The sequence below is a fragment of the Struthio camelus genome, chromosome 7 (genome assembly GCF_040807025.1).
Source record: "Struthio camelus isolate bStrCam1 chromosome 7, bStrCam1.hap1, whole genome shotgun sequence".
NCBI lineage: Eukaryota > Metazoa > Chordata > Aves > Struthioniformes > Struthionidae > Struthio > Struthio camelus.
The window spans coordinates 19,090,831-19,299,030 of NC_090948.1; the positions used below are offsets into that span (position 1 = coordinate 19,090,831).

A 208,200-nucleotide genomic window follows, 5' to 3' on the forward strand; every position below is an offset into this window, starting at 1 on the left:
GTTGAAGGCAATGGGATCAAAACAGACATCTCGGAGACGAGCAGGCTCTGGTGGAGCAAGGTGTAGAGCAGAGGTTAAGGTAGGTGATCTACATCGCTCTGTGGAGGACCCTGTCTTTCCCCTTTGACTATGGGCAGAACGGAGAGCGCCTGATCAAATAAATAAATTAGGTGCCAAAAGGTGAGTGTTGCGGCCCCACACTGTGCTTTTCAGAAGAGGGCCAATAGCTTCTGTGTAGCGCTTTAGAGTAAATCTACGGCCCAGACTGTGGTAAGACGCTGCTGCAGCAAGCTGTTATTTTTTGTGTTTAATGTATGTTGATTGTATCAAATACAGGAAATTCATTCATCAGTAATTAGCAGCTTTACCTCAGGTGAGCAATAACCCGCAGTGAAGCTGCTGTAAAGCTGTGAAGACAAGATGATTGCAAGGAGCCTTCTAAAACTATCCATCTAGCATGTATATGCAGCGACAAGTTTGGTAAGAAAGGGGTGAATCCAGAGGAAGTTGTAGTGGGATGATCGTTCAGAACTTTTTAACTTTAAATCAGAAGTGTAGTATGACTGACAGAGCTAGGACAAACGAGTTCATAAATTAGAAACCAATGCCAATCAGTGCAATATTTTTTGCAGTTATTAAATTTACTTTTACAGGAGCCTCACATAATTAGTAATTAATACTTAACCTAGCATCTGTCAAGATGAGAACGGGTAGTTAAGATATCCTTTCATCTGCATTTGTGTGACATCCAGTGGCTGGATGGGTCAATCACAGGCATGCATTTCTTGCTAAAGGTGTAAAAATAGCTCACAGCGCTGTTTAGAACACAAAAGCAGTAAATCCGCTGAATATTCATGCTAACAGAACAATTGCTTAATTTTGGCTTCAAAATAAACAGATGATTAAAGACGCTTATTCAAGGGAAGACTTTACAAATTTGGATGCATGTAACACATTGCACCCTTTAGAGCACTTTCTGAGGTAAACTTGTCTCAGTATTCCTGCTGGGCACAGAGAAGTGAATAAACAATATATTGCCCAAGTCCGGAACCAGTAATTTCTGTTTTCCTGCATTTAACTGTTGACTGCACCATGAGTGTCAAAACTCATATTAATTTCATCGGGAGCGGTGCTGAGATAAGAGCTACATTTTCATTAAAATCTTTGAAAAATCAAAAATAGACACGTATCGTAAGACTGACTGTGCCATATAATAAAGAAGGCTGATATTAGACTTCCAATAAGTTTTCTAAATTGAAGGATCTAAAACTCCAGCCTTTGTTCCAAATAACTACTTGAAATTTTTGCCATTATCATAATTATCTGATATCAGCATTGCTCTGAACGTTGTAGGAGTCCATCCTCATTCTTTTCCCTGCAGGAATGCAACGCACGTAATAAATGAGTAACTGTTTACTGCATAGGGGAACACAGCCATGTAAAAATCAGTTATCCTAGAGCATTCTTTACAAGCTGTTACTATAAATAGCATCTACTAATGCTAAAAATGAAAAAGGTGAGAACATAAAAGTTGCCGTGCTTTTTTTCAGCTTACTTTATAAAGTCCATAAACCTGCTTCATAAAAGCCGCCAATTACTTGTTTGTACAGGCTTTTTACACAGCAAAAGGAAAAATTCAATCTTCTATAAAAACATGATTTTAACCTCACAAAACTTGACAGACAGAGTGAGCATTGTGGGCCAGTGTCTGAAATGACTTTAAAATTGTGTTTTCAAATTGACTATATTTCAGGCTTTGTGCTTATTACTTGTGAACTACTGTGAGGATGTAGAAATACTATTTTTGCCAGTAAGTTTCATATTCAGATAAACGGAATACACACACACACACAAAGACCGTACAGGCCTGGGTACTGCGTACGAGGCAAATGTTACTAGCGGAGACAGGAAAACAGCAGCTGTGCACCATTCTTGGACACAAAGTCCTCAAGAGTCACGAGGTTAGCGCAGGATCTGTTTTTTCATGCCTGGTTTTGCTGACTGCAGTCACTCAGTCAACGATAATAATCAGAATAAAAGTCCTCTCCTAAAGTTAGACTAGTTTTTATGCTCATCTATGGCGAGGAAAAGCAAGTCAAATATGTCAGAGTTGTATCTAGAAGACAACAAAGATCAGATATACGAAAATGCCCTTGCTGAGATCCAGTCCTTTGAGCTGCCTCTGGGAACCACGCTAAGGTATGCATCGTTTAGATCATATTATATCGTTCATGATGGATTTGCTCCATTCTATAGCTGTTCTTGCAGTCAGCCCAATGTATTAGAAAGTTGATTATCTTGACACTGACATCTACAGGAAAGTTGTATTTGATTCCAATGCGATTGGCCCTAAATCAAAAAGTATAAACTGAAGACTCAACTCAACTCTTTCTTTTTATCAGGACAAAGCTGTTAGTGAAGGCGGGCTGCACGTTCTCTCTGAAGAAAGAAATTACATTTAAACATGAAAACAAGGGAAAAATCACTTTTGTGTAACAGAGTGCTTTTAGTTTGAGGTTGACAACTACATTTTTTAAGAATAATTAATTGCTTCTAATTTTTGTATTTTTACTGAATGCAACCTTCTCTCTAAAGGCACAGCTACTCGGAGTAAAGTTTAACTTAGGGATATCCCTAAATATCTGAAGATTTTAATATGATTTAATTTACAGCTTATGGAAATAGTTTAATGGTAGAAGCGCAACTGAAAAAAATCCTTTGGATATTCATCCCTACAGAAGTAACATATAAAAGATTATGATGTTATGAGCCTAAGTATATTGTTAGTATCTGTAGAAAAGATTTAAAAATAGCCTGCCTGGGATTGTAGGAATCGGGTTGCAGTGACTACCAGGCTAAAGAAAGTAAATTTAATTTACCCTGAAAAATGTATGCGTCAGTCTACTAAAGTAATTTGGTGACGCAAAAAAAAAAAAAAAAAAAAAGAAGAAAAAAAAGGACGTGGGAAAATTGTTACTGCAGTTGAGTGATTTCTTGAAGGAAACACTACTGCAGAGAGAGCCTGTAGGATTTTTCCTATTTTCTTTCTGCAGTACACACTTTGTAGGCACTTGTCTACATTTGGAATACTCCCTGCTGTTTCAGTAGGTGCCATCAATAAATTCAGCTGAATCAACAGCAAATATGATAAAACTACAAGCACAGACAAGATGTACCTAGTCTTAAGCGCCATTTATTAACTTAGCGTCCAAGCGTAGCTGCACCAGGGCAGGAGATACGGTAAGTTTGGTTGCAATAACTGGAAGGATGCTAAACGTTATTGTAGCTCGCTGCTGTCTAGACCTACGTGCATATATAGCTGTAAACTTCTGTCAGTTTTTCTTGGGAAAAGTAGCCAGACACCACTCTGAAGTTTCATGCTAAAGGCCTATCTCTTTACGCTGGCTTCCCAGTTGTGCACAGCTAACTTTGCCCTGAAAGCAGGTGTATCCTGTCTCCTGAACATGCAAAACCCAAGGACTAGCTCATCTTAAGCCACAAACCACAAAGTGTATAATTTAAATAGAAAACGAGTTATTCCTTCTTCATTGAAAAATGGAACCCCATTGTGCACGCGCGCAAGGACAGCCGAAGACAAGCTACAGCAATGCAGGAAACAATATGCAAGTTTCTAGTGAACCGGATAAGCTGGGGAAGCAACGCAGGGCGATGCTTACGCAAAACGGTGCGCTCCCGCAGCACGGCTTACCTGCGCCCCAGCCCCCCCAGTCCTGTCTGCCGAAGACAGAGAAGAGGTAGCTGGTCTAAACTGAATAATCATAACAATGGGGGGGGGGGGAAGGCCTAGCACTAGGCCTGGTACTAGCACTCGGGGCTGGCGGCGCTGCACCTGCCGCCTCGCTCCGGGCGAGCCCAAGGAACGACCCACAAGTAGCCCACCGAAAAAAGAAAAAAAAAAAGCCCCTTCTAGCCCCCTCGGCCTTGACGGGCTGCTCTAAAACAGCACCGCGAGGACGGCGCAGCCGCCCGTGCAGGGCAGCGCCCGGGGTGCTGCGGCTCCCCCTGCCGCGGCGGCAGCCCGGGACAGCCGGTCCCCGCTGCCCGGGCCGGCGGAGAGGCCGCCGCGGGCTGAAGGCCATCGCCGGGCTCCGGCCGGGGCGGGCGCGGCCCCGATCCACCTGCCTCTCCCCCGCCTGCCCCGCTCCCGCTCCCGCTCCCGCTCCTGCTCCTCACCTCACCTCGGCGCGGCCGGCCCGGCCCTCCCCGCCGCCTCCCTCCGCCCTCGGTCCCGCCCCGGCGCCTCCCGCCGCGGCGCGGCCGCCGGGTCCCTCCCATCCAAGATGGCGGAGAGTCTGCCCGAGCATGATCGGATCCTGCAGGAGATCGAGAGCACCGACACGGCCTGCGTGGGACCCACCCTGAGGTGAGGGCGCGGGGCGCCGCGGCCGCGCAGGCTCCCCCCCTTCCCCCCCGCCGCGCCATGCCGCGGCCCGCCCTGCCCTGCCTTGCCCTGCCTTGCCCGGCCCGGCCCGGCCCGCGGAGCCGCCGCGGCCCGGCAGCCGCGCTGACAGCTCCTCCCCGGAGACACCGCCGGGGCCGCCCGCGCCTGCGGGGGCGCCGCGCCCGGGCCCGGGCCGCCCCGCGGTGGACGGTGTCAGCGCGCCCGGCTGCGGCGGCCCCTCGGCGGAGCGGGGCCGGGCCGGGCCGTCGGGCTCGGCGTGGGGCTCCCCCGCGGAGGAGGAGCTGCCGCGGCGGCGGAGCGGGCCGGAGCCGAGCCCCGGGGCGAGCCGGCGCGGGCGGAGGGTCGGCTCTGGGCTGCCGGGGCGGTGCGGAGGGGCGCAGGCTCGCCTGAGGCCTCCTGCGCCGGGCCGCGTCCCCTGCCCTGGGCATCTGGCGGCTGGTCGGAGCGTTCTCAAAACACCACAATTTCAGTGATTATATATGTGTGTGTGTGTGTGTGTGTACATATACCTTTTTTTCCTCTCTAATTCTTTTTTTTTCCCCTACTGGCTGACACACCAAAACGGTTTTACTTAACCTTTCCTGTCAGAGAGAAAGACGTTAGTGCCCCCCGGCCTGAGCTGAGGAGAGCAGGGCAGAGCCCGGAGGCAGGAAATAAGGGTGTTCAGGGCAAAAAGTGCTCGGGTTTGGGGGGATGCAGGAGGGGAGGGGGCTGCTTCGCCCCGGCGCTGTGCTCGTAGGTCACGGGTGAGAGGCAGCGGGAGGTGAAGCGGCAAGTGGAGAGGCACGGATGCTGGTGAAACGGGGGAGAAATAACTATGAATGTTCCTGTTATCTCCTTGGGAAGATGCGAAGAGCGTGGGTGCAGGGAGTTGGAAAGGTGGTTTGCACGGCGAAGCGTGAGCAGACGGCGCTGACGGAGACGAGGTGCCCTGCAGGGACGGGGTGGAGGCCCGGGGAGCCTGGCGCTGAGGATTCGCGGGAGAGACATGTCCGTGGCGCGTGACACAGGGCGTTTTGCACTTCACAGGGGACAGTTTTGCAGTCAGTCGCCTGCAGTGGGTCCTCCAAAGCACAGAGATGCGTGGGAGCTTGCAGTCAGGGCGTTTGCACAGGGCTGAATCGCTCCCGTTGGGACATGGCCGGCCAGGAGCGTGGCGCAACTCGCTCCGAGGACGCCGGGCGGCTGCTCGCGGCGTCGGCCCAGTCTCGAAGGCCACCTTGGAGCAGGCGGCGTGGAGCTGCTCCCATGTGCCCTGGCTGTCCTTCAGCACAGCCGGTGCTGGGAATACGGCCTGGAAGTACTAAGCTGAGCTTCACAAGGAGCTTATCTGGGAGAGTTTATAAGTTCAGGCTGTGAGAAAGTGAGATGGCCCTGGAGGCAGTTTAGCCACGTTTGAGGTGACGAGCCCAGGCGGCTCGAAGCTGATGGCTGCAAAAAATCCCATACCAAAGCAAAAACTTAGCAACAGAAACACAATTGCAATTTTTCTACAGTCTCCAGTATAGAGCTTCTATTGGGGGAACCTGTGTAAAAGGTGTACAGAGATGGAAGAAAGCATATTTGGGAACCACAAGTGGGCATGAGGGAGAGACATAAAAGGGAGAAGAGACAACACGATTCTCTTAGAAGTGTTTTAAATAATATAACATGGATAAGATTTAAAAGAGAAAAATACTGAAATTCTTAACTTTTTGTATGTTTTTGTCCTTTCTTTTTCTATTTATATCTCATATTTATAATCTTGTTATCTTAGTGACTTTTCAGAAGGGGAGTTTTGCATTGGTGGCTTGCAGAGTTTTTAGAAAAGATGAAGGCACAAACCTGAAATGCAGCATTATTTTCTGCACAAAATCCGGATTTTAGTGGCTGAGCAATGTAAATCAATTGAATTTAGTAATTCCACATGCAATTGTGTAAGCCTACAACATACAGTAATCCGTTGATTTACAGTCATGGACTCCATTGACACCAGACGTTTCGCCTGATGAAATATTTTTGTAATCTAAGGCCTGTAATGCTGGGCGAACATTTGTAGTACCGACATACCTATTTAAATAGCAGAACAAAAGAGAGGGGTTGAGCTAAGTGGTTCGGATAAGTAGTATGAGGTAATAGTAAATGCTGAAGACTGTAGGATGTGCGAGAGCTGACTTATCCTTCATTGTTTATAGCGAGATCTTAGTATCTTCTTAAATGCATAGATGCTTACAAAGAAAGCGTAATATTTTTCTGGCCCTTACACAGGCTCCATGAAATCACATTTCTGTTCGTGCCGTTCTTCACTGATTTGTTTGTTAGTTTGGGGGGTATGTCGCTGCCAGAGAACTGTGTGCTAGTCTCCCTCTCTTCCCCTCCACCCTCCTCTCTTTTTTTCCCCACTTTTATAAATAATATTTTTGTGTGTAATTGAGATAAAAGATAAGAAACACTGTACAGATTGACCCTGCAGGTGATTTTATAGTACTGTGATCTACCCATATATAGAAATGTGAAATGCAGCTACCTTATAGGTGGAATGAAGATACAGCTAAAATGACGGAGATAATTTAACCTTTAAGAGGGAAAGTTAGCTCCTAAAGATTGTTGCGCGACTTACTAAATAAAATACAGATATTGTATTTGTTTAAATTATTTTTTTTTTAATTTTAAGTGGATGAATTTATTGATTTCAAATTGCTGATATTTAACTTGCATCTGTAAACTTAGTGACACAAGCAGAGCCATTACAAATGAGGCTTAAATCAACTGTAAAACATACCTTTCATTATATAGGTAAACTGTGGATATAGCAGTCCAGATAGCTAAATATGATTAATGACAATACCTGTTAAAGGCTCATCACTCTCACCTTTTTATATAATGTGTTAATATATTATAAGTCATGTCATATACATACCATTGGGCTTTGCGAAACCGGGAAGAGTTGTCAGTAAATTTCTGATCTTTATAAAGGAAAAAAGGAAAAAAAGAGAGAAAGGCAATTCCCCTATCCCACTCTGAAAATACAAATATACTTTAAAAATTAATAACAAAAACTTTCAGGCCCTTGTTGAACTTCCTATAAATACAGATTTACAAAATCTCAAGCGCTGATTTTTAAAGAACATCTTAACAGTTCTTTAATGCTGTGTTGGACATGCCAGAGTAGTTAATAAGATACGCTCAGTTTACAGTTGTTCTATTCCGAATATAATTTATCGGCTAATTAGAAATATGTTGGTCAAAATATGTCAGAGTGGAGCTTAATGGAGTAGAAGATGCTGTTCTAGCAATGTCTTAGAATACTGTAGTGAAGACATTTCCAATTTGATTTAACATGTAATATTTCAAAGTCCTTTAAAAAAAAAAAAAAAGTGAATTAACTCTTAAACTCCAGGTTGGAGATGTCAAGCATGAGTATGAGTGGCAGACTTCTCTTTCTGTATACTTCGCCTTTGGACAATTGCATCACCGAGTCTGCTGTGTTCTGTAATCCCCGTGTGCAGCATGTCAAAGGACCTGCAATTAGTAAATTAAACTTAACTAGTACAAAAGTAAAATAAAATATAAAAATTAAGAATTGCAGTGGAATTGGTGATGGCTATTTTGCATATCAGGTAAAGTTGATAAAGATGTGCTATGTCTCTTGATATATCTGTAAGCGTACTCTGTGGTTTTGACCCTCAAATACAGCTCAGAAGGACTCCTCATAAGTCAGTTAAGTCAGTGTCAAAGTGCTTTTAAGTAACCTTTCTGGTCACCTGGTCCTGAAATCAGTCGTCATCAAGCTGGGCCCTTTGTAGATATTAGAGCATCTTCTAGATTGCTTTAAATTATGCTGGCTGTGAAACTTTGCTGAGTTATTGGAGAGTCTCCTGGGCAGACATAGGACTGACATGTTATCTCTGGAATAAGGAATATATAGGAGATATATTTATATAGGATTCTATAGGAATTATAGTGATTAGGGCCACTATATTGATTCTTTTCTGTCTGAGACTGCAGTGTGCTGTGGGGACCTTCCACAAGCTTAGGACTGCTTTGCACTGGCAAAGAAAGCTCAGAGCTGCCCGGATGCAAAGCAGCACCACTTTTTCATGGTGCTGCTTTTTTCTCATTTAGATTGAACAGAGTTTGGAAGGAGAATGTGAATTTGTTGTGAGCCTCATAAATGAAGGCAAGTGACGTGTTAGAAGCTATCGATGAAATAACCATTCCTCGTGCACTTTCATTCTTGTGTTGCAGACAAGCTGAAGGAAAAGGCACACTTCAGCAAGGCATCATTAGAGGAGTAAATTGAGGAAGCAAGACTAGCAGTAGCAGTAAAAGCAAGACTATCTTTATCCTTTCCAGATCAAGATTTCTAAGAAAACCTAGAGACAGAAATATAAAGTGAGGGTCTAATTCTGCTGCATGTACTGAGTCATGGTACACATTGCATCTGTAGGTGCTTTGTCCCTATGAGGGCTGTAAGTTATATTTCAAAGATATTCCTATATTCATTGAAATGCCAGTCCAAAGCAAAGTGACTGAAGTGCCTAAAATACCCTTTGGAGCATGGCAGGATGCTCTGAAGCCTCTGTGTAGCTTGACTTGCCAAAAGCATGTACCATTACTAATAGGAATGAGCAGGTTATATGATTCTTTATCTTCAGCGGAATAGTAAGTAAGCAGTAGCACAGACAGAATGAATGATTTCTCTAGATATAAGAAGATAGTGCAGTATTAACACAATCACAGACTGGGAAATATTTTTTCTGAGCACTTGCCTATGGGCTGCTGGGATTTCTGATGTGGTTATCCAGTGACAAAATGTGGTTGCCCTCATTTTTTGCCCTGTGGTCTTACTTGTCAGGTATGATTGTCTGAAGGAATTTTTCCATGTTCTTATTATTTTGTTTTCAGATTATGAGCCAGAGATTCACATTTTTCTTTGTCTATAGCTTAGTCTTGTTTTAAATACAGCGCAAACTTAAAAGGGCTCTGAGATCATCAACTTGAGGTTTTAAATGAGAATTGGAATGATTTAATAATGTATTTCAATTAAAATGATAGTGTCTTACAAATACTATAAGCTATTTTTATGATTTTAAAATTAATAGCCTAAATCTTCGTTAGTGCTCTGTCTTAGCCCCATGCTCAGTTTTCAAGTTAATGTGTTTCATTCCTGATTCCCCCTTCAAACTGAAGTTACAGAATAGCCTGAAGGAACTAGAAAATTCTTGTGTCAGCTGTGGATTTTTTTTTGGATTGGGCTATAAAGCGTACTTTGATGTATATGTATGTATCAGTTTATCTTTAGAGTAATAGTTCATGCAGTTGCAAAATACAAGTTCTACAGTGCAATGAGAATATCTGTGTTCACAGAGAACGGTGTATCCTGAAAAGCGGGTGGTTTGCTTGTAGAGTGTTTTTGCAGGTTTTGTCCCTTGGTACAGGATTTGATGATGCTCTGTTTGAATGTTGAAAGGCAGCAGTCAGGTAAAGCAACTATCTGCTAGAACAAGTCTGTCAGCATTTATATTGTTGTGATGGAACAATTTTTTTTTTTTATCACTAGCCCATTATATGGAGTGAAAACACTGTAACCGTAAGAATAGTGCATGCTGTGGAAAGATTAATCTAGAATGTATGTATTCAGTCGCAGAACTGCAGTTCCAGTTTTTCTGTAGGCTAGCCTGATATGTTAGACATTCTTCAGATTTGCCATTTGTGGTGAAACGGATTTTAGAAAGCGAGGATTTGCTTCCATCGCTGCAAGTTTCAACCTGGTATTTTTGTACTTTTTCCGAAGCCTGAAACTGTGTGCACGTATGCGTAGCGTTTCTGGTACAAAAATCTTTAGGTTCGGTGCTGATTGAGTTGGTCATGAAATACGTGTTTGCACATCAGGTTATCTTGATCTTTATAATCCAAATGGGCAGCAGCCAAATGAAGCTTTAACCTAACTAGCACCCCGTGTGAAGGATACTGCTGAAATAGCTCTCTGTAATTTCACAAGCATTACCAAAGAGCTTGAAGGTGTTCCCATGTTTAGGAAACGTGTTTCAAAATGCATTAAAGCTTTTAAAGTAGAGGGATCATCTGCTGAGAGATCCAGAACAGCGTACTTAAAAGGTGGTTGATGCAGTTTGTATCATTGTATCTCATCTAAATTTAGCTTTCCCCTGGTAGGGACAGCTTGTTTAGTGTTACATCTTTTAAATTCAGGAAAGCCAACTTACTTATGTAGGTCTTCATTGACTTATTCCTGAAGCTGATTTTGTTGCTTGTCGGGTGTCCCAATTCTGGATCTGGCGTATGCATAGAAAATACATAATTTTCCATTCTTTTCTTGCAGATTTTTTTAGAAGCCAATAGCACACACAGTAGCTTTCCGTATGCGTTTCTGAACTATTTCTCTGAGAATTTGCAGTTTCCTCAATACAGATGTTTACCTGAGGAGTGGTAGTTTAATTCAACTAAACGTAAGCCTGTTTTTGACCCGTAAGTTCCAGAACACTTGCACACGAAAGGCTGAATTATAGCAACTGCAATTAAGCAGTTTTTTTCAATTAAGCAGCATTTTGAATCTGTCATGTTTCATTTTATGGATCAGGTTACTAAAAGGAGTTTGTACAAGTCTATGAGGACTGATGTTTTTTGAACAGTGCTTCTAAGATAATGCCAGGGATGGATTTGCAAATAGGAAATTACTTCTATAGGCTGTAGTAAATTATTAGATGCTGACTCGTTCAGAAACATCAGACTGGTTTGCATTGCCATCAGGCAATCCAATTAGATTTTATCTTACTTCAGGGCTTGCTACGGCTAGTTATAAAATCTAGCTCCTGCTAGTTTTTCTGGCTATTAGCTGCTTGTGGTTGAAATGCCCAAGCCAATCCCTGTCACCCGAGATCATGGTAAAACAATGACATCGTACTGAATTTGAAGTTCAGCTTAAAGTATGCTCAACAATGCATCTTTTCCTCATCTCGTACCTGCCTGCTGCGGAATGGTTTGTACGCCTGACAAATGGTGTCCTGTGCAGGAAGGAGTTAATGGGCTCAACTGGAGACTGGCTGAAGCGCTTCCTGTACCTCAGCCTTTGCCAGTAATACCCAACCAGTAGGGAATTAATCACTGATTGAGGTATTAAGAAGGAAAGAAGCAGGCTTTAGGGTGCATCAGCCCTGATAGAAAGACTTGGGTTTTGACATGGAGGACTTAAAAGATGTCTTTGAACAGTTCTGCACGGGGAACCTGGAGAGAGGGCTGGCGCTTGCTTTTTTCTGTTGCTAGAATCAAACTTTCTTAAATTGGTCCCCTTTTAGGACTGTGAGTAGGATTTTCACCGTATCTTAGAGAAAATCATTCGCTTGCAAGACGCCAGTGAACGTAGCTCTTGCACTCTCCTGTGAATCAGAGTAATTTAAAATTAATTATGCATATACTGTAATGCCGGGATCTGGTAGGACACTTCTGAGACATTACAACCTCAAAAGGGAAAGTTTAAACCTTCAAGTACTGCATACGTCAGAGTTAGTACCCTGCGCGCCCCTTTATGTTGCAGAACTTTCTGTTTTTCTGCTGGGGGTAACTGCCACCGGGAACGTCATGGTCTGCAAGCTGCTCTGCGCTTAGAGCGACTTTGGGGAAGAATCTTTACCCCAGTGATTTCTGCAAGGCAGCGTTTTCTTTTTAATGTTGTTTCTAGGTTAATTTCAACATAAACTTAAGATAGTGGTGATTGTTTTGTACTGTAGGTTTGTTTCCTTCTGTTTTATAAACCTAAGGAGTTATAGTCAGGTAGCTAACGTGCGCGGTCTGTTCTTGAACTCCGGAGTTTCTGTGGAGTGTCACCTTTCCCGCAGGCGTGAGCAGATTTTTCTGCACTTGGAGACTGTTTCTCAAGCAAGTAGGACTGCTGAAGTGAGTTAACAAAGACCAGTAGAAGTCAACTAATGCAAAGTGTTAGTTGCTTGCCAAAACAGAAAACCATTGAGGGTTGGTTTTAGTTGGGCTTTTGAACTAGAATAAAGACACTTCATTTTAAGTCATCTCTTTCTGTCGTCTTCAGTGATCCTGGAAGGCATGTGCATGAACAAAGGATATATAGTACCGACTGCTGCTTGTATGAGCTAAAAATGCAAAATGATTTTTAAAGTATAGACTGTATGAGCTTGTAAAGTGAACAAAAATTAAAAATATAAAATTATTGGAAAAGATACTCTTTGGTTATTATATGTTTGCAAAAGAATGTGACACATTAAAGAATTATCTGGTTTTAGCTGTATTAAGTAGATTACTTTTTAAATCTGATGGTTTAAAAAAACTTTTTAAAATTATTGGACATTTTAATTTGGAGTTTCCATTATTTCTAAAATAATATATTTACATCTGTGTAGCGTTGGTATTCAAAGCCTGTTGAAAGGCTGTTGTTAGTTAGACATCTTTCTTATTTGTTGCATAAAATATTCTTTTTTATTTTCGTCTGTCTCATGAGGATATGCAGAAACAATTGCAAATATGTATCTTGAAGATGATGTATGAAGTGCCCAAAATAAAGAAGACATAGATTGAAGAAGCTATAAGTTGCCACAGATTGCCAATTATTTCTGGGACATGCGGAGTACAAGTCTGGGTCAAATCTTTAAAAACAACTTAGAAGCTCACATTTTCATTTATAGATGAATCTATTGCTCCTGAAATTGAGCAATTAGCTTACGGCCTGTGGAAATAATGAGGGTTAATAAGAATATTGCTATATGGACTTCAGTTTCTTATTTTATTATCTTTGAAAAATCACAAGTTCCAGTTGCATCCATTATATTCATTTACCTGTATGAAACTTGGCCAAACGTGGCATTTTGTTATGTGTGGAAAGCTATTACTGAAGTCAGCGAAGCTGGCATTGTCTCTGCTGTCTGTTTTATGTACTACTACAACACAAATGTGAAAAAAATAGTGGTAGTACAGCCGTTGTTTTTCAGCTTCTTGTTTCATACATCAGTAAGTAGCACAAAGGCTTAGCAGGAAGAGACATCTCCTTGGTCAGCAGTGTAAAAACAGGAAGGAGGAAGTCTATTGCAAATCTGGGTTTACTGATTATCAGTTCATGTTGCACTACAGAGGATGTCCATTAACAGCCATCAGCGTGATACATTGCTTATCCAGAATGAACAATGACTGCTGTAGTGTTGCTACTACAGAATATGGACCCTGGTTATAGGAAGTAATGTTAACTAACAAACTGTACTCAGCCCTTTCCTGCTCATAGAAACAGGATACTATTAGTGAGAACAATTCACAGAAATTGCACATACAGGAAAACCAGGCAAGTAAAGTATAACAGCTAAACTAAGATTAATAAAATCTTTTCTGTGATTAGGCCACAGTTTGACTTCTACATTATTCTAGCATGTAATATGATCTTTTAAATAGAACAGTGAGATGTAATTATAAATAAAGATGGCAAAACTGGACCCTAGGTAGTGTCTGGCATAGAAAGTCTGCTTAGGTATTAAGAAATGTGCTTATTACCATAACTGCAGTTGAATTACAGGAAACACCTGGGCATTATTTTATAAGGCTTTTTAAGGGTGTATGCAGCAACCTATATGAAATTACTCCATGGAAAACTCCCTACAAAGTTTGCAGTTTGTGTAAACAGAAAATATCTTTGTATATTGTAGGACAAAGGAAATTTCTGCAGTGTTTCCTGTAAATTTGCAACTTAAATAGAATGTTTGATACAGTATCATGGTTAGGGATGCCATGGTTATAGTCACAATGAAAATCCTGTCCTAAGGGCAGAAACTTAATTTGCATGATCAGATTATTGTGCTTGCATAGAATCCACTGACCTCGTCATTCAACTTTGTATTGTAAATATTATTTTATAACTTTTTTCAAAAAAAAATTTTTTAATCAAATGAGAAATGGAGGGAGTGGATCAAACATCTAGTTGGCTGCTTCTTGCAGTGTGCATGTCAGAGTTAATTGAGAGCATCTCTAGCTTTAATGCAAAATAGAATTTGTAACCTTTTACCAAAGGCGGAAAACACAATTTTCAGCAAGTACAGTTTCTTCATTTGAGGTTTGTTTTTTTTTTTTTAAGTATTATTTTGAGGAAAAAAGGAATAAAAGTGATATATCTGAGTTTCTTTTTTGTGACTTGGCTTTTATATCAAAGTGATCAGTTAGTTATCTTTTTTCTGAAGCTTCCAAATCTGAAGCTCTACAAATGAATCTTTTCTCTTACATCCTTAGCAGATCTCGAGTTGCATGGTTAAGCCTGTGTTCTGTGTCGAACTTGCACAACTATTGTGCAAATACGTGTAATTCCCATTATCGTCACAGCAGTCTGGGAGATGTAACAGATCGGCACTCACTGAATTGGTATCAGTCCAGTGAAAGGAATGTGTGTATATGGTTTTTAATTGCTTCATATGCCTTGTGTAATCGGGAAATGAAAGACTTTGCAGCAATGCAGGCAGGGTGGGGAATCTGCAAATTATCGCAGGAACCGGACAGAACAAGGCAGGCCAGGGTGGGTGGGTGGGTGTACGCACACACGCACATGTGTGAAAATGGTTGCAGGGGAGAAGCCATTATCAGCGAGGAGTTACTATCTTCCTAATTTTGTCTTAACGCTGTAACTTTGATGTTGATAATTCCTTCTCTGCCTGAGCCTAGCTTCTCATGTTCTTTCCCCCAACATTTTGAATTCTTTCATCAGCATTTTGAGCCGAGTGTGACAGAAGGTGGGTGCAGAAAACTTGATGTTTGCAAAAACAGAATTGTAAATTTTTGAGGATATCTGCTCACAAGGTCAAATAGAGAAGTGAGGAAGAGGTCATTGAATCAGGGAGTCTGAGCTTAAAAGGCAGTTTTTCTACAGTGAAGGTGGCGTCATTGGTCATAATAAGAACTGAAAATATTTTAGAATTCTCATGTGTTTCTTGAGCACTTTTTACAAATGCTGATGCGTTTAGGCCTCTGTTTTACTCCCAAGACACTATTTGAGAGGAGTCATTTATCACACGCTCTTATTTTTTCATAATCTATCCTTTATCCTGTAAAAAGCCAGGTGGGCTTTTCTCTGATTTCTTACATGTTTTTCTCTGTTTTTCTAAACAAACCCTCTGTTTTTACAGTCTTTGCTTTATTTCTACTGCTGCTATTATAGCCTATTATTATAAATGATTTAATCACTAGGAAGAGAACTGCCGACTCTAGAAACTAACAGTAATGCTCCTTAAGCTCAAAGATGTTTGTCTTGGATGTGAATTGTGATTAAAAATCAAATCATTACCCATTTAGAAAATATCAAGAAATAGTGGATTAATATTTTAAAACCCAAGAGGGATTTGTTAAATATTATGCTTTGTCTATCTAATAGAGTTTAGTAATTAATTTTTATTGACAGAATTATTTGCTACCAACCAGGAAGTCATCTCATCTTCTGAATCATATTTTCTTATGAAAGTATGGAGTTGCTTTTTTAATTTTATCCTTTCAAGTTGCCTGAAATCTGAGTACCTGGGCAGTTCTACTTAGCATTGAGAAGTTATGCCTATTGACGTACCTGTAAGAGACAAAACGACTTTATTTCTCTTTATAATTACTCTGGCAATTAACTTTTCCATGCTAGCTGACAGCGGGAGCTGTAGTTACATTCAGCTTTCTGATTATTCTCATGTTCTGGCAGGAAGATGGCTTAGATATGAAGAAGGGGAGAGAGAAGGGGAATTTGCTGAGCTCTCAACAAATATTTTTAGGTTCCTCTCTTTTTGCACTTGCTGGTCTGTGGGTACTTCCTTTGCCCGCCTTTGCGCTAGTCCAGTCAATGTACTAAACTAATTTCTGAGCTTATGATTTTTTTGGCCTGTGGAAGCCCCCCCTCCCTCCCCCCATCTTTGTCTCCCTCTTTTTATGCAGTTTGCAATTGGCCATTTCAAGACTTGTATCCTGGTTGTATCCACAGAAATTATTTATGTGATGCTGTAGCAAAAATATATCTTCTGAAGCTGTGCTGTAACCCTTTTGTGAAGAGATCTGTGGTGGTGGCTGTGAGCGATAGTGCATAGGTGTAGAAGTTGTCATTATATAATAGATCAGATGATTCGAGGGCAAGTGATTTTATTTTATAAAGGGTCAGGTGGAATTCATTGCAGGGGATGCTTTGATTCTTGGCTGAATTTTAACTCTCTGGAGATCAGCCTTTTTGGTTGTTGAACAAATAGTATTTTGCGTGTAGAAGGGTGCCCTCTGGTGTTTCCGTAGGTTTTGGCTGGCCAACGCCGAACGCTTGTCAAGGAGAGACTGCGAGTGGATGCCTATGTTTCACAGCACACGTCTGTTTTGAAAATCAACATTTTTTACTTCTGTTTTATCATTGTAAGTAGGGATACACGTGACTTTGGTTCATTTTCTTTAAAGGTAAATAGTTGCATATTTGAAAATTCTTCCTTTGTTTGAGACCTGAATTCAGATCTGTTTATGCTTTTCTTTCTCCCTTCAGCCTACCTGATGAGAAAAGGCACAAGTGTCCCTATTGCAATAACACTGAGACAGTGATTGAGATATTTTTCTTCTTTTTTGCATATTTCTTTACTCTTTGTGACCGTTCAGTGATACGGCAAGCTCTACTGCTGCTAAATTGTACCTAGATATAACATTGATTTTTATTGGTTGGTTTGTTTTTTATTTTTTAATAAGCTTTTATGGATAAGCTGTCTCCCAGACATGGCTGTTCCTAGTTTGTTATTCTCTTATTTCTCCTTCAAACACTCTCTGCACTAACTGTCTTTTATTTACCTAGACCAGCCTTAATATGACTCATCTTGTCCAGTTTTTGGGATGAGTCAGAAAAATCTTTCCGTCTATACAGAGTTTTGGGAACAAATAACCTGTTTTGTTTCTTACCAGCCAAAAAATCCTTGACCTCTGCTTGTGTTCTTCGTGAGCACTCTGCTACCCCCTCAACTGAGAATGAAAATAGTACCTGCCTCTGTTGCTGAGTCTCAGTACTGTTGTCTAGCAAATCACTCAAATTAATCGTGTCTCATCCCAGATTCAAAATGAAATGGTATTGCTGTGTATTTTTTGTGCCAAAATCAAGCACAAACTTCTGTCTCTTAGACCACTGATTTTGCACCTTCCCCCCTCCAAATTTTGCGGACTTCTGCTGACAACAAGTTTGGTTTTCATAGGCACGAGGAGGGAATCATTCAGCAGTAGTCCCTAGGTCCCTGGAGACGTATAGCTCACAGGTCGATAGCAGTTGTAATACAAGCTGATCATGTATTTCAATTTCGTTCAGTTCAGATTTGTGTTGTATTTTGGGTCACCAGCAGTCAGTTCAGGTGCTCATAAAGCTGAAGAGAATTCTTGGGTTTCTCCAGTCAGAAGTGTGTAAATACAAACAAAAATCGAAACAACTTTACATTGCACATGTAAAATTTCTCATGCAAACTTAAGCGTGTTTGCCCCTTTTTATGACATTTTCCACTGAAACACGTGAAGCAACTTAAAGTAAGAGAGACATTTTTAGTATAGAGGTAATTGCATGCAGTGGTTGTTTTCTGAAGAACTGCATCTTGCAGGGTTGCTACTTCCTCACTCTCCTCCCAGCAGAATTGGGGGTTTTCCCAAATTCTGTTTTTTTCTGTCTTGTAATTTAAAAAAATTAACTATAGGATGCTTGTCGGGATTCCTTATATGTCTCCCAGATATTGCAATATTTTGATTTGTCTGCCTGACAGTTTAGCTCTGAGAAGCACAGAATTACAGTCAGGATTGCTTGCAGTGCTGCAGACTCTAAAAGTCATACCCTGTTGAAATGCACACCTTAGTCAGTTGATAGTTATTCAAAGTTAGTAATTACTTTATTTAGATATGTTTAGGCAGTTTTTGAAATGTATGTATGGAAAATAACCTTCAGTATCAGCTTACCTTATAGGGAAATTGGGCATTCGCTGCCTCAGCTGTGCTTACAGTTTTGAGAAAAAGACTGATTTCTTTCTAGGGCCAGAGATGACGTGGGTCTCAAGCACACTTTGCTTTTAAAATGAGCAGTGTTTTAGGTCAGACTTCTCTCTGAAGCCTCTGAAATAGCATGCATATAGTGTCCTAAGAATACAGTGTTTTAAGAAAGTTAGTAAACTTGTTTAATTCATCTTCTTACTGCTCATATATATCAGAGAGTTGTAATACAAAGTGTTTAATTTCTTCGAAATACTGTGATGATTGTCTTCAAATGTAAGCAGTTCTCTTTCAGGATTTCTCTTTACTGCCTAGTGAGTTGCAGAGGGTTGATTTGATATTGTTCCCACAAGATGGAGCTCTTTACATACGTAATATGGAATTTATGCTGCTAATGAATTTTAAGGGGCTCTGTCAAATCCTATTTTAGATCGTAGATCACCATTTTATTAGTACCCTTATAGAAAAAGGTGTAATGTAGAACATGAAGTAGTAACTATTATTTTAATAAGGTAGGGTAATCTTGTGGTTAAGACAGTGCATTGGAACATACCCAGTACTGATTTTCTTCCTAAGTTTAGCCCTTTCCTTTCTGTAGGACTTTGAATTAAATATTATCACAATGCTCCTGGGAATTATCAGTCAATGCCCCACTATTTATTATCAATATGCGTGAAGTATCAGTTGCTTTACTACTAAAAAATCCAAATATATATTGATTCTTACAACTGTGACTTCTGTATTGCCTCTACTAATGTATTTCTAGAGTTTATGACTGTCCTGTCTGGAACTGTTTGATCATGTTTTAAGTGCCTAAGAAATCTCTTGAAAGCAAATTATTACTCTCTCTGGTATTTTAACAGCATGTCTCTTTGCGTTGATAGGTCTGAAAGCAATAAGAAAGTATCAGACAAGCCATGCTGAGCTGCAAATACTGGATACCCAAAATCAACAGAGTACATCTAAGTCCAAAAAGACTGTGTGCATTGCTACCACCAAAAGCAGAAAGCTTGACAGTATATACCCAAGCATGGAGTTCCCCTTGCATCATCTTTTTAAAGTCTTGTTCTCATTTTAGGTATTTTGGTCATGGGTTCTCTTACTAATGTTTTCACTTACAAATGCGTTGAAGAGTGTAAAGTGACAGAGACAGAAGTCTCCCGTTTTTGTGATAGCGATGCTCCTTTTTCACTTTCCTTGGAGAACACTGGAACGAGACCTAAACTTGGAGGCTCCTTCCACTCTGAAATACAAGACTCAAGTAACTCAAGTAATAAATTAAACTGTTTTGCTAGTTTTTGCTTCAGAGTCCAGTCCAGTATAGACAGTGAGTCTAGCCCGTTCAAGGGAAGGTCATGTGTGCATGGTATCTGTGAAGGCACTATCTGGTGTCTCAGCTCCTCTTAATCTTTTTATTCCTTCTCCAGGAATGTTGCTCTGGAGGCAGGCAGGTGTCCCTCTATGCCTGCCTTATACTTTTTGACATCTCTGGCCCTTTTCTTATCGACTTATATTTTGGAGTACTATGACAGCAGTTGTCAAACTCTTTTCTTATCCTTTTCCCATTTGTTCACAGGTGATATTGATGCATTCCACATGCCTCCCCCCGTTTCCTAAGCTGCAAAACATTAGCCTGCCTCCTCCACCCTGCAGCATGTTTTCTAATGGGATGTGAGGGGCACAAGGGAATACTTTCCAGCCCTGTGATAGAGAGAAGGAGAAAGAGAGAGAGATGTATGTGTGAGGACGGTTTCCATAGAGGACAATTTGGGGCCACGTGAGAGCGATGAGAGTTCACTCAGTGCTTGTCCTGCTGACTGTTCATTTTGCACCCTTCTTTCCTCCCAAGCCAGGTTGCTGCTTCTCCCTCCAACCAGCGCAGGGTTTTGGTTGCAGGTGTTTGCCTCTGGCAGGTGTAGGTCGCTCATGTGCTTCCATCACAGCCCTTTAACACACAGTGATCTAGGCAGCCGTGAGGTGTCACTTCCAGGCCATCTGTCAAAAACCTCAGGGAGGGAGACTGTCCGTCACGCTTTTGCTCCTTGCAGCTGTCATTTCGGGCTGCAGCAGGAGAAAGGGTGAGGGGTATTTCTCCCTTTGTGAACCGCTTCATGGGTCAGCAACTTTGGATATTCTCCTGGTGCACTTAGGAGGAAAGAGCCTGTCTCTCAGCTCGTTAGCCACCTTTTCCAATCCTAATCAGAAGGGAGATGTTCCTCGGCTTTCAGGGGCCAGGAATCAGGCGCCAGGAACGTTTTATTGAAGAGATTTTCTTTGAGAAAATATCTATAGCAGGCAAGCTATCAGGAACTGGCTTTCTTCCTTCCCTGTGCAGGGCAGCTTATTACCTTTTTTATTTTTCTAACTTCAGTTGCTTCTCTCACTCTATGGCCTTGCCAGCCTAGGTTAACAGGAACTCCAGTCACGGGAGTCTCCAGTCTCTTCTTTCCCCTTCTCCTCCTCGAAGGGACAAGTTCTTGTCAGACACTCAGCTAGAGGCATATTGAACTATAAACCTGGATCCTAGCAGAGCCCAGGTCTATCTGGTTCGAAAACAGCATCCAGAAGAATATGGGAAGTCAAACTTGTCTGAGAAGAGGGAGAGGGAAGTACTTTCCCTCGACTCAAGGTTTGGAGAGGCAATGCCTCTCTGCTGCCTCGTTCTCGCACTTACGACTGTAGCACTGAGTGCAAGCAGCAGTGACGCCGCCTTTACGTTTTGTTAGGGGAACGCGTTGCCCTGTGCGCTTTGGAGACGGGTAATTGAAGTCTGTTTTAAGAAAATACAAATTCACACTTAAATCTCCCCTTCATCTCCTGTGTTCTCAGGTTTCATTTTATGCAGTCGTGCATAGCTACAAAAGGGAGAAATGCTGAATCTCTTCGCCAAAGAATGAGCGGGAGGAAGAGGTCGTTCTGAAGGAACCAAATTCTTCAGAGCCTGCACAGCCCGTGCAGGGTGCTTAGAATTGCACAGGCCTAGCCTTAAGTTCTTAGGTGCTATAACAGTATTTGTTTGCCGTGCTTTTAGTTACACTTCAACTTGCATACTATGAAAGTGTATACTATAGAAGTGTATATAAACACTTCAACACTGTAGGGCACTAATTAGTATAAGTACTGGGAAGTGTGTTGCCATCCACCCGCTTCTAAAGAGTAAGTATTTGGACATCGCTGCTGTCAACTGCAGGGCTAGGTTTAATGTCTCATGGTTATCCACAGTCGTGTTTATTCATAGTTGCATTCATTCCATACAGAGTTTGTTTTTTTTTTTTTAAAGGCCAGAAATAAAATATCTTATAGAACAAAAATGTATGATATAAAGAGGAAGACTATTCTAAGGAATTGCCTGTCCTAAAGGCTCTTTTAATAAAACAGAAAAAATATGACAGAAGCAAGCATAATCTGAGAAATAAGCATAAGGAATCGTTTTACATGCTATCAAGCACTATAGCACTACTAATTTTAGAAGTTTTCTACTAGCTCAGTTTTGCATTTTGTTATTAATTACATTAGAAAAAAGGTAATTTCATATGAGTAAATGAAAATTGAGGCTTCTGGGGAAAATGAAACAGCCTGCACGTTTCTCCTTTCTACCACGTTTTTCCCCCTGGAGGTATCAGAAGGTGAAAAGTATTTTTTTGATTTTATGAATAAACCCTTTCAAAACCTAGTTTTGAGACTTGGTTCTATTCAGTTCAGTTAAACTTTCAGTCATTTGATATTTTCCCTTAAAGCCCAGAAAAGATAATTATTGGGGAACTTCAGCCTTTCTTTCCCTTATCTTAAGAGGCTTTTTTTTCCTTTAAAAAAAAAAAAAGCAGCTTATTCTTACAGATTATGAAGAAAAATTTACAATTATGAAGGGAAATAAGAGGCTGAGGGAAAAAGAAGAATGAATACTTTCTTGTTTTAATATTTGTGATTTTTTTAAAACTTCAAGATGTTCAATCTCCTGGTCTTTTTGAATGTCTGTATTTGGCAATACTAACGTGTTTTCTCTGACCTCTTTCACTCTCCTGTTGCCTCTTTCTTTCTAACTGTAAAGTTACTTCAGAAATGATCTCCCTCTTTTTTTCTTCTGGGGTTGCTCTGTCAAGTTCTCCTTCACATTTTTGGACTACCTTTTCCTTACCTTTCTTGGGAGACCTCGTACCTTTGATTGCCCGTACAGTTCTCCGTAATACCTCTTTTCTTGCTTCCACTGCTAAGGTTTAAAGCTTTAAATCGCCCCTTGTCTCCTTTGCTGTTCTCACGCCTCAGCCTTTTCCCGTGCGGCTTCTATTTCTGACACAGCTCAACAAGCTACGCTCTTAGTTTCTCCTTGAGTCATGTTTCCTACTTTGACGTTTATAAATTCAGTATTCAGACAATTAGTAAAACAAACCAATAAACTATACCTGCTAGAAAAAAAGTCTTCCATGTTTCCAACTAATTAAAACAAAAAGACCTAGCAACACTTATAACAAATGTGCTTTTTTTGTTGTCGTTGTTCTTCAGACTTCGCTTGCGTGATAGTTGCCATGTTATAAGCTGTTCAAAGATGGAGACCAGTACAATCCGTTCACCTTGCAAAGGGGCAGACCAAAATTTGGTAAAATTGTACAAATTAAGCACCTCAAGCTATATTTTGATTCCTAAGTTTCAGAGAAGACATGATTTCCCCCCCACCCCCACCCCCAGCTAAAGTAAAAGAAAAGCAACAGATTTCTAGCCGTTCCTGGGAGCTGAACCACGTTTAGGTAGCGGCTTTGGGCGTACGCGAGCTAGGTACGTTCTGTGTGTGGGAGGAGGGAGAGGAGCGCGGCGGTTGGCGGGTAGTGCGGGATGCGCTCGCTAGGGGTCCGGCTGCCACCGCGCGTTTCTCGGATGGATTTGACTGGGAGCATCCGACACTGATTTAGCGGAATAACTCTGATATTCAGGAATATTAGGAAAGCAAATTTGTATGTTTGCACTTCTTTATATTTAACAGACAGTGGAATTTGATGGAAAAGTGATCCATGCCATTTGAGGTAGTCAGAGGAACTGATTCTGTTGTACCCGTATTTGAGCATTAGGGCATAAATAACAGACCAGTGAGGCTCAGGTCAACCATGATGTAACTGGTTAAGCACCTGGATTAATGCCATAAGGGCTGGGTTCAGTCCTCAGTTTTGGACTATCTCTTTCTTTAATGCTGATTTTAGAGGAGTGAATCGCAAATGAGCCACTATGACATCAAGTTTGCAAGCTTTTTTTTTTCCCTCCCCCCCTCCCCTTTTAAGGGAGATTTCAATAAAGATTCTTGCCTACTATATTGAACTGGTGAAAAAAGTCAACTTTAGTTTTCTTCCTTGTATTTAACAGGTCTGTATACGATGACCAACCAAATGCACACCAGAGGTTTATGGAAAAACTAGATGCCTGCATACGTAACCATGACAGGGAGATAGAAAAGATGTGCAATTTTCACCACCAGGGCTTTGTGGATGCTATTACAGAACTTCTTAAAGTTAGGGCTGATGCAGAAAAATTGAAGGTAAGGAATTAGTTTTTTCAGAGTTTCATATATCATTGTCTTTGAATTCAAAAGCAGTAACTTGTTCTTTTTTTTACTGAAGAATAAGATTTTTCATGATTATCATATATGCTGCGATTTTTGCAACAAATTTTGGAAGCAGGTTATTTAGAATTTATGGTTAGGGCTGTGTTGTCTGATCCAGTAGTATATTGGCAAAATTGAATATTTATTAGGTCTAATTCTGATTTATTTTTTTCATGTATGTTTTCAGAAAATGTTACCAAAACTATTTTGCCCTTTTTAAAGGCTTTCTCAGAAGGTAACGAATAACAAATAGGAAGGTATTTGCAAAACCAGTTTTTCTTACGTTAGGTCTTCTTTTTCTAAGCCGTGCATATATATACACCAGACTTCAGAAAATTTCAGATCTTGATTAAGAAAAAAATACTGCAATTATGCATTAAAAATAAGTTTTCTTTACACTGTAAATGAGTAGGAGAGTAGGTGGAGTTAGTAGTTTTCTTTAGAAATGAGAACTAAGATTTACTCACAAATCAAAATGCAGAATGGTGAATTATGAGATCCGTCCCTTTTAGCTCTCTTTACACTTTTGAGAGCAAAATATGCACACCAGACAGAATGAGCATAGTTCATCAGAGGTTATGATTAGAAGAGCATTATATAAAGGATATTCAGATAACAAGAGACCAAATACAGCGTCAATGAGGTCATTGAGCATCTTTGTTCAGAAATTAATGAGATTTTTAATAAACTAGAATGTGCTTCCTTATTATGATGACCTAATGAGTCACTTACTATGTGGGAAAATCTGAGGTCGAGCTTCGCCTGCACCTGCAGCATTAAAATGTTGCTGTGGTTTGGAGATTTCCACGTTTGATGTTAATCAACCACCCAGTGTTTGCATTCAGCAAAGTATGAATGTTTAATTACCATAAAATGCAATCACCATTTCTTACAGACAATGAATGGCCCATAGAGCTCATTGAGGTTATCAAAAAGGGACCAGTGGTCAATTGGGTCAATGATTTGAATTGTTTGACAGACCTACAGAAACAAGGAAAGTTCAAAAATCCCAAGTAAATTTGAGAAGTTTGCCACAGAATCTGTTAGAAAGAACTGTCATAAGTAATTGAAGTTAACAAAAGCCCTTTGCGATCAAAAGTTCAAGTTCAAGCTGTAGAGTTAATTTGAATTTGCATTTCTTTGTTCTAAGTTTCTCATGAAGCATGATCTGATTACAAGGGTGAGCAGTCGCATCAGGGCAATATATGCATATTTGTCTAACAAAGGTGAAATTATTTTTAAGGTCCAAGTTACTGATACCAACCGAAGGCTTCAGGATGCTGGGAAAGAGGTGAGAAAATGGTGCTTCCTATATGGGCATTATGAACATTTGTAGCAAATTAAATTTGTTTGCATAACTTAATTGTAATTTTCTATTAAAAAAAAATCTCTAAGGTGATAGCCCAAACAGAGGAAATCATCCGATGCAGAGTTCAGCAGCGGAATATTACAACAGTCGTGGAAAAACTACAGTTGTGTCTTCCAGGTGAGTGACATAGAGCTAAATATGATGGCAAGTTTAAAAAAAAACAAAAACAAAACCCAAGAAACAATAGCCCAAATGCAAAGGAGTTTTGTTTATAAATGTTTATTATGGTCCTGTAACATCCTGTTTAGCAAAGGAATTACTGAATGTTAAAAAGATGTCCACATGCGGATTCCGTGACCCTATAGCATTTGAAATAGGTTAATTATGCTACTTTGTGAGAAAACAATGGAATGGGTACAAATGATGCAAAACTGTAGATACATACAGCTTTAAATGCAGTCTTACTTTTAATATGATGGATCACAAAGTCGTTGCTTAAGAATTTTCTGTAATGTTTGAATTATATGGACAATATTAATGATACTGCTTCAACATTGTATTGTCTTTTAGCTTTGTATCACTGCAGTAGTACTTTTATAAAGCGTAAGAGCTATAAATGATGTTTCAGAAAGATAGTATTGTAGGATTGCACACAACTCTATAATGATTTTATCCTGTTTGTGATACTAGCATAAAACAGGTTTGAAACTTTTTATTTGTAAGTCTTGTGTTGACTTGTTATGGTTACAGTAGATGGTACTGTTGCCTTTTACTGGAGTTAGGTAGTATGAATAGTTATGGTATGCAGTAAATGAATGAATATGGTTGATATATAGTTTGTCTTATATGGTGTCTATTGTGCGCAATCTTTTTTTTTTCCATTTAAAAGCTGTTAAGAGTTCATTTTTTCTTTGCCTTAACGGCATTCTAGAATTTTTTTTTCTTTTTTAAATGTTTTTTATGTTGTAGTAAGAATTGAATAAGGTAAACTTAGTATATCTTTTTCTGTGATTTATTTTGTGCTTTACAGCATGTATCTTTCTCTTTCATTAACCAAAGCCACAATAAGATCCATGGGTTAATCTGTTTGTTTTTATGCAGTGCTAGAAATGTACAGCAAACTAAAAGAACAAATGAATGTAAAAAGGTGAGTTACTTTATTTCTATCAGAAAATAGAATTTTTGCAAATAATTAATACAGTCATTATATTTTATAATTGCTGATAGGATAGCAAACATTAATGTAGACATGCACATTTGAATTCTATAGTTTAGTACTTACAGCCTTTTTTAATAGTTCCTTGTCTTTGTTTCAAGGCTATCATTGCAAGAAAACAAATGTTATATTGCATATACAGAATGTTATCCGCCTAATGAATGCCATGAAAAATAATTTTTACTTAAATAAGCAATGAAAACATGATTATAAAATGTGAACTATAATATGTTATTTTTAATACTTGAACAGTTTAAACAGCAAGAATAGTAAGATCTCTGGGGAGTTCAGCTGAAGTAGAAAACGATGATCTTTGCAGAAGTCATTAATACCTGCATAATCTATTATAATATGTTTAAATCACATTTATAATCCCATGAAAAAGGACCTTTCTCCTGTGTATTCTTTAGGCCTATCTGCAATCTCTATGCTAATCTTTTTTGTACATGGCACTGTGAGTATGAAATGCAGAAAATATTTTCTTTTTTTTTCCTCCTGTGTGACAAATTGAGTTATAAGAAGTAATAACAATAATTAAAAGTAAACCTCTCTAATAGTGGTTTCTAACTGGCACTTCTCACCACTTGCTTCTTCCTGTTGCCTTTTTGCTGTCCATCACCTGAGAGCTACTCATTGCTGCTATAACCCTACTGTCACTGGTTCTCTCTCCACGGTGGCTGCCTCACCCCGCCGTAGCTGCCGTCTGGTCCCGCTGCTGCTGACCCTGCTGCCTTGCTCCTCAGGCATTCCCATCCCAGGAGTAGTGCTGCTGCTGCTGCTTTCTTCTTCCTGCTTTCTACAGGATCATTGCCACCTTCATCCCTGGCTGCTCTTACTGCTGCCACAGTCCTGTGGATTGCTCCGTCTCTTCCCCTGCTGGATTCCTCATTTTTGCCATTATCTTTCCATGTGCCTGGCACAGCTACTAGCAGCTCTGCTAGCAAGTCTGTCTGGACCCGACTGCCTCTGTTCAGAACTAGCCATGTATAGTCAGGTGTATACAGGGCTATTGTGTAATCTAGATTTCCTTTTTGCTTGTTTGTCTGGATTGTCAGCACCTCTTGCCGTGCTGCTTGGACATCCAGAAGTCCTAAACAACCGCCACTGTGTATGAGCAAACCAACTCTACAGCATGTGTGCAGATGTGTCCAAGGGGAGCCAGATTCGCTGTACATATCAGATCAGTATCACAGCAAGTCTGATGCACCTTGGGCATCAGAATCAATGTATGACTGCTGTATGGTGCCTGTGCACATATGCTGTCTGGGAAGTCTTCTGCAGAAATACAAGAGCTTTAGGAAAAATGTAATAGCTGTGGCACCATGCTGTCTCATATTACAATCAAAACCTGCTAGATGGGAACCAGTGCTGTAAATCTCATCAGCTTCCCAAGTGTACACCCTTTTCTATGAACTGCACGCTGGTTTGATATCCAGTTAAAGTAGCTGGCAGCATGTTGTTGCAGTGCTCTTTGAGCAGCTCAGCAGAATGAATTAAACGGTCAAATATCCTAGCTACTGTAGACAGAGAAAATACTGCAGTATGTGCTGTCTGAACTGGCACCACTTCCTGCTTGCTTGTGCAAGGTGGTCTACTTCTGCCAATTGAAAAAGTTGAAACACTGGGATCAAGGACTACATTCTGTCATTCCATTGCTCTGGCAGCCAAGAGAAGTAATATCCTAGTTTTAGCGTTGTTAGAAAGTTCTATTCCCTAATGTCACCAGGATAGATCGCTTAGGTGAGATAAAATGGTAGATAGCTTTTAGTGTTTTGACTCCACGTTCGCTAATAGTTTTGTAGTTCAAGTCTAATGATTGCTGATGGGCTTTCTAAGAAGTCATCAGTGTTCTTCAAATCTAAAACTCAATTTCCATTATTTAAGGGTTTCAGATCTGATAATTTTCCTGTGGAAGGAGTTGCCAGACAGGAAATGTTAAGTTTTCTAAGTCACATGGAGATGCACTGAATTGAAGGGTTTGGACATGTCATTGTCATCCCCTAACAAGATCTAAGGCAGAGGGGAGCTGCCATAGCTTTGATGTACCGTACTTTGAAAGCATGTGGAGCACACAATGTTCAGACTCTGCTCCAGGCTACTGCTGCAGCTCAAATATCTCTTTCATTAACTGTGCTATGGTTTCTACTTTGCCTGTGACTTACAATTCCCTCTAATAGAGCCTAGAGGTGGGTATCCTGTGGAACTTGCAATTAATGCAAATGGTAATTTCCTTGTGGCTTAACAGGCAACAAATCCAAAGAGTGACCGTATCCTGGCCTTCATCACTATTTGATTTTCCGTAGTGGCAAGGACTTGCATAGCAATCAGTGCTAAAAAGACCTGGTAGCTGATACGTGTAGCCATAAGACATTTCAAAACTGGCCTTCCCAATTTTTGCTATGAATCTTTCTTGGAAGATTCACAATGCCTGTTTTAACAAAATGATGAGGAGGGTTTATTTTTGGCCAAGATAACTTTTCTCATAAATTTTCACTGAGCACTCTTAATGCAGCAAAGCTTGTATTGGTCTTAAGAAAGAGATCTCTCTTCTGTTGAGTTTCTCTGTCTGCAGCCTTTTATAATATAATTTCATTATTGCTCGATTTGTCATAGAATCTTGCAGAACGAATTAAACTAGAATTTCTAATGTTTAAAGAAAGGGGAGAAGAAAGGGCAGATGTTTTACACTTTTTGGATCAGTTATTTTAGGATAAATATTGGAATTCTATTTCCTTTTCTCCGTGGCAGTCACCTTTTAAGATCATGCAAGTTTTCAGGTATAGGATGCATACTGTTTTATACAGACAGAATGAAGTTCTGCAGAGGAGTGCAAAAAGCCATCTGCTGATAGCAACTTTAGGTCACTGCCAAAATCGGCTATATTTGAACTGCTGACCTAGAGGTGAAAGGCTCTGCATCCTATTTATCTATCTTCTGAGCCATGTATAACACAAGTTGACAAGAACTGTAGTGGTGAGGAGAAATAATTGAGGAATCTGCTCTAAACAGACAAAGGTGGCTGGAAAGTGTTATGGAGGGTTTTAAGCCTTGGTTGGGAGCGCAAGGGAGAGGGTGTGGTTTCTCTACTTCTCTCTAAAATGCCTAGAGGAGGGTTATAAATTTAGACTGAACTTCTCCCATCTTTAGCTGTAAGTCAGAGATAAGGTCATCACATGCTGTATACAGACCTATTGCCATGGCCTGTGTATATAGGTATTGATATGTATCTCTAGAGAAAGTTCCTGGCTGCTTCAGAAGATAGTAAGTGAACAATCTTACCAGGTGAACAATCGTAGCGTATTTGCAACTCTTATTGCACAAAAGATATTACCACAATACCCCAACCTATAGTGAAGGTACCATTAAATAATTCTACTAAGGCTGTTGCTGAATCTTCTTGAACTACTGTGAGGAGGACTAAAGAAAGAGTATGGTCTTGCAGACTGAGCCTTTTGCCCTGAAAGACTTGGGTTGTTCTTCCAACCTTGCTATAAGCTTTCTTCAGAACTGTGGGAAAGACCCAGCTGATCAGTTGTTTAGGTTACTAGCTCGCACTGAGGATCAGCCTTTCTCTGCATAAACCTCCCAAACTTTTAAATAAACTGAACTTTAAGACATGAAGGATAGGTTATGAAAACTTTATTCTTTATAGAATTTGGTCCCACTCAAGTCTGTGCTGAGAGATATCAGGACAGATTAAAATGATGTTTTGGGTTTGGCTTTGTGTGTTATGTAATGATTTTAGTAGGAAAAATCTGGTTTTTGACTAATTGAAGGATGTTTGCAGCAGCTCAGTGCTTCACTGAATCTTTATTTCAGAGTCCTGTGCTAAAATGACAAAAGCCTCAACTTCATGTTTTTGTCACTTCCTGAGTCACTGTAGTGATGTTGGGAGAAACCCGGTTTGCAGCTTTTTCCGCTTTACTACTCTGCTGGGTTTCTGTGACCCAGGAAAAGAACCAAGGAAGAATTGGGCAGAAGGGAGAGACAGACAGAGATTTTTTTGTTCCCCAGAATTAGTAAAATTGCATGCTTCTTTTGCCTGTAGTGTGTCCTGCAGGACACAGACATTAAGATGTTTTAAGTGTTTTCAATCTATGCTTCAAATATTGCATCCTCTAATCTAATTATAGCTTCTGTTGTTCGAACTAGTAATGTTACTTACACTTCTCACTTGTGTCTTGAAAAGATTTACACTACCCTGAAAGGTTTCCATAAAGTGTATAGATGAATCTCCATACATAGAAAGAAATGATAGGTGCAGAAGTAATAAAAAAAGATTTAATAAATCTAGGATCTATTATTATAACCTCTTCAGGGTTTTCATGTGTGGGGGTTTCTTTCATGTGAGCTCTCTATTCCAAGAAATAAGTCAGTATTTATTTGTTTTACAGCCTTATTGTATAAAGGTTCTTTTAGCCACCTTTATTTGATGTTTCAGGTTACATTTTTGCTCATGCTGAGTCATACTGAGTTATTGTATTATCTGAAGGTGCTTTCGGGTGCTTTTGATATTTTTCTGATTTCAGCAGGATTTCTGTATGATTTTATTTGTGTATGGAGGGGAGGAAGGGTTAATCACTTTTTCTTCAAGTTACTAGATTTGGTAAGCAATTTTCTTTGGAAAGTTTGCGTGTACAAAGGAATTCATTTAAGACAGATATGCTTCATTGTAAATGCTTTGTGCTAACTAGCACATAGCAACCATGTCAAAATGAAGCGCCATGTCAAAATGAAGCACTGGGTATTACCAACTGCAAATAAGTACTTCCTAATGGTATCATGGTTCTCACTTAAAAAAAATATTCAAAATATATGTTTGATATTGTGGTGTCAGCTGCTCTCTTTCTCACCGTCCTCACAAACCTCTTTGATAGCTTCTTTAAAAAAACAAAACAAAACAAAACTTGAAATGCATCATTATGCATAAAAAAGGTGTTCTATAGATGTTGATTTTTTAGCGGATCATATCTTTCATTTGACTCTGGGAAACGCTGAGCTTTATACTCCACAGAGGATTCAGAGTTACTAGTTCCTTGACGTTCTCGGTGGTGGTCCTTTGGGCAACTGGTAACATTGGTATCCTGGGAAAATTTAAAAATCAGAATATAGAATTGTTAAGTCAACTAAAACAGAAGCAGTACTACTACGAACAGTAGTTGTTCCTGTGGTGAAGGGTGGTATATTTTCAATTGCAATTTCAATATGTCATTTTGAAGAGACGAAGAGTCACTCCTCCTCTGTATCATTTTAAAATTCCAGTGGACACCTTTAACTTTTCCTTGGTTTGGTAGAGTACAGAAACGTATTGAATAAATATAGGAAATAGAATAAGCAGGAATGTATAGCATTTTCTCTGAAGGAAGCACAAAAGTCAGAGGAACGTTGTTTTTTTCTTTGTAAATTGTTGAGTTTATCTCCTTAAATTAAAATTAGATTTTTAAGATTATTGTCTCTCTTCTTGATTTTTCAGTAGGAAATTTTGGGACATGACTGCACTTATCTACTTCAAAAGACTTGCATACAAGCACTTAGACCTCAGTAAAACCCCCAGCCTTTGAGTCCATCTCGCTCCTATCCCATGGAGCTGCTTGACTGTTTTAGCTATTTTAACTTAAGTTTTTTTCCAATAAGTTGCAGTATTTCTCTTATTTATTTCCAAATGACATTCCACTGATAAAAAATCTTAAAACACCTCTCTGTCATTTAAAACAGAACCTACTGCTTTATGTACGCTAGCAAAAATTCAAAGTAATGATTGCTGTCCTAAAATTTTAAATTCTAATACAGACTCGGGACTTGGACACTTTGTAAAATGGCAGCTCAATTTTAAAATAAGATGATGCAAAACAATAATATTAATGTTCTGTTTTTCCTCCAGTTCTGCTTTTTGCAGTTTTTGGGTGTTTTATTTCTCATAGTTTGGAGGTGTTAGTAAAGGTTAGGTCAGTCCAGCTTACAGTTTTCTGGTCCTGAGGGCAAGATGATTCAGTTTTGTACAGCCTGACCGTATGAACTTGCATTAGGGTTTCGAATCTGCATCTTCAATATTTAAATTGATAAAATTTGTGTTGGTAAACATATTCTTACAAAATTAGTTCAGAAGAATAAACAGAGAACTGCTGTATTTATATGACCAAAATAGTGTTGAAGATGCTTCTTTAATTTAAATGGGCAATCATTGGCTCATGTGATTGATAATATATGGAGACAAACTAGTAACATCATTGTCAAATAAGATCTTAAACATCAAGTTAAATCTATGTAATGCTTTTTAAGCAAAAAATACATCATGCTATGAAATGATATGCAAAACTTCTTAGTTTAATCCTAACTTGCAAGTGACCTTCAAATTAAGATGACTTCAATGCTTTATCAGAGCAGATGTTAAAAGGGCAAGGTCCTCAGCTCCATATATATATAATTAGTAAGGGGCTCTAGAATGGATTTAAAATGGATTATGTTAATTCGGATCTTAGAGGCAGCAGTCAAAAACCTTCCAGATGAACTAACAGTGCTCTGATAAGCTGATCTGTATAATTTAAATAAAAACCTTTTATACGATTTTGGTGCTATTATGGTTTTATTCCCCAGAAGTCTCACCATGTGGCACTCTTGGTCATTTGTTGTTTAAAAAAGCAAAACCTCCACACATAAAACCCCCAAACACCTTCTAATCTGGAACGTTCCCGTTGCCTTATGTATATTTTATATAAACCAAGTATATAATAAACAAAAGCTCCTGATTTACACTTGAAACCTCATTATTTGCAGTCTCCTGAAAGGAGATGTGTTTTGGAAGAGAAGAGAAGATTTTTCCCCATCCTCTGACTATGCTGAATTGTTAGCCTAGAAATGCCTTGATTGAGAAAATTCAAAAAATGTGTTTATTTTGGAATGAAAGGAGAGGTTACAAATGAAGTATTAATAACTTACTATTGCTTGTCTACCTGCAGAAGAAGAGCCATCAACTTGAATTGTATTTCTGTTGGAAAGTATTTTACTTGCTGTGTCTACAAAGTAATGTTCAGAAGCACTGTAACTGAAAAGGACAGTTTTCCAGGTTTCTTTAACATTTTGAAGAGACTTTGCACATATTCAGCTTTCTCCTTTCACAGCGATTTAGCCATTTCCCTTTATTGATTGCGTAGGACTGTCAGGAAGAAAAAGGAGCTAAAGTTATAACGCAAAGAGCTAAGAATAGGCTAAGGGTATTACTCTGCATTTGTGCCAAGAAAGGGTTGGAATTACACAGCAAGGTAACTCAGTCAGATCTCAGCCTTTCTCCTTTTCTCATTCAAGAGCAACCTAGAAGGCCTCCGTTCACCTTATTCTTATATTATAATGTGCCAAAATAAATATATTTTTCAAAGCCTCTTCCTGGGCTGAATGGCTGGTAAGAATGTTGCTTGAAGGTGGGTTATTGTCACATCTGCAAGTAATTGCTGTCCTCTTCCTGTTTAACCTGTTTCATGCACCTCTCTTAAAATGTTGACGACTTTGCAGTTTTAGCAGTCATGATGTTTCTGTTTATTGCCTTCTTAGTTTTGCTGTCTATAGCAGAATTGCCTCACTTTTATTTTGCTTCCTTTTTTCAATAAAGTAAAAATTTGCAGAAGCATCCAGAACTTAGGAGCCTATGTGAGGTTTGAAAATGAATAGACTTCAGGAATAGGCATGTAGGAGCCTAACTAGTATTTTAAAGGCACAAGTCCGCTTGCATGAATTGACAGTGATCAAATACACCGTTTTTTCCTCTTTGAATGAAAAAGGAAGGGCTTTTAGGGAGGTAATCTGACCTGGTGTGATTGCTAAGCATTATATTATTATGAAAAAGGAGGTGTGTAGGAAATCTTACTAAAATGTTGGCCCCTAATCGGTTATTGTGGTCACCGTTCCCCGTGATGACTGTGTAATAACAAATTCTTATTTCTGTCTGACCAGTTTTTGCCTCTGGCTGTAGACCCTACCTAAACATAGATTCTCTTGCTGTACCTGACCATAATGCTTGAAGTCATTTTGAAGCCCTGTTCACATATTCAGGGGAATTCTTCCTTGAAAGTAAGCTCAAGATAGGAAGATCTGAACCTTATTGCGAAGAAAAGATTAGCAAAAAATGTACTTATCACATTTTGTGCATAGCCTGCTATACTTGTAGTACACTCTGTCCCCTGAAGGCACTTAGTTTCTCTTGCTGATTATTTAAGCACTCAGAGTTAACTGATATTTGAATTAAATCCCATTTTACACTTAAAATTAACTAGAGTATGTCTTTAAACTCATTTTTTGTAAAAATGAGGAAAAAAAGGAGTTTTACTCCTTTATGTAAAATTGTGCAACATACTTGGCTGTTAATGTATTATGCAACATACATATGCGATGTTTATACACTACAGTGTATCATACAATGTATGTCTATAAATGAATTTATAGACATAAGAGGAAATATCTCTTGGTGTTTCTCTTTTTTTCCACTTTCAGACAGTATCTTCTGTATTTCTGCTACAAATAATCTGTAGGCCTAACGGAACACCGAAAAGCCGTGAAAACTGCAGAATCCTAGGCTTTAAAACAAACGAAGAAACAAACAAAAAACCCATTGACCTTAAAGCTTTCTTAGTCATTTTCTTGATGGGATATCCCGTACTTTGTCAGAACAATGAATAGATTCATGGCTTACAGCAAAACATGATATACTGCTGGAAAAAATACTGCTAGAGATAAATGTGTATGCATCTTCTAGCTAGGGATGGGGGAAAGAAGGGGTGTGTGTGCATATGTTCACATATACATAAAGAGGACGTATGTATACAGGCACACTCTCCCAAGATTTTTGTCAGTGTGTGGTGCAGGTACTGCAAAGCTGGGTGTTTGGCAATCCGTGTGTTTCAGAATAGGAGGCTCAATTTAAAAAACAAAAAAAAAAGAGAGAGAGAAGAAAGGTCTTGCCAGTACAGTAATTTAAACTAGGAGGGAAAATAATTGTTATGACTGTAGTGCCCCTGGTCCGCAGGCTGCGGCATGTGGCGTTAGGGCTATGTTGAATAGAACAGCAACTACTTAAAGCTTACTTAAAATTTTGACTTGACTGAGGTACTCTGACAGCTCACTGTTTTTTCCAGACTAAAACACTGTAATAGGTGCCTTTTTTTTTTCACATGACTCTCTTGTGAGAATGGATTGATTTAATTACATGTATATTGATTGCAGGTATGAAATTGACATATTTAATAAAATGCTTTTATAAAGGTTTGATAAGGTAGCTACATAATTTGATTTTCTTTTCTTTGCAGGTATTATTCTGCTTTAAAAACAATGGAACAGCTAGAAAATCTGTATCTTCCTAGAGTTAGCCAGTACCGGTTTTGCCAGATAATGATAGAAAATCTTCCAAAACTGCGTGAAGAAATAAAAGAAATTTCCATGTCAGATCTCAAGGATTTCTTGGAGAGTATTCGAAAGCATTCTGACAAGATTGGGGAGACTGCAATGAAGCAGGTAAGCCTACCTCACAGTATGACTTCTATCCTATTATCTGCTGAAAATCAGCCTAAAGCTGGAAAATAGATGCTTCCTAAAATATGGTTAACTAACATAATTTAGGCAATGTTTATGTTACTAGATTGAGTACTGCTAATGGTGTAGCTACAGTAGCATGGAGGTCATTTTGGGCTGTAAAACCCATTTGGAGAGTTAATTTACTTTGGGTTGTGTGCCTGTATGGCTACACTGTCATCAGTGTGTCATTGATAGTCTCAGGTTAGCCCAAATTGTCTAAGGGCTGTAGTCATCACCTAGACCTCTGAATAAAGCTAGAGAGCTGTGAAGTGCTTGCTAACATCTTGAGTAGTTTCTTCTTCTTGACATGAAGTTGTTAATTCTAGCAGTCTCTGGCTAATCGAGGAAGCAGCGGTGAGACTCCTTGGTAGCACTCAGACTCACCTTCTGAATTTGTATTTGTGTCTTAGACCAGAAGCAGTTTTATTCCTGAGAATGGAGGGAGAAATGCTGTATATCTGCAGTTTCAAAAAATTATGAAATCCTTTGAGTAGCTAACCCCTAGACAGTCTGTAACTTAACAGCAGGATGGAAAGTAAGGACTTTAGCAGAACAAAGAAATGCCCATCTGGCCAGCCTGCAAGGATGAATAAGAATAAAAGAAGTGTTGAGATAACTGCCTAGTTCTTTCTGAAGTACTCCTAATCCTGGGAGGACAGGGCAAGGGCCTGAAGAGGGCAAGGGGAGAGGAATGAATTGAGAGCCAGCATGAGATTGGGACAGAGGTGAAGGCTTTACCTATTCCATCGCAAAATAATCTGCCACTTCAACAAGCACTGGTGCTGGGCAAGCTTTTAAACATACAACCAGCATTTTTAAAGTTTATTTGGAAGTATGGTGGATTTGCCATTTTGTTGGGCAGGGTTCAGGTTGGTTTACTGTTCTCTAATCTCAGGTTCTTGGAATTCCATTTTGTCTTTCAAAAACAAAATTCTTGTAAAAAATGTAGTAATGATGGTTGTAAGTGAAATCTAATCACAACATTATTCTCTGCAACTTTTGGCTTTTCTTTCAATAATAAAATTGATATAGTGCATTTGACTTCTGCAGCTGACTGCTTACAAAGGTTTCGCTGAAGACAAAGAAAGATAAACAGCTGGAAACTGTGATAGTTGTAGTTCATTTAAATATTGATTCTGTGTTTGAGTATATGATCAAGAAAATTAGAGATGACTTTTTAATTATTTCTGCCTTTAAAATTACATTCTGAGAATGAGGGACAAATTATGAAGAAGTTAAATGTTGAACCAATTTGTCATCCCAAATTGACTAAGGACAAAATCATCAGTGTTGGCAGAGAATGTGCGTCCTGCAGTTATAGTGATGTGTGTTCAGCAGATAATAATGTTCTGGTTGTGTACGATGTTGCCACCTGCTTTTCATGTCATAGCATATGTTCATCAGTGATGAAATTTGCATGACATTGCTCTTTATTGGTGCTACTTTTAAAACAGGCACAGCAGCAGAAAACCTTCAGTACCGCTCTTCAGAAACAGAATAATGTAAACTATGGTCGGAATATGCATCTAGGCAAAAGCAGAATTTGGGAATCCAAGAATGAAATGACATTGAAGAGAACATTTGAGGAAGAAGATGAACATGAAGAAGAGGTAACTTTATACTAAATCAGTACAGCTTCCTTAAAGTGAATTTTGTAGGTTTATTGAACAGAACTTTCAGTTACTGTCTGTAGATATGGCATCACTGCAGTTAGGAGGGACTAGGAAATACCATCAAGGGGGTACCATGCTAGATCAGCATTTTAGAAGAAAGCATGCCAAAATATTAATTGTTTTAATGCTAGCTTCAGTATCGTATTTGGAGGCATTCAACTGACTAGAACTTGTAATTATTCAGGAATTTCATTGCAACTTACCTTATATGAACCTGCTGCCCACTGCAGGTGATACGTGGCCCACTGGAATATTCTGTTACTGGTGCAGCCATCATTACTTTGCTGAGGACTTTAGCTTGTGTTAGAACTGTTTCAGCTATCAAATATTCATAAATTTTCCTGGAAAAAATGATCAAGTATTTAGACCCTGAAATCTGATGCTCTGAAAACACTGTGAAAACAATCTATTTTGTTAACAAAAGGAAAATCTAATACTGTAATAGAAAGAGAGGGAGGAGGCAAGCACTTAGTTTACTCTTCTGTGACAGCATGACTGAAATTACTGGCGAAAAGATTTTATTAGAGTCTTTCATTAAAACATGTTATCTGTAACGCTTTCTATCAAAACAATTGTTTTAGTGACCATAAAATCTGTCAGCAGAGTTGACTTTTGCTGGCTCAATTTGGTCATGCTTTTGTATTCAACCCCAGAGAATTTCCATGTTCGTCTGAATTTTAGATTCATGAGTCTACTAAAAGCACACTCTACTAAACTACTAATTCCTCACTAACTCTCCAAATTCTAAGAAACCAAATTGAGCATTTTAAAAATTAAGGGCACTAAAACTGGATTTAAAAGGAAATGACAATTCCTTACCAGTAAGATGCCTTACAAAGCATCTATGGAATGAACAAGTTCTGTTGATAACATATCACATTTTGCAGATTATGTGCTATATATGCTCCTTTTTTTTTTCTTTCCTCCTTCAGGTTTTAACTGCTCAAGATCTTGTAGACTTTTCTCCGGTCTATAGGTGCTTGCACATCTACTCAGTTTTGGTATGTATTAAGTTGACTTTAAAAAGATCATTTATTTTTTGAAGTTGAATGTTCATTTTCTTACCCTTCATACTCTTAATTTAGGAGTTCACAAGCAAGCAAGCTTATTTCTTCTATAGTCCTGGATGAACTATCTGAAATGGATGGAGCATAGATACTCAGGGCATTACCGCATGTTTTATTTTAGGTGCATAATAAAGGAGCACACAGCAAGACTTGATTAAATAAGTGGTCTTAAGAATATATGTAATAAATGCATGTCTGCCTCAGTAATGATAATACCATGTTTGCAAGTGTTCTGTATTACCCAAATGCTTGGGAGAAAGTGGTCAGCATTAGAAAAAAGAGATGTATCCAGTCTGAATCATGTGGAAATTAGAAAAGTAGAACAAAATAGCAAGCATAAACTGAGACTGTCACAGATTGTGCTCAGACAGGTTAGACCAGATTCAATGGCAGAGAAACAACAGCTGATGAGAGTTGCTGCAGAAGAGGACAATGCACAGGCAAACAAGGACTAAAACCTTCCAAGAGAAACTTGGTAACAAATGATTTATTATTTTTCACCTTTCCTACGTCTCAGTAACTTCTGAAGTGAGGTTTCCTATAGAATAAGTAGTACAGGCGTATAGATGAAATATTGATGAGTATTGCTGATCCTGCAAACTCAGCTGGACTTGGCTTCTAGCATTCCGGCTGAGTTATTTTCTTTCTATGGAACGTTTGCAGCTGTGTATTGTGAAGGTTTGTATCTTGAAATAGTGTTTAAAGTATTATTTCACTATCACTTTTTTTAAAAAGAAGGAATCCAAATAAAAGCAGCTAGAAATGTGGCAGGTCCACTTAAATAGTTCAGTGTCAGAACTATTATAAGGTTTTATTACATCAATAATTATTCATCTCAATGAAAAGACAGGAGGGACAGAGAGATAAGGTGCCAGAACTAGTATAAAAGAGTGGGCCATGTTTTTAACAGCGGAAATAAGTATGAAATATCATGAATGATATAAAAAAAAGAATGTGTAACGTAAAATAGACCAGTTGACAACTTCTACTTATTCTTCTTTTAGTGTAATAAAGGAAAAGGAAGTAAAATGGAAAGATAACAAATTTTAAAATAATGCATGATTATCTCCTTCACTTTGTCAGAAGTCCTGATGGTATAGGGGTTGTATGGGTTTGTACAGAAAGAAAGTTTGCCAGCTTCCGAATTTACTGGGGACAGAAAACAATGTGGAATGCTGTCAGCTATCTGAGAGCCTTAGCGTCTTAGAAAAAAGGTTGTTGGTACCTTCAGAAAAGGGCTTCTGTCTTTCCTGTGGACATCATCTAATTAATAACCCTTGATAGGATTATTGAGAGCTGTGCATTAACCACTTCTTGAGTCCTTCTCCTTTACTTCCCTTTGTAAACCATCTCTTCATGTTGTGGAGGTCACAGAATTTTATGATGACACGAAAGGTGGGGAGGTTATGAAAGTTTTTTATTCATTACATTTTTGTTTCAAGACCTTATCTCACAAGCAAATGTCACCCAATTAGTGAATTCTCTCTCTCCTGTAGCTGTAGAAAATACTCTCTTTTAACACAGAATATAGGTTTTCTATTCTGCTTCTTCATATTGCAGAAGAAAGCAGGCTTTTGCAGACCTCAGAGCACTCCATAGCTTCAGCGCTATGAAGGAAGTTTGTGATTACAGCCTTGTGATTACAAGTTACCTACACACCAAAAAGACCGTAGTTATGGACAAGAACCCTTTCTTTAGTCTATGAAACTTCTGACCACTAAAAATGAAGAGCTTTATGAAAAAGAGAATTTTCTTAAAATGGCGAATCATATAGAGAACAACATCTATCGTTATATTAGACTGTCGAAAATATTTGACAGCTGTTAAATTCTTCCAGTTTGTGGTGTATGCCTGTTTCCTTTTCAGATTTAGCTTTTCTTTTGGAGCAGCTCATTTTGTACTTGCTCATTTTATGAATTTCTTGTAACTTCCTGTGATGTGTTTGGGACAGCATAATAAAAGAGAGACACCACTTGTCTGGCGCAGTATGGGTGTATGTTTCTGTGTTTTAAATGTGAGAGAGACCCCAGTGTAACTTCACAGTTTTATACTTGTCACTCTCATTAGTATGTATTAGCAAAGTTTAGTCTCTTCATTACTCTTTTTTTTTTTTTAAATCTTTTTCATATGCTAGCCTATACACAAAGATATAGTGCCTCATGTATTATGTGAGATACTTTTTTTTTTTTTTCTTGCTTTCCCTTTGGCTATTTTGTGAATTAAGTGCTGCAGTCATTGCTTTCTTCTGCTGATTGCTTTAGAACATCTGTTTAAAATAGTTGTTGATCTTGACTGCATAGGGCAGCATGGTGTATAAATAGTCACGAGGTATTTTACGTCTCAGTTTTTGGTGTGCATTTGAGAAGAACAGCTTCTCTTTTTCACTTGGGACACTTCTATTGAGACAAAGTAGAGATGTGGTATGGGAAGCCAAATAAATAATGGCTTTGTGTGTCTGAAAACTGCACTGAATATTTGGGCTGGAGGTGACTGGTTGGTATGTCTGACAAGTATATGTTTGTATGCATGATACTATACTACATTGTGTAAAGTTTTGTTGTAATAAGCTGTTTTAGTAAATGTGCATATCTGAGTTTCAAAAACTTTTGAGGTTTTTTTTTTTTTTTTGGATTAGCAGTATTTTTAAATATGGTGAAATATTCAGTATGAACTTAAAATACTGAAAGACTTAGATAAGTAATACTGGCTTAGGAATGTGCAGCCTCTGTAATATTTTTATTTGAAGATTTTTGGAAACCCAAGCAATGGAATTCTAAGTAGCACCGCTCTAATAATAGGCTCATGAAGTAAAAACAAACCTTAAAAATGCTAAGCTACTTTATTCTGGTTGCATACAAATTACACTGCATTCAGTACGTAGATGAATCAATGTAGCACTGATTTCAAGTGGACAGATGGTTTCCACTGAATGGTCATCTTAATGAGATGGCCAGGATGTCATTTGAATTCCTCACGATTATTATGCACAGAGGGTATTGTATTTTGAGAACTGTAATAGGAGAAAAATCCAAATCTGTAGTCATTATATTTACCAGTTCCAAGGGGAAATAAGTAAATATTAGGTATAACTCGTACGTATTTTGCTCAAGCAAAGCAAATACATTCAGTGTTGAGGTATATAACATGATCACAAAAACATTGTTGTAGCTAACTTACGATGCATTCAGTTTCTTGAATAACCTAAAGAAATGGTGAATTTCAGTTACAGAGCAATAAAGATTCCTACAGGATGAAGACCATGGTTTTAGAACATACATACATGTGTTTACACATGTGTTTACATTTAATGTGTTTAAAACATAAATATTGTTTGACTAAGTGAACACACATGAGCAGAATTTTTCTTTTCAGTACATTCTGCAGGCTGCTTTTTTTTTTTTAAGCTATTCTCTGCATGTTTCATGCATGCAAAATTTCGATGATCTCAGCTGGAGGTCTGTGTGTGGAACAAATGCAAAATATGTGGCTGTAGTTTAAAACAGAGAATTCTACCCTTAATTTCAGAAGTGCTTTTTCATACTGAGAGAATGTTCTTGTTTTAACTATTTCTGTCTTGGTTTAGGGTGATGGAGAAATATTTGAAAATTACTACAGAAAGCAAAGAAGGAAACAAGCAAGATTAGTTCTGCAGCCGCAATCAAGCATGGTAACCACCACTTTTGTTTTTGCATTGACTTGGGTTGTACCTAATATTTAGTACTATTTTTATTCCTAAACTTGTTTTCTTTTTCACTGAAAGCATGAAACAGTAGAAGGCTATAGAAGATACTTCAGTCAAATTGTAGGGTAAGTTTTCTAAATGGAGATTTTTTCCAGTTTTACTATACTGATTCTTAACCTGCCCGCTGTTCACCCGTCTTCCCAAAACTTTCTTCTGCAAGATTCAGTTTCTGTGCAAGTCATGTGGGTGGTGGATCTGGGCAGTGAAAAGCTCCCATATGCTACAAGTTAGGCATAAAACAAGCTTTTAACATTATGACTTCATGGTGGACAAAGCAGAACATCAAAGCGTCACTTCTCACGTGGGCAGGGTTTAATTTATATCTCTCTGTGAAAGGGCAGAATTTGCTCTAATGTTTGGAAATAACTTTTTAACTTAAGTGTTATTTTTGTCTTAGTTTCTTTGTAGTAGAAGACCACATCTTACATGTAACCCAAGGATTGGTGACTAGGACATATACCGATGAACTCTGGAACATGGCCCTTTCAAAGATCATTGCTGTCCTTAGAACCCATTCAGTAAGTGAGAGGACTTAGCAATAATACAGTTTAAATCCATTTACTTAAGAGCTATGTTTGTTTAAAACGATCGTATTAATAAACTGAAAAATTCCACCTGTTTCATTTTGCCTTTTTTTTTTTCCTCCCCCCTTGTGATTAAAAGTTGCTCAGATTTGGGAGGGAGCCTGCCAAACTTTTGTTTTTCCCAACAGTATCAGGCTGTGATCCACAGCCATGGGCTATTTGCATAATCCTCCACTGATTTACAACTCACTGGGTCTTCCAAACGTTCTCTTCTCTTCGTCCAGCAGTTTAGAATATGCAGAGTTAATCTGCTGTTATTATTGCAATCCTTCCTCATTAGTCTCAACTGACCTCTTCATTAGATCAGACTGAATAGTTCAGCACTGAAAGCACCACCAGGAAATAGTTCCTAATTATCATTCCAAATGCTCTGTTTCCAAAATAAACTCCACTGGCAAAACCCTTGGAGCTACCTCTTCAATGTAACATGTTGATGTTGAAGTAAAGGTATTACAAAAATCTTCACAGATTTTGTAAAGTAATTCTGTATTAGCTGAGCATTCCAGTATATTCAAAGTATGTATCCTAAAGTTGCACTTCTAGTCTTTGCTCAACTGATGCTGAATAGCTGCATGCAATTTCTGATTCCTCTATGATAACCAATTGAACACTATTGTTCATTGAGACCAACTGGTAGTAAACTACTTCAGAGCTTACCAGTAAGGTCTGGTTTGTCATAACTTTTAATATGAGCTAAAAATGGAAGAGTTTTATCTTGCACTTTTTAATGTTTGCTAATAGCAGTTCCTTCATGTTATTTTTATTACAATTGATTTTTAATTTGAGGAATTTTTTACGTTTCATATATACTTAGGAAAAATAGAAGAAAATCAGATTGCAATTATTGTTTAAGCACAAGGTAATGTATTGATCAATGGTACATAACATTTTGTTCTCATAGTCCTTAATTTATTTCAGAGGGTTGGACTAAGTTGAGAGGTATTCAGCATTTTTTAAGCCAAACGCTTTGCAGGTTAGTTGGCTGTATATTAATACTGAATTATACACCTATGTAAAAATATGATAATTTAAGTTATAAAAGTTATGTAATCTCTAATGTCTTGTGATACAATTGATCACTTTTTCTTCTCAAAATCCGTTACTCTCAATTAAAACCAATTCTATCAAGTTAATCTCCCCCAAACGTGATTCTAGTACAGACTAGTTTTTGAACGGGCATATATTGTCTTCTGAGGTTTTGTAAACCAAACCCTTACTTTATTTAATTATGCCAAGAGCAAAAATTAAAGAAATGCAAAACAGTCATTATCCAGTACTCAGAATAGTGAAGCTAAGACAAAAACCTTATCTATATGACTCTACACCTCTGAAAATTAGGTGTCAGTCATTTAGTGGACTAAATAACTTGAATGTCTGACTTTTCTCAAACTGAATTTGTAATTTGAGTGTTATACATGTTTAGTAAGTATTCTTATAGGGTTTTCCCTTACATTTGGGAAACTGTCTGAGGTGGCACAGTGTTAATGCTAGCTGGATTTAACCTTAGTGTTCAAAAGCATGTCCTGTGGAAATCCCTTTCTGAATCTAATTTAGCAAAGCTTTTTTGTGTGTGCATATGCGCCATTAAAGTAAATGCAATTAGCTGATTTTGAATGTCAGTAAAACACATTTATGTTTATTACATCTCATATTTTCATTTAATTTTTCTGAACTTTTATAGTATGGATAGTTCTTATAAAAATTGAACAAGTACTTATGTATAACTGGACTTAATGAAGACAATTGAGTCTAAGCTGTTTTTATGAAGGCAGTCAGGTAAAGGGATAAGGTTGGAGAGTTTACCCTTCTATGGCAATATTATTTGAAAAAATATATCCAGGATTTTAAAATATTTTAACAAAACCAGAATATCTCACTTTCAGTCATATTGCAGTGATCCTGACCTCGTTTTGGAACTGAAGAATCTCATTGTAGTGTTTGCTGATACTTTGCAGGTTGGTATTATATTAGCAGCTCAACTGATGTACCTACAATCATTTTTTTTCTTTTAGATATATATGTGCAATATTTTGGATTTCCCTGAAGTCATATGTATGAATCAAGAGCAGAATTACATGACAATATTTTAAGTAATAGAAGTATCTGTATTTCTTGTTCTAGTTCCTGCTTTTCATTATTACCAACTTAATGTGTGCACTCCCTGCAATCCAGTTAGCATCCGTACCTATGCAAAATTAATGTTAGCTCTGTAATTTGTTTGTGGTTTTTTTTCTTTCCTAAATGCTTTACTTCTGATCGTTAGCAAGGGTAATATTCCATTTGTCATTAAATCTCTAGTTGGAAGATCAAACGAAAATTATTGGCAAGTTATGTGTACAATATTTAGCAGATATACTGATAAAGCAGATGAATTTATGCATGAATAGCAAGTTAAAATGTTATAGAGAAGTGGGATAAATTTCTGCTCAAAAACTGGAAACACAGCATGAAGTATTTAGTAAATTTAATATATAATCTTTTAAAAGTAGTGGTGTGTTTAAAGTACTAGAATTTGCTTTATAAAAGTGACAAGACTGGATAAGAAATCTGTGCTCGTGTCTTGAATTGATGTGATAGAAATGAGTGTGTTAATTCTTGAATTACCCCTCCTTTCCATTTTTATACCTCAGGGTTATGGTTTTCCTGTCAATCGACTATTTGATCTTTTATTTGAGATAAGAGACCAGTACAATGAAACATTGCTTAAGAAGTGGTCTGGATTGTTCAGGTTAGTGTTTCAAAATAATTATGCCTTTTTCATTGCATCTATTGTTTTTGTTCTATCTCAAATTTTTGTGATAGATTAATAATTTTGGATGAATTAGTTAACTCGGTGTTCCGTATGAAGGCCTGATTGAGTAGGATCCAGGTATTTATCACACCTAACTAATATTTAGGAGAAGAGCTATCCAAGATTGCTTCTGTAGTTAATGGGGAGAAGGGGGTTCTCCCAACGTTGGAACGTTGTTGGAGAAAGACCCAGAAGAGAAGTGCCTGTCTTTCTCCATTAGGAACCTAATCACCCTAGGCTATCACAATAGGGCATTAGGTTCCTAATTTGGGTTGTCTTCATATTTAAATGTAGATGATGTGTATATCTCCCCAACAAACTACTGACATTGCCAGTAAGTCATCTTATTCTTTTGCTAGACAGAGGGAGCTTTTAATGCAGGTTGGCTTCCATCTCTGCCTCGGGCAGAGGGTCTGGGCAAATTGTAAACCTGGGAGTGGAGCAGCCTGGGACTGTACTCCAAAGCCCCTTTGCAGATAGGGTATGATTTCTAAATGCGCTGGCTTTGTTTACCATAAAAGAAATTACGTTGTATTATATATATTATATATATTGTATTTTGTGTTGTATTATGTTAATAAAATAAATTTATCATTTAAGTTTAGCATCTAAAGATCTTAAGCTGTCTAGGCCCCTCATGTCATCAGTGGACTAGTAAAGTCGTCCAGAAGGTACTTAAATTAGGCTGTGGGCGCCGGCCTACTTGAGGTACTCTGAATCATCTTCACTGTACGTAGCTTTGGTACCTAAGTTGGACAGTCTGAATATCTGCTTTAGCATAGGCACAGTGTAGGCTAGCATAATTAACAAGTACCTCATGGTTAACTCTGGAGTAGACTACTTGGTCTCAAGTTCCTTTGCTGTATTATGCTTTGAGTCATCCCTGTTAAAAACGTTTTCAATTATGATTTATTTTCTTTCCAGGGTTAGACTCATTAGAAAAAGTTAGCATATAAAAGGTACTTTCAAATTCATCTAGTCTGGATTTCTGAGATGATAATTGTTACTGTTCAACACTTTTTTGAAGCTGCATACCCAAATCTGATAGTAAAATTTATATTAATTTACATATAATTTATTTACTTTATTTTTCAGTTTTAATGCAGGTCCTAAATTTTTTTCACTTTACTAACTATTTGACCAGGGATATTTTTGAAGCAGACAACTACAGCCCTATTCCTGTAGCAAATGAAGAGGAATACAAAATAGTTATAAGCAAATTTCCTTTTCAAGATCCAGAACTTGATAAGGTAAGAAAAGTTTTCTATTATTACAGCTTGCCGAAATCCAGTTAAGGACCCTTAAGACAGTAATGATTTTTATAATTAAAAAGTAATTAAGATTTGAAAAGCCAGGTAGTTTAAAAGGCTAAATCATCTTCTTTATGGGTAATTATAGTCATTGATAAATATGTGAATTCAAGCTGTGGTCCTTTGCTCTGAAGCTTGAGTGAGTAGTGTGACCTGTTGTTTTGTAAACAAATGAATAATGCACTTTGGTTAATTAATGCAATCTTTAATTATAATATAGTCTTTTAAAACTGCAGATAACGTAACATTTTATTGCATCATATTGGGTTTAGTAACCCAAAGTGTGTTATATGCTATAGTATTAAAAAATGTATATGTAATAATAAAGAGAGATCTATCAGAGAAAACAACTTTTGTGTTTCTCCTTGCAAATTAATTATTTGTGTCTAGGTATCTGGGGCAAAATAAACCCAAAGGGACTGTAAGTAATTCTGCTCTACTAGCATTCCAGTAGGATGTTCTTGAATAGCCTCAGCCATTCTCCCACTAATAGCTGCTATCACAGAAAGGTGATTAGTATGTTCTGCTATTCAAATATGATTTTGGGAATACTTGTCAAGAAATAACAGGCCCATGATGAAGTGTGTGGAGGGGAGCTAAAACTAAAAAGCCCAAGACAGTGGGAAAAACTGATTTAGTGGAAAACTGGTTTCTGCAACATCCACCGGTACGGATACCTGCAAAAGTAAAAAGATACTCTAATTCTGCAATTCAGCAGGGATTTACCAGGCAAACGTAACAGCTCTATGCCATTAATAGTTTTGCAGTGAACAAGATGAAAAATTACAGGTGGGTTTTGAGATGATTATTGAATAACACTCCAAAGCACCTGCTGAGTTTGCAGATCATCATATATGATTATCTTTAACAAACCTTGAAAAATAACATTTTTGTGGTCATGGCTTTAATAGTATTTTACTTTCTGTCATATGTTGTTTTTCTCTTGAAGTTATTTTATCATGCTTTCCTCCATCAACTTACTTAGCCATTATAATATATTATTATGAAATAATACCAATATAAGAAAACCTCTTACAATACCAAAAGTGTACAATACAGTTGATACCATTTAGCATGATGATTTTACTGATAAATTGTAGAGATTTTAAAATCTTATTAAATAATTTTATCTGCTAGCCCCTCTCACTTTCTCTCTGATGTATCTGCATGCATATGTGTGTGTTTGTTTGTGTGTGTATATATGTAAACATATATATGATTAACACAAATATTTGGCTTGTCTTTCACTAGAAGGGGAATATATTTTGTATACCCATCAATTTTCATTTTGGTTTATGACACAGAAAAGGATTGTCATTTCATAGTGAACAGCACTTGATTTGTAGGTATTTTATGGGCAGAATCTCAGACTGATACTTAGTTTTTGGTCTAGTGAGCTTGAGATTAAAGCTGGGAATCAGGTTGGATTCTGTTCCCAACTGTGTCATTGACCAGCTGTGTGGCACTGGGTAAGTCACTTCACATCTCTCTGCCCCTGTTAATTCATCTGTAAAGCAGGGATAACGCTTTTTACATATAATTATAAAGAATTTTGAAACCTGTATGTTAATCAGGATGTGTTGTATTAGGGCATCATTAGAAACAAGACTGTGTGGTGGGGTTTTTTTTGTGTGTGTGTGTGTGTGTGTGTGCGTCCTAGCAATCTTTGAACCGGTTTAGTTGACTTCAGCTAAATTTGATAGAGGGGCAGAGGTCTCAAAGATAATGAAGGTCCTAAAAGTTTTGCCAAATAGTCAGTGAGACAGAGGTGATAGAATCTTTAAGTTCCCATGTTAAAAGAAAGACTGAAGTTTTACCTGACATGTTATTAGATAGCAGGGAATCCACATGGAGGAAAAACTTGATAAATGCCCCAGCATCACTTCTATTGATTGCTGTTTATAATCTCATCTACTTCACCTCTCTGTTGTTGCCTCAGGCCTGGAAGGCTCTGGGAGGTTATTAGCTCCTATTGCGTGGGTTAATTTAATCTACATTTAGATGTAAAGAAAAAATAATTAGATGTGTAAGTCTAAGCTAGTCACTGAAGGATCCTGTATAGCTGATAGAGAAGAACCCCAGAGGGCTAATTCATTTGATGCATCTGCAATGCCTATTATAGATTAAGATGAATTGCACCTCTGAAAATAGCCGTTTCTCTCCATTTAGTTTAAGAAGAGCCTAGTATTAGTAAGTATCTAATTTTTTAACTCTTAAGTCAGGATGAATGCCCCTCACAGTTTTACAGGTGAGTTTCTCATGGGAGTTGCTTGAGACATTTTAAGCAGAATTGTGAATGGAACCTACTAAATGTTTAATATAGCAAATAAAACCTGGCTGGACACAATATTTTTTTGGCACCCTTCTATTCAGACTGAATGTACCAAACTGTCGTGGTTTGAATAGATCATCTAACTTCTGCGCTTCTGTTGTACGTTCAGAAATTAAAGAATAGGCTTTTAGCTCTGTTTTCCTCTTGCTCTCTATTCTAAATTAATCTGTTGACAGAAAGAATACAGTGTTCCCCTGTACTGGCCAGCCACTATAGAGGATAAACAGTTATTTCTCCTAAATTGTTGAATGTCTGAAGGTTGCGACTCGAGCCGTAGTGATAGGACTTTGTGAGGGTAGTACTTGTTTTAATCTATAAAAATTCGTTACTTAAATGCGACAATCAAAAACACATTTGAAATAAGTCTTATCGTTAAAAGATGTTTTCTGTCGCTGTTGAATGGCACAACAGAGTACAAAGGCCTGGCGCTTAGGCCACGTATCTGTCATGCTGCCAAATCGTAAATGAAGAGTTATGGTTAGAAGAATGTCAAAATAATCTGTTTTTTTTAAGTACAACAATGTTGAACTGCAGTTGATTATGCTTTTATTTGGAGAAATAGAATTATCCTGGGATGATACCAGTTGTTAATTATTTTTCTCATGTATGTCACAGAGTCAACAGAAAATTGTTTGGGGGATTTCAGATATATTAAATGCAGAACCCTCTATCTAGTGTCTGTAGAGTTCATTGAATTCCTTTATCTTCTTTGTCCCCCCCAATACAATATCAAATTTAAAAATGAAATAAGAGACATCGTGTCAAGAGACATGACTTACGATTCCTATCGTAAGAACGATAAGAGTCGTTCTTACAGACGACTAACATTTACAAAACATGTTCATCCAAACTGGTGAAAAAGAAGGTAAATCATGCTTTAGTTTTGTGACCTGTCTATAGGAAGTAAATATATGATAGTAAATATACACATCTAAAAATTCTCAAGATGCTTTGAAAAATCTCAGTCATATTGAACTTTACTGTTTTCTTTGGCAAAAACTGCAAATGTTTTTTGAACCTCATATCCCGCTTATTTTTATTTTTTCTATTCAGATTGAAAGTGATTTGAGACTTATTTTTTAATGCGTGTTTGTAAACTGCTTTCTGCAAGGGGGTCTTAAATTACTTGGAGCCCCCGAATTTTATTTTAATATAAATGATAACGTTATGTTTTTCTTGTAAGCTATTTAAACAGATGTAAAGCCAGCCCAACAAGTCATTGCCTGTATTTGATGAAAAACAGAAAAGCTTAAAATAAATTAGAATTGTTGTATTTAATGCAAACCTCTCCTTAGAATCAAAGTTTAAAAGGTAACATAGTATTATCCTTTGTTTTCATAGCAATGCTTTCCAAAGAAACTCCCAATGTCTCAGTCAGTGCCTCAGATTTATATCCAGGTTAAGGAATTTATTTATGCAAGCCTTAAGTTTTCAGAGTCACTTCACCGAAGGTAAGCTATAAATGTCAAGAGTATGATTATAAAGTAATCTATAACTTCCGTGTGCTGTAAAAATATACAATGAATTGAAAATACATCGTCCTGGATACTTGCTAGATATGCTTTTTCATAATGTCCATGAGTAATTCTTTATATTTAATCCATGATTTCTGGTGCTGTAACACATTTCGTGTGCGTGTGTATATATGTAGCTTGTCATAGTGAACATACTGATGAGACTTTTGAACAGTACTGGGCTGCTTTGAATAATCTAGAGAGCTTTTCATTTAACAAAGCATGTAAAATTTGAAAAATGTAACTTGATACTGATTATTTCAGAAATAATTGTGTAGCATCCCTAAGTAGTTCAACCCAGCTTTCCCTTGTGTGTGCTTTGAGTTTCCTTAGCAATGATTTGTCCTGCCAGAAAATGTACTGGTTGCATACTAATTCCCTCTTCCCTGCCACCTTTTTTTTAATAGCAAACATCCCAATTCCTTTTCCCTTATGCTCCTCAAAGGCTTGGTTTTAATTACATAAAATAACATTTGTAGATCTGAAGTCTGGGAGGTGTTGGTCACCCACTTCCGCACTGTTAAAGATGCAAATGACTCTCTTTCACACATTCTTAATTGATACTGTTTGTAATTTACACATACTAATGAGTGCATGTTGACCTCCATAGTAACTCATTAAAAGCACAAGTTAGTCTTTCCTAACTGCTGTGTTAATAAACATGTCCAAAATCTAAAACTAACAGATTTTGCTTCAGTGTTGAAGTTGAGTTAGTGGAGAATTTGATAAGTGAAAGAGATTATTTTGTGTGATCACAGATCACAGAAAACTTACTGCTGCCAGAAATTAAATGTGCGTAGGGGATTCTGAACATGAAAAGTTTGCTATGCATAAAAATTCAAAAATATTAAGTCAAAATATTGTCATATACAGCATAGTTACAAAAATATGCAATTGTTTTTCAGCTCAACAGAAATAGACGATATGCTCAGAAAATCTACAAATTTGCTGCTAACCAGAACTCTAAGTAGCTGTTTACAGAACCTAATTAAAAAACCTCATATAGGTTTAACAGAGGTAAGTTTTAAAATACATGCTCAAAATTATTTGTTTTTTTTAAAAGACAATTAGTGCTAGTTATAGTCTTGTAAATGTAGATATAGTGTAGTATTAAAATTCATGTAAGAAAAAACTAATGTTTACTTCAAAACTGAGAATTTGAAGAGATGAAAGATGAAGCAGGAAAAAGTAGCAATAGTTGGGAGTAGTGTGTTGAGTAAATGATAGCGCTACAGTGTTGAATCTAGTTGGGTGTGCATTTATGCAGGGATACACAGTGAAGGAAAGATGACAGTAAAAGAGTTCTGCCTCCTCTATGACAAATGAGGGCTTGTAAGGAATTAGCCCAAATCTCCTATTTCTTAGATTGCATGTGGTGCATGGTTCAGTGTGTTCTGCTCCTGTCTAGCAAATAGTAGGACGTTATTGAGTTTATTTGCCCCCTTTTAAGGAAAAAGAAAAAAAGAAAAAAAAAGAAAGGAAAAAAAAATAAAATCTCCCTCACATGAAGCTGCCAGATTAAGAAATCTAAAGTCTGAAGTTCACTGTAACACATGCGACTTCTTTTTCTCTGTTAATTACAATAGAAAATTTTTGGTGGATTTGTGCATGTTGTTTCTCTTGGCTCATTGTGTTTACTGGACAGCATAAGAGAGGGTGAGACAGTGAATTACTCTGTGAACGTTCCCTGCAGTTACATGCAATGTTAGGAGTCAGCAGATACCTACAAAGATGATGCGTGATACTGCTGAGAAGGAATTAAACTGTAGCAATTAGAGTTGTGATAGATCATATTGAATGCTGGTTTTAAACTCCAAGAATCTCTTATATAGGTGAAATCAAAAAAAAAGATGAGGAAAGATCTCTGTAAATCATACATTGCCATGTTAGTGAGTCAAGTCATACAGTTTTTCTGAGCTGCAGTTTTTTACATTTTTAAAACTGGTGACAGAAATATTTACAAGGATGTGAAAATAAATTCGTTAAAATTTTTGAGGTATTTAGTTATCAAGACAGTATGTTTTATGAGAAACCTCTTATTTTATATAGTATTAGAATAGCTTTCACTAAAACAGTATTGGAGCCGGACAGTGTGCAGTGATGATTTAAGAAATGCTGTACTGATGTTTCAGTTACTGTCTGTTATCTATGTAGTATAATTTATGAACTGAATATGAATGGAAGTCCTACTTGTAGAAAGACTGATACCATGTAGCAGCAGATTATTGCCGTTGTTTAAAAAAAAGTTGGCAACCTTATTTTTGAAATTTCCTAACTTCAGAACGCTTTACACTGCAGACAGTTTTGTGATGTTACCTTTTTTTTTAAATTGTGCTAATTTAATTTTTTTTCATGGTATGGAATTAGTGATTTCATTTTGATAATATCTTTTCTTTTATTTTCCCTTTTTTAGTTCTAAAATATGAAATGGGTTTATTTCATTGCGTAGGTGGTTGCAATCTTCATTTTTTAAATGTCACAATTTGTATGTAAACTGTACTTTTACTCCTTGGTGGTATTAGCAAGCTAACTTGAAAATTGGCAGTTACTAAGTGGCAACCTGAAATACTGTATTTAACTTCTAGTAACACTGCTGCTGAAAGCAGTAACCCTTTAAAATAATCAAAAGGCAGTGGATGATACAAGAAGGCTACATTTTACAGGAATTTTTTGTCTCTTGTAGCTTGTTCAAATCATCATAAACACAACACACCTAGAACAAGCCTGTAAATACCTTGAGGATTTTATAACTAACATTACAAGTGTTTCCCAAGTGACTGTTCATACTGCGAGACTTTATGGACTTTCTACGTTTAAGGTATGCTGTATGTCATCCTTTAAATTATCATATCTGAAAATTTACATGAAAATCACTGTACATTAAGTATTTGAAAAACAAAAGGAAGGGAAACCTGCACATTTTATCACTTTGACACTAAAAAATTCCAAACTGATGAGAATTAAATTTTAACGCTGAGCAGATAAAGACTTTTTCATATTATCAGTATGATTTGAAACGTGTCAGTACATCAGACGCATCAGCCTTCCCTTCCAGACCTGGTACGATCTTTTATTAAGTTACAAAATGAGAAGCTGAGCCTAACTGTCCTAGAAGCTTTTAATAGACTAAGCTCCAAATTGTGTAACGTTTTTCGTTTCTGAATGTTTGATCTAAAATGTTTTTTGTTTGCTTTTATTCTACAATAGCAATATTTTGTGATATATTTTGAAATAGTGACCTAGTAATATAAAAGCGGTATTAACAAAGTGAAGCAAAAAACCCTATAAATTACACAATTGTCTTTTTAGAGTTCGTATTTTATTTACATGTTCTGTAAATGAATATATAATTAATACTCATTAAAATGGAATACATGGTACTAAATAAGAATAGTTATATACACTTATTATTTACCAAAGAAGCTTTAATATTTGCTATCATTAAATAGTAATAGCTATTCTGAGTAGTGGGGAGAAGAAACTGGGAGAGGGTTTATTTCCTAAACTGATAGAGTCGATCACTTGTATGTACATGACTGAACGGTTAAGAAGATTGTAATCTGCAGAATTGCCTATTCAGAAAGTAAACCTATAAATGATTGCCATATGGAAGCACAAATATTTGTCTTATAAGAGGAAAAAAGGAGCTGTTTCTGGGAAGATAATAAACTGAGTGCAATATATATTTTCCTTTTTCTGTTCATCAATTTTAGCTGCTTTTTCTCTGGTTTTGGCAAAGCAGGTGTTCAGCACTTCTACAATGTAACAAATTTATGTCGGATGACACTTATCACATTAGCTTCTAGGATTGTATAAATGGATTCATTAGTTATACCAATACCTTTTTTGAAATTTAAGTCAGCATTGCTAGTCTACAATCCTGTGGTTCTCTAGCCTGTTCCTGTGCTAGTCTTGCTCAGAGTTTTACTTTTTAAACCTTCTGCGCTGAGACTGAAACAAAAGCGCGAGAAGTGCGTTTGTCTTCTCAGCGTCGGCCGTTCGCGGCCTTCCCTTCTCGGTTCGCTGCTGCTGCTCCCCGGAGGTCGGGGACTGACAAGACGTCGTCGTCTTGCCCTGTATGGCCCTTGTTCTTTGTAGCTCCTTTTGTATGCTTGGTCTTAGTTACCACAATTTTATGATACTTGTACTCTCTAAACGTGGTGTGCTGTAACCTCATCTCCAAAATGTTGAGCTGGACAAGAACCACCATGCCGCACGGTGCCAGAGTTGTCAGGTGTCTTGCCTGTGGTGACGGCCGCTGACAGGGAAAATAGAAAATACGTCCGGGAACGTAGGTGGAGCTCGGGTTGCAGCACGCGCTACTGCAGCGCTGCTCCTCGCCTCTTCGGAAATGCTTCCACTTGCGTCGTTGTCACTAAATGTATTCGTTACAGTGTATCCGCACAGAAGCGTGAGGGAAAAATACACAGTGTTTCGGGGAACGGTCACATCGGTGACTTCATCCCAAACATCGTTGCTTTCTCCTGCTATGATATGAAGGGTGTCTCACTAAATGTGAAAACCGTATCGTAATGCATACACGTCAAGAATAGGAACTTAATCTAGTAAGACAACCTTCAGTCCGGAGTTTTTATAACATGTTAATATTTGACTTTGCAACAACCTTTTGTACATATTTTTCTTGTGAACAATTCCCAAGACTCGCTTAAAAAAAGTAGGAGAAAGCCGTTTTCTCATTACGGGGGGTTGTATAAACACTAGTGTGAGAGCGGGGCAGAAGCTCAGGGCTGTGCCTGCTGTCCGTGTGCAGGTTCAAGACAGGAGCAGGCTATCATCCTGGATGTAAACCACCTACTGCCAGATTTAAAAGTTGTTCCCTCGCGTCAAAGGAGTGTTGAGAATCGGTAATTCCAGGTTTGCTGTTGAAAGGAGTGTGCTCGGGTGTTATAAACCCTCTTGCCCCTGCCCTCTTGTCCCTTTAGCTTTTTTGCTCACTCGTTTTAATTTCTGTCCCCTTTTACCTGTTTATTAGTCCTTCTTTTCCCCTTTCCCGGGTTCGTGTTGATGCGCCTCAAAAGTTCTTCATCTTTTTGAGTTCAAATCAAGCATTTCAAATCGTTCTCGCAAGCGACACAAGCATCTGAGAGAGAGCGGTGGACTGGCGCTGAAAGGAGCTGCATTCCTCTTCCAAGTTTGCCACTGGCTGGTGACTCAGAAATAAGTCACTTAACCTGTTAGTTCTCAGTTTCTTTTGTATGGAAGTGAGGATATAATAATATAGTCCCATTGTAAAATGATTTTAAAAGTGCCATACATTGTTCACAGTAGCACATCTCTATAGAGAATGAACATCTTCTCCCCACCCCACCCCCAAGGCTTTAATTGTGATCAAATTAGTCAATTTTATATTGCAAGGATGAAAGACGTTTCCAGGACACTAGAATAGTATTCCGTCTCCACTTTAACAAATGGCTGCTGGGAACTTGACTGTTTCTAATGTATGGCACCTGCTTATCTAGACAAACTGCGTTTTTCTTAGCATATTCTTCAGAAATGGTGGGAGTGTTTAGGCTTAAACCTCAAGAAAAAGGGATAATGCATACTCAGCATAGAAAATTTTAATTTCAGCAGCGAGTTTGACAACGTTTACAAAGCCAAGTATAAAAGAAGCCCAAAATAAAAGATGTTCTAGTTTGTTTTTATATATGGCTCTTCATCATGTTAGTAGGTGAATTCCTCCTAGTTGTTACTGCATTTATCTGTACAAAATTTCTGAAGGATTTGGAAAAGGGGGGAACTGAAGCAAATATGTTGACTTGTATAGTCAAAATTCTGATCCTTACTCAGGCTGTGTTACATCATGGTGACCATAATAAGCTTTAAAACAAACAAACCAACCAACCCACTCTATTGAACTAGGTAGCTGGGTGCAACGATCATCTGGGCTCAGGCTGTTGTGACAGCCCCACGCCAGAGGGCAAAGCCTTGGGCTGCGCTGTGGCCGGAGCCCTCTGAGGGGGGAGAGGGGGTTTCAGGCTCCTCGGGCTGGCGCGGTGTTTGAGCACCGGGTAGGTCCCGAGCTGGGTGCATCTCAGCACCTGGTCTTGCATCTACAGCAAATAAGGCAGAAATTACTTCACTGACCTACTCCAGCCAAGTAGCATTTTTGCTTTACATTGGAAGAAAGTGGGTGTGATTTGGGATTTTTTTTCTGTGGAAAAAAATTTTGCATGAAGGTGTAGATGCTAGTGCTTTTTGTAGCTGTGCAGAGAAACACAAAAATAAAGCAAAGCTGTGCAACCTTTGGGAGCAGCTTAAAAACATCAAACGCGGCTTGGAGAAGGATTTCTAGGACTGAAACCTCGTCTCTTTTCCCCAGTTACATCTGTTGGTCTTACGAAAGGTTTTATGTCTCCCCATAAACTTTGTCACACCTATTGCTATGGGCTGGAAGGGTCATAAATAATAATTTGTGTAGAAAAATTGAACAAGAGTGTTTTGTTTTATCAGCCCAGTGGCCTTGCAGTTTGTCCTATATATTTTAAAATGTATAGGACATGACTTCTGTACTGATCGTTTCTGTATTGATCATGATTTCTATACTGAACACAATTTTTGTAAAGTGTGTGGAAGTTAAGTGAACCTATATTCATGATGTGTTTATCTAGTCATATCCTGACATGTTTGTCGTTTAAGTAATTTCTTTCCTTGATAATTATTTGATGATATAAATTAAAATGTCATGCTTTGGATGTCTGAACAGTAATCCCGTTATACACAGATACAGTCTGAGTGATTTACATATCAGTTGACTCATATTTGAGATGTTTGAGCTCCTTAGTAGAATTCTGTTTATGTCAAACATAACATTTATATTTATTCCATCTTAGGCTACCCCACTTCTGTAACTTCATCATATATTCTTGTTGCAATGTATTTGTTTTTTGATTGCTGTTAGTATGTAATTATCGTATAAGAGGAACTATTGTGCAGTAATCAAAATGAAAATACTTTGAAGTTAATCACGTATACAGAATTCTGTTACTCAGAGTTTCCCAAATGGCAATGATCTTCTCTAGAACTTTATAAAAACTACCATAAAATTTTAAGAAGAAAACTGAAATTTCTGCCTAGCTTCAAAGCAATATATAGAGTAATCCTTATCAATTGTTATTTCTATTCCACAAACCAGTTGTCAATTCAAATATCACTACTTATATAACAATTTTTACGGGTAATATTTTGGCTCCACATGGAATTACAGGCAAGATAGGAATAACATTCAAGTGGAGAAATCTAAGTACATGACAAAGCAGTGTCCAAACTAAAAGCCTAGACTGTATCTAATGGGAGCCTCCCTTTCGGGAACTTGTGACTGTTGCCTCTTCCCTTTTGTTGCCCCCCCCTCAGGTTTCATCTTCTCTACGCCTGCCCGTTAGGAAGTTGAGGGCAGCAATTAGGTCACCCCTTTTGCTTTCTGTTCTTCAGGCTGAGCAGTCCCAGTCCTTCCAGTCTCTGCTCACACGTTGTATGCTCCAGCCCTCTCACCATTTTGGCTGTGCTCCCCTGCCCTTGCTCCTGCTGGTCAATGCCTTTCCTTGTGCTGGGGAGCCCATACTGGACAAGGTACTCCAGATGTGGTCTCACAAGTGCTGCACAGAGGAGCATGTTTCATATGAGCTATAATGCCATATAAAACCAAATAACATCCATCAATGCTTATGTGCATGTTTCCTAGTTAAAACTAGCAATAAATTTTCTGGAATGACAACGGAAGAATAATCTTGTGTAGGTCACCTTGTGCAGGTAATTCAGCCAGTGCTTGCCTTCTCAATCAGTTAGGGCTTCTAGATAGAAATTTTTGGAAGAGAAGCAAATTAAAAAAAAAAAAAAACCATATACCATTCCAGAGCAGTTGCAACTTGAACTTTAGGTATTTGAAGTTTTTTCAGTGTACACTGAAACAAAGGAGGATGATTTCTTGCATTTATGGGATAAGGAAGACTAATCCTGTTGAGAATAGTTCTGTTTTCTGTACTTCATTTTTTCCCTTGATACAAGACGTAGCCTATCCTATTAATAATATCCCCTCTGGCATGGATTTTCAAAGGTGGGTGAGGTAGAATGAGACATTGTTGCAATACACTTTATATTTTCCAGTTGATTGCCAACAATTTTCCCATTAACTGTCATTTGTTTTGCTAAGGATTTAATGAAGAAGGCGAGACAGACAGGTTCTGGTGTAGGGACCGTAGTTAGGCTGCTATTGCCCTAGCAGCGTAGTTTTACTCATTTGGCCTTGTCCTTAAGATTTCCACTGCCTAATTTGCTTGTTGTGTGCCAGTAGAGCATGTGTTCGTTTGAATGGGTATGTCTGTAGATATTTTCTTGTTAGGCTAGTCCCTACTCTTTAACATTCGAAACAAAACACTGAATGCAGCTGTAGTTTTGATTTCATGAAGCAGGAGAAGCTACTTTGTCCTTCAATTTCATCTGATAAATGCAGTTTAAAATTTGCATTACATCTTGTGCTTATTTCTCATGCTATATGCTATGTTTAAATATCCTATAAATTCTTCAAGTTTTGTCTTCCAGTATTACAGCAGTATATCCTCTAGTTTCTGTTCTGGAAGTCTTCTGAGTGAACTTAAGAAGCAGGATAGATGTGTTAACATCAGCTGGGATTGGTTTCTATTTTGTTTGGTTTTAGCTTTCTTGTGGATGAAGCCATTGTATTTCATTTGAAGTTTTGTTTTGGCCTTTTGTCTGCTATCACAGCATAAAGAAGACGTCGATAATTTGTTTTTCTTTACCCATGCCTTATCACTTCTTCATCTTTTTTTAAAATCTGTGCAAGGCTATGTGCCAATTTACTAATAATCTTAATTAAAATGGTTACTGAGGTTTCATGTATGCAGTAACTTTATGTCTGTCTTTGATTTATCAAGTAGTAAAAGTATCAAGTAGTAAAAATGTGACATCTTATTTATAAGGTTTATTCATACAGCTGTATCTTATCTAACGAGGTAGGTGCTCATACTGTGGTATAGAGCAGCTTTGGAAAATACAGAATGAACAGTGACAAATGCATAAGAATTTTATGGTTTCTCTCCATATCCATATCTCTCCTTTCTCTCTCCCTGGAGAACTGAATGTTAGCACAATACGCTCCACTTGTAGTGGAAAAAAAAATCCTTTTCTCATTAATCCCTCTTTTTTTCTTTGTGTTAATGAAAAATTGCATGCAGTTCCTCAACAGGGCCCTCGCAGAGTTTGGTATGTTCTCCTGTTATTAAATACATCGCCTGATGGCAAATCATGTCACCTTCATTCTTTTTGAGTGGTCAAAAATCTCTTTTTATTAGCAGTGCTGATCCCATTTACATTCTATGAAATGATCTTATAAATACATCTACACTGTACTTTTAATAGAAGCCTTCAGACTTATTTCATGGCTACCTTTTTAGAGGGCTGTTTCTCCAATTTTATTATTGTACATAAGGTCTCGTCTTAAGATGTCATTCAAATATTGAGTATTGTTTCACGTGGGTGAAGGTTAAAACAAAAGCCAAAACAACAAACAGTGTCATCATTTTGTCATACAAAAATTGTGTAGCTTTCAATAGTATAGTCACATTTTCTGGCTTTGGATGGCTGAAGATGTGGATACCATTTTTTCATTTGTTTTTTTCAATTAGCAGTCACACTAAGCATGAACAGATGTTTCTGCAGGTCTAGTTGGTAGAAGTTTTTGAAATCAGTGTCTCGGCATTAAGCTGCATAATGGCTGTTGAAGAGTCGAACACACAGTGTGGCATCCTGTGCGGAGCTAGGTCTGGTGCCCATGGGAATAGAATGACTATTTCCAAACGTACTCTTTCTCTGAGACAGAATCTATTTAACAAAACAGCCTCATTTCCCCTATTCAGGGGGAAAGTCTGGTAAGCTTTCGAAAGTTTCTTGATACGATTCTGTCACCGAGTTAAGAGATGGAGTAAGTTCTCTGCCTCTGAGAGTCATCCCAAATCTAAATGGGAAGGGCTACTTCACCCTTTCCTGATTTGTGCATGAGATTCACGATGCTGCTTCTCAAAAGTAACTTTTGGGTTTGAAGTCCGATTTCTAGTCTGTTCAACGGTTTCCTCAGGGAAAAGTACAACACTCCTGGCTTATAGTATTGGCAGCACGCTGCTCCTGTTGTAACACAACAACCAAAGCAAAATAAAATATAGCCAAAAACAGGCTTCCAGAAACAAAAACTGAGGGACTACTCTTGTCATTGCCAGTTACTAGAAACAGTTAGCTGATGAAATGTTGCAACCTCCAGAAATGCCTTTTTTTTTTTTTTTTTTTTTTAATAAACAAGCAGTCACACTAAGGCTAAGCAGGGTATATTTGCAGGCCTCCTCAGTGCAGATTGTGGAAACCTCGGTCTTATCGTTAATTGTGAAGTTAAATAAAGACTTATCCCTGGCTGAAGCTTTTATAGTCATAGCCATCTCCGAAATTGTAAATGTCAGCATATTCCTTTATTTGATATCTTAACAGGTTGTTAGAGTCTTATGTGTCAAATTAGGAGAGTTGTTTATTAGAAGCTTTTACAAGTTGGTTTGGCAGTAAAAATTTTTAGGGAAATCTCCTCTGGCATTTTTACACAGCAGGCCTGTAGGCTTGCTCATTTGTTTCTCAGGTGCCTCACAGACTGAGACCTGGCTGAAAATTGAATTTGACGCACACAATTTGATGCCACCTTTAGGCTTAGTTCCTTTTGATTTTTACTTTTATCTTTTGTATTTCCATATTGCCTGAACTGCCATGATTTTGGACTGCTTTCACCCAGAGGAAGCTAGAGATGGGAATTTTATCTGCTTTTATGTTGTTCTAATATACGCAGCTGATTTCTTCTCTCTAGAAACCTTCAGCATCTGAGCAACCCATTTTAAATTATACCTCTGTCTTGAACTCTTTCTCAAGATGAGCGAAGAAAGTTTTACCTTGACACGGGCTTAGAACAGAGATTTGTCAGACATCATTAAATTCCAGGCTGGCAAAAGCACGCCTTTCCCGACAAGATATACTTCATCAAGCATCTCCGGGTACATCCCACTATATCTGCGAGGATCTTTCCTAAATAAACGAGGCAGATAACATAATAAACTCTCTTCACAGTAAATGCTATCCTTTGCCTCTGATCAGGTCATTTCCATGTCTACTGTTCCTGCAGAACAGACTCTAGGTGGTGGCAGAAGAAAACGAGGGATGAGTGGGAGGTAGGGGAGTGCTCCGAATCACAGTGACGTATGATCAGCATATTTAAGGGAGGATGCAAAGACATTAATATTCTTCAGATGTGCAACTTTAAGACATTAATTACGCAAAAATCCTGAACTTCCAGCCATAACGAATAAAATAATTATGGGGTGTTTTTTTTTGTTATTAATTTTCTGTGTAAAAGAGTTCAAATGAACTTTGTTTCGGGGTTGATGCATTTGCAAGGCTGAATCAAAGGTGACTGCTGTGAAGGAGAGTAAGGCAGTTCCTTTGCTTATGAATTCAGTTGCCTTTCATTTATCTCTGTGAACTTAGGTTGCTCTGTAGGTAGGCTTTGTTACAAACGCTTTTATAGTATACTTTACAGGCGTATTTTAAAAACCACAAGCTCAGACTTATTGCTTCAAGACAAGTTGAAATATAAATTTGAAAATAGGTATTTTTTGACGCTAAGCAAAACACATGACTTCAGCATCATTGATAAACATAATTATTCTGCCTTCTACAAACATTTTAGAATTGTGACAATTGTGCGCTTTTTTTTTTCAGGATGCAAGGCATGGTGCAGAAGGAGAAATATACACAAAACTTAACCAAAAAATAGATGAATTTATTCAGATTGCTGACTATGACTGGACAATGTCTGAATCAGATGGAAGAGCCAGTGGATACTTAATGGACCTTATTAACTTTTTAAGAAGCACATTTCAAGTGTTTACTCATTTGCCTGTAAGTGGTCAAAATTGTTTAATTTCAAGCTATTAGAGTATTATTTCATTTTAAAGTATTAAGATTTTTAATTGAAATAGCTATCAAGTTAGCATATTAGAAGAAAGGTATGATGTTTGATTTTGTGTACCTTTTGGCAGATGTATTTTTCAGTATATAATATTGATGATGCATACCCATGACAGTATTTTGAAAAATCCTTTCAAATACTTTGGTAATATTGTTAACAACAGCTAAATTACAAATAATAAGAACTCAGGCGGTTTTCTAGAGCAGGCTAAGTCCTCAGGTGGCCTTTTTAATTGCTCCTGTTACTTCTGTATACGTATTCATTGATTCAAAGAATACAGAATTGAATGCAAGCTCACGATTCGTGCATGAGATCCTGGAGGGCTCAAATTCTTCAAGTTTGTCTTCAGTTAAATAGTTTTGATTATAAGAAGCCATTTGCTTCTAGCTAACTGAGTTTCATTGAAATGAATCCTCATTCATGTTCATATATAGCTTTTGTTATTTTGTCCCAGGTGAAAGGGTGTTGTTAAACTGCTTTATGTACTAATTGTTGCATTCTGTTGTCTGATTTCCCCCTGCTTTAAGACAAAAATATAACATCTAGTTTAAGTTGTCATCATAACAGTTTATACTTTCATAGAGCTGGAGTAACTTCAATAAGTCATTGAAGCTACGTCTGCTTTTTGCTAGCTTGTCCTCTGTTGCTACTGTCGCGCTAATGTCTGATCACTGTACCAACATGCAACACCTCTCGAGAATAAGTTCTCAACATGCAGAATGTTTTGAGGCTTCAGACTGGAAAGCAAAGATAATTTCTTCATGTGCTACATTACAGCACAGCTATACAGTTTAAGAATTTGTTTGATGAAATGTGTATGTTTCAGAAAAAGGTCTTTATATAGGAACAAGTTATCGAAGTTGTTGGCTTAGTTGTTGTCTAGTATTCTGAATAATATGTCAAGTGGCTGTTATTTTTGTCGTCTTTTTTACTTATTCAAACACGTGGCTCACTCACAATATACCACATAATATCAATATGAATGCGAAGCGTGAGGCATGGGCTTCCATACCAGGCTAGGTGAGCAATTTTTGATTAAGAACAGCCTCTGTGAAGAGATTATTATGTAATTTCAGATTTTGCCTTTCCTTGCATTCGGTCTTAACCAGATATCAGGCAGGATAGAGAACTACATGGACTCCTGGTCTGGTCTGGCAAGAGGGTTCTTGGCATTTTTTACTTCTCCCATATATTGCTATTCTGGCCTGGCTGATTGTAGAAACGTACAGTCCTATGAATGTTGTTTGCATGAGTTGTGGAAATTACATGAAAATGTATTTAGAGTTTCGTTATGGTGATTTGAGTTAGATTTGTAAAGGCATTTTCAGAGACGTGCCCAGAACTAGTTTCCATCACACAGTAACTTAGTTAGTGCTTTTGATACCCTAAGCAAAACTAGATTATCACATACCATAGCTGAGATTTGGAATAGTTTTATTGTTCATTTTCATTAAAATAATAAGAAAGTCACAATGTCATTTCTATAACAACTTTTGTGTAGCTGGCAGAAACATGCTATTATTCAAAACAATTTCTTAGAGCCTTGTCTGTAATGAGAGATCAAAGAGCAAAAGTCCTAGCCATAGGCCATAGTTTTAGTAAGGAGAAAGGTAGGACAGGTGGAGAAATGTCTTCTCTTCCCACCTTGGCGTATCCAGTCATGTTGGCGGGTGTTATTCTAAGGCGAGGGTCACAACTAGTTTGCCCCACTAGTTCTCCACAGTCTCATTCAAGCAAGGATCATTAACTTCCTCTTTGATATTGTGTCAAACGCTAGTTGTCTTGTTGAAATGCTATCATATGTTCTTTAATATGTTATTTGGGATTGTTAAGTACCTGTTTTTATTCCCTTTTATTTTAGATGTACGTGTAAGCTGTGTAAGCACCCAAGGATGCATCTCTTTGTATATGTGTGCTTCATGTGGGCCTACACTATGATGTAGTTCTGTACCAATGTAGACATAACTTTAAAAAGTATATCTTATGCCAAATATTGTATTAGTATTATGCCAAATATTATATTATTTTGCCAAGTAATTATATTATTTTTATAGAAACATAAGAAATCTAAATCAGGTAGACTATGAGATCATAATTTTTCTGAACCTGCTTACTTTGTGGCACAAGTTAGTTGGGCTCTCATATCTCCATGGAATCGCTTGAAACGTTTTGTGTCTCTAAAGTTTTTTTTCTCCTGAGTCCTACATCTTAGCTCTCTCCTCTCTATGTATCTCTCCTCTCTATGCAGTATGTATACTGCAACAGCAGTTTTGATAAAGGAGTTTTATTCTACCCTCCAGTTATATTAACATTAGATTTGTCGAGAAGATATTAATGCATGGAATTGCATTTAGATTTTTATTGTCCTAAGCCATTGCTAAGTCTTGCTTGAATGAGGTACGTTACTAACATGCATATAGCCTTTGTAAGCCAACACAGTAAAAGAGGCATTTATTTTTTAACATAAGTATTTTAGAAAACAGTATTTGTTATAATGAAAACTTTCTTGAAAGTCAAATTGAAACGTATTTCCTCATATGGAGTTTGCTGCTTTGATATTTTGGCATGCAGTTCCTTACCACAGAAAAACATTTTATTACCAAAATGCTGTTATTTCAATTATAATTTCTTTGGTTTGCCTTGACGAAATACTAAATAAGTGTATAGATTTAAAAGTATTTTTAAAGGAATTATACAGATACATTTGTTATTTTTGGAAGCTTTTCCTTACCTTTTATTGCTACCAATTTTTTATTCTTTTTTTTTTTTGATGTTGACAGTACATCTTAATTTTTTGTTTTGATTGCCTTACTGGTTTCCTTCTCAGAATAACAACAATGACCATGCAGCTATGTCGGTAAGTAGATGCAAGAAGAAGAAAAAGCATGTGTACTGAAAAACTATGAACTGCCTGCAGGCTTATTGCTTCGATATTTAGTCAATTAATAAAAAAGAGCCTTCTGTTTTGCTGATGACTTGCTGCGTGCCTTGTGTGGTTGCATGCAGGAACCAAATTAATGACTAACCTTGTTCTTCCGTACATTCGGACAGCAGGAGTCCTAAAACCTGTGTGGAAGTTTGGAAGGTGAGACCTTTTGAAAGTGAGGTCAGGTATCAAAATGCAGCTATGAGACGTGCATATAGAATAAAGGAAGAGTGGTAAAGCAGAATAAAGAGTCTGTGAAAGTTCCATTGCTCCTTTGCTGCATCTGCCTGAGGTCAAGGGAGTGTCTGCGTTCAGATGTATTTTTTTGGAAGATGATGGATTGCATTTAAGAATTCTTCCAAGCCATGATTATTTGCAGGTCACCAATTTTTGCATAAGCAGTTTATTTTGATTCAGCAGTTTATTTTGATTTCCATGGTAATGAGAACATTGAAATTAATATCTGTTAGGAGAGGCTTCTGAATACTGAATTTCTGAACTTATTTTTCCTAATTTTATGTGAACATACAGTTCTGGTTTAGCAGCTTGGATGTGGTTGAGTCTTATTGCCATACACTCATTTTTAAATTGAACAAATGTATAAGGCACTTACTGGAGAAAGTGTTGGGATTAATATTTTGTAAGATGTAATTTTAAACTTAAAATCATATTTCCTCAGGGGGGAAATTATTTTGAAATATTGTTAATTTTAATTTAAGGGTACTGACTTGGGCAAAAACTTTGAAACTCAGTATCTGAGTGGTTGACAGATCTATTCTCAGAGTCTTGCATTTTGAAAAGCATAAAGGTTTTAAAAGGTGAACAAATATGGTGTAGTCATTTTGTTCTATTAGTAAAAGCTTTAATCTATATTGAAACAATTGTTGATAGTTATCATAACTACCGACAGTTAGAGTAGTAGTTAGTACTTATATAGTAGTAGTTATATAGAATTAGAACCAAATGTATCAAGTTAAAGAGAAATTATCTAGGATTCCTTGTTATGTTTTCCAGTCGTTTTCAATAGTAATATAGACTATTTCAATTATTGTGTTTGTCTGTAGTGCAGCTCAGAACCTAACATCGAGGGCAGCTAGACACCTAGATTATTTTGTAATAGCACAACACATTACAACTAGATGTCAAAAAGAAAGGGAGAGTCTTAGTCTGCTCGTTTCTAAGGGAGATGAAAGTGGATCCAAAGGAGCTTGTATTGGAGTGTGTGTGTAGGAAGTATCTATAAAGTTGAACATCATCCTTTAAATAGTAGGATCTCTTCCTGGGTGCCAAAAAAATACATTGGATGTACAAAAATATTATTCTTGCTCTCCTGTTTTCTTTTATTTTGAGATTATTTTCACAGTTTCTTAGCTTTTTTTTTAAAAGCATACAGCGTAAATTTATTCATTCTATATAGAATCCATCACACATCTGACCAACATACCTCCTCCAAACTGCCAAAGAAAAAGTGCTCTTTAAAGAAAGATGTTGCAAATGAAGGATCCATTTCTAATACTAAAAACCCTCATTAGAATGTTCTCAGTTCTCCTTTATTTCTGATGGGAAGGACTTGCTTTTGATGATCTCTGTGCAAAGACAAAACCTGCATCTGCTGTCAGCAATGGGATGCTGTGTGTCATGGGTTCAAAAACAAATGGAGCTGATGTGCTGCAGCTGTGAGTTACCATGGAGAGTTTTCAGTTTTGAAACAGTCTCAATATGTGGCACAGTAAGTGTGAACAACAATCACTTAATTTGGAAGTGATCAAGTCATGGATAATACTAGCAAATGCCCAGCAGATGCTTCCAAAAGTCATTTCTTCCTGTCAGACCTGGAATATTCACTTTTGGACAGCGTTGTTTTCCAGCAGCAGACTACAATATGATAATGCAGTTTTATTTTAGAGTCCGGTCATCCTCATTTAACCCATGGTGCTCACATAGTTACGTCTTCCTCTGTTCCTTTTCCCAGCCTGTAGAGCTTCTCTCATAAACAATTTGGTCCTTCCTTATCTACCAGTCTCATGTGTAGACACTGTTACACTTCACCAAATATATCAATTGACCTGGATTCACAGAAGTGTATGTATCATGAGCAGAATGCATCACCACTGCTTTTGTCCCCTTACTTAATTCTTAACTATTTGATTTAGACATGCAAATACAGTTTAACATGCAGGGCAAACGTATCCCGCTCCGTAAACCCTTTACTGCTACTATAGCCTGTGTTCACAGTGCTGTTAAGAGGCTTCTGCCTCTGCCCCTAGGATTGTTCTTGTCTCTTGCCACTTAATTTAATCCACTCTAAATAATGCATATGATATGGGTTACTCACAACAACTTCTTTAAGTTAGTTCCCTTGCCACTTTCCCTTGCAGGAAAAGCTTGACTGTCTTTATTGAAAGAAGATGTTCTAGCACTTCTGTGCTTCACTGATCAAAAGAGAGATTCAGTTCAGTGAATCTCTTACGATTTTTTTCCTAACTTCGTAGAGGTGAAAAACTCAGTTCACTTCTGAACAACTTATTTTCTTCGTATTTTCTTCCCCTCTTCAGAGGGGAAGGAAGTGCGATGATGATGCTGGCTGTTTAAATGGAGGCAATTCATTTCAAACAGACTTGTCAAGCAGATGTTTCCCAGCTCAAGGTTTTTGGTTTTGGAAGTAAAGGACTCTTTCTTCATTACCTCTTTGATTACTTCTCTTACTCTACCATCCATCAAATACCCATTGTAGATGAAGGATGTATTCTCATAGTTGTTATTCAAACTGAGAATGAAGAGAAATTATGTTATTGCATTCTTCTGGCAATTGGTCATCCAGCAAGAGACTTTTTTCTGATGTCCTAACAATCTCCTTTGTCATTTCTTCTGAATCATGTTATCTGCAATCTGTCATAACCTGAAAGGCTGAAAACAGTAGTGAGATCAGGTAAATGCCATTGTATATGCTAAGGCAAAAGCTGTTTAAACCCTGGATAGAGTATTCAGCCTGCCAGGTATAATTTTGTTATCTTCCTGCCCCATCCCTCCCCCTTTTTTTTTTCCTGTAGCCCTCCTGAAAACTTACTGATTCTATCAGTTTCTGAAGGTAGATCTTTAGGACAGAACCAGCAGGCGTTGAATCAGCACAAAAAAAGTTTGCCTACTTTCAGAAAAGTGCAACTGCCTATTCATGATAAAAATAAAATTGCAGTCTTTCTGAATGTAATTGCAGCTCAACTTCTATCCGGAATATGCTCAGTTGTCTGAATAAGCTGGCAACAAGGTTGTATCTGTCACAGAAGCTGTGAAATTTTAAAGCTGATTCAGAATTATTACCTCCTTTGAATGTTCAGAATCATGAAACCCAACTGCCTCATCATCACTGCAGTGAAGAACTGTATTAGGTCACAGACAGTTCCACCTTTTAGGCAGAGTTCTGCTGGGATGTGCACTCGAGAGGACAAAACTTTACATCTAAGGGCTGGGGTTAGAATTTTTGGGGAGAAGATTTAGGAGGTTTAGCTGGCATGCCAAATAGTAGGACTTTGGTGCAGAGAAACCTTGAGAAACTTTGAGGATTGGGCCAATACAAACCTCACAAGGTTCAACAAGGAGATGTGCAAATGTTCTGCCCCTGTGCTGGAATAACCCCATGCATTGCTACAACCTGGAAACCAACTGGCCAAGTAACATCTCTGCGAGTCTGGAGGATGGAGTGAACCCCAAGCTGAGTGTGTTAGCAGTGCACTCTCACGAGTAAGGCAATCTGCATACTCGGCTACATTACAATCTGTGTGACCAGCAGATCAAAGGAAGTTGTTAGGCCTTTACTCAGCGCTAATGAGGCTGCATCTGGAATACTGTGTCCAATTTTGGCTCCCCTAGTTCAAGAAGGAGGTCCAGAAACTGCAGAGGGTCTAGCAGTGGGCTCCCAAGGTTGTTAGGAGCGTAGAGCACATGACTTGCAAGCGGAGGTTTAGGGAGCTGGCTTGCTTAATCTGATGAAGAGGCTGGAGAGAGATCTACTGGCAGCCTGCAACTTCTTGGAGGGGAGATACGAAGATGATGGACTCGTCTTGGTATGGTGGATGGTTTGAGAAGGGGCTGTGGTAACAACTAGAAGCTTGGGAGGTACCACTTTGATATTAGGAAAAAAATTCTGCACTAGGGGAGAAGTACAGTGTTGAAACAGGTTACCTGAGAGGATGGGAGATTTCCAACCTTGATTGTATTTAAGGTTCAGCCGAAAAAAAGCGTGGCAGACCTGAACTAGTAGTGTTGGCAATAGTCCTGCTCCAACTAAGAGGCTGGAGTAGAAGACATTAGGGGTTCGCCAACCTACGTTTCTATGATTTCTGTGGACTGAATGCTCAGCCTTATGTTAAACTATGGAGATAAAGGGTGGCATGAGCACTAGGAATATTGAGTATTTTGCGTAGAGATATTTTGTGTTAATGTTGAGTAGGTGCCAGTAGGCAGGCTATGTCATGACCAAGCCGTCCTCAAAGTCCAGAGAAGCAGAGCACAGAGGATGCATCGCTTTAAGAGGATTATTGTTTGTGAGTCATGCAGCTTTTAATGGTTCTGTTTTGTGAAATCACTAGAATATAAGCTTTTGACTTTATTGCTATTTTCAGGTTCTTTGACATAAGCATCGCATATTAACTTCATATTGCAGCTTAAAATGGCATTAGATACTTCTAACCAAAAAAAAAATAAAATAAAATTTCATTCTCCAGCCATTTGTCTGAAGAAATCAGTTGGATGACCAAATTTGTTACTAAGGACAATTTCTGAGTTTTTATTTGGAACAATTAAAGAGAAATCATAGCTTATGTTCAGAAAAGTTATTATTAGATCAGGATTATAGAGGATATAAGGGTAATATGTATAAGGTACACACGTAAGGATTTTCTATCTAAGTTTAGAAATAGCTGAACTTTTATTCTAGATGCAACATATGTGCTTTATGAGTACTAAGTTAGGATTGGATACCTCTTTGGAAAAGAGTGACTATTGAAAGAAGAATCACAAATTACTTTCAAGTAGGTATTTTTGATTGTTTTCAGTAGCCCTTAGGAATTTGGGGCAGAATTATAGAAGTGGAAGTAAAATTAAATCTTTTAAAAATTCCATGAGTGTTTTTTAGTATACCTGTTTTTTTTATCAGTGATTCGAAATTTGAATTTTAGTCCTGATGTTAAGCAAAAATTATATTTTACTTATAATGACTGATGAAATCTGTATGTTTAGTTTCCTTGCAGGAAGTTTTTTATTGTTTCTGTCACTTCATGCTGTTAAATTAATTCTTAAGCTTAACTTCTTAGATGTAATAGGTAAGTTTAGTTATTTCCTTTTATGCTGAGGACGGCAGTTTGTGTTATTTTATTGTTTCTGTGATTGGCAGTAAAAGCCTAATTTCACAGCTTGCAGTGAGGGTGAAGGAGGGTTTTCTGCAGCTATATTCAAAAACTGTCAATCAGAAGCCTCCACAGGCTACTTAAAGAATGGGTTTTCTTAGTGATTTCTCCAAATGCCGCTTCATGCTGTCTTTGATTGGCACAGCCTGGCAGGGAGGATGGATGAATCTGTCACCGGCCAGTTAATTGTGTTGCTGGTCTCAGCCTGACATCAGGTCTTTGACTCTTAAGTGGCTCAATACAAAACAAATTAGCAGATTGTAGTCATATTTCTCATTCTATATGCTTTGACTTTGTTGAATGCAGTCCATAAATCATATTGACTGACACCACAGTGAATGATGAAAGCTGCTTTTGAGACAGCTAGCATGGGTCTTAGAAAGCAGGACCGTGAAGGTGCCATGGAAGGATGCATATGGCTGACCCTCTGGGAATTTCTTAGGAGCCAAATGTCTCTTTACTGCAATTGTTCTTAGGAGAAAAGCTTTTGGGTCCTATAAAAAAGGATTTAATATGTCAGCAGATTCTCTCTACAAGCTCCTTTGAAATATAAGAAGTTTGTCTAAGGGTTTTCTCTTCTTACAAACTTGTATTTCAGCAAAATGTGGTGGCTGGGTAAAAAAATAGTTGCCTTTAACACTGTTAGCAGGTGTTTTTGCTTATAGAATAGGGTTCTTGTTTCCTAAACTTTACATGGGTTGAGAGGAAGAAAAGGTTTTGTAGATAGCAGCAATTAACTTAGGCACAGTGGAGATAATAGTAGTGTCTCCAAGCGGGAGGCAATACTGGAATGAATGCGAGAAGGCTGCTGAATCTCTGCATGCTACTGAATATTGGTATTTAATTGCTAGATAGAGTAACCGCTGCCACCCCTTTAAAAAAAAAAAAAAAAAAAGCTGACAAATGCTAAATATTAAGACTATTTAAAACTAACTGAAATTTGTTTCATTCTGGAAAAGAGACATCACATTATCATTATTTTCACAAATCTTTACATTTCCTCTTTAAAATGCATTATGAGAAAACAGCAAATAAGTGATTAATTGGTAGATGATAGAAGTTTGAAGAGATATTTTAACTAGAACTCATTTGTCAAACATTAATTTGAAATGACGTTCTGTGATTTCAAAGAAATATTTTTTCTTCATTCTTTTCTAAATGTTGTACATCCAACGTGTTTTGAACTTGGAAACACTCAGTTTTGAGGAGGATAACAGTAAAGTTCACATTTCTCTAAGTTAAAATCCAGCTTTTTTACTGATATACTTCATAGATTTCAGCTTAATTTTTTTCTCTAGTTTTACAAAAATCGAATGATCTTACTGAGTAAGTATAAACTATGTATAGTAACCTTGTATTATTTCTTGATGTGCCAAGTGAACAATAAGCCTGTAGTTCAAGTTGCATAGTTGGAAATAGTTTAAAAAAAATTGGGATGTCTCCATTTAATGAGATTTTTAAATAAGCATTACATGTACAAATATTGATACTTATTTAAAGTCCAGGTGACTTTTCCCATGTCGTTTCTGTATTGTAACCATTGTCTTGTGCTCCAGTACTATTGATATTTGCCAGATTGTAACAATTAACTGCAAATACTTGCCATAAAGACAGAGTTCTGTCTTTTAGTTATAATAATAGTGGAGTACACTTTGTTTGCATATAAAATAAATTGAATGTTAAAATTTTTTTTGACAACCTATTAATCTGCTTGAACTTTTATTACATTATAGTGGCAGCATAAATAGGACATGGAGCTGATTTGATGGAGCAGTACATTAAACTGAAATGCACTAGTTGTTCCATTAAATCAAAATGACATTTCCATTAAGTATTTCAAACCTACTACATTGTAATTAAATGAACTGTGGCCCATTGATTCCCCCCCTCACTCCCTTTTTTTCTGTTTTTTTTCCCCTTTTTTTCCCCTTCATGTTGATATTGTTCTGCTTGGGGAATAGAGCTGCGTGTCTCCCAGTGCAATTACCGCTGGGTTTGGGAGACTTCTAAGCATGCTGTTCTTGCTTTGTTTCTTACATTCCTTGTTGTCAGTTCATTTATTTTGGTCAAAAATGTTATTTGCTTTCCTGAGATTTTCAATTAAGAAACTGACATCTCATTTTAGATATGAAGCTGCTTATAGCTCAAAGTGTCTTAATGCTAAAGAGGTATTAGCAAAGATCATTTACTGTTTCACTTTGACACGTGAAGAGAACGAACATTTTACATTACATTGCCTACATTTTAATGAAGTATATTATAACAATAAATGGATTTTAAAAGGACAAAATATTTAGGGCCAAATTTGCTTTGGGCTATCAAAAGCCATCAAAATTCAGTAACACAAACATGTTATCTTATTAAGGGCAAGATCTGGTCCTTTCGGTTTTAGACCAGAACTTTCTAACATTTTGGAACCGTGAACCACTGTCAATCCTTACCATTTTTCACCAGTCTGTACACATCCTTATCATGAAACTCTTATTTGAAACCGTTGCTTATCCGTGTTTCTGTGAGTCATTGTTCATCCTGACTTTGCAGAAAGCAGTTGGGGAACCATTGCTTTAGAGACTAGGCTGCATCGCTTTACTAATGCATACAAGTGAAATGATAGTGGTTTGTGCCCCAGTTGGTCTATTACATAATTATGATTTCTTTCATATAAGTATATTAATAATTGCCTGTGTATCAATGTATATTGTAACATAGAGCTGTGTTGAAAAGCATGGTGACTAAGGAGACAGAGAATCATATAATTGCACTTAAAACCCAAGATGTCTGTGCTCTGAAAGAGTGTAGCATTATGAATAGAATGTTGCCACCTAATCAGGTATCTGGTCTTCATTGGTTTGTCTTATATGGTAGTATTTCCATTTGTTTTCATCTTCTATATTGCATTTTAATAATTTAGCAAATTAATATCTGATGTCATCCTTTGTTTTATTGATCTCTCTGTTTTGGAAAATTGTTTGTTTCAATTATATACATTGTGAAGAGGAATGTTAATAACTAGGTTGTAATAGGAAAATTATATCTATTTTGTACAGCAGAGGGCTGCATTTCATTTTGTAAGTAGTTGATGTCTGATTGCATTGACTTATTCAGCACCTGAAAAGACACAGGATAAGCATGAATATTTTTAAATAATTTAGCAACAAGCTTTGAGGTGCAATTCTAACAATTAAGGTGTCAGTAGTTAGCACAAGCTGTTATAAGAAATGTCCTGACTGAAAGCAATGGTTTTAGTTTATATAAAGTTTTTCTTTTCACTGACTGTTGTTAAACGTATGCAGCATGTTGATTTCCATTCTTGCTTTCATTCTGTTCTGGTAGAAGAAATCCACAAAGCTGTTCACATGCTTCAGCAACTTATATTGTCATTATGCGCTCTCGTATTTGGAAGTGTATTTGTGTTCTTGAAGATCATTGGTTGTAAATCTGGAAGAAATAGCAGTAATTATATTAATATATATTTAATTTCAACTCCCTGGTTGATGTAATAGAGTCAAAGCTAACAGGTCAAAGAAATAACAGGAAGTCTGACCATTCTTCTTCCAAGTGCTGCATTATTAAGACTTTGAGTGTATAATAAAATCACATCAGATAAGCTGTTCTTTAGTGGCATATCATTTGCTTCTATCCTAAAATTTGTTGATCTTTCTATTAGGGAAAAGTGGCCCAGACAGCTTGCATGTCAGCCTGCCAGCATCTTTCAACATCCCTAATGCAGATGCTACTGGACAGTGAATTAAAACAAATAAGCATGGGAGCAATTCAGCAGTTTAATTTAGATGTGATACAGTGTGAATGTGAGTAGATGTTCCGGTATTCCTATCTGTATGTGTCTTAACATTGCAAAAAATTCTTTAATGTAAGCTGTATGGTGATCGTTTTCCATAATTACTAAACATTTTTCTTTTTTATATAATTTTATTACACTTACTGCAGAAGTATATATGACTAATTATTTTAACACTTCTGGGAAAGTTTTTGATGAAACTTTTTTTTTAACTTACGTGTCTGATTGAAATGTACATCTGTTTTTACTGCTAAAGACTACATAATCATTATTTCCAGTAAAAAGATGATAGTCTAGTATAAAATTTCCCCAAAACTGATTGAGTCCAGCACTGAAGGCAAAATTAATTTCCTCATGTGTTTTATATGAAACTCCCCACTGTAGAATGAGCTCTCAATCTGTATTAAGGAAGTTGCTTTCGTAACATTGCTGTGATATGACTAGGTTTTATGCTTGTTTTTATACTTGATGACTGAGGTACAGAGAAAAAACTTACTAGGGTTTTTTTAATGCATATTTTTAGATTCTTATACTCCGCTTTTTCTAAGCATCTTTCCTTTAATGTATTTGACCACAGATTTCACTGGTTTTGGTGACTGCTGTAAAACATGACAGTTCTGCTAGTCATATCCTAAGGTTTTAAGACATAGAAAAAAATGGACTACCCATTAAGCAAGCACCCATGGAAGTTTGGTTTTAAGCAATTTGGTTAGCATCACTAAGGATCCTTGTGGGAGACCAGGGATAGAGTTAAGGGGCGTATTTTACTGTTTCACTCATAGGCATATCTTTCCTTCTTCTGCCCTATTTGTTACATTCCATCTACATTCAGTAACAGGTAAAGCAGGCGTCTTTCTGACAGTCCTTCATTATAAAGCCTTAAGTCCTTTCAGTGCATGGAATGAACTGACAGGATTGTCAGGGTCTATTTGAAAAAATGTCTATGATCCTGACATTACAGTATGTTTCATGATGTGATTGCACGTGCTGGCCAGATAGAGGTGCACAGACCATATTTTCTACATTTAGCATACTCGATATTGCACTTTAGTAGTGTTCAAGTAGGTGGGTAGCGATGTGTGCGTGTGAATTTGTGTGATTTCCTAGATTTAAAAAAGATCCTAGCTCTAAAAATGGAAATGCCATAATGTTCATTATATTGACAGCAGAATCAGTCATCTAGACAACCTGAATCGACATCCGCTACACAGTCATCTGCTTTTTGAACAAAGGGCATGACAGACAGCAAGAAAGCTTCCCCAGTACTGTATTGTTCTGCTTCTAAGATCTGAAATATTATTTCTGCAGAACACTGTACCTCACTGCTCTCTATAGATTAAGCAATTCACTGTCACTGAGGGATTTCTAGCAATAGAGGGGATAAAATGCATGCTTTGCAGGTGACTTTCACAAACCCTATTCTCACAGCAAAGTAATGGGAAGTCCTAGAAAGTCCAGCTGTTTTCTGGTGTCTGGGGTCTTTTCAGACCTTTCCCTTCTCCTGCTATGCCCTATTTCTTACCATTGTAGTTTCTGTTATCAGTCTTTCTACCATCCTTAGCTGCTGTACACCAGAAAGGTCAACCAAAGGAGAGACCTTAGTAGAGTTTACTTTAATCGAACATGATAATATTTCATTATTTTGAGAGAAAAAAATAACCTTGTGTAAGAAAACATGTTTTGTTATTTTTAGCTCAGTCAAAATCATTCTCTAAATGAAGTCTACAGCACCATATGCAGCAGTGGAGTGTGTAGATACCGAGTCCAATGCCAGAGGAACAATAGCTAAAAGCTGAGACCCTATTAACTGGTGATGGGGCTACCAGTTAGTCCAGCATCAGCATTGCTCTCACACCACATGCTGTTTACAGGGTGTTATCCTCATGTGTTTTCCAGGGCAAATATACATGACTACAGAAATAGCAGTTTGCACAGGACAAGTGCAGGATGTTTAACCTGGCATTCTTGTGCAGTATAGATTTTGTTTTTATTTTATTTTTGAGGGAGAATAATTAAATGTTCCTTTTTCCACCTCTAAGCTAATTCCCATTATTATTTGCCATAATAATGCTAGCTAAGCATTATCCTTCAAATATGTGTCAGTTTAAATCCTCCACGATATATTTATTCTTGCACTTGTGGGAAATGTTCCAATTTTTGCTTGTTCTTTCAAAGACTGAATAAAAACTATGGAAGGAGGAAGTATGTTTTTTTTTTCATTTTGTCATATCTCAAAATTGGCTAAAGGGATTTTTTGGGGGGAGAAACTGAAATAAAAAGATAATTTAGCGCGGGCAGTGCATGGGGACCTTGGGCCAAAGTGAGGAAGTTTCAGAAAATGTAGTAACTTAGTAAAGACTGAAAACTGCATTCTTTTGACCAATACATAACCTATAGCATGGGCTGTGCAACTGCAGATATCACAAACTAAGTTATTTTCTTTCTACAAAGCTTTTAAAGCATTTTAGAAAAAATTTGGTTTTGCACAGAAACCCTTTGAGGAGTTTGAATGTAATTATGGAAGCTTGTCACCATGATATGTTACAAAAAATAACATCTTACAATCTGTGGAGTAAGGGGTTGGCACAAGATTTTGCCTAGAGATTGCTTTGCTGTTGCAGTTTCATTCATAAGGTCCATCACAGGCACATTCCAGGCATCACTGTGATGCCTGTGATTTATGTTCTTGCTCATCACCCTCCTCCAGCTTTCTTCTTTGACGTTTTGGGATTAATGGATACGACAATGACATTTCAATTAGCACTCAGGGTGTGCACATAATTCACAAATGTTGGGTAGCTTCCTCCTGTATTGTATGCATGGATTTGACATTTTCCTGGTAGAGTGGAATATACTCAGATGTATGTTAAACTAACCAGGTGTGTGAAATGCAGAAAGTAATGAGTATTTGAAGATATATTTTTAAAAATTATTGGCAATATTGAAGACATTTATTTGATTTTTAATTTTGCATATTTATTCTTTCCAGCATGAAATGGAGGAGATATAAATAGCAGTGGTAAAGTGTGATTACTTGTCAAATGTTTTTCCATTAAAAAACAATCAACACGCGAACAAACAAGCCAACAGTCTGTTAATGAACTGTTAAATCAGTAAGTCCTGGTATTCTTGGAGTCATAGGAAACAGGTAGAATAGTAAGGTAGAATGGCAAGTGGACGGCCATGAAATTGAGGTAGTGATGGAGAAGGGAAGGAGGTGATCTTGTGGTGTACTCTGGGATTTTGTTATCCTGTACTGCATTTCTTTGCAGACTACCTAGCTGAACAGAGGCAGAACATCAAATCTGGAAGATACTATCTGATACTAGAGAATAAGATCAGGAGATCTTATAATCTATCTTTCTATCATCTATCTGATGAGAGAAAAAACAAAAGCGATGGTCTTCTCCATATTAAAGAAGGCAGGTTGTAGTTGCTCTGCTTCTAAGAAGTGTTTGGGGTAACTCTTCCAAATGTTCCAAAAACTAAGTTTGATTCCAGGATGTCCCCTTTTAATTGAAGTATTTCTCCACTCTCTAAAACACTGCTTGATGTTATAAAACATGTTTACCGCTGTATTTTACACCATTCTTTCTCAGTGGTGATCTTCCACAAGTGTGATTGAGATTCTTACAACAGTACTTGGAGAAATAGAACTTACGAGGTCGCATTGAGCAAAGTTCAGAGAACGGCCCTTTGCTTGGACATTGGATTTCGGTGTCCTGAGGAAGGATATGGTTTGGGAAAGGGAGGCACTTGTCATTTCTTGAAGATGAAATTCAGATGTGGGTTGTTGCATCTCTCTTCATGAGAAGCAAGGTGTAAGTAAATAAGAGAGCAGAGACAGAGGTCACTTGAGGAATGTGTGCTGGTTGTGTTAGCGAACCCAAAATCCGTTGACAACAAGCCTCTGAACTTTGATAGTAATAGTAGACCATTACTGATAATGTTTAATGTATTGTATGTCTATTTATTTAAAAGACTAATTCATGATTTAGTATATTTAATAATATATATCTATATAAGCATAAACACAGATACATAATTTTATTTATAAAACGTATCGTTTTATGTATATCATACCTTTATGAAACTAGCTACTGTTTGAAATTGTTTAGCATAGCAGTACTTGAAATCTTTCTTGTATGTTTATTGAAGTAAAATGTAATAGTAATCATGTGATCTCTATTTCTAGCTCTATAACATGTATGAATGTAGTGTTTTATGTATTATGTTCTAATATAGCTTTTCATGCTAGTGCAACTCTAAAACTCTCCAAATACCTGGAAAATGTTTTAAATTTGAAAATATTTTTATCTATATTGAGTCTGTGAAGATAGCAAAATAGAGCTAAAGAAAGGATGAAGAGGGTAAGGTTTAGTAGGCGTCCTGTCTCATCCAGACATGAATCTGTGCATGGATGCAAAGGTTTGAATCTTGTCCGTAAAGCAGGGTGAGAGAAGTCCTGGAACAGCATGGCTTAGTGCAGAATTTAGTGCAAAGCCGGATGCAGTGTACCCTCCTGACCAGTCCTACGTAGGACTTCTGCTAGTCCTTCCTCTTTGAGCCACTGGGTTCACTGAGAGTTGCCATATCCAAGAGCAAGAGGTAACCTTGGCTGAGATTCTCTCCACTGAGTGTACAGAAGGATGATCTCACATGGCCGGGCATGCCAGAAGCCGAGGTACCCAAATCCTGTTTTTCCTAGAAAGGGCCCGCGATTCTCCTGCAGAGGCCCCTTGCTTTACCTGCCTTGTCTCCCATCTGGGAAGTCAGGTTACCTTAACTCAACTTTGAGACCATCCTTCATCTGGCGGCCACATATGGCAGTGCAGGAGTGAGGGGACAGGGAGATGCTGCAGCAGAGCTGGGGGCTGCCCCCGGGCCAGCTGGCAGCCCCTCAGCAAGGCTCCCCCAGCGTGTTTGCGCAGCTGGAGCACCCAGCCGGGCTGTGAAGTGGCCAGGGGCTGCTGTGGCAGTCACCTGACTCTGCTTTTCATTGAAAAATACATTTGCAGCTTTGCTGTTCTGACTTTGAATCAAGAGTCTGTGCTAGGAAGGGGAAGAAAAACTGTGCTAGTTTAGCTTTTGATCCCAGGTCTGGACTCTTTAATTTCAGTCTCTACCACTGAGCTGCAAAGTACTTCTTAGAAAGTAAACCCTGCATTCCCAGACCGACACAAAGGTAGTCATGGGTAGTTGCATGGTTTTAGGGATTGCTAAAAGGTGAGGTTTTGAGAGAATAAAATGAAGAGGAGACCTGCTAATAAATCGATAGAAGTACACAGAAATTCAATATCATCTGCAGTTACAGGTATCTTAAATTCCATTTTAACAAAGACAGTCTTTTTCTTAAGATGTGCGTAATGCATATATACATCAATTCACATATATCCTATCTAAAAAAATGTAATTAAAAGACAAAAGTAAAGTATTCAAAAGAAAATGGACTAAAGTCCTCCTTCCAGTGATTAAATTGACCGTTCTTGTGTATATGTTAAACAGGTCCCAGCCTGTTTTGGTTTATAACATCCTTTTATTGTTGGATCCTATCTTCCTTAAGTTCCTAAAGTGGCTGTTGTATGAAGTATATTTCTCTGTTAAATAGTGAAGTGATTGGGTATATTGTGGACACGTAGTCTGTTAAAGATCCTATTCTGTATACATGGAAAAGGACTACGCTATACCAGCAGAGTGCAGGAAAGCATGTTGACAAAAGCCTTGTGAATATCAGATTTGTGTAATGCATATTTTCAGCTTTTTTTTTTTCCTGAAAGCATTGAAGTCTGTCACAAACAATTGAGCAGTTAGTTGTTTGTCCCTTTATAAAACTATGTAATGGCAATCTTTGCATTTTCACTCTCATATATTGTAAAATTCCTGAATGTTGTTATGCACATTAAAACAACCAACCAACCAGCCCCCCACCACCCAAATCCCCTTTAAGCCTACAATGAATGTAGAGGATGAATATTTTAGAAGATAGAAGTACGACAGTGTTTCATTACTATCTTGAAAAGGACCCTTAGGACAAAGACATTAAGAATGCTAATCCTGTTCTTATAATATCTTCCTAAAATGCTGTGCAGTAGAAAATATGTAATTAGCCTTGTAAAATTGTTAGCGAAACTTAAAAGCCCTGAGTGGGGGGAAAAAAACTGTCTGACCCTTACCGTAAGTAGATTATCTTTTTGCCCTTTGAACTCGTGGAATTATAATAACGAAACAAATTCTGCTGTAGTCACCTGTCAAAACTGACACCAAATGTGAGACTAAATGCTTCTGCTATAACCATCGTCCCCCTCCCCTGTATTTTAAATGTATTTATAATATAAGATTGGGAGTAAAGAGTATGGAGCATATATAAAAATTAATTTTGGTGCCTTGAATGCTTCTTGCTTTATAGCTGCCATGGTAGTAGGTACTTTGTAAAGGAATAAAATAATTTTGTGTTATCTAATACGTTAGGGTCAATTCCAAACTAAAGCAGCCAGACAAGTTACAGAAAGGAGGCAGAGATTTGCCCTGTGATAAGTAAATGTATCCCACTATAGGAAAGTACTTCCCAATGTATAAAGTGAGAACTTGGAAAGGTTTGCTCCTAGTCTCTCCACACACTTTACAGTTCCCTAGCCATTCGTTTGCCCTAGTACTTCCTTCTCCCAGTGCTACCATTATGGAGTGACTGGAGTGACTCAAATTCAAGTGGGAGAAGCTGATTTCAGTGTACAGTAGGAATGGAAAGTTATACAGGATCAGGTACAGATAGGCTTTATCTTGCAAGAATAGTACAGGCTCTCCTCCCTTGTTTTGGGAATTCAGAAGGCCCCTGCCTAGAATCATGCTTGTCGCTCCTGCTGGGGTGCTGCCGTATCTGTAACCCACGTATGTCTTTTTAGCTGTTTGTTATGGGACGTTGCAAACAGTTCCCTAATACAGTATGACTGTATCCCAGTGGCCATGAAATGCCTGCGCAAGAGCCAAGGAGTCTTGTCTTTAGACCAGCGAGTTGGGAATAAGTGTGCTTTCCCAGGCCTGGAGATTTTCTGTGCTTCTGCAGGTTGACAGTTGTGCAGGCAGTGTTTCACTTTGTTGCTTTTTAAAATGTATCATTAAACAAATTCTCTGTTTTTAAACAGTTAGGTTTTAGATATCCTTTTTCTATGTTTTTTATCTCGCTTCTTTTTTATTTAGAAAACATTCATATGGTGGATCCAAACTCCCTGAAAACTTCCCTAGCAAGTTGGTGTTGCTCATAATGTAGAAAAAACAAAGAATTTATAATTCAGACTTGAATAAAGTAATCAGTGAGCATTTGCTAATCATTACCAATACTTGATTGTGACACAATGCTGTTTTCCATAAGACATTTGATTGCTATTTCTTATTATTTTAGTTGGTAAAGAATCAAGTAATATTCCACCTTAATTCACTCCCGCGTTACATGATTGTCCAAAAAATATTTGCAGTACTGTAAAGCAAGTAATAAACTGAGCTTCTACCAGTAAAGTTGCTATGCCAGTACTATATTCATTTGCAAATAGATATTAAGGTATTCTTAGATATTCCGAGATACTAATAGCTTCTTGTACCCAGTGAAGCAAGAATCTTTATTATTTTGATTTACAGTTGTGTGCCATATAATCATTTTTAGACCTGTGAATAGTCTCTCCAGATTCAATAGACTGCTTGAAATGGAAACCATAGATTCAGAAGTAAATGACTGGCCCTGTGACATGACTTTACCATCATGTTAGTTCAGATACCAATTTATTTCTGGATATTGCTTTCACTTGATGATCCAAATTTTCTAGCTAACCATTAAAGAAATTGTATTGAGTATTTCACATTACTTTTAAACCCTATTAGAGTCCATGTGGCACAACAGAGTTAGGCACTGAATCTGGGAATTTTTGGGAGACATATGTTCGGTGTTACCATCTCCAGCTCTACCATTGACTTACCTATTTCTCAGTCTTGGGAAAAAAATTACCTTTTTTTAGTGCTTCAAATGATACTGCTCTGAAACTGTTAGAGCAACACTTTTTATTTTTGTTAAGTGTTCTATCAGAAGAGCATAGAAAAATTTATTTTAAACCCTTCTAAAGTAGGATGTCGATCTTAAGTGGGCATGAGTGGCAGTGGGTGTTTCTGCAAGTGTCTTTGTTACAAATGTTTAACTGGGATGAGAACCTGAGAACTACCGAACTGAGTGAGGCTAAACGTCCCTCTAGCCCAGTATCCTGTCTCCAGCAGTGATCAACAGCTGTTTAGGGAAGAGTGTAAAACGCTGGGCTGTAAATTGAATGACCCTTCCCATTGCATATCCAGCTTCCAGCCAGCTATAGCTTTGGGTTTTAGTGAGCAGATGCGTTCAGACCGTTACATTTAATCGCTACTGATCGGCGTGTATTCCATGTATTTTTCTATGGTTGTATTTTTTGCTTCATTTATACTTTTGCCACACACAACCTCTCATGAGAGTAAGTCCTGCAATTGTATTGTGTTGCATGAAGAAATACTGTCTTTTGTTTTGTAAGCCTCTGCCCAGTTATATCGTTGCCTCTTACTTGTGTTGTGAGAAACAGTGAAGGAATGACAGTTCCCTCTTCACCTTTTTTGCACAGTTCATGACTTGCTAGACCTTGATCATATGCTTCTTCAGTATTGCTCTCCAGAGAGCTGGGTTGAGTCCATTAATGTGTCCACTGGTCATATATCTGAGTCTGTTGATTCTGTGGTAAATGTGTGCTCTGTTGTCTCTGATCTGCACCTATAAAGGTACTGTCAGAGCGTTATCATCTTTTGGCTCTTTATTCTGTGGTTCCTTTTTCCCACGTTCAAAAATCAGCTCCCCCATTTGCATTTAAGAAGAGAGAGTGCCTGGGAATAGCCTCCCTCGGACACTTGGGTTGTACCAGAGGAGCCCATTCCCCTCCCCTTCGCTCCTTCCTTTCCTTCATGCTACTGAAGAGATGTTATGTGCTCCAAAGGCTTTACTTCATAAAGGTGCTATGAAGGATCATTTTGCAGCCTGGCAGCAGTAAGTGCTGAATTTGTGTCCACCCTGAAGCTCTCTGGGAAATTTTGCTGAGCTTCTGTTCATGTGATTTGCATAGAAGAAAGTAAGAAATTGCCTGAACCTAGATCCAGTAGTGCTCTGTGATCTGGACCAAGGGAGGGGGCTGCTGGGAAGAGCTGTCATTTTCTTCTTCCTGGAGCTGCTGGCCTTTTCCAGAGTGTAATTTTTATAAGTTTGCATCATCAGTTCCTGATTATTAGTTCTTCTATGACGTATTGTATTGTAGATTCATAGTTTTAATGAATTTCCAATGTTGTTGTTTTACTTAGATAGAAACAGAAATTTATGAGGTTTTGGCTGTTGTAGGTGATTTTCTTTTCCTAAGCCACCTTCAAATTATATTGAAATTGCCAAAAAAGTTGTCTGTCTTTTTTAAGCTTGACGATTATTGATGGTTTCCTAACTTAAATGAATAGCTGACTTATTTCCTTAGCATAAGCGTTACCATTTTTTACGTTTTGAACATACTTTTGCCTTCCAATTTTGCCAATCTCTTTCAGGGTTCATAAAGAGAAGTCCATTATCAATAAGCTGGTTGAAAGGCATGAACAGACATTCCAGCTTTGTTCGGACAGTGGCCCTTAGGACTTTCCACCTGTGGTCTGCACATTAAGCTAACTCTCACCTTAGTGACTGTCTTTTATGGCTGTTTGGCTAGAGGTGGGATTTTTATAGAACAGATGCTATAACAAAAGCAGCTGTTTAAGATGATGTTGACAGCCATGGAATTGGTATGATTTCAAAATGCTTCAGTAATTGTTCACCTTTGAACAAATACATAAAGATGTCAGCTTCTGTGCTTCATTATTACTGTTTTAGAATTTTAAGCAAGAGAAACCACCTAAGCGTGGTGTTGTTGGGGATTATTGGAGTTGGAAAATGATGGGGACATTTTTTTAATGAGTGTGAATTAATAATTGTAATCTCTTTATTTTTGTCAAAGTGGTTTCATTTTAATGTTTAGTAGCATTTATAATGCATAGAGCTTGATTTGCTGCTAGGTTTTTAAAAAAATCTGCATCTGTAATATTTTTAACCTTTCCTTGCAGTGTTTGCTAGTTCTGAGCCTGTGCCAGGATTCCAGGGAGACACCCTGCAGTTAGCTTTCATCGACCTCAGACAAGTAAGACACTACTTGTTGTTTTTTATCCACCTAATTTCCCCTTTTGACCAGTGCTGAAGTTATTAAATTCAAGAACCTTTCATGTTTTAGCATTCCCATGTAATTAGTTTTGAAAAGCAGCAGTTATTTGAAGTGTTGTTAGTGGCACCATTCCCCGTAATGTAGTATAAAACTATTTCCCCAATCTGATGTTAGGGGGCACTGTGCTACTCGTGGCACTGGGTATAATGTTGAATTGGTACGGGATATAATGTTGAATTGTGGTCCTGACAATGTGTAAAGATCCTATGACGCTTTTTTGCAAGAGTATACATGTTACCCTGTTGTGCTGGCCTGATTCCATTATGAGCAATTGCTCCTGTCTACAAAACTACTCCCTGGAGAGTAGTATTGGGCATGGTATTATTTAGCATTTCCTTTCCTTAACTTGTTACATACAGTTCTTTTAAACTGTTAGAAAGCAGGTTTATTCCAACTGGCTGATCTCTATTCTATGTCAAATTTAATTTTAAATGCCTTTATATTGGAAGCACTTTTCCACAGATCTTGCCAAAAGGAAGGGTTTTCCAAACTAACTTCAACTTATCTTAATTTCACCTAGTTATTTCACCTTTTCTCTGTAAGTTCTGGCATTATGTCCAACCATAAGAATTCATTTTCATAAACTTTTCTTTCTTAAAGTAAACTTTTAGAAAGGATTTATTTATTCTCAAAATTGCAAGTACGAGTGTCATTTAAATAACAAAATGAATCATTAACTGCAAATGGAGAGGCTTTAGCGTTCTACAGACTTTGGTGATGTTTCTCAGCACCATTATGAGTCTACCAAAGTCATCAGAAAATAAGAGAAATGCAGAAAGAATTCCATACCAAATTACAAATATAGTCAGAATGCTTTTAATAGTATTCTCTCAGCAAGATAATTAAAAGGCATTTCAGAAAGGAAAATACCTGTGGCAACAGTATTTTGTAAATAATGTTCCAGTTTCTCCTAATAATTAGAAAGGACTTCATTAAAGTGTATTTTTCAATGAAAAAGTTAAAAGGTAGAGTTTATGTTAAATTCTCACAGGACTATAACATAGCAAACACTCTCTACAATGGGATAAGTATGGACTAAATGAAGAGGATATTGGATCAAGGCCATAAGGTTTGTTAATGTGCTACCTGTATATTAGGAATTCCAGAAGTCCAAAAACTGCTATTCAGTATGTGAACTCTACTCTGCCAGACTTAAAATACCAGAAGTCTTGCCTTGACTAGCAGCCTTCCTCTTTTGGATTCTTTTTCATTCTCTTTTTATTATCATTGTTAGAAGTGACTAAACATCTTCCAATTTGTGCTAAGCCAATCTAGTTGAAGGGAAAGGATGTTGAGAGATTTTGGCACTATTTCTTTCGTTCTTCTGAGTGCTATAAATCCTTGCAGGGCTTATGTTTCTTTCAAGGGAAAACGTGATTTCCAGCCATGCAGGAGGGCAGGGTGTGTACATACTTGCTAGAGGAAATAAATAATATTTTTGTATGTTTTAAGTACCAGCTGTCGAGCTTGTCACATAAATAGGGATTATGTTGCTTATGATAGTATTCAGTTTATGTTAGCAGCTTATATGTAGAATTCTCATGATGCAAGGAACAGTTCACTCTATGCCATGGGAATCTAATCGATTTCAGTTACTTTATAAACAGCAAAAGTTTGGGATAGCTATTTTTATTAGGTTGTGATTTGGGCTTGTAGATGTAGAACAGTTCTAGTTTATTTGGAGGATGGAGGCTCTATATGTTTACGTGCCTCACCAAAACCATATAGGTATTGCAAGTACACATTAAAAACAACATTTACCATTTAGTAAGGATTTGCAGTGTTTTTTCCCTCTCTCCCTTATTTGTGATCCATTTTTATCTTAATAGGGTGGATGACAGTTCTTTTCAAGAATACTTAGCAAGGCAACAGAGTCTTTTTCAGAAAGTTCTTATAAAAGGTCATGCTTCTGTTTTTTAGTTTGAATTTGATACTTCTTCATGAATTGCAGGATATGAAAGATAAGGAAGTAGGTCCAGTGGTCAGGTTTTACCTGCCCACCCGGACTGTGCCCTGAGGTCAAACTCCTGATATTGGCTGTTTGGTACAGAGGAGCTGATGACAGGTAGGGGCTGATACAAGGGGGAAAGCTTGAACCGTATCAAAGCTAAAAGGCAGGAGATTTGGGACTTCGTGAGAGACTGTAGCTAAAAGATGGATCAGCAGGATTGCCCTCTTGGTAAAAAGCAGCTGACCTGCAAAGGGAAAGACTTTATCGTCCTGCCAATCACATACTTGCTAATGGAAGCCAGTTATCTCAACAACAGCTTACTCTCTCTGTGTTGTACAAGGACAATGTCTAAGATTAATGAGTATTGAGCAGTAGAGTATTGTAGCACATTTTACTAAAGAAATAAACTGACTTACGAGGAACCAGCTTGGAAGGAGGAGGGGGAAGAACTACGCTTGCTTGAAAAGGGAGAGGGGAACAGGTAGCTGTTGGAAAAGAATTGCCACGGATGTTTTCATCGTAACAGTTCCTGATCCTCCATCTTTCCCGAGGCAATGTAGCATGTTGTCCTCCTGCAAGCTCAGATCTTTCCTTCTGATCATGATACTCCTTCCACAGATTTAGAAGAGTAATAAAGACATAATAAAGAGCTGCTTATGGGAAGAGAATGGTATTTAGTAGCAGAAAGGTGTAAGGGGCCAGGAATCATGAAGGGGCAGGCACTTCCCAGTGTCCCTTTTGATGAGCCACCTCTTTCTCTTTACACTATCCTCTCATTTACTTCTTGTAATACATAGCATACTCCTTAAGGGAGCTTAGTAATCTGAAGAAGCCCTAGTGAATAAAAATTTCTTGCTACTCCTGTAACCATGGTATCTTGGCATCCTACAGGAGTGACTTACATGATGTGCCTGGCCAGTCACACATGGCTCACTTTTTCTCCATTCTGTTTTCTTCTGCCAGGAGGAAAACTTTTGTGTGCATGGATTTCTTTCTAATTCTTATGTTTTGACTGAGCTCTATTGTATATTTTTGTTGGTAAAAATACAGCAAAAAACATCTTTCCTTGAAAAAGGAGAGTACCACAATTAATTTCTAAAGAACTTAAAAGTTTATATATCGAATGAAGTAACCTAGGAAAATGATCCAGGATAATTTCATATTTGAACAGTCTTTTCTGTGTGAGTGATTGACTTCAAAGGGAAGAGTGCATTTCAGTTACTCTATGTTGACTGGTACGTAACAAGCATAGTCAAACATGCACTTGGCTTTTACATTACAGTAAATCTTTGCATTCATAGTGGCCAATGGAATTTTCTCCAAAGGATATGTTTAACCATGCAGGGCCATCCCAAGGCTGGTAAGAGGCTGGTAAGAGTGGATTGTGCTGCACACCTGGGAAGATGAGTAGTGGCTATACAACCACAGAGTAACATAGACCACTTTCTTAGAAAGCTATCTGAAGTTTACTGAAAGAAGAACATCAGTTTAAGATAACAGAGGAGCACACGGTCATCTAGAAACTTGCAATTCCAGCTAGTTTAGCAGCTACTAAAGCAGCAAGCAGCTACTAAGAAAATCTGAATAGAAGCATGGTTCTATATAGCCGCTGTAGTTGTGTCTCATGTCACCTGTCTTACTCTATGACCTGAGGTGCATTTGCCTACATGCACCCTTTCACCCCACTTACTTAAAGCTATTGAGGGGCAGGCCGGCTTGCCAAGGAGATTATCAAAGTGGCATGTGATGCTTTTAAGAGAATCTTCTCTGGCATCTCTTGAAGATGACCCAGCCCACCTGCGACCTACATTGCTCTCTGAAGATAATCTCTTGCTACTAACTATATAGGGAATCTGGGTAAATAGCGCAATTGCCCAAAGTGAGGTAGAATGAACTTTGGGGATTTTGCTACCAGATCAGATCCTAGGTCAATTGGAATTAACCTTCATAAGTAAACAGGTCTTAGTTCCTCCTACTTGAATTAGTCCCTGAGGAAGCTCAGCCTCCTACATGAATTAATTTTGTCCTGGTTATGATCTGTTCTTTAGTGGCTAAGACTAGGGTTACAGTTCTGGAATGAGAGGCAATTTCTTGGGTGTCCTGGACACCTAAACATTGTGAGGAAAAGACCTACATCTTAAAATTTGTGCAATATTCAGTGGAGAAACAGTGTAGTGAGCAGTGGACAAGCACGATAACCTTATCCTGTTATATTTTGTGTTAATCATTGCTTTCCTAGGGCAAATTGCATAATTCTTAACCAACTGGGAGGCAGCAAATGTCTGTTTGTGAAATCCATTCATTGTCTGCAGAGAAGACTTACACATAAGCTGCAAATTTAATTTGACTTATTTTAATATAGACATTACAATTTCTTTTCTAGCATTCTCCTCTGCCATGAGCACTACTTCTGTTTCAAATAGGCTTCTTCCTCTGCTGTCTCATCTCATACAAGTACTAAACTGGCTTGATGATTGAGGCATTTTCTTATTTTGTCAGAGGTGAAAAGAACTCTCATCTGTGTTTCTTTGGCACTTAAGCATGCTGATATCCTCCAGTTGCTCTCAGTGATGGGCCTGCAACAAGAGCAGTTTTCTGAAGTGAAGCATAGTCATATGCTGTTGGTAACTCCAGAGCTGAGCAGTCATCACGGCAGCATCTCCAGCCATATAGAGTTTACAGTCCGCTAGTGATACGTCCCAATCTATGAGACCAAATTCCTGGGACAGTAAGGTCCATAAATTCTGCCTGCATGTGGGAGGAAATTCTCAATGTTTTGCAGCAGTTTCTGTTAAGATTTTGTTAATATTAGACATAGATTAGACATAAAAACGTAGTGCAATCAGTGCAGTTAATATACAAATTAATTGCAGTATTGCATGCAACAGGTGTAATTTTATTTCAAGGAGAAAATTCTTTTTAGTGTCTTAATACAGTCCTCTTTTTTCTTCTGCTGCACAACTTCACTTCTCTTTCATCATTAAGAGATGATATCATCCATCTGATCAGCTTGTAAGTAAGTCATTGTTGCAGCCTGAAACTGTGGGGCGGATCACTGGACTTCAATCCCAGCTACTAGATTGCCTGCCACAAAAGGCAGGCTGATAGTTCACTTTTCCCTGCCATTTTGTTTGCAGTGTTTAATTTGAATTCATTTCCTGAAGTAGTAACTGCATTTCAGCTCTGGCTTCTTTCTGGTTCCCCCAATGTATAGCATGCTAAAGCTCTCACCGTCTGCGTTCCCTGTAGAGAACGCTCTCAAGCCCTTCCGTAGGCCTCAGAGAATAAGTTGCAGCCTGTTGTCAAAACCATCCACTATCACTGTTGGAGGGTAGGGGCTTCAGAGTTGTGCTTCTTTCTCAAGTTGCCAGCCCTCACAGTGCCTGCGCTTTGAAATTAGTAAGTTACCCCTACTCATGGCCTCTGCTCTGCGGAAGAGTCTTGACCAGAAAGACCATCAGGTTTCTTCAAGAGAGAGAAAACCCTAACAGCGTCTTTAGGAGTAAGTCTTCAGAACTTCAGAATTTAAAGATAGAAGTATCTCTTTCATAAGGCAACAGTTCGCATTGTTAATGAGCAAGTAGTATAAAATATTTTCCTGAGGGAAATGGTTGCTGAGACTTTTATCTTCACAGAGGCTCTTTCACAATGCTTACTGATCCTTTTCCCCCATACACTCCCCGGCTTCTCCGAACAAGCAGAGGAGCATGTTACATCTGTAACATGAAGCCCAGCCTCAGGGTGCTATGTAATGGGATTTGTGCTTCTCTAGTTTTCAGTCCAGTGCCACTTATTCAGCTAAAGAAAGAAGCTCAGATTTCAGACAGCAGTGAAACGGGAGTTGCACTTCTCTAGATTTCAGGCCACAGATCCTCACTCTGCTGAGGAAGGAAACAAGTCTCTCACTGACCTTCTCCTCCTCCATAAATTGATTCCACACTAAAGCAGAAGAAGTATTGAGGCAAGCTGTGAGCAGAACAGACTGGTCAAGTCTGCATTTCTCATGTATTTGCAGCATACTGGGATAACAGGCGTATGTGTAAGGAACCCATACTGCATTCAAAATGACTCAGTTATTTGAGAATGACTGCATGGTGCATGTGTGCTAGCCAGCTTGCAGGGAACAAGCTGTATCTTTTCAGCCTACTGGAGTCTTACAAATAATTGCGTGAACGTGAGCATTTGTGTATAAGAACTTATATGTTCCCCAATGGCAACTCTTACTCTTGATCTCTCCTTTTCACCTAGACTCTGAAAAGCCTGTAGGTAATCACAGTAGGCTCCAATCACCAGCTATGTGTGTTCAGGCACTTGTGAGGAAGGTCTCAATCAGTGCTCTATACACAGAAACAAACCAGCTCATCACTTGGATGGCATTTATACCTGCCAGCTGGTAAGAATTAGGAAGCTTTGGAAGCAAATGCAGAGAAATCAGCAGCAGGGGGTGGTTCAAAAGCAAGCATGGCTCTAGATGCACTATCTTGATAAGGATTTGCGGAATCAAAGCAGGATGGCATGTCAGTCATTTCCTGGCAGTAGCATTCCTACCCTATTACTGCCAGGAACTAAGAGCACAGGTGACGTGTTAGGTAGTGTGTTCTCTGGGGCATTACATCGTTCACCAAATTCAATGCAAATCTGATCATCTCCAGTTCTACATCTGAATGGCCCTTTTCCAGGAGAGAAGTGCGAATAACATGCTGATGGCACACCACGTTTTGACTCTAGATCATGGTATACTGATGATGTGGGAGCATACCTGAAAAACAGCAGTAACTTGCCTAAATAAAACCATACACATACAGCCATTTATCTACAAGATGTACTACCACATCAGTGGCAAAAGCAGTACCAGTTTCTTCTGAGGAAAGTGTAAAGACTGTGTGGTGACCAGTATAATGCTCAAAGTGGATGTCATCTCCTGAGCTACAGTAAAGAAAGCTGTAGGAATCCTGTAACCATGGAACTTACAAAAATAAGAAAATAATTTACTTGTTATTTCTGTAAGCTTTTTTTTCTTTATTTAATTTTTTCTTTTTATTTCTTTAAGCTAGCATTTAAGGGACACCGTTCTCTTAGTTCTCCACTTTCCCAACCAAATATACCCAAATATAGATGATCTGTCAAGAAATCTCTACTGCATATTTGGAAAAAAGCAGAATTCATGAAGTGCTGACTCAGCTCAACATAGAGACCTGTGGATAACAGCCGTTGAATCAGAACATAAGCCTTATTTGAGTAAGGGTGGTTTTTTTTTCTTTTTTAGATGAATTATAATTTTTAGAACTGAGACAGGAAATGGCATTTATTGATTTTTCATTTGTCATGTGCAGGTGAAACACTTGACTTCTTAGAACAGTGCAGTGGAGTTCCAGCTTCTAAATGCTACCGTAACAGAAATTACTGAAAATTTCACTGGAGAGGTTGATCAAAGCACGCATTATAAAAAGAAGTAGGCAGAAGCCCCTGCCAAGACTTTTTAGGTGGACATATCTGAGTCCTCATCTGAATACTACTAAATGTCGCAATTAATCAGCTTTCAACTCATCATCTTAATTGTCAGTACTTTCACAAGACAAGGTTTAGAAATAGTTCATCAATCCATTCAAAACCTACAGAAGTGTTGTTATGATGAAAACTCCTTATTCACGTCTCCAGGAAACCTTTCTGTTAAAGATAGTTCTTCCTAGAGTTAGAGAGGAATTCCATTTTAGATCATGATGTAAGTGGCTGGAAGTGCACGTGCCAGTTGTGCCATAACGCCAGAACCTAAAGGCTTCAGTTGTCTCAGGCAAGATATTAAAAGTCTTCATTAACTGGCACACCATGTATGAGAAACTACTTATGAAGCAGTCAAGGTTTTGTCTGCAACATTGTCTGTTAACAGAAGAAACCACTTATCTGAAGAAGGTTTCTGTTCTTTCACAGAAGCAGCTGTTGATAGGAAGGTCCAATTAATAAGTCTCTAGAACTGGAAAAAGTTTATTGCTGTGACTATTACATTTATAAACTCCTGCTTACCCTTTCTATGAGTCATTGCTCTGCATCTCTCTTAAGGAGGAAGGGTATAAGTTACTCAGTGGAATGAAGCAGTTCTTCTCTAATAGTTTTCTTTCTGTTAGCAGCTTTGCTCCCTGCTCCCACCCGTGCCTTTATCTTTGTCACTTAAGAAATGACATAAATGCAAACTGAAGGTTTTACTTGCAGGAAGTTTTGGATGCATGACTTCCCTGAAGTTAGTGAATACGTCATAGGAAGCTGTTGTCTTCTCACTGACAGGCAGTTGCTGCAGAGTCAGTACCATTGTGCCTGGGCCCTTCTGTAGCCCTGAGCTGATGGATGGAGTCTGGTGGTGGAGCCCCCAGCTCCACAGGACTTCCTCTGCATCCCCTAGGTGGTACATGCTTCCCGAGTAACGAATGAGCAGTGCTAATTGAAAAACACTAGAGAAGAAAAATTTTTTTTCCTTCACGTTATTTGTTATTTATATTCCTGTAACATCTGTGAGCGCTAGTCATCCATCAGGGAGCCGTGGGGCTCAGAGCTGCATATAGTTTCTGCCCCAAAATTGCTTACATCCTCTAGCCTTAGTTAAGCTGGTAGTATCACTGGTATGCAGTGTATACTGCGCAACACTACTAACCCATGAACTGTACAGGTTTATCTTCAGTATTTTTTCGGTTGCATCAGTCAACACATTCAGATTCCATTCCTTCTCTAAATTACCTGTCAATCACAGGCAGTAGGCAGAATATCTCCTTTTTTTTCCTTTTGCTACGGTTTCTTTTGTGGAAAATAAAGTTAATCTGTCTCTTCTTTTAAAGTCACCATAGGGCCGATGCAAATTTAATTTAAATCAAAGGAATCTTTTATGACAAAAAATCAAGGATTTGTTCTCTGCTTCAGAGCAATAACATAAGAAAGGAAGTGGAGCTTATTTTCGTGCACAAAATGCCTTCACAAGTCAAGGCTTCCAAAGCTTTGCAGAGATACAGTACAGCAAGGACTGGAATAAGTGAAATATAGTTAATGACTGTTTAGTCACTTGGGTCGTAGTCTCTGAGAGCAAGTGATCATAACTTCATACGTGTTTGTACAGTATGTACCATAGCGTGACACTATTCTTTAGCAGAGAGTTTTAGAACTGCAGAAATATAAATAAAAAACCAATGATTCTCAGTATCTTACTGCCTCCAGTCAGTCAGTGAAATCCAGAAGATGAAAACTGGCCATCCTCATATTTTCTTCCTATTAGTTCAAAGATATTTCATGCTGGCAAAAGAAATGGATGAATTTCATACTGTTATTTAGATAAGTGAGGTGAAATAATTATATCATAAGGGATGTGTCTGAACCAGCATGTTCTTAAGCACAGATCTAGATCATACTGGTTTATACCATATTAGCACAGGTGTCTATGAGAAGACTATCTGTTCTGGAACAATTTATCATCTTACAAGTTGCACTGTTTTAGAGAATATTGAAATAACAAATAAAGTTTACATACAAGTTTCACATATAAGGTGTGTATTGGAAACTTTTGGTGAGGGCTTTCCTTAGAGCATTAGTAGCAAAGGACAGCACAACTTAAAAGACCCCAACAATCATAGAGTGAGTGATAATGGGGAAAAAAAAAGACAGGACTAAGAATGGAAAAATAATGAACTAAAAAAAAGGAATGCACGTCAGAATTTGAGTAGATGAAAGCAGCAGATGATGGGAGAGAAAGAACGTAAAGATATGGGATAGAAGGACAAAAAAAACTGTGGAAAAAAAATCATTTCTTGTCCATAAATGCATGTTATTGTCCTTATCCCTTTTTTCTCTCTCTGTTTCTCATTTTCATGGTTTATGCTGAGAACCTTGAAGAGCGTTATTTTTTAAAACAGCAGAAGATTAAAGAGATGTTTTTATCCAGAGGAAGGAAAGGACTTACGATATGCAAAAAATGGTGTGTAAAGTCCACAAAGTCATCAGGTTGCCTTTTTCTCAGGAGAAGACAAGCTTTCCCGGTTTAAGTGGCATGCCTCCAGGAAATCATTCCAGGAGAGCGCACAGCTAGCCCATGCTATTCCCAAACACTCAGTGTAACATAATGCAGTTAAACCAGAGGACAATTTTCATCTTTTGACCCTGTGTCAAACATGTCAGTTGAGTAGCTTACATGAGATCTGTAAGAGTACATGGGCCATTAGATATTTCTCCAGAGTAAGAAAAAAAGCAGTAGACACACAAAAAAATGTAATTTTAAAAGCCGATTTATTTTGTAAGTTATAGAAAAAGTGCTGAGCCAGCCTTTGCAAATGGCGTGACTCAGTGTATTAAGATTCTCCTTTCTTTTTTTCCTAATTCATATTGGAGATTGAAGCTATGCTTAAGTAAAATGATTTTAAGTTCTACTGCAAGTAGTGTCCCAAAGTTGGCATTCATAATAAAGCCAAAAAACGGGTCAAAACACTGCCAGTCTGGAGTTCCAATCAAAATCTTTACCTTCCCTCAGGGTATGTGAGAAGGACATCGAAAGTGCTCTTCCATTTTAAGTACTAGCAGGATACTGAGTCTTGTGGAAATATAGAAGATTTAATCCTAATTTGATATTATAATTACAATGCACAGCCACATGATATGCTTGGGAATAGTATTGTGTTCAGCACGGTGCCTAAATCTTGCACCCATTGAGCTAGAGGATAGCATAAAAAGTTCACAGTGAGACAGAATAGCGCTGAATAATTCCTAGACAGAAATATATAGGTAACTTGTGGGGAGGCGGGGAGTGATGTAACTGATAGATTGAAAACACACCAAGCTGAAAACTCAAATGACAGTGTAAAACATTCCCCATAGCTTAATTAAATAAAACCAATAATACGATTTAAACTTCTTTGAGTTAAAATTACTTTAATAAGGGTGTTAATTACTAAAGGATTAGCACTGCTTACGTGTGATAATAGATGTGGTCAGTCAATAAAGGGTGAGAATAATGTTCGTTTAAGAAGCACAAGAATCTAGCACAGGATTACTCACTAGAAAGGGATAACGTTTCAAAGTGGCAAGTAAAATCAGGGGAAGCGTTTTTTCAAATTGCAGCAGGCATTTGAGGCTATTTTGTGTCATCGTTACTCAGCCAAAGTTTCATGTATAGTGGGATCTATCAGGGGAAACATTTTAAGAAAATACTGTCATTTGAGAAGTGATGAGAAAAGGCATATTCCAAGGAAGACGATAACTTCTCAGGAAAATAATTTCTTGAAGATGCATTTCTTAGAAAAGAAGTAATATTGAACTATTGATATCAAGCAGAGAGAGTCTTTCCTAAAACGTCTGTGAATATAGCAACAGTGGAAGAAAGAACTTTTGCAAAAAAAAAAAAAGCTGACAAAAACAGATTCTGAGTTATCCAGGTCTCTTATTGCTACAACTTTCTAGGTTCAAAGGCTTGGTTCAGTATACCAAGATAGCCAGACAAGAAAAATAAAAAACAAATACCAGGATTTTACATGGGCCACAGAATTTCCTAAAGGGTTTTTAGAGCCATTTGTGATAGATAAACTTGTAGTAGTAGCTGAAGAAAAAAGTGAAGATTGTCCAGGAATGAATATGTAACTTTTGGCTAGTGGTTTTGGCTTTGCTTGCAACCTCTCTATATTTACATTCCTAAACTACTGTTTGTGGCATTCCTTGTGCAGTGGTTCCCAGGTCTAGTATAGCTTTGCCTAAGGGATGTAACTTCATCTGCTGCTGAGGGTGGTTGTGCAAGCATACCCTTGATGCGCTGCTTTAGAAGAAGTAACTATCTGCTTATAGTAAACTGATGATGAGTACATCCACAAGTGTCTGTGCTTTATGGATTGCACTAGATTTTTTTTTTGTTTCTGGATGCAAACCAAGAAGATGCAGATTTCTGACCTGCCATATCTTAGATTTATTTGAGTGGCTTTCCAAGTATTCTAACTCGGCACCTGAGATACTTCATCCAAGAGTTGCTACACTTGTATCAGCTTCCTGCAGAGGCTTTTTAGAGAAGGACTTTGTGTATAAAACTGTTTCTTCTTTTAGTTTGTCAGAGCTCAGTTCTGTTAACCAGTAGGGTTTATTTAAAAAGATATCTTAATCTAAGAGTTCAGATTTGCAGCTTTTCAAGAACTGCACAAATATTAAAACTAAAACAAAACAAAGCAGTTTGACTGGTTGAGAAACACATAGACGCTTGCATTGAAACAAACTGTTTGCTCCTACATGCTGTAGGACCTCAGGTTACGTCTGTGGAAATGCTATGTATTTCACAGCACACACTAGGGTTCACTGAACTCTGTGGACACTGAATGCTGCAGAATGAAGAGATGCTCATAAACCACACAGACCTCATCGATACCCTCCTGTTAGGCTGAAGTCCTCCATCTCTGTAGCGATGTAACTTCAGTATTCTTAGAAGTAATTTCACCTGGTGTTTCGATCCAAGTCAGAATATGACAAAAATAAGTGGAAAACTAGCAAAAGGAAATATCTCGTTCTACCACTAAATAAGCAGTTCACAGTAAGGAGGTTGGCTGCTCCTGCCACAGCTCTGTGGGTTACGTCTGCATGCGCAGAGCTGCGGTGGCTCATCTTGGCCTCCTCTGTGAGCACCAGCCCAACCCTCTGGATCGGGGCCATGCTCAGTTGTCTTCCTTCAGGCATCAGGTTACGTTCACAGGCCAGGTCCAGGTTTCCGAAACTCCTTGCTTCAATCCCAGAAGTAATCGGACTGAAATTTAAACTTGAAGTCGTAAGTATGCTCGGACAAACCACTTCAGATGTTTAGTTCTAGAGCACAGCAGACTGACTTCAAAAAGTAGATCTCTGTGTACAAGGACGGTTTGGATTAATTAGTTCGAAACAGTGTTTTTCAGATACCGACTTTTTGTGGTATAGTACGTATACACTAACCTTTCGTGAGGCTATAGGCATCTAGACTTACTCACATGGATGCTGCTATATTTTACTTACAATAGATGGGACAAGAGTGTTCAATTCCAGAACGCTCTATGGAAGTTGAAGTGAACATGTTTGGTATTTAAATTTTATTTCAGTTACCCAAATTAGGCTGTGTTTATTTAGTCCCACCTTCTCTAAACCAATTAATTTTACCATTTGATTTTAGAATTCCTGAATACCCCCTTATAGTGAGTTACCTTGAATGAATTTTTACCTGAGGGATGAGATAAATGAAACAGTTTTAATACCCCCAAAAATGTTTTTTAAGTACTGCGCCACATCACATGCCATTTATAGCACTGTTTCAGAAAAGAGCAAATACTTGAAAGCAAGCCTATTATAAGTTTCATGCATTTGAAAAAAACACTTACAGAAAATGAAAGTTTAAATAAGCTATACTGTAAAATGCAGTTGGGAATGTATTTGGTAAATTTCAAGGTTTAAGTGCTGTTTGCAAACCTGTTTAAAAAAGAAAAAAAAAAGAAGCAAACTGAAAATGACAACTTTAAATTTAACTGATGTTCTAACTATTTCTCTGTGATTTTAGCAGCTCCGATTTTCAAAGTCTCCTTCAGATCAGAGGCAGAAGTTTGTTTTGGAGGGCTGTACATGTGACTCCCTGCATGCTCTTTGAAAGTGTACGCCTTTGCATCAGAAGCTCAAAAAATTGGTGAATGGCCTAAACATTGCATAATACACAAATTTTAATCCACACAAATGTTACCATTGACATAGTTTTATGCTTTGTCTAAAGGGACTTGGTGTACAGGGTAACGGGCTACACCGGAGCAATTTGGCCCGAACCCCTGCCCTCCGGAGACTGACAGTCTGCCAGGCGTCTGCCCTTCAGACTCTCAGCTGTTTCTAAACTCAAAGAACTGTTCTTTTGCTACCAGTCCAGCCTATTTCTTAACGATGAGGGAGAACACACTTCTTAACAAGGATTATTTGCATTGCAGTTAAACAAATCTTTGCGTATGTATTACTTGTTGCGGTATTGTATATTGCATAGGGCTTAGCTATTTATATTTGCCTTGATGACTATTTCTCAGCTACTTTGTTCAGATGTTTCATCTTGGCTGCTTGAAGTTGCAAAATTGTACAATGTGAGTGTTTTTCTGGTTATGATAAGCAATAAGCATGACTTCAGCAATATGCGTTTTATTTTGTAGGCAGGCTTAAGTGCATTTGAAGTGCCGAAGAATAAAAAACGTATTTGGGTTTACTCTTGAATATAACAAGACCAGGCATCTCTCAGAATGTACCTCAGGGTCCAGATTTGAGGAAAGTATTCTGCCCTTTGGGAGAATTTAGGTTATAAAGGATTAGTTTGAACCCAAGTAGCTTCTGTTTTTTTTTCTTAGCATAACAACAATTCCCAATGGTTCAGCTTCCATAACCTCTGAGTTTTTATATTATGCACTTACAAATGTGTTAAAGATTGTATCCCAACATGCAAGATAGTGACAGATATGATTTTCACTTATAAATTTGAAACAGATGCAAGCATTCAAATAAACAACTACTTCATTCGTGTGAACATTTAAGTGTTCCACATTTAGGCGCAACTTCTAAATGCATTTTACTAAAAAACAAAAAAAAAACTTGTTTTAATGCAGTGGCTTAAAAACCTAAAGACGCTGCCTTTCTAGCACAAACTGTCCTTCCTTTGAAAATCTAGGGCTCAGTTTTCAAAGCAATACCCTAGGAATTTAGCCTGCGACCCCCATTGACACTAATGGGAATTGCATAGCCGAGTCCCCATAACATCACTTTGAAAAGGCATTTGTTATAGCAATCCAGAAAAAGGGTAGCATAAACTATAGGGAGACATTCACAGATCAAGAGATCAATTTCCACTTTGAAATACAAAACCGATGTGTGTTATTCCAGTTATGTGATCAGTAGGGGGGATTTTAAAATTCACCACATTCACAAAATAAGTCACTAGGAGTAAATAAAACAAAATATTTTGGCAAGTGGCAGACAGACTTGCTAACCAGGCTAACAAGATAGTTGTCAGCAGTAAAGAACTCCAGCTGATTAAGTGATAATTGAGTTTGGTTGGTGCAGTGTTATTCAACAGTTAGCAAACTTTGTTCCTTGCGAGTTGGACTTAGATATCTATATTTGAAATAGTTCTGTTGTTCCTTTGCGCCTAGGAAATGTTGAGAGTGAACAAGACTTGTCTTTGCCCAGTTCTGCTTTTGGTCCTTCGCATTTCAGTTCCATTCTAGTAGGCGCTTTCGTGGCGTGCAGGCTTTAATACACAGGGAGATAACACGTTCCAGCTAACTAACGGGGACGCTGTCTTAGTCTTCATACAGGATTTTCTGGTTAGCTCACTGGAAATAAGTGTACACCTGTGTAATGTATATTCACGTGTACTTGTGCACGAAATGTAAGCAGAGCCTGAGAAGAAAGCGGCTTTGTTTGGTAGCTGCGTTACTGCAGCGCCTATGAGTCCCTGTCATAGGCCATGGCCCCATTAGGCTGGCCAGAGTGTAAATAAGTGTTTTAACAAAAGGAAGACAATGTCGCCTCAGAGTTCACAAACTGATGAGATTATAGCTCCACTGAAAGGTTACGGTTATGTCAGAAATTATGAAACAACAGTGATTCTGGCTGACACGCTTCCTCTGCAGGCAGCAGACTCGCACGTTCCTCTGGCAGACGGTGAGCGTAGGTGGAGCGAGAGCCCCTCGGCGGGGGGACGTCGGAGGAGCGGGACAGCGGTGCCGTCTGTGCGCTTAGCGCGCTTAAAATGAAAAAGTTCCCTCCGTCTCTGGAGCACAGCCACGACACAATAGTAATAACTGCATTATTGGTCTGCTCGCTATTCTTGTATCTCAATGGCTTAAACATAACATCATAGCTAACATAAATCATAGGGTGTTTTTTTCCTTAGGTCAGAAGCCACGTACCCTCAAGGAAAAACTCATACTGTTGTTGGTCCGTATTCGCTCCTAAAAAAAGATTTGGCGCAGCTTGCAGTTGTATATGCTTGGCACCATTCATTTCCCAGAAGAGTTCACCGGGCTTCTAGGCTTCGGGGTTTTTTTAATTAAAGGGGTCAAAATCCATTATATCTAAATTTCAAAGAATTTACCAATTAGCTGTAGTCCGCGATGCCCAGCAGGTGGCTTTTATACTATTAAAGGGAGATTGTTTCCATCTCTGATCAAAGCAAAAACAAAACAAAGGAAAATACAGAATATTTTCCTGTGCGCAGTGCAAACCCCGTGCTGTGTAAATTATAGGTGAAAGCTGTGCGCGAGAGACCGTTCAGTTGTACGACTTCCAGAAAAATTCTATATATTTAGCACTATTCCCCATGAGGATTTTAATGGTAATGTCTAAATCTGTTTAGACTACTGATGAGCTAAGAAGATGAGACAGCTTGCTATTTCCTAAAGTGAAGATTTTAGCATTTTCTTATTTAAAAGTAAAAGGAAAAATGCACAATGAAGCACACTAAATAATTTGATAGAAGTAGAATTAGCAGAAGCTGAGTGTGCTGAAATGTCTCAAGGTGCAGAAAGGCTCTAATTTGCACTTTTCAATGAATCTAAACTTCCCAGATTTTTACCTACTTAAAAGAATGTTTGTGACCTTTTGACCCTTTTGTTATCCCTTGCTCAGAAAGGCCTTTATTCTGTAAGGCTTAGGTATAAAAAAATAAAAAGGAGCGTTAATGGCATAACAGTCCTTTCTGATCACCCTGCGTAAGATGTTTATGCAAAGTGTCAATAGAAGCAATTGGCCTAGCAGTGTGACAACCTGCTTTGCTTGGAAATGGGCTAATCTCCTGTTTGGGTTATCCAGAGGTCAGGTGAGGATTTCTTTTTTGCCCTCCCCGTAGTGCATGGGTACATAACCAGCAAGCACTGTAGGGCAGAAATCAGAAGCAACTGCGACCAAGAACGCCACAAAGCTGGGTTTTTTTTTTTTTTTAATCTTTCCTTTGTGCTTTTCCTGTGTTTCTCCTCCGTCTCCTTTTAATTTTTCCCCTCCTCGTACCATCCAAGAGAGTCTGCTTGAACATAAAATACATAACAATGACAGAGACTCTAGCAGTATCATTACCTGCTGCTTCACTTTGTTTTTTTTTTTTTTTTCGAGCAGGCATCATCCCGCTCTTTTCTGAAGTTCATGTGGAAACCTACTTTAAACCACAGTTTTCCTGTTGCCCTGTCACAGTAGGCTGGCACTCAATAAGCGCTCAGGCAAGCATAGCGGCCACGAAATAGGCCTTGGCGGGCTGCACGCTGTGAACTCCTGCCTCAGTGAATCAGCTTCTGTGTGTTTTTATAACTGCTTTTTTTTTTTCCTGTTAATTATGCCCCAAGGCTGTGGAAAGACAGCATTTATCTGTTGAAGCAGACTAAGCAGCAAGTGTTCTGACATGTTTATCAGGCAAATTGTACCTGACAAAAGGTAATTACACATGCAATCAAGTCCAGAAGTAACTGGCTGATTAGGGGTTAATAAACTGTTTAGCATAAGAAACGTTCTGCTTGTGAGCGAGGAGAGTGGGCCAGAAAGGCATAACTAACAGTCATATGTTAAAAAAAATCACTTTTCTTTTGATAGATTATTTGGATTTACAGAAAGGTAAGAGGGATGTTAAGTGTACAGCTTCTCATTTTTATAACCTACTCTTGGACCTCTGGTGCCTAATTGTACAACCCAAGCAATTTGCTGGCACTTGTGATACTTCAGAAGAGATAGAGACACCATTCCAACCTGTACAAAGCTACTATGATAATTTAAAATTAGGAACATTTGAGTATAACCGACTGTGTTGGTGTTGTCGAATGGATACAGCACCTACTTCCCTCTGTGGCACCTATTTCTGTTACTGAGATGACCATGGACAGCTAGTTCCCAAAGTTGCCTTCTCTTCCAAGATTATTCCAGACAGATGCCCAAAAGCAAAAAAGGAAAGGGCGTTCCTGTGATATTTGAGGATGTGACAGAGGTTCAAACAACATTGAAAGGGCTGCGTGCTTGATTCCAGCAATTCCCAGTGCACAAAATTCTCATGTAGTTACAAGATGGCTTAAACAGAGGACTAAGACTGAGCTCCTCCAGACTTTAGGTAACAAAAGACAAAGCACTACTGAGCACATGATTACGTAAATGATTACAATTAATTTATATCCGCACATGGTCATATCACCTAGATATCAAGAAAACATCAGAGTTCTGAGCTTGAAGAATAAGTGCAGATGCTCTATTTGAAACGTGAATCCTATCCATAAAATATTAAGACTTTTTTCCCCGTGGTATCAATATTGTAATATTTTGCATTAAACAAACCCATGTCTCTGTTAGCTGTCAAGTTCTTGAAGTAGGACCTCCTTTAACTGAAAAATAGTTTAGTATCTTCTATAATAATATTATTGAGTTTAAGATCAGAAGTCTTCTAATCAGAAGTAGCAACATTATCTGTGCCATGACATGAATGTAAGCTTCTTTTTTTTTGTCCAAATGCTGTTTTATTTCAAGCAGAGAGAGCTTATGTTAGACATGTAAAAAGCATTCAGAAAATGCATAGATAGGAACAGAAAGGTGGAAGATGCAAATGCAGAACAGCAGCCAAAGGCCTTTAGTTATATACATATATATTGAAATATATATAGATATAAAAATATATGTGTTAGAAGTCTATACGTGATTAGTAACAGGGTAGTTTGAGAGAGCAACACTGTTTCACATTCAGTAGAAGGAGCGTCCTCTCTGGCCATCAGGCCTGATAATCCCAAGAGGTCGGATGAAGGTTCCCCTTCCATCACACCTTTAGAAGAGGCAGGAGTGTACACCGTCTACCTTGGTAGCCAGTCTGCGGGATGCTCCATGTGATGTCCTAGAGAAGGCAGAGCTTTTCCCTTATTCCTTTCCTTCTTGTTACGGTTCACACACTCACCCACCCCCCCCACCCTTCTCTGCAAACTCTTTGTTAATTATTCCCTGTCAGAGGGGCTTGCAGAGCTGTTCTCTTGCTCATAGGGGAACATATTCTGCTTCCTTATAAAGCTCTGTTCTCAGGTATAGCTTTGCCTGTCCTAGCGCATTCTTATTTTTCATGATTGTTATGGGAGAGTATAGCCAAAAAAAAAAAAAGTGTATAGTACAACAATGCCATTGTTCTCATATAGCGGAGTACATATATCTGGTTTATTGGGAGCATCACAGTGTTTCATGCCACACGATAAGCTGCTTCTGATAAAGCACAGTTGGGTGGCTTCTTAGGTGCGTGTGAGCAGCTAACGAACGGCTAATGGTCTGCGCTGCCTTCAGACTCTGAAAGTGAAAGATTTCCTTTCTGTCCAGCTTGAAGTATTTCCTGTGCGTGTTAACTTTGAAAAGATGCATGGACAAAACAGACACTTCCTATTGTAACTTCAAAGCACACAATGCACATTCTAACCCTGAAGTAGCCTGAGGACAGCCGGTAGTGCAAATGTGTGGATATTGATTGATTTTTAGACAGGAAAATATTTATTTCTAGGACCTACTGTATGCACTTATTTCTCTTTCTACAGTGCATGTAGCTGTGGACCTTTCCTTGCTCAGTAATTTATGTCATTTTCAGTTATTGCCACAGTTATGGCAACAGTTTTAGTAGATAAAATAGTAGTAGGGAAGTGCTGATTCAGTTTAGCCGTTAGTACCTTGATTCTAGTTGCTGCAATAAGAACCAGTACTATAGGACCAGCAAATTCTCCTATACTTAGTGCTTCACAACTGAGAATCCACGAGGCAAGTTCACTTGAACTTATATGCCATAAATGTTTTGTTTAATTGTAGCTGATACTGTTTTTTGGCAAAATTAACATTTTTGTGATTAGACTTGCCCTTGATATAATTTTTACGCATTAATAGTAATTACAGTATTTAAAACCTCAGAGATTTACAACCTTCTTTTATTTCAGTGGAATTTAACATATCCCACATACTACAGCTCTGTAGTATGAGTCACGTCAGTATGTCAAGCCAAATCCACAAAGTATTTCCATTATATCTTCACCTTGACTATTGTGTAACATTACCAAACATTATTCCCTCTCCTTGTGGTTTTGCACACACCTGGTCCCTGTCACATTATAAGATCATTTTAATATGCCTCTATTGTGAATGAAAGCACAGCAAAAAATATAGGGAAAAAAACCCTTGTCCTTTTTTCTTTTTCCTACTCTAGTGAAGAGTAGGGCAAAAGTTAGTTTTTCGTGATAAATTTCATATAGCTCTCTGCGTATATGAATTAAAAGCTAGACTTTTTGCATCTTCATGTTTTTCTGTTATTTTTGAGAATCTTTATATATGAATGTCAAGATATCTCTGTCCTTTACTAAAATAATATTCATCTACCAAAGGATTAGGTAGGCCAGTGCTTCATTATCAGCTTTGTATTTCCAAGAGTATGTTCATATCACATGAAGTAGCCCAAAGAGTTTTCTCTGTCTTTGGATGGACCATCTTCCAGATCTTGTCCAAGAGCGAAGGAGATTTTCGGGCTGTGCTCAAGAAGAGTTTTGTACAGGCGGATTGCAACTATTTCCCATACATGTGATGGAAGCAGGAGCCCGTTTCTGCCCGACTGTCCTTGCCAGACTGCTGGCTGCTTGCCAGCCCGCTCCCCTAGCAAAGCGCCCGCGCTCACTATACGTCTGCCAAGTGCCAAGCCAGATGCAGGTGATATAAATGGCCAGGACACAGATCCGAAGCATTGCACACCAGGCAGCTCTTGCCCACCCACAGCGTACAGTCCATGCTGTCAAAGCCCATTACATATAGCAATATGCTGCAGTACAGAACTGCAGCTGTGAGGGGGACAAAACGCACAATACATAATTGGGCACAGCAGCAGTCCAGTCCTCAGCAATGTCTGCAGTCCTCTGTCGCGTTTGCTCCAGCAGCAGCGCACATTGGTCACACTGCAGCCCCCGAACCTGTGCACAGGAGGAGGGAAGGGAGTTATGATTGGATGGCATTTGAGTGCATGTCCCTAATGCTTCACGTGACCTGCCACATGTCATGAACAGCTGCTTTAACTTAAGGGATTTAGTAGCATAAGGCTGGTTGTGTGCAGTGCTTTGACCAAGCGTGGAGAAAGGAAGGAGCTGTATTAGCACTGGGCACATGCCCTTTGCTGAGAGTATTTCCAGGGGTGCTCACCTCATCGGAGGCAGGACCATCTGAGAATGGGCAGAGTGTGCCTCATGGTCTCTTGGGACATTGTTTTACCTCATGAGTTGCAAAGCAGCAGGCTACATGGTCTATTTAGGACCCTGAGTGCCTATCTGTGTTTAATCAGATGACAAATTAGGTCTAATCTGCCACCCCAGCCATCACAATCACTAAGATGTCCCAGAGCCACAACACAATCTGATGGCTGATTCAGACGCTGGGAGTATGGTATGAAAATTGCTCGTGTGTTATTAGCAGAAAAGTTTCTTTGAACTTGTCAGCACTTAATTTGATCAGTGATCAATGGCTTTGGGTTACACATTACTGAAGAGATACAAAGCCTCGATGTTGTTTAGGATGTATCCAGAGTCTTCAGTATAGATGTTACATTAGGTATAAGAAATGAAATCTTTCACCTTTGATTTACTGAACGCAACTACTGCAAGAAGGTTGGCGTGGGCCTTTCCTGTGAACCCATGTGGAGCCCATGAGAAGTAGCCTGGTAATTAGTAGCATTTATTAATACATTCTGTTTGCTTCTCTGAGAGAGAGAGGGGAAATGAAGTCTCCAGATTGCATAGGCTCTGTGTTCCTGTTACTCTCAGCTTTGTCCTCCCTGGCTTGTGTTCTGCATCTGCCCATCCTCTTTCCGTCTTCTGACCACAGCCTGCTTTACAGTGTGTCGTACAGCCTCTGTGAGCGCTGGGCCCTACTGACTACTGTAACACGGGTGGGTAATCAGGAATGGGGAACATGCAGCAGCAAGTGAGCCATGGGTTTCACAGATGCCACTAATTCCTGGGTTATCAGAGCCTTCCCAAGTCTGTTTGCTCAGCACCTAAAGGTGCGTGTGTTCTCTTCTCTCCAGGCCAGTAGGAGGACTGATGATGACCATTGTTAGAAAGCACTTTGCAAGAAAGAACTATTTGCATTTGATCTTGAAAGCTACATGGATATGTAGCCAGTAGAGAATGAAATAGCTTCCTTGCTTTTTTATACCTTTCACCTAAATGCGATATTCAAATATAAAATTTAGTTCTAGATGTCCTTGAGGTTTCTGATGGTCCCTGGAGGACTTTGGAACAACAGAGCATTAACTACATTTTCATACGAGACTGTATTACAAGTAGGAGATGAGTAACTAATTAAAATATAGAGCTGATTTTTATTTACATTAGATACTTTGTTTGAAATAATAAGAAAGGGAATAGAAGGTGGACAAGTTTGGAGAAAACTAGCAAATAAATTCGAAGCTGTGAAGACCAGGTTTATGCTTTCATTTTGTAATTGTAAGTCAGTGTTGTAACTTTGTCACTGGGCATTACTGGCAACCTGACACATCTTCTCAGAGTGAGAAGTTTTCAGTGACACGATGCTCTCAGAGGTGCAGTCCTGCAGGGGTCCTGACGGGAGGTCATTGCTGTCGCGTCCCTGATGTAACAGCTCTGCTCTGGCTTAAAGACAGCAGAAGTGAATGATTAAAATGGAAAGGGTTGTGTATTTAAGTAGTGAAACAGTACAACCTGCAGTAGTCTATGTAATATTTCTTAAAATGGTTTTGTTACAGCAAATCCTTTTCCACTCCACCTTTCCAGGCATAACCAGCGTAGCCAAGCCACCAGGCAAGCAGGGGCTCCAGGTTACACTGAGGACCCTGCTCAGCAGAGCAGCCCTGGGCACCGCCAGCCAGGGACATGGGGTTGCTAATGCTTCCCCACTCTGAATTTAACAGCAGGTTTGGCTACCACAGGGCAGCCTTGTTCTCCCAAGCCCCTGTTAGCCCTTTCCAGTGGGGTGAGGCCAGACACCCGATGCTGGGGTTAGCCAGGGAGGCTGGGAGCGCCCCGTCATTGACGTCAACAGGAGCGGGGCCCGCTGGCCCCCAGCCCGCCTGCCTGCAGGTAGCCGCGAGAAATGCTCCCCTGAGCAGGGCTGCCTGTGCCTGGGCAGAGCCTGGCAGCGCCCAGGCCGCACACATGACAGTGGCACTGGGGAGGTGGCGGGTTTGGCTCGCCCAGAGGGAATGGGGTTTTGAGGGCTGGCGAGGGTGCTGGAGATCAGGCGTCGCATCAGCTTGTGAAAACAAGCTGTTTTGTTGAACAGCAACTTTGAAATTGTGAGTCAAAGACCCAGTTTGAATCTGTGGCCAGATGTGGACCGTGCTTGGGGGCTCTTTTTTCCCCCTGAGTGCTTTGGGTTTGTTTGGGCAAGAAGCACACCCAGGGCTCTGAGCCGAGTCATGAGGATCAGTCACCATGGGGAGTCCAGCAGGGGTTGTTTAATTCACTTAACTGAGACTACCTGAACCTCTGGTTTAAATTGCTGTGAGCAACAACAGCAACAACTGTCCCTATCTCCCTCCCACAGCAGAACGAGCCCCCAGAGTACCAAAGTGTGAAGCCCGTGTGAAGCATCTTCTGTTAGGGCTAAACCTGCACACATGCCTCTCTGAGCGATGTCAAAAAGCTTCAGAGAAATAAATGGGCGAGAGAAGGGGCTCTGTGCTGGGCTGCTGGCGAGGGGTGGGCTTCCTCCCCACAGAGCTGGCCCTGGGCTGCTTCTCTGCGCCCTGACCCCCCCCCCCCCGCACTTCTCCTGCAGCTTCTGGACCTCTTCATGGTGTGGGACTGGTCGACCTACCTCGCTGATTACGGGCAGTCCAGCTCGAAGTACCTGCGGGTCAACCCCAGCACGGCCCTCACGCTCCTGGAGAAGTAAGTGTGGGGCGGGGGGGGGGGGAGGGTGCGCTCGGGGGCTGCGCTCGGGGGCTGCGCGGGGCTGGGGCCGGGGCGCTCCCGAGCCGGGGGCTCCTGGTGGCCGCGGGGCTCGGGCTGCGGTCGCCACCCTCCGCGGCAGCGGGCTGGGGCCGGGGCCGGCGGCAGCACCGGTGCCGCGTGGGTTTCCCGGCACCGAGAGCCTGCGGCGCCGCTGAGCGCTGCCGCTCCGGCTCCGGCTCCGGCTCGCGGCCGCACCAAGCTGCCGCTTTAAAAGAGAAAAACGCGTGCGATTTCGTTATCACAAGTGTGGAGCGGTAGGTTTGGATGAGCAGGTTAAAAGAAGGCGCGTTTCCGCCCGGCCGAGTATCAACCTGCTTTATAAAACCGAACTAAAATGTGCTGTGATTTAAAGGCATTTTTCTAACTGTATTTTCTTTCCTCTCTTGCCTGCGATGGATATGCATTTTGCAGAGTTCACAGAGGGTATGTATCCCATATATTATAAAATGTACTTTAAAAAAAAATTTATTTCCCGAATTTCATTTTTAAATTCGTTGTTCCTCGAGACTAGCAATAACGGTTTGGGGTAATTTTGTTGAAGAAAACACTCATTCAGTGAGCCTGGACTTGCCATGGAAGTAGATGGTACTAAGGGATTTTCTGTTCTGCTTCTCTCCTCGCGCAATTGGTAGGGCCAATTTCCTGCTAAAGGGATATTTGCTTAATACTTACAGGCGATTTATGAAGTCATATTTGTTAAAACGAGTTCCGTATTGCGGAAGTTTAATTTAAGAACACATAGATAACAGCTTTTGTAATCTTTCAGTTCTTATTAACACAAAGATCAAAAGAGGAACGAAAGTAAACCTATTTAAATGGCAGATTTTTTTCCTTCTCAAATTATGTTTCTAATGTGTCCGTGTCGTTTGGCTTTTGTTTTTCCCCCTCCAGCATGAAAGACACTAGCAAAAAGAACAACATTTTTGCTCAGTTCAGGAAGAATGATCGGGACAAGCAGAAGCTAATAGAGACCGTAGTGAAGCAACTTAGGAGTTTAGTGAATGGTATGTCCCAGCACACATAGGTCTGTTAAATCAACTCCTATCTCATCATGCCGAGAGGTATTTCTTAGCCACTATTTCTACTAAGCAAACCGTGGTATTGGTTAGGACGTTTGTTTGAGCGAGTAAAGGAAGATAAATGCAAAAGATGGCTTGTACATGGTGTCTTCAGTAAACAATTCTTTGTATGTATTTTTAATGGATCGAATACTATTTTATATATTGTAAACCACTGGTGAAAAATGGGACTGTACAATAAAAACCAGATCAATCATATTGTACATGGAACAACTGAACTGTAAATACATTATTTAAATGTGTGTAGACTTGATGTCCAAAATCTTGCTCTGGCTAGGAATTCTTTGAGAAATGATCTCTTAGTTGATGTTTTCTGGATAAATCCTAAGTTAATATTTTTTAAACGTCGAGATATTTGCATTTCAGATGCTGCCTGTCGTTTTCCTGCATTAAATGTATATTAGCCTTAAAGTGATTGAACATAATTTTTGTATACCAGATTTTGTAGTCAGGAGGTATGAAAAAAGTCTTCTGATTTTTGAAAACTACCTGAGAACTAGACTTGGTATTTATTCAGCATTAGCGCTTATAGGCTTTGTTCTCCAAAAGGATTTAATCTTGAGTTTGTGAATGTAAATAACCCTTTGAGTTCTTTATAATGTGACTTTTTTTTTGTTTCTGTTCCTCAGGGTTACTATTTCTAACTGTACTTTTTGTAAGAGTCTTTCCCCTAGACTGCAGTAAGGGGTAGATTTGCCACTGTTGGTTTCGTGCCGCATCTTTTGGTCAGTACGCGCTTTCGGCAGCCAGACCCATCCCAGCGCTTAGCGTTGCGTCCCGCCGCCGCTCTCTTTGCACTGTCCCCTCCTGGCTATTTTAGACACAAAGAGATTGTCTAACGAGTGCAAACCAAACAGAACGTGTAAAAAACAAAACAAAAACAAAAACCCCTCGCACATCTCGCTGTATTTTTAAGTTATTGACGGTCTCAATACAGTAATATAAACCCTACCCGTACGTGTGTTTAATTGCGCGCATTAAAACGCACTCCGGGCCTGAGTTTTGGGGGGGAGGGGGGCTGCGCCGCGGCGCTCCTCCGCTCTCCTGGGGCTGCGTCCCCGGGGCGCCGCGGCGGGCGGCTGCGGGGGGCTGCGCGCCCGCTGCCCTGCGCGGCGCGGCGGGGCCGGGAGCCCGGCCGGCGCGGGGGGCGGCGGAGGGCGAGGGGCACGGCGCCCGCGGCGGGGCTCCCCGCCGGGCACGGGGCACAGCCCGGAGCCAGCGCTGGCTGGGGGCCGTCGGGGGGGGGGCACCCCGAGGGGGTGGGCGCGGTTGCGGGTTTGGGCCCCCCCAGGCCCGGGGAGGGGGGAGCTGCCCCGGCCGCCCCCGCTCGCCCCCCGCCGCCGTCCCCGCACGCCCCTTCAATCAATACCCTCGGCTCTGCCGGCTCCAATCACCGCACTTGGCCGCGCTGCTTAAATATGCAGCGGAGACGTCATCTCCGAAGGTGGATCGGGAGTAAGTGGCCAATATCTATATAAATGTGTCCGAGGGGGGAAGAGGGAAGAGGAGGCGAGCCGGGGCGGGCGGCCCGGGAGGCGGCAGGACCCTTCGCGCAGCGCCCGCCGGCAGCAGCGGCCCCGCGGCGCGCCCCGGGCACGGCTGGGGGCCCCGGCCGCCCCCCGGAGCTCCAGCCCCCGGCGGCGGGGCAGGGAGCGGGGCAGCCGGCGCCCCCCGCACCCGCCCGCCCCGGGCCACCCCGTCCCGTCGCGTTGCGTCCCCCGCAGCGGCGGGCGCGGAGCCCCGCGGGGCGCCCCAGGGGGAGATGCTGGCGGGGCTCTCCTGGCCCGCGGCCGCCGCCGCGGCGCTGCTGGCCCTGGCGCTGCTCGTCGCCCTGTGCCGGCCCCTGTGGGCGCTGCGCTGGAGCCTGAGCAGGGACCGTGCCAGCGCCCTGCCCCTGCCCAAGGGCTCCATGGGCTGGCCCTTCTTTGGGGAGACCCTGCACTGGCTGCTCCAGGTAAGGCGCAGGGACGTCGGGCCGGGGTGCGGAGAGGCTGGCGGGAGCCCCGGGCTGACCCATGGCTCGTCCTCAGGGCTCCCGCTTCCACAGCTCCCGGCGGGAGCGGTACGGCAACGTCTTCAAGACCCACCTGCTGGGCCGCCCCGTGGTCCGGGTGACGGGCGCCGAGAACATCCGCAAGATCCTGCTGGGCGAGCACACGCTGGTCAGCGCGCAGTGGCCACAGAGCACCCAGATCATCCTGGGCTCCCACACGCTGCTCGGCTCCGTCGGCGACCTGCACCGCCAGCGCCGCAAGGTGAGCCCTGCGGCCCCCCGAAGGGGCACGCGGCCCAGGCGGCACCTCTTGCCCGGGCTCGGCTGTCGGTGGCACCCCAGCCCCCCCTGCTTTAACTGCCTGCCTCTGTCCCCCCTTCTCCTAGATCCTGGCCCAAGTGTTCAGCCGTGCTGCCCTGGAGAGCTACCTCCCGCGGATCCAGAAGGTTGTGAGCTGGGAGCTGCGGGGCTGGTGCATGGAGCCGGGCTCCATCGCAGTTTATTCCTCCGCTAAAACCTTAACTTTCCGCATTGCAGCTCGGATTCTGCTGGGACTCCGTCTGGAGGAAAAGCAGTTCAAGGACCTGGCCAAAACCTTTGACCAGATGGTGGAGAACCTCTTCTCCCTGCCCCTGAACATACCCTTCAGTGGGCTGCGCAAGGTACTGCCGCCTGCCCCGCTCCCTCTGAGCTGGGACGCAGGCCTGGGCCCCACAGCACGCACCCCTGGGTCCACAGGCCCCAACATATGGACTCTGATGGGCCTCCTCTGCGGTGCCCTGTGCCGTGCTGAGGCCTCAAAGTGCTGCCCACCCCAGCTGCCCCTCTGGCCTCTCTCCTCCTCTCGCCCGCTCCTGCTTGCTTCCAGCACCTCGCTGTGCTGGCTCCAGCTCTTCGTTGTACAGCACGGAGCTGCTATGCACCTTGCTGGAGCCTTTTCTCCAGGGTGGGTTTCAGCTCCTCTGAGGCTCTATTTTCTGCTAAGCCGCTTGTCAGTCCCCTTTTGCTCAGGTTATCGGCATGCCTATTGCCTGCTCTCCTCCCCCGATCCATACATTGCCTGTGCTGGCTCTGGTTAATCCTTCACATCTGGTCCTGTCCCATCTCATCCCACCTGGGCTCATGCTAGCCCATGGCAGAGGGGGTCTGTGGGCATGAGGAAATGGCAGGTGGCCACAGCAGGGACCTCTCTGTGCACCTCAGAGCAGGCTGAGGACGCCAGACCCACATACAGTCCTTGTCTCCCAGCAGCAGAGGGGCAGCGAGGAGTCCTGGAGGGGAACATACCAGAGGGACAGTCTGCTGCCTCTTCAAACCCACCATTTTTTCCCTGCTGGATTGCCCTTTTTGACCTGCCTCCCCATGCTCCTGTTCCTAGTATTGGTCCTGTGTCCCACTCCTCTCCCATTCCAAGCTCCTTTCTCTCCTCAGGCTTTAGGTTCTCCACCCCTCCAGGCCCTCTCCTGCTGTAGCCCAGGTCTCCTGGCTCTTTCAGCAAGGTCTTGTCCAATTTCTGATTTCCACTCTGAGCTCTACCCCACCAGATCACCTTCCTCAGCCAGTCCTACTTCTCTCCCAGCTTCCTCGCAGCTCTTCTACATCGGTTCACAGCTCTTGTTTCCTTGTCCACAAAGTTTCCCCTTGCAGGTTGCTACCAGTGTGAGCTTTCACCACCCCTCCCATCTCTCCCTGTCATCTCTCAGGTCAGGCACAATCTATCTGGCCCTAAACCAGCCTCTTCAACTTGCATTTAGCTCCCCTTTTCCTTTACATTGCTCGCTGTTCCATTTCCTTTGCCTAGTCTTTTCCACCTCTTCTCTCAGCCCTTGCATCTTCTTCCTAGCTTCTGGTCATGGCCACTCTTCATCCCAAACCTCTATTCCCGCTGGCTTTTGAGGGCGGCATCACGCTACAGAGCCACACTCTGTGAATCAGTTCATCCCCACTTTGCACAGAGATTGTGTCTCACTTGACTCGCTGAGATCTTCTTAAATGTTTTGCTGCATAGAACAAATCTACTGGAGATTAGTTGAGTGTGATTAACATATCCTTAGCTAATATATCCTGAAAAGGTCACTCATTTGTTACTGTGTCAGATGTTCCTTGCTTCCTGGACTCAGTTTTATTAAGTCACCTCTTCTTGTTCTTTGGGCAAGCCTCCTTTGGACCTGACTGTGAGTTTGTTCACTGCAGGCTCCTCTGGGATCAGTACTGTGGGTTTACTGCTGTCTTTTCCCCACAGAGTGTTTCTTGGGACTTGATGTATTTGATTCACAACAGAAAGCCAAAAGAATTTGCAGCAGTTTAACCAAAGACAAAAGCATTTCACCAGACCACTACTTCTTGCAAGGCTTTGGGGCTGGGCAACGGATCAAATGGTTTTTGCCGTTACCAATCCTGGGATTAAAGATGACCACATTTGGGGTCCCCACTCTCTCTGGGTGGGGGGCGGTTCTTCAGGCTCTCCTGAACTATGTCTGCCTTCCACAGGGAATTAGAGCACGAGACATGCTACACAAGTATATGGAGAAGGCTATACAGGAAAAACTGCAGAGCGACAACTCAGAAGATCATAGTGATGCTCTGGATTTTATAATAAACAGTGCCAAGGAGCATGGCAAAGAATTCACGATGCAGGAGCTGAAGGTAACGAGACCCCCCCCTTTCCAACCTGGTGGCTGTTTGGGTGATCTGGGTGGAGGAGCAGGAGGAGAGTTATGCAGGGTCCCACATCGAGCTGCTGGCTTGTGCCCTCCTCTTATCAACTCTGAGGACACCACCTCCAAAGAGAGCAAGAAAGCTTGCACTCGGTGTGCTCTGCTATGTGCCTGCCCTTATGTGCCCACGAAAAACAGCTCATCTTCCCTATTGAAAGAAACACTCCAGAGACTGAAGAGGGCTGAGGACCTCACCTGGAGTAGGTTCTGGAGCAAAAGCAGGTGTGTAAACAGCTCTTAGCTCTCAGGCCAGCACACGAGGTGGTAGGCAGCATGCTGCTTATATGGTCTGGTAGGATTACATTTCTTTGCATTAGAACAGAATCGGTATTTAAAAAGCAAATAAATGCTCTTTAACCTTTCCTCCTCGTTGCCTCCTGGCTTCAGCCTGACTTAGAGAGCATGCTATCAGGGTTATGCAGCTGTGATAAGGCTCTGTACATCACAGTGTACTCAATAACCTCCAGATGCTATTATCTTGGAAATATTAGAGCTAGTAACGTGCTCCTTGAACACCCCTCAACATCTAGCATAGCAAGGCCTATCGATAATGTCCCTATGTTCCTCAGGGCTCTGAGCCCAGAAATTTCTGAAACAATACCCCAAAATTGGTCCAGATGTGAGATGATGGATTGTGGGTCATTCCCTATCACCTAGTCATTAATTATATCATGTAGCTTGTGGATTTTTATGCTGAGACCACGAACAGGCGAAAGCCCCATGACTTAGGGACAATTCCAGCAGTCCTTAGAGAGGCAAAAATACCAACTGGAAGTGAAGGGCATTTTGTCAAACAACCTGGGAATAAATTGTCCTTAGGATCACATCATTCATACCTCCAGGTCATTCTGTGTCAGTGACAAATACGAGACTAGATTTATATGACAAGCTTTGAAACTGTTTTGCATGGGTACAATAGCTGAATATTGTTTAAAATTAATAAACACACACAGTATTACTGATTTTTTAGATATTTAAGGAAACTGTCTCAAGACAAATGTTTTTCACAAATCTGTAAAGAATTCTAAAGTATTTGAAAGACACTACAGAGACTACTAGATACAATTAGAATGAGTATATATTATAAAACGAAACAGAAAAACCTAAGGCAATAATTGCCAAATCAAAACTTGATTGCTTAGGATTGATTAATCGCTGTTAGTATGCACATGTACATCACACATCATGTCTCTGGCTCTGGTCACAAATAGACAACAACAGTAGGATGTTAAATAGAACACGTAGGGAAATGTCAGTGACTTAGAAGGACTCAGCCAGGTGATTTGGATGACAGTGAGCTGCAAGCCGTCTTATACTCTGTACAGTTACAAACTTTCTACGTTGTCTGTATTTAACAAAATTACTTGCAAACCACTCTGCATATACTTGTAAATATGGTAACATTATTCACTATAATAATACAGAGTAGAGCTCTCATCTACTGAAATGGTTAGTTGGGGTCAAAAATTCAGAGCTGACTTCAAGTCATGGATATGTAACTTTGAGAGACCCCAAACACTAACAGACACTAGTTCAGTCCGCTTTTTGTTCAGTTTGAAGGAAGACGTTGCATTCTCCCGGATACGCTGTGATTTGCACTGGTGGCATGAACTCAGCAAGGTGGCATGAACTCAGTAAGCAAATATAAAGGTTATTAAAAAGTGAAGCACTTTGCCAAAGTACTATCTTAAAAAGTTTAAAACCTTGGAAGATTTAAAAAAAAAAAAATCCCTGCATAGAAGCAGCTGTCAATGACTGAGTTGGTGGGACAGGTATGCTGACCTGCCTGTATCCCCAGTGGAGAGCTGGGCTTTAGCACAGGGCAGTGCTGACAAAGATGTGGAAGGATGCAGCCTCCAAATCATCAGTTATGTTGGCATTATAAAGGCAGAGAGAAAGTGAGCAGCTCAGCCTCACAGCTTACATAGCAGCAGCACTGTTGGAGGTCGATGCAGGCAGTCGTTAAGAGCTATTATTTCAATAGGCAGCGCCTGCCCTGAATTCCTCTCATGGTACTGAAATGTCTTGTTTTTTAATTGCACAATATGGATCTAAGAGATTTATTTTCATCCGTGTCTCTTATCTTGCTGTGAATGTGGTGTCCGCAGGAGGTGTGGTAGGCAGCGAGTGGGAAGGGGGAACTGTCATTTCAGGACTTTTATTCCAGCTGAAGATGTCCTTGGGAGCTGCACTCTGGCAAAGGCCCGTAGTCCAGCCCATACATGGTGCTGGGGACCAGTAGCAAAGAATAATCTTTGTTATATTACCCATGGCTTTCCTGAGTTGGTTCCCGGTACCTTAAGGCTTTAGGTGTCCTTTCTGGTGTTTTTGGCTTCTCCACTCCAGAAGCAGTGTCAGAACAATTTCAAATTGAGATATACGCAGATGTGTGAAAGGAAACTGCTCAGTTTCCCTCAGCGGTTTTGGCTCTGCTCTGTCACTGGCGTGAGCGATGTGTGCTCAGCTGGGCCAGCCAGGTCCCAGCACCGCCCAGGCTCTCGGCCCCTGGGCTTCTCCCTTGGCTTTTGCGTTGTCCTTCAGCCCCAGCGCTCTCAGCCCTGTGGCGTGGTGCCACGGAGACTTTCAGATAATGCTGTAAGTTAAATCCTGACTATACTGAAGCCAAGCAGAGTTTGGTGGGTTTTCCCCCCCTCCTTGAGATGTCATTGGGGTCCAGGGTTCGTTGACATTATTCTGTTTAGTTTGCTGGTGTTGGAAGGGATTGAGAAGCTTAGAGCGGTTCCTACCATGTTGTTTTCCTGTTGCCTTTTGCCAGTGGCTGTCCCTCTCTGGAGTGACTGCAGCACTATGAGGGGAGCGTGTTGTGCATCCCAAAGAGCAGCTGGCCGCTAAGGCTTTGACTAGAAGACATGTATGAGGGTTGCCCCAGGAGAGGACACTGTCAGGTGCAAGCAGTGAAGTAGCTGCCTAATGCTCAGCCATATTTGTAAATAAAGTAAACAGCAACAGTTTAAGTCTTAAACCTAAACATTTTCATTCTGGCTTAGTGAAAGGAGGGGAAAAATGGGATGCTCGTTCTGCAACTTTGCCTGAGTTGGTTCCTAGCCGCTCTAGCCATAGGCAACGTAGCTAAGTTAGCAGGCTGTCAAGAGCCTTTAACTTTTGGAGAACTATTTTCCAGTTTATCGCAGGGCACTGCAAACAGCCCACAGCACCCTGGTGAGGCTGGGGGTCGGTGATCCAAGGCAGAGTGAACTATGGATATGGCTGTGCTGTGATATATTTGAGCTGGTTAACCTCCAAACTCTATTTATGGACACCTCTGCTGTGGAGCTATCAGGAACACTGCCATCCTTCAAGCTGTTAGACTTAAAAAAGCAAGCAAGTCCTTTGCCTGAGTTGTAGATCCCAATGGAGTAGCTCCCTGCCAGCTACTGGACCTCCTGGGCTGACTTGCTATAGCACATGCTTTTCTGCTTTCACTCTGTTGGCTTGAGTCCCCCTCCACACAAGCAAATGGTTTTAACTGGAGATGGATCAAATGCAACCTGTCTTAGCTGCCAGGGCACCTAGCACATATACATCAACATGCAGCCTCATAACCCCCAGCTGGCCAGAAAGGCAAAAGCTGGGCACAAAGAGGAACTGGCAAATGAAAAAACTTAATGCTTACAGTGAGCTTTACTTAGTAGGCTAAAATGCATGTTAAAATGTTTGTTAAAATCCGTAAGCCTTGGGAGGACTGCTCAGAAGGGCTGGGCTGGAGGTGATGGGTACTCATCTCAGCTGGGTTTCTGCATCAGTTCCTTGGAGAGTAGATGTCCAGTTCATCCATTTCTGTATGAAATTTTGGTCCCTGCTGACCCAGGGTGGGTGCAGGTTTGTGGAGAACAGCGGAGAAGCCCAGGGCTCTGCACAGGGATGAAACTTGCCAAGGCGAAAACAGTCTGAAAATTCAATCACAGCCAGGTTAAAATGGCTTTCAAACCTGTCACCTTCCCTCCTCTTCCAGGAGTCAGCGATAGAGCTCATATTTGCCGCTTTCTTCACCACGGCTAGTGCCAGCACCTCTCTGATCCTCCTGCTGCTAAAACATCCCTCAGCAATCGAAAAAATCAGGCGGGAGCTGGCGTCCCACGAGCTGTACAGGCAGTGCCAGTGCTACCCCACGGGACCCTGCCCGGACTCCCTGACAGCCCAGGGCAGCGACAGGAGGAAGCGCCTGCTCCTCACCACGGCCAGAGACGCTTGCAAGGACCAGAGCCAGCCTCCGGGCGCGATGGAGGACGGAGAGCCCGGGGGCGGCTGCTTCCTGCAGCCCCCTGCCCCGCCGGAGCCCACCTCTGCCCCGAGCAGCCCCGGAGGCGGCCACCAGCTCGAGGAGCCGTCGTGGCCGGGCTGCCGCTGCCCGTCGGACGTCAGCCTGGAGAAGCTGAGCCGCCTGCGCTACCTGGACTGTGTCATCAAGGAGGTGCTGCGGCTGCTGCCCCCCGTGTCCGGAGGCTACAGGACGGCGCTGCAGACGTTCGAGCTGGATGTAAGTGCCCCCGCGCCGGCGGGCTGCCTCTGAGCGCCCTGCATCCGGCACAGTGGCGGCGCTGCTGCTCAGCAGCTGCCCCCTCCGCGCACGGCGCGTAACGCTCCCCTCCTCTGCTCTCCCCCCGCCCCGCAGGGCTACCAGATCCCCAAGGGCTGGAGCGTGATGTACAGCATCCGCGACACGCACGAGACAGCCGCCATCTACCAGAGCCCCCCCGGCGCCTTCGACCCCGACCGCTTCGGTGCTGCCCGGCCGGAGGCCGTGGGCCGCTTCCACTACATCCCCTTCGGCGGCGGGGCGCGGAGCTGCATCGGCAAGGAGCTGGCCCAGGCCATCCTCAAGCTGCTGGCCATCGAGCTGGTCAGCACGGCCCGCTGGGAGCTGGCCACCCCCGCCTACCCCGCCATGCAGACCGTGCCCATCGTGCACCCCGTCGACGGGCTGCAGCTCTACTTTCGGCCCTTGCAGCCTGCCGGCCGCAGCGAGGCCTGACCCGGCAGCGGGCTGCCCCCGGCCCTGGTCCCGGCGCCCCTCAGCGTCAGGGGGCCAGCGGCCCCGCCGCCCTCGGCTGCTGCACGCCCTGCCCCGTCCAGCACGGAGCAAAACCCCAAAGGTCTTTTTTTTTTTTTTTATTATTATTCCTGCCTCTTGGTGCCCTCCTGGGTAGGGAGGGACGCGCAGAGCCCACCCCTGAGCACGGCGTGCTTCAGCCGCAGCCCCCTGCCCTGGCGAAGGAAGGGGCAAAATCCAGCAGAGCTGCCGCCCGTGAGCGGCCCCCGTGGGGGGCTCAGCCAGCCCCTGCCCCGCGCAGCTCCCCCAGCCCCTGCCCTGCGCAGCTCCCCCAGCCCCTGCCCTGCGCAGCTCCCCCAGCCCCTGCCCTGCGCAGCTCCCTGCACCGACACAGGCACCGGGCACCAAAATCCCAGCCCACAGCCAAGGCTCCCGGAGCTCTTCTGTCCCAGCACTAGCTCCTGTGGGTGTTACAGGAGGGGCAGCGAGCGCATCCTGCCTCGCCGTAGCTCTTTAGAGATGTAAAAATGAGGGAAAACGGGGCTCGGGGGCTGTCTCTGCGGAACAGCGCAACCCAAAGCTGCCTAACGCAGCATCAGCTATAGCTAGAGCAATAGGGTATAAATACGTTTTTATTGTACTTATTTCATCTGGTTCCTGCACTTCCCGTTAGAGCCGACACAGAGGCCGTGTCCCGCCGAGCTGGTAGTACCGGCTGGGCGAAGCGCCGGGCCCGCACGGCACGCTGCTGCTGGGGCTCTGCCGCGCAGCCCTCGTCCCGGCCCCCCCAGACGCCCTTCCCAGCTGCTGCCTGCACCAAGGGAGCGGACTGAAGCAGGGGAGGGAGCTTTGGGGAATAAACATTTGGAAAACAGACCCTTCTGAAAACAACTGATTCAAGACAGGAAACCCCACGGGCCTGCTGGTGCTGTTCACACCGCAGAGGGGACGTGAGAAAGGTGACGCGGAGAGGCACGGCGGCTGGCCGGGCTCACCACACCACCTCCCGCAGCCCCGGTCCCACCTGGGGCTAAGACTGGGCACCGAGGGCACGATTTCAGGTGAACACTGCCTGCCTTGGGGAGGCACAGGGTACTCCTTTCCCATGTGAAATGAATTTGTGCTTAGAAGCGAGGCCTGGTGAGAACAGAGCTGGGTGCAGGACCACCTTCCACTGGAACGTATTTATGACTCCTTGGAGCTTCACACCCCCACAGGCTGGGAAAGCCGCCCACCGCGGCACATCCCCATCCCGCCTGGCAGCAGTGGAGGAAGCCCACCCACCTTGTCCCTCCAGCGCTCCCGGGGCCTGTCACGCTGTGGGCTGCGTGTGAACAAGCGGCAGCGACTCGACTGCAAGGGCACGAGCGCGGTTACCCGGATGTGGGGCCGAGGCAGAGCTCTTTGGAGAGGCTCCGGGCAGCTGCCCCATCCCCTGAGTTCCTGCCTTTGCCCTGCTTCAGTGCCAGGCCAAAAATGACCCTGTGCCAGCCACACCCGCTGGCGTGCCTGTGCCGGGAGCCCTGCGCCGGGGCACGCGCTCCCGGCAGCCGTCAGAGGGCTGCGCAGCAGGCACGGCCGCTACCTGGGGCAGAAACGCGGCTCCCAAACGTGACAGGTCAAATCTGGAAGAGGTTGAACCGCAAGGCTGAGTTAAGTGCTGTTGGCAGGTCGACCCCGTAATGAACCAGAGCCCCTGCCCCTCCTGACCTTGTCCCGAAGGTGAATCTTTCCAGTTATCAGAGGTGAAATCAGGAGGCGGTGGCTGCAAGTGGCAATGACTAACTTTAATCAGCTGGCGTGGCTGTGACCCGTGGGGGGACACAGGTCCCCACCGAGGGCAGGGCTGCATGCAGGACCAGGGTCTGCAGCACTCAGCACGGGGTGCAAGAGGGCCAGGAGTCCTCCAGCAGCACACTTAAAAATCATCCCAAGCGCTAACGAGCCCTGTAGCCACCCGCTGAAAAATGTAATATGAATCTGGTTTAAAAAAAAAATCGAAACTAATTTTGTTTTCAAGTAAACATGAGCATTTACAAATGAAGTGTAATAATTGTGACTTGCAATCAAAGTTTGTTCATATTAGGCTGTTAATTTCTTGACCCCCTTCCAAGCTGTTTTTAATTATCTCTTTCACTCTTTACCATTTGATTCTTTTCCAGCCGATGGCTGCAGAATACACAGCTGGGGAGATAATAAAGCCTTCCTGTGGCAATTATCGGTGCTCAGGCCACCGTATCTCGTTATTTTGATAGACAGTGAACTTGGCGCGGTTGCCGGCCGGGTTCACGCAGATGTCACGGTCCGTGGTGTAGGTCACAAGCGGGTCAGCGCCCGGGGAGGGGAGAGCGGCGGGTCAGGGCGCGGCCGCCGCTCCCGGCCGGGCCCCGCCGCGGGCAGCGAGGCGCCCGGGCCGGCGCTGCGCGCCCCGCGGGGGGCAACGCGGGATGCGGGGACGGGGCAGCCCTGCTCCCGCCCCGGCCCTGCCAAGCGCCGTAAGAGGGAGGCAGGGAGGGATCCCGGCCTAGGCGTTGACTGTCATTAAAAAATAGTAATTAAAAATGACACCCCCCCCCCCGCACGCAACTCCCAGCGTTTATTGAGCTCGTGGTAGGAGCAAGAAAGTCAAACTGCGCGGGAAGGCGGGGGGAACGGCGAGTACGATATTTATTGGTAGCAAACGAGCGGCCGCCGAGGACGCGGTCCGCGGCCCCCTCCCCCGGCAGCCGCGGGTCGGGGCAGCGCCGCGCCGCGCCGGGCGCCCCTTGCCGGGCGGCGCCTCCAGCGCGGGGAGGGACCCGAGCAGCGCAGCCCCGGCCCCGCCGCTCCCTGCCGGCAGCAGCCCCGGCCCCGCCGCCGGCCCCGGGGAGCAGCGCAGCCCGCCCGGCTCTCCCGCCGCGGCGGCGGCTGCAAGCGGGCTGCCCCTGAGCGCCTCTTCCGGGCCGCGGCAGCCCCGACGGCCCGGGGAGAGCGGCGGATCCCGGGGAGAGGAGCCGGCGCAGCGGGCTGGATGTGACCTTTCCGCGCTCACCTCCCTTTCCCTCGGTGACCCGCGCTTGAACCTGCATCGGGAGGCCGAGACGGACTGCAGCCCGCTGCTCCTTCCTCCGGGGCCGGGCAGAAATACCAGCCGGGCCTTCGAGGTGAGCCAGAGGACAACAGCGGAGGCTCCTCCGCCGAGCGCCGCCGCCGCGATGGCACAACTGCGGCTCCGCCCGGCGAGCCCCCGGCAAAGCGGACCGCCCGCCCCGTCCGGTGCCGGCAGCAGCCCGGCGGCCCCCGGCTCGCGCGCGGTTCCCGGGCGGAGACAGCGCCGGGCGGGCGGAGGCGGCTCCGCTCTGCTCGCCAGCCCCTCGGCGCAGCTGGCAAAGGGGGAAGGAGCTCCGCGCCCCCTCGGACCCAGCGCTCAGCTTGCGCCAGCCTGGGAGCGCCGCCGGGTACGTGCCTCCGCGCAGCCGGGCACCGCGGCGCTGGAGCGGGCAGTTTCTCCGCCCCGGCGCAACCTGCTGGTCTCCAACGAGCGTCGGCGATAAATCCGCGGCGGCGGCCGGCGGCCCCGCTCCCGAGCGCGCTGCCGCGCGGAGCGAGCCCGGCCGCCGTCTGCGGCAGGAGGATGCGCCGCGCAAAGCAAATAGTTAAAGACTCCGGGGGGAGGAGCCAGGCCACAATCCGCAATTAAAGATGAACTTTGGGTGAACTAATTTATCGGACCAAGGTAGGGTGGGCAGCAACCTGGGAAGGGTATAAAAGGCGGCCCGCGGCGAGCCCGGCCCGCGCACTCGGAGCTCCCGGGGGGCCGGGCGGGACTCGCTCCCCAGCCATGGGCTTCTCCGCCCTGGTCGCCAGCGCCCTGTGCACCTTCCTGCTGCCCCTGCTGCTCTTCCTGGCCGCCGTCAAGCTCTGGGACCTGTACTGCGTGAGCGGCCGCGACCCCAGCTGCCCGCTGCCGCTGCCGCCGGGCACCATGGGGCTCCCCTTCTTCGGGGAGACGCTGCAGATGGTGCTGCAGGTAAGGCGAGGCGACGCCGCGGGGAGCGGAGAAGCGCCCCGGCCCCTCCACTTGCTGCAGGGGATGGGGATGAGCAGTGGCTTTGCCGGGCTCCCGTGCCCAGGTGGGGAAGAGCTGCTGTCACTGCCTCTCCTCCCCCCCCCCCTTCCCAGCGGCGGAAATTCCTGCAGATGAAGCGCAGGAAATACGGCTTCATCTACAAGACTCACCTCTTCGGCCGGCCCACGGTGCGGGTGATGGGCGCCGAGAACGTGCGGCACATCCTGCTGGGCGAGCACCGCCTCGTCTCCGTGCAGTGGCCCGCCTCGGTGCGCACCATCCTGGGCTCGGGCTGCCTCTCCAACCTCCACGACGGCCAGCACAAGCACCGCAAAAAGGTACGGCCCCGACAGCGGGCGGGGAGCGGGGGCGGCCGCCCCGCGGCACCGCGGCTGAGCCCCTGTCCCCTTCCTCCTCCTCTTCCTCCTTCTCCTCCTCCCCCGGGCAGGTGATCATGCGGGCCTTCTCCCGGGATGCCCTGCAGCACTACGTGCCCGTCATCCAGGAGGAGGTGAGCGCCTGCCTGGCGCGGTGGCTGGGCACTGCCGGGCCCTGCCTCCTGGTGTACCCCGAGGTGAAGCGCCTCATGTTTCGCATCGCCATGAGGATCCTGCTGGGCTTCCAGCCCCGCCAGGCCGGCCCTGACGGCGAGCAGCAGCTGGTGGAGGCCTTTGAGGAGATGATCCGCAACCTCTTCTCCCTCCCCATCGATGTGCCCTTCAGCGGGCTCTACCGGGTAAGGCTCCCTGTGGGCTGGGAGGAGAAAGGGTACCCCAGCCCTGTGGGCGGCCGGGGGCTAAGGCCCGTGCCCTCCCACCCAGGGCTTGCGGGCACGCAACATCATCCACGCCAAGATCGAGGAGAACATCCGCGCCAAGATGGCCCGCAAGGAGCCTGAGGGTGGCTACAAGGATGCGCTGCAGCTGCTGATGGAGCACACACAGGGCAATGGGGAGCAGCTCAACATGCAGGTGAGAGGCTGGTGCTTGGGTCCCCAGGACCGAATCTGGCCCTTCCCCCCTTTCTCCCTGGCAGGAGCATGCTTACCCTTAGGGGCCGTATGGAGAGAGCAGGAGGTGCAGCCTCCCCTCCCAGTGCAATAAACCAGCTCATGCTGCTCACTGGGCTCCTGTGGGCAGAGGCTGCAACCAGGCTGTTGGACAGGGAGCGCAGGATCAGGGCTGCATCTGTGGGAAGCCTAGCATCCCCGCCTTGTCCCCAGCCCCTCAGGTGTCGGCTCTGGGCTGGGAGCGCCGCACAGCAGGCCTGTCTCCCTCAGGGAAGGTGGTAGATTGGGCCTGGGGGAGAGGTGTTGTTTGAGGCCTCTTTTATCCCTTCTCTGCCTCCTGTGTAAGGAACTGAAGGAGTCTGCCACAGAGCTGCTGTTTGGGGGCCACGAAACCACCGCTAGTGCTGCCACGTCACTGATCGCCTTCCTGGGGCTCCACCCCGACATCCTGCAGAAAGTGAGGAAAGAGCTGCAGGTGAAGGTGGGTGCCTCCCCGAGCCGTTTCTCGGGAGCGGGAGGTGGGAAGGTACCCCGGGGCTGTGCTGCGGACAGGGCTCCCCTCGACCCAGGTGGGACCCTGCTTTGGAGGTGGCAGCAAAGCACCACTCACTGAGGGTGGCTGCTTTGCAGCGTAGGGACCTCTGGCCACCGTTTCGGTAAATGCCATGGCAGCATCTCCCTTTCTAGGGATTACTGTGCGGCTCCCACCAAGATAAGCAGCTGGACATGGAGGTCTTGGAGCAGCTAAAGTACACTGGCTGCGTCATCAAAGAGACCCTCAGGCTGAGCCCACCTGTTCCCGGAGGATTTCGGATTGCGCTCAAGACCCTTGAGCTAAATGTAAGCGGGGCTCAGGCTCGGGCTCAGGCTCAGCTGCTCAGAGCAGCTGCAGAGCGCTAGCGGATTCGGGCAGCGTAACGGCTGGAGAGTGACCTGCAGTAAGCCAGGAGGGAGGAGGTGGGGTGCACCAACGCATCCTGTGCCGAGACTTCGGCTTATTTCGCACAGTCGGGCGCTTCATGACTCCTTTCCCTTCCCTTCGACAGGGTTACCAGATCCCTAAAGGCTGGAATGTTATTTACAGCATCTGCGATACCCATGATGTGGCAGATCTCTTTACCGACAAGGATGAGTTTAACCCGGATCGCTTCCTGGCTCCATCTCCAGAGGACTCCTCTAGGTTCAGTTTCATCCCTTTCGGTGGGGGCTTGCGGAGCTGCGTAGGCAAAGAGTTTGCAAAAGTCCTTTTAAAAATCTTTACAGTGGAGCTGGCTCGGAGCTGTGACTGGCAGCTGCTGAACGGACCTCCTACAATGAGAACGGGCCCTATCGTGTACCCTGTGGACAACCTGCCGACCAAATTCATAGGTTTCAGTGGCCAAATCTGAGGGTTCAACGCTTGCCTCTGGCTGGATTACTATCACATTTAGTATGTACAAAGTAGCTTTTTATAGTGACAAAGGCCTTTAAATATTTAAACTTGTAAATGTATTATAGTTATTTATGTCTTCTAAATATTTCAAAAGGCTATGATATTTTTTTCCAAGCACTATAATTATGGGTCTCTGATTCATAATTAGATAATGTTATTTCTATAGAAATAAGTTTCCCCCTATTTAAAAATGTTATTGAAAGCTGACCAGCTAAGTGTTTGAAGACATTTCAGGACAGTGTATGTATTAAGAAATATCCTTAAAGGCGTTTGAAAAAAACGGTAACTCACTACTCATCCAAATTACCTAAATGGTTATTGTTTGAGAATGTTTTCAGTATTACCTGTGTATAGAGCTTATGTTTAATGTGTGAATTTTAAGTTGATAATAAAGTTTATTTTTGAAGATCCTCTGTATGAAGATCTGCCTGTATGCTAGAGAGTAGCTTAACAAGTTAAAATGGGCCTAAAGGGTTTGGATGCGAAGTCAGATCTGTCTTTGTGAATGAATTGTCCTCTATTTCTATTATGCTCATACCTTACCCCCCTGCCCCATGCACAAATGTGGTTCCCACTTGTAAATGGTAAATTGTTCTAAATGTTACCCGTTAAGTGGCAAAAGCGGTGCAAAAACACATAAATTCACAAAAACCAGTATGAAGTGAAGGCAAGTGGTACAGGTCTCTTTCTCAAGCATATAATCTTCAGACATAGTCAATACGAAAGCTAAAGGGAAGTGGAGGAATAGCATGTAACGTAAGCCTTTCTCGCTAGCTAGAGAAAATGGGTTGAGAAGAAAATATTCCCTAAAACTCTTCTGCTCCCCTACTACTCCTAACCCATATAAACGGGCCACTGGATCTTGTTCTGTGTGGAGTCCCCTGTGTATGAATCTTGACGTACGAAGGTGTTTCTTATCAGCTGCTGGAGCAAGTAAAATCTGCAATTTTGTCTTGAAATGCCCCTGTTGCGAACAGGTCAGAGCCAGAGCGTGCCTCGGGTTTGAGAACTTCTTTCCTGGGATTCGGCAAAGTGAAAACTAAAAGGCAGGCACTAATGTGAATTGATTAACGGAGAATCAACTGTTGAGATGCAATTCCCTAGGGGTGTGTAAGCAGGGCAGATAAAATGCCCTAGGCATGACCCCTGTTTTGGCTTAACTATAAGTTTTCTTTTTTTTTTTCCCCCTCTTGTGTGCCCCCCCCATTACTACAACTATTAGTCTTCCCTCAAAAGTCAAACAACATAGGGTGTCTCTATAAACATCTACAACGTGAACTGATGTAATTCAGTGTCACGAACACTTACAGCACCGTATAGAATAATTTAATTTTTTTTTGTGCTTCTAGAAAACAATCACTTTTTTGTTAAGTTTTCCCAAGATCAAAATTAAGGATGAATTTAAGGTGCTTTAAATCCCTGCAGGTGTTTAAAAGCATCCATTAAGTTTGTTTGTTTTCAAGGAGTGTCTCTGTACTTCATTTGATATATATTTAAAATGCTAACTGGAAGCACGAACTTCTTAATGTAAGACCTTAGATAAAACCTACATATGATAAAAATGACTACAGCTATCATAGCTTTTTCATCTTAACTTTAAATCTTAGAATGCAAAAACTACTATTTTTAGATTGTGCCTGGATCTTCTTGGCACTATTTAAAACCTCAAATAATTTTTACTGTGCAAGCACCCTACCCTCACATGCTTTTCAGGGTCTGATGATTAACGTAGGCTAATCATCAAGTTTAAGACCCCTTTATTACCGATCTACTAGTGGGAAATTGTAAATACTCGTCCTGATTTGGAGGTGATCCTGAAATCTGGGTAGTGCTAAGGCTCTTGCCTTGGTGCTCCTCATTCGCACGTTCTTCTTCGGCACGACAACGTTCTGCAAATCCAAACAGTTGTTTACCTTCTAGAAACGATTTGTTTACTTTTAACAGACAACTCTGGGCGCTTTTTACGTGATTGTATTATTTTCATTTATATTTTGTTTTTATAAAGAGTGGGAATCTAAGTGATGTCTGGAGAATATGTGCCTCTTTCACAGTGTAAGTTTAAGATTGTACCTGCATTTCTCTGTTTCCTTTTTATTTTTGAGTTAAGTTTGCAATGCTTTTATCTTTGGAGGAAAAAAAAAATCATACACTTATTTGATTTTGTCTGGACATCTGGGGGCACATCCTCAGCTGTTGTAAATCATGACGACATAACCCTAAGTTAGGCGCTGCCCCTGTGCAATTTATCTCTGTAGTTAAATGGTCTGTCACTGCTGTGTAATTTAGGCATCTCCGAGCTAGCTTGAAACGCGCCATCCCCAAGCAGTGGCAGCAGCGTAGCTGCAGTAATAGGGAACTCTGCGCGGGTTAATTGCTGAAGTATTTGCCCAACTTCTCGAGCAGGTTTTACAACCCCTGCTAATCTCCTCCATGCAGCTGGCTCTTGACAGGTTAGATGCTGGCTGCAAACCAGTTTCAAAGGAGCGCTGGTGTGATTAAGTGGCTTTTCCTGCTCAGCGGCAGCCGGTGCGGAGGTTGGGTTGCCGTTCAGGGGCGGACCTGCTCCAGCACCTCCAGCCCTGGCAAGGGATCGCTGTGGAGCAGGGAACTGATCCAGCTGGAAAATTTTCTACTAAAAACCCCACAGTTGTTTTCCAGCCAGAGCAGGGCCTTGGCCCCGTTCGTGGTGTGAACGGTCACGTTTGCGCTGGGGGTCGAAGCAGCAGAGAGAAAGAGGAGGCAGGCAGAGGAAAGGAAGAGGACGCAACTGCTTTAACCCCTGCCACTGCTAACAGGTTGTTCCTAGAGGCACCCTCTGACTCGCGCTTTGCACGTGTTACCATGCGCTTCTGTAAGTGACTGGAGGTCCAAGACACATGGTCTAAAACACATTCAAAGGCCTGATTCGGGGGAGTGCTCACTCCCTTCTCATCATCAGACCTTTCTGGGGCGTTTCATATCCCTTGTCTTACTTAACCTGCCATAAAAGAAAAAAAAAAAAACTTTGAATAGGTCTATCTTTAAAAATGCAGATGCCCCAGGAGGCACTACCTCTGGAATGAAAAGCCACGCTTTATTTGTAGCTCTGTGTTTACTCTCTAAGGGTAAGGTGGGCTCCTGGAAGCCCAGCTTCTCCTAACCCACGTGAACTACAGCTCCTGCCAACCAGTGGCAGCGCCAGTGCTTCAGTTTCTGAAGTCTTCAGTGATGCTTAAGTTGTGTTTCTTCTTAGCAATATGCAGCTATATTCATTCTTGAATACAAATGACACCTGTAACTTGGCATTGAGGAATGCTACTTGCTAAACTGATTCCTGATTGAAAGGCAATAGCATTTTCAGGCAAGGTCAGAATAGGTAAGTGTTGACTTTTGAAAATGGTTACATGAATAAGAAAAAATACGCAGGTGAATGCCACAGATTCATTGGCAATAAAATAATATTGCTGATAAAAATCATTTAATCAAAATTTTTTTCAGTTTGTCCTAGCAAAATTAGAAAAAGTCATGTTACTTTCAGCAGCTGAACTGAGAAGGGTTTTTTCTTTTGGTTCATAAGAACAGCTACTGAATAGATTGAATATCACTTAAAGCCTTTTATACTTAAGGCAATGCGCTCACTTTTCTGATTGATTTTTTTTTATGCCTTTTCTGCAGGAATCTTTTTCTGGACCTTGCAAGGTGAGAGGCTGACAAAAAGGTTGCTCTTCTTTCTATCCCATTTCGATCTTTCTTGTGTTTTCCTATTTTATTCTGGTTAGTGATTTAGAATAACCTTTGGAGAGGTACTGAGAAAAATACTTAACAATATGTGAAATATTCGATCCTTGACTTTCAAGTGATGCCTTCCTAAGTGGTACAGGAAAAATTTTAAATTGCTTTTACAAATTTGTCTCTAGTCGTCTTTGAAAACAGAATGCTGTTGGTTTTTGTTAGTTCTACACATCAGCAGAGGTGTTCAGGATGAATGCGCCCCAGTAGTTTTAAACTAATGTGCCTAAAATTAGGCCCTTAGGTCCGTATCTTGACTTTTACACTAGGCTTGATTTTATGAGGTATAAATATTCAAAAGCTGCTGTCTATCTCAAAGGGAACTGACTGCTCAGACTCCCTGAAAATCTAACTACTTTAGATTTGGTCCCAAAGCAGGGATTAAAGCAGTATAAGTGCAAATTAAAAGAAAAAAAGAAAAAGATTTCAGATTTTTTTTTTTTTTTACTTTAAACTTGTTATATAGCATCTTTGCCAGAACAGTCTCACGGTATCCTATCTCCCTATTCATGTAAACTAAACTCTAATCTGTTGATTTTTGGCCATGTTTCTGAAATTCAAAGGCAGTCACAAATATTGTGTTAGGGACATACTGCTCAGGAGGTTATGTTCCAGCCCCAAATCAATTACTTTATTGAAGGGTTAAAGGTGCTGTGTTACATATAATCGTCTTCTCTCTTTATAACAAAAGAGAGAGCGTAGGTTTGGATAGCAAGTGTTAATCCAGGGAGTTTTGTTTGCCAGGTGGTTTGTATTGTAAATTCTCTGTCAAGTTGTACATCCAGCATGCAGTGCAAAGCATATACAGATTAGCGGCAAAGATTCTAGAAGTTTATTAGTTGCAACCATTAGAGTGATAGATTAGGAGCAAGGAAACATAACTGGCAGCAAGTTTAGAGAAGGCTCATTACTAGACTGGCTTGCTGCGCTTGTTTAATAATGTCTTATGAAAAAAATGTTATATGAGAAGTTCAATGAATAATGCAGCCTTCATTAAGTTATGTAAATGAATGTAACTTCGTGGGTGGGTTAGAAATAAAATATTTAACGAATCCGTTTATATCCAAAGAGAGCAGGAGAGACAGCTTTTAATGAAACTCAGATTAAAATATTTAAAAGGTGCCAAAGGAACTTTGGCAGTATGATATTGTAGGGCTGTTTTATTAGGTTTTTACTGTTGGCCTTTCAGTTGCAACATAGGCAGGGTAACGTGTGCGTTATTCTCTATTTTCAAGTGTTATTTGTTCCTTTATCAACAGTATCATCACTGGTTGTTAGTAGCCCAAAAACATACACCAAACTTGTGCAATTTGCAAGGCCGGAAAGATCATTTTAGCAAAAATGACTTATGGGGTAGTTGTTTGCAGGGTCATTCTGTTCACAGACCCACAATCATTCATGCCTTGGTTAATTTCTCTCTCTTTCTCTCTCTCTTTCTCTCTCTCTTTTTACTATTTTAAAAAGTCTGAGTCTGCAGAAGTTAAGTTTACACTGCCATACAAGATAACTGCCCCAACATGAGAAAATTATAAACCAAGGACTAAATGAACTATAGACAATATGCTTTCCTTCCACACCCACAAATACCAGCCGTTTTTATGCCTCTCCCAACACAAATCCTTGGATTTGGGCCTCACAGCTTACCCAGAAGGTCAAAGATTATTGGAGGCTATTTTTGAGCAAAGGGGGGAATAAATTCCAAAGCTGAGGGCCCCTGACAGGATCTCTCAAGAGATAAAGCAAAGTAACCAAAAGGCAATCCCATTTGCACTCTTTAAGGTAGGAGGCAGGTCAGTAACTCTTCATGGTGGCTGGGAGCTGACAAGCTCAGTGGCGATGCAGAGACCTCAGTCCTGAGCTGGGGTCTAGGTACAGCTGAGCCAGTTTAAGGAGATGTGCGCACATGCCAGTGTACTAAGATTGTGTTAAAGCCATCTTTGTTCTCCTTGCTTCAAGTAAAATAACTTTTGCCAAGGAACATCATTCTGAGGGAAGAGCACCACCTTATTTTTGTTTTTTTTCTGCTTTTTAAGTAGAGGCATAGGGCCAACAGTGAAGCATTTTAATATCCCTGTCATATCTCAGAAATATGCTGCTTCCATATGTAAAATTTCAGCGGAACAAAAATCTTTCCAGGATCAGGTTTGAATTTTCAGTGCAGCGACGGTAGGTCTTGGATTTCTTGACTTGTTGAATTGACTTGATTGATTGAAAGGAGCAAAAAGTTTGTGTATGCTTTGCTCTGTCTTTGTTTTGTTTAGGCCCCTCTGAACTAGCAACCTGCCTGTATACTGCGGGAAAGGAGGGAGGAGACTCGACAGTGCAGGGCTAGCGACAGTAGCGACTGCCTGTGTGAATAGGGTTGCTCTGTTTTCTCTCGTTTACCAGTCTACACCACGCATCTAGTTATAAAACACCGCGCTTCTCTCAGAAGCTCCCCTTGAAAGCACAGGGAGCACAGAGTAATCAGAAACCGCTCCCTGACCTGGTAATAGCCTCTGCTTTTGTGACTTGTTCTTAACTTTCCCAAGACCAGACGGAGATGGGACAGGGACACAGGGGAACGCACTGACGCCCTGCGCTGAGGCAAAAGGTGCCACCGCTTCAGCACCGCACCGTAGCCCCAGTTGCATAAGATACAGGTGATTTTCACTCGTGTCATCCTCCTTTTCCTGTCTTCTCTCACTCTTTGGTGTCAGTATCTTAAATGCGCATTGCTGCTGTTAGTGATGCCGCCTACAGCGCTGTAGCAAGCTAGTGCATGCATTATAAATCTCGTAGTTAGAGAGAAAAGTTCATTAATCTCATCAACAGATTGCTTAGAGTAACAGCATGTCATGACCTTTTTGCTCATTGTATGAAATGAAATGGCTTAGATTTGTGACATTTCTAAGGGGACTTTTCCTGTGACTGGAACTGAGAGAGCACTGATCATGGAAACGAACTAATCATCAGGCAGCGTTTCCAGCACAGATCACAGATTCCAGCCACGTGGAAATACTCAGAAAAATACATTTTACAAAGATTAGCTACATGCTCACAAAGTGGAACTATTCACATTTTATGGAATCATCTCATTTTACTTTTCTACTGTTTTACATGGTGCTTTTTTAATTAAAAGTTGACATATATACTTATCAAACTATTTGGAAGAAGAGAGAGGAGATGGACAGAGCATGCTGATGAAGAAAAATGAGAATCCTTAAGCAGTCAAAGGTATCATTCGTTTATTTTGGTGGCTCCTTGGTGATTGTTCTTTTCACCTTTTATTAACCTGAAAATAGATTAGTCCCCATAAACTAAAGAGCAGAGACCAGCGCACAACCCACTGCCCCAGAGATAAGGTCACAAAGAGGGGATGTGTCCTGAGTGCAACCTCAGAAAAGAAATAGAGGTCGGAAGGCAGTTACACGAGGCTGCCATTGCACTTTACTAGCACTACTGTGATTTACCGTATCAGTTCAACTGCTGACACCTTTATGTCCCTCCCTCCTATCCCAGCAGGCCACAGAGACACAGTCCATGATAGATGCTGGTGAACTTTTCCTCTGATCACCTTCTGAAGAACTTTCCCATAATCTATTGTTTTCTATCACAGTGGAAAACAAAACAAGCGGTTTTCTGACTTTCAGTTACCAGCTATTTTGCCCTAACTTTAAAGCAATGTACTGAATTTATTACATCAGTGTGAAAGAAGTTTTAAACTCTTGTCTCTTTATCCTACTCCCTGAACTTAACATGGTCCAGAGTAAATCAACGTAATTGCTGTTAGACCTACATTGTTGCAGGAATGTTTTATATTCCATGTTGTCAGTTATTTAGAACAGTTAATTGAAATTGCAAACATAAAAAGAGGAAAGCTACAGTTAAGAAATTAACTTTTTTTTTGTGCCTGTGGCTACTGTATGAATTATATAAAGAGCTAACGTTAACTTTAACAGAAGACCGAAAGTGTCAGGAATAGCTAGAAGAAAAAATACGGTTGTGGATTGAAGGTAAGTATTTCCTTTAATTGACCACATAAAAATACAAGAACTCATTCTGGATTGAGAGAGGCAGCTGACCTGGCATTCCTCCCGGTGATTCCAGAACACCTACCTGGTCCCTCCAAAAGGTTGCAGTTGCTTCCCAATTAATAAATGCCATGGGCTGCACCTGCTCTTCCCTCATCAAAATTCAGCACTAGTACTACAGCATGGAGGGAAAAATAAAGCTGCAGCAAGGTTAAGAGGGGGCACAGTGAAGAGAGCGCACTTGGCAAAGAAAAGCGGAGGGACTGTGCTGCTAACTCCCTTCTGCATGGGTCTTCTTCCGAATTTGCCCTGCCTGCTACAGCCTGCTGAAAGGGCAAGCAGAGAGGCAGGTACAAGCAACTTTGTCTTACATGCAGGAGCACCAGTATGTGTGTAGCAGGGAGCTAACGGGCAGCTGGCCTGGGAAGGGGATACCTGAGACAGGCTGATTCAGCGCCTGCCAGTAACGTTCTCAGTGCTGCTCTAACCACCTTCATCCCTTCGTCAGCAGGGAGTGATGCGCGAGCAAGTGACAATCAGACTGTTTCCAAATATGCTCTGTCTTTCCCAAGGCTCTCTACCCTCTTCAGGTTATGACAATGCAGCAGTGCATTAATCTTCTAGCCCCAGTATATTTAGGGCAATGAAAATTTTTGTCCAGACAGAATTTTCATTGCAGTGGCCCCTGAGGCCACGCTTTCCCTGTCAGCCAAATGACATCTTTCCATCTTTCACGCCAAAAGATCCGGCGTGGCAGCGTGACTCTGAACGTGTGACAGTAGTGACTTTTGGAACGGCTCAAGGAGGGAAAGGCTTCGTGTCAAGGACTTGGGCAAGGTATAGCCTTTTGTCTCACCTTCCACAAAACTGGGCAGGCGTCACAGTGGGCCTTACTACACTAGAGACCTTCTCTGATCGTGCCAGGCTGCCACCGAGTGTCCTAGCCCTCCCTTCTGGAGGGTGATGGAGGTGTCATTGCTGCCATGGGCTCACTGACAGCTGCTTGCCAGTGAAGCCTTGGTGTTAAGAGCATCGCTTTAGATGAGCTTCCTCTGCAAAGGTTACCCTGGTGCAGCTCCGTCAGCCAAGCAGGCAGCTGCGTGGTACCAGAGGGGTTTCTCTCCCTGTGTCCTGTCACTAGTGGTGTTACAGGGTCAGCAGGCCTTGTTTCGGGAAAGGTGTAGCTTCACACTTTGCAGAGATTTGTTCCTCGCCCCCAGGGAGAGGAGAGGAGGACCATAAACAAAACTCTTACAGGAGAAAATCGGTTAGATTCACAAAAGTGGCTGCTTTTGCGAGGTTGCTTAGCAGGTCACTGTTGATTTACAGTGTGTTAGATATGCCAGTGGAGATGGTCCTAATGCTTTTTACTGTATGCCTATTATACTTGAGCTGACTTAGTGATGCAGACTCAAAATGGTTTTCTTTGAATTATTTTGATAATTACTTCCTTAGAATTAATATTGCTATAGAGGAAGACTTGACCCAATGCCTTTTAAAAAATTAAATTTTCAACTTGCTGTTTCTTCTTCATATACTGAACTTGACCCCTCACAAAGCCCTGCTCCTGGGGTGTGCTGCATCACCGCGGCTGGCTGCTGCTTCAGAGCAACAGCAGAACCCGCTTCCGTTTTCGGCAGAAGTGACAAAAATTCAAGAGTGATGTTACAAACCCATCTTGTATTTCTGAATCCCTTAAAACTAACTGCTCACTTTATCTGACAACACAAACACACCTGAAAGCTATGATCGGATTAGATGTAGGAATATTTACCAACACTATACAAATGTATATAGCCATACATCCAGCTATATAAAGTGAGGCAGAGATATAGAAAACAGTATTTATCTTCACGTTACCTACACTGGGCAAAGAAATACAGTTATGCTGTGGAAGCCAAGGTTGACCTGTCATGTCTAGAGCAGCATGTGTGCGTCCCAGCCGGCTGCTGGAGCTGCACCCAGCTTTGCACCACCTCTCTCAGGCTCTGTGAGCGTGGACGCAGGAGTCAGCAGCTCCTCTAGCCTCCTGGGACAGCGGTGCAGGGGCGGCAGTGGGGCCGGGCCATCCAGCGGAGCCTTCGGCTCGAAAGCGCTTTGGTGGCTTGGCAGCCTCCATAGGCTGAGGGAGGTGCAGGAGGCCCCATGCTTGTGTCCTCACCTTGCTGGCAACTTCCCAGGCCTTGTGGCCTGTCCGCTTTGCCTTCCTGCATGTCCCTAATCCCTAACGCCTGCCCCACACTCGGCTGCGAGGGGTTTCCCCCCTCTGCACTCGCTCCACTCCCGCAGGTCCCTGAATGGAGGGTGCATGTGGTGCCGTGGCCCCTTGCCCTCCCTGCACCTCCTTCCCCTTTAGCCGGCTCTCCCACCCTCCTGTCTCCCCTTCCCCCTCATCCCTGTAACAGAGCTCTGCATGTCCCCAGCTCCCTCCCTCCCTCTGTCAATAGGCTCCCACACGCACCCGTCTGAGCTCCTGTCCCAATCGCTCCCATCTTTATTTGTCGGGGAAACAGCTCATTTAACTGAGCAGAGGATGGGCAGAGTTGAGAAAGGGCAGCTGTTATGCCGAAAGCAGTTAATGGGTGCCACCAGCCCCTCATCTGAGCTACGGACAGGCAGAAGTCCTTCAAGCTGGGTGGCCGATGCTAGGGCACAAGGGTTTCCCACTTCTCCTTTTCCGGGTTTCCTCCAGTGGGAGAAGGGATTGGCACTGCACCATTGCCAGGCATTTTCTAATGAATTGGGTGAGGTGGTCAAAACACAGGGTTTTTGGTCTTCTCACCGTCGAGGTGAGAAGAAGCCTTACAGGTAGCATCAGAGACCTGAGACCTTGGCTTTCGAGAGGGGTTTGGTGAGCTGAGCTGAGCGGGAGCCATCCTGCTTAGGAAGGATTGACAAGAGTGGCTCTGGGCAGGGCTCTGCGTTTTCTCTGAGTTAGAGGTGCATTTTTTTGGCCAGGTGGAGGGGAGCATGAGTTGGGGACTTTGTCCCTACTTTCTCGCAAGTCTTTAAACATGCCATCGGAAAAAAAGGACATTTTTTTTTCCAAGAGGAAGTATGGTTTTTACAGTCAGATGCCGGACCTTCATCAGATCTGTTTGTCAGCTGTGCGATCTGAGCGTGCTTATTTGATTAAGAAAGTCTTCCTTTTTGTTGTCTGTATTTCTGACATAAATCTTACTTTTGTCCGGATTGAACTGGAGCTCTTACAGTTCATTGGCAAAAATGCTACCATTGGCTTAAAATGTTACCATTATAAGCCTAAATAATGACTTAACTCAGAATTTTACACCTAGCATCATTGCCTATTGGAAGCAATGTGAATTATTGCTTACTTTTTCAGTTCTGCTGCCTGAAGACATGTAAATGACTTAAATTTTCACCCTTTTACATTTTGTTCTCTCCCTCACCTTCTGTATGGATGCACCAGATTGCAAATACTCACTGACTTTAGTATCTGATGCTCCACAAGAAGTAAGCCTCTCTGAGATGCTAATAGTGTTTTCCTCATGACCAAAAATGTGGACCATGGGTAAGCTTTTGCTAGTCAGAAACTGAGCATTACTGATTCATTAAAACAAATCCCAATGGCTGTGAGATGTCTGTAAATATGCTGTAATGAATCACCAGTGACCTCTAAGGGGAATATAATGTGTCAGAGATTGCCTGCAGGTACACCTTCTAGATTGGTACGGAAGATGGTTGTTTCCATATTTTATGAGATGAACAGGGAAGGTTATTGAAATAAATCTTGCAAGAAACAGGGTGGCTGGCATATGGTGTCATTCACCTATGAGTCACATCCAGCCCAACTCAGCACTGGCTGAAGTTGTTAATATATCACTGTCTTTTAATGGCCTATGAAAATGAACTTTTGATCCCAGTCCTGTTTTAAGTAAACAGATGACCCCATCAAGCAACACTGTCCCATTTGGGAGCTCAACAGAGGCTAAAACCAGCAGTAAAAGATCTCCTGCCATTTAGAAACGCTGCTAGTCAGCTGTGAACTTTGGGAGGGGGGTGAAAGGACACAAGAGGGAGAAGGAGTGAAATTTGTGCCTTACCAATTTCTGATCGTTTTTTTTTTTTAAGGTCTATTTCCTTTTGTCCCAAGATATTTTGGAAATTAAGAAAATTATTAATGAATAAACTCAGGAGGCAGAAAAGGTTACTAACTCTGTCTGTATCCCCTAGAGGTTGCCTCTCCAGGGGCAGGAGAAAGTTCACATACGGTTCAAGGGTCCTCTTACTCTGCGGAGGGGACTATAGCAGGAGTGTAACACTGCTGCTTTTAGTTTGAGTGATGCTGAAGAACAGCGGTTAGCACACATGTAAGTTTTGGCGCAGTTGATCTGAACTCAGTGACAAAGTGAATAAATGTTTCTACTAGAACTAGACTGCAAATTGAACTCCTTTCCATGCAGGTCCGAGAAACAGAAAACATATTGCAATATGCTGTGCATAAGAGACACCACAGGCCACTTTCAATCTGATCTTAATACTCATTTTTTCATGAACGAGAAAATTCATTCAATCTAAAAACATTTTTGCAGATTACAAGCAACTTTGCTAAGCTGAAGTCTTTAGTGTAAAGCCAAGAACTGCCTTATACCATAAAGCTGGATAACCTTTTCTGTTGGGGGGTGGGGGAGGGAGCTGCACAGCCTTTCACCTTCCAGCTTTACAAGCAAAGCCAAACTTCTGGGCAATCACTGTGCAAAACGCTTTTCCCTCCCCCTCTTCCAGTGATGGCTGCAAACAAAGGTCTTTAGGGCTGACTACCCCAGACTTCAGGACTTTTAAGGGTCTTTACTCGACTGGAGATCAAAGGTTTCTCCTTAAAGAGTTTATCACTCAGACAAATACTCTGCAGTTAGCATTTCAAACTGGGTTTACAAGTCAAATAATTTAGCAATTTCTTCTAACCATGTGGCCTTATGCAGAGGCTGCTGGATGCCAATTATAGCACCACTTTGACATGGAGTGCAGCAGAGCCTATTGACAAATATGTGTGCCCTTTTCACCGTTCTTCGCCACAGCGAAAAGAGGTTTCCACATATTTTGAGCAGGTCCCAGACTGCCCAGCTGGGGCCTGAGTTCCCTTCCTGGGGTTGCTGATTCCTTACTTATCACCTTGTATACTTCCCTTCACCTCTCTCGGCCCCTTTATAAAACATTTTTCTCCTTCAGAAGCACGAGAGCTATGGAGAAATGTAACTATATGGTGGGCATTATTATCATTAGTGCATGAAGCAGTAATGTGACTAAAATCTGGTTTTAAGCATCGTTTTTAGATTTCCCCTACCATTAAGCCTTCTCCATTCAGAGCTGCTATCAGAATGTCCTGGCACTAGGGAGAAGAGATTGCCTGCTGTGCCGGGGCGTACAGGCCAAGCCAGTGCCCCAAATGCTCTTGTCCCAGAGCTGTTAGCACCTTGAGTGCAGAGCTCTGGTTGTTTTTATTTTGTGCAAGATCCTCTTCCATGACATACCATGTAGGTTCTCTTGCTGTGCTCTTCACGTCGGACGTCTCCCAGAAATGGATTGGGCAGTGACGCTAGCACCTTGGGTTCAGGTATTTTTTCTTCAGGCAAAGAAACGGAGTCAGCAGCATGACTTGTGCTGGGGAAGGCAGAGTTTTGGTTTCTGCTTGTCTTTTTTTTTTTAACAGACATCTTGCTTTGCAAAAAATCAAAGAAATAAACCCCCAAACTTCTTACATGTATTTTATTTGAATTTGAATGTAAAATTACGGTCAAAATATCAGCTGCCCATTAAGTTGTGAGAAGAGTGACGTCCCGGGATGAGGTTTACAGAAGGCAAGGTGCCTAGGCTTACACAAACCACCAGCTTATTTTAAGGGGAGCTGTGTAAGAAGTATTATGTATCATTTCTTTTGACCCTACAGAGGGAGGCTCTGCCTTCTAAGTGTGAAGGGACAGGATCTAACTTTGACCAGGGAATTCCTGGACAGAAGCACTTTATGATAGCAGAAAGGAATCAGTGGGTCAGACTTTTTTAAAGAAAAGGATGAATGTTTTCTCGTAGTTTCTGTGCAACCAGTAATATACACAGTACTTGGACAACATTATTAATAGTAGTTTAACTAGCTACTTTCAATATGAGACTTCAACGTTTTGTTTTCAATTAAAGGTACAAAAGAGGTAAGGAAAAAATGTCAGCATGTCATGGATAATTTTTAGCTTATATTTTTTTTCCAGATGAACATGCTGGTTGGTATGTGCCAGTTACTATCAAGAGCTACATGTTCAGGATTACGGGTGACTGAGCCCTGGGTAGAAGAATTATATGTTCATATTAAATGAATGGAATATTACACCTGCACCTGTAGGTGTATGAGAGGTTGGTTAAAGATCATTTTTAATTTGGGACAGCTTTCTGTTTGAGGAGTATTAGGTACAAAACATTCCCTCTGGTTTTATATGACTGCAGTATCTGCTCTGCATCCTCATCATTTATCAATACTAAATTTGTGGGAAGCATTTTCGTCATCAGACCCTTTCACACTCATACTGTCTCACAGAGATGGTGGTTATTTTCTCATTTATGGAAAAGTGTATGATGTCTTGCATTCCCAAGGCTGACAGACCCTACAAAAGTCATTCATTCAAACCCATTGGCTGAGTGAGAATTGCAGGGCAAGTCACCAGGAAGGGCGAGGAACACCGCCTGCTTTGCATTTTCTTTCCTGAGCAGCTTCTATGCGCTAAGCCTGTCCTTGCCTTCTCATCCCTCTTCACAGAAGTCTCCTAGTACCACTTCAGAACAGTGTTTCCACCATGGAGAAAGGCTACGCAGAACACATTGATACTGAGGAATAACTATGGCACTTCAAAATTAGTGAAATTCATCTCTGGAGGGCATTCATATCCAGTGTACTTTCAGGAGCAGCAGAGAAAGGTAAGGAAGACTGGCAACTTCTGGATGCTGTAATGAGATCAAAAGCTTGCCTAGTTCTACTGAAAAATGTTGGTACCCAATTTTCTCATTTCTGAATCCTTCAGGAATCGGTAGCATTCGGGAGAGGGCACTAACATCTGCTATGTTCACACCATCTAATGCTGCAGCTTAAAGTCCCGGGTCCCTACATAACTCCCATATGAAAAAGTTCGCAAAACAGAAATCAGAAGGACACTAAATTATGATATATTTAGGAAATGAGTGAATCACCAAAAACAAACAAATAGCTGTTACGTTTGTTGGTATATAGCAAGCTATGGAAGAAAATTTTGCTTTCTGACAGGGTACAATTTTAGCTGGACACTCAGAAAGGAATCTTAACTGGGCTTTTGGCAGTATTTCTGGCCTACTGCATTATTTTTACTGTTTCACCGAATCACACAGGCCATCCTGCAAAATTTCTTGCAGGACTTCTCTAGGAATCCGGTCTATACCCAATCCTCCTACAAAAGAATCTACCCTTGTTTATTTTGTTACTATTGTTAATTTTATTATAGTATCTAGGAGTCTGAGGCATGGACTAGGAGTCTAAAAAAATTGTCTGCCCCTTCTTCCTGCTCAGTAATCGAGGCTCAGTAATCAAGACTACAGGTCTTGGTAGCCCAGGATCCTATCTTTTTCCTTCTATAAGACATGCTCAGACTGTCGCCTGCAAAAGTGAAGATAGCAGTGGTCTCTCCTTTTCATCTAATTGCCTCCTGATGAAAGCTGTCATTCAAGATTTAGGAAACAATTAATTTCTTGGCTGGGCGACACAGTTCAGTCTCACTTCTCCCCCTTGTTGAGAGAGCGTTCTTAACCACCGGGTGTCTGGCAGAACGGGGGAATGCTCAGCTTCTCCAGGGGAGAAATCTGACTTTACCTGGCACAATTAAAGATACATTGTGCCAGAATAAGATTATTGTGAGTTACTGGTCTGGCAAGGAAGCATGATTCTAACATGGGAGCTGGGGTACTCCTCTGAAGGTTAGGATGGCTGGCTACACCTTTTGTAAAGTGGATGTCTTTTGAAGAATGCCTGATTAGGCTGCAGATGAGTTTGATGTTGGCATTTTGGCTGACACGGTGGTGAGATGGATAGACCAGTGTGGAGTGGGTTTATTCATCTCTGCCTACTTTTAGTACTGTCGCCTACCACCTTAGCATCAGAAAACAGACGTCCAAGTTCGGACAGATGTGTGAGTGTGAGTGATGTGCGAGTTTGATTTTTTCAGAGCAGACTATTCCAAAGGATGAAAGGCAAGCTCCAGGACACCCTACTTCCAAAGTCTTACCCTCCATGGGATTAGTTCACCTATTTCCTGTGATGACAGTAGAGACCAATGCTTAGGAAGCGTACTTGCACATCACAGTATTGGGAGTAGTAGCTAAAACCATGAAACGAAAGAGTGAGGCAAGAAGCAGCAATGCTGGCTAACTGCAGAAATGCTCAGATTTCCTAATGGGCTATTAGTATTTCTGTGCCTGAATATGAAAATTCTCCACTTCGTTATTTCTACCTGGAAAGATGAATTAAGTAAAAGATATTCATAGACCTGAACCTTCATAGCCAAGCAGTAGGACAATTTGGAATGAGAGAGCTAAGTCTGGAAAACAGCCATATTATAGACTGAATCAATGCAAAATATAAGTTCCTTGTTCTCTCATATCCTACTTGGTTTGTTTATTTTATTCAAGGTAGCAAATGAGGCTACGGTTTTGTATTCATTACTCAAATACACAATTAATGTAAAATAATCTCCTTGTCTGAAAAGGAGTCGTGACAGATCTGAGTTAAAATGGCAGGACTGGACTGTAAGTCACACACCAAAGACTAATAACTTCCTGGCATAGTATCATTATGTGCCACAAAAAGTAGGAACTAAAATATTCACTGCTGCTGGAAAAAGATCTTTCTACGCTTCACCACATCCTAAGGTATGTTTTCTTTTAGAAGTAATGATATACTGAACTTTCAATACAACCCAGTCAAGATTTTGTATAATATACTCCTGTCATTACTATTGCTTTGTGAAATGGGTTATTGCCAAGTTTACTGTCTGCTGGAGCGAATGGTATGGGGAAACGGGGAGAGAGGGGACTGTTGTTTCTAGATTTTGAGAGAAACAATACTATTATGTCAGTACCTCATAAGTGTTATTTTACAGATGATTTTATTTTGACATAATGTGGTAATTTTTGTATCTGAGCAAATACATTTTATCATAGGCAATATATATTATCATAGTGCTGGACTAGACGAGACCTTCTTTGACATTTCTATTGCAGGTAACTAATATCTGGTCATATAACCCATTCCCAAAATGTATCAGACTCAGTCCTAAAACCAGTTAGATTTTTTGCCTCTACTACCCCTGATGGAAAACTATTCTAGAATGTCACTTTTCTACTGCTTAAAACCATCTTCTAAAGCCAGAAAAAACGTTGGTCAGAGCGAGATTATATCTATTTGTCCTTGTACCAGTTTGGTCTTAAAATTAAATACATTTTATTCATTTGGGGTAATGATCTGTTTCATATATTTATGGAGAATCATCTTAGCAGTCTTCATTCTGCTATACCACACAAGCCTTTTCCTTCTCTTCTCCAGGATCCGGTCACTGCAGCAAACCTTCTCTTCAGTCATTCAATTTTGAATAAAAATTAATTTAAAATGTGCACTAATGTGAACGTTATTCCAGATGAGGTTTGAGCAACACCTTCTCCAGTGTTATGAATACTCAGCTCTCTCCACTGGAAATGCCTTGCCTCATATATTCCAGGATCACTTTTGGCTTTTCACAACCCTGTCATGTTGATAACTTAGTCTTTCCATGATCAGGTGATATCTCCTGATCTTTTTTCCTTTGTTGTTTTCAGCTGATGAGCCCCCTAGCCTAATTTAAATTCTCGTTATTAGTTGCCATATGCACTTTATACTTGTACTTTATATATTACTTTTCATCCAGCTTTTACTACTCTAGTCTTCAAGATCGTCTGGTTCTTTGTATGTCATTCTGATCATGCTCTTTTTGACAATACCCCCTCAACTTCTTGTCAACATACCAAATAAAATTGGTCCCCAAACTGGTCTTTGAAAAATTGCAGTAGTAAAGCACCTTCAACCAAATACTCCTGCTTTTGGCACCTCCCCTCTAGCACAGTTCTCATCCACCTTACAAACCCCTTATTTCCTATCGTCTTTGTCTTACAAAGTAAAGCATCAAATGCTCCACTGCAGCAGTGGAAACGCTCCTTTCCTGTGCCCCAAAAATCTGTTATTTTCCCAAAGAAAACCCTCATAGAATATCTCACCCACTCTGATGGATTTACTATAAAACCTCACCAGTAGAGGTTAATTCTATACAGTCTCATACAAAACAATCCTTAGCTTCTCAGGAAAAAAAGTAAATCATACAAAAAATTGACTTGAAACTACCACAGAACAAGTGAGGTAGTAAGAGACTGTTCTCTGTCAAAGCAATTTATGTATATTCAATTTTATCAATTTTTTCAAGTATGGTACCTTATCCTGTGGCTCCTGCTGGGGCAAAGACATCACTGAAGTGATATTTTGGTGAATACTATTTGAGATATGTAAATATATACATTTCAGACATTGATGATGGTATTGTTAACAGGTGCAGCTTTGTGATATGCTAGCAAAATATCCAACACCCAATTCCTTCCATAACAGGAAGGAGATAAAATGCAGTAGCAGGAGAATTTTTTAGGAATGCTTGTCTGACTTGCTTGTTTGTCTGTTAGTTTCTCCATTCAGAATTAAAATGATGAAATTCTTTCAAAGCTGATGAAAAAATTCCCATGACTACAGTTGTGCAAAATATCATATTTATTTATTATTTATATCATATTTATCATTATTTTATCATTTATCATAGTTCTATCATTTTTTATTCATATCATATTTATTTATTGACTGATGAAATCTTTGTAATAAATACATGAGGTAGTTGGTATGTCCCAATAGAAAAATATGGCTCAGTAAAAATTCATATTCTACTAATCACATAGAAATTATATATATATAATAATGCCTTCCTTTCTATATCATTTTATGATATTATATGCTTCTGAAATATAGATATGGGTGAAACACAATTGAATTGAAAAAGGAAAAGAGAGGAATTTTCTGTTTTTCTGCTACGAACAGCTTCAAGTAGATAAAGTTACCTGCCCAAATCTATTTCTATACTATTGAAAAAAATAGGTTTCCGTACTTGGCTTCTCTTCTAAAATATCTTCTGTAATCCATATGCTAACCATTGTTTTAATAGTGGAAAAGGCTTTTAATTCTTCAGATACAGCCTCACACTATATGTACCTATACATTTATTATCAATGTCTTATGATTAATAATGTTCTGGAAAAGGTGGTAAGTATTTGAACATTACTCATATTTGGTCAGATGACAAACACTTCTGGTAAGTCCTCAAAATCTTTTATTTACAGAATGGAAAGAAGCCATGAAAAATAGTTTTTCCTCCCTAAAGAAAAATAGCTATATTTTTCTAAGTTCTGAAACCCTGCTAAAAATAATAAGGAGGTAAATATTTCTGCAGATGACTTCAGACTTAGACACCTGGTTTTGAAACACAGAACCACCTGTGCAGTGTTAAACACGAGAGGAAGGAAGTACAGTATACAAGGTAAAAAGTATAGGGTGAGGCAATGTGATGTACCCCTTAGGTCAAACAAGAGGCTGTTTGTAAATGACCCTTCGGAGGCAGACATACGACTTCCCAAGATTGGAGCGTTCTACAAAGGGATGCATAAATAGCAGTTGTTCACAGCAAGGGTTATACTATATGGCTATTAGAGTGAATAGAAGCAGCTCACTCCTTGCCAATGACAGGAAATAAGGTCAAGTAAAGATAACAGGTCTTTGAATTAGAGGTTTTCAAAATATTAGTCTTACGTCTGCAGTACGGAGTTGAATGAGTGGTTCTCTTTAAAATGTCCTACTTCTAAAACTCAGAGACATCTGAAACCAAGGATATGAAACAGCAATTATCAGGTTTTATACCTGCCTTACCCAGCTTTGCTTACTCCAGAAGGCAGTACGATTACTAGCATAGCCAGTCTGAATGTAAATAATTAAAAAATGCAGCCGAGGGCTTTGCAGCATGTTTTAGATGGCTTTATTTAATCTGGATAGTCTCTCTAAAAAGAAGGGAGAAGAAATCATAAGGTATAGTAATGTTGTTATAGCTCTGCTAAACATATACTTGAGAAAATAAAGTATTTCTACAACAAAATATTGCTTACCATTAATCTTTGATATCTGTCTCTCTGTATTGCAGGTATATTTCTCTTTGTGATATCTGTACGCAAACAGACGCACACACATATACAAAGTATATGCTTAATCCATTTCCAGAGCGGCTTAAGGGTCTCAGACGCCTTCTTTGGTATTTGTAATGGAAAATGGATCTTTTCCTGTTTTACGTTGTTTAATGTGCCTCACATGTCATCCTCCAAAGACAGTTACTACAATGTTTTAGAATGCAAGTGTTTAAAATCAGAGTTTGTTAGGGAAATAATTTAGAAGTGATTCCTAGAAGTTCAGCCTGAGCTATGATCCTCTTATCTCATCTCCTGAAATCTTACAATGTATGTTGTCTTATGAGTTGTTTAAAAACGTGTAATATAAACAGGTATATGAAACTAAATCACAAGCATAAACTTAGGGTAATACAAGCTCTTATGTCTGCATACCATGGCAGCAAGCACACAATAAGTAAGCCTACGTATACTTGCTCCATAACACAGTGAATTCAATATGAAATTGTACGCTCGCTTTTCATATGTATTTTAGCTCTGTGATTTTCTTACTTTGACTGATTGTAATGACTCTTAAAACGTTGTTGTTGGTTGTCATCTTCTATTTTAGGGGAGCTGTCGGCAACAATGAGGATACTTGCGAAAAAGAATAAAATTAAGCACGTATTGCTTTTGTAGCCCCTCTAGTAAGCTACTAGCTTCCCTTAATTTTGGGCAAGTATTTTCTAGTCAAAATCAGAAACAAAAGAAAAATTATTTTTTACAACTGATAAATAGCTGTAACACAGCTGTTGCATCCCTATTGTGTAAATCCTTTATATTTTTGATAGGTATGCAATTTGACTTTGCACATACATAGTTCTTTCAATAAATTAATAATATGCTTTACATTGCTACTAGCTAAGTAATTTCTAACCAGTCAGTAACTTTGTGTAACAAGAGCAGATAAGCTACATATTTTGTTCTAGTGTTTGTACGTGTATTTGCATTTCAAGTCAAATGCATAAGGAGCAATGAACAAGGTCTTTTTTTTGAAAGAGAATATGAAGTTTTGCCTTTCCTTTAGCAAGAAAGGGTCAAAACTCTTCGTGGCCACTAACATGTGTTTAGGTGCTCCAGAAAAAAAAGATTAAACATCCTTTCACATTATCCCTTAATCACAGGCAATTTCCTTGATGCGGGAGTTTCATACCTTTCATAGGGATGTCAAAATGGGCTGTCTAAATAGATGCGCTGCAAGACAAGAGGAGAAAAAAGTTCACACATTTCTGTTCCTTTTGTAATGCTGCAGCTCAATCTTTTAAAGGACAGAAAAGTATATTTCCACTTGTGGTTTTGGATTTAAGTGAAAAATCTTTCTCCTTTTTTATTTTATGCTTTATTCAGCAATAAAATGCCAGTGATGTTAACTTGATAGATTAAATATTGTGATTATATGGGAAAAGTATTTGTTTCTAGTAGAAGTGTGCTGGTTAGGCAGAAGAAATCTGAGATATTAGAATGTATTTATTAAAAACAAAAAAGCAATAGATACGTATCATACCTACACGAAATAGCCTTCAGTTTCAAAATGATCGCTAATATATTATCAGATCTATAATAATGAACAAATGCTAGAAATACTCTTATTCCAACTCTATTTTTAAGATTACTGCTTTGAAACCATGGCAAGACAAGGTTCTGTAGTTAAAAAAAAAACCATTACCATACATCTCTCTAAATGGTGGGAAATAAAAGGAGGAAGTAGCCCTCATCAGATAAAATATCAGATTAAAAATCTAATTCAAATTCAAATCTGATTTGAATTAACTAAAACACTTGTTTCTTTCCGTTGTAGACTGATTACCTAGGAAGGGAAAGAACGTCTGCATAAAACATAAATACTACTCCAAGGTCATAGAGCTAATCATTTTGCAAAACTGAACATAACTTTTGCAAGATGTCAAAATTTCTTCCAATTATTTTTTTACATGTTCTGGTATGCGGGTTTGAGAGGATAGAATTAAAAAAAGACATGTCATATTCTTAGAAGCCTGTTAAATCTAACTAGACCAAAGTTCAGCTTTAATTGTTCTCTTCTCGTCTGCTCATTTTTGTCATGTTAGTGACATGATGCTTACTAATGACTACAAAAAGGAAATGGTGTGTTGAATGCTGTATGAAACTGCATAGCAGATACTAGAAAAATCTGCTGCTTCTCATCCATTTCCAGCAATGGATAGTTTGCTCAGAAGTTAAAAAGTAGAAAGATTCTTGCTGATCAGTAGGCCCTATCTGTAATAAAATCACATAAAGCTATTAAAAAAAAAAAAGAAAACAACTCCTCCCCCCAGAATGTTTGAGCTGGCCAATTTAATATATTTAAAGTTCTGAGTCTGCTCACTCAACAGCTGCTATTCAACAGTCAAGTTATGTCAAGATAGGAATAGGGATCAGTATTCAATTTTCCCTAAGGCACATACATCCTAACATGCAGTAGCAATCAGAATCAGCTACATTACTTCTCCCTGTACTGCTCCTGCACTGGGAAGGTGTTTCTTACCCCTATGTCCTTATGAAAGCTCTCCAATTTATTTTAGCCTCATGGAGAAAATGCAAGAGGGAAAGAAAAATTCTCCTTTGCAATTCTACTTCTGGCTTTTCTTCCAAATTTGACTTTTATTTTTAACAGTCTGTGTGTTGTTTAGAATAATGTTAGAATTAATATTTTCTCTTTTTTTGGCAATCCTAATCCAATTTTGCTCATTTTGATAAAGGTTTTCTTAAGGTTTCTTTTAAATAGCGTGCAGTGTAACATCAACTTGGCAATATATCCCAGTGCTTCACGTTTTAATATATGTGAAAGAGTATCTGTCTCAGGCTGATCTTTTCTTCTACTCTTTATTAACTTTAATATTGGCCTATTTCTACCATATATTCTGTGAGGTGCTTAAAGTAAATGCCTGAGTGGTGTTTGGTTTTCTTTTTTCCTTGGGTCTAACTTTTATTAATAACATTTAGGAAGTGGTGCCATGTTTCCCTGTATTTGTCCTCTTGAGTTATTTCTTTATCCTTTAAAACATTTTACTCAAAGTTCATTGATTCTGTTAACTCTTTTACTCATTTCATTCTGGTCTCAAAGGATGGCATATTTCCAGGGTTTGAATTATTTTTTTAGTAACTGTCTAAAGTTAAATATTTTTATAGGCTCTTCAGATGTTTTCAACTCCTCCATATTTGCCATCTGTACCTGGGGAGGACATTAATTCAGTGAGCCTGGCTGTGTTTCTGTGCCGTGACTACCCAGAGCTCAATCATTCTTCTCCAATTTCCGCTCCCAGACTATGAAGGGGCTTCCTGAACAGCACCATCTAAGATGTATTTTAAAACTGGGCTGTCCTTTGTGTGATCGTTATGAATGCAATATTTGAGTACTACAGTCTCCTTAATAAGTTGTCTTTGCATTTCCCTTAATGAGGAACAAAAGTGTTATTATTCCCATGTCACAGATAGTTCACCATGCTTCAGTTTCTGACTGCCACAGTCTTCTGGTGACCACACGCTTCAACACAGGTTCTCAGCTCCTCAACTCATGTCCTAACTGCTGGACTTTCAGTTTTGCTCCTGTGCTTTGTGTAAGGTTTCTGTGTCAGCTTTTTTAAAGAAACCTTTTTAAAGATGTGATTCTACATAGTCTGAAATGCCAGAGTTTGTAAAACACTTGTAATTTTGCTGCACAAATTTAAGAATGAGTTTGAGACCTTCTGTTTTTTCCTATTTTCTATCTACACAGGTGAAATTTCTTCTCTTGCCGTATACTCACGGGCTTTCTCTACCTATTGTAGCAACAATCAAAAACATTAATACTGTATCTTGCCTGCTGAGTGTTTCCGACGCTTACCCTGGGAGGGGCACACATGTTAGTAATGATATCACCAGCTGCCACTAAATAAATCATAATGCCATTTTAAAAACATTGACAAAATAGAACCAGATTCCATATTGAAAGTGGGTCAATCTTTCATGTGAATGTCTGTCACAGAAATTCCTGTGCACCTGTTGTAAAAGTTACTCTTCAGTTTTAATTAAAAGATATCCACAAGTATCTTTATTAAATACCTAAGCACACACGGTCATCTCTTTTTATCTTTTGCTTTTTTCTGTAGAGCATAAAATCATCTGCCAAGCATTGTAATCTCTGCAAGGTTTGTGGTTTGAGGGTCAGGTTGAAATGGGGGACCTGACAGATGAAACAATGGCTGCACACTTCTGAAACGATGTATGTATACCCCGTACCTATAATGCTGCATGCAAATGCAGGTACTTTTGTTTTGTTTTTGATCTGTCTTCTAAAAACCAAAACACAGTCCTAGTATCATTTCCCGGTGGAGGAAAAAGAGGATGTTAGAGAAAGGGTATTACACGTGTTTTAATAATAAGAAATTAAACTTTAGATGTATGTAGGTATAGGATTTTTAAATAACTCAACTATGCTTCCATATTTTTTGCCGAAATGTACCCAAATGAAACTGAATTCCTAAAGTTTAAAGGAAATCTGTTTTTTGCTTTCTTGCTCTATGACTAATGGATAGACTTTTGCCTTACCAGTTAGGTCTTTGCTATAAGATTTATTATTTTTCATTTTCTTTCATCGGTATTACCTGTCTTTTGTTTTCTCTAAGGCAAACAGCGTTGTCGGAAAAATTACCACCATCACGCAGCATTCAAATTCATTGGTAATTCTTTATAATGGAGAGTTCTCCATGTCCTTTTTTTTTGGTTTCACTGGGGAATTTATTTGGCAGCTTAGCAATCCTTTTTATAATCTGTTTCAGAAATACGACTTTGGGACAATCTTTCCATGTGTATCAGTAAGCACTGGAGGCCACAGTCTGCTTTCAACACAGGTTTTCATGAAGACGTGTCTTCTGCTCCTGCTCTGTGCTGCCCTTTGGAACAGTGCCTTCACATTGTTTTAGCCTAATAGCATAACGTCAGTAGAGTAATGCTAGTTGTCTTCAAAAGGTGAAATGAATGAGAATCTTAGGGCATCCAGACTATGAAGACTATGAAATTTGGTGTGTGTATGCCAAATTTTTTAAAAGTTGATTTCAACACAAGCGTCCTTAAGAAAAAAAATTAGGAAGCTGGAAGCCAAAGAAAGCAAATGTTAGGTAAACCATTAGCTGTTCAGTACAGTGGGAGAAGGTAGGAAGTGTGTTCAGATGCAACCAGCTATGCTAACATTAAACTACCATTTTTAGTGCATAAAGTTACTGTTACGCTGAAAGTGTGTACCATATGAGAGCTATTAAGAGATGGAACATAAACTGAAATAGAAATTTCCTAGAAAAGTAGTTCATCACCATTGAACATCGACCTCTTCTCATTCCTGAAGGTGGTTGGTTGACTAAGTTGTTCAGAAAATTTGTCTATCAGGAGCTCCTAAGAATTAGAGGATACTTGATTAGGAAAATATAATCAAGTTACTATGTACTTCAATACATTTTGGTATCAGTCACCAGTTAGCAGAGTGCTAGTATGAAATCACTGAGCGTGCACACCATGCGCGTGCACAAGCGAGAAACACCACCAGGAACCTTGCATCAGAAGTGACGTATCATACATCTATTAACTTAAGCTCAGTAGAAAACATTGCCAAACCAGGAGGCCCTGTGTGCCTTACATTGAGCTTGCTGTATTTATTGCCTAACGCCTTGGAGAAACTGTTAAAGAACTGTTTATCTTTATGTATAGAGAATCCCTGAAATTGTGCCAAGGTCAACGTTAGCTTGGGTTATAGACCATTCCAATGCCCATGGGGCTAGAAAGCCTGCCCAAGGGCATAGGAAGGGTGTTGTCTAGTTTGGAATGGCTTAATATAATGAAGGATGTAATGTAAGCACTGGATGCTAGACAGTAACAAAGCATTTTGGATTAAAGATAGAACTTACACTTTTTTCTCTCGTTTAAATGTATGCAATGGAATGACAGCAGTGTTTTTTACTTTGTCCTTATAACCTTGTACTTTAAGCCATTTTTCTTTGTGAATATTGCATAGGGATTCATCCATATTTTAGAAGCATATTCTGTTAATTAGTTTCTCTTTTCTTCTGGTAAAGTCCTCAAAAGCCATCACTTTAACTGTGAGCTCATTTAAAATCCATTAATGGGAGTGTACATATATTGATAGTGTAATACAAAATTAATCTAGAGTTAAAATGGATAAACCACAGAGACTATTAAAACTGTTCTATGTAATAAATAAAAAGGGGGGAGTAAAAACTGTCTGGGGTATTGTCATATACAAACTACGCAAAACATCTCATCTGCTTTCTGGCATCAACCCAGCTGAGACCTAGCTACCATGTAAAAAACAGATTAAACTAACATCCATCAAGGTGAAAGATAATTATTGCTTGTGTCAGACAACACCTGTTTTTGCAGCATTCCTCGACTCAGTTAAACTAGAGACATGCTGAAACTTTCCACTGATTTTTACATTTGACAGTTGCCTGAGGCAATTGTGTCTGTGAAACACCTTCACCCTCTTCCTTTGTTTACATTGTGAGTAGGTTAAAAACGTTAAAATACTAAACATAAAAATTTAAAATTAAGCCAAAAATCCAGCAGCAAAATATGTAAAGGCAATGATGGACATTTGTTGACAAAATGTTACAGCAGTCAGTCAGTTGTGAAGTCTATGTGCAGATCTGTTGAAAGCATTTATTTAAGAGTGAATTCTGCTTACTTTACTCAAGTGAGTAATCCCACTTACTTCACTGGAAGTTCATAAGAGTGAAAGTATGAAAGTAGTAGGCCCTAGATAATGCCATAATGCACTTTTGCTAACTGTACTGGCATTGCATGTGTTGTAAGGCAGACGTTCATCCTTCTGTGTAAAGTAATCTGTATTACAGGCACAACACTTCAAAACAAAGTCTTGCTTCAGTTGTGTCAGACAGCTTAGACCCCATGGATCAAAGTGCATTCTGTTACGTGAAAAGGAATGATACATATGCATGCTATAGCTTTCATAGGTCAGCTCACAGAAGGATTTGGGGTCTTTCCTGTTTTGTTTTGCCTCCGCTTCTTTGTGAAATGTAGGATAAAAGTTGGGTTTTGTAACTGTAAGATCAGCTGAGGTCTTTTGAAATAGACCTCCTTTGAAATAGAACTTATTCGTGCTGTAAACAGAAGAAAAGTTGAAAACTCTAGGTCATCTACTTTGCAAGGTACAATCTAACTTGATCAGGTTAAGTACCAAAAGGCCCAATTCAGAGTTCACTTACATCAGAAGGGGTCTTTTAATCAATTTAATGGGCTTCAGATGATACCTGGTAGAAAAACCAAGTGGACAATCATGCAGAACAGTAGCCTTTAAATGAGTTAGACTGGAGGGGACTGGGTTACTTTGGAGGAGGGAATGAAGTGAGGGGTTTGGTGCACTACAAACAGCACCCTGAGCTGAGAAGGAAGGGAATTGAGAACGAGTGCAAGTAGTGGAGCACCCAATCATCCCATGAAAAGCAAAACTACCAGCACATGGTAAACTGTGTTCAAAAGGTAAAGGAAGCCTCTCTGCAAAAAATGTGCCTCCCAGGAGAGAAACACAGAGTCACATACAAGAGAATGAGCTGAGGTCACAGATGTGATGTTTATTGGGGCAATAGATCCAGAGACAGCACAGCATGCCTCATTGCAAAAGGAGGCAGCAGTTAACAGTGATTGGGAGTAGCTGTTTTTAGTGACTCAGTACTTCTAGAGACTGCACAAAGATTTGAAAACAAACATGATCGGATGGGGAGATGTGAAAGAGCTAAACTGTATAAGCCAAGGGCCTTAAAGAAAAAGGTACTGCCACAAACTAGGTAGAGGAGGCAGCTGCACTACTGCGAATAAAAGATTTGAGATCATCTTCTGGGAAATTTTTGCTGAGCTATCAGGCTGAGGAAATACTGAGGATACCTCATATATTCTTACAGTTTAATATGAGACCATATCAGGGTGATATGGTCATAGGAAGGGCAGTGCTGATACCACATACAAACAGGGAGGGGGTCTGAAGGAATTGCAGCCTTACCTGTTTGTTTCGCTTAAAACTCATTTAGAGGGCAGACCTCGTTTGGCAGAGTATATCCTAAAGTGAGCAGCCATTCTTCTGAGTGAATTAAGAGAACAGCAAACAGAACAAAAGCAATAAGGGACACCCACAAACAGGCTAAAGTCAATGGCTATCTCACCAAAACTCAGTGGTCTGTACAGATCCCTGAGTTTTAGATATGACTATTACACAAGGGCAGTATTAGGTACTGACATAGGAAGGACAGCTGGTGACACAGCAAGCATGAGCATTTTATAAAAGGAAGGCATCACAAGGATCATGACCTTAAAACAGATGACAGAATGGCTAAGATATGTACATTTCATAATACTTTTGCAACATCACCAAATGAATTTCCACCAGCTCCGTATCAGTGGATGGACAGAGGTCTAACTCTAACCTTACAGTACAGTAGCCAGTGGCAGGAGTTAAGAGTATGCAAAGAGTAAGAGTGTATGTGTGTGTGGAAAGTGTTTTGGAGATGATGCATCAATAGAGGATGAGGTCAGTGGAGAAAGCTGTCAATTATTTGAGCTGGAAATCTACATTGCTGGGAGCTGTATTAACAATACAGCTGGTAGTGGTTATATAAAAGCAGTACAGGAAATACCAGAAACAGAAGATAAAAAATGTCCTTTGGCTAATATGTATGAAAAATACGTCTTTGTAGTTACAGTGATAACTGTGGAAGATCTTAGTGGGTTTCTTTATAACTCTTGTAATGCACTGATTCTGTAGTTTTGAATAATGTGCTTAGAACATGGCTCAGATACATTAAATCTAACTAAATAAAAGATGTAATTGGTGATTAGAGATATGCAATGAGATCCATGGGAGGAGCCAAATAATTAGTTTCCATATGATGTTCTTCGGAGTTTTGTTTTTCAAACAAATCTAAGTACAGACCTAACATACGTTCAGTCAAATCCCAGGCATAAAAAACATTGTTATGGTTAGGAAATAGAATAACCTTTGCCCTCAAGTTTATATCCTAGAAGTATTTGAGTGCCAAGTCTATACTGCTATCTGTGTTAACAGTTGAGCCTCTAATATTACCTGAGATGGCTGAAAACTGGTAGAGAAAAATGCAGTGCACAGGGCAACATCCAATTTGAAGAAGAAGTAATTGCAATTAACTGCCAAAGAGGAGATGGGCACAGCTGGAATACGGTTGAAGGAACCGGTGCACAAACCACGTGGACCAGCAGAATTCCATGTAATGGCAGCTGGGGATCCAAAAAGGTTATAATGTATCAGAAAAGCCTCACCCCTCTATCTGGATGACATCCTGCAGTTGAATTGATACGTGTTGAATGACCATATTTATATCTTACAGATCCCGCCTGTTCAATAACCTCCAGATACAAGCTTCTCCAGATACTTACACAGATAAAATGTTTTCATAAAATGCGCACTCTCTCATATCCCAGTTTCTGACACATCTTTTTGTCTGCTCTGCACAAATTGTTTTTCCCTGATCATTTCCATTCAGAAACACAGCTACAAAAATTATTTTCCTAGACTGTTATTTCACTCATCTCTCTCTCTCTAAATCCTTCTCTCCACCATATAAGTCAGTGCAAGTGATTTGTCTTTCTTTTAAGGAGTTTCATAGATTATCTGAGCTCCTCATTCACCAGCTAAAGGTCGACTCCAATTTCTAACTTGTTAATGATGTCGTGTCTATTTCCCACTTGCTACGTTTTCAAATGAGCACTACAGTGCTTTCCTCCCTATATTTGGAGGCAGCTCCAGCAAGAATTTCTTCAGTAGAGGTGAAACCTGTTTTACTTCATTGCCCTTTGATACAGCGCCTACAAAAAAATTGCCAACAACAGACTGCTGGGGTCCTGAAATGCCTGCTCCTCAAGCTGATGAATATTGCTCTGGAGTCTGGTTTTAAAACTCTGTGACCTGTTCTCTTTTATTTTTCAGTAAACTCCTTGGGGCAGGACATAGGGACTCTTTCTGCTCTGAGTTTATGCAACATTGCTAGGAGCTGCAGTAATGCCAACAGAAGAACATTAATAAACAGTGTCCAAAATTATGTCTCCCAGAGGCTAGAGTTATTTGCCACTGTCTTGTAGCTTATGGAATAGCTACATACAGAAAGGTACAGCCAATAAATGGAAGACTTAATTTTACCTGATCAAATGGCACTCCTAAATTTGCTTGTAGACCTGATCTTCCTTCAGCAACAAGCGGGGAGATTCCATATAATTAGAGAAGTCATACCTAAATACAGACTTTTTAAAAGTTTGCTGCATTTGCATAGTTCCAAACACCATACTTTGCCCGTTCGTGTGTTTGCTGTATGACTTCTATTTATTTTAGAATTAGTAAAACTGGCCCCAACCAATTTCAGTGGCACTCCTTGTTTCTCTAAGTCTTCTCCCTCCTAATCTCTTAAAAATGCATGCATCAACACAGCAGTCTAACAAGACATTTTAGAAGTTGATTTGATTGATGCGTCTGTAATAGGTTGCCAGTACAAGTCCTACAACAAATTAGAAAGAAATGGGAGAGCAGGGGCACACGCAGGGTCTACAGAGCAAGGGTCAACTTCCTAAGTCTCACAGAGGATTCAGTGCTTCAGTTGGAGAATGGGTTTGATATATATATACTGTCCTAGACATCCCAGAAGAAAGACAAGGGGATCTGAAGGATTAAACACATATTGGTCATCCACATCTGTCATTGTGAAGGTAACAGCAGCCTTAGGGGGCCTGGCAACAACATCTTTCCTATCAACTTTGTCTTTCCAGATGCCAGAGGTAACTTTCTCCCTGGATCACTAAATGGGCGCCAACGGTCAGCCCTTCTCCATCTTCAGTTTAGCAGAATCCTCCCCACCCCAGACCACAGTCTTTGGACAGAGGAGCAGGAAGCAGCAAAATCACTCCCATGCAGAAAGGGGGTAAAGGAAATTCTCCCTCCTGTGTTGCAGAAGGCTTGATGTGAAGGTAATGTCCAGCAAGGCTTAGCACAGTAGCCAGTGGCTAGTTAGAAACCACAAGTTAAATTTCTGGTTGTCCAGTGCACAGTTACAAGGTCCGTATCGCAACGTGAATCCCGGCTTAGTTGTGTTTGTGACAATTCATCCAGCTGTGTTTGGATGTCAGTGTAAATTTCAAAAATATCTACAATAACGCGAAGGGCTTGGAGAAATTCCACTTTATCCCTTGAAAAGGTGGGAAGGTTAATTTATACACCATCTAGGCTGGGAATTTAGACACTTCATTGAGAATATAGAGAACCAATGAAGAAATTATTAAAGTATTTTTTTTTCAGATTTCTGATAAAAATACAAATACTGGAGTGCACAGAATATTATTGTTTTAGATCAAGTCCCTATAAGGAATTTTACTAAGCTATTGCTCTTCAAATAGTGAAAGAGTTGTTCATTGTCACCTTCTTCCAGTGTTTTAGGACAGTGTAGAGCACACACAGGTACCTACTAGGGAGCTAAACTGAAAGTGGATTTGAACCGTTATTTTGTCAAGAAACGTAACTGAACTTGTGTCATTTGGATGGCTTCTTCAAAAGTGCACTGAAAACAGAAACCGTAATTTCTTCTCCAGTTAGAGTTGGATCTGAACTGTTGCGTGGACATTTGTTCAACCCTGTCTGGTATGAAACTGGGGGAGCATCAGCCTTTACTGACTGGACTCCCTGGTTAAAACGGCTAGCTGGACTCACATGCAAGGCGCAGTGATCTTTTCCACGAAGCGCTCCTAATACATCATGCGCCACAAGAAGGCAGCCCATTACCTGCTTCATGGAAAGACATTTTTAAGAAGGGCAAGTGGGGTTCGGGGCAGGGAGGCCGTTGGGTGTGTGTGGCCTGGTCAGGGGAGCACAGCCCCTACGGGTGCGGCCGTTGGGGGGGGTTAGAGGGGGTGCGGCCGTTGGGGAGGGGGTAGGGGAGTGCGGCAGTTGGGGGAGAGGCTAGACAGGAGAGTGCGGCCGTTTTTGTTGGGGGAGAGGCAGGGGAGCGCGGCCGTTGGGGCAGAGCCGGGGCGGCCGTTGCGGGGGCGGCCTGTAAGCACGTGGCAGGCGAGCCCTGCGCACGTGCGGCTGCGAAGCCGTTGGCTCGGCGGGACGGGTTCGCGGAGCTCCCTGAAGCCCTTGCCGCCGACACCGTGGCACCGTTGTTGTCCCTCTCCGCGGACAGGCTTGGGTGAGGACTTCGTGCTACCTTCGTGTTCATGCGGCTTTTCCCTGCTCGGGATCGGCTGCTGTGGCTCTTGGCGCAGCGGGCGTCGGATTCAGCGATGGGTCCTGCGAGGTGATTGCTCTGTGCCAAAAGTTTCGCGGTTTCAGCTTCTCCTGCAAGTGATATCGAAAGATACCAGGGCTGTTAATTGCAGGTACAAAACATCCACTTATCTAGCTGTTTGATTTCCATTCGAAATTAAGTGAGTCTGCTGTCGGCTTTGGGTGGCAATTGAGTTCTTGCTTATCATCATTTGCATCTGTATAACCTGTTAATTGCATGATCGAGAACGGAGCAAGAGTCTTAGGGAGCGGCCCCAGAGGGTGATGCTGGCTTAATTTACTGTGAAGAAGCCTCTCCTAGGTCACACATGCTAATGTCTTGCCTGTGCATATCTGAGTGGCAAAGAGCGCTTCAGAAATCGCAGTGTAAACTGGGAACGGCCGGAGTGGCTCGGACGGCAGCCTGGGCACGAACGGCTGGTGAGGCGCGCGCCCCGCTGCCTGGCTGTCCGGGGCTGACCCCAGGTGTTGGGGAGCCCGCTGGAGGAGGGCCCGTCCCAGGCCGCCTGGCCCCTTGGAGCCGCGGGCTCTGTTTACTCTCTTTTTTTTAAAAGGCAACGAGACGGGTATTTTCTTTCCTCCGTTCTTGCAAATGTCTTGGATGAATAAAAAGGGAACGGGTATCTTAGAAATACAACCATCCTGAAAATTAAGCAGGAAAGTTAAAAATAGAATGATATAAATAGGCTTTGGTGTTAAATGGTAAACTTGGAAGTTTAGGTGGAAAGAAAAGCTAGTAGTACCAAATGTTTTTAAATTGCTTTAGGGATTTTCTAGTACTGAAATGTGGTCAAAGATCTTTGGTTTTTGTCCCTTTTAGTGAGTTATGAAACGGTTCATGAACTTGAGGGCATTCTGCAGGGTCTTAAAAGTAATTTTAAAAGCCCCGAAACACTTCACAAGTGTTGTGGGTTGCTAGATCTAAAAGCATCAGTTGAGAAGACTGCAAAATTTGTAGTAACTGTAAGAAGGAATCATAGATTTGGTATAGCATGCTGGGGTGAACAGTCACGTACAAGCAGGCCAAGACTTGGGGCCAGTGAGGAGCAGCAGCATAAGAGTCTTAAATGCACCTTTCTCTCTCTTTCTCTTTCTCTCTTTCTCTCTGGAATGCAGGTGACAAACTGTTTCCTTCTGGAAAGAATATTTCAACTTCTCCATAATAAAGAGAATCCAGCCTGAGCATAAAAATGAAATTGCAGTGCAGGGAGTCAAGTGAATTCATGTGTGCAGAGGAGTGCTTTTTTTTTTTTTTTTTTTAAACTAACTTTATCTGTGAACTCCCAGCCCTGGAGCCTATTTGAAATAAGATAGGAAGCTTCAGTCTTGTCACAAATGCAGCTACAACTTGTCCTGGGGAAGCCTTCGTAATGGGGTCAGGTAAAGTTCAATGAACTACCAAACCAGCACTATTTCAGAAATGCTAAGGTGCTCTTTCCACTGATCTCCCCACTCTCTCTCTGCCTGTTATTAAACTGGTAGTTTTTACAGCATCAATAAAGAACTTTCCTACCCAATTGCCCCAGACAAAGGCCTGAAAGCTAGGTTTAAACTATGAAAACTTTGTGTTAGGTTCATTTAGATTGTTTTGCTGTGTCAAATACTCACTTGAGTTCAAAAGTTCAGATGAACCATGAACTTTGTCATTTCACAGCAGGCAGTTCTACAAATATAATCCAAAAGTGAAAAAAAAAACACGCAACATTTAAGGTGCACTTGTTGTTCTATATGTAATGCACTTGGAGTTCTGTGTCTGCAAAGTTCTGCTTGATTTAAAGAAACTTTTAACTAGTGAAAAGATGGAAAAAACCCAAACACAATTAAGCCAAATAATTCCTTGATCCCTGACCTTTTAGGCTTTCAAACCAACACATATTCAGTGACTAATCATTACTACACAAACTAAACCCAGCTAATCTTCTTAATAAATTGTGAAGTCTTGTATGTCTCATGGTTTCAGTGGTGGCTTTTCTCCCCGTCTGGAACGCTGCAGAATATCAAAACAAATGGGTCATGGCTTTATGTATTTGTTTAAAGTTTGAATCCGTGTCCTCTCATGATACAGTCTTGAGTTGAGCAGGTTTTACAAGCGTATATGAAGCATAAGACTGTTAGGAATGAAAAATCAGTCAGTGCAGTTTTCACCAACGTACTAGATAATAAAAATGCATGGGCAAAAACAGTTTATGCAAAGCTATTTTTTAAATGTGGAACCTTACCAGGCAGAAGAGCCTGTAATAAATGCAGCTTCTTTTCCATGAAAAAGAATTCCTTATGCGCCTCTGTCCTTCCTCCTAGCAGTCTGGAGACGCAGTCAATCAGGAATAAGCAGCGTTTCCATCTCAGACTTAAATTTGGAATCGGAAACAACAACTGCTTTAAGGCCGTTGACCCTGACTGTTCAAAAATCACTATTCAGGGCTCTCCAAAATTGTTACATCTGTTTGAATAAGCAAACAAAACAAAACTCATGACGCTATCTAAAGTGAGCCTTTTTTTTTTTTAATTATTATTTTTGCAGTGGGAAAAGTTTGAATTTTTGAACTTCTCTTCATACCGTGTAAGAGCTGGGACCTTGTTTTGAGCGTTTATTGTGTAATTACAGTACTCTAGGAATTAATGATTTAAGGAAAACAAATAATGATAGATTTGGGTATAAACTGCTAGACTTGGTCTTGTTCTGTATGAAGCACGTGCTCTTTGCGTAAGGAGTCATTTTATTGTTTGAAGTAATTCGTCACTGTGTTACTCGGCAAAGAAAAGTAAAGACATAAGCAAGAAACTAGCAGTCATGTCCTTTGTGAACAACTGAGAGCAGAGGGTGAGCGAACGTCAAATTAGGTAGATGTCTACTATAATTAAAAATCTGCAGTGCTAAGCTTACAGTTGTGGTTGGGCTTGTGGTGTGAGCTGTGATATTATTAGAAATGCTATTTACCCTACCTTCTCCCTCTTTTTGAAGGCTTGTGTCCGCTAAGTGTGAAAAAATACCGTATGAAAGAGAAGACTGCATGACTTGTCTGATAGTTGAAGACGCTCGTTAGCTTGGGGCAGCTCTACCACGTTAGACAGAAGTGCTACAGCATCTTCACCAAGTGCACCTCTGTTCCAGAACGTGGTAGTATTAAACTCATAGGGCTAGATCTGCTGCGGTAAGCATGAGCTTGCTTTCTGCTATGAAGCCGGAGAAGGAAAAGTTGAATTTCCATAATACAAGCAGTGCGTTTCTGTGACAGTAGCTTCCTACCAGTGCTGGCAGGAAGCGCTGTATACCACGTTAAGGATCTGCAGGATGAGCTACAGACCTGCTCTAAAGGCTTGGTTGTAACCTAATTTATATACATGCATGTAAGCTTTTCCTCAGCCCTTCATGCTGGGGGAGAAATGCAGAGCAGTACAAAAGGCTTTAAGAGTTCTAGATCTAGATGAGGCAGGCTGTCTTCTAACACCTCTCCTGCCATCTCTGCCAGCACTTCTGGAGATGGGTTTGTGGTAGGAGAGTCGCTGGAGATGAAGGCCGTAGGCTGCATCGTCACAGGGATTCTGGGCAGCCTTGCCTAATGTTGTCAGTGAGTTAACAGCAGAAAATTGTGAAGCCGCCTAGGATCAGGGAAGGCAGAGGCAGCTTTAAGCCACTTGAGCCTTCTGCCCCTCCTCTGAGAATTCCGTGGGAACGCATGTGGAGGTGCAGCATACAGCACTTCAGGAAGACTGAATGTGTAACTTGTGAGCTGAAGATAATTTCACATTTTGTGTGTGTGTGGCCTTCCCCCACCCCGCAACATACAGTTTGGGCCAAAGTGCTGTGTAAATGTCTATCTGAGGCTAGAGTTAGTTAATGCTGAGGGGGCTGTTCGTTGTTCCCAGTTGCTGAGGCTGGTAATAGCAGAGGAAGAAAGAGCTAGGAAGGAGAGTGGTGTGTTTGTTTTGTTTTGTTTTTATTTTCCTCTAAACAGGGCCAGTACTTCTAAACATGATTTTCTTCTTTTATTTGGGAACTTATGTGTTAGCTGAAGATTGTTCTACTGCAATCAGGTGGCATTTTACTAACTTTTAATCAAAATAAGTGACACAGTAGAAGAGTAGCAGGTATCTTCATGTAGAGATCTCTTGCATGAATAGGTATTCAGCTTCTAATTTGTTTTGGTAGGTCGTAACAGGTGAAAACTTTTATGCAGCTTTCCTGTTTTTGTCATAAGTTCTCCTAAACAAATAGTAATTGCTAAGCAGTACATGATACATTTTAGAGTTATAGTAAGAAAATTGAAATTATTAATAGAAAACAATTGGGGCTTCTTGATTTCCTCTTTAACATGAGGCCTTTACTTTTTTTTTTTTTTTTTTCCAAAGTCTCTTCCTACAGCTCATCTCAGTCCTTTCTAGGTACAAATAGCAAAAATTAAAGGCACTCAGGTTTGTTACTGAAGCAGTGTAAAAAGGGTCAAACTCACCTAGTATCTATTCCCGAGTTAGACTATATTCATCTTTCCTATCCTTTTGACTGAAATGTAATCATATTAGGGATAAATACAATCCATTTTTGCAGGCATGCTGCTGTTTAATAGGAACGATCAGATTCTTCAGTGAGTGGAAGTGACTAGGGTGGGAGAATGAGACTGGCATAGGTGTTAAATTCCTTGTTGAAAGCATGAACTAGAAGGCTTTTCAAATTATTATAAATTGTTGCTTGTTATAATAAATTACATAACAAATGTAGCAGATTTGTTATAATTGTATAATTATATTTACGTGCCACTTACACTGAAGTAGTGTATTGAGCATGGAAAGCACATTGACTGCCTCAAGTTCTGATTCAAAGTTCTGATTTTGTTGATTTAAGCACCCAAAAGACTGTCAGTTCTTCTCGAGCTTCTCGAGACTTTAAACATAGGCTGGAAAACCTGCAACAGAAAGTTCATTTCTGGTATTACCTTTTACTGGTCCATTCCGACATACTTAGTGAACAGCATATTCAGTGGTATTTTGGCCTTTTGGATCAGCTTGCAAAGTAAGAAAGATTGAAAAATCATTAAAGTTATTTCAGAAAAGTTCTATTTAGACTTGACAAAAACATTTAAAATGATATTTTTGGATGACGGTGGTGGAAAATTTGTATGTTTTTTTCCAACCTGTTTGAACTATCACTGATTCAGTGTTTTCTAATTCTACCCATACAGTAAAGTAGAGGCATTTTAAAATCTTTTTTTTTTTTTAATAGTATCCTTCAAGGGTGGATATTAAAATGTTACCTTTTCCTTTATGAATGTCACATTAACTTGGTTAATTAATAGTTTAACCAGTCTTCTGGAGGCTGACGTGGAATTTAAACCTAGGTCACTTAAATATCAGGGCTGAGACTACAATATCAGCAAAAGAGCTTGTGCACTAATTTTTGGCATAAATAGAAAACACACTGGAAGATATAAGAACCTGATCCTCTGAGTGCTCAGAATTTTGAAAATAATATAATAGTATTGGGAACACACCCTGCTTCCAAAAGGGAAAGGGGAAATAATAAATTGTAATCCCAACACAAAGTTAATATGGTCAAGCATTGGCAAGCCTATACCAGTGTGGGCAAAAAATCAGTAGCTTCCTCATAGGTCCATAGGAGCGATGTGATTTTTCTTCTAGTGACTCTGCTAAGTCTTTGCATCTTTAACTGTGTTAAGGTCAAACAGGAGTGGTTAAATATATAGTGGCTTACTTGTGAGTAGTAAAGAAGTTGATGAAAGCAATGGAAAGGGAACAATGAGAATATTAAGTTATAATAATTCAAACAAAAAGTTTGTTGTGCTTTTATCTGCCTTAGGATTCTCCTTTTTTTTTTTTTTTTCCTTTAACGTCCTGTTCAGGATACTGTCAGTAGAATTTTGCTTTGACCTTATAGAACAATTCCCATTTCCTGTTAAAGCGGAGTCACTGACAGCAGGATGACTGCAAATTAATGTTGCTCCATGTTTCATACCCTCATCATCTTCAGATCAGATAACCGACCAAGATTTGTTTAGTAGGTCTAATAGTTTGGATTGTTTGCTGGCTGCAAGACTATGTATTGCCTAGGCCTTCAGCTCTGCCTCTGCTTTCTTTCAGGCAGCTATTCAGCTGCTACCCTCTCTTTCCATATTCTTTAAATATGCCTTTACTTTTTTTTTTACTCACATTTTCCCTGAGTAGCTGAAAGTGAGGAACTGTCAGTACTGACTTTGCAGCACATAAAAGATTCTGTGCTATTGAAAGTTTTCCCTACAGTATTTTCGAAGTTGTTCTGTTGTAGGAAGCTGCCAGGCTGCATTTCTGTTCCTTGTGGAGCTGCCTGGGGCCACACAGTAAGTGACACTCCTCCCTTGTTTGTATGGCCCTGTCCTGGCATTCCATAAGTGCTGCTGGCTTCTCCGGTGCCTCGGGAGGTTATCCCATCCCCGTAAAAACTCCAGAGTATTAGCTCATACAGTGTAATGACAACACTGGTGCATTTTCATGGCATCCACTACTGCAGGTTTCTGCTACAGCTGGTTTTGTTTAATTAATTATTTTAGAATAGAAGTTGAATTTCAAGTGGAGCCTGTCTGCAATTTTTATTTCACTAAGTTTGTAGGTGTAGCTGCACAATTAACAGATCCTATTAGTGCAGACTGATACCCTTTAAAAAACAAACAAACAAAAACCTTACTCCCCCATCTTTTGGTGTTTTCTTGCAGCTGCAAAAAGTCTTGATGTAGATCCACTGCCTCAAAGGTATCTAGCTGCCCTTTATGCCTTTAGACACCTTAATTCCACCACGTGGAAGTAATTAATTAATTTGGATCCTTAAAAAACATTAATTAGTTGTGCAGAACTTTGTTTTTGGCGGTGGGCCTGTTCAGAAATCAGCAGTGCTAACAGGAACTCTGGAGTCCTTTCCCAAGTCAGAATCTTGAGATTCTTAGGATTTTCTAATGAGAATTGTTCCTGTTTGTGGTGATGTCCTGCAAGTGTGTTAAGCTGCCTCCATGTGCTCATTTATTGATGTGTTCAGGATAGGTTAGGCTGTGGTTGGAGCCATCGTGCTGAGTGAGATGCTCTTTCAGAACTGAGTGTTCTGTCTAGTGGCATGGACCCTGATAGTTCATAAGGAGAAAAAAATACCAAGAGAGAGGCTTTTAAATAGTCACATTGCTCCAGTGCAGTCAGTGATATGATAGGACGTTACTAGCAACTTCTCTCAGAAAGGGCCAGTGAGAGTGGAAAGAAAAAAAAGGCCTCCCTTCAGATAAATCCATGTATACAGAAAGGAACTTTGATTCCATTAACCTACTCTGTTTTTCCATATTATTCATATATGAATATTGTTGAAATAGCTTCATATATATATATATATATTTTTTTTTTTTAGCTGAGGTCACGTGTTTTAATGGTCAACTCTTCTTCCACTGTCAGCTTTCAAACAGAGATCCTAGACTTACTTGACTTTATGATTGCCTTTTCTTTTGAAGCTTTTTCTTAAAATCATGTAAGAGTAGGTTTATTTGAAGCAATATTGACTACTGAAAATGGAATTACGTAGTGACACCTTGTTAATCTATGTGGAATAAGTATTTTCTGGCTTTAAATATATTTTACTATTGAAGTAAAGTGTATTGTAAAGTACAGTATTCTTTTCAGAAACAAAGGAGCAGCTTTGTGTCCATTTTACCAAAATCCCCTTGCTATAAATTCTTTAAACTCAAGTTTTGCGTGTGTTTGCTTTGTAATGTTTTGAATAAACTTTGTCAATCTCTGTGAACTAGCAGATTTCCTGATGCTACACACGCAGAAAGCACAGCTCAGGAAAGACAGAATAAAGGAAATGTCATCTTTATGCTGCCTTAGTTTGGGAGCTGGTTGCTCCAGGCACATCCATGTCAGAAGCCAGTCTTGCATGAATGCTGATGGGTTATTCCGTGATCCAGGGTAGCTGAAGTATGTGATAGGCTCGAGACTCTTCTATATAGAGAGATAGGCTAGAACTTTCTGTCTCAGGTTTCCGTAAGAATGTCCTTATGGCAGCAGAGTAGCAGAAGGAGATCCATTACTGATTTTTGGATGAATGGTACTTTGATATGCTGGAGAATGTGCAAGTATAGGACCTGATTGCAAGGTATCTGCTGTCTACTAGGGAATATCTTATCTCCTTGTACCGGCATTTCTGTGATATGAAGGTTTTGGCAGAATCATAGAAGACAGGGGTCGTTCAGAAGGTCCAATAATGAGAGCAGTGCAGTATCATTAAACTTAAGATAGTCCTGTTGAAGTGCAGTGAAAAGACTAGATTCCTGGACAAGAGGGAAATCTGGGGAAAACCAGGATGCCTCTACTTGGAAGAGCACAAGAGGAATGAAGAAAACTTCTTACCAACTCTTGATTTTTATCTGGCCTGAGAGGGTGGATTCATTGTATCCTCCAGTGTCACTTTCAGATAACAGTCCACCTTTTGGATGTTGGTTCATCTGCAATCTCTGCTCTCAAAAAAGTCTTGCATTCTTTTGTCTTACAGCTGGAATATTGAACAAATGACCTTTTCTGACTCGGACGCGTTGTTGTTTCTGACCTCCTCAAATCATGGTTTCACCTTTGTTACTGTCAGATGCTTTGCTGCCTTTTATTTCCCATTTCTTTGCACCTCAAGCTGTCCTTCATTCCTAGCTGAGTCTTCCCTGTTGATCTGTCAGAGCCTCTTTTCTCACCGCTTCCCTCAGTTCATTGTAATTGACAAGCATTTAGAGTTTTATTCCACTTTAGGAAAGCAGCTTCCATTTGGAAAACGTATTTTATTTGATGTTTGATTTACCCAGGAGCTCATCTTAGTCATAACTGTTTTTCATTCAGAACTCCTGCTTTTCTTTCTGCATTTTCCAGCTGGACTGTTTGGAGGCATAGGAGGTAAAGTGACTTGTCCCAGACTGTGAGTCAGTGCTGTGAATTTGGACTAGGACCCAGGATCCTAATGGCTCTCAGTCTTCTCTCTGACCGTCACTAGCCCATACAGCATCTCTGAAAGGTTTGGCTCTATTAAAAAAAGAAATTAAAAACACTGAGTTTGAATCCTTGATTCCCAGAATATAGTCATGGAGTCTTGTTCAAATTACAGTGAAAACATATTTTTTTAAGTAAATAAACTGTGTAACAGCTTTTGGGGGTTTTGCTTTCTCTCTCTGCCCTACTAAGTCTGTGGCACGGGCAAAATGTTTTTAGTCAGGTACTGATACAGCAGGGAAAACATGAAGGGAGAGAAATCTAGAAATGTTTGGCCTGTGGCCGTGATTTTGAATAGATATTTTGGACAGACTGACTCATTTTGTAGTTGCATGCAGTTGCAGTTGGGTGACTCTTCCATTTAATTTGAAAATACTGTTTTTTAGAATTTGAAGGTCAAACAGTCTTCTTTATCTCTGATTTATAGAGTGTTTTTTCAAGGGACCATTCTGTAATGTTTAGGCTTCAGAGATCTTAGTTAAGACATCTTATTTTCAGAGCAGCTCCGCAAGGTAATGGGGAGCGCCATCCCCTTTTTATGAAGTGTGATAAGGGTGCAGGGAAGTTGGGGGTCTAAAATGTGCAGTAACTTTAGGTCTTCAGTGTGAGGTATTTAGACCTGATTCATGACGGAAAATAAATACTGTTGTTTAGTACTGTAAAGGACTTTGGATATTAGTTCTTGATTGCTTTTTAAAGGAAAATGAAAACAAAAATTAACTTTAATGAACAACATCAGCATAATTCCACAATATGGAATTACACTGACTTGATCCTACGGAGACTTCTGTCACAGGGTTTGGGCTGACAGCACTCGTAACTTGTTGTCCTCAGCCATTCAGTGAAGAAGGGATTAGTCTGCAGACGTGAACAGTTTTGCTGCTTTCCTACCAAGCCCCTGGCCCTGGCCCTGGCCCTGGCCCTGCTTCCTCACTAGCTTCTCATCCCAGCTTCCGTGCTGAGCTTATACAAATATGAAACAATGGTCTTCCAGTGAATTTCCAAGTCCTTGTTCTTAAGCACTATAGTGGTAGACATTATCCTCTGAATGTTTTATAAGGGCAAAATAATGCATCATTTCTTAATCCCATTTCAGGGAGCAGTGGAACAATTGCCTGAAGCTCTCTTTAACATTGTTCCAGAGCAGATAAATGGAATAGGAGTTTTCAGATTGAGTGGTTGAGAATTTACAAAATAACTGTCAGCTGAAAAGATTTTTATTGTGGGAAATGCTGGATGATCTTAGCTAATGGTGAACTACTTGTGACTAAAATGAAGCTGATCATGGCATGTTGGTTTGCAGAGAGCTGAATTCTGAAGAAAAAACACAAAACTTGACCCATAGACTGCACAGATTTTGCTAGGTACCTGTGTTCTGGCTTTGTATATAGTATTTTATTTTGAATACAATGCATACCCCTGGCTGCCTTCTTCTTTATCACCCCACATGTGATGAGGGCTAATTCAGTTTTAGGACTAAAACATCGATACATCTCTTATCAACACTTTGGCTTGCATATCTAGATTACTGTAAATGAATGATAACAGCACTTCCTGATGATGTATTATCTGATCCATTGCAGGATATTTAAAACTGAGAAGCTTATCTACTTTTGAAAGCAACGGAAGTGTGATCATGTCACACTGCTTTTGGTCTAGTTAAACAGAGTACCTGAGATGACTGGTTCCTGTGTCAAACGTTGATGCTCTTCAGAATTTATAACACAGTACTGGTGTTCTCCGTTTAGATTTTCTCTCCTAGGTGTACATATAGCTGTAGCAGCTTTGAGACCTTTCCACTACACATGCAAACTGACCAGCTTGCTAGATTGTAATTTAAGTTTTGGATAGTTTTATAAGCCTCTAGACAGGGGAAGAGATGGGACTCTACCAGGACTTTGGGGAGAGAGAGTTTGGGTAAAGAGGCAGTTTTAAATCCAATGTAATTTAAGGTTAGATTGAAAAATGGGTGCAGGTGAAATGGCATCCGTATGCCATAAGATTCCAAGGGAAGTATTTCAAAGTTAGCAATTCTTGTAAGATGCGTGCTCTTTGAAACTCAATCCTCATGGAAATTCTTATTCTCATGAAATTTTCAACCAACTCCTAACTGAGACTAGAGCTGGAGCAAATCTGTCTGGTTTTGATTTTAACTGAAGTCAAAACTGTTGGCTCAGTATTGGACAATGTCAAGGAGATTGACTCACATATCTGAAGTTCATTTTATGCTTAAATGTTAGGCTGAATCAGCACATTGCATTTGAGGTTCTGATTATAATTCCACTCTAGCCTACTTACTTATCATAATTATGTGCACATAGAACTTTTTATCTGTTTTGTTTACCTGTTTTTACCTGCTATGGAACATAAGCAGAGTGAGGAGCAGTGTTGTGGGGTTTCTTTGAGGGGAGTGGGTCGGTGTGGTTTTTTTTTTTTTTTTTTTTGGTTCAAGTTAAAGTTTGAACTTGGGAGGCATTTTCCAAAGGATATTTATCTTGGGTATTTTTGAGACACAGGCACTTGTGAAATGGAGAACATCTGGTTCAACACTGTTAATCTCCTTTTGGAGAGTGCTGGTTAGTTGTTGCTCAGACTTTATGGTAAAAAGAAAATACTTTTTTCCAATATTATCTGCTTTTTTTTTTTTTTTTTTTTTGCATTTGAACCATTTCTGAGGTAGTGGAACAGAAACAGTAGACATCTTGTAAATATAATGAATGTGTTATGTAAGCAATGGATTTTTAGCTCTGCAGCTGTAGAATGGTTAGTTTTAGTGCTAGCTCAGCCTGGAAAGATGAGCTACTCTAAATAGTGATTTATGGTTCTGCTTATTTTATTATGGGACTATAGTGTGCAAACTTTCAGTGTAAACTGTTGCATTCAAATGAAAGAAAATGAGGGTTAGGGAGGCTTGCCTGACTTTTCACCTGCTGCAGTGAACTTGTGACTTCACAGAATTTGTACAAAGGCTAGAAAAGCGTTTAACAGCTACCCGTCTTTCATCAAATCATTCATAACAACCAGGTGCTCCCTTGGCTTTCATATGTGCAACACAAGAACGTAATTTTGCTTTCACTCTTCCCCATTTTGTCTTTGCTCCTATTTAATACAATTTACCAAACACTTTATAAGGTCTACCAGCAATGTCTTTTTCAACGTCCCATAACTGTAGCCAGTAAGTAGTATAGAAATGTTTACTTTTTTTCCCCTGCTTGGAACAGCCCTTGGATTGTTAGTAAAGCTGGACACTGACTTTCCTTCTTTTCTCCAGAGCACTGTACAAACTGTGCAAATGATCACTTTATTCATAACACAGAAGTTAAGGCATTATATGTCCTATGTGCTTGTTCCAGAAACTCTGCCCTTGTTGGTAGCTGCTGAATATAAGAACAGGTAGTTTGCATCGACGACTCTGCTTTATTATTGCAAAAAGTTAGTTGTGTAAGATAGAAAAGCTTATTACGCTGCTGCTTATTATTATTATTACTACTATTTTTTACTGTGGTCATCACTGAGCTTCCTTCTGCAAAAAAACACACAGCCTTTGGAGGATTTAAATGAAAGCAAACAACTTCCACAGATTTCCGTACTTAAAATGATCAGAGAGTTAAACCCAGCAAGTTCTGATGTTATTTTGCTTGGGGGAAGGGGAGAAGGTACCTGTATGTATTAGATCCCCTCTGAAACAGAGAAAAAAATCTGTGGAAAATCTCTTCTATCTTTTACTGAATTTTCTTTTTAATAAGTTATGACATGGTGCACCAAGAATGGCTATTTCTCTCCCCCCCGCTCCCTGCCCCGGCATGAATTCTCCAACAAGTAGCAAATTATTTAAGATAAATGTCTACTGCTGTAGACAGCTGCCAGAATAGAAGTGAAAATAAACTGGTGAAAGGAAACTGCCCAGTTCATGGAGAGGGCAGCAACGATATAGTGCAGCAAGTCCATGACACTTCTGGATACACATGCTGAAAGACTTACCCTGGCTGGCCTGCTACAAATCTCCTGGTAATTCATTAAGGGGAAACGCTCCTTGCAACATTTCACTCCTATTTTAACACCCTTTGTCTTTACCTTCCATACTCAGTGGGTTCATTCCTATGTCAAGTGAGCCTCAGTGAAACCAGTTTTTCATTCCTGATAGAGCGTACTGTTTTGCTCGAGTAGAAAGGTTAGATGGATGCTTTTACTGTAAGTATTTTAACAGTCTGTGGAATTTTTCAAGGTTTGAGGTCAAAAGAAGGATATGGCCGTTGTGGTCCAGTAAATAATGTAGAATAAAGTAGCGTGACTAGTGACTGAAGTAGTGGTGAGTGTTGTCATGTTTTGCTCTAACTTGGAGAGAGAGCGCCTCAAAGAAACAGCCATCTTCTAAGTACAATGCAATCTGCAGTATGTTAAGTTGGCAAGATTAAAAACGTATCCTAAACTGCTTCAAGTCTTCAAAATTACAGAATTAATTTACTTTCATTATCATACTAGGCAAACTTGCTATAATTGTTCGGGAGGAATTCCGTTAACTTCACTTTGAATTTTTCTGAATACTGACCACAGGGTTTGACCTGTTTTTTTTTTTTTTTTTTTAAAAAAAAAGCTTGCAATTTATTCCAGCTAGTATTTGATTACATCAAGTGTCTCTATTCTTCCTTATGTAACTTGACTACCCTCAAGAAAGTCATAGCCGAGTCCTGCTTTAGTAATTTTGTATTTCTAAAACAGATCAGAGTGACGGGACAATGCTTGAATTTACACAATAGTTACTGAAATATGTTGGCAGAAACTTGGGTCTGGATAACCTGAGTGTGCCCATAGAAGTAAAAACTTCAGCTTTTGCTCACAGTTCAGTTTATGAGACTAGGCAGAATGAGAGAGCAAAGTATAGCAATACCAGTACTTTTGGTATACTCTTTTTTTTTTTTTTTTCCCCCCCCTTCTTCCCTTCCCTTCCCTTCCTCCCACTAATAGGTACGTAGTGGAATCCTGGCAATTGCTGCTCTATCTGAAGACTTGATTTGATTTTCTGAACAGCAGCACAGTTCCTGGGTATGGTCTGTGTAGGCCCAAGCTTCAGTTTTGCCACCTTGGTTTCAAAATGGTTCTTTCGAGCGCGCAATTCAGTATGTGGTCTGTTTTCCATTAGTGTGTCTCTGGCTACAGATTCCTTTTTAAGTCTTACTGTTATTTCCCACTCTATAAAATGGCTCATCATTGATGGCATCCTGTGGGGCCACTTGAATTCATTCATAGACCTTTACAGGCTGATGGGAATTCCTTGGTCGTGGGACATGTTAAATTGTGCATATGCACATACACATACGCATGCTGCAATCTTAACCTCTATAAAGGAAACACCTCTTCAGTGGAGGCATATAAATGAAACATTATCTGACTAAATATTTGTACTGGTCCAAGAGCTGGTTTGTATGTTCTTTAAGAAAACTAACTGCTGTAATACTTACTGGTTTTGTTGTCTCTGTTTTAAGATTTTTTTTTAATTTGTTTTTAGTGGTACTAGTCAGTATGAGTAAAGGTGCTGGAATCTAGACCATTGTGACGGCTGTGAACTCTCGTGTGGATTTCAACTTGGAAATTCAGTGAGCTGCTCTTAGCTTGGTTTAACGCAGATGGTGGTTGGATTTGCATGTTGTAACCCATCAGGATGGAAACATACAACATTACAAAGCAGAGGAGATTCCTTTTGCCTTGAGAAAAGGAAGTGCACCCTCTATACAGTAGTTACTTTTCTACTCTCTGTGTTAGATTTGAGACTCTTTCTTTCTTTTTCTGCTGCTTCCTACAGGATGGAAACATTTCTCAGGTTTGTAAGTGGGTGTATGTTTTCTGTTAATTTCTCAAAAAAAAAAAAAAAACCTGGAGGGGAGGGGTGCCTGCATTTGGCACGATACAGAAGTGCTGTTCTTTACACTTTCTTAATTTACATATAAAATATTTTAAAGTTTTCTCTTTGCCTTTACATTTCAGCATTACTATTTTTCCATTCTGACTGTATTTTGTATTTGAATATTATTTTATATGTTAGCATTAGTTTGAGTTTAGAACGTTGTCCCTTCCCTGACAGATGCGTGCATCTGCTTGGTACCATACATTACATGCTTTGTGGTGTGGGAGCAGAATACAGAGCGACGCAGTCTCAGTTCCAACGTTAGAGTTCAAAAACTCCTATACAGTTTTGGAACCTGAAATTTCTTCCTCCCAAGTTGGTAAATTCTGTGTCTATGTATGTATGTGTTTTGCGCGTACAGACCATCCTTTCCCACAGAACAGGTGAAATTCTAATGTTCCAGAGCTGTAACAGGAGAATTTTTTTTTCTTTGATTTTTTTTTTTTTTAAACGTGGGGCATATTTCTTTTAAAGTATGTTCTAAGTACTCTTTTTTGGATGTATGTCTTCTAGGTTAGTCAGTCCTTATCATATATGGACAAGATTCTTCCTTTCACCTTTTAAGTCTATCAGACCAGGCAACTAGGCAACCTTTCTCATCACGCTTTTAGCAAACATACCTTTCACACTATTTTGATTTCTCATGTATTTTGTTCCAGTTGATTGTATTAGCTTTCCATCACTTTGCTTTGTATTACCAACCCACCAACAGTGTCCCCTTTTTTTCGGTAAGGTTACATTCGATACCTGCTATTATCTTAGTTTAATGCTTCACATTCCCTTGTTTTGTCCTGTGTCATGATTCTCTATCCCACTTGTAAGTTGCATGCTCAAAATAATAACTATGTACTTCGGGGCTATCTTGGGGAAAAACAAACCTTCAGAGGGATTCCAAAGCAATGTACTATTAATATGAGAAGCAAACGATAACAAACTAGGAGAATTAAAGAGTGCTTGGTAAGGTTTTAAACCTAGCAGCTGACAGAGAAAAGACATGAATGATGAGTAATTACACTGTTTCGAGTTACCGGGCTGGATATGGTTTTAGCTCTTGTCGTTGAGATGTCTGCAATAACAAATGTGGTCAAGTAGTAGACGCACTGATTTCAGAACTCTAAAACTAGTTACGTTGAAAAGCAAACAGTGTGATTAGTAAATGCTCGTAGAGATGTTTCTCTCTGTCAGGAGAGCTGTATTAGCAAGGAATCATTGCAAACATGAAGACTTAGCCTAGCTCAAAAATGCAGACTGATTCAAGGTGAGGAAAAAAAAAACGAGGCACAACACTGTGTGCTTTGGATCATGAGGAGATTTTTGCCTACTGTAGTATGCTATTTCTAATTGACTTTGAGATATAAACATGGCATTTATTAATGAAAATGCTACGTGTACTTAATACATAGTTCTCATTTATGTTTTCTGTATTGTTTCTTCTCAGAATATTAGTAAGAATTGACTGCTATATATAAACTGAACATTTTATTAGGGCATGGTTTTGGTGCCTAAAAGGAATGGTCTCCTGAAGTACAGGTAGCATTCTTATAAGGAAACAGCAAAACATAAAATGTGATTCATTTCTCTTCAGAATTCCTGGAGGGTCAGGGCCTGTGACATACATTATCTCCAGCTTTTATCCTGAATTTATTACTTGATGGGAACATTGAGGTAAAAGGGTTAGTGTTATTGCTGGAGATGTGACTGAGCAGTTCGTCAACCTGGTTGAGGGGGAGGCTTTCAAAGACTCCTAAATACAAGTGCCAAACTCATGAACTCTTGAGGATTTAGGTACCTAGTGTGCCTTTGCCAGAGGTGTAATTTTCTCTTATTTATTTAATTTAGGAACTTTAAAGACTAGGTCTGATTGTTTCATGTTACAAAGTAGTGTGAGGATGCTTTAGTTTGTGTTTACTCCCCCCTTGTTTGGATTATAATTGTTTATAATGACTTCTTCAGGGGTCAGCCAGCTTTGTAGAGCTGGCTAATGTGAAGTGGCTAATAACATCTCTTAAATAAATGTTTGTTGGCCAGTAACAGCTCAACTTCTCTCTGGTCTCTGTTTTCTCTTCTCATCTGCTGTCTGTTTTGGCTGTAAGCTTTTTAGGGCAGGGGTCCATACCTTGACTAGTACAATGAGTGCCTTCATTAGCGCTAACTTTTTTCCCCCCCCCCCCCCCCGTCATATTTTAAGTTCCATTGGTGCTCTAATTCTTGCTTTGAAAGTTTAACTCCCTACTTTTTGGTGGATTGTTTGTTTTCTGTTTTAGGAAATCAGATTTAGAATCAAAAACAGATATGTAATCAGGAATGATTGCTATAGTTCTGCTGATTTAGTAGCTTGTGCATAATCTTCTTTGACTAACAGAAGTTGAAAAACATGGCATTCATATGTTTGTATACAGTTTGCTGTATAATCAAACAGAGAAAAGGTTACTCTGAAACTTGCTTATACTTATGACTATAAACTTTTACAGGCTGCGTTCCAAACCAATGGCTGTTTTCATCAGAATCCTGGGAGTTTAATGTAAGTCTAGCAGTTAATGAATGCACTTAGACGTGCTCCCAAAACTTATATCACAGAACCATTTTTGAGACTGATAATGTCCTATTAGCTTTTTACTGTTGGTTTTGGTTTTCCTCCTCTCTATTTGCCTGCGAAACTAAAAGGAAAAGCGTGAAACCAGAGTTATGCTCAAGGAATTCCACTTGGCCAGAATCAGAGAAGACTAATGGTCTCACAGAGAAGTCGACTTCTCTCTTCCACCTACTCCTTTTCTGCCTCCCTCACACAGTTCTAGTCTGGAACTGTAGGCCAAGTTGCAGACCAGGTTCTCTTTATGGAAAGAAAAGCAGACTCATTTTGTGTATGTGTTTTTCCAGAAGTGGCCTTTAGTTCATACCCGTGTTGTGCTGCTAGAGTAGGTGGCCAGAGATCACCTAGTTTAAAAAAAAAATCTTTGCGTACGTTCTGAGCTCTTCTGGGCCGGCCTGAAGAGCTCCAGATAGTTTGGGATGTAGTTTTATGGGGGATAGTCCAGAAAAACACCATCTCCTTTACCATAGCCTATATTTTGATCTCAAGGGTATTTTTATGCTGCCTTCACACATACAATTCTGATATAAGCCTTAAATTTTTGTTTAAAATTACACTTCTTATCCCTTTTAATACATCAAAATGCATTTGGAAGATTCTTTGTGTACAGCTGAAATTATATATGACTTTAAAATTTAACACACTTCTATAATCTGTAAGTATCAGTTTTTATATCAGTGTTCTTTTCATTGCTGTATGTGAGTTGAATGGAAATTATGAATTCCACAAGTTTTAAGAAGAGGAGATAATTTGGGCTTAAGGGTCCTCCCCCAACACACGCTCCAGCAGTCCTTTCCTCATACACAGAAGTAACTTCTATTTAGCTGGAAAGCATTTTAAGATCCTTTCAGCTTCAGAGAAGATATGTTTGTGCCTTATGGAGACAGCATCCAATGCTTTTGTGTGTCCAAGGCTGACAATATCTCTAATCCTTAATCTCTTTTCGGAGGCAAAGCAATAGATGGAAAACTTCCGTTACATAAATCATTACTTGCACTTAAGGATTATTTGTATACCTTGTGGTTGAGCAGGGCACTTACATGCAAGCAAATACTACTTCTCATTATTCTTTAGTGAGAGGGGGGTCTCCACAATCTCTCATCTGTAAGTGCTGCTGCCTCGTCCAAGATCAGACCACTTGACTGCAGCAGTTTTTATAATTTTAAGTTTTACTAATGGAGCTTCGTTGCTATTTTGGGGATAAATAAGACAATGTGTTGTTCTCCTTTTTAACTAGGCGTTAATGAAGAACAACTGGAAACATGTTGGTATTTTCATGGTTTGAGACATCCTTGACCACAGTGGAAAAATGGTTCCATGGGCGGTGGAACTAATGAAATTTGTATTCCTATGGGTTCGTGTCCCGTGTCCCAAATTCCCAGCCAAATTCTAGCTCCCTATTACACTGTATGGTTACTTTTGCAGTACCTTGTTTTCTTGCGACATACACATACTTTCTCTACTGAAAAACACCTGTGACACTCTCTCATTCCCTTTGTCCACTAGCAGGACAAGCAGCAGCATGTTCTTTGCTGGTTTAGATGCAAGTGTGTGCTGAATTGCTGGTCATTTCCTGTGTTCAAATTAGTCAGCCAGCAGACCACACAGAATAGATGACTTATAAACACAGGCTACACTGTCCCCTTCAGTGATGTTGCTGGTTTGTGCTTCTTTACTCACCTGATTTCATGAAGTATGTGTGAACTTAAGATCTTGAGACCATTATTTAGCTTTCAGAGTTGGCTGAATTCAGTTAACAGGCCCCAAAATTACGGGGAGGAACGACAGATGCTCAGATAATACAACTGCATGAGCTTCATTTTATGAACAAATCAGAAAAAGAACTCTCTTTAGCCAAAAATTTTTCTTTCAGTTTCGAGAAGAGCTAATATATTTTTAGCATCACATGGAGAGCTTGTCCTACCATGATCTAGCACTTCAGCTATGGGTGAGTCTAGTAAAACAAATGAAATGAAAGAGCTCTTGCAGTTGAGTGATCAATTTTTATTAGTTAATATACCTCTGCTACTGTTTCAGCAGCTGCTTTGTCATCCTCTATGTTTTCACATTTCCTAGCAACAAAGAATTTCAAGGATTTTATTCTTGTAAGCTGTGCTGGAATTATTTTTGTTTATGATCCACTTTGTTTATGTGCTCTTTCACATGCAGTAGTCCAGCATCAGCAATTGAAAGTCGTCTTCTAAATGAACTACAGTAAGTCTTTGAGCAGTTATTTCCGTCTCTACTGATGCATGCGTGCTGAATCTCCACTCATTTGGGAAACTAGTAAAGTCTCTTCTTTCTAAAGTGTATAATTGTTGGTGAAGTGTCATTGTAGTTGCTATTTCAGTTTGAGGCTATGTAGGGATGTAACTTGATCACACATAAGTAATACTGAGAGAGCCTTAGAGAAGGACCGCTCTGTTCCTTTGCCGTATGGACATCAAGTAGTCCGATTTAGTCAGTTTTTAGATCTTGATAAGTATGTGGAATGATAAAATGTAAATACCAAAACCTTGAATTGAAAGGGTAATCCTAGCTGCTAGTACTTCAAGGTACTTCAAGGTACTCCTAGTACTTCAAGGTACTTTAGCTATTCTGGAAATGCATCTGAAACTTAGTTCTATGCAATGTAGTGGCAAATGAAATAATTTATAAGAAGAAGTTTCATAAACCCAAAATTTAAGTTTAGTTAAGTCTAAGTGTGGTTTATGAATATACACAAATGTCCTTTGATATGAAGTATATAGGATTGATTTTTGGACGGGAAGATGATTTAGAGGGGGAGGGGGGGGAAAAGAAAGAACCTTGTATAGATTCATTCCTATTTCAGTCTGTTAGAAGTTCCCTTGGCGGGGAAGGAAATTTATAATTTGTTTTTTCATGTTCTTTGGTCTTTAAGCAATGGTCTTACTGTGAAATTTGGGGAAATATTTACCCTTGTTTTTTGAGGGAATTTGTACTGCAGTTTTCTCCTGTTCTTACCAGTCCGAGGCCAGAGTTCAAAGAGAACCTATTTCCTTTTTTCCATTTTTAGCTACGTGGTTCAAAAGTGCTTCTCCTACAAGTTTTGCAGCAGCTTATAACATAACAGTAGGACTGTGCATAGCGCATGAGCAACGCATCCATTACTTTCTATTTATAGGTTGCTGAGCCTGAATGGAAATTTCTGAAGGCATCTGTCTGTCTTGAAATTTCTAAGGCCTGTCAGAAAAAGCTGGACTGCTACATCTTTGAAAGCCTACTCTGCATACAGTAATCACTAAACCTTAGCAATAAAACGTTAACACTACTTGTGTGCACAAGCAGTTACCGTGCACACAGCCGTTAGTAAACTTCTCATGAAGTTTTTGTACTTGCATGCCATTTCCTTACCTGCATTACAAGTACATAACCGGCATCTGGGATAATACGTTTTAACAGGCAGGATCTCAAATGTGAAGCCACATCTATCATTCTTGTTTGAGTTGTGCCATCCTAGAATAACCCAAAACTAGCTTTCTTCAGGCCGAGTTCTACACTGAAAATGTAATTTAAGCTACTAGTTTTTCTTAATGTTTTTATGCAAAGATTTGATTGCTTTGTTCACTAGCTCTTTGCTCAGTTAACAAGTGATTGAACTAAGGAGAAAAGAAAAGGTCATGTTAATGCGGAAGCCTGGGGATGAAGTATACTGTCAGTCTGTCACAGATCCACAGGTTACTCGGATTTACTCTGCAAAACAGCCTGCTGACGGAGAGGCTATTCTTCTCCCTTTTGTGATGATACTGAAATGGTATTGTTGAAGTTTAATTTTGGGCCTGTACTTTATGAATCCAGAAAATATATCTCATAAGAAAATCCAGGTTCAAACAGTGCTGAGATGTAGTGAGGGGAGATGTAAGGATTCTTTAATGACAGATATTATAGAAGCACAAAGAGATGTTAAAACAATCAAAGGGGGATTGCATTTAAAGCCGCACATGCATTAGGAAAGGATAGCCCATCTTCCCATTCAAATGCCTGTGTTCTTGATATAGTTTTATTAGGAATTCTTTAGTGGTGCTTCCAAAAGCCTGTGCTTTGCAGCAACATGATGCTCATCGTACAGACCTTTTAACCGCTGGCTTCATAGTCCTTGCAGAAAACGGCAAAAATTGGAGTCGTGTTCCTGGAGTTGATTCCTTGACACACTGGTGCTGCTTGTCCAAAACCTAGGATAACCGTGTTTTTGAAAAATGAAAGTATAGGTTGTCATTTGGAGAAGAGAGCATGAGCAACTTCCCTGCTGGAAACCTTGCAGCGCCAGGAGTGAGAAGTGCATTAGCTTGGAATATTTTGACATGTCTGCAACTTTCAGCAGTAGTGACGTACTTTAATCCCTGGATTGACACACACAGTACATCAACATAGATGTGATCTCTGCTGCTTAAGTTCAAACTAAAAATCCCAAAGCTAGATTTTATTTTAAAAACACATAACAGACCTGTAGGAAGGAGTCTCTGTCTTCCCAAGATAGATTAGTTTGATATAGGTAGAAAGGAAGGAAAGTTTGTAATGCATGGTACAAAAATGAAGGGACGTTGTGCGTAGTACAGCTGTGCTGGTTGTGCTTCTGCTTCAGAAAGTCATCCGTGTTTTGGGAAACAACAAAGATGGAAAAACGAGAGGCTAGTGAGAAGAACAGGAATGAATCTAATTGGGCATGAGAAGAGGCAACAATACGTTAAGATTCCATCAGGTTTTTTCTCCTTTGAAAATGGAACAAGAAAAGGCTTTCTAATATAGAGCTGGCAGTAGTCCAGTGGCCGCAAGTGTATGTTCCAAGAATTGTTACTAGGATAGGGGAGAGGAGACCTTGAGAGATTGCTTCCATCTCGTTATTCTTTATTCTTTGTAGTGTGTTATGCCTTTGAAAGTGTGGCAGGAAGGTGTCCTGCCAATCTTTCTGTGACATGTAAAAAATGGCCAGTCCAACAATGAATCTGTTCCACTCTTCCTATTGTTCTTGGTAGGCTGTTCCCTGGAGGTGAGTGTGCCCTGACCGATGAGTTAATTTTTCATCTCGTAAAGAGGTATAAAGAGGTGAATTCCAGCGAGTGCTAGGGAGGAAGGACATGCAGAAAGCAGCAGGTCTCAGAAGTGTAAGTTGCCAAGTGTTCCAAAGTCTTAGAGATACATAGGCATGAATAAAATAACTTTACAGAACAGTGTATGCTATAGTGGGATAGCTGCATATTTTCTGAATTAGGTCACAGAAAATGCTGAATGAGCTCATCCCCACCTCAGCCACTTCAGAAAGAAGCCAAGAGCCGGTTTGAGTCATCAGACAACTAACGGCTCAAGCATGGGAGAGGAATAAAGGCACAGTCTGATAGTCATGTACCCTTTCTTCTGTTTAATGTTCTCATTGCTTTCCTCCTGGGAGTCTCTCTCCATCAGCCAGTCCTCCTGTGAGCAGCCGAGTATTTCTTGGGAGATAAAGAAGCAGCCATCTACTTTTAAATTCAGGACATAGGTCCATTTAGGATTCAAGTTTTAGAATTCATCATCACAGTCTTCCTTTAAAGTGAGATACCAGTTGCCATAGCTTTGTCAGCTAGGTAAAATAAAACTCTCAGCCATTTGGGTTTGGCTTTGCTTTGATATCACCACACTGTAGTACGGAGAAACCAAACCCAGTCCCACTGAATGTTAGTGAACCTTTAGTAACCTGTGAAATTGCTGCTAACAAGATTAGTACTTGATGATGATTACTCACCAAAGAAAGAATACATAGAAATTGAAGTGAATTGCAAAGCAATTGGATACATTTAAATGAATGGCTGTAGGCGTGAGAGCCTGGTGTGAGTTGGTGTGCTAGCGTTAGCAAGTAAAGTCTCGGTTATAATGGTTGGTGGACCTCCAGATACTTGCTGTATCAGTGATATGACACTGGAAAAATGTGTGCCTGTAGCCGAGTAATGAAACAAGTCAGGTAAAGTAAAAGCACGAGGTTCTCCTCACCTTTGTAGTTGTAAATAGGGAGCAGGTCCACCAAATGCGGTAGAGTTACACTAGTATGGAATAGCTTGGATAAGCCCCAGCTGAACTGAAGTAACAGTGACAGGAGCAGAGAGGACGTTCTGTAAAGGTTAGGAAGGAGAACTGGTAAAGTTCTCTTCAGGACAAGCATAACCTGAAGGAATGACCTAATCTTGAGTCTGCCTGGCAGCGTGTTTTCTGTGTTTCTGTATTGCTTTGGGGCTGCCTGGTGTGCTCTGGGTGATCTTAAATGTTACAGATTAAATCTTAAATATCTCAGATGCATGCCCGTTTTTGCACTTCTGAGGCATCCACTGATACTGGCTGATGGCCAGCAGCCTCATCTTCTGTCATCAGTGACCTCTAAAGTGGATCTGAAGGCTGGATATACTTCTACTGTCAATTACGTTTTTATTTATTCCTTGTCACTAGCTAATTGCAGGCCTGTAATCGGAGACCTGTGTTGCACTTTGCATTGGGGCTGTATCGTATGTACGCAACCTTTAGGATACAGAGAATTCCTGTGTATGGGTTTGGAACGAGTAGACTGAAGGCAAGACTCACTGTAGCGTATACCAGGCAAGAAGGCAGTGATGACAGTAGGTTGTTGAAGGTAGGGAGTGACTTTGGCCGTGGGAGAGTAGGCAGACCCCTGGGAGCAGCAAAACGCTGCCTTCAAATGGGAAGAAGCAAGCAGATGGGCAAATGCTGAGAGTCTCACAGCAGTGACAGTGGATGTGTCTCTGTGCCCAGCCTGTGCTGACTCTGCAGCAGTTTTAGAGCAGCTTCTTCAGGCACCCAGAATATTCCAGATTGCTTTGATCCAATAACGAGAGGCACTGATTTGAGGTAAGATCACTGTAAGTTGGTGGGGAAATGTCCTTACAAAATTCTGTTTGCTGTCAGGATACTTCTGGATTCGCATTTGCTCATGAATTGCATTATGTGCACGGCCAAAGGTGCGCTTCTCTTGGGGGCAGCTGGGTATTTGAAAGGATCACAGAAGGAAAAGACAAAAGAGTAGTTCAGAAACCTGTTTAAATCTTAAGCCTAAGATCTGAGTTACCTGCATCTGGAATACCATCTTGCTAGTTGCAAGGAAGGATGCTGTGGGGGACAAGGATATTTGTGTATTCCTGGGGAAGAAAGGTGAAAACCTCCTTAGCCTGTCGTCATGAACAACAAATCAGTGTGTCTCCCGCTCAAGGGAGGAAGCCTAATTTATTCACCAAAGCACACAAGCCCTGCATTAGAACATAAATAATGTGAAAAGATGGCGGTTTTATCTTAAAGGATTTCCTGAGATGGACATTCCCTACATTTACAGATAGTGATACTGAGGCTTACAGAAGTTCTGGGATGTCTACAGAGCCTTTTATACAGGACAGCAAATGCTAAAACGTGAGATTATTTGAGAGTGAGCTTCAGTGAGCTGCCATGGGGATTACTTAGATGATTAAGGATCACTAGGAGTAAATCTGGCCCGCAAAGATTTACCTAGGATCATATGACAAGTTAATGACTGTGCCAGGAATACAGCCCGGGTCTCTTGGCTTCCAGTCCACTGACTTATCCACTGCCAAAAGTAAACAGGGTGATTAACGAAAAAGCATCAACATGGATTTTGTCAAAAAATGGGAAGCCATAATATGTTTGAGATGACAAATGCCAAAAGGCTGTTAAATTCACCTTTCAAGCCCATTTGCCTTACAAGTAGGTTAGCAAATCTAAGTTGGACACAAGAGCGTAAGAGATCAAATGTAAAAATGCCTAGTAATCTTTTATTTCATTTTGCACTTCATAGGAATGACTCCTACTCATTCAAGAAAACATTTGCAATCTAGATGGAAAGCAACAGAAAAAAATACTTTCTGTCAAGGTCTTGGTTAACAGTGAGAAATTTTATGTCACACTGATTTTAATAGTGCCTTGGTTTCTTGGATTTTTTTCCCCCTTCAGTTTGTTGCCGTTTCCAGATATTTTTGCTCGTGTTTTCAGAGAGTATACCTGATTTACTGTGTCCCTTTTAACTTGAGTTAGAAAGTGTTAGAAGTTCGATAATTTTTCTTGCTACAAAAAATGAAGTTTTCAATGAAAAAGGCTTTTATATGATGACTGATAGGTCTACTGTATTTCTGTTTTTAAAATTCACTTTGTTCATTTCTTTTTTGTAAAGCAGAATAGGGTTAATACTACATTCTATTCAGACAAGTCCACTATAGGCACTCAAATGTCAAAACGTTTCAAAAACATATAAAAAATAAAGAAATGAATAGAAGCTTCCTTGTTCCTTAAATTATTACTGTGTTACCCTGAACTGTAAGTGAACCCTTTTTGCTTATAAAAGAAGCAGCTGTTCATGCGATTGAAACCATGGTTCATTACAAGCTGACCTCAAATTCAGGAGTAAAACTTCCTCTATTTTACTACAACTATTCAGACATGGACTAGAGATAAACAATAATCAAAATCAGGATGAAACTTGACTGGGAAACCCTCTATACTCTTTGGCAGAATTATAGCAGCTCTTGGATCACCAAGAGTGATATAATGTTAAATGACCCTAAAACATTCCCTTCTCAAATGCAGTAGGTCCATGCTGCCAACTCTGTAGCAAACAAAGGCTGATTGTAATGACTCCTTAAGCATATGAGTATAGAAACGTTAATTATCACATTTTTTTCCACATTAAACATTTACAGAGAGTCAAGATGAAAATGGGCCTGTTTATATTCATTTTACACTTCCTTTTGGATAAATCATGTGATTAAAACAGTTTTTCCCTGTGCGTCCTATTTGGGTTCATGTCTTTCCTAAATGGTTTTGCTTATTAGGTAATTCCATCATATCATCATAATCATATTGGATGTAAAACTAAGAAAAATAAGCTAGTGTGTCACTATTCTGTTTTGACTGAAGATGTATGTCTAGAATAATGCCACACCATTAAAAAAAGTAATCTAAATGAATGCTCATTACTAGCCAACTCCCTTTTATAAATGAAGTAGGGCAGTTGCATAGTGCTTTGGATGTATGTTTTTTCTCTTTTGGTCTATTGTGTTTGTTATCCCTCTTCTGTAGCTCCCTTGTTTGTTGGTGTCCAATTTTGAGACACAGCAATCCTTTCTAACATTATTCATGACCCATATAATGAGACTTATCTTAGAGATAAGATCTTTTCCTATTTACTGGAGCTCTATATAGAGTGACTAAGGTTTAGTGATCATGTACAAATATCTGTGTGTGTGTGGGTGGGTGTGTGTGTTTGCCGTGATACTTTTAAGTACATACAAAATTTGAGTCAGAGTAAAACACAGTATGCATCAAGCAGTAGCAATGTTAATGAGACTTACTGATGCAGAATTCTTCCTCATGTTATATCTGTGTTCAGACAATTCTTTTGGGTCCTAACGTAACTTACTCGTGGGAATGTTAAAAACTGGGTGAAGGGAATATATCTCTAGGCTTTTTAAATACATTTTGCAAATATCTTAAGAAGTCACAGAAACAGCTGTTCTCCTGTGTTTAGAAATTTGCTGGCTGGGATGGTTAGTGTTGTTCCGAGATACCCGTACACAAAAGTTGATACTGTCTTCCATTGATAGGTAGTTTTCCTAGTGCCTTCCTTGTTCATCCGCTGAAGAGCTTATATTGTTTGATTCTCATTATCAATGAGGCATAGAATTGTTGTTTTTTTTTCCTTTATCTGCAGAATGAGAGGTGTTTTTTTTTTGCGAAGATGAGGTTTCATTTAAAGTATGTCGTCTTTAAATATTATGCTACATTTAAATACCCTATTTAAATTTAAATATCATCTTTAAATATTAGGAAAACAAAAATCATTCTGTAGCAGTGCCCTTTTGGGGGGAAAATTATTGAAAAGTTTAAAATTTTAGGTTTCTCTGAAATATTTTCTTAAGCTCAATGGATTTTCTTTGCATATAATGCGTGTGCTCCATGCTCTCTCTTTTTCCCTACCCAGTGGAATCCCATGTCACCTTTGTCCAGGCCGCTATCCTGCCTTTCATATAAATAGGCCCAGGAGGAACAAGCTGACTTTCTCACTAATTCCACTGTGGTTTTTTCCCCCTCCCCCCTTTTTTTCCCCTTAAGCTATTTCCTTACCTGTGCAAATGGAGCCCTAGTCTGAGTGGGGAAGATGGATGAAAGGAGGGAGGGAGAGAGACTGAGCAGCTGCTTCGCTGTAACTAGATCATGTGATATGGGGTCATGATTAACCCTGGACATAGCTGTCTTGCAAAATAGGACTGCTCATCTGTCTGTACCATCTCTAAGGTCAAATTTGTTCCAAGGGTTACGTGTTTCCTGCTTTCAGGGTCCTACAGTTTGTCTCTACTTGGCCTGTCCTCCTTTAGCTGCTGGACTCTCTCATTCCTTGTAGTCGTGCCCTCTTCTCTGTGTCTTTCTCGTGTTATAGGCCTCTACTCTTAAAGGCCTTTCTTCCTTTCTACTTTTGAGCTTCTGCCTTCTTTGCTTTCAAGATGGACTGTTTTTTTGTTTCCAGTCTCTTTGCTCACAGTGCTACTGGTTACGCAATGCATATTTTCAAGTAAGAATGATAGTGTTTTTTTATATTTAATTTCTTCAACTGTGAGTGAGTGGTTTTATGGTCGTTAGCTAGGAATGTCTACCTTGAGTGTAATACAGCATCCTATATATCGCGTCTGCTATTCGGATCTGGCCATGTTCTTCTTGAAGTCAAAGTACATTTACACTGCAGATGTGCTGTAGCTCCTGAGACTTGCCAATTTTTTGTCTTCATATGGAAGGTGTATTCATACTCTGCCATCCCTCACGATCAGTGTAGGTGGAGTATGTCTGGCACAATTTCACTTCCTGTCAATTGTGTGGGAGATGAAACACCCCACTAAAAAAATTCTCTCTCGTGTAGAGAAATAACACAGATTTGGGTCACTATGTTGTCTGCTGCTCTTTTTATCATGAGTCTTCAGATAGCCTTTATCAGGTCTCTGTCTCTTGTTGAGGTATTCCTCAGCTAGAGAAACGTTTCTCATTGGAAAAAATGGCCTTCCTGAAGATAATGCTATGTCACCTGTAGTAGCCAAATTCTTTGACTGATTCTCATGCCTGACACTATTGCCCTCTGGAGGGAGGGTTGTATACCAAGTAATTCCTCTGCTTGATACTCCTCTGTATTCCATAATTGTTGGGATGAGATATCAAAGTTACAGACTTTTTGCTGAAATGGCCAATGGACCTAAGACGCCAAGAATGCAGCTTCAGCACAGCCGGTACGCCAAGTTTCAAACATCTGAGTCCAAAGGGGGATCATCAAAATACCTGAGATAAAATATATCCGTTCTCTTTGAGATCTCCGGAAGAATTTTACAAAGAACCTTGAGGGACCACTGACTGCTTAATAGATCCTTGGTGTCAACAGTTCACATGCCTGCTCGAAAAATAAGGGAGCAAATTCTGTTACCAGCCTTGATTGCCAATCTTCTCTTGCACCACTAATCTTGGTTCAAGCCTGCTCACTTCATTGTCGGTGGAGGTAAGTCTGTCTGCTTTCCTTTTGCGGTAGATGTGTTTCTGGTCCAGAATGGCACTGTCTGGTTACCTGGTACACTGAGTTCTGCGGGTTTCAGTAGCATCATATCAGCGTTCTTGTACCTGCTAGAGGGACACCATTCAGCACTAACTGTATCCAGCAATGATCAAGTTCCTTTGGCCACCAACTTAAGAGCTGTAGATACCCTCGATTTCAGGCCCATGCCTCCTTATTCATCCCAACAGAAATGTGTTCAGGGATCAACTGCTGCTGCTTGATAATCAGCAATGTATCTGTAATCTTCTCATTTTCTGGGTGAGGAACTCCTACAAAAGAAACAGAGCAGAGGCATGTGAAGACTAACAGATCTCTCCGGCTTCCATTTAATAAAGGAGGAAGTTGAGCTCACTTTTGGACATTTCCTCATGGTCTACTGACTGTTACGGCAGCACTTTCACTTTGTGAAGCTATTATAGATTAAGGCAGTATCTTGTGGTTTACTCAGTCCTCGTCTTCTGGCTGTGAGGGGAGTCAGCAAAACGTATCAGCTTTCCAGTGGGGAGAGTAGTTTCTTTGTTAAGTATCTGTCCTGGTAGAAGTGTCTAAGCAATCTTACTGTTAAGGTGGGGACCCCTATTGCTTGGATGCTTTTGGTAAGTGATCATCTTTTTCTGCCTTGGCGCTGGTGTTATCAGCAATTGCTAGACCTTTTTGATACGCATGGAGCACAAGCTCACTGGTCATCATTCCTTTCCAAACCTCTAGGTCACTCAGTCCAGGGATGATCTGGTGGTGTTTGAGAGCTCCGGCTGATTTTCAGACTCTCTCTTGGACTGTTCTGTAGGGAGCAGATCTTAGGTCAGCCTATCTCCTTGTATTTTTAATTTATTTATCGTTGTTTGCTCCTCTGAGAACAGATGTAACTTAGCAGTCTTCAGAAATACCTTTCAGCAGCATTGAAATACATCAGACTGAGAGATTATTGACGGAACAGATTATGACAAGGTTTTTCAGCTGAGAGAGATTTATAAACTATCTGAAATCACTTCATCAGCTGCTAGAATGGAGCTATGCTAAGGCTGAAATGTGACATGATCGCTGAATACAGTTTTGCCCTGGAGAATGTGTACTCTGAAGCTGTAAGGAGAGTAGAAGGGTGAACAGAATAGTCCAGTGGAATGAATATGTGTACATCTATAAATGCCCTGAAGTCTGTAGTGATCCAGGTGATGGGGAATATTGTTGTTCCTGTTTTCACTTACTCCCCTGTCTGGTTCAGAACGCACGGAAGCCAAAGGGAGCGCGCGTTCCCCCAGCCTGGCATTGATTCTGTGGTGGCTCGCTGCAGTGCCACCTACTGAACCACAGGTACCATTGCTTACAGCACGCAGGATTATTCTGTGTGTTCTCTTATTTGTCCAGGCCGATGGTTAAGTTGTTTGAGTCACAGTGTGATGGCGCAACTTGCAGACAGTCTACCACCTTCCCTCTCAAATCTCTCAAATGCATTTCATGGATAAGAGAACCTTTGTAGCTTTAACCTCCCCCCTTTTAAGTCGTTTGAAAGACAAAATGTCAGATGTAACTTTGAATTTCTTGTCTATTTCTTTTTATGCCAGATCTTTTGCATTATTTAATCACAGTAGGATATTGTAATATACCTATTGAAAGGTGGCTCTTGCTCAGGCATGTTCTAGAAACGCACAAAATATCTGTAATTCAGAACGTAAATGATGCAAAATTGAGAAGCACAAGGAGCAGAGTAGATTTATTTTCCTCCTTAATTCTTAAAAACAACCTTCGCCCCATTTATTTTAACACATCTTTGTCATTTTGAAAAGTCTATTCTAGGCTACTGTCTGCTTGGAAGATGTTATTTAGATTTGACTCATACAGATGAGAAACTGGTTTAAAATGTGAGAGACATTATTAATTTAAGGCAGTTGTTATTTGAGGCTTTAAAAACAGGTAAATGCAAAAGTTATCCACTGCCATTCACCAATGCTCAGTAAAAAAAACTTATACAAAAGCCTGATCTTAGGATAAAGCCTATACAGAACTTAAATAGCTGCTTTCAAAGTTAGCAGTAAAGTATGCTGTTTAATGTCATTCATGGCCCCTCTTTTAAGGATCATAGATTTCCCTGTGGTCATATTGGATTGACTCAGGAAAACATACAGGGATCTAAACATCTAAGAGGGAGGTCTTCTGTTGCCTGATGCAGAGACTGCCCATGGATGTAGATTATATTTTTTTCAAAGAGAGTCAGAACAAAACCACTTCTCCATGACCAAAACCAATATATAAGGTACCTTAAATATATTAGCCTTTCAGTGCCTTCTTTGTTCTGATACTGCGCCATCTGCCACAGGCTGCACTGTGATTCTCTTGAAGTATTTATTTATTTCTGTAGTGTCTGAAAGTTTTAGTGTTATGTGTGTTAGAAATGTAGAAGGTAGCCCTGTGCCTGAAGACCTGACAAGCTAAGCAGTTGGAATACAAAGGGAGGAGGGATGTTTTTATTTATTTCCACTTGCCTTTTTTGTTATTTTGTTTTGTCCATTCTGCAGCTTTCTGTAGCTACTCTCTTCTCCTGGATATTTTCTTCAACTGCACACGTGCCTTGCTGTGTCTTGTGTAACCCTTTCTTAATCTTTCATATAACTTTTATAACTTATATATAAATTTTTAGCTTCTGTTTTTACACTTGCATACAAATACTTCAGCTGTAAAAAGTAGTTACTTTCTCTTGTATTGACAACTAATTCGTTGTCCCAGGCTTTTGGGGAATTTGTCTAGCACTTAGGCTTCTGACAAAAATGCTGGTTAGTCTGCCAGTAATCTTGCTGTACCAGAGCCACTGGCTGTCTCCACTGTGGTCATGATAAGTCTAAAGCAAGAGTGAAAACTGTACTGTCTGTTACTTCTTCTCGTTCACTTTGTGCTTTCTAGCCCTAGAATGTTGCAGCCTGGAATATCTTTCTTCTGCTCACAAGAACAGTAGCATTGTGACCTACGCCTACGCATGTGAGTCCCCAAACACAGCCAGTTGCTCTCATTTTCAGGATGCTGTTGTCCCTAAGAAGGACAATACATAGGACTTTTATCTCCTGCTTATGGAGAAGCTGTAGAAAAATACAAATGCTATTTTTTGCAATTCAGATATTGCATGGGGCAAATTCTTGCAGAGGACAATGACAAAAATGAATCATTATATTCTTGTTATCTTAGCTGCCATTGGTTTCTATATCTCTATTCATAAAAAAAAATCACACTATTCTGCAGATCGCAGAATTGTTAGTAAAGTGAGCATTAATAATGCTCAGAACAATTACTAAGTGAATGAAAGAGCTAGGCTGGCAAAGTCATATTTCAGCTCTAAATTCAGGATTTGTGAACTGGCTTAAATCCAAAGGCTTTGACATAGTTTTCTGCTGTTGCACTCATGCTGCTTTTTTTTTTTTTTTTTTTCATTTACTTCATTTACTTTCCGTATGAGAAAACAGACTATGCAGTGGAGCAGCGTGAGTGGGAATTGCAATGAATAGGGTTTGGATCTCAGAAGTCTTTAAGAAGGACTTCCTTTGAAAGCTTTTAAGTGAAAGAGATTTATCAGCTATTGTACTTTACAGTAGTAGAATGAATTTGGTAAGAGTCAGGAGTCCTGGCTAAAAACTCAGAACAGTAGATTTTCAAATACCTGAAGTTGGATGTTTTGGCCTTGTTCCTTGACAGAAATCATAGTCCAAGTCCCCTGTGCTTCCCTGAGATAACAAGTGATGATGTTGGCTCTCTTTCAGCTAAGGCAATACTCCAGATTACACTGAAAGAAAGCATAGCTAAGCTAGTCAGCTGTCTAAAAATGGCCAAGTAAGCAAGCAAGAGTGAGAAGAGAGAATGTCTTCACACACATGTACAAAACTTACTTTAATTCAGATCTTATTTTTTTTATAAATTTGTTTTTGACTTCGCTCCAGAATTTGTCTCATCTGATCCCCAGCTTATTGTCTATGTCCACTGGAGGAGTTTTTTTTTTTCAAGAAAAGCGGTCTTAAAAAAAGTACTCTCTTCAAAAAAAAAAAAATGTAAAAAATAAGGAATTCAATCTCTTAAGAAGCTGACATATCTGAGAGACCAAAGTTTGAATTCCTTTAGGTTGACTAACAGCAGTGTCCAAAAAAGCAGTGACATTTCTACTGCTCCCTTAAAACGTTCGTGACGTTACTTAAGCCTTTGATTATATAGTATATAAAAGGCAATGTCTTTGCATTTGCTGCGTAGCTTACCAAGATAGTAGCCACTTTTCAGTTAATCAGGTGTCTGGTGAACCATGCTCAGGTTACAGGGAAACCTGCTCTCTCTGTAGGAACCACATCCTACTGAGCATAACACTGGCTGACTTGCCACTCAGTTGACATGGTGGTGTATCTGTTCTCTGGGGTCAGTGCAGTCGCTGAGCACGCTTTCTCCACTATGCTCCCACTGTATATCAGGCAGTCTGAGTGACACATCTTGCTGTATCTGTGTTTGTGCTGTATCTGGGTTCTCCATTACTCTGGATGACCGCAGGTTGATTCTGATCTCTTCCCAGGCCAAATGATAAAGCTTTTCATTCTGTGATCCGCTGCCTGGCAAAGTAGTGGGTTTTGTGATGGACGGTTTTGGGAAGGGAGGAAAAATAAGTAAACAGTCCTCCTTAACAGAATGCTCTGTTCTCTAAACCCGCAGTTTTCAGCTTGTGGTCTGCAGGTGACTGGGAGTCAACCTGGAAAACCTATAGGGCTTACTTCTCTTCCCATCGCAAAAGAGTTGAAAGCACCCCTTTAAATCTCACCTAGGCGTTGCAAAATTGCGTCCTGCCAGTCTTGGGTTAGATCATACTCCATGAACTCCTGTGAGGGAGGCTGGAGAAGCTACTATGTTCTGCTTCAGTCCTATTGAAAGTTTATTTTGTGAACAGTAAAAAGCAATGATGTTCCCAGCAAACTGCCCCTGGGCTTTTATTAGGACCGTTTATTTGCCTGATGCACTACAGGGAGAAACAGTAACCTGTCATGTGGTACCACTTACTGTCTTTGGGTAGTTCTCTTGTGTCTGGTTAAGTTTTCCAAGTATCGAGGCTTTACTCTTGTAGTAACAAGAGCTTGTCAGATATTTCAACTGAGAAATAGAGTAGGGAAATAGGAGAGTAGTGAGTGCTCTGTGGAAGATCCACTTGCCTTGTGGCTCTTCAGACATTACACTCTCAGACGTGATTGTGAAAGATCTGAGTTGCTAGAGGGGGGAGATTAGAAGCCAGGAAACGTACCTGGTCATCTCTGGGGTTCAGCATTTCTCCTTTACCGGTGAGTATTTTTTGATGGAATATCATAGAATCGGATTCTCCCAGAGAGCTGGGAAATCCCCAGTTATGTTAATCTCATAGAAGAGAGGATTTCCACATTCCCCTTTTGAATGGTATCAGGAACGATAGAGGATAAATAGGATCAGGTTTCAGGAAGAAACTTAGGGCTCTGTTTATGAAATGACCGACTGATGCCCTTGGTTACTAAGGGCATTGCCAGGTCTGCTGTTGCAACTGTTTTTAACAGATTTAAGAAACTGCTGCATTTCAAGTTTCTGTTTACTGGCTTTGAGCTGGTAGTTACCACCCCTCTCTCTTTCTTCCTCACCTGCAGAGCAGTAACTCTCCTAGATAAATACAAAGTAAAACAGACTGCCCAATTGGAGCACATCCTGAATTCCTGAGGACGAGGATATGTGTAACTTAACTTTGCCTGTCCTCATTGCTGGGTTTTCCTGCCTGTCTTTGTGGCCCAATCTAATAGTGCTTGCATATCAGATATAGCCATGTGCAAAACAAACAAACAAACAAAAAGCGGGTGGAAACAAGGTGTTTTGAGGGATAAGGGTTTTATATGCATTGTGATCTTGTCTTGTTGTCCTTAAAAAGCGGTGGGCAGGTGTAACAACTGCTTTAGATCATCAGTCAGCCCCTAGAAATAGGGACTTAAAATAGATATTCCACTGCAAAATCAACATGTCCTCTTTTTAATTTTTTTTCCCTGATTATTCTTCATAAGAAACGGGTGATCTGGCTTAGGCATTTACCTCTGAAAAGGGACATGACCAGTGCTGAGCAGAGAGGGGTTATCTTACTTGGGATCAGCATTAAGTACTTCCTTTTCTTTCTGCCCATTTCATTTTTCCTAATAGCTAATTTAGGTGAACTTCCTTTCAGTGTTCTGGTTTCTGTGAATCCCCTTTTAGTTGTTTGTCTTACTGAGCGTTTTCAGGGACTCTTTGAGTCCTTCAGTGCTCACCCGGAGCCAAGAGTCTGCCCGAGGTTTGCTTTATTAGGGTCTGAATTCTGACTTACCAATACAGTGTAAAGAGAGCCTCTTCACAACAGCTAACCCCAAATACCTCAAGAGGAAACTTGTTAAACGTCCCCATTGGTCTGACTAAAATGTGGGCAGCGAATAGTTAATTCCTAGAAACTTTGGGTTACTAGAATTACTATTTTTTTTTTTTCTGAATGAAATATTTAAATATTTGGAAGATGAAAATTTTCACATTTTATTTCATAAAGGAAGGTTTTTATTAAAATGATCAAAAATGAAAGGAATAACTAAATAGCATGAAAAAGGATTTAGTTTAGAATCAAACAAAGTATTTCAAATGCACCAAAAAAAAGTAAGAAAAGGGAGTAGTAAAATCTAGCAGAATGTTTCACTGGGAATCCTTACAATTTCAACCGATCTGAAGCATATCTCTCCCAAAACTGAGATGGGAGAAGACAGGAAGTGTTAGTTTACAATTAGTCATTTAGAGGCATTTGAGAGTCGACATCATTTCACATTGATTGTGAAGTAATTGTTCTGTTAAACTGGCAGATTAGATGAAAGAATATTAAATTATTTGATTACGTGACTGAACCGAAAACTGGGAAACGTCACCTGTTTTCCTGTAGTTTACCTTTCTGGACTAATAGCTTCAGGCAGTTACGGCATTATCCTGCATGACCTTACTACTGCTTGTGACTGTCTTTTCTCGCTGCACACACAAACGTCATTTCCACAGAGTGATAGTGGCTCCTAGGAACACCATAATATTTTTAATTTCGTATTTCTTCCCTAGTATAGCTGTTTATTGCTAATGACTTGGCATCGTTTATTGGTGTAGGTGTTCTTTTTTTCAAATTTCTTTTCATAAAATTTCGCTAAGTATAGATTACTAAAGAAATCTATACTTCTGGATCTGGACCCAAGAATCTAAATGGATTAAATCTTGCTCTAATGAAGGACCTCCAAAGAAATTGTATTCTGCTGTAGTTCTCTTCGCTTTGCTGAATTCAGATTAATGGAGTTCGTCTCACAAGGCCAAGTCCATATTCACCACAAACAGGAAACCCAGAACCGGGTCCCATTGTCAGAGGGACAGGAGAGTCTGATGAAGATATGTGCAGTGACTAGATCAGATGTAATATGTTCTAGTAAAATTTGATCAGGTAAGTGAGAATAGTAATATGCATGTATATAGAGATTGTTTTTCAGGCCTGCTGAACATTTTGTATTTGTACAGAGGCCCAGCTGTTCTTTTGCTGTCAACCTGGACAGCATGGGGAAGGGGAGAGAGTTGAGTGTGTGAAAAGACTTAAGCTGCTGCCTCAGTGGCATTTGAGACCAATTTCTTTATTTTCTTTGGGTTTCTATTTTTGGCATTTCTCTTTGTACTTCTGATCCTTAAGTGACTTTAAAAAGGTTTAGCCTTCGAAACATTTTGTTTTCCCTGGCACATCTTAAAAAAACATGAGCCTTTGAATAAAAAATCCCAGGTAGAACTGAAAGCTTCTCCATAAGCTGATGATAGCATCTGGAAAGGTGTTGTTCGGCTAGTTTATGATAACAGTAGTAGTGGACAATTATATTCTTGCAAATATAATCCAAGATTAAAAAAGAGCAGGATGAGCACTTTACACAAGGTAATCATTGGGTAAAATGAAGAGTAGTTCTTGGCAGCTAAAATTTCTTGTTGAGTGGGCTAAGCATCAATCTTGATGCCTTTCTGTGCTTCACAGGGGAGGTCAGGGCTGTGAAGGAAGCCAAGTCCTTCAGAGGGTGAATTTCAGACACACAGCTAGCCTGAGTGCTTCTTTGTTGGTCAGGTGTAGGCAGCTCCGCGGGCTGACTGCTTTGCCTTTCATTTTGCGTTGTGTAATTCACTCTGCGTATTTCTTAGAGAAAGGCACCTAATAATAAGCTCTGCCTCCTGTCCAGGAGGAGAGGTACACTAGATTCAGGTATATAAAGATTAGTTACTACATTGCCCAGCGTGAAAGTACTTACTTGTTTTATTGGATCCATCCTGCGCATCCTTGTATGCTATTGGTCATCTAGAAGCCTTATGTGTGTGAGATGGAACCTGGCCAGCAGCTTCAAGCCTTACTAGGAAAGGACCAAGAAGAGGGATAGATAGACAAAGAATTTGATACCTTAAGCCTTCTTTTCCTAGGAAACAAAAGCTAAAACTCTGAATTGGGCCAGTGTTTGAATTTCTGCGCAAACCTGTACCTTTAGCCAAAGTTAGTATCACTGAATTTGGTGCATCCGCATAGCTCAGTATAAGTCAGCACAGAGATACAGCTCGGGTTCCAAAAGCAGGACAGTGATACTAATGTGGGGCTGCACTTGTTCTCATCACAGTTTATTAGTTCAGGTATGACTCCGATTTGGCTACAGCAGTGGAGAGCTTTTGCTTTTTCAGTTGATGTTTTTGGACAATAATTGTTACGCTGACATCTCAGAGAAAGTTTGTCTTAGTAGATGAGATCCTGGAGCAGAATTTAAGAAATCTTTGTTCTCTTCTTGCTCTTGACCTGTTTGATGATAGTGAGCAAGTCATTTTATTACCCCGTGCTTGATACTGACCTAATAAAGCATGCTCCTATGCACTGAAGCTAGGCATTATTATGACACACCAGAGCCAAGAGTAAGAGTGTTTCACTAGAATACAAGTTGGCTTAGTCTGATGTGACATTTATCTTAACTCATCAGAAGTGCAGTCAGTGGGGTGTTACCCAGATCTTTGTTCGTGACGATAAATGTCAAATGTTATCTATCTGCGTTCTCATATGGTTCTCATAGCATGGTATCTACCGCCATGGTATCTGAATGCCTTCCAAAGCAATAGCGTACGCAAATTAGACTTAAACCAGTCAGCAAAACAACTGTCCTGAAAACGTCTCTGCCAATTTTCTGGCAATGGCTGTTTGGCTCGAATCTTTCCTGTTTCGTTTCATTCAGTAACAGCCAAACGAGAGATAAGTTTGTTTCGGGGCGGGGGGACAGTTTAACAAAAGGATAGTCTTGGGCAGTATAATGGAATACTGAGTTTGTAAAACACTTTTCCACCTTCCTCCTAGTTTCCCTTTCTGCCCAGGAGGCTAAGACATGTTCTCTCTTCTAAAGACAGTCTTGGAGCGAGCACTGCCAACAAGGCCAGGTGTAATTTAAAAATATTTATGCATTGTCAGTTCTGGAATTAATCTTTCTTAATTGAGTTGACATGAACTCATGTCTGCAGGTAATGTAAACTGTCAAACACTCTGCCAGTGACAGCATGTTCGTCAGGGTGGTGAAGTTAATGAGAGATCTAAATTATGATGGAATATCTCCGTGTTGGGTTTGGAGCCTGGTGTTTATAAATGCATTAGTAACATCACATTAACTACAGGCTACAGACTCTGAGTTCAGAAGGGCTAATTATTTGTTTGCAGTTTCTGAAAGAAAGAACTGGGGATGAGATATTTGTACCTTGGAAACATATTCAGTAGTGTGCTGCAATGAAGTTTCTTTCCTTTGAAATGCATGTAATGGATTTTTAAAACAGTGTGTGTTTCATCTGATAAAGAGTGCTTTTATAGTCTGGAGACACTGTTTTAAAATGCATATATCAAAGCATTCATCAACCCTGTCTAGGAGGGTCTTACCCATTTCTACTGACAGCTAGCTCAAGCCTACATTTACCTTCTAGCATGCCACTTAGCACAGTCTAATAACGATGCATCTCTTTCCTTCCCGTCACTGCAAAATGGGAATACTGTAAATGCTCTTTAATCCAGAGTAGCGCAGGGAAGATTCTACGTGTGTAACACAAATCACAGATAATGTTTCGTGCCGAAAGGAAAAGAAAAAAGGAGCAGATGCACCTTTGCTTGCCGTGGACGACTGTTCATAAGGTTTTTCACAAGTTCCTCCAAGTATAGTGAAGTATTGTGTGCTCTGCATGACATATTCAAGGTACTGGGCTGTAGCCAAGTCTTAATGAGGGGAGGTAGGAGCTGATTAATCCGTAGCCTGAATGAGCTATCTTCCGAGAATGAATACTTTGAGTGTCATAATAAGTACTAGTAAGGATCACACTGCTTTCTGTGCTGGTTAGAGTTCAGATACGCTTTCGTGTTTGCAGGCTGAACTCAGTGGAGATTTAGGCTGTGTGAAACAAAGAGGATAGTGATTTGACCTTAAACAGTAGGGGATTGATTAAGGTTTTTATCCTGAGGAATCTTAAGCACAAGAGAAGACCTGACTGATGAAAATAAAGACAAGTCGAGTAACCCACCCTTCCAGACCAAAGGAACTGAGCTCTTAGGTGAGACCCTGGGAAGGAAAGGCTAAAATGTTCAGAAACCAGTTTGACATTTGGACAGTCACCTTGTGGGTTTGAGTGCAGAACAAAGAGCAGAGGACTCCCAAGAGTCCTTTCTGGCCTCTTCAGGTACGTCTCCGAATTCACATGAAGTCCCTTTCCAAACTCTACAGATCTTCACAGAGGAGACCTAGTAAAGATAGTACACTCCTTTTATCCCTTTACTCGCAAGCATCTGGAGAAGTAAAATAATCCATAGTAAAACTAGGTCTCCTAAATTTTCACTGTTGTGAAAATTGTTTATTTTAGAGTAAAATATTTTATGAATAATTTGAGGTAAGTTCACAGTTATTTATAACTTTTGAAAGATAGTACACAAACATGTTGACTTAGAATATGCTGTCTGTATTACGAAGGGGGAAACCTTCTAGTCACCATGTCAGAGTGCAGGAAAGTAAAGGAAGAATTTCTGGACGGAAGCGAACGAGAAAAACCTATGATTTGAAGTAACCTTGCTTGTTATAACATGGAAAAAAGGAGATCGTGTAGTAAAGGTAATGCCTACTCAGAAGAACTTGGAAACATATTTAAGAAAATGCCTCATCTTCTGTGGCTTTTTTTTATGTTATTGTAGCCGTGCAGCTCTCTGCTCTCACGAGGTATGCAGCACGGTATCACCATTATTACCTTTGCATCCCAGTAATTAGATTGGATGTTTTGCACCAGAGCTGTTGAAGGGCTGTGGTGAGAAGTGGAGACTTTACAGACTTTCAGAGCGGTGTGTGGCTGAGGAGTTGCATGGGAGCTGAGGCTTCTGAGGTTGAGCACATTCGTGAAAGGACCTGTTCAGGAACTGTTCTTCCCCTCTACGTTTTTTTAACGTTGTGGTGTGGGATCCTGCATACTCCTAACTCTGATCGTGCACTGTCCTAACATGCTCAGGAATAACTATGCCCTCCCTAGACTTTTTCTTTTCCTTCCCCCCTATTCCCCCCTTCCCCCACCTCGTATTGGCAACTTTGTTTTGTGAAATGAGTGGAAGAATACTCGGAAATGAATACAAATGTTAACTTCACTTTACTTTCCTCAGGTTTCATAAGGGCACCGTTATTTACAACTGTTTTTCTGTCTGGTCACAGGCTGATTCTAGTTGTTACACCAACTCTTCCGCCCCCTCAAATCCTCTCCACATCCCTTCCTTAATGAGTTGGTCAGTGACCCCTGCAGTAATGGATTTAAATGGAGTCATTCTGAATTCAGAGTTAGCATAAATTGAGGTTAGAATCCAGTTTTCTGTGATATAAACCATTTTTCTCAGAAATGGGTTAAAAATACTGATCTTTATTTTCAGACGTACATCTTCCAAGGAGAGGTACTTACTGAAGGAACCAAACTTAACATAAGTGAAACTAAGCATGGGATTACACGGGTTATTTTTGATTTTGACCTGCTGGAAAGCAGCTCTGCAGAGAAGGACCTGGGAGTCCTGGTGGACAGCAAACTAAGCATGAGCCAGCAATGTGCCCTTGTGGCCAGGAAGATCAATGGTATCCTGGGGTGCGTTAGGAAGAGTTGCCAGCAGGTCGAGGGAGGGGATCCTCCCCCTCTGCTCAGCCCTGCTGAGGCCGCATCTGGAGTGTTGTGTCCAGTTCTGGGCTCCCCAGTACAAGAGAGACGTGGCACTACTGGAGAGAGTCCAGCGGAGGGCTACCAAGATGATGAGGGGACTGGAGCATCTCTCCTATGAAGAAAGGCTGAGAGAGCTGGGCTTCTTTAGCCTGGAGAAGAGAAGGCTGAGAGGCGATCTCATGGTGTACAGGTATCTGAAGGGAGGGTGTCGAGAAGATGGGGCCAGTCTCCTCTGCGTGGTGCCCAGTGACAGCACAAGAGGCAACGGGCACAAACTGAAACACAGGAAGTTCCATCTGAACACGAGGAAAAAAATTTTTCCTGTGAGGGTGACAGAGCACTGGAAGAGGTTGCCCAGAGAGGTTGCGGAGTCTCCTTCTCTGGAGATATTCAAAACCCGCCTGGACGTGATCCTGTGCAGTGTGCTCTAGAGGACCCTGCTTGAGCAGGGGGGTTAGACTAGATGATCTCCAGAGGTCCCTTCCGACCTCAACCATTCTGTGATTCTGTGTTTTTTCAGGTATTGTTAATACCAGATTATCTACAACAGAAGTGGTAGATGAGAAGATCTGATAGGTAATGAGAAATGTACTGCATGTAAAGAGGAGATGGATTCCTCTCGGCATAACTCTGTCAAAGTAAGTGGTATTATATTTGTGAGAAACTTGGCATGTTGTGATCTTTCTTGTTCTACAGTCATGGATGAGTAATGTAGGTTTTTGGAGAAGCAGATTTTTGAAGAATAGTCCTCTGACAGCAATCCACAGAACATTATTCAGTGAACGTGACTGCTTATTCTCACCAGATCACTGCTTTCTATTCCCCCCCTCCCACCCCCCCCAAGAGGAACATAAATCTTTGGCCTTATTCCTAATATATCTTCTTATTGGCATCAGAAAGTATGAATGTTCTGCTGAGTGTCCATCCACGCTATTACAAGGCAATGGCTCATATGGCATAATTCAATACATTGTTAACTTATGTTTCTTCTTCTTGTGTTTCCTTCCCTGCTACTCAGTCTCTTGCTCGCTTAATTCAGACAAAGCTAAAAGAAATTTACAAATAGCTCATATAAAAAATGCTGACCTGATAAAACTACAGTTCACCAAGATCTTCTGTAGTCAGTATCTTCATGTTAGTGCTTGGCTTTCACATCAGAGTTCTTTTTCTGGTGTTGTCGGCCAGCTATTTCCATATGTGTTTTTCACTATTTTCTTACCACTGGAGCAGTGCAGGCTCCAGAGCGTTAAGAGTAGACTAGATATTTTGACTAGCGTTTCATCTTGTTCTCTTCAGGTCTAGGTGATTTTCTGGTAAAAATGACAGTAACTTGCCTAATCCTTGTGGATTTTATAGGATGACAGATCATATGGGTCAGATGTTTTTTGTACAGACCCTTGAAATCCCACTTTAATCCGAGACACGCTCCTGAACAATTGAAAAAATAGGGCCAGGACTTGTCTTCGTAGCTTGTCATCAACTGGCCTTGTCTATGTGAATTAACAGAAGCAATTTGTACCTTTTACACAGCTTGGAGTAGCTTATTTGGTTGTCACCAGTAGAGACGGTTTCTGGTTCAGTTCAGCAGGGTTGGTGTAATTTCTTCATATTGGAAGGATTATGCAGAATGAGCAAATGTATTGAGCTTATACTTTCAGTTGAAATGCTGTGGGTTCATTCATCTCTTGCAGAAGTCAGGGCAGGGTTCCTACTGGAGTCTGGCCTGTCTTCCTGAGAGCTTGTAACAGCTCCAGCACTGCTTCTGGCGGTAGGTTCCTCTGCCCGGTTGTGATGTTGCTACTACTGTTGCAGGTAACTCTGGTAGCTTTCTGCAGCGTTTCATTGAAATTGGTGTTCATGATTATTAGTAAAACTGACAACTGTGTTATTTTCATAGTTCAGCAGTGGATTTTTTCCCCCCATTTTAATTGCTTTCAGACCAAGTCAGAGTAAAAAAAAAAAAAAAAAAAAAAAAAAGGGGGGGGGGAGGGGGTGCAATTTGAGGTTGCCAGGTTCTAAAGTGGAAACTCTGCTGTTGAGCCAATTGTGATATGCAGCAGTGGATGTGTATAAAGTAGTTGAGATGTTATGGAGCAGGTGGCAGCATGAGGAAGCAACTACTGTGGGAAGGTGTTGCAAAAGTAACCTTCTCTCAAAGGTAATTCTGCATCAGCATCTTTGCCATGTGAGCTTTGCACAAGTAAGACTGATTTGGAGGCTGACTGAATTGAAGATGCTTTCCTGTGTGCTCCAGAAGAGACAAAGAGCAGGCCAGTACTTAGAACTGATGCTAACAGCAACACTCCCCCATGATTTGGCAGGCTGGCCTGGCTTTTGCTGTGTAAGATGGATTTGGGGTTTCACCCTCTTTTCTCCCCCTCCTTATTGCCTGTCCGGAGTGCGCAAGGTTACTCTCAGTGTCTCCTGCTAATTTGGGAACAGGGAGGTATATTTCTCTTCTATTGCTTTGGAGGATTTCCATTCCGTTTTCCTTTAATTTGCTCTTCCCTGTTCATCCATAAGAGAAGCTTAGGGTGTTAACTGAAGAGATAATTCTTGGTGTAAGTATATGGGCAAGAAGAATTCAGATTTGCATGAAAATAGTTGTCCTCAGGTTAGACCTTTACATTTGGAAATAAGCTCTTTTCAGGTCTATTTTCCCTCTATTGTTATGTATTTTATTTAATGTGAATGGTGGATGTTTGGGGAGGGACAGAGGTTTGTTTGACTATTCAAATTCATTGGCAGGATTTAAGCAGGCACAGCATGGCTCAGAGCAAGCTGAGTGGAGAGGTCTTACTTCTAATTAAAAACACACGCACATACATTTGCACAATTGAAGTAAAAGCAAAAGCCTTTCCCAAAGCTGATTGATTGCTTCTACCTATCTACTTTTTGTGTTCAAACTCGTAGCACATTGTGACCATCACCATTTTGTTTTGGGATTTTTAAGACGAGAAACAGAACCAAAAACTGGAATAGGTCTCCAATAACAGAGCCCCGATATGGCAACACCACATGAAGATCTGCATAGATGTTCAGGTTCCTCTATTAATTGCATAGATACTTGCTTCAGTCGTCGTCTGTCTTAGTATTCTAGCAGCAGCAGTTACACCGTGCAGGCCTTCACATGAGGGCAGCTGGATTATGTGGTAAATGTATATATTTCTGGCTAGATGGACCCGATGTGGGCAGGATTAGTTTTAAAAGTTTAATCAGCTTCCTCTTACTCCCAAACAGGAACTCTTAGCTCTGAAAAAGAAAACACTGAAATTGATCTGCACTGCCAGGCCAGGGAGTGTCAGAGACTCAGAGCAGGAGCTAATAGCTAAAGTTCACAGAGGTGCTAAGTCTGTAAGTAGCTTTTGGAGTCTAGTTTGTGTTTCTTGAACTCTAGAAGTAAGGGCATAATGCTGAAGTGGAGGCGCTAATTAACTGCGCTATCAGTTCTCAGCCAGATAGCTATCTGAACAAAACATTTGTTAACTATCTTAATTAAAACAAAGGCTTCGTGTATCCTGGAGTAAAAGCAGAGCAGATTCATATGCAAAATACTTCTGCAAAGCTTCTCCCGTGGAATTTGCAAAAGGGGGCTAGGAAATTGGGAATTCTGCTGCAGGAGCCTAATGCTGTTCTCCAAGCATAACATGATGTGTAAGTTTTTGCTAATAACTGTAGCTTTCACTGTTTTGGCATGCACTAATATCTGCCTTTCACATTTAGAATAAATGTTGGGCAGCTTAAAGTGTTCTTTATCTTGACTGCTTAGCTGTCGTGCTTGCACTGTCCTTTCTCCATTTCTGGTACCTGTGTAAATGGGTGGCTACGTACTTGCTTTTTTAATTTTCTTTCTCCATAGCGTTTGTTCTCCTGTGCGTAAAGAAACTCTTCTGAAGGTCAAGGTAGCGATGTATTCTTGTCTCTCTGCGTCTGCCTGCAGTCTGAAACAGTCGTGGGGTAAAGGAAGTTGCTAACTCAGGGCTCAGAATAATCCCACAATAAAATTGAAAGGGTGTAGGATGAAGTTGGTACTGTTTTATTTTGTTGTAGGCCTGATGCTGCTGCTAGATGCTATAGCGAGTAGGAATGAATACCTAAACTTAGTAATGCCACTAAAGCCAGTGCATTGTCAAGTCATGGCCCCATTGGAATGGTGACTCTGAAGTTCATCCATGATCTTCCAGAGTGTTATTAATCACTTCTTCGTGGTATTTTATCTGATAACCTGAGCAATAGGGAGGAGTACGCCCTCAAGGCAAGGGAACTAGGGGATTTTGCAGAGAAGGATGTCTCACAGCTGCGAATGTATAATCCTGTTCCTGGTCATACAGTGCTGTGTGTGATGTGGAATACTTTCTTGGGAATTCCTGAATCATCCAATTCAGTGAAGTCTAAGAACTAGTGTATTTTGTAATGTTATCCTAATATGTAAATACAGGGAGCTATTACAGCTTTTCTTTAACCTTACTAAACCAAATAACATGCTGTGACCGTGAATTCCAACAGTTAGCTAAAACGTGCATTAAAAATACCTCCTTTAAGCTTTTGTAAATTTTTTTTTTGTCTTCTAGTTGGAATGTTTTTGAGGGAGAAGGTGTCTTAAAGTGTACACATGCATGATTTTAACATATTTTCTGAAGAAAGACATCTGATTTATGTTCTCTACACCCCCCTAGCTTACTTTAGATATCTGTTATTTTCCTGTTCCTCTGTCACTTTTCAGGCTAGTGCTGACTTCTTAAATCTTTTTTCATACAGGAGGCCTTATCCTACTTGCTTGCTTTTGATTACTTTCACTGTCCATCTTTGAATCTTTATTCCTTTGTAACGTGCCCTTTCTGAGATCTGTCACAAAATGAAATAGGAAGTTTGAACATAAGTTGTTGATTGACACAAAAGCATTGTAACATTTTTCTGGTTTATTCATTGTTCCCTATTGGCTGATGTCTGTAACTTTATTAATTTTCCCAATCCCTGTTCCATACTGAGCTGCTTTCATGGCATTAAGGGTCAGACCCGATAGAGGACATGCCTGTCTCCTGTTGAAAAGAGGAACTGAGGGGGAGTTCAGATGCCTAAGTGCAGAATGATAACTGTTCCATTACTGCCTAACAGCAGGTGCACTTAAGCTTTGTATTAGCTCCTCGGCTCTGCTGATAGTTCTGCACCTCTTCCTTCCTGAAAGTATGAGTGTCTTCTCAGGGCTGAGCTGCTCGGCACCTAAGCTTGGTGGTGGCTGAAAGATTCGGTGTCTCTGAAGGCCTGGGCTGGATGGAGCAGGCAGTGGGAGCATGCCTGCCCACATTCCTGTAACCATCTGCAGTACTGAACGCAGGAGCTTTCTTTTTTAAAAGGTGGCGATTGTGTCTTCTGTTCTGTTCAAACACAACAGCTTAACAGCTACAGCACTTATCCAGGAAGCTGGAAGTGCAGGTTCAGTTCACTTCTGTGCCTGAAGTAACCCAAATCTGCCACCTGGCTGAGCATGCCTTTACTAACGCGCTGTTGGTGGGAACACTGTCCACCGCTCCTATGAGATAGCAGCAGCAGTACTGTTGCAGAAAGGAACGGAAGAGAGGGGCCTTATTCAATCTGTGGATCCCAAACGGATGCTAGCAGCCCCTTGCTGCCCTGAGTTAAGGGCAAGGTGTAAGAAAGATATACTCGAGGCTCATTGTCTGTCTCTCACTGCCACTCTCTCGGTAGCTCCCCAGAAGGAAAATACTGTATTCAGTGAGCGCCCCGCTCTGTGCGGGCACTCATGGATGCCTTTGTGGTGGCTGGCTGCCCCACTGCTCTGTGTCGGGAGTCTGAATACCTCCTGCAGTGTTCTGAATGCCCTTGTGATTTTGCTGCTAGGCCTGACATCTTTTAGGGTTGGGAAAGAAATTGGAGCTACCTTCAAGGCTTTCGTAAGCAATTATAATTCATTCAGAGTTTCGGTGGCTTCCAGGAATGTGGTTTTTACCCTGCTGTGTTCATCATCTTGTACTTGCCAATGACTTTCATCTGTTGGCAAAGGTATATCTGGGAGACAGACTTTTTTTTTTTTTTTTTCAAAGGGTGGCTTTGCGGTCAGGGCACTGCACTACGACTGAAAGGACATAGCTTCTATTCCCATTTCTTTTCTGGGTATGAATTTTTAGAGCATTGTCTCTCTAATTCAGCTCCCTGTCCGTGTACCTGAGAACCTCCTTTGGTGGAGAACGCTGGGCAATGGAAAGCACTGGATAGGAGCTGAGTGCTAGTCACTAGCTGAGATGGTGTTCGTGCAAGAGTCTATTAGCACTGAACGCTGCCATCTCACTCTTTGGTTCTGCTTTCAAGTCGCTAACAGCTACTTAAGCATCTAATGGCACGGAATGGAAATACTACTTACACAACTGTACTACACTCAGTAGTACCCTTGCGGTCACTTTGAGTCACTTTCTGGTGTCTCTGTTTAAACAGGTAAAAGTCCCAGAGGTGCTCATGACTGTGATTCCCAAATACCCACAGCAACAATGTACTTTGATTAGGCTATGTTTTTCTGAAATATTAAATACACATTGTTGTGCCTCTCCATATAGAAGAGGTATTCAAGGTTGGACTAAAACTAAATACTGGATAGACTTTGTGAACACATGAGGCTTAGGATGTCATCTTGTGGTTGTTCAAAGAAGTGCAACACACAGCTGTGGGTGTTGATGAGTTTCCTTCCTCTTTATTTTAGCCTGAGCTGGTGTAGGTGCAATTTTTTTCCTTCTTTAGCTGCATTACGATACTTTCGTGCATAATCTGTCTAGTTGCAAAGTACATGGCAATAGCTTCTAAACTTCTTACAGCCCATGCCAGCAGTCAGGATTTGGAGTGACTATAGCAAGCATTACCATGACCTGGTGGGCATCTACTAGGCAGTCATGGTTTTTGGGGTAGCTGAGAGCATCAGAGCGTAGCTGCTGCTGTTTGAACAGTGGCAAGTGACATATTGCATTTATTTAGCTTTTTTTTTTTTTTCCCCCCCCTTCTTCTGTTAAAAGGGCTTTATGCCTAGCTCTAGCCTTTCCCTGGCCCTTTCAGCCAGCTAGCGTTTCATCGGTGAATGACCCTCAGTAGTACGCTTGCTTTCCCTTTGAGTCACTTTCTGGTGTCTCTGTTTGTTTAACAGGTAAGTCCCAGAGGTGCTCATGACTGATTCATCTGTCCATGACACTCAGGTGTGGGAAAGGCAGAGTCATCACGCAGGTTTTCATTTCTGCACTACAGCAAAGTCATTTTGGACCCAGGTAATCCTCTCTGTGAGGCACAGAGGCTGTGTACTAGAGACTGAATGACAGGCGTGCAGTTGAACTGAACACATTACCTCATAGTTCAGAATATTTTGGATGACAGTGCCTGTGTAATTGCTGCAATGAAAGAGAAGTTTATTTCTTCTTCTTTACTACTTAAGGAACTGAGCATTGTGCATTTGTAGTGACCTGATGTTCTTCACTTCCCAGACAAGGAAGAGTGGTGGAAGGTACATCTATGTTCTTTTCTTTTCTCTGTGGCCTCAAGGAATGTTTGCCTCAGTTGCTGGCAACTGCAGGAGTGCAGAGCTGTCCCGGCCAAAGCGCACCACCCAGTACCCACGACAGAGTAAGAATGGCATAAAATTGTTCCCTGCATAGGGCTAAATCTTTACCAACTGTTTGAAGCGGGCATTAAGCTTACTGCATGTCAGAGTGATGCACAGGCACTACACAAAGGTTTACAGATTTCACTAGCATTGCATGTAAATACAATGATCACCTTTCCTTTCTTGTGTATGTGTTGTGTTTTTTTTTTTCC

At 40.7% G+C, this 208,200-nt stretch overlaps 3 protein-coding genes across 15 annotated transcripts; all 3 read left to right on the forward strand.

Annotated features, from left to right (window-relative positions):
• The first annotated feature begins 2,068 nt into the window (after positions 1-2,068).
• On the forward strand, positions 2,069-111,425 carry EXOC6 (exocyst complex component 6). Of its 11 annotated transcripts, none has more exons than XM_068950041.1 (25): positions 2,112-2,199; positions 22,874-22,967; positions 23,723-23,894; positions 25,204-25,251; positions 25,356-25,446; positions 26,371-26,416; positions 35,779-35,983; positions 37,498-37,653; positions 38,649-38,717; positions 42,367-42,450; positions 42,544-42,590; positions 42,923-43,043; positions 44,993-45,064; positions 45,740-45,837; positions 47,045-47,150; positions 50,884-50,993; positions 51,962-52,073; positions 53,740-53,874; positions 62,838-63,017; positions 65,915-65,944; positions 75,083-75,224; positions 85,346-85,419; positions 109,220-109,332; positions 109,807-109,818; positions 110,287-111,425. In XM_068950041.1, exons 3-25 carry the CDS (start codon positions 23,763-23,765, stop codon positions 110,417-110,419), a joined length of 2,316 nt encoding a protein of 771 aa, XP_068806142.1. In that variant the 5' UTR covers positions 2,112-2,199; positions 22,874-22,967; positions 23,723-23,762; the 3' UTR covers positions 110,420-111,425. The 11 variants fall into 11 exon arrangements, 10 of the variants coding, with proteins under 10 accessions (XP_068806134.1, XP_068806135.1, XP_068806138.1 ...); XM_068950040.1 differs by lacking the exon at positions 2,112-2,199 and adding an exon at positions 4,339-4,384; XM_068950033.1 differs by lacking the exon at positions 22,874-22,967 and having other exon boundaries at positions 2,069-2,199.
• A 1,017-nt stretch (positions 111,426-112,442) lies between these two features.
• CYP26C1 (cytochrome P450 family 26 subfamily C member 1) lies at positions 112,443-122,400 on the forward strand. 2 transcript variants are annotated; one of them, XM_068950044.1, is made up of 5 exons: positions 112,443-112,913; positions 113,005-113,129; positions 114,958-115,113; positions 119,158-119,682; positions 119,818-122,400. In XM_068950044.1, exons 1-5 carry the CDS (start codon positions 112,490-112,492, stop codon positions 120,175-120,177), a joined length of 1,590 nt encoding a protein of 529 aa, XP_068806145.1. In that variant the 5' UTR covers positions 112,443-112,489; the 3' UTR covers positions 120,178-122,400. The 2 variants fall into 2 exon arrangements, with proteins under 2 accessions (XP_068806145.1, XP_068806146.1); XM_068950045.1 differs by having other exon boundaries at positions 112,443-112,729; positions 112,854-113,129.
• A 1,085-nt stretch (positions 122,401-123,485) lies between these two features.
• CYP26A1 (cytochrome P450 family 26 subfamily A member 1) lies at positions 123,486-127,103 on the forward strand. Of its 2 annotated transcripts, XM_068950047.1 has the most exons (8): positions 123,906-124,204; positions 124,357-124,581; positions 124,692-124,979; positions 125,065-125,214; positions 125,599-125,733; positions 125,940-126,092; positions 126,299-126,432; positions 126,516-127,099. In XM_068950047.1, exons 1-8 carry the CDS (start codon positions 124,016-124,018, stop codon positions 126,535-126,537), a joined length of 1,296 nt encoding a protein of 431 aa, XP_068806148.1. In that variant the 5' UTR covers positions 123,906-124,015; the 3' UTR covers positions 126,538-127,099. The 2 variants fall into 2 exon arrangements, with proteins under 2 accessions (XP_068806147.1, XP_068806148.1); XM_068950046.1 differs by having other exon boundaries at positions 123,486-124,204; positions 126,299-127,103.
• The last annotated feature ends 81,097 nt before the right edge of the window (positions 127,104-208,200 follow it).

Bases quoted from the DNA above. Each gene is read 5' to 3' on its own strand.
- EXOC6 (XM_068950033.1), top strand. From the start codon at position 2,078: ATGGCGAGGAAAAGCAAGTCAAATATGTCAGAGTTGTATCTAGAAGAC. The intron at 23,895-25,203 runs GTAAGGAATTAG...ATTATTTTTAAG, and splicing joins CTGATGCAGAAAAATTGAAG to GTCCAAGTTACTGATACCAA. The intron at 52,074-53,739 runs GTAAGTTTTAAA...TGTCTCTTGTAG, and splicing joins CTCATATAGGTTTAACAGAG to CTTGTTCAAATCATCATAAA.
- CYP26C1 (XM_068950044.1), top strand. From the start codon at position 112,490: ATGGCTCGTCCTCAGGGCTCCCGCTTCCACAGCTCCCGGCGGGAGCGG. The intron at 112,914-113,004 runs GTTGTGAGCTGG...TCCGCATTGCAG, and splicing joins ACCTCCCGCGGATCCAGAAG to CTCGGATTCTGCTGGGACTC. The intron at 119,683-119,817 runs GTAAGTGCCCCC...CCCGCCCCGCAG, and splicing joins TGCAGACGTTCGAGCTGGAT to GGCTACCAGATCCCCAAGGG.
- CYP26A1 (XM_068950046.1), top strand. From the start codon at position 124,016: ATGGGCTTCTCCGCCCTGGTCGCCAGCGCCCTGTGCACCTTCCTGCTG. The intron at 125,215-125,598 runs GTGAGAGGCTGG...CTCCTGTGTAAG, and splicing joins GGGAGCAGCTCAACATGCAG to GAACTGAAGGAGTCTGCCAC. The intron at 126,093-126,298 runs GTAAGCGGGGCT...TCCCTTCGACAG, and splicing joins TCAAGACCCTTGAGCTAAAT to GGTTACCAGATCCCTAAAGG.